Source organism: Alligator mississippiensis, chromosome 1, assembly GCF_030867095.1.
Source record: "Alligator mississippiensis isolate rAllMis1 chromosome 1, rAllMis1, whole genome shotgun sequence".
NCBI classification, from domain to species: Eukaryota; Metazoa; Chordata; order Crocodylia; family Alligatoridae; genus Alligator; species Alligator mississippiensis.
Genome location: NC_081824.1, coordinates 288,862,724 through 289,151,081, shown reverse-complemented (window position 1 = coordinate 289,151,081; position 288,358 = coordinate 288,862,724). Strand labels below are relative to the sequence as shown.

The window sequence follows — 288,358 nt, the reverse complement described above, 5'->3', positions numbered from 1 at the left end:
GCATCTGCCTGCTATAATATAGTCAATGCTAAATGGAGCAAAATGGAAGTACAGAAAAACTGAAGCATGTACTTAAATAGGCTGTGTTGACAAATTGCACAGGGATTTTTGGATTAAGAATCTGTTCTTAGTAGTTGTGTGACATTTTTCCATTTATGAGTGATATGTGGCTAATTTCCTATATGTTGCTCTGAATAAAGATCCAATCTAGTTTCAGTCTGACTGAACGTACTGCTATCAACTGAAAGATGTACACAGTGAAGCAGATGATGTTTTTAGCATCCCTCATGAGTCCAGCTGAGTAGGAACTTGTGTCTCTACAGGAGTGTAGGTGGTAGCCGTGTTGGTCTAAGGACATAGGCAGACAAGGTTTCTTGGGTGAATCTGATATCTCGTATTAGACCAAGCCAAATAGTTGGAAAATAATTATTAAGCAAGCTTTTGGGTTCAAAAACCCTTCGTCAGGCTAAGGAAGTTTCAGCAGTTGGTGTGTGCTCCTCCTGGATGGAATGAAAAGTAAAGAAGCCAGCAGCTGGGCTGGTATGCATACAAGACAAGTAGTCAGTGAAAATGTAGATTGAGGAGACTATAGACTTCAATGGTGAGGGTGTGTGAAGGTGTCAGCTAATAAATATTTACATATGCCTGGGCTATTAACTTTAAAAAAAAAATCACAACTCTTGTTCAACCAATTTGAAGGAGGCTATGATACAGAACACTCTTGGTTGGCTAGGAAGTAATGCTAGTTTTGAACATGGCTGACAAACTTCCTAACTTCAGGCTACAAGAAAACAAATTAAATGTAATCCCTATTGCTCTGATACAAGTATGTAGTGAAGGTGGCTATGATAATAATATCCATATATATGTAAGTCTTGGCAATATAACGCTTACAGAGTCACTGCTAAAAGGGTGGTAAGGCTTATTAGAGACAGACTGGGCATGTCTACATGTGGCATTAATGCACATGAATAAACTCTAGAGTTTATAGCTCCCAGGCTCAATGTACTGTGGTGGGGCTGGCTAGAGAATGAGGGTGCTTCAGTGCAGGGCTAGTTGGCAGGCAGGCCCCACACTGAACCACCCTCGTGACCCAGCCAGCTGAGGCAGCATCTACATATGCTCCGCTGTGTAGTTTTTTATTCTGCAGCAGGATAGTACTTGTATTTACAAATACTATCCTGCTGTGGAGTACATTAGTTTACTCTGGCCTAATAGGGGTGCATGTGTATACAGGCAACATTTACTGCACAGCTAATTAGTCAACCGTAAATGTCTTGTGTAGATGTGCCCACTGAGACTGTTTAGAACACGCCATGAAAATGAAATGAAATAAATAATTAAGAAGACGTAAAAGAAAGAAAAATGGAAACCTTGCCCTATATGTATATAGGTACCCATAAAGCTCTGAAATGTGTCAATTTTTATTGCTCAGATGACAGCATTCTTCCATATAAGATTTATAAATACAGATGCAATCTTCATTTGTCAGTAATTCTGTAACTTGCCAAGTACATTGTTGGAAGAGGTCCAATACTGGACAATTCTCCAAGAGGAGGAAAAAAATATTTTACAGCAAACTTTTCCATCCTTTAGAAAATTGAATTAAGTTGATAAATTTATCAGACTTCAGTCTGAATCTCTTGGGTTTTCTCAGTGAGACTGATAAAGTCTAACTTTACTCCCTCTTTTTATTTAAACTTTTGTGGTAAGACTGATCTGCTTTCCATTGAAATATCTGGCTTTTGTCAGTTTGTCTCGCACTTAACACTACTTGACCACATAATTTTGGTATTTAATTAAATTTAAATACTAGGCAAGCTAATATTAATGCTGATGATTTAACCAAAAAGTTGAAATATCTTTCAAGTAACTAGTCAGAAATTTGCTTTCTATGCCCAAATACAACATTTTTTATTATAGATTTTATTTTCTTTAACTGGAAGTGAACCTTTCAAGAAAAAGAAGTCACTCAGCTTTAAGCACAGTGTATGGAAGGAAAATAGAAAAATTGAAATACTTCATTATTTTATACAAGAAACCACCACTGGTAGTAATTGTTTTTACCAGATCAACCCATGAAACCCATAGAATATTTCAAGAAGGTTGTAAATGTAGGCCTTAATTATAGTGTGGATGTTTATTTCTGCATCCCTCCCCCACCCTTTAAGAATGCACTATAATTGAGAGGGACCTATAGAATGAGTTATCTCCATGTCAGTGGGAAGCTGGGGCTGTGGGCAGGGGGGAGGGGAGGAAGTGTTTTTAATGCAACTTCAGAACAAAAACCACAACAGTAATAATAAGCAACTTCTGACTTGTGGAGACAGAGAGCAACCCTGTCTGAAGAAAGGATGAGTTACTATTTCCTGTGAACAACTGAAGGCCAGAAGTGTGCTGGATAAAGCCAGAATTTCTTTGCAACTCTTTCAGTTTTCAGTGAATGTAACCTTTTTATTAGAAATAAATAAATAAAAATGTCCTTAATTTGTCATAGAGTTGAGCATGCAACTAATCCTAATGATTAGGATAGAACTACTTGCATACATGAAGTTATGCCTTGGGAAAAGTATCTTACTGAAGTTACGTTTTATTCCTGCTACCATCAGGTTTTGACACTCAACTGCTGGGGAACTAGAACAGTTTAAAAAAATGTGTTGTTTTTTTTTCTTTTTCATTGATAATTCCCCCCTTTGCTCTTTTAACATCTTCTGTGGGTTGAGATAATTTACTTAAAGGTGGGGGAGGGGGGTTGCTTTTATACCATTTTTTATATACAACGTTTAAGAGACTGTTTTTGCTTTTCTAAAATGCATTTCCATTCAAGAAAGCTTTGGGTAGTCTGAGCTTTATAACTGTCCCCTTCTACTCCCCTGCAAATATGCCTGTTCTTAATGTGCCTGAAGATAATAAAAGGGGTGTGTGTGTGTGTGTGAAAAGCATTTTTATACAGCTACTCCACAATCTCAGTGAACTTCACAAATCATCTCAAAGAATTATCTCCACTTTACAGATGTGGAAACTGGAGCATCCCTGCAGGCAAGTAGCTGATAGGCCAAGATATATCCCCACCTCTCTTTCCTCCATCCAACAAGAATGTTTAAACTCAGCTCTCCTGAGTACTGGTTCAGTTTGCTATTGATAAAATTCTACCTGGCAAAAACCCATGATTACGTGGGAAGGAAGGGAGAAAGAAGGCCCTGCTATACTTAAGCCACCTCAGTAGCTGATTATTTATTGCATTTTCCCAGGAAGCTGGTTCCCTGGACAGCCAAAAGAGGAAGTTATGGGGCCAGGAGGGAGACAGTAAGTATGATGGTGTTTGCTATTCAGGAAGGGATGGAGGTCCTGGATTCTAGTTTGAATTCTTACTTTCAATGGGGCAGAAGTTTCTTCACTTCCTCTCCTGCTGTTTTCTCCATTTCATATTAAAATTAAAGTGCAGTGGTTCATCTTCAAAAAGATAGCTGGAGAGGCTACTGCCTAACCTGTCTTTGGAAGTAAAAGAGCCAAAAGTTGAGACCTTCTCTCAGTATGGAAAGCCTAGAAGCTGGGTACCACTTCCTCCACGAGTGCCCAAACCATTATGCTAAAACATGGCAGATTCAGCCTTCCCCCTCTTCATTTTGCTGGACCAAATTTTTAAGAATTAAATTCAAGCACGTGCATTAATTTTGTGCATGTTCAGTGGCTAGGTATAGATATTCCAGAAGTCTGAGGTGGAATCAATCTAAGTCGTATGGTTTCCTGTAAGTGGCATAGTTTAGATCAGCAGCAAGCAGAACACACATTCACCCTTGGGGAGGGGGGAAATCTTAGACCAGGTTCCACCATTTTTAAATTAGTCTGTGTATGCTGAATTTCTGTCTCATTACAGGTAAAAATGGGTTTTATGTGACAAATTTGGTTCTGTTACGGGTATAGACCAGTTTCTGATCACTTATAGCAGTGAAAACGTAATGTCTATACCTGGCCAGTGTCTGTGTAGATGCTTATATATGCACATTGCATGGGTAGTAGGATCACAAGCTGTGCATAACTGCCAAAAAATGCCACTTACACAGCTAGAAACCCCCCCCCTCAAAACAAAACAAAACAAAACAAAACATTTTGGTGCCTAGAATGGAACAGGTTTCTGTCCTTTCTATTTTACAAAGGATGACATTTTAACTCCATTGAAGGCAGTGCTAAAATTCTCATTTCAAGCTGGGCAGGATATCACCTAAAATGTTTATGGTAGTCATATTGCTGTACCAAAAAATATTTCTTTTACCTGAACAGTGCTTGTAGCAAAGAGTTAAGTGCAGTAACCCCTCAAAAGGTGCATTTAATTCAAAGCAACTTTAAATAAATTTACAATACAATTTTTGGAGCAGTCAATAAGTGGGGAACTTTTCTTCAGAAATAATAGTGTTAAGTTGGAAGCTGGTGGTAGTGATATTATTATCCTTTTTTATTCAAAGTGGACTATTTCATACTACTGAAGAAGTTGCTCTTAAAGGGCGAGAGTTGTCAATTTTGAAAATGTATTCACTTTATAGATTGATAACCTCATATTTTTGTCTATATAAGGATATGTGTATTCAGTATGGATATAACCAAATATGCGTGTTTAAACACAAGTATTAATATACATGTTCTGATTCTAAAATTCTAGTTAAATGATAGATAATGATTTTTATTTTTTTCCTTAGAGCCTTAAGTGGAAACTTCTTGTCCTGAAAGTGAATCCAATATGGTTCTGTGTTACAGCCAGGAAGACTGATTGGCATATAGTGCTAAAGCCAATAATCTGAATTTCTCTGACTGTGTTATGGCAACCATGAACTTTGACAATTACAGGAGACTTTTTTTCCAAGCAGTGGTAGAGAAAGGTCTACAAATGACAACAGAATAAAAGGAGAAGGAAAAATTGTACCATATGACTAAGAGGGAGACTCTCAGAATATTGAGTCTTTCCTAGCACTATAATTTCCTTAAGAAAAAAAAAAGGTCTGTTCCTTGTTCTAAATCAAGACCTAATATGTTTCCATAATGTTTTTATTATTCTGATAACAACAGCTTGACATTTTTGTGTTGGCTCAGTTAACTTTTTCCTACCTACTGCTTGCCAGGGTAGAGAAAGAAGAGAAGGGAGGGGGGGCTTGGTCTGCTTCATCTTTAGGTTTCAAACTCCTATTGGAAAATACTTTTTATATTATCATTAATTGGTGTAAACAGCTACAAAGGGTCATCTAATGCTGCTATTTTTATTCTCTAGAGAATCCAGTGATACACATCATAAGCCATTATTACAGTACCACTGTAATAGTAACTATTAATTATTTGCATTTCTTTAACAATTCCTCCTGGCCAAGATTTTTTTCTTAAATTAAAAAAGAATGATTTTGGAGTTTTCCAAAACTAACATCTTTTTTGGCATTTGGATGTCCAACTTGAGTTGCCTTCAGGGGACCTCATTTTCAGAGAGTCTTGTGCCTTCATCTAAAAATATGGCCCTATTCGAATTGAGCAGTCCATGGTAAAGGTATCTTGAATCATTAGTGTCTTCTGTAAATCGTTGTCTGTATCCTAAAGCATCCATAGAGAAAAACACAAAATGGATATCTATGCAGAAAAAACTCTAAAAAAACCCAAGCTATTTAAATGCAAAAAACAATAAATAGTCTGTACAGCCTTTGATGCAAGTAACTAGTTTCAGTCGGATGAACTACCTACCAGGACTCATTTCTTAAATGAGCATCCTGTTATTTGGTTGTATGGTTTGCAAAGAGGAAGCAATAAACAGAACAACTGTGCTGGGGTCTAGTGTGAAATGTGTGCTTCAGATAAATCAATGTAAGAGCCTGATATTTGGTTAAAAATCAACATTAATGCACTAACGTATTCGGTAGTCAAATAGGAAGCCATCAAAGATACCGGAATATAGCTACAGGCATTCATCAAGGCCTGTTCTAATTTAGATGGGTGAACTGCATTATATACAAGTTTAGGTAGTCCATCTAGGAGTTGCCAAGCTCTCAGTAGTGTCAAAAACAGGAATAATTACTGTAAGACTTGATCACACATTAGATGTATGAAAATTATTGGTGTATGTGGTAACTTCTAGGCAGTTTCTGGTTACTTTGTAAGTCCCATTTATTCAATTATAATTACATGATTATTTCTGAAGCTTAACCTAGGATGCATATCATTCATTGCTATTTTTTTACTGTACAGGTGACCCTCACCATTCACGGGGGATATGTTCTTAAGATCCCCACGAATGGTGAAATCCATGAATACGGCACTGCATTCATGAACGTCATGAATGCAGTGCCCCCGGTAGCTGGGAGGGGTGGGATACGGGTGGCTGGTGGTGGCAAGAGCACAGCGGCGGCAGTGGAAGCCCAGTGGTGGTGGTGGTGGGAGCCCAGCGGCTGCAAGCATGGAGCTCTTGTAAGTGTATTTAAGATGTGGTTTCAGCATTTGTGAATATTTGAAACCACGAATGCCGAACCTGAGAATAGCGAGGGTTTCCTGCGTTCCAAAATATGGGACAGGAAATTCTAAAATACTATGTAAGTTCATATAACAGCATAACTTCATGAACATAGTTCATCATACAAAGAGCTATCTAGCATGTATTTAATAGTAATTAAAATGTTGGCACAACAATTGACCTCTAAAAAGGATTGTTCCCACTCCCATGTCATAGCCAACTTTTCTGTTTCTTCATAGGACAGATATACTGCAGACTTTCCTAACATATTTGCTAATTGCCTGCCTTTACAGTGTTTAGGGTGAAACATCTCTAAAGTGAATTCAGGCTTTTAATAGTCAGCGCTGACATAGCTTCTAAAAATGACCTGTCCTTTGCAACTGCTGTGTGTTAACCAATGCATTTTTAGATTGCTCACTATGTTTATCTAAATGTTATGCACAACAAAGCATTGGAAAATGTTAACCTTTCACTTCTTTAGTTGGGAAAAAAAATGATTAGGCCTGAAAAAGGGCCTTCAACCCAAAGTGTTGAACTACTTAGGTTTAATTTAGGATCATGTGTCTGCTATATTCACATACTTCTCATCTTTCTTGAGATATAAGGACTGCATTGCATTACGTATTGGTTTTCATCTGTTTTAAACAGTTCTGCTTGGGTTCCTTCATATATTATGTCTGATCTTGGTTTATGGTCCACCCTTATTTATGTTGGGGAGCCGTTTTACTTTGTGAGATTTTAATCTGGGCCTGCATTCCTTAAAATTCTTACTCAGGAAAGCATTTGATTGCATTTGTTTCTGTTGATAGTAGGTTTGTATCAAGCCCAGTGAATGGACCAGAAAGACTTCCATAAGCTTTGGGCTGTGGAGCACCTCTTAGGCAGATCTGTTAAGGCCTGTTAATGCCAAACTAAATGTACTAAGCATAGTGATCACTGGGTTCAATAAATACAGGCATTTATGAATACCTGAAAGAAAGTTTTATATTTGGAACAATAATAAGTAAGTTTCTACAGGACTTTAGTCTGAGTGACTAACTAACCAACCTGACTCAAGGACTCTTCCCCCAATTCCCAACCCTTGTAGCTTTCTTGGGGAGAATCTTTAAATTACAACTTCAGTTATTACACTCACATGCTTTGGTGAATTAGGGATAGGTAACTACTTTGGTAATTATGACTTTGCTTCTTGAAGCAGGTTCCATTTTGTACAACTTTTATCTTATCTTTATTATTTTTTCCATGATGTAAAAAACAAACAAAAACAAACACAACCCTGTTATGTTAAAGAAGTTCCTTTTCTTCTAAGAGTGTACATGTTCCCTTTAATATAACAAATGAGTGACAACCCAGGCTGCTTTGGCTTGGAATTAAATAGAAAAGATCAAGTATTCTTTTTATATTGCTGTTGCTGCCTGATTCCTGCTGGTTTGTAAATAACACAAAACCAGTATTTGTCATTGTGTTTTGGTAGCTCTGCTGAAACCCAGAAGTGCAAAGGTGTATGAAAATGAAACAAAAACCGACATTGTCTTTCAAATGTCAGGACTCATTAGGACCAAGTCCATCATGAATTTTGGGACCAGTCCAGGATAGTTCTTATGTAATCCAAACCGGTTCATCAAATATCCTTGTAACAGCAACACCTCTTTTATTTAGTATTTTATGCCTCTAGTAAATCAGGATGATGCTATTTTACCCTACTGTTATATTGCTGATTTTAATATTTTTTTCTCAAAATAAGAATGGATAAGTTGTGAAGATCTTGCTTTCAGTTTTCTAAATATTAATCAGTTGAAAAAACAACAGAGAGTTCATTTGGTTCTAAACTTATTTCATTCAAAGCACCAGAGCAAAACCTGGGCAGTGAAGCTGGCATGACAGGTTGGGTTTTGTCCAGTCTCTATAACGTGGAAATAAATGTGGCTGTGAGGTTGAAAGCTCACGTTTGTGAGACTAGGACCAAGATCTTAGCTGACTAGGAAAGAACTCTGATGCTATTAATCATGAACATTTTGAGAAAGGAAACTTAAAAATCAGAATACAGCCCCTACGCTTTAATTTGCCCCACACACTGACGGAATGGGAAAGGACCATGTGCTAAAAAAATGAGTACATTTTTAAAAGCACATCCTTCTCCACCTCTGAGCACTAAGGAAGTGGCTGTCTACCTCTTTTAATAAAGGCTAATACACATGGGACACACATGGCAGCCTAGGAAAGGCAGGTTATTAGTGGCTTTAAAATGCATTTGTGCCATTGTACTTCTGGGCTGTTCAGTACAAGTATAATAACATAGGCAGCCCTAGGGGCTTAAGTGAAATCAAAATATACATATTTCTGAGTTACAGTGGTGTTCTGCATCATGATAGCTACCCGAGAACACCACTTACACCACCCTGTAGATGTTTATTTTCCTTTTTGTCTCCGCTTCCAAGACTGAGCCCAAAATTATGTTATTCTTCTGTCTCAAAACAAGGAAAAATGTGAAGTACTAACATTATCATATGATGCTAAAGTTATTTGTTTAAATTGGATAGAGAATGATTAGATCCTATAACAATATTCCTGAAACTATATTACACCTAATCTGGGTTTTCTATCATGAGTTTCCTGTAAATATATGCTGTACCTTTTAATACAGTCACTTTTATGCTGTTGAGGGATTAGAAGACAAACAGTATACAACATGGATTAAAGTAAGGCTGTCCAGCTTCTTGACAGCTGGGGGCTGGATTACATGAAACCAGTTTACTCAGGAGCCAGATGGCAAATAGCCATACAATATTGTATGAGGAGGTGCTTTAATAAAGTAATAATTTAATGAATTAATAATACTTTTTAGTTGAGCCTTTCCAAGGGCTTTGCAAGCATTACTGCCTTTGGGTGCCCTGTTGCTGATGGTGAACCTATGGTACAAATGGAAAAGGTTTCTCTGTGCTATAGATACAAGGGAGCAAGGAAGAATTATTTAAAATATAGCGGCCCCAGCATTGGCAGTTCTAGAATTTTGAAAAGGGAGTTGCAGATGGTGATGTGCATCATCACATATAAAAACAGCACATTTGTCTCCAGTTAAAGATAAACTAGAAGCTTTGCTAATAATCTAGGGGCCTAGGGTTGTATTGTTCAGTTTAAGATTGAAGCAAGAACAAATATAACTTAATTGGAAGGAGTTGAAAACAATCTACAGGGCTGTGAAACAGGAGCTTCATTACTAGGAGCAGCTAAGAGACAGTAGAATTACAGAACAAAGGCTTTGATTGGTGGAACATAAAGATCATTAAAAAGGAGAGGGTCATTAACGCATGTGGAATGAAGGGTTTAGAAGAGATAAAGTAGATTTATAATGAACCATGAAGTCAATTGACCTCCTCAGCATTGCCTGACTAGAATGCTGCTGCCACTGCCAGGCAGCAGGTTCTAAACTTTGGGTGGAACAGAAATGAAAATGTACCAGTGCACTCCCCCTCTCCCCCCACCCCTACCCGCTAGATCTGCCCCTGTGTCCTGAGGCACTGCAAATTTAGAAGGAAGGTAAGCATTTGGCTGTTAAAATCTTCCTTTCCCCAGCTCTATCCTGCTACACAGTCAGGTTGTCCTCAAGGTGCAACTATAATGGGAAGGGGAATTCCCACCCAGTCAGGGTTAGGTAATGTATATCCACCCCTTCAGAAGTGCAGCTAGTGGCCCCTCTCACTTGCCCCTCTCATTTTATCAGGAGTCATTACTTCAGAGTCATGGCAGCTAGGAGCTGGAACCAACTTCCAAGATAAGTGGTGTTCACTCATACACCGGGGGACTTCAAAAGGAGGCTAGATAATCACCTAGCCAGGGTTGTTTGACCCCAGCATACTTTCCTGCCCATGGCAGGGAGTTGGACTTGATGATCTGCTCAGGTTCCTTCTGACTCTACCAACTATGAAACTGTGCCTGAGGCTGTTACTGTGAACTGGTCTAAGGCCCCATTAAGCAAAGCTGTTTCCATTCTCTGTTCATGGGATGCTGTCTTCCTAGCTCCTGGCTATGGATCCTTTTCATTTTGCTGCTCTGGTTGTCATGAATCACCTATGGAAATCTAGGGAGACACTGTGGACCTCAGTCATAGACTAGATAAATTAGGCTGTGGCCTCCTAGTTGGACAGCTCTGGTTTAATTTGCAGTAGGGTAACCTCTTATTTTCTAGCTGTGAGAGTGGTTGGACAATGCAATAAAATATCTTGGGAAGATGTGAAATCTCTTTCACCGAAGTTTTTCAAGAAAAGGCATCTATCTAGGGTGGCTTGGGAATAATACATTGACTCTGTTCAAGGTGATAGAGGGTTGATCTCTTCCAATCCTATAATTCTATGGTTCCTAACTTGTTTAAACAATATTGTTACATGAAAGAAAGGCTTCCTATTTAAATAGATATGTAATTAACACACTAGTTATGAGCAGATCCTTGCATACTTGGCTCATTTTCTGTGTTTGCAAACAAACATCTTCATTTGGTGAAAACTTAGCACCAAACAACCAACCATTTCAGTCTCTTTCAGTGGTTCTTTATCATTTAGTTATTGTTAATGGAATATAGTTAAATGCTTTCTTAAATGCAACTGTTTTGCCTTCCCTTACTAGAAAAGCTTTATAACTTCAAATTCATCATTCTCTCCAGAAGCTAGGATACTTTTGCTGTATTATTTGGGGGTGTAATTTATACCTAACTCTGCTCATTTTGTAGTCTATGGGACTATATTCATGTGCTTTAAATTTAGGACTTGGCTTCACATGAAGTTATGCAGGAATAGTGATTCCCGAATAAATCCATGTGTAAACACCTTTAATCTTCAGTAGGAAAGTCCACACATGGAGTTATTTAGAATCAGATACTATTGACATAAGTAGGAAAGGCCAAATTAAGCACTTGTTTAAATACCTGCCTGAATCAAGGCTAATTGTTTACTAAGGGCCTGACCTAGAAGCTATTGAAGTCAATTTCAGTCATTCTGTTAACCTGAATGGGTTTTTGATTAGGCTCAAATAACCTTACTTCCTTTCTTTAAAACTAGTTGAGGCAAGCTACCTCATGTGTATGATCTGTTGTGAAACATATTTCAGTATTCTTAATGAAAAAGAAAACAAATATGAAAATCTGGAAAATTGTCTTAGGAAAGTTGAAACTCTTACATGGTCAAAGGCTTGAGCTTAAATAAAAATAAAATATACCAAATACTGTCAGACTGCAGATAATCACTAAGATTAAATAGCTTCCTTGATGTCATATAGTGGATGAGGACACAAATAACACTGGAACTGTTCCCAAATGTCACTGAGGAGTCGGTTCACAACCATTATGGGTCAGAAGTATTCACAAGTACAATGCTGTAGTATTTCAGGTAGAATACCTGACTCATAATAAACACGTTCAAAAGAGTACTTGATTTCCAGGTATACTTTTTGAACTGTTCTAGGCAGATTTAAATTGGTTTAACAGGATTGTATATCTGTTCACTTTAGGTTTAAACTGCATTTAAGCTAGACTAAGTAAGTGTTATGGGTGTCCAGACTCACTAGTGAATCAGTTTTTTGCAGCTGCGATTCAGGAGTCCTTGCTTTCCCTGTGCTTAATCCCCCATATTATACTGATTGAAAGTGTTGTTTGAATATTGTAAATTGTAGATGCTGGTGCTTTCTTCCTGTCCTTTTCTAGTGCTTGTGTTGCTAGTCACAGAAATGACTACGAATATCACAGAAAAGACTACATATGTGGCAGGGCTAGTTTAAGGGGTTTTCAGAGAAACATAGCCACATAAGAATGTTTCTAACTCTATAAAATCTTTTGCCTCTCTTCTAGTTCAGGCTCCGAACTAAAGACCCAGTGCTGTAGCCCCCCTTTTCCCCCTCCCCCATGCTTTTTTTGTGTGCTTTATCTTTGGTTAATCTATATGAAATCTCTAGATATTTGGTAACATTCTTAAACTGCAGTGGACAAAAAATGATATTTTTATATTTTGTAAAGAGAACCCCAAAGTTGACAAGAATGCAACATTTCTCATACTGAGCACTGCACCATTTTAGTGCAGTTATCTAAAATTATGTGTGTGTATACTTGACATTCTTCCTTTCCTCTCTGGGGATATGGTGAAAAACCTTTTCAAATGTGTTTAATAACAGTCAGGTAAATGATGAGTTCAGACCAAGTGACTTCTAAATATGAGTAAAACAGCACATTTCTCCACCCACTACTAAGCAGAAAGAGAGAAGTGATTATCCATATTATGCCACTAATACCTTACATAGGTCCCTCCACAGTTTCACCTGAGCCCTCTTAATGACTGGGTATAGAGTTTATAAAATGTTTCCTGTTCCAGAGAGCACACATATTTTATAAGAGTCATTAAAATATGACTTAAAGAATAAAAAGATGGACTATTCCCTTTAGGAGCTACAGTGCAAACTAACAACTTTTGGGAAGTGCAGACAGTCAAAAAGCCTGAGGCTGAATTGATTAAGTCTTTGCAGGTTAGTCTAAGCTGCAGATATTGAACTGATAAGCACATAAACACACATTCACTTTTGATTCAGAAAATGCAGCCACATGCCTGCAGTGGCTCAAGCCAGAAGCTGGAGGGGTGCTGGAGTGGAGGGGGTATAGCCAGGCTCCAGCCATACTCTGCCTGGGCAGGGTGAGGGGAGGCTAGTGGCACTGAATTCATAAAAGCTTGAACAAGAATAGTTCTTTGTATGAAAAACCATAAACTGAAGAACTATGAACACAGCATGGGTTATGTGTTTGCTTGCTTTTCCTGCTGCCCCTGAGGTCCCTAGGATTTGCAGTCCAGAATCTGAGCAGCAGGACTCTGCAGGGCTGCTTGTCACTTCCTTTTCCTGCTTCCAGATGCCTCTGGGATTTGTAGTTCACAGTTGCAGCCAGCAATAAGTAAGCTGGCAGGGCAGCTCTGTACTCAGGAGAAGGTGAGTTTAGCCCTGCTCCCTGGCCCCACTCCCAACCAGGGTTTGCCTGGGGGGGGCAGTGAGCCAGCCCTCACTGCTCTGGCTAGGGTGAAGAAGGGTGGGGCCAGTCCTGCTCTCTGGAGCAGACAGCCCAGCCCAGCCCAGCCCAGGGCTGAAAAGCATGCTGGGATGCTGGGGGACTGTGATTTAATTTAAACCAGGAAGGGGTCTGAGACAGAAGTTTCATAAACCAGTTTGACCTAAATCAGTTGAGTCTGATACTACATTCAACCAACTTTATCTTAAACTAGTTTTAGCTATTTTGAAACTGGTTTATGTGCACTGAACATCTGTTCTGTTACAGGTTTAAGCCAGTTTCTGATCACTTAAAATGGTTTATGTGTAACTTCCGTCTGTAACCTTTCTGGCTCTGAACCAAAGGTCTTGACCCCACAGTGCCATACAGATGTGTTTTTGGTCTGAAGGAAACTCTATTGAATGCAAAGGAACCCTTACAGATCCAGGTCTGATACCAGGTTTATAGTAGAAAGATGCGAGGAGGAGAAGCTTTATCTTAATATCTAGATATTTCATTTTAAAAGGCCCTGGATTGTTTATATGAAACTCTTAAACTGCACATACTTAAGAGCTGGCAGAAAAATAAAGTAGCAAAAACATCTATAGAACTAAACATTACAAAAATGCATTAAAATATTAATTTAGGATAAAGATTTTGAAGGTGGGGGCTTTGTTTCTACTTTAAGATGCAGTGAAAATGTGTTCAGGTTTTTTAAACTAGATACATTTTGGATAATAACCTCTATTTATTTATATGAAATTGATTTGGCTGCATTTTTGTGTAGGTTATACCAGTTGGGTTTTAGAATTTGTGTGTGTTGATAGAGGGGAGGGGATTGCTGGTCATGCTGAAAGATTCTAGTAACAGCTCTCACGAGGGTCTTTCCCTGTTTGGAGATGCAGAAGCTAGGGTATGTATTGCAGGTTGTTTGTGTAAGGGTAAGCCAAGCAGAAAGCCCTGGACATGTGCCCCTGAGAGAAAACTGTGGGGCAGCTTGTTGTAGAAGCCTGCTGGGAATTTCTGAGCAAGTAAACTGCTTCCACTCTGATCAGGGAAACAGAATTTTGCCTACTTTTTGTGTGAATAAACATGACTCCACCTAGAATGTATCTGACTCATCACTGACTTCCCACCTTAATAGAAACAACTGTGCAAGGTCTCTACCTGGGCCAATCTTTTGGGCTGAAGGGACCACTCTATTAACTATGGGCAAAATTGTTGCTCTTGGTTGTAGAATATCAAAGGTGTAAACGGAGTTGCTATTTCTCTGTATCATGAGATGGGGTGACTAGTAGCTTCTACATAGCTACAGTCCCTGTGCACCATGCTGGAACAGGAATACAGTCCTTCCCCCTTCTTCCCCCTCTTTCTCCTTCCTTTCTGTTTCCCTGCAGGTGAGCCCAGCTTCAGCTTTGAAACGTTTCACAACTTTTGAAATGTTTCGACTGCCCTTGTTTTGTTTCGAGGCAGTTTTGAAGTCCTTCATTTAGTTTCAATTTTGCTGTTTCAGGCTCAAAACAAGTTGAATCAGCGTTGAAACAAAACAGCCAGTGAAATTTTGCACAGCCCTAATTTATATCACATCTATGCCACATCTCATTGCTCATAGACTTCCATTTGGAGTCAGCATCTAATATTAGGATTCTCTTTCACATTAACTGGTTACATTCTAAATTCAACATAATCAAGATCTCCATAACTTATCTTTCACATGCTGATGATTTGTGTTGTGTTTGATCACTCTGTTGAAGAGCTCTGGGTCACCTTGGGCACATATGCACATGACAGAGCTCTGCTCCAATGTGTGCTAATTAGCACACATCAGAGCATACTCAGTTAATCAAGTCTGCTGCAAATCTGCGGGAACATGCTAATTAGCATTCTCCAGAAGCCTCTGACTCACATGTATTGAGCATCTCCACATTTCAAAATGGCGGCAGGGACACTTTAACTAAAGCTCATCCAATGAGCTTTAGTTAAAGCATCCCTGCCACCACTGTGAAGTGCAGGACCCTGAATACACACGATGCTGAGTGTGCTTTAATTAGAGTGGGTCTCAGAGCCATTCTAAAGTGCTCCCCCTCCCCAGAGCACATATATAGACAGCCCTTTGCTTCTCTGAAGCATATGAAATGTTTTGACTCACTGTTAACTTCATGAAAACCAAGATACTTTACCAACCCACCCCAAACCAACAGCATCATAGCCATGTTTATATGGCACCAGCTCCTTTGATCATAGGGATGCCTGACAACTGGCTGCCAAAACAGGTTCTATACTCCCAACTCACCAATGGTTACCATTCTAGAGGTGGGCAAAAGAAGGGATTCAAAGACCTCAGTGGTCAATCTGAAGAAATAGCAGTATTAACATCAATACTTGGTAGAATCAAGCACTGATAGTCCCCAGCGATGCTGTGGTTTGAGCAAAACCACTTCACTAAAAAGGCAGATGATGGAGACAAAGAGAGCTGTGATCGGATACCACCAGCATCTACTCCTTCCTCCTGGAACTACTTGCCACATCTATAGTTGAATGTGTGGATCTCAGATAGGCCTACTCAGTTTTCTGTGGATTTACCAGTGACTTCTCTATTTACTGGAAGACTGTTGTCCTTGTATTGGGACTGCTGATAACATCAGGTTAAAGCCACAGCTATAGAAAGTTATGGTCTTGTTGAGAGAGAGAAAAAATCTGCAAAGCAGTCCTACTTGCTCTCACTGGGGTCCACCAGCATATCCTGAACATCCCATGATGTATAAGAGTGTCAGCTGCCTACAGCTAGGTGGGATCATCAACTAATACATTCTCTATACTATAAGAAAACTGTGATACAGCTTGAAAACTGAAGCATGAAGGTACTTGATTATCTTCCCTCTACATATTCCCTCTACACTGTCCACAAACTGTAGGACACAATAATTGATGTATTATTACCTTAGGGTTTACAAGTTCTTGACACTGAAAACAGTCCCAGTTTGTTCTTTTAAGAGAGTTTTGAAAGTTTCCAGAAGTTTTATGTCCAGACCTAGTGAGTGTCCTATCCTGTATTTAAGTCATCTGGAGTAGCAGAAGAGGAGTAGGGCTGTAACAGTCTTCCCAGAAATATTCGGTCCAGGCAACAAGTCCCTCATAAGTAGATGCTCCTCTTAGTTATGCTTTCTAGTTTTAGTTGCAGTTTTGCAGTAAGCAATGTTAAACACCCCTCTAATACATTGGACGTTGGAAAAGCAGGTAACAGCCAGGATCTTTGATCACACTAACTTTCTTTGGACAAAGACATGAAAGCAACACTTGCTGGCGTAGTTCTATCTTGTGCTTTAAACTTCTTTCTTTGAATGAGGGAATACATCAGTTAATATATCACATTAGGAGTAGATTAGGAGGCCTGGATTCCTTTCCATATCATCTTAATGTTTTCTCTTTATAGCTTTCCAAACAATACTCTTCCAAAACCTTTTTTAAGAAGAAATTTCCGTTCTTTTTCCTGAGAATTACTAGGAATGATTCTGTAGCTCAGAAGATGTTTCAAACACTAGCTCTCTTGTTGCAGAACTTGGCGATACAGCAGGCTGTTTTTTTTCTTGGCTCATTTAAAAGTTTACAGGCTGGCATTCCTCATTAGGGGCAACAATGCTTACAAAATTTAGACGCAGCTTCACAGTTCCACAAATAAACCTGATGGTCCCTCAAGAACAGGGTACTGGATGGAACGTTTGTCTGTCTTTATAATCATCTCTATATACAGTTTGCAGTATTGCTGGCTAACTGTGTATGGGGGCAGGGGGAGTGAATGAATTCACTACTAGGTAGAGCCTACTGTTAACTAAGGCAATCTTTAAAACATTTTCCTTTCCTAGACTGCAGTCTTTGAGGTCAAAAGGTCAAAGAGTTTCAGCAATGAACTCTGATACAAAGGCTTCCTGCTAGTACAGAGGAACTCCTCCTCCCTCCCCCTTTTTCCCAACTATTCTTTCATCATTGTACTAGCAGACCTAAGTAGTTTGCTTTGACCTTTAATGAAGTTTTGCGGGAGGGACAAATGCCAGAGCTTCTGGCCTGTTGTTCATAACTGCAGCTTTATCTCATCTTGTGGCTCAGAATACTGCTCAGCCTTCGTCAGAGGATCAGGGCTGGAGGCCCCTCTGGGGCATACTATCTCTGGATTAGTAAAAGGATGAAAAAGGAAAAAAAAAGTTTATCTTAATGGTGGGCTATTCTTCAGTTTCACGGTTACCAGCGTTATCTGCCTGTGTTGGGAAAACATTTCCTGTGTATTTCATTAAAATAAACCTTTTTTTTGACAGACATGGAAAAGAGAGAGCATTAGAACAGACTGGTATGGAGTGCAGTATACAATATTACCTTTCTTGCTCTTCTGTACGCCCTCGGTACCCAGGAATCAAAGTATAAACGAAAGTAAATAAACAAAAGGAACTAATCTGAGCCAAGTGCTGAGTTTTGTAGGCTGCTTTTCCTGAGATTAGAAAGGGATAGATTAAAGCAACTGCTTGGAAGTGATAGAAAGTTCTTGTTTGTTCATTTTGTGTGACAACGGTACAACCAGTGCAACAGCAACAGTAACTGCTCATATTGGACCAAAAGAATCAGATGATCCAAATATAAATTGTGAGCCCAAGCCAGTGGGGAACAAGTATGTTCAATACTCAGTGACTGCAGTAGGAGTGAAAAACTCTGCACACCTTGCAAGATGTGGTCAATGCTTTGAAATTTCAGGTCCTGTCTTGACTGAGCATTATAGTACCTATGAATGTAAATTGTTCCCAGTATAGCATAGTCTTGTTAATATGCATTAATTATGTCCTTAGTGTTGCCTATTAGCAATGGAACACCCACACATAGAGTAGTGCTTAACTCTTTACCCAGGTTTGCTGAAATAATTGGTATACATAGTCATGGAGTAAAGTTTTATTTACGTTAAAGAAATGGTGGGAGAATTTTTTTTGCCATCCCATTTGCTCACTATTTATAACTTGCCTTAACTTTCTTTTGCAGCTACATCTGGACTCAACATTGTTATTCGTGGGTGACTTTCTTTGTGTATTCTTTACCGTGATATTAATTCCCTCATGGAAGGCTGTTCTTTTAAATACAGAATTTAGCATCAGCTATAACTATTCTTACTTTTCTCTCTTCCATTAATTGTTCAACTTCCCAAGTTGAATGGAAGGTTCTTGTTGCTATAACATTGCAGCAAGGTTGGCAGCATGCAACAACAGACAATCTATTCCTGTTTTATGCATCTTCCATGTCTATCTTTGGTCACTGTCCTACTATGTATTCCTTTAATAAATACATATCTATATATTGCTTATATTAACGTATGCATGACACTGACATGACCAATTATTATTATTAACCAACATTCAACATTCTGCTGAACTTGAAAAAATATAACCTGGAATTTTTATAAAGCAATTGGGGCACTTAATGAGCACGTTCTGTAGTGCACATTTAATAAGTTGTGCATTTAATGACCAAGCTATAAATTATGACCACTTTATTCTCTTCCACTAAATGATTTGAATTTATTAGGAGATATCTAGCACAGTTATCCATTACAGATAACATAGGCCTTTGGGCCAATACAAATCCTAAATTATCGGTGTTTACCAATTTTTAGTTGCCCAATTTTAATAACTCAAGGGCATAATTTTTTTAGTATATTGTACACTTTGCAGCACTTCGTATATTCACTGGACAGCTCCAGTTGGCATCAATTGCAAGAGCTCCGGCCTTCTGAAAAGCAGAATGAAAATATGAGAACAATTAATAACTGGTCACTGATGGACAGTGTGGTTTAAATGTCTTGTGCAATATTACATTGGGACTCTGTGACAGAAATAGGAATGGGAATCACACTCTTCATGGTACTATTCCACTGGTTTACCCACAAGTCTGTCATTCTTGTCTCTACAATCTGTCTAAGCAACTGAAAACAAGTTCTTAAAATATAAAATGCTAAGTGGTAGCGATGGGGGGAAACGAGTTGCTGCACTTATTTTATGAAAAAAGACAGGTACAGTATATGGTACATATCAGAATTATTCAGAAAATAAAGGGGATACCGAGCTCTTGGATCTCTCTTTGGACAGCTTTATAAACTTCCGGTGAAACTCTGGCACTACCAAAGTCAATGACTATGGTGACCATATGTCCCATTTTAGATGTGATAGTTCTGGATTTCAGAAGCTGGTCCTGGCCTGCTGTTGAGAATTATAATGAGTATCCCAGAAATGCAGGAGCACAGGGAGCAGTCTGGCTGGGAGTCAGAGCAGCACAGAGTGACTTGCAGGAGGGCAGGCAGGCACCAGCACCCCCTCCAAGTTGTGAGAACCGGTGCAGGGGGAAGAGGGAAGAGGAGAGGGGAGCTGTGTCCTAGATTTCCTGCTGATGTCCCAGATTTCTGGTATTTCCATATAATCAGCCTATCAATGGCACCATTTCAATTGGCTTCAGTGAAGTCAGGTTTCTACTTCCTGCCCAGTTTATGTTAAGGGGTTTTCTGAAAATATTAACTACTTGCTATTTGATTTAGGTGTTTAATCCCAATTCATTTAAAAGGATTTGGGCCTATGACTTAGTGTGGTATAAAAGGAAGTGCAGCTTGGATAGAATATGCTTGAGCTGCTCTGCAGTATTTGTGTGAATGCTGTTACCTCATAGTAAAGGGAAGCCAAACTGTACCGTAGCATTCAGCGAAAGATGGGTGCTCAGGTTACTTCCTTCTTGGACAGGGTAAGCACATGTACACATGCAGTCATCTAATACATGGTAATTTGTTCATATGTCTTTATCTGGAAGTACCTAATAAATCTCTGCCTCTGCCTCCTCGCTGCTGACTTGAAATAACAATTATAAGTCCAGTTTAAAGTTACTTAACCAGTCTAATGCTCTTGAGGAAAGGGAACGTATCTCTGCAATGTCGCTGCCAAATTTGTATGGAGGGCAGAGTGTTGTAATGTGGTCCATAGTTTGATCACAATTGCCATAGTCACATATTGCAGAACTCCTAATACAGCATTTGTGCATCAAGTGACTGCAGTGGCTACCCAATTTAGACCCTTCCATGTTTTTTTCCAGAAGGTCAAAACCAGGAAGCTTTATTGTTATGTTGGAAATTAGATATTTATTCTCAGTTGTGGTTTCATCCCATGCTTTCCTCCAACCTGCTGCATTGTCATGTCCTACAAGGGTTTATACACATGTATACAAAGGTTTCTGGGAGACCAAGTGGTGAGCTGGGAGGTTCTTTAAATCTGTATGGATGGGGAGGTCTGGGTTGTCATTCACCTCTCGGTATGTAGCTTCATTGTAACAAATATCTGGAGGAGCAATATTGGCCAGCACTAGTAACCATTGAATTGGTGTAGATTTTGGGGTTTTGGTGATAGTATTCATTGCAGAATTTAACTGGACATCCATGCATTTGGTCTGAGTGCTAGCAGCCCAGACGGGTGTACAGTACTTGGCCGTTGAGAAGACCAGTGCCATAGCAGAGGTGCGGAATATTCCCATGGTGGCACCCCAGCTCATTCCAGCGAGTTTTTTCACTATGTTCACCCAACTCTTAATATTTGCAGCTATTTTTTTAAGATGATTGTGAAAGGTTAAGGTTGCAGTGGAGCGTCACACATAGGTAGGATGGAGTTGGATCATTTAATTTTTTTCCACAAAAAGTTATGTTGAGATGAACATGTGCTTTGTGGTTGTTGAAGTAAAATGCTGAGGTGATGGACTGAGTTGGATTTAGTTGCAGCCTCCATTTGTGAAAATATTTTGCCATTATTGACAGGTCTAACATCAGTGCATCTTCAATCTCTTTGAAGGTCCTTGCCTGGGTGGTTAGTGCCAGGTGATCGGCATGAAGAGAGGTGAGGCCAGAACACTTCCTTCCGGGAAGCTGTTATTTAGAGTCCTTGATCTGCTCACTGTGTCTCAGAGGTAGACACTCATCTGTTGGTTGCCCAGAAATGTCCACAAAAGGCAGAGCAGTCCAGTGCATGGGAGAGGGAGGGACAGTTTTAGTAACAGACCATGCTTCCAAACGGTATCATATGCTGTGGAAAGGTCAGTGAATGCACTGCTGGTTTTAAGGTTGCGCTGGAAGCCAGCTTCAATGTTTATAGTGAGGGCAAGCACTTGGTCACAGCAGCTTCAGTGTGGCATAAAACTGTCTTGTTCTTGGGGGATGGATGCCTTGGCAATCAGGCTAATCCTTTGGAGAATGAGTTGCTCCAGTAGTTTGTAAATTGTACAAAGCAATTACATTGGCCTGTAGCTCCTGGGATCGCTGGTTGGCTTCCCCATGTTAGCAGAGCAATAATCATTGCTGCATGCCAGATTTGAGGGATTTGGCTGCTCTCCATCACATTTGAATATAGGCACATATAGGGGTGGACAAAGACAGCCTGCTTATGGCCCACCCTGCTATGTGAAAATCCAAAACAGGAAAATCCACAACTAACATCATCACAACAGTGACTGAATGCCCAGCAGCTTCCCAGTCAATGGAACAACAACCATAGTACAGAAACGGATGCATTTTAAATATACCGGCTTGAGCCACTAGGCTTTGGAGGACTATGGATTTTTGACTCATGGTAATAACCTCTGCATCCAGTGGCAAGTTTTTGGCAGAATTAGAACTTCATGTATTACTCATATTTAAAGAAAACTGAATTAGGCCCAGGCATCTAAAACTAAACAAATTTGCTACCAGTTGCAATGGCAGTCCTCCTAACTACATTAACTTCCATGAGCTTATTACCTTAAGTGGTGACTACAATTTGTGGTCAATATTGCATGGTTGAGGTGTACCTAAGGGAATACTGGTCATATAATATAAACAACTCTCCCTCTATAGATGCTATTCAGGCTGAATAAGTTGGAAGAGCTTTTGGGCACAAAGTGAGGGAAGCTTGCTCCTGTGACCTTATTCTTTTTTCCCCATTACATTTAATGGGAGTATTTATATATATATATAAGTAAGCTTATAGAGTTAGGCCAAAATTAATTATACTTTTTATTTTCCTAAATATTTATCAGATTTTAAACTTTTTACAAACAATTCTTGAAACAAATTTCTTATAAAATTTCTCTTGAAGGAAACCAGAAAATCTTATATTGTCTTTCATCACTAAGTATGCTGGTGAAGTACAAAGAACTTTTTACCTTGTGGTGTTAATACAAAGAACTCTGCCTCAGAGGAACCTGATAGTAGACCATAAAAAACTAAATATATTTATACATTCCTTAAGAACTTTGGAAAAAATCCCACAGCAAGAAAAGACCAAGGGAAGGAAGGCATAAACAGGAAAAATATAATGGTGAATTGTAAAAAAAAATATAATGGTGAATTGTACTAATTTCCTCCCCCCCACCCCGAACAACACCTTGCTGGAGAAGACCCTGACTGGCCACCATCGATAGACTCACAGCCTGGATAGGTAGCTATCTCCCGCATCTTCCCTCCAAGCAAGGGACATGAGCTCTGTTTCTATACCCCTTGATTTCAATCTCTCTGCTAAGCCGTTTCTCCCCTGCTACAATTGTGTGCGTGCATGAGTGTAAGTGTGTGTGCAGGAACCAATAATTTGTAATCTGAATATTGTTACCTCTTTTCTGTCTAATAAAACTGTTATTTGAAACCCCAATTTGGGTTTTGTCTTACTGTGGTCCTGGCCCTTCTCCAATCTCTGCTCCCCACCACTCTGATCTTTGTCCTATCTCTCTCTCTCTCTCTCTCTCTCTCTGACCTCTGTTCCAGCTTTCTCTCTGTCTCTTCTGCCTCCAACACCCCTGTTTCTCTGCTGCCTCCAACACCGCCATTTCTCTGCCACCTCTGACACCATCCCAGTCTCTCTGTCTCAACCCCCAGCTCTTCTTTGCCATCTCAGCCCCTGGCCTCTCCTCTGCCTCGGCCCCTGGCTTCCCTCCCCTCCCAGCTCTTCACCCTGCTCCTGGCTCTGCTCCCAGTTCCACTGCCCACTCTGCTCCTGGAAGCTCTCTGTCTCTCCTAGTCACCAAGCACCCCAAGAACCCCCAAATAACTCCAAGCACCAACACACAGCTGCCCAAGTGTGTGTTTGTGTATTGATATGTGTGCGGACCAATAATTTTCATATGAATATTTTATGTTTATATAATTTTGTGTCATGCCCTTCTGCCTAGCAGTGCAATATTAAGATCCTGAGTGGTGATCTGGCTCATGTCAAGTCAACACTAGTATAAAACCCTGGAAGTCTATTGACTTTAAAGAATTAACACCAGTTGTTGCTAACTGAGCATCCAGCACCTTGTCATTATATAAAATTCAGTAATAAAATAGGAAGGAATTTGTCTTAGTTGTATTCTCTAGACCATTGATTCTCAACCAGGGTGTAACAGCACCCTGGAGTGCCTTTAGATTAGGGATGGGCAATTATTTCAGCTGGAGAGCTGCTTAATGAGTTTTGGTGAGCTCTTGAGGGTCACATGATTAGCCCACCCCTTGATCCCCTAGTCAACATATTGGGACTGGAAGTTCTGCCCCTTAACCCCTGATTTTTGCCACTGGAAGTCCCTCCCTTTCCCTCCCCCCAGAAATACTTCCTTTTTTTAAGGGTGAGATGCCATCTTAGAACCAACCTCCCCTCCAAATCAAACACTAGAAGTCAAACACCTACTAAAATATATTTTAATTTTATTACAAAAAATTGTCATGATTTGTGTTTGTGTACTGTATATAGAAGGGATTGCATAATAACTACAAAAAAATCTTACTTTTTTTCTATTGTGATTGGGGGTTGTATGGTGGGATGTGGGGGGTGTGTGTGTGTATGGTGGGCCATGGGGGGTGTGGGGGGTGTGGGGTTTGTGAGGTGCTGTGGCTGTGTGATGGGGCATAGGGTATGTTGGGGTTTGTGTATATGTGGGTGGGGTTGTGAAGGCAGGGTGTGGGTGTGTAAGATTTGTGGGGTGTGAGGGAGGGTAGGGGTGTTGGAACCCCCCCCACACACACACACTCCTCCACATGGTGCGCAACACTGCAACACCCACTGCTGGCAGCAGGTGGTGGGGCTCAGGAAACTTTGTACCTGGCGTAGGCACTGGCGTCTGGTGGGGTGTGGCTCTGGCCAGTGCTGCCTGTGGGGGTCGAAAAGCTGCAGCCAGCCCCTGCACTCACGCTGGATAAAGTCCTGCTCTGGACTCTGCAGGGGGCAGGGCTCCCTCCACTCACAGCAGAGTCCATGGACCTGCACACCAGGGGGCAGGAAAAGCATCTGGTTCCAGCACGGGAGCTGCAGGTTCATGGCCTCCATGATAGAGGCAGCAGCAGGAACCAGCTGGGAACAGTGAGGGCTAGGCTGGTTCCTGCTGCATTCTGCAGTCCTGGCATTGCAGTCGGCCGGACACTTCCCAGCAGCGTGTAGTTCCCGGCTGAAATGCTGGAATGCAGAATCCAGAATGCTCCTGCTGGCACCTTGTCATCTTTGACAGGCAGCCAGGGACAGATAAATATTAATTTTCTAAATTTTTTAGGGGCTCTGTGGGCCAGATAGAATGGCCTGGTGGGCTGGATCTGGCCTGTGGGCCATGTTTTGCCTGTCCCTGCTTTAGACCTTTTCAAGGGTGCTGCCAGCTGTAAAGTTACCGGTTGGAAACAGTCTGACCTGGTGTAGTCTTTCTGAGTTCTTTGCAACAGAAGGATCACTCTGTTATTTTTCTGTAGTCAAAAAACTGAGTGAAAACTAAAAGTTGAAGTGTTCTGAGGGGTTCCCTGATTCTAACAAGAGGTGCCTAGTGCCTAAAAATGTTGGGAACCCCTGTTCTAGGCCACTGATAGCACCACTAAAAACTGAAGTGCTGCTTTGCAGTGTTAATTCCTTGCTGCATTCTGAGGACATGAATACAGCTTCACAGAATGAATAGCATTTCTGTCTGGGAGCTCATTTTCAGCAGAACCAACTGCTCCCTCTTGCTGAGGAAACTCCTTCCTGAGTTTCAATGCAGATTCAGACCATTGGGAAGCACCATGGACATGATTTTTGTGGCCTGGCAGATCCAGGAAAAATGCCAAGAACAACACCAGGGAACTGTATGTGGTCTTTATTGATTTGACCAAAACCTTTGACTCTGTTAACCGTGAAGCAATATGGAAAATCTTATCGAAGTCTGGTTTCCCAGGGAAATTTATCACCATCTGAAGGCTCCTTCATGACCAGATAACTGCCTCCATCCTATGCAGTGGCTTTGCTACAGAGCCCTGTGCCATTCAAATTGCCGTCAAGCATGGTTGCATGATTGCATCAAAGTGGTTTTCTGTGGTCATCAAGATGCTCATCTGTGACTGTCTGCCACATGGCATTGGCATTCATTACAGGATGGATGGGAGTCAAACTCTCCCATCTCCATGCCAAAACCAAAGTTACTTCAGCTTTGATTGCAGAACTTCAGCAAGCTGATGATTGGGCTGTCATTACACATACTGAGGAGGATTTACAAACAGTTCCTAACTTCTTCTTTCAAGCATACCAGTGCCTGGGACTGTCCCTTAACTTTGGAAAAAGAAAGGTGCTTCACCAACCTGGTCTGGGCCAATCAACTCCCCTGGCAAAGCTCCTCATTGATGGATAAGAGTTGGAGAATGTTGAATTTATTGCATATCTCATCAGCCACCTCTCAAGTAAGGAGGAGGAGATCCAGTATAGGATCCAGTGTGCCAGCTCTGCCTTCAGAAGACTGAATCATTGTGTGTTCAACAATTACTACATTGGGACTCAAGATAAGCTCCTGCTATACAAGGCTGTGGCAATCCCAACTCTTCTTTATGGCTATGAAAGTTAGGTGAGCTACAGGAATCACTGAAAAGCCTGGAACACCATCATCAGTGCTACCTCCAGAAGATTCTTGGCATAAAGTGAGAGGATTGTCATACAAATGCCAGTGTCTTCACCAACACAAACACCACCAATATGGAAACGTTTATTATTCAACATCAGTTGTGGTGGACAAGGCATTGTGTGCCCATGTCTGATGTATGTAAACCAAAACAACTGCTATATTCCCAACTCAGTCCAGGACAAAGGACACGCAAGGGCCAGAGGAAGTACTTCAAGGACACCCTCAAGGTGAACATTAAGTGTAGCATTGACATCACAAATTGGGAAAAACTAGCTTGGGATGGGGCTACGTGGCAATGCCTTCTGAGAGAAGGCACATCTTTGAAGAAAACTGTTTCACCATGGAGGCAGAAAAATGACAGAAATGGAAGGAAAGAAAGCAAGACTGAGGATCCATGGTCTGATCCTGCCTTTAACCACCACCTGTGACATTTGCCAGAGAGTTGCAGCTCTAAGATCGGTCTTCTTAGCCATCAACGGACCCATTTGCAATCCTTTACGTGGCCTGTGGGAGTGATCTTCCTTGACAGGGACGGATTGCCGCTTGCAAATTTCTTCTATAAGCAATAGTGTTAGGTGCAGAATTTAATATTATTTTAATGCATGTATTTTTCTGGAGCTGAAGCTGGCTTTTCTCAGGGGGTGGACAGTGGCTTACTATACATGGCAAAGGTAATGGTTAAAGTTAAAGTTTATAGTTCTACAGGCACTTTTATGCAAGTGACATTAAATATTGGTAGGATAGGGCTCCAAATAATGATACAAACCATACTAAGAACTACATCAGCAGAGTATGATAAATAATAGTAACAGAAGAGAGAATCTGTATACCCTCTTTTAATTGCTGACACTTATTTGAGGATCATGAACTAAATAAACAACTTGCTGTGTGACATCTCCCAGACTAATGCTGGTAATAGAAAGGTGGTAGTAGGGGAGTTCAGAAGCTTATAGTTGCTGGATTCTGTCTATATTTTTTTTTCTCTCTTACATTCACTGACAGGGGAGGCAGAGTCACTGGTCTTTTCTGATAACGATATTTGTCATGTTTAAATTAATATTATCTTTGTATCTTAGGGCAAGTGCTTGCTTATATATCCAAGCCAAATATATCTTCAGACAGCATCCAATCTGAATAGCCTCTGATGCTAATCATCAAGGGGATGATCTGGGTTTGCTTTCTCTCAGCACTTCAGTTGTCACAAGCGATTCCTGTTTCGCAAACAAAAGCCTTCAGATGTTGAGCTATCAGTTTGTTGATTAGGTTATTTAACCCTCCTCAGTTCGCCTATCTCTTACAGTTGGCAAATATGTAGGCAGTGAAAAAACTACTTCCCCCAATAATTATTTGGCTATTACCTAACCATCTTGCAGAAGAATATATTTGCTGATCAACTCTAATTTTAATTGATTTTTTTTCCTCGATTGATTCCCCTGAGGTTCAGTGGTAGAATCCTTGTCTGCCGCAGAGGAGACCTGGGTTTGGTTCCCAGTTGCTTATACAACTACAGCCATGGAGGCACTAAACATCTGGATGCAGTCTGGCCTTTGGATTCTGTCTCAATGGCCTAAAGGGGGGATGGAAGGTCTGGACAGCCTCCACTCCTCCATACTCCTGCCTAGGCATATGTGTCGGAGGTCTGAGTGACCTCTCGTGCATACACCATGATCTGGAAGGATTGACGGTTGCCAAACCATGCGCTTTCTCTTAATAAAGCTGGAAGAGAGCTTTTTAATTATTAAACATATCACAGAATTTTAAAAAATGCATTAGTTTCTTATTCTTAATTTTGTGAAAATAATAACGATGATAATAATAATACATCTTAGTATTCACCTGAAGTGACAAAATCTGATCTTAAATTTGTTCCAAGCATGTTACTCTATGAGGTAAATAGGGGATGGAGGGGGGAGAAGCTCTTGTGCATATCTACTTTCCTGATGGAGGGGGGAAATGAACAACAAAATAGCATCTTAAGCAAAATGCACTATTTATACAGCTATGATAAACCAGGTAGCAAGAACTTATTTACGTTCTAATGCCTATTATTTCACACAATATTTTTCTTTTTCACTACTGGTCAGATAAAGCAAATCAACATATAGTCCTGTCGTGTAATGTAACACTAAACATTCTCAGAGCCAGATGCTTAGCAGTTGTAAATGGGCATAGTTCTCTTGATTATACAAATTTACAACAGCCAAAGTTCTGGCAGTATTTTTCCAAGCATGTCAGTTCAATGCTTTAGTTGCACCATATTCATGAGAAATCACTTTGTACCTTAACTAGGAAGGAACATTCTTCCTGATGTGTGAAAGTAAATAGTATGTATTGTTTTTTTTATACAATCTAGATCCATGAACAGGTTACTACAAATCATTGCAAATAGTTACTTCATGTTTGCTTTCCATGTGAAAAAAGGCGTCTAAGTTGCAAAAAGTTATGATGTGGGCGAGAACATACTGTATGTCGACCATGATTAATGATGGTTTATTTGGGCAATCAGTATTATAAATAATAGCAGCATAACTTTAAGAGCCAAAACAATGTTCTATATTTAGAAGCACATCGGAGCATGCAAGCTATCAGTATTAAAACTACTATAGATGTTGTTTTGCTATAGCTATCATAATAGCCTAGCTCTTGTCGTTCTATAACAAAATTATGCTAGCAGTTTGGGTTCATGAGATACTTTGAGAGAGAATAACAGCTAGCTCCTAATTCTCCTGATTGCTTATTTTGTTGCCAATTAATTATTAGCACTGATAAATAAACATCAGAAGGAATCAAATCATCTTGTTGGTTCCTCAAAATTTAATAAAATTTCAATTGGCTATTGAAAGTTCTTTTACTGTACAGTCATACTGAGAAGTATTCTTTACTTTTTGATCTTTCAGATTGCTGGTCCAAGCAAAATAGATGGAGTTATATTTTAAGGTAAAATTTTTAATTTTTTTTTATTTTTAGAAAAAATGATCTGCTGTAAATTACAATAGAAGGTATCTGAACAAAAATGCCAGTGATCAGCTAGTTGAAGCAAAGTGGATCTTATGGTGTCTTGTTTCCTGTCTATGAATAAGGGTGCTAGCATTGTCAAATAGTAACCCTGTAGTCTGTCCCGTCTTTCAAAGATGTGATTCTTGGATAATCAACCATGTCATTCTCTCTTTACCCCTCTCCCCTCCCTTTTTTTGTGATCTATTTTTACATGTTATAATGAGGCATAGCTTAAGACCTTCTCCTTTCAACGGGCACTGTGCAAGGGAACCCCTATTAACTCTACTATTTTCTGTATTAGGACATGTTTGCATATACTTGCATGCTGTTACCTGGCAACCTCACTTAGCATCTGATTAAATAAGCTGCTGTTTACGAAAGCTTATGCATCTCTGAATTAGTCAGGGCCTTATCACCTGGGACACTTAGCATGTGTTTTATTTAGCATTACCAGAAGTTAGGGCCTTGTTACATGTAGCACTTTGAGCTGCTCAAATGTTGATCACTGTTAGTGCTAGCTTGAATTTGGAGCAATCACATCTTAAGGCTAAAAACCTCTTCTGACTCCTCTGACTCCCCCATGCAGACAGCTCTGACATGCCACCAGAGGGCTAGTGAGCAGGGACCTGACTAGGAGCTATGGCTGAGTTGCCACGATAGGGCAGGTGAGCCAGGACAGGCTTCTATCCCTGCTTCTGGTGAGGGTGTGAGAGATCTGTCTGGGGAGGGAACAGGAACATGAAGCTAGGAGGCACAGAGTTAATGTGATGGGGGTGGGTAATGAAATGGAAGGTGGAAAGGAAATGGTGTAGGAGATGGGTGATGAAATGAAGGAAGTCAGCCACTGGGGCATAAAATAAAAAGAAGTTTAAAAAATAATTTAAAAAGAAATACAGAGGAAGTAAATTAAAGAAGGTCTTATGTTTTAATAAATTAGGATTTGGGATGTGGAGCCTCCTGATCATGCTTCTCAGGGTAGCTGGGAGGTGGGAGTGGCAAGGGCAAGTGCTTTTGGAGAAGCTACTGCCCCTGCCCTAGGAAGGGAGTCTCAGCTCACCTGATCCAGCCTCCTACCTTGGTTCTACCCCCCACTCCTCTCCTCTAAACCCCACTCCTGGACCCATCTATTCCTGGAGGCCTAGCTAGGTGGCATGTGCTCAGTAGGATGTTTTCAGGGGGTTGCATCACAAGGGAGACAGACAGGGAGGGGGAGTTGGCTTGGTGTAAGAAATGCCCCTTGGCAAGTAGAGTTCAGGGAGTGGAAAGTTTTTTCCAGACAGAACAGGAGGGGAGGGAAGGGGACACTGCATCCTAGGGTGCTGGAGGACTGCAACTTGGGCTGCTCATATGCAGGCAGTAGCCACACATTAATGGAACACAAGCTGGGTGACACAGATCAGAGAAACCTGCCCTGGAGTGGCATAACTTTAAGCCGCCTAAAGTGTTCTTAAAACTATTTTCAGTTAGTAACGTGTGGACAATCCAGGGGCTAAGAGCTCCAGGAGCTACCTAAAACTAGTGTGTAACAAGGCCCTTGGAATGTGTCCTGAGCAGTCACACAGTGATAGTTACTGCAAACTCTCAAGCTGGGTCTCTGCTGTTGGCAACAGGCAGAGGGAGGTAGAGGGGGTCCTATACACTTGCAGGGAGCCTGCTCCAATGCATTGGAAATCCAGTGCATCAGAGCAGACTTGATTAATTGAGTCTGCTGGTGTGTGGAAATGTTTGATGGCCTTCAGTTCAAAGCTCCCTGCTGCCATTTTTCAGTGTGGGAATGCTGATACATGTGATGCTTGGGCACTTTAAATTAGCATGGCTTGCTAATTAAAGTGCCCCCCTCCACACCTTCCAAACTATGTATAAAAATGCCCAGGAAGCTCAGCCTGGGAGAGGCTGCTGCCCCTGCTGCTGGATCCTGCTAGTGCCTTGGGATTAGAGCTGATTGAGACTCCAGTATCAGTCCCAGCCCTGGGACTGCAGTCAGCTGATTTTTAGTCTTGGCCCCTGGACCACACCAAAGGCAGTTTGAGGACCTTGTTATATATTAATTTTAGGCAGCTAACGTAGCTCTTAACCCCTGGATTGTCCAAATGCTAAGACATATTAACTAGTTTTAAGGACCCTTTAGCTCTCCTAAAGTTATGCTCCAGGTTTATCTTTGATCAGTGTTACCCAGCTCATGTTCTACAAATGTCTGGCCACTCCCTAGAGTTAAGACACCCAAGCTTCAGTCTTCCAGGATTTCAGGATGAAGTGTCCAATCTATCCACCCTCCTTCTCTGTGTGGACAACTTTCCACCCCCTGAACTCTACTGCCTAGGGGTTGGTACTGGCATCAAGCCAACTCCCCCTTCCAATTTCAATTGGTGTGTGTGTGTGTGTGTGTGTGTGTGTGTGTGTGTGTGTGTGTGTTCTGTAACATGTTTAATCCAGAATCTATAAAATGAGGGCTTTAGAGGCTTCGTATCACAGGCTTTACTATTTTCTGCTTAAGTCCTGGTATGCATAATGAAATCAGTGGGAATACAGAACACCCAGCAGTCCCTTGTAAGATCAGCCCTTTTCTATGTTAATTTTTCTGTCAATCCAAGTGCTGCCTTCTCTGTGCTAATCATTGCATTCCAACACCTTTCTGTTTAACCTTGCATTCCTGTCTGATAATTAAAGTTGCCTACAGTATCCTTTAAAATAACAGTTTGGCACTCTAAGCTGTAAAGAGATCACCCCTACTTACCAGAAAGAAAGCTCTTGTGGAACATTGTTCCTTGCCAAGACAGGAAATGCTATAAAGTGGCCACTCACATAGGTTGTTATGGCTTTCCCGTCATCTAGAATAAATCGGTAATGTGATCCGTGTATATGGGAACTGGTGGGAACCAAAGCTCTACCTCAGGCTTTAGTCAGTTTCCAATGTTAATGGGATATAAACTAATTTAGTTTATGCATTTAATCTTAGTCTTTTTCCTTGTGCAAAAGGAACATTTCAAGACACATTTTATATTTAGACACGAGTTTCATGAATATGTATGAACTAGGTAGGAGATGGTATAAGGGAGAGGAAACCATGTTCATGTTTGATTTCATATTGCAAGATCAATAGAGACTAAAATGGACAGCTGTTTGAAATTTGTTGGGGAGGACAACTGAGTTCCTGAGGCCTCATCTACATGTTATACTTAAGATCAACCAGTTAATCATGCCTTATGTGGTCACCTGGCCATGTGTTCAATCAATTAATGGAATGATAAAAGGAGGGATAAGCTACAAAGTTATTCCACAAAATATGTAATAACTTTGTAGCTGCTCCCTATCCCACCATTAATGGAATGTGTGGCCAAGGGCCCCTATGGCTGGGAGCCCTGTAAGCTGATAGGAGCTCCCAGCTAATGCTGGCTCCCAGTCTCCATGTCTGGGAGCCCCATCAGCTGATAGGGCTCCTAGCTGCAGAGCTGTTTCATCTACTGCTGCGGCTGGAACACCACAGCTGATGCTCACTTTCAGCTATGTGGGTGCATGAAGCATGCTTGTGGCTAGGACATCACATCAGCTGTGGTCTCACTGCCACAGGGACCTTTGAGGCATGGTGTGCTTCTATGTCTGGGAGCTCCATCAGCTGAGGGGGCTGTCAGCCACAGGAGTTTGCTTCTTACAAATGCAGGGGGAGCTCCCCCTAAACTGGCAATGAGGTACGATGGGATCTAATGCACGATCCACACAGTCACACCTCCTGCCATGCATGTGTGACAGGCCAAGCCCTATAAAGAGAGACTGAGGGACCTGGATCTCTTCAGCCTCTGCAAGAGAAGGCTGAGAGGTGATCTTGTGGCCACCTACAGATTCATTAGGGGGGTGCAGCAAGGAACCAGAGATGCTCTGTTCACCAGGGCACCTCTTGGGGTAGCACAGAACAATGGTCACAGACTGATAGAGAGCAGATTTAGGCTAGATATCAGAAAAAAACTTCATGGTAGGGGTGGCCAAAACTTGGAATGGGCTTCCAAGGGAGGTGGTGCTGTCCCCTAGCTTGGGGGTCTTTAAGAGAAGGCTGGATAGGCATCTGGCTGGGGTCATCTGACCTTGGCACTCTTTCATGGCCAGGCAGGGGGTTGGACTCAATGATCTGTTGAGGTCCCTTCTGACCCTAGCTATGAGTCACAATTGCTTGGATCACACATTAAATCCCATCCTGCCTTTATCTGCATGTGTAGAGCAGGCCTACAGGACATATATCCAGCTCACAGACATTTTCAAAGTTGTTGCCACTAGCGGCCAATCTTGTTTTAGGCTAAATCGTGAGAAAGGTAAACAAAAAGGGATGTTAACCGGAACAGCTCTCTCCTTCTCTGAGGCATGGTGGTGGGGAAGTGATTCTGTTTCTATTTCCCTCCCCTTGCCCCTTCCCACCATCACTTTCAATGAATTAGCTTCAATTAATCTTCCCTTTTTGTGTTTGCTTTCCATAGTAGAACCTGGCTACTTAGAAGGATTGGGTTCCTTAATCATTTCAAAGATGAGAGTTTTCAAACCAATTAGGGTTGGACACAGCAATAGCAAACCACTATAGGAGACTGTTTGGGTATCTGTTTATTGTAGTTTTAAATTGTGGGTTGCTGCTTCTCCAAATAGCTGTACACGGTACCGAATCCAGGGCAGTGTGAAGGCATGTGTGACATTGACAGAGAACTCGCTGTGCATGCACCCAGCAGCCAAGACCAGAATTTCAGTGCTGAAGCAGCCATGGAAATCGGTGCAACTGTACTACTGAACCCCTCCTGGATTTGCCCCTGGCTGGTATAACCACTAATTTACTTCAGTGAAGAAGTGGAGAAGCTATGTTTTTTGAAGTATAAGCTACAGCAAACAGCTGAATAGCTCATCCTTCATTCCCAACTCTCTGTGAATTAAGTGGTTTATTATATGAATAATCTGGGTCATGCTACATTACTATTTGATTTACTGAATGTGTCCAACAGGTGAGGGGGACGTTCAGCCCTTTAGGTATATACAGTAATTTCCATGATGAGATTCTTGTGGTATTGAAGCCTATTGAAATCTTTCCTTTTAAGATAACCACCTTATGGTCAGGGGTGTAGATGCAGGAGCAACAAAGAGGCAATTGGTCTTAATGGCCTTTTGTTAAGAAATCATTATGAGCCCTCCCTGCGGTACAGCATACCTCAACAGGGGAACCTATGGCACCTCCAAGGTTTGCCCTAACCAAACAAAAATGTGTGTGGGTCTGGGTCTCTAAACAGGAAACAAACCACTCTTATGACCCAGTACGTCTTGTATTTTCACCTGCAGTTAGCCCTCCAAAAAAATGTATAAGGTATGGATGAGCTTGAAAAAAATAGGCATAGTTATTGCAAACTCCACTCCACTTCAGCAGAAATCAAGTGTTGTTTTGCTTTAGGTGTTCCAAAAATATACAAAACAATTCCTTTCCAAGGAGCTTACAATACAAGCATAAAATAAGCAGTCATTACAGGCACCCAGAAAAGGGGTGCAAGAGGGGTGAGTTGTCAAGTACAATAAGATGTGGTACAAATGTATTGATTACTCTATTTTCAACTATTCCAAGAGCATATAATCAATATGCATTAGTTGTACAAACATTGCTGAATACCCTAGCTCTTGTGAATTACATAGTAAAGCTTGAAAAAAAACACAGATTGCTCTTCCCAGGACATCTTACTAGGGTCTAGAGGCCCAGTAGCTTAATCTGAAAGTTTCTTATTCTGAAACGTTGATTTAACTAAAACATGAGGTACAGTAGTCTTGCAGTGGTCAGAAGTCAATAGGGATTATGCACAAAATCTAAAAGAATATACTATTTTGATTAAATTAAGGTACTGCTTCTATTAATATAAACGTTATATCAAGGAAATTCAATAATAAATTATCTTTTGGCTTAGAAAACTTTTAACCTTGGATTGGAGATAATAACAGGATACATAAGGGGAGTGATTAGTTCCAGCTTTTAGGTCTTTTCTTCATGGGGAACCAAGCATTGTTCTCCTTGGGAAGGAGTCTGACAGTCCTGTTTCTAGTTCAGTAAAGACCATCCAGACTGCTTTAAGTAAGTTCATTTAGTCAAAGAAAATACTAGCACACTTTTGTACAAAATGCAGGATTCCAGTATAGCTGCTTCCTTTCTCAACAAAACTATTATACTTTATGTTTTGTTCCTATCTGGCCTTTCTGGCTATTCTCAAGTTATATAAGCAGTCTGCTTCTACATTAATTTCACAAACAATTATTTGCTTTATGCATTATGGTTGCCTTGATTATACATATTTGTATAATTTTGTCAGTGTATTTATTACCATAATCTGTTCTTATCCAGAACAAAAAGTGAAAATAAATAGTTTCTAATGGTACTTATAGAAGGAAATAATCATTTTCTGGATAGCAAGACCTTTCAGTTTTCAGGTGCCCTGTCTGTGCTGAAGGTTTTGAAAGTTTTAAATTTATCTTTGAATCCATTTTGTATAAGGTCAGTAACAACTTGAACCTAAAAGGTAACTTCCAGTATGTACAAAGAAAGTGAAAACAATACCCATTTTAAGGAGTGTTATGTGAAATACAGCAACTTCGTAGGGCTTTGTGCATTTTTTCTCTTTCTTGGATTTGGTTCGTGCAGGTTTATTTACACTGAAACATTTCCCTAAACTCTAATGAAGAATTCCATATTTTTCTTCTGTGTTGGGGAAAAATCAAAAACTTCCCACACTTCACTGGCTTCATTCAAATGATAAGGTGGTCCAAATTCTCACCAAGCATGGTTCAGGGTTTCCTCAACAGGTTAATGAGTTTCTTGACAAACTTAGCTCAAATTTCAGTTTCAGTGTGAAACTGTATGTTGCTCCAAGTCAAAACCACAACATAATATAACTCTGTATAGTTATTTTCCCATAATCATCATCAGTTCACACCATGTTGCAGGGAACAAGAGGAAGCCTCAGGATGTGACCTATTGAGATGGAAACCTGAATTAGATAAAAATCAACAACTAGAAAAAACAAATACAGTCCTCCAAAAAAAAAAAAAAAAAGGCAATGAGCAGACTGCTTGTACATTTGTACCTACTTTTACTTGTATACTGTATTTTTAGTATTACTGATGATCTAGCCTTTAATAATTTTGGATAGGCTAACACTCTTCCTTGTGGTATTGCTATACTTTCCTTCCTAACCCTTATGAAATCAGGTAATCTTGGGAATTTTAAAATGAGATTACTTTGTGAATCTTCCAGAACAAACTTTTCATTGGGGATGTTCAGCCAGACTTCAAATAAAAGGAATCTCCATGTACAGGCATTTATACAACCTGGTCAAAACAGCGGAACAATTTGAGGATCATGCATTTCTTTTTAAGAAAAAAAAAAAAAAAAAAAAAAAGAGAGAAAATGGTGAATATATTAGCAGTTTAAGTGATAGTCCTGCCTATCACTTAAAATACTGTAATCCCATGTCGTGTGTGTGTGTGTGTGTGTGTGTGTGTGTGTGTGTGTGTGTGTGTGTGTAACTTTTTTATTCTAGTATACTATCACACACAGTTTTGAAACAGGTAAGCAGATTGCAGCACATTAAGCCACATTTGATCTGTGCGCCACAGAGTTGAAGGCAAGAAGGTTGTATGTGGATCAGTGAAATCCTTTTCTTATTTTAGAGAAACAAAACCCTTCAGGACATCAGCGTTTCATAAGACTGTAAAATGCCCTGAAGTGTTAATGATGTTTCCTTGTGAAACTCTTCTTAGGGGAAAAACAATTCTTTATTATGTATTCTTTGAAGGTATTTAAGGGCCTGGATACTTTTTTCCAGAGTCACTTGTGACTCATGCTTGATAAATTGACTATAGATTTGATAAATAAGGAAAAATTTTCAGTTTTGGAAATAAAACCATTGTTTGCTTAAGGCTGCCAAAAGGGAATGAAATACCGATAAGGCAAAAGGCAAAAAAGAAGAAGAAAAAAAAGGGCCTAAGCCGCAGATCTTAATAGAGACAGATGTCTTTACACCAGCTGAGGATGTAGCCCATAAAATTTGCCAGGCTTTACAGATTGATTCAATTCTTACTGTAGTCAATGAGAGTTTTCCAGTGACTTTACTAGGTGTTATGGTAGAGCTCAGGACTGCGCTTGTTATGCAGTCCAGAATTCCACAACATGAGAAAGATAGATCATTTTAAAGAAAAAAGCTTGCCGTGAAATGCATGAAGGGCAAAAGGAGTTTAAAGTATTCAGTTAGCAGTGGGCATACCAAAAGCACTCAGCAATACAACACAAGTTGGAAACATACCCAAATATTTCCTTATCCCACCACCCTTAGTTGTGCTGATAGTTGCATTGCACTGGGCTGTTTCACTGATGCAAGAACACCTGTGCCTCCCATTATCTCTAATGGGATTTATAAGTACTTAGCACTCTTCAGAGCTTGAACCCAGATACTCACACACACCTTATATACTGAACCTGCAGAATGTGCACAACTGGAAGGAAGATCCTTTTTTTTCTTAACTATTTTGATCCTTTTGGATTCTGATCAGGCAGGAAATACTTAAGCTACAGAGTTTCCCATTATAAATCAACACTGCTACTTCTCATTCCAGTCAGTGGGAGGAAGCTTGACAGCATGTGGAAATAAAAATGATACCATTAAAACTTATATATATAACTGAAAGTTGAGTGACAAGATATGTCTTACTAAGACTGAAGAAACTGGCCTTACTTTCAAACTTGGGGTAGACCTGCATTCTCATTTGTCACATAACAAAGCAATGTTTATACGAGAAATAATTTTTGGGCATGATTTCTGAGGAACTGAGTCTGTTGTTTGTGTAATATTTCTAGATAAATTGTACTTGGATACCACAAACTGAATAAAGATAGCATTGTGCTAGGTACTAGCTAGCTTGCATGCATGAGGATAAGGGTAAACAAAGCTCTTGGATCAGAGGTGATATCATTCATTAGACCAACTAAACAGTAGAAAAACATTTCTTTGCAAGCTTTTGGGTACATGCACCCTTCTTCAGGCTGAGGAGAATTCAAAGATTGTAAAAATTCTCTTAGGTAGAAAAGAAATTTAATTTTGCACAGGGGAGGTAGAGGATGGAAGTTCATAAATAAAATAGATAGTAAAACATACCACCTCTGACCCAAGAGCTTTGTTAATCTCTATTTCTTGGACCAACACAACTATAACATATCCCTGAGGATAAGGATGGCCTTTGTAGTCAAAACACTGTACTTGTCCAATTCCTGGATTTGCCCTGGAGTACCTGTTTGAGTTTGACCTTGGAAGTCTCTGAGCCTAGATTCTGAAAGGCAAATATCTGTCTAATGCAAGGGTTGGCAACCTACAGCCCAGTGGACAGATCCAGCCTGCATGAGAAGTGGGGGATGGCTGCATGTGGCAGCAGAGACATCTTCTCTGCCCTGCTCTGTGCACTCCTTTGCTGTGTGCTGTTGATCCCTCTCACAGTGCCCCAGCCCTCCTTGCTCTATGCCTTATGCCCCACTACTGCAGTTTCCACTTATCTTTACCAGCGATATAACAGGGCAGCTCTGCACCTGGAGGAGCCAAGTGACATGCAGGTCAGCACCAGCTCCCGCTATGCTGATTGCAGTGGTGGATTTTGCTGTGAGCACCTAAAGTCCTTTCAGTGTGCGCCTTGTTCTCAGTCTATCTTAATTTCTTATTATAAAACCCCATTTACCATTTCCCACTACTCCTCTGTCTGTCTTTTTATATTTTAAACTATTTGATACCTATGCAACTTCAAGAGCAAGGGAAGCCTGATTTCATTTGGAGGCTTCTGTGTGCATTATGGTATCACATAAATAGCCAAACCAGAGAAAGCATAGGAAAAGAAAAATATTAGTCTCACTTTGCAGGTAGGAACTGAGGCCTAGAAAGCAAACATCTTGCCCAAAGTGACACAGGAAGCATGTGGCACAGCTCCAGAATACAAACTAAATGTTGTGACCATAAGATTGCTCTTATTCTTAAGGAAGTGCAAGACAGAGGGATTTCTCTTCTTGTTTGCCTTTGAGAATTTGGCCTCAAGTCGGACAGGTACTTTGGCAAAATCCAGGAACTGAACAAGACCTCCTGAACAGAAAGTACAGTTCCTTCATACTATCTGAAGCACCATAATTCAATTATTTTGCCCTATTTTCCAATATAAATCAATATACACATAATACCTTGGCGATATTATAATGAGAAATACCTGTTTTCTATAAATAGTGGAATAAAAAATATCCAGTGACATGTTAATTGGTGTGGAGCCTTGTTATCAAAAAATAAAAGACTATCCTACACAGCAAATTTAGAGTACAATAAAACTTCATGCCAGATTTCTTCTTAGGAGCCATGGTTTCAATTTACTCTCATTTAAAAGTGAACTGCTCAGAAAGCCACAGCATTCCATCAACCTCCGTAATATGCCCATGGGGGTATTTGGCATGTTACCACTTTAAAACTCATTCTCAGCCCCCTAAAATTGCATCAGCTCCAGTTCCTTTATGAAACCTGAGCATACTCTGCCAGTGAATTCTGCTGGAGAGCTGAAAAGTCTTATGGGGTAGCACCAAGGGAGTCCGTCTTATCCGAGATCTACCTCAGCCTCTGTGAGCTCGTACAATTCTTTAGTTGCCTAAAGCATGACAAAAATGGACACTGGCAGGTGCAACTTGAGGAGCCCAGAAAAGGATTGGTTTCCAGGTAGCCATGCATCAGCCTATGGGACTTCTGTACTTCCATTACATGCACAGGTACCAGCCCTGGGTGCTACTACAGAAGCGGTGAAAAAAGAGAAGAAGTTACATTGTCACCACAAGAGTGGTGACAATGAAGTCACTAACACCGCTCCAGTGCATAGTTGTTGCCCAGGATGCTCATATGCCCTTTTATCCCTCTGCATACCACTTGATCAGACTGCTAGACACATTTAGCCTGCACATTAGGAAACTTTTCCTTTGTGTACTGGGCTGAAGTTTAGGGCAGTTTTCGCTATTAAAGGTCTTTCTAGGCAATGGGATGCAATGGCCTCCCAATAGTAAAAAATGGGTATAATTTTAGTAAAAGCTAGATTAATTTTTACTAGATTTTTGTATTAGTATAATTTACCATATCTGTACATTATTGCATGTAATATATCAAACAATGATGTGTTAAGCCAGTGGTGCCCAACATTTCAATCCCAAGGGCTGGATGAGTGTCTTAAGGTCAATCCACTGGCTGGATCCCATGCAGGGTTGGCATGTGGGTTTGGTCCGTGGCTGCAGTTTTACATGCCAGTCTGATCCCATGCACCAGATACCTCCATGTACCAGCTTGACCCTGTGCACTGGGGCAGGGCCACATTATGAAGCTCCCAGAGCTCCCCAGGGATCTGGAAGTTGGACAGCAGGGGAGCAGCTGCCATGCTTTCAAATTTCTGCATCTATCAGGTTCCCTGTGATGACACAGCTCCATAGACTGGATTTGGCCCAGAAGCCAGAAGTTGACTATCATGACCCAAAGGTCTGATTTTTTTTGTGTGCGCTTCAGCACTAAGAATTATCCCCGTGGGTTTACCGCTTCATTGCACGGAGGAGTTCTGCTGCGCAGAGAACCCGCGTGCAGGGGAGTGTTCCCGCCACTTTGCAGCAATCTTTGCAGGGTGCATTTCCTTTGCAACACAGAAATGCACGGTGCAAAGGTTTCCCGTTCGTTGTATGCAAATGTGTGCACCGCAATTGGCTAGTTCTAAATTATTCACACGAGGCGACTAGCGATTGGCCTGCTGGCCGTATAAGAGGCTTGAGCAGTTTCCGCCCAAGCTGAAGAGGACTCCGAATCCATCTCGTGGGGACTCTGGGTGTGTGTGGCAGGGTAATAGAAACCCTGTGTGTCGCTCAGAGGAGTTTGGTGGCCTGATACACCGCCCACCTCTTCCTGTCTTCGAACAGAGCCTACTATAAGACGTAACGACGAGTTTTATGCGCGCTTGTCCTGGACATCCGGAGTTTGTCTGCGTGGAGCCTAGCAACCTCCACGTGATTGTTCGTGTTCTGTTTGCGTGGAGCCTTGCAACCTCCACGTGTGTTCGTGTTTTCTGTTGTAACCGCAACTCAAGCAAGTTCTCAGCCTACACCACGACCATCTCGGTGTAAGTAAAATAATCTTAAAATCAACCATTACGTGTCTGTGCCTAATTCTAGCTCGGTGACCTCCCTCTCCTACCCGGCCTGCCCGGGCTGCTGGCCACAGCCCGCGTGCAGAGCGACGAAAGCGACCTGGGGTCAGACCCGGTGCGCACATTGACCACCACTGTCTTAGGCAACCAAGAAAATTGGGAACTATTCTGTAGAGGAGGGTGAACTATGTATGAGATAATTTGTAGAACACATTTAGCCTGCTTTGTTTTACACACATTCAGAAGGGGATTTGTGACCAAACTCTTTAAATTCGGATGTGTAAAATTAGCCATTCAAACTGATACTGATATCTTCAATTCTGCAGATACTTCTGCACATACTTAACACTTCACACTGTAGTTCTGCTTAATTTAAAGCACATGTGCTTAGATTTTGCTGGTTTGGGACAAAATTACTTAAGCAGGAGATCTTTAAGAAATCTTGTAATTTTGAGCACCCCTGCTTAGAGTATATTCCTTTGTTCTAATGCCAGTGGTGCCTCAGATAGTGAGTCAAATCCCCCTATTTGGTTTTAAAACACTAGAATCTTTGTTGACTTGACACCTGTACAAGATGTACAGAAAATTCTGTACATTCTAAGACATTTTCAATGCAGCAAATCTATAGGTACCATTGGATAAGACAAAGTTTATAAAATCCCTTACTAAGAAATGACTATAATTTACAAAATCATCAGTATTTTGAATGTTACAAAGTTACAAAGTTACAAAGGAGGGAACTTTGTAACTTACTGTCTACAAGTTCTGATGGATTCTGGTGGATTCAAGGGCTATTTAACTGAACTGGTATTTTTAGGGAGAATGAAGGGGATGTTCAATGATCTGATGGTAATGACTTTTGTAATTTCAGGAAGATCCTGTTGGATTCTTTTACAGATCCAACCCCTGGGTTTCTGGACCAGCCCCATGTGTTGGCCTTGGACCCAGAAGCTGCAGGAGGCACCCTGGACTAACCTTTGTGCTGCCTGAAGTGCTGGGCTTAGCTCACAAGCCACAGGCAGTGTACATCACATGGTGCCCCTGAGTGCCATATGCATAGCAAGTCCTAGGGCTGGCACATACTTCACATGGCATGCGGGCTGGACCAGGTGTTGTGGACACTGCACAGAGGGTTGGTTCCTGTCCAGCCTGCAGACCAGCTAAGTGACCCTCATCGCGATTTCCACTTGTGCTTAGCTATAAATCATTTTGCCTGCAGTTGATTGCAAAATGATCATTGTTTTGAAGCTCACAGTGGTAACAACTTATGCCATGAAGTCACCATACTTATTATTGTAGCTGAAAAAATTCAACAGAAAAAACCTTAAGGAAATGTTAAAACACTGATTTAGCTGAGCTTCTAATATAAAAGTGTTAGTGTGCTCTGAATCTAATTAGCCTTTTTGGGTTATTAATTGAATGTTATAGTTCTAGGAGTAAATCTGTCCCTCATATATAGTACTTCACTTCTTTTTTGGCAGTCCCCCAAAATAAAATAATAGGAAAAATCTCTTGTGAAGCAATTTTTCCCTCAGTTCCCATTGGGCTAGCACACACTTTAAATTGCACATTATAAAGAAATGCTGGTTTGTTTTTATATGCTTCACCCTATTAACTTTTTCCCTGGATACATTCTTAGGTTAGAAAGATGCATGCTGTGCTCCAAAGAGAACCTAGTTATGCATGTTTGAGAGAGAAAAAATCTATAGTCTTCTGCTTATTTGTAATTTATCACAGACCTTGGACAGAATCATCAGTGACTTAAAAATGTATGTTTTCAAAAGAAACCCCCTACCTAAATGGAAGCTCATGATGATATTGATACTTCTCTTCTCCAGTATAATACAGTTGAATTAAATAGTAAATTAAATGTAAATTAAGCTGTATGGACTAGAAGCTCCACTAACCTAACTGGCATCTAGGCTGGTTACAAGAGGCCTAATACATTCACAATAAAAGTTAATCAAGTCATATTGCATACCAATATTTTTAAATGTACTTGTGCAATTCATCTTTGGGAACAATAACTATAAAAAAGTATTTAATTTATAATTTATTTTCTATGAGGAATTTACAAGATTCGCTTGCATTCTTGCATTTGTTCCACTATTCATCTCTGAAATAATTAATACCACTGATCAGGATAATAAGAAATAAAAGTGTTTCCCTTGTCTCAGTGACTAAGTACAGATGTTCAGAGGGGTTAGGGGGAGGTTAGATTGCATTAAAAATGACCACCTGATTTAAATTATTGCACCCAAGTGTGGACCTTACACTAAGACCTGGTCTCTGTGACCAAAAATTAATCTAAAACCATAACAGTACAGAAGTTCCATGCACACAGACTAGTCTAAAAATAGCAGAACCTGGTCTAATATAGACCTGGATCAATATACATTAAAAGTTCATTGATCTAGGTTACACTACTGAATAGAATTTCAGTACAGTTACCTGCGCAGCCACTCAGCCCTAGCCCTGGGACTACATTTTTCCTCCCCCCGCCCACACCCCGCAGGGCACTGGGCTATTTTTAGACCCCAAGCTTCTTGCATTACCCTCCATTGACCAGCCAGCACACTCCACCCCCCAAATCTCCAACCCCACAAGCCTGTCTGGGTACTGGTTTTATCAGCATTCACCATTGCCAGGAGCCAAGGAAGTAAGTTCTGGTGGTGGGAGAGATAGGAGGGTAGGTTTGCTGGGGGTGTTGGAGGGACGGGGATACAAATAGCCCTTGGTTCTCCCAAGGTCCCATGTGGACCCCAGTGAACCCTCCTGATCCTACCAAACCCTCTCAGACCCCAGCAATGCCCCCACCATGGACCCCGCCTGTCCACCTGATTCTCTCTGATCCCTCCCACAGATCCCACCTGCTCCTGATCCCTCCCATGGAACCCAGCTGCCCTCCAATCTCCCCATGGATACTGCCTACCCCTTGATCCCCCTAATCCCTCCCATAGGTGATGCCTGCCCACCCAATTCCCCAAGTATCTCCCATGAATACTGCCCATTCCCCCCATCCCTTCAATCCTGCATGTGGATCCCACCTGCCCTCCCATCCCACCAATTCCCCCACAGGCACTGCCTGACTCCCCACCCTCTGATCTCTGCCATAGATGGCATTTGTTCCCCCAATCCCTTCGCAGACCCCTGTTTGACCCCCCCCATCCTCCCCAACTCTTCTGCTAACCTGCCCCATCCCAATTTACCTTTGATCAGGTGGCCATTTTAATATGATTTAGCCTCTCCCTAGTTCCCCTGAATGTCTTGACTTAGCCAGTATGTATTTTAGAAAGTATAAAAGGGAAAGAAAGCAGCCTACTTTATCTAGAAAATCCTTTCAAAGAAAGAGATTGTTTCCTATTCAGTGCAGGTTGCCTCAGATGTTGAAACAAGTGCATTTTATATTTTTTTACATAATCCAAACGTCTTCCTGCCAGTAGTGTGTAGAACTTAATCTCCTATTTTGTTTGTTTAAAAAACCAAACAAACCAACAGCCAGTATTGTAAGTAGTTTAGAGTCTATAGCTTTGGTTCTCTTGTGAAATTATTCTTTCGTTAGTTTCAGTAAGGTATCAATACTGATTTGGGGCCAGAGATTTGAGAAAATTTTTCTGCATATCCTAAACAGGAGGGGTAAAATATTTATTTTCAGATTCAATAAAGCAATATTAAAAAAATCCAAAAACAAACCCCAAACAATGCAGGTGTACTTTCTTTGTGCCTTTGTGGAGACCAATATCTGAAAATCAGCACTGCATTTTTCACCTCCTCCTAAGTTTTCACTTTGTTCTTAACAGCTGCTTTTCACTGGATAAGCTCTCTGTGTTGGATATCTTTTTAACTGATTCAAGGCCACTTTCCAAAATGTCCATTTTTTTTCCCGCTTGCCTGCCTTGTCTATTTAGATAGAAAGCAAGGTAAAGGTGCACTTTATAGACTAACTGAATCAGAGATAGAATCAGAAAATTAGGATTGGAAGGGACCTCAGGACGTCATCTAGTTTTACCTTCTGCTCAAAGTAAAACCATCCCCAGCTAGATCATCCCAGCCAAGGCTTTGTCTACCTGGGTCTTAAAAACTGCCAAGGATGGAGATTCCACAACCTCTATGGGTAACCTATTCCAGTGCTTTACTGCTCTCCTTGTGAGAGTTTTTCCTGATATCTAACCTAAACTTCCCGTGCTGCAACTTGAGACCATTGCTCCTTCTGTCAGTTGCCACCATTAAGAACAGTCTAGCTCTATCCTCGTTGGAACCACTGTTTATGGAATTGAAGGCTGCTATTAAATCCCTGCCTTAGTTTTCTCTTCTCCAGACTAAATAATCCCAGTTCCTTCAGCCTCTCCTCAGAAGTCATGTGCCCCAGCCCCCTATTTTTGTTGTCCTCCACTGGACTCTTCAATTTTCCACGTCCTTTTTGTAGTAGGGGCTCAAAAATGGATACGATACTCCACATGTGGCTTCACCAGTGCCAAACAGAAGAGAATAACTGCTTTCCTTAGTGTGCTGGCAATAGTCCTACTAATGCAGCCCATTTTGCTGTTAGCCTTCTTGGCAACAAAGGCACACTGTTGGCTCATATTCTGTAACCTCCAGGTCCTTTTCAGCAGAGCTGCTGCTTAGCTAGTCAGTCCCCAGCCTGTACCAGTGCATGGGTTTGTTTTGTCCTAAGTGCAGGACTTGGCACTTGACCTTATGATATTTATTTTGGTCCAGTCCTCCAATTTGTCTAGATTCTCTGAATCCTAACTCTAACCTCCAACATATCTACTACTACCCCCAGCTTGGTGTCATCTACAAACTTACTCAAGGTGCACTCCATCCCATTTTCCAGATCATTGATGAAGATATTGAACAAAACCAGCCTCAGGACCAATGCCTGGGGCACTCCACATGATATTGGCTACCAACTAAGACATTGAGCCATTGATTACTACCCTTTGAGTCTACCAATTCAGCCAGTTATCTTTCCATCTTACAATCCATTAATCCAACCCATACTTCCTTAGCTTGCTTGCACAAATGTTGTGGGAGAACATATCAAAAGCCTTGCTGAAGTCAAGGTATATCATGTCCACTCCTCTCCCTGCATCCCCAAAGCCAGTCATCTCATCATAGAAGGCAATTGGGTTGGTCAGGCATGACTTTCCCTTGGTGAATCCAAGAATAATCATCCTTTATCTAGCAAATAATTATGCAGCTTTGCATGTGTCTACGACTATATTGCCGTAGTGTGCTGTACAACAATGTAGTGTGTTTCTACGTCACTGTAGGGTGATGTATGTGTAGATGCACCCTTTATAGATTAGAACCTTAAGAAGCAAGTCTTTGGATCTACTGGTTGGTTTGGGTGTTTTCTTGCCATGGATAAATCCATTTTAAGTTGAATATCTGCATTGGACTCTCCTGTCTATTATCATACAAGATTTTAACAAGAAAAATATTTCTATCCCATTTTTATTGTACCTGGTTTAAAAAAAAAGATGGGAACATTTTAAATAAGCCTATGAAAAATATATATGTTTAATTCCTCTTTCCCCTCTCTCCTCATGAATCAGCTCTGATTTCTGTACAAGGAGCATATCTACATGGGATACTGACTACACAGTAGCTAAAAAATACAGCACAGTAGTGCATCACAGCACAGACAGTGCTAATATGCTACTGTGCAGTATTATTAAGCTACTGCATAGTAGTGGCACCCAGAAGATTTTTGCTGGCACTAATGCACAGTAACTCCAGTTACTGCACAGTTATTTAGTACTTGCAAATATAAGTACCGAATAAATGCACAATAATGACTGCACAGTAGTGTCTTGTGTAGCCATGCCCAACAAGTGCCATGTTAGACCAAAGCAATGGTCCATCTATCTCTGACAGTGACTAGCAGTAAATGCTTTAGAGGGAAAGTACACCAATGGAACATGTCTCAAGTCAGTGGTTCTCAACCTTTTTAGACTTGCAACACTCCTCATCAGATTCACGGCACCCCTCCATAACTTTTGTGAATTGACTAACACCGAAACTACTTTATTATAGTGCTTACCTCCTTGTAGAGGGGCCAGGCAGTGGGGGTGGAGGCACAGCCAGGTACCCTTATCTGTTTATCTCCTCGCACTTCTTGGGGTACCTTTCAAAAGATCTTGCAGCACCCCAGGATGTTCCAGCACCCTGTTAAGAATCACTGTCTCAAGTGATCCATCCCTGTCATACCCACCGTGGCATCTGTCATCACTGCTTTAAAAATAGCCTTGATTTTCTGTTTAATAGCTCTAACATATCTGTTCTTGTCACAGCGGGGTCCTATAGGAGGGCCATGATCTCCTTAAGGCCCTCTCTCCATGCCAATTTGGCCCAAGGGCACCCTCGATTCTCGCCCGCCACGTCTTTGCTGTTTAGTATATGTTGGGAGGCTGCCTTACGACTCCCTGGGCACGGATAGCTGGGACCTGTGTCCCCGTGTGTTCCTGGACCCCCTGGGGGTCTCCCGGTATGATAGGTGCTCCCCAGGCACCCTAGCCTTATGGGCTACGCGTGGCTCCTACCACCCCTAATACCATGCCCCAAGCCTCGTTGATGTACTAGATGTTGGTCTGTCAACACACCCGCTTCCCCGGGCTCCCTCCAATATACCGCCCCTCACTGGGACTCTCGTCGAGCCCCCACTGGGCCTTCTCTAAAATAACCCAGCCCGCTACGGGACTTCCTAGCAAGTCTCCGGTCCTTTAGGCCCACTGCACTGCTACCCTTTTTGGTACGGGCACACTGTGCTGCTATCCCCTTTTCTGGGGACCACCGCAGCACCGCCCTTCTCTTGGGGCGCTGTACTGCTAACCCTTTCTGTCTGGGTCCACCGCAGCACCCTGCCCCTGTCCTGGGTTTTTTGTAGTGCTAGCCTGTTACCGGGCTCGCTACTCCTGTCCTGGGCTTCTCAATCTGGCCCCCCTTGGGCCTCTCACATATTGCCCCCTTTGGGCACCTCAAGCGTGGCCATCTTGGGCCTCACAATGGTCCCCCTTCTCTGGGACCTTCTGGGCCCCACTGGGCTCCTTAATAATACTGCCCCCTGTTTGGGGCTCTCTATGCCTAGCCTGGGCTTCCTAATAAAATTGCCCCTCTCTTGGGACTTGCAGTGCCCACACTGGGCTCTTTAAATGCCCCCCTTTGGACTGGGGTCTACACACCCCGCAAGTTGTGCCCTTACTGGCATCAGGGTCCTCATGCTCCATGAGCCCCCCCTACAAGTACTGCACCCTCACTGGCGCTAGGGCCCCCACACCACTGTGGGTCCCTTTGAGGATAATGCGCCCCTTTGGCACTAGGGCTCCCACACCTCTGGGGTCCCTATGAGGCCTCCTCCAACCCCTTATAGCCTCACCCAAACCACCGGTGTAATATCACAACGCAAACGCAAAACACAAGCCTCTAGGCTATAACATAACTATAAACCACCTGGCTATAACTTAGCATCATGGCTCAAGCCTCCAGAGCTATCATGAGCTATACTTGCAATCAGGCTTCTACCCATAACTCAACTGAGGGCACTCCTGCCTCTCCAGCTGCTGGCCAGGAACTGCCAGCCTGGCCTTGACTCTTGGCTTTATAGGAGCCAGGCCCTGCCCCCTACAGGCAGCTGACTCTGATTAGCAACCCACAGCTGTGCTCATTGTCTCTGCTGAGGCTTTTCCCCAGCAGTTCCCCCCTCTCTAGGAGCAGGGCGACGAGGTGTGCCGCGACAGTTCTCAATTAATTTGTCAAATTCCTTATTGAACCCAATTATAGTCCACAACATCCTGTGGCAATGAGTTCCATAATTTAGTGAGGCACTACATAAAAAAAAAATCCTTTTTGTTTATTATAAAACCTCCTGATAATTTCAGTAGGTGCCCCACAACTTCTAATATTGTGGGAGTTTCATAAAAAACACTTCCTGTTCACTTTACCCAGACCTTGCAAGCATTTTTAGATCTCTAGACATATCTCTTTGCCTTTCTGTCAGATTACATGGTTTTGATACAAAACCTGTATTAGACTATGATTCTGCGAGATAAATACTGAGTTTTACATACCTTTGCTATTTATATTGCATAGCAAGATGGGTTTCAATAATTCTGGGTGGGGGTGGAGGGGGTTGATAACAATCTTCAAATAGTTGAAATCTCATTAGAGAAAAAATGGAGATGGGCTTTTCTTTGTGGCCTAGGGGACAAGACTAGAAGCAATGGCCTCAAGCCGCAGCAGAGGAAATTTAGGTTGGGGATTAAAAAGGAACTTTCTGACTCTGAAGGTGGTCAAGCAGGCTATCTAGAGCAGTTCTAGACTCTTCATCCCTGGACATTTTCAAGAACAGTTTGGACAGACACTTGATTAGGCTAGTTTAGCCAGAGATGATCCCGCTTTGACCAGGCGGTGGGACCAATTGTCCTTGTAAGGCCCCTTCCAGCCCTGCTTACCTATGATCCTATGAATCATTGGAAATGCCATTTCATAATCTAATGAAAAAGTGATGGCTTTGTGTTGATGACTGCTATGCATTTCAAAGAGTTGAGACAGAAAAAATAATTTTACATATTCTGTTCTTCTGAAGAACTGAAATAGTGCAATATTCCATTGGGAGACTAGCCATTGATCATTTCTTGAATCTACAGTATGTGGCAGAGGTTGTATAACTAAAAGAACTCAGTCATTACATCATTTTACCATGACTCCTTGCCAAGTCTAAGGGGATGCAGCTGGAAAAAAATAAGCTACCTTGGCTCTTTCTTTTCATGTACAATTTGCATATCATAAATTAACAAAGGGAGGGAGGGAAGGAAGGAGAAAGGAACAACAAAGGGAATAATAAGGATTTTGTTTTCAGGCCAGGTCAACACTTGCAATAGGCAGTGGTTGATGAGTGAATTGCTTGTAGTGTCTTACTTACCAGCACTGACTGGTTTTCATCATGATGATAAAGGAAAAATCTCACAGAATAAGCATTGATCTCATCTCCTTGTTATAACTTGACAGCATTTCAACTGCTTTCATTCCAGGAGAATACAAGTGAAAAATTAACTTTCTTGAGGAAATGGCAGCCCTTCTTCAGTGAATGCATTATTTTGGTAATACACAGTGTACAAAGCCAGAGATAGCGCATGGAGACATTTTGTACTCAAGTTAGTAGGAAACCTGAACCTGTGAAGAAAAAAAAATGTTTATCATAAACACATAGAATCTGCTTAATTATATTTATTTTGGCTTACACACTGTCACACATGTTCATTATTACAGAAGGAAAACACTGTAAATTTAGTAGATGGTTTAAGTGGGAGAAAGAAATCAGAGTAAAAACTATAAGCATATTTGTATGTGACTGACTGTGGGTTCCAAAATGTGTGTTAGCAACCTGCTGGGATCTGGTTTCCTCTTAGGATCACATTGACGTAAATCCACTTAACCCTAATAGGAGCTATTGAGATTATCGAATGATTTGGCTTATAGGCAAGTGAAAAGGGGTACCTCTAGGTGGAAAACTTTCAAAGGATGTTTTCAGGTTTGAAGGAGATAAGATGTTTTGTGAGTTTTTTATCACTTTCTCATGCCAGGATACCTTAGATGTAGCCACAGGAATTTGGCCCTTGCAGTTTCAGTCATTGTATTCACATGGGAATTGTAGCTGACCTTGTCAACTCTGACAGCAATGTCTTAGATAGTACAGAAAGCCTTTCAATAAATCTCCACAGGTTTGAAGAGCTCTATTAATAGATCCATGGTATCTAGCAGAACACTAGTTCTGGAGGTGTGAGGTTTTTAATTATATTAAGCCTTTTCTTGCATCTGTTAGTATTGTACTATGAAGCCAAGGGTTCTGCAAGATAACAGGGACATAATCCCTGCTGTTTCAGTGACACTCAGCTTCACTTATGCTTCAGTCAGTTTCTCCATTCAATCTTTTGTATTTTATCATCACACGTTTTCTATAACTTTCAAGCAGTTTTACAAGACTTGGGATTAGTTACAAACTAATTATGTCATTTCAGAATCCTGTGCTTTGGTAATGTGTACATACGTTTAGATTTCATCTACATAAATGAATAAGTTTATGTGTATGTAGGTATTCAGGTTGTAGCCATATTGGTCTAGAGGAAAAAGGCAATCAAGACTTGTAGTAGAGATCATATCTTTTATTAGACCAACAAGATTTTTGCAAAACAATTAATGAATTTTTTTTGCAAAAATCTTGTTGGTCTAATAAAAGATATCTCTACTACGAGTCCTGATTGCCTTTATGTGTATGTGTAGTTTAGTTATGACCTGCTTAGAATAATTCAAATATTTGGGTAATAGTTCAATAATATCTGGGCTTGATCCCAGCTGAAGGTGATGGGTTTCTACTCATTGTTTCCACTTGTAGCATGACCTTGAGCCTCCTATTCCCTGGGGACCAAGAGCTATTTGGAGGTGAAGGCAGCCAGAATATAGTGCTGACCACATCACCTTCCTTCTTGTGCCAAGGTAAGAAACAGTGGACCCTTGTGTCCAATGCCCCAGTGGGTCTCAATAGCCTGTAAATGGGAGATCTTGACCTTTTCTGATACCACTGGCTGTCCTAAAGGATTCTGTGGAGGAGGAGGATTAGAAGAGCAAAGGTATGATGACAGTTCCTTTAAAATTCAGTGTGGTGTGCATAAGGTGGTATTCTTAAAAACTGAATACAAGCCAGAGCCAGGTAGTGTCTCTATGATGCATTCATTAATTCAGAAGCTCAGAAATGCATATAGCTTGACTCCAGTAATGTAAATTCAGATTCAGGTGTTTAGAAGGTGTACAAATACAAATACATGTATCAGATAAAATAGGAGAGACTGATAGTATAATGCAGGACTATCCACCTTCTAAGGGCCTGGGGGGCCACACACCTTGGGGCTACCCCAGTTGAGCCATAGGTCACTGGGCCATGAAGACATCACCTCCCCACCTCTTGTGATCCCCACTCGACTGCATCAGGTGCCTACACAGGCACCTGCATTGCTGCACCATGGAATCACACAAATGTATTCTCCCCTACCCTGGTGGAGTGTCTACAGGCCATTCCCCACCCACCCTGCTGCATGGGGTGTCTCCACAATATTGCACCAGGCAGATGTGATTGTGGGCCTGTTCATTCCATGTACAGTATCTTACTCACCCCCAGCTCCCCATACCACACTGCTCTGCCCACTATGGCAGAGGCAGGAAGTGGCAGCTGCATGAAGGAGGTGGAGCACAGTGACTCCAGCTGTTGTTGCAGCTGGGATAAGGGGCAGAGGGGCAGCGGCCAGGCTGCAGTCAAGGGGTGGCAGTTTATCTCCTCAATTGGACAGCACTGGTATAATGAGAAGCATCTGGTGCCAGTCAAAGGCTCATCTACTTCATCTCACTTTACTAAAACATAACTAGATCACTGGGAGGAAGAGGAAACACTTCAGATATGAAATGGAACATGAAGGCGAACAGTTTTTGTTCTTGATGTTTTTATAAAAGATGAAGAATGCCCAAACATAAAATGCAAAAAAGGCAAAGACAATATGAAGACTCAGTTGTGTGAGTGGGCAGGTGGATGTGCATACATATTGGAATAATATAATTATTCAAATTTCATATTTACATTTAGTATATTAGTAGAAGGGTTTTCCTTAAACCCTTCCTTCATTTTTTTTTTAAAGAAGGGAAGGAGTGTAAAAATGAAGAGCCAGTGTCAAATTGGGGGTTGTACAAATGGGACCAGAGATGATGTAAAACAGATAATAAAGGAAAATATTTACAGGAAGGTGAGAAGTGAAGTGGAAAGGCTAGGTGGGATTAAGATTAGAGGCATCAGGCCAAAGTGTGAACACATAGCAGTGGAAAGAGGAGATGAATGGAACAGGACGGTGGATCTGAAAGGACTTCTGCTCCTTAAGAGAAAAACATAGAGAAACAGATCATAAAATCAAAACTGTGTAGGAAAATGCTATTTAAACATGCTGACATAGTTTTTTTTTTCACAACCAAACCCCCATACCACAGCTATATATTTGCATTTGTAGAGAGATCAGGCTTCATTCATTTTATCTGCCCTTTTATACACAGATATTAAACTACCCTTTCACAATGCAACCAGCTCCTAGTTCTTGGGGAAATGAAAAATTGTTACCAGTCACAGAAGGGAAAACATGAGTTGAAACTGCTTTATTTTATCATTGTACAGTACTTGTGGTAATAGTAATGTAGGTGTTGATGTAGTAGTGTGCATTGTTAGGCTGTTTAAAGGTAGTTCTGTGTCCTTTTCACCGTGATCTTGAGAACAATGCTGACAAGCACAAGCTCCTGATCCATATCTGAAAATAAGGTGGTGAACCTGCATTGTTGGCATTCTTGCTCCCAGTCTTGAGCTTGAGTGTGCTGGAGAACAACTATGGCAGGCACCCCCATAATGGATTGACCATGTAATGTGGTGAATTAATGTATGAGGACAAGGAGGTGATACACAGACATGCTCCTTAATGGCTTCCTCAAGAGCCCCTGGATAGCTGCTGATATAACTTTTGTTTTCTTGATTTGTCAATTTTATGTCAGATAAACTTATGTATGTGGCAACAATAACTTCTTCACAAAGTAGGTTGGGTGCATGTGCATGTGCATTCATGTGTGCATAAATAGTAATAGTTATTTACTCTCTGTGAGTCAGGAAAAGTAGATGGGGAGATGTAAAGATGCCATTTCCTGTACAGTTTCTGGAAAATGTGAGAAAATTGTTTTTCTTTTCATTTTATGAACAAGGGAGAGAAGCAGGTGGATTACATTTAAGACACTAAATCAAAACAAGTGTGCCAACAGGTGGTAGACTTTTGAAAGATCTTCATAAAATAGTCAGGGCTGGAAGAGGAACAAAAGTTTCACTGCCCTTTTAAAAATAGTTTATTCTGTATTACACTTCCCTAAAATAAATGGAGGAGAGCCCAAAACAAATTCTGAAATAAATTAAAAACTGAAGCTTTAAATGTAAAATATCTCTGATATATATTACTCAGGAAGACAATCAGTTAATAGCCTATTGTAGGCCCTACAAGTTTTATTGCTAGGATTATAAAAGACGGATTTGTTTACAATTTCTTATATCATTTATGATGAAAACAAAGAAATTGACCATTACAGTATCATCTGACTAATCAATTATAATAAGGTGTTCAGTAATACCAGATGCCTTCATACCTCAGGAGCATTCATGGTCTTATGCTTTTAACTAGGGCTGTGGGAAGCTTCAGGTGTTGATTTGATTCGGAGGAGATTTGGCCTGATTCAGTGGCCAAAACTCCAAATCCAAATTGAATCAGGGGACCAATTAAAAGGTCTGAATTGATTTGTAGCTCTCTGAATCAATCTGGAAAAAAATCAGAGAGCTTTGGCAATTTGTGCAGTCCCCATTGGGGACTGCACAATTGTTCCAGTAGGGAGCTGGACCCGGACTTCATGCTGGTAAGTAGGGAGCAGGGGAGCTGAAGGAGGGAGGGGACCATGGGGGGACCCCTGCCAGGCCCTATCTCCTGCCTGCTCCCTCAGGTCCCTCCAAGCTCCCCTGCTCCCTACTTACCAACATTGAGTCTGGGTCCTCCAAACTCCCCCAGCCCCTGCCCACTGTCCCAGCCCACTGCACAGCTGCCCCACCTGGCCCAGCTCGTAGTTGTTTAAATAAAAGCCCCGACTCACCAGATGCTGCTGGGTAGGGGTGTGATCCCTGCTGCCCCCCACTGCCCCATGCTGCATGGGGGGCTCTGCCACAATCCCCCTGACCCCTGCCTGCTCTCCCAGCTTCCCCCATGGCTGCCCCACCTGGCCCAGCTTCTGGGCCTTAAAAAAAAACAAATCCAAAAAACCCCTGGCCTCACCAGCTGCTGCAGTGGCCTTGGGGCTTCTGGGGGCTCATGGCAGAGCCCTCTATGCAATGTGGGGCAGTGGGGGGCAGCGGGGATCGCCTCCCGCTAGGCAGGAGCTGCTGAGTGCAGGGTTTGTTTTTTTTTAAAGGGCCTGGATTTGGGGTGGGCAGGACAGTCATGGGGGTCTGGGAGAATGGGCAGGGGTCAAGGGGCTCATGGCAGAACCCCCCACACAGTGTGGGGCAGCAGGGATAGCTCCCTAACTGGCAGGAGCTGGTGAGTTTGGGTTTTTTTTTTTCCAAACAGCCAGGAGCTGGGGCAGGCAGGGCTGGGAGAGTGGGTGGGGGATGGAGCCTGTGTGATTTGGAGATTTGGGTGTATTCGTGGAGTGCTTTATTTTCCTCAACTCTCTATCTTTTCAAAACTCCTATTTTATTAGGTTTTGGCTGAAAATTTACCAGCATTGAGCAACTGAAAACTTTGGGGTTTTGGATTTTTTTGTGTCATTTTGTTGTGTCATTTTAGATCCAGTTTTTTATTTCACCAGTGGCAAAAAATTCTAATGACATTTTAGGGATGGGTAAAATAGAGCATATAGTGGTAAATTTTCATCAGCGTGGCTGAGGAACCTAACTTGCATGTGTTCTGTTGAAAATGTTACCCAGTGATGAAATGTTATTTGGGGAGAGAAGGATCATTGGGAACTAGGGGACAACCAGATTGTATGACCTTGGGCAAGTTGTGGACTTTAAGCAACAAAAACAATATGGTATTTACCTAATAAGCAGCTCATATCCATAGTTGAGACTAAGGGCATATCCCCACATGCAGGGGTGTGTGGTTGTCATGGCAAAAATTTGTGCTGCTGCCCCGTGCCAACATGGGGTTGGTGTGGGTCAATTTGTCCAGGGTGTGGTAGGGGAGGCTAGCAGCCTTACCTGGGGTCCTGGGGGCCTTCTGGCCCAGAAGCAGTGGAGATCTGGCCACTTGGAGCCTGGCCAGAAGCCAGAGTGTGGTTCTGGCTGGCCAAGCTCCGGTTTCTGGCAGCACATGCTGCTGCCACTTGTGCCGCACCTTTTTTCAGCAGCATTATTTTTTTGGCCCCAGAATCTCCTGGAGCCAAAAAAACCCAAGTGCGTTGCAAATCAGCAGTGTGGCAAACACTTGCACATGTGCCATGTGTGGTTTGTTGCCCCTCAAACTGCTTTGGCCTAGGCTAACGTCCATTTGAAGCAGTAGGAAGATTTAGTATTTGGAGGAAGTAGAGGCATTGCAAGATTTTATAAACAACAAAACTAGCCACCAGTTGAGCAAGCAGCTGAGTCCATTCAGTCCCCTTAATTCTAGTTGCCATGAGGAATAGAATTTATACTAAACAGAAAATTCTTTAAAGAAGCCAATGCCCTATGTCTATTGTACATCTTCCCTTCTCCTTCCCTCTCTGTGGGAAATTGAGTTGCAATGTATCCAGTTGTATCAAGTCTTTTTGAAAGCTGTCCTCCAAGCTGGATTCTTTTTTTGAAAAGTGAAGGATGGCCGGTTGCATTGGGTATCTAATGCAAATTGAATTTGTGGCTTGTGGACAATAATTAATTCAATACAATGTTGCCATTCATCCTGAGGGGGAAGAGAATATAAATTCCTGAGAACTCTCCATTCCCTGGTTGTGTCCATACCTCTGTACAATGTGTCAAATAATTATTTGATTATCTTGCTTTGGAATGTAGCTGTTTTGAAAACAATTTACAACAGTAATCCATATTATATAAAGAAGAAAACATACACACTATTGCTTTACTTTCCATCTCACTATAGAGAAATCTAGTTTTTTTTACCAATGGTGTTTTTCCATATAAACAGCCATATGAAACAACTGTGTACTGCCACATAATGCCTTTTTGTCTGGCCTGTTGGTCCAGAGTGTTGCACATGATGAAAACTGAGGCCGAATCAGAATATGTTAACAGTGTCTTTAGTGTTTAAATACCTTAGATGAAATATCTCATTTTTATGGAAATAATCAGTGGTTATAATCTATTTATTCCTTGTCAGCAAAAAATCAGGTAAACTAAACCATATGCAAAATAAGATGATGTCATACACTCAGTTTCTAGAGCATAACATTAGTTAAATATGTTAGGGATTGTAACTTTGTGAAACAATTTCCTTTTGTGTTTTGCAGTTTCTCACATTAACATACAATGTTTTTCTGTTGCAGTAGTGAACATTAACTCTTCAACAGTCTTCCTGTGGAGATTTGGAGTACTGCAGGTATACATTGGAATGTTGGCTTTTGGTATTCATTACTGAAAAGAAATGTGACTGCTTAATGAAGCATAAAGCATAGTTTAGAATTCAAGTGATTGGTACAAATAGTAGTTAATATGTTACTGTATAATATGCTTATTCTAGTCAGACTTGTTTAGTTTCTTTAGCTGTTACATAGTTCTGAGAAATTTCATAAGCTAACAGTGCTTATCTAAAGTCACGACAGTTGTCATTCTCTATTATTCAAGTCTTACTTTTGTGTTCATAATTTACATCTCTTTAACATTCTTATGTATTTAGGTGTCTATATAATATGGTCCATATATTTTCTTTATATGTACATAGTTGGTTATGTGTGTATGGGAAAATCAGGATACTATAGGGCCATTTAATGGAATACAGGAAATGTCCTTCTGTTATGATAGTTTGTTGCTTCTACAGTACCAATGTTAGATCCAAACACTGCAAATACATACACAGACTTAAGTCTTCACAGAACCAGGGCATTATATCAGCACTTATTCTTTCTAGAGACAGATTCCTCTGTTTTGTTTGCCAAAAAGGATGTGAGTTGAGAGTTGATGAACATTTGCGTACAATCACCTCTCCAAAAAATGATTATATCCTTGTTAAGAAAAAGATATTAAGGGGTTTGCTTTATTTTGTTTTGTTTTAATGCCATGAATGTGGAAGTGGTGAACGAATTGACAGAATTGAGAGGAAAGAGTATATAAGAAGATAAGAGTTGAGAAGACTATAGGAAAAAAGGAATTGTGGTATTGGTACATTTTACTTTAGTATCCTTTCCTGTCTTCAATAGTGATCAGCACCAGCTGCTTCAGAGGAAAATGTAAGAATTATTTTGGTAGATAACCATGGAATAATCTGTCCACAAATAACATTTCCTCCTACCCCTGACCAGTTACAACGTGGCTTATGCTTTCAAGTATGATACTTTATATCATGGCTCCTGAGATATTTAAAAAAACACTGTTATAAAATTAGATATGTTTCATATCCACATAAATGTCATGTGTCACATACTTTTTTAGTCTATTGAACTCTTGAGCTAAGTACAGACAGTTAAAAAGTCTGAGGCTGAACCAATTCAGTCTTCACAGGTTAGTCTAAACTGTGTAGATTGAACCTATAAGCAAGTGAACAGACATTCACTTTTGATTCCAGAAACGCGGCCACATGCCTGCAGTGGCCCAGGGCAGAAGCTGGGGGCCGCTAGAGCATGCCTCTCTGGTCTGCTGGAGCAGACAGCTTGGGTCAAAGATAAACTGCCCACCCTGTGGGGGGGGGGGGGGGGCTTGTGGGTCAGGTGCAAAACCTAAATTAATTAAGTCTGATACTACATCCATCCAAGTTTATCTTAAACCAGTTTTGGCCATTTGGAAAGCAGTTTATGTGCTCTGGACTTCTGTTGTGTTAAAGATTTGAACCAGTTTCCGACCATTTATATCAGTTTATATGTAATTTCTGTCCCTAGCATTGGCATCTATTATATCTGGTGGCAGTGAGTTCCAAGGGCTAATAATCCATTGTACGATGTACATTTTAGGGTCTGCCACTTCTTAATGTCTTTTGAATGCTTTTTTTTTTTGGTTATTTTATTCTATAGTGAATTCAGACAAAAAAGTTATTGTACGAGCAAGGAGACAATAATACTGTAGAACAGAACTATAGCATTTGAAAAGAGGAATGTACATTGAGAAATACAGAGTCTCTCTCTATTTTTTTTCTTTTGATTTTTTTGTGGGGGGAGGGGTGGTCATTGACTAGGACATATTGTACCTGATATATACAAGATTAAAAGTCAAACAGTTTGCTTCGTGTATTTTAGAAACAAAACTAGGAAACTATGTCAGTCCAATAAAATGATTAATGCTGCACTTCATCTCTCATTAATATTTTCTGTTTTAAAGTGTTTATGTTTGTATATCTATAACTCTACCCATCACTGTATAGATGAGCAGTGAATACTACAATAACATTGTGGAGCCTGTGTCTATCACCGCCTGGACTATTGGGTGTTGCCCTTCCCCTCAACTCGCCTGCAACAACTTGGATGTAATCAATTACCTTTAGAGGGGTCTACAGTGGAGATCTTTATCCTGGGTGGGGCCTCCCGATAGACGGTGTTACTCATGGTTGAGTGACGCGGTGGTCCACGGGGCTCCGCCTCCCCTACACCCCGTCCACACGCCAACCGCTGGGTGATGCGTTCCAGATGTTTCCAGGCCCTGTATGACGGCCTCAGACCGGATCCCCGGTTCCCAGTCGTTCTCCCTCCTGCTGGGAGTAATTCCTCCTTCCTCCCTTCTTACAGAAAATACTCCTCCAAATCAGGAGTAGCTGGTGGGTGCTCCCCCTGATTCCAGCTTCCTCCTGGAGCCTCCGCTGTCTCCCCTCTCCTACTGGCAGTGGAGCGCTCCCCTGCCTCCTGAGCGTCAGCCGCTTCAGGATACTGAGAGAGTGCCTCGGCTTGCACTCTCTGACCGCCTTTCACTCTGCTGTTCACGATAGGTGTACAGCTCTTAGATAAGCAGCCTGCTTGAGACCCGCAGGCTGGGTCCTCTCCGCTCTGTGCGAGAGCCCGCAGCACAGGCTGCCCGCCCGTACTCTCTCTCCCTGGCTCTCCCTGTCTCCCTGTCCTGCCGGCGTTTTTAAACCTCCCCACCGCGGCCGCTACGGCCGCCGGGATTGGCTCAGCTGTTCACCGCGCCAGGAACAGCTGTTGCCAGAACCGGCGTAATGGCGGTTTGCGCGGCTGCGGCCGCGGATGCGACTCCTCTTCCCGCTGTTCTTCAGCCGGTACGTATGCCCCTCTGGGGGCTTGCTCTCGGGGTCTGGGGTCTGTGGGTCCTCCCTTCTCTCCCTCACTAGCCTGTGGGGGCACTTCGCCGCCACAAACATGCTGTATATTATCCAGAGAGTCCTTAACATAAAGCAGACCATGTAATGACAATTTAAAATTATTTCTTGTGGGTGTTATATAGCAGTCCAATATCTTACGGTACTGGGAATTTTGATTTATAGAGACTACAGGACTGATCCTTTAAAGGGATACATTTTGGCTGCAAAACCTCACACCATGTAAGACTCTATGCCTATTCAAGTGGTTTACAGAAGCTTGACAGACTTGGCCCCAGATTGGGAGCCAAATCTTCCATTATACTGAAATTCAGTATTGGTAACAATTTTATCAGTAAATGAAAAACAGGAACTATTGAAAACAACATTGCATAGTAGCTGAGATCAAGGCTCTGTTGTGGTTGGCATTGAAATATAATACAATAACAGTTATGCAGTTAATTTTGATGTAGCTAAAAGAGAGAGAATTTGAGCATGTGTGCAACGTATAATGAATTATTATAATTTGCTGTACCCTCTGTCTTAAGACATCAAAACAAAAGGATGGACAAGTGTAACCTGAAAAGCACTAGCTTTTTTTATGCCTTTCTTGGAAACAAATCTGCAATTGAATATTTCTGGGTAACGTAGCTGTAAGACGGGGAAGTCTGATTGCTTTCAATTTTCACCTTTTTCAAGTTCTGACTATTTTTGGCTGTAGCAGGGACTGTACAATGAATGACAGCTCTGTTTCTATAGTTCTTGTAGTAACCAGATATTGAAAGTTCATTAAAATCTTTTCATATCTTAGCAGCTCCACAGACATCCAATATTCAAGTGAGATTTTGCTACTTGGGTCTGGATAATAGTTTCCCTGCTGTTTTTTGTTTTGTCTTCTCTGTTATTGTCGTTTCTCAGTATATTTCCATCAGCCAGATTCTATGTGAATGTTCTTCAGTTAGAATGGCCTGAGTCAGAATTGACAGGATAAGCTTTGAAGAAGTTGTATAACTCACATGCTATTATATGTTCCTTTTCTTGCTCACCTTGGCTCAAATGTTGAGAACTTGCCTGCCAGTATTTTTTTTTCTTTTTTGCTATCATTATGTCGACGTCCTGCTCTGGAACTGTTTTGTGTTTGGATGAACTGTCAGAACCTGGGCAGCAGGGATAACTGGAGATGGGCCAAGCATATTTCCCAGTTAGTGTGAAAGGCTTGAATATCTAAACCTGTGTTTGTAAATCCCATTCCCACAGAATCAGTGTGTTGGCTCTAAACCCCAAAAGCTCCTCTTCCTCTTTTTCCAGGAGGCATGCAAACAGCTGAGTTCATATGATCACAATATCTTGCTTGTGCTGGGGTACAGTATGACCTATTGCTGTAAAACTTAAAGGTGGTAGAAGATAAATGTTTAAAATGGTTGAGCATTTTTTAGCTGACTACACTCAAGCTCATAACTGTTTCTTAAGCATTTTTAATGCACAGCTGCAACTGTAGGGAGTGTGCTAAAGACTCCAAACAGTAGATACTGAAAGATTTTGTAATGTTGTCATTATCTTAGGAAATCACATAGACATTAATTGTAACATGCTCCATTCTGGCATTGTGTTCAGAAAAGCACTAGGGACAATGCTTCCTGTACTCTTCCTTTTAGAAAACCTCAGTGAAGGACCAAGGTTCTTCTGGTGAACTGTAGTATCAATTCCATTAAAGAAGAGCATAGCGGTGTTATGGTTTTATTTTTATCAACTCTACCGCTTTAAGTAGATGATTTTGAATAAGGGTTTACTATGTGATCAAGGTAAAGTAAATGGAAACAGGGAGACAGTAGTTTGTTCCATTGAACAGAACCCAGTTCTTTCAAAGCAGTTGGTTATCCATCAACTCAGGAATGCAAAAAACACTCATAGGTGTAATAGTTTCTCCAGTCTTGTTCCCCACCTAGAAAACTGCTTTCCATGCTGTTGCTGTTCCTCTCATTTCTTCCACGCAATATCTTTCTCATTAAAGGAGAACATTTCCTCTTGCCAGCCCCACTGTTCTGATTGCTGAAGTAAATGTCCAAGCAGATGTAGTATAAGTGGCCACACAATCCTAGGGCTGGCTACACAATCCTAGGGCCAACCAAGAAGCAAAAAGATTAAAAGGCAAGACTTTATCAGAACAAACAACTTGAAATATGTTAAAAACAATTGTGAAAGGCTGTTAAAGTACCAGTATGTAACCTAATTCACATTGAAATAATACAGCTGCTAGAATGTTATAGAATTTTACGTATATTTTCCAAAGGTCATACAGAAAAGAATATTCATTCCATAGCCCGCTGAGAAAACTTTGCCTTGCCGAGGTCTCTGTTTCAGTTCTTATGACTGTAGTGACAAATTATGTATTTGAGAGGAAAAGATGCTGAATCCCCTCCAATATGTTTTAATTAACTTATTTGGATTTCTAGCAATTTTTAATGTAATTTACTTTGGGCTTCAAATAATAAGCTACCTAAATCTGTGAGGCAGGCACTCCTAATTCTGCTTCAGAGAAGCACTGAAGTATGGGCCAGGTCTTTTTTTTGGAATAGAGGAGATTTCAACATGTAAGCATCTACATAGGTACTTTGCTGAAAAAGAGTGGGCTTTTGCACCTATTTTAAGTATATGTTTATGGTCTTTAAGAAATCAGTGTCCATTTAGGATTTGGAGAGTGTGAATATATGAGATACTATCAAGGTATATACTGATTTTACACAGGTACTGAAAGGGGAAGGGATAAGGTCCTTGCAACAGCCAATAGCTTGTCCTGGGGAATGGCTGCATGTTGAAAGGAAGGCAGCTGGCAGGGCTGGAACTAGTGAGCAACCCCTGTGTCCAGACCAGGAAATAGGCTAGAGGGACATTCTAGTCCTGGCTGGAGAGAAGGCGGGACTTCCAGGAGGACCATGGCAGTACCCAGAAGGAATAAGGTGAGCCTTAGTGGGCACACAGTATGACCTAGTTGGCTTAATGGAAACATGGTGGGATTCTACTCATAACTGGATGGTAGGCATTGAGGGGTACAGGTTGTATAGGTAAGACAGAGTGGAGAAAAAAGGCGGGGGTGTAGCTCTTTATGTTAGGGAGCAGTACACATCTTCCATCATCAAGGCGGGGGTAGAGGAGGGGAATACTGAGGCATTGTGGGTCAGGATCCAGGGTGGGCCGGGGGAAAAGGACTTGGTAGTGGGGGTCTACTACAGATCTCCCCATCAGGATAATGACCTAGACGAGGTATTCTCCAGGCAGCTCTCAGAGGCCATTCAGGTAAGGGAGGCAGCAGTCATGGGGGATCTAAATTACCTGGACATCTGCTGGGAGGAGCAGACGGCCCAAACAAAGCACTCATGTAGGTTCTTATACTGCGTGCAGGACTTCCACCTAACCCAGGTGGTGTCTAGTCCCACCAGGGGTAACGCCTTGCTAGACCTGGTCTTAGCAACAGGGGATGACCTTGTGGGGAACCTGCAAGTACACAGTAACCTGGGAGATAGTGACCATCACTTGGTATTGTTCACTATCCAGTGAAGGGTGGGAAAAATATCCAGTAAGGCCAAAGTGTTAGACTTCAAATGGGCCAACTTTAGTAAGACTTAGAAGACTAGTTAGTGAGGTGGTGGAACTCAAGAGAACTGAGCAAATGGGGGTCCAGGAGGGTTGGAGGTTTCTCAAGGGAGGGATCCTTGGGACACAAAAGGAGTCTATCCCCTTATGTAGCAAAGGGGATAACGGGATAAAAAAGCCCTCTTGGCTGAACAGGGAACTCCAGAAAAGACTGGGGGCAAAGAAAGAGATTTACAGGCAGTGGAAGCAGGGGGCAGCCACCAAGGAGGAATACACCTCCCTAGCGCGCTATTGTAGGGAATCAGTTAGGCAGGCCAAGGCACGGCTGGAGCTTAGGCTGGCTACAATAATTAAGGACAATAAAAAGTCCTTCTACAGATACATAGCGAGCAAAAGGAAGGCACAAAGTAACATAGGGCCCCTGCAGGACCAATCAGGACAGTTGGTGGTTGATGCAAGGAAACAGGCAGAGCTCTTCAATGAGTTCTTTGCTTTAATATTCCTAAGTACTGACCAAGACACTTCCCCCACCTTGAACATAGACATATGTCCAAAAGGCACCAGACCACCAAAGGTTAGTGCTGACTTAAGTTAAGAAGCAGGTGGAGGGGTTGGATGGGTACAAGTCATCCAGCCTGGATGACCTCAATCAATGGGTGCTGAAGGAATTGGCCAGTGTCATAGGTGAGCCACTGGCACGGCTGTTTGAGCACTTATTGTGCTCCAGTCAGGTCCCTGAGGACTGGAAAAGGGCCAACGTGGTGCCCAGTTTTAAGAAGGGGAGAAGGGATGAGCCAGGTAAGTTTAGGCCAGTCAGTTTTACCTCTATCCTTGGGAAAATACTGGAAAAAATCATCATGAGCACATTTTTGAAAGCCCAGCAAGGGAAATGATGCTGAAAGGAAACCAGCATGGGTTCATCACAGGTAGATCCTGCCTGACAAGCCTTATAGTCTTTTATGACCAGGTCATACACTGCCTTGACACAGAAGCTAAGGCTGATTTCATCTACCTGGACTTTAAGAAGGCCTTTGACACAGTTTCATATCCTATTCTCATAGGGAAGCTAGCAGGCTGTGGGGTGGATGCTTACACAGTCAGGTGGGTGGCCAACTGGTTTAGGGACCGCACCCAGAGAATGGTGGTGGATGGGTCATTCTTTGCTTGGAAGAAGGTGGTCAGTGGGGTCCTGCAGGGCTTGGTCCTTGGACCGGTGTTATTTAATATCTTCATGAGTGATTTGGACAAGGGTGTGGAGATCTCCCTCTCCAAGTTCATAGATGACACTAAGTTATGGGGCAAAGTTAACACACTGGAGGGCAGGGAGCAGATACAGGTTGATCTGGACAGCTTGGATCAATGGGCAGAATGAAATAGGATAATATTCAACAAAGATAAATGCAAGGCACTCCACCTAGGGAGGAGGAATCCCCAGCACACCTCTAGGATGGGGGGCGACCTCGTCAGCAGCTCAGAAGCTGAGAGGAATCTTGGAGTCATAGTTGACTCCAAGATGAACATGAGCCGGCAGTGTAACGAGGTCATCAACAAGGTCAATTGCACCTTGTTGTACGTTAGCAGATGCATGACCAACAGATCAAGAGAGGTGATCCTCCCCCTCTGTGCGGCACTGGTCAGGCTGCAGTTGGAGTACTGTTTCCAGTTTTGAGCATTACACTTCACGAGGGACACTGAGAACCTGGAGAGAGTTCAGAGGAGGGCCACTCACATGATTAGTGGCCTCCAAGAAATTCCCTACAAGGGGAGGTTGAGGGATCTGGATCTCTTCAGTCTTCACAAGAGATGTCTGAGGGGAGAACTTGTAGCCGCGTATAAGTTTATCAAGGGAGGACAACAGGGAATTGGAGATGCACTATTTACCAGAGCACTCCTAGGAGTGACTAGGAATAAATGGGTGCAAACTAGTGGAGAGTAGATTCAGGTTAGACATTAGGAAGAAATTGTTCACAGTAAGGGTGGCCAGAACCTGGAATGGGCTGTCAAGAGAGTTGGTGCTATCAGCTAACTTGGAGGTCTTCAAGAGGAGGCTTGATAGTCACCTGGCTGGGGTCATCTGACCTCAGTCCTCTTTCCTACCAGGGGCAGGGGGTCAGACATGATGATCCTTTGTGGTCCCTTCTGAGTCTACAGTCTATGAATCTATGAAAGGGCAGAGGGTCATTTTTCTTTTTCCTTTATCCCTACCACAGGACCAATGGGTGCGATGAGTTCAGTTTATTTATTGTGTTGTTGTAGGTACCAAGAGAAGAGGTCTTTTAGTTTGGAGCAGTTGGTGGCATTTCTGTTTTAGTTTATAGCAGAGGGCTGAAGCAGCTGTTAGGGGAGACGAAGGCCACATTACAGGCAACTTAAAGTGCCCTGCGAGATTAGACCCTTTGTATCAAGAGAGCCGCACACACAGAATTTAATTTAACCCGTTCAAGCCTGGAGGACCAGGAGGGGCCCAGAGCCCCGACAGTGGGCCTTAATCCCCAGACATACCACTGCTGCTAAAGACCTAAGGCTGGAATGAATGGGCCTAGGGCTGAAGGTAGCAGCTAGATCAAGTAGGCCCAGACCAAGAGGTTTGTGGTCTAGGTGAGTATAAAAAGATGGAGCCAAGTAAACCAAAGGAAATTCCACTCTAAGGCTTAGGATGCCCTCTGCATAATCAGTTGTTTCATCAAAGTGTGGCAAGAAAGACACAGGGTGGTAATTTGGAAGACCTAGAGTGGAGGCTGGCTAGCCAGATGCTGGGTACTACCCAGGAGGGCAGGTCCCGCCACAAAGTCTAACCCAACCATACAGTTGGTCCAATAAAAGTATCGCCCAGAAATATTCTTGCACCTCTGCCTTTTCAATGCTTCTTGCTTGCAAGTCATAGCTACTGTAATGTAAATGTGCTGTTCTAGTTCATTACACATGAAAAGTATGATCTTTTTCTTCTTTGTCTCTCTTTGTGTATAGCTAATTTTTTATTTCCCCCACCTGTGCGTTTTGAGAATAAAAATCCCTGCAGCTGGAACTTGTAATTTTGGCCATGTTCTTTGTCCAGCAAAGACTACGGGAACACAGAGTTCAAGTGAATACATACTGTTTTATTAAACTACTGGCAACTTTACATGAACAGATTTTTACAAATGACAAATTGTGCTTGTCAGCATAACAAACTGTGTGTGTCTCATAATGTACCGTACTTCTAAAATAGATAAAGATTCATAGATTCATAGATGTTAGGGTCGGAAGGGACCTCAATAGATCATCAAGTCCGACCCCCTGCATAAGCAGGAAAGAGTGCTGGGTCTAAATGACCCCAGCTAGATACTCGTCTAACCTCCTCTTGAAGACCCCCAGGGTAGGGGAGAGCACCACCTCCCTTGGGAGCCCGTTCCACACCTTGGCCACTCGAACTGTGAAGAAGTTCTTCCTAATGTCCAGTCTAAATCTGCTCTCTGCTAGCTTGTGGCCATTGTTTCTTGTAACCCCCTGGGGGCGCCTTGGTGAATAAATCCTCACCAATTCCCTTCTGTGCCCCCGTGATGAACTTATAGGCAGCCACAAGGTCGCCTCTCAACCTTCTCTTGCGGAGGCTGAAAAGGTCCAGTTTCTCTAGTCTCTCCTCGTAGGGCTTGGTCTGCAGGCCCTTGACCATACGAGTTGCCCTTCGCTGTACCCTCTCCAGGTTATCCGCATCCTTCTTGAAGTGTGGCGCCCAGAATTGCACGCAGTACTCCAACTGCGGTCTGACCAACGCCCTATAGAGGGGAAGTATCACCTCCCTGGACCTATTTGTCATGCATCTGCTGATGCACGATAAAGTGCCATTGGCTTTTCTGATGGCTTCGTCACACTGCCGGCTCATGTTCAACTTGGAGTCCACTAGGACTCCAAGATCCCTTTCCACCTCCGTGCCACCCAGCAGGTCATTCCCTAGGCTGTAGGTGTGCTGGACATTTTTCCTCCCTAGGTGCAGCACTTTGCATTTCTCCTTGTTGAACTGCATCCTGTTGTTTTCTGCCCACTTGTCCAGCCTATCCAGGTCTGCCTGCAGCTGTTCCCTGCCCTCCGGTGTGTCCACTTCTCCCCATAGCTTTGTGTCATCTGCAAACTTGGACAGAGTACATTTCACTCCCACGTCCAAGTCGCTGATGAAGACATTAAAGAGTATCGGTCCAAGGACCGAACCCTGCGGGACCCCACTGCCCACACCCTTCCAGGTCGAGACCGACCCATCTACCACGACTCTTTGGGTGCGACCCTCTAGCCAATTCGCCACCCACCGGACTGTGCAGTCATCCACATCACAGCCTCTTAATTTGTTCACCAGTATGGGGTGGGATACCGTATCGAAGGCCTTCCTGAAGTCCAGGTATACGACATCCACCCCTCCTCCTGTGTCCAGGCGTTTCGTAACCTGGTCATAGAAAGAGACTAGGTTGGTCAGGCACGATCTGCCCGCCACAAACCCATGCTGGTTTCCCCTCAGCATAATTTGTCCTGCTGGGCTCTCACAAATGTGAGCCTTGATAATTTTTTCAAATACTTTACCAAGGATGGAGGTGAGACTGACCGGCCTATAGTTGCCCGGGTCCTCCTTTCTCCCCTTTTTGAAAATGGGGACCACGTTAGCCCTTTTCCAGTCCTCCGGGACTTGGCCTGTGCGCCACGAGCATTCGAATATTCCCGCCAGTGGCTCTGCAATGACGTCGGCCAGTGCCTTCAGCACCCTCGGATGGAGCCCATCCGGGCCTGCCGACTTAAAGGCATCCAGTTCTTCCAAGTGACTCTGCACCACCTCAGGATCTACGCATGGAAGTCTGGCGCCTTGCTGCTGCCTCTCTACAACCCCAGTGAGAGACTTGTCGTGCCCCTCGCTTAGGAACACTGAGGCAAAGAACTCGTTGAGGAGTTCAGCCTTGTCCCCTCTATCTGTCACCAATTGCTTCTGCCCATTTAGCAGGGGTCCTATTCCTCCCTGGGCCTTCCTTTTACTCCCTATGTATCTAAAAAACAATTTCTTGTTGTCCTTTACTTGGGTTGCCATCCTCAGCTCCATGGTAGCTTTGGCCCGCCTAACTGCCTCCCTACAAGCGCGAGCAGAGGAGGTATATTCATCTTTAGTGATCTCACCCTGTTTCCACTTTTTATGTGCTCCCCTTTTGGCCCTTAGGCTGCCCTGGATTTCTCTGAGTTGTATCTGTGTATGTATATACATAGTATGTGACAGTGTAGTGTGTGCATGTCTGTGCACACACACATACATAGAACTACAGTGTAGCTAATAGGTTTCTTTTACCTTAAAAAACAAATTTGTGTTAAACATTAAACTGTGCATATTATAATGAACCACTGTGCAGAGCCAGAACCACCAATCTGTTACTAGACTTGTCCGTCCATCAGTGCTTGCACGGGGGGTGGCCCATACATGCTTAGAATGCCTCTGTGATGCCAGCCTTCACTGCTAGTGTCATCCTGATGCAAGTGTCATGATGTACACATGTCAGCATGCAGTTTTATTAACACTTGAACCTCGGTGCTTTTATTAATAATGTCCTTCCCAAATTGTTAAATTGTTTTACAGCAGAAAGCAATCTTGTTTGTTTATTCCTGCTTCATGATAACTATGAGCAGCAGGCTATCTGACTCTGAATTCTGGAACTATTGTTATGTTTATCTTTAAAGTACCAAAAGGGTAGTACTCCAATATGCTGTATAAAGAGAAGAAGTAATAAAACAGACGGCTTTAAGAATAAGCCATCTGTTGTGAACAAGTCTGCTGAATACACTGCAGACTTACATTCTTCTTAAGGATCCTTCATTTATTTACAGCTTAAGATAGACACTGATGTCTGTCTTTCCTTTAAGCTGTATGAGTAAATTTAAAAGGACATTCTCAAGTACTAAGAATAGTTCTTTATGTTAAACTTATCTTTCAGTTCTGTTTTTAAACTTTGCTTTGTTCTATAGCTCTTAGATGTTTTAAAATAGCTTTGCTTTTCCCTGTTATTTTTGTAAACCAGAGTTTTACTCTTGTTTTTGGTAGTTTATATGCAGTGAAGTTGATGCAGCGCAAGTTTAGGAATAGAATTTATGAATGAAAAGATGTTAACTGTCTGTAGAAGCAGAGTAAATATTTTATCAACTAGCAGATCCTGCTCAGAGTTTTTTCTGTTATTTCACAGCAACAAGGGAGAGGGTTAAAACATTTTCAGATTAGAAACAGGATTCTCATGAGATTATGAAAATAAATATCACCAAGAATCTCAAATTTCTCCAGCTTTTAAATATTATGATCTGATTATGTTTTGTAATGCTCAATAGCAAATTTTATACTTAAACACTGTATTTCTTTTCACATAATCTCCCATCACATAGTCTACTAGTCTTATGTTTTATGATGATAGAAGCATGCACGGGAGTAGAAAATTCTTTCTGGCATCTAACATAAGTAGGAGGAGAAAAATATGTATAAAAATAGCTCTAGAAAGAAAAGAGGCCAGAAGAAATAGTTTGAATGGTAATGCAGAAGAAAAATAAAATAATCTCCCTGTGCATGTTCATTGTGAATGATAGGCCTAGAATATTCATGACTAGTTATTTAAAATGCTGTAATAATGGAGACAGAGTTTTTGGTTGTAGCTGTGTTGGTCTAAGGGTATAGGCAGACAAGGTTCTTTAGGTAAATCTGATATCTTTTATTAGATGAACTGAGTAGTTGGAAAAAAGTTCTTTGCAAGCTTTTGGGTACAAATACCCTTCTTCAGTCATAGGGAGTTTCTGCTATTCTGAGATCTCCAAGGAATGCAAGAAGCTAAGAGTGTGACAGGAGGTCAGTGAGAATGTAAATAGGTGGGAAAAAAGGAAAACAGTAGGTACAGAAGGGAGGGGAGCAGAAGAACGAAGGGAAAATAATGCCAAAGATAAGAGATCTCAGAACAGCAGAGACTCTCTATGCCTGAAGAAGGTTGTTTGTGCTTGAAAGCTTGCAAAGAACTTTTTTTCCATTGGTAATAAGAGAGATGTATGTGAAATATATAAAAAAAACCTTAGACAAAAGAAAATTAGAGTGAAGGGTTAAATGTTGCTAAACTATGAAGAACAATATCACTGTCTTGAGTATTAATTTTGACAAATCAAACAAGAAAGTAGCCTGATGAACAGTTTATGCACAATTCCAGGTGTTGATCTACAAGGGTAAAAAGCATAGAGACAAAAGATGATAGTTTAATCTTGGAGAACTGTCAAGTGAAAGTCTATGATGAGAAAATAAATGTACATTAATTTGTTTTTTGCAGGCTATAGCAGCAGGCTGAAGTAAAAACCAAATTCATTGTTCATTTTAATCATTGGAACAACCTTAAATCATTTTCCGTTCCTTTTATTTATTTTTACTAACTTAAAAATGATTGATTCCAGTTATTTGCTGTTCTGTATTTAATAATGAAAAATGTCCAGTGTTTATTGCCACTGGATATGTACCAATCAGAGTAATTAGCTTTGTAATTTTAATATTTATGTAATGGCAAATTTTCTGGGTCAGTTTTAGTGAATAACTTTTATTGCACTGGTCCACTCCACCAGTTCAAACATCTGTTTATTACTAGTATGTTTCAGTGGAAAGAAACGATCATTCCAGTTTTAACAAGAGGAGGAACTAGTTTTCATCAGGTAAAAACTGGGGGCTTGATTGATGGCAATTCACAATTCTGAATTTTTTATTGAAAATGAGCATGTATCACACCCTAATAAAGATTATTCTTTATGCATATTAGTGGGCAATGTATTTGAGGTATAGTAACATATGCTATAGAGCAGTGGTCACCAACAGCTCGATTGCAATTGACCAGTGGATCCCAGAGTGTCTTCAAGTTGATCCTGGGCTGTGGGAACTGAACACGCACGTCCATGTGCACATGGCCACCTGCGCCCCCAGGCAACTGGGTCAGTCGGTGGGGGAGGGAAGGAGTGGGGGTTAGGGGAATGTGCAGCAGGGCTCAGGGCACAAAGCCCAGCCCACAGCTGCAGCTGCTTCCGCTGTGTACAGATTGGGGGGGGCACACGCACTCCCCAAACATGGGGCAGTGCCAGCGGCTGCAGGTAGAGAGTGGGGGCAAGCCCTGCACAGCTGGGTGGGATGGGACAGGGAATGGAGCTGTGAGTGGCTTGTCCGGGAGGTGTGGGGAGGGGGTGGCACACAGCCCAGGAGGACAGGGGGTCCTGGAGGAAGAGGCCCCCAGATCTGCACACAGCCCAGGAGGAAGCGGCCCCCGGATCTGCACGTGGGGTGGGCCAGGGCAGCACCAGGCTCTTCCCAGCCAGGCTGTGCTTAGGCCAGGCAGCTGCAGCAGTGGTGCTGAGAGCGGGGCTGGGGGGGCTGTAGCCCTCCAACCCTCACTCCCAGTGCCACCACTGAGCACAGCGTGGGCCAGGTCCATTGGGAACAGCCCAGCACAGCCTTCCACTGCCCCCAAAGACATGGGGGCTGGGGTTAGTGGGTGCGGGGGAGGGCAGGTTGCAGCTATGGGCTGGAAGGCTGTGCCGGGCTGTTCCCACTGGGCCTGGCCTGCGCTGAACTCAGCATGGGTGGTGGTGGCACTGAGAGCAGGGACACCCCCACCCTCTCCCTTGGCCCTGCTCCCAGCACCACCACCACAGCTGCCCAGTCTAAGTGCAGCCCAGCCAGGAAGAGCCCAATGCTGCCTTGGCCCCAGCCCACCCCATCCTACATGCAGATCCCTACAGGGCTGTATGCCCCCTCCTCCTCATGCCCCCCAGATGAGCCGCTTGCAACTCTGTCCCCCTCCCTGCCCTGGCTGTGCAGGGCTTACCCCTCCCTCACTGCCATGGGGGTGGGCAATTGAGGCCCCAGCAGTGAGGGAGGCTAAGGTTTTCCCTGCCCCCTGCTATGGCCCCTTCCTCTCTCCCCTCCCCTCCCCGCAGACTTACCTGCTGCGGGGAGCGGGGAGGTAGATCTTTGGCTCCTCTTAAATTCCAAAAGTGATCTCCAACCTAAAAAGGTTGCAGACCACTGCTATAGAGAAAACTTACATGTGCTCATGCAAGGAATAGGGTGGTTTATCACCCAATGGAATATTTTACAAGTACTACATTTTATTAATTTTCATATAAATCTTTTTCTAACAGGTGGCCAGGAAAGAAATTTAGGTCTTATTCAGATATTTGGTTTTTCTTGGGATATTTGATGCTCTCTCAGGAGAAACCACAAGTGTACAGATACCCAGGTTTTTTCTTCCAAAGTAAAAATGTCCACTTCAGGAGAAAAATAACCTGTGTAACAACCAGGGTTAAACCACTCCCAGGAGAGTTTTTCTTGGGAGAGTCAATATCTGTACATGCTGTGGCTTCCCTCAGAAGAGAACATAGTCCTCCAGGATTTCCTCCTCCCCACCACCAACTCCCATCTTGGGGAGACAGTGTGTCACTTACTGGAATCTGCTCCTCCAGCAGGGAGCAGAACACCTCCTCCCCTTTACAATTCCCACATTGTGCTACAGGGAAATGCAGGCTGACCGGGGTAGTCTGAGTCGAACAATCAGGGCTGCCCTCTGCACCATCCATCTCCAGGCAGAGTAAGTGAGTATGCAGAGCATATTGACATGCTCTGGAGCCCCCTGGCTGCACATTGTCAGCACTGCAAGCTCTCTACTCTTCAGTGACTCAGCATTCTAATATCTGTACATGCAACTCGGGGTAAGTTTCTGTACCAGGAGAACAAACCAGAGAGAATTCTCCCAGATAATTTGAATTTGTGAACAATCTTAGAAGATCTGAATCCATTCATTTTTTTTTATTTGGTTGGAACGATGGAAATCAAATGCAAAACCAAACTTTAAAGTGACATTCATGTCTGTTAATGGAGGACAAGCAGGCCAAGAAAAATCAGAAGGTGTGTTGAGATATGTAGCACTTGTTGGACACTACAATTACAGAAATAATAAACAACAATTCCTATACTCCTATGTGTCTATTTACATATATAACTTGAGATAGCAGAAAATATCCAGCATGAGTAAAGGCAGTAAAGAAGAGATGCAAGAAGGTCTTATGGATGGGATTAAAAACTTTATTTAGTCCTTACTCTGTCAGAGACTTTCTGCATGACTATGAGTAAATTGCTTAAGGGTTTTACTTTTCCATTAATAAAATATAGATGATAACTACTTGTTTCTACCTTTTTAAAGGCTATATTGTAAATTCCTTGGTTCAGGGACTGTCTCCATGTCTGATCCTCACTTTTCATAATGAGGCCTCTAGGCTGGAATACAAATAGTAAAATATTGTTGTTATAGGAAATTTTGTTTGAATATAGCTTTTGTGTGGTTGATTTCTCAAGCAAAGTATCGCATTACTGATGCACTGTGCTGTCCCTTTTTTGTATTTAAGCACGAGTTTGTGTCTGCATTATGTACAAGTTTTATTGTTGTGACATAACATTTAGATGTTGTAAGTGAAAAATCAGTTTTCACTCTTGTAAATACTGCTATCCTTGTATCTAACTCTTTTAACTGTCTGCCAAAATGGTACTTACTTGTTGTTTTTCAGAGGGTACTGGTGGCATAGCAGTAGATACGTAGATGAATTTGATAGCTAAATGTGAGCTTAACCTGACATTGAATTCAAAACAGTGAAGACACATCCTGTCCTTGAAAGTCTTGATTTTGTTGCTTTCTGTTATTTCTAACTTTACTGAACTTTCTCTTAACAATCAGGTTGTGGTAGTTTTAGACCTTGGACACACATTCATTTGTAGCACAACAAAGTGCCTTGGCAGCTCAATTACAGAATTGCCACCACCCCCTCTAATCAACTCTTCACCAGCTACCAGTCACTACAAATAATTTCCTCTTTGAAACAGGGCCTTTTTTTGTTGAATATGCCATCTTTGTAGCACTAAAATAAACCTGAACACATGCACCTTCACATTTTGAAGCTCTGTAAGATCATAGGTAGTTCTATAAAAGTAACCTATGTCCAGGCCTTAGGGTATGTCCATGCTGTAATAGAACAGCACCCTGATGGTACTTAAGAGTGACTTGTAGTTCTTGGCTTGCCCCTTACTATCCACATCTCTGACCTGCCAAAGTGGCTGCAGTCCTGGGGGGGAGCGGTGGGCTTTGCTGGGTGTGTTGGGATAGGTGTGCTGCCTCCCCCCGATCCCTTTCATACCAGCTGCAGAGGATCGGCCAAAGACCCACTGATTTGGACTCTGACCTCCCTGGGCAGCTGGCCTGAGACATACCACTGGAACTACAGACTTTTCCTGGGACCCTGGATTTCTTGCCCCGAGTCAACAATTGTTAAACTTAAACTGACAATAAAGGGTTAATGGAAAAGATTACACTTACCTGTGCTCATGTTTCCAGTTTCCATCATCTGCTGTCTGTGTGGTGGGTCTAGTGTGCCCCCAGCAGCCCAGGTCTGGATGTGGGCTGACTGCACGGTTCCTGCAAGTTGAGGGGAAGCCTCCCTGGCTGCTCCTTACTGGTCAGTCTTGAACAGCCTCTCCAAGGTTCTCTGATCTTCCTGTGCCTGCAGGGGTGGGCTCTTCCACCCTGGATAGACAGCCAAGCCCCCAGTTGCCCACAGCTGGGCGCCTTGCCCCAACTGGGGTTGTCTGCTGCAGGTGTGCCAGCTGTGTGGGTTGCCAACTGATCCATGTGGCCACAGAGCAGCTGCAACTGTTTTGGGAAGGGTGGGGAGGGAAGCTGTTCCAGGCCAGAGGCAGCTCGGGCATGCTTCTCCCTGAAGTGATGGGGTCTTGCCCCATTACTCACCTTTCCTCCCTAGTTACTGGCTCGTGTGTCTGTGAGGCTGGTGGATATTCTTCTTTGCCAGGCCCCATTATATCTCATGCTATAGCCCACTCCTAAGATGTCTATAATGCCATGAAGCATATTGCAAGATGTATCCCATAGCCCTTTGTTCCATAGGAATGGTAACCAACTAGGATTCACCATCAGCCAACATATCCATACAGCAGCTATACTGAAAGATGTGGGAGTTTTCAGGAGTTAATGAGCAATGCGGGTTGTACATCAAAGTATTTTTCAATTTTCTCAACAAACCCTGCAAATGAGCATGGAAATGGAAATATACATCACAGGTTCTGAATTGCTGAACTCACCCTGTCTTACTGATAAGCAATTCTGGATTAGGATAGGTAACAGAGTGGTAGGATCACATTGTTTTACAGATATGGAATGAACATCAGTGGATACAGAGCTTTGGCATGAAAAAACATACCTTACCATATCTCTGTGAGGAGGTTGCCTGTCCTACAGGGGTAAAGCAGGGTGCTAAAAATGCCCCTATTGATATAGAAGTAGCTAAACACCATGCTGTTGAAACTCATAACTCTCAGTTGTGATTGATCTGGGGCCTGTCAGCTGATGGAAACTTGCAGTGGTTTACTGGACCATGATTTTCCATCAGAAACTGGTACCAGAGTGTGCTGGAAATAATAGGTGGCTTTCAGAGACGGACAGTGCTTAAAGATCCAATCTGGTGTGGCTATTGATGCCAAACATGTCAGTAGTATGTTTTCCCAGAGGAACCCAGGAGTAGGATAACTGCAGGAGGTAGTAACTCGGTTGTGCTGTGGGTCATGGTAAACCACAGGAGAGTTTTATCACCACAAATGTTGGTGGCATTAGAAGGGTGCATGATGACATACTTTGAAGAAGATCTGGCAGTTCTTTCCTCAAGCAATTTGGGAAAATTTTCCTACTCAAGCATAAAGTTATCCACAGTATTTGGCTGCTTACTTATATGATAGGAGACACAGCATATCCTTTCCTTTCATGGCTCATGAAGCCATACTCTGAACACATGATGCTTCACAGATCATTCAGTTCCAGTATCAACAGATGGAGAATGGTAGTGGAGTGCACTTCTGGGAGGGTAAGTGGGAGATGGCACTGCTCCCCATATCAGTTGTTCAGAATAACTTTTGTGTATAATTTTTCATTTCCTGAGCAGCACAAAATGAGTATTTTCACATGAATATGCCCCACTACCTGCTACACAGTCTCATGGTGAACAGTGCCAGCCTGAGCTGTGGGGAGTCCAGGGAAATCAGGGACATAATCTGTGTTTACATTGCTTCTGCTTAAATGCCTACCATTGCATAACTAATGTTTTGGGACTAGTGGTTGCCTTACTAAACATTCTGTGTATGGTGTTCTAGTTTGTACCAGAAACAGACCTATCTACTTGTTTTCATTGTTTCCAGGTGTTTCTGGAGGGATTGGGTGACTCCTACCCTTCCTATGCAACTTTGACTTGTTTTTTTGGGCACTGATTGGATTATAAGAGACTAATGGCTGGGACCTAGGTCTGTTGACCCTGATTAGGGTTTGGTCTTCGGACCGGTGTTATTTATTGCTTCATCAGCAATTTGGATTAGGGTGTGGAGATCACTATATCCAAATTCACAGACGACACCAAGTTATGGGGTAAAGTTAACACACTGGAGGGCAGGGAGCAGATACAGGCTGATCTGGACAGGTTGAGTCAATGGGCAGAATGAAACAGGATGCAATTCAACAAAGACAAATGCAAGGTACTGCACCTAGGAAGGAGGAATCCCAAGCACACCTATAGGTTGGGGGATGACCTCCTCAGCAGCTCAGTGACTGAGAGGGAGTCATAGTTGACTCCAAGATGAACATGAGCCAGTAGTGTAATGAAGCCATCAACAAAGCCAATTGCACCTTATCAAGCATTAGCAGATGCATGACCAACAGATCGAGGGAGGTGATGCTCCCCCTCCATGTGGCACTGGTCAGGCCACAGTTGGAGTACTGTGTCCAGTTCTGGGCGCCACACTTCAAGTGGGATGCGGAGAATATGAAGAGGGTCCAGAGGAGGGCCACTCATGTGATTAGTGGCCTCCGTGCAAAACCCTGTGAGGGGAGGTTGAGAGATCTGGATCTCTTCAGCCTTCACAAGAGACATCTGAGTGGAGACCTTGCAAGCAGCCTATAAGTTTATCAAGGGAGGACAACAGAAAGTTGGAGATGCACTGTTTACTAGAGCACCCCTAGGAGTAACTAGAAATAATGGGTACAAACTACTGGAGAGTAGATGCAGGTTAGACATTAGGAAAAAATTGTTCACAGTAAAGGTGGCCAGAACCTGGAATGGGCTGCCAAAAGAGGTGGTATTATCACCTAACTTGGAGGTCTTCAAGAGGAGGCTTGATAGTCACCTGGCTGGGGTCACTTCCTGACAGTGACTGAGAAAAAAAATGAGAAAACAGAAAAGTACCTCAAGTCTTACAGAATGAAATGCCAGAAGTCCTACCAAAGCTTCTTGCTTTTAAACTTACTTCAATTCATGGTGTAAAGAACAAACCAATACTAATAAGTTATAATTAATTATAATTAAGTGAAGGCAAGGTTCACTAAAATGTGGTAACTGTATGTATTCAAGGATATATACACCCTTTGGTGGCCAGAGGCAGACCAGAACTGGGCAGACCAATGCATAGGCACTAAACCCCACACAAGGGTATACATTTATACAGGTACTTGTTTGGTTGATTTCCACTTAGTTGGCCACCTTGCTCCAAGGAGCAAGATTCAAGAAGGATTAGCACAAATATCTTGTAAGGTCCCCAACCCTACACCTTCTCTTGAGAAGCTAGAAGGCATGACCATAGAGTGGATTGGAAAAGACATATCCCTTGCTCTCCAGCTATGCTGTGCTTTGCTGGGCAGCCCAAATGAGACAAGAAGGTGAGAGAAAGATGGGGTGGCAGCAGGGAGAGGAGAGGGTAGATACTACTATTTCTAAGGCTGCCCACTAGCAGTAACCCTGCCCAGTCCCTTAACTTTTATTAACGGCCCTATGCTTCCAGTTCTGATTTTGCGGCGAGGCTAAATTTTTTATGTGGTTCCAGTGCATTCTGATATTCTTTGTTCCACCCTGTAAATACTTAATTTATTACTTGCAATCTGCAAGTAGTTTTCTTTTTCCTTTGGAGCATTGCATATAATCTAGTACCACCACTTCAGTTTAGAAACTTTCTGATATTGTTTTCAACCCATAAATGGACAATATATTTCCCTCATGTCAACATGGTGCATAATTTAATGTTTTATATTGTTTAGAGTCTCATTTTACTATGGCAACTTGCACTTGGGTGCAAGAGATATAGTCCCTTCTTTTTCTGTATTCAGATTTTGGACTTCAACCTTTCACAAGTACATGCTTAGTCTGCTCAAATCATTGCATCCCCACTTTCTGCTTTGAAAACATTAACAGTTGAATAAAGCGTGCATCTCAGAGCTACTGTCTCACTGTGCCCCCTGCTTTGCCCATCTGAAATTGAGGGAGTTGTGGCCTACAAGGACAAAGGGAGAAATCAGCATTTAAGGCAATAGTTGAGATTCCAGGTTTATCCATACATACCCAAGGGAACTGGATGTCAAAGGGGAAGTTGGCCCAGGGAGACATTTATAAATAAATATTACCCATCCTGATCCCTAAGTAGGTGATAAAAGACCTGGTGGTGCCAGAGCCAGGTCTAGCTCATCATCCTGATGGGGAGGTCTGTAGTAGACCCCCACTACCAAGTCCTTTTCCCCTGGACGCCCCTGTGTCCTGACCCATAATACCTCAGTATTCCCTTCCTCTACCCCCGCCATGATGCTTGTAGATGTGCACTGCTCCCTAACATAGAGAGCTACACCCCCGCCTTTTTCCCCCACTCTGTCTCAGCTATACAACTTGTACCCCTCAATGACTACCGTCCAGTCATGAGTAGAATCCCACCATGTTTCTGTTAAGCCAACCAGTTCATACTGGGTGCTAGCAAGTAAGAGTGTGAGCTTATTCTCTATAGTCCTGGCATTTGTGTAAAGACATATTAGCCCCCTGGTGGGTGCTCTTGGTGCCCTTTTACCTTGATGTCTAGTGTATTCCTTAATTCCTACCTGGAATGGTCTGGTGCCTTGTTTGTGGCTCACCAACCCTGGGTTCTCCTTGAGTAATAATATTCTACAGCTATGAAGTATTGTTATATCTAACAATGTCACTGCTCAATATGCAATTTATAACTGTAATTTAAAAACTATAATTTACCTACATACAGTGTCTGAGAAAATAAGTTTGTAAGAACTTGGATGGATGAAGAAGGACACTTCTTGTAACCACATTACAATGTATGTTGTTTCCAATTTAATTGTTATTTTGACAAATTAATTTGTCGAGGCTAATTTTATTTAAAATTCAATCCTTTCAAACTACACAGAAACATTGTGCCATAATTTATTTCAGCACCATAGTCTATGTATTATCTAAACAAAAATCAAAGTTGTTTATGATATTTCAGGTAGTAATATTCAATATAGATCCTGTATTCATATTAATATATGTGTTTGATTTCCTGTGCATAGTGTACATGAACTACATGAAAATTCTGCATTCTACAAAAAGAATTAAGTACTGCATTTGTTTAAGAACTGGATTTGTGCTCAGGTATTTTTGTTTTAATTTAAATTAAAAGGGTAGCACATTCTTTCCCCCAAGGATCTTCCAGGATCTAACAGAAGCAGTACAAATTGTTTACAGAAAACTACTAAGTTACAAAGGATGAAGGCCTCCATTGAAGTCAACGGTCATTTTGCCATAGACTTCCTGAGTGTCAGGTTGTATTTAAGGATTATTTAACAAACATCAGTTTGCCAGTTTAGTGGACCCTATCCTTCTACTCTCTACTTAGAATCTTCACAATTTGAATTTAGCATGACTCATTTCATTGGATTTCTCTGATCCAAAGCCATCTATTCAGACATAATGCATCTTACAATTTTAAGAGCATTATTGCTACCAAATGTTCTCAGGCAACCCCACTGGATCAAATATACAGTTTTTGACTTGCTCTTCTGGGCTAGAGACAGACATTCAAAAAATCTGAGCCTGAATTGATTCAATCTTTCCAGGTTAGTGTAACTTGGCTAGGCTGAACTGGTTTGTAACTGCACAGACATCTCAGACATGCAGGCACATGCCAGCAGTGGCTCAAGCTAGAAGCTGGGGGGCACTAAAGCAGCCCTCCCATCCCTTTTACAGCACTGAGCTTGGGGGGGGGAGGGCATGGTGAAACCCCATCAGGACACTCTAATTAGCCCAGCAGGGAATTGATAGCACTATTTATCACTCCCCTAACTCAGTGTTTATCATCCCATTAAGAAAACAACAGAAGGACATTGCCAGCTATCTGTTAATTCTGCCTGTTGATTCTACTGATTGATTCAGCAAGGACCATAGAGCCAGCATGTGGTCTGCTAACTAATACACAGACATCTCCTCAGCAAGGCAGAGGGTAGGGGGCAATTCCAGCTTAGCAGGGAGTGGTGAGGGGGAGGGAGGGAGCAGCTCACAGTTTGTGCTCCAGCTAGGGAGCAGAGGAGAGGGGCCAGCCCTGCTGTGGAGCAGAGGGCCTTGACCAGCCCAGAGAGCATGCCAGGATGCTGGGGGTATCTGGTTTATCTTAAACCAGCAAGGGGTCTGGGACAGACATTGCATAAACTGGTTTGACCCAAATCAGTTGTCTGATACTACATTCAATTAGGTTTATCTTAAACCAGCTTCAGCCATTTTCAAATTGGTTTATTTGCACAGAACATCTGTTCTATTATAGGTTCAAACCAGTTTCTGATTACCCAAGCCAGTTTATGTGCAATGTCTGCTCCTAGCCCTGAAGTACAGAAAGCTTTTTAGCTAGGAGACGTTCCTGGATGCTTTTGGTGAGCCATGTGGGCTTTTGTGCCCTCTTGCCCGCTTTGATCCGTGTTGGGATTACCTCCCTTTGGGCTTGGAGGATTGTCTCCATAAGGAACGATCACTCTTCTTGGATACCCGACTCCCCTCCCCGCCGGGACCTTAGTGTCTTCCCAACTATTCTCCTTACCTCATTGAAATCTGCCCTTCTCAAGTCCAGGGCTTCTGCCTTGCTGCAGGCCTTTGCTGGATGGTGAATTCCAGCAGGTGATGATTGCTGTCGCCCAGGTGGTTGAGCACCCATAGACCCTCATCAGGTCATTGCCTGGGCCAGGACCAGATCCAACAAGGCGTCTCCCCTGGTGGGGCTGCGCACCTCCTGGTTTAGATGCAGGTCCTGTATCTTGGCTAGGAACCTATGTGAGCAGTTAGACCTGGCTGACTGCTCTTCCCAGCAGATGTCTGGAAAGTTTAGGTCAGCCATGAGGACCACATCCTTTGACCTAACCGCCTCCGTGAGCTGACTTAAGAATTCCTGGTCTAGCTCTTCCCCTTGGTTGGGTGCTCTGTAGTAGATCCCCACTGTTAAGTCCCTTTCCCCTCAACCTCCTTGTATTCTAACCCAGAGCACTTCATTGTGCCCTTCCTCTGACCCAGTGCTACTCGTTGAGGATGTGTATTTCTCCTTGGTGTAGAGTGCCACACCCCCACCTTTCCTCCCTGTCCTATCCCTTCTGTAGAGCCTATAGCCCTTGATAGTCAACGCCCAGTTGTACTTTGGGTCCCACCACGTTTCAGTGAGCCCCACTATGTCTGGGTTGGTGTAGCTAGTAGGAGGGTAAGTTCCTTCTGCTTGTTCCCCATACTATGAGCATTAGTGTAGAGGCATTAGAAGCTTCCTGAAGATGCATGCACTGCCCCACTAATCTCCTAATCTTATTTTGACTCAAAAAGCCTTCCCAAGGAAATTGTCATAGAAATGACTTTTTTTCCTATTGAAAGGTGGCTAATTACAAATATTTCAGCCAGCTCTCCTGCTTTTGCACAACAAAATGCTTATGGTACTTTTCAGGTTTGTCCTTCTCATGTTTTAAATATGTTACATTCTTTTGATTCTATGTGGGCGCATCTACACAAGATGCTACTACACAGTAGTAATGAGCTACTGTGCAGTTGCTCATTGCTACTGCACAGTAGCATTGAAAAAAAAACCATGAGGGGATGGTACTGCTTAGTAACACTGGTTACTGTTCAGTCATTTGGTATTTATGTAAGTACTAAATGATTGTGCAGTAACAACTGCACTGTCTGCTGCTTATGTAGATGAAGCCTGTCAGTCATTAAAAAAAAATCCCAATGAAATGCAGCAACTTAATACAAGTCTATAATATAGATCTGTATAAAGTGTCGTAAGTCATGCAATTGATGGTTGACAGTATTACTAGTGTAGTGCGTGTGTGTGCGTGTGCGTGCGTGTGTGTGTGTGTGTGTATTTACACAGTACCAAAAGAGTTTGGTTCTAAACAGACAAATACAAGTGTCTAACCCAGAGAATTAAAACAGTCCAAATTTTTGAGAAAAAGAATCCTGAATTTAATTTCCTCAATCCATATCTAGGTCACTTACTATGTGGTCTAATGTATATTTTAGAGAAACTTTAGGTCTGCATCTTATGGCTGAGTCTTTAAGTGTAGCTTATGCCTAGGAAGAGATTTCTAACCAAGGATAATTTTCCAAATTGGTAAATATATAGATCCAGATTTTCTCTATTTTAGCTATCTTATGTAAACTTTTTTGCTTTTTTTCTTTACATATGCCTTCCAGAAAAGAGTTTCCAATAAACTATAAGAAATTTGACCAGAATTTAGTTGAAACAAATACTAAGTATAATATAGCTATCAGAAACCATGCACTCGGGTGTTGTTGAATTCATACTAAAGCAAAAACAAAACATATGTAGTTATAAATTATGTGTGCATGATGTTTCAAATCCCTTATGCCAGTTTACCACAACTTGCAAATTCTAATTGGTAAGTTTATGGGCTGAAGAACTAATTCATTTAAGAGCTGATGTACTGATAAGCAAAGTTAACATAAAGTGAGAAACAAATGTAAAAACAGCACGGATCTTTACATAACTGGTGGAGAGCAAGCTTGTTTATATTTCTTGTTACTTCACTCCAGCATGTCCTGACATGCTAGCCTTTTAAAAGAAAAAAGTTGCCAATACAGCTATAAAACTTTAACTGCATCATTATCCCAGGAACAATAAGTTGTCCATTATGTCAGCCAATGAAAGCCAAAGACATACCATGAAACACAATTTCAGTCTCAGAAGTACATAATTGGTAAAAGCTAAAAACTGAAAAGCAAATCAAACCATTGTCTTTTAAAATATTTCTCCCTTGCAAAGGGTTTAGGAATGGGAAGCCTGGCACCAGATTCTCTAAATCAAATAAGCATAGTATAAAGCATGTCAGCTCTGTTTGTAAAGCAGTAATAGGTAATGACTAAAACATACTGGATGTATATGAAAAATACAACCAAATTCTGCCCTCAAGAACCACATGTGTATTTGAGAACAGAATTTGGCCCTTATAAGGTTATGTAATGCTGTTTTTGAGTTCATTTTGGTCTTTGACAGCCACAAACTTATATACATGCCCTCAGACAGCAGTGAATTCTGCTACTCTGTTCTGGAAGCTACAAGTGGAGCCACTCTGTATTGTTATTAGTGGGAAGGCAAGATTGGTTGTAGATCTGTAGACTGAACAAGGACACTAAGATACTACTGGCCTATTCAGGAACTTGAATATGCATGTGTTTTGTATACTGCATGCTGGGTCATAACATGAGAAGAATTCATATTTCTAAAACTAAACTGACTCTTGATTAAGAGAACTCTTTGTAGTTATGTTGCAGCTATAGCAGTGTTCAAGCCATATGTGAAACCTCCTTCCAAATAGCATTCAGAACACTACAGCATTTGTGCACTCCTGCCTGTGTCATCTTTAGGTTTTACCTGATTAAAATGTATCATCTGGTTGTTGCTTTAATACTTTAGACTGACACTGAACAATGTTGATGAGATCTTGAAATCATTTATTATTTTATGTGATTTCCCTGTTATCACTAAAATACCAGTAGTTCTCTTATGTGATAAGCATGAATTGTAACCCTTAAGCCATAGCGAGCTTCTTGTTTCTCACCATTTTATAAGCCTTGGAGCCTCAATCTGAAATTTAATTGCCCCACCACTCCAGAGGAAGGAAAAATCTTCTCTAATTTAGTGTGCTGTTTTAGAATCAGAATTCTGTTGTTAAATTTGCTGCCTTGGCTGGCATAGTTTCATAGTTGGTAGGGTCGGAAGGGACCTGAGCAGATCATCTAGTCCGACCCCTTGCCATGGGCAGGAAAGACTGCTGGGGTCAAACGACCCAAGCTAGGTGATTATCTAGCCACCTTTTGAAGATCCCCCAGGGTAGGAGCAAGCACCACTTTCCTTGGAAGTTGGTTCCAGATCCTGCCTGCCCTGACAGTGAAGTAGTGCCTCCTGATATCTAACCTGAATCTACTGTCAGTCAACTTATGGCTGTTATTCCTTGTTACTCCCGGTAGTGCTCAGGGGAACAGGGACTCTCCCATTGCCTGCTGGTCCACCTTGGCCAGTTTATAGACAGCCACCAGATCCCCTCTCAGCCTTCTCTTGTGAAGGCTGAACAGGTTCAGGTCCCGTAGCCTCTCCTCGTAGGGCCTGCCCTGCTGCTTCCTGACCATGTGAGTGGTCCTCCTCTGGATCCTCTTGATGCTGCCCACATCCCTCCTGAAGTGCAGCGGCTAGAACTGGGTGCAGTACTCCAACTGCAGCCTGACCAGTGTCGCATAGAGGGGGAGGATCACCTCCTCGGACCTGCTCGAGATGCATCTGTGGGTGCATGACAAGGTGTGGTTAGCTTTCCTGACCGCATCCTCACATTGGCAGCCTATGTTCATCTTGGAATCAATAGTGACTCCAAGATCCTTTTCTGCCTTTGTGCTGATGAAAAGGGAGTTCCCCAGCCTGTAGGTATGCTGCTGGTTCTTCCTCCCCAGGTGCAGCACCTTGCACTTGTCAGTATTCAAGCCCATCCTGTTCTCATCCACCCACCCCAGTAACCTGTCCAGATCTAGTTGCAGCCCGCCCCTCTCTTCTAGTGTGTCCACTTCTCCCCACATCTTACTGTCATCCGTGAATTTGAACAAGGTGCTTTTCACCCCCTCGTCCAAGTCGCTGATGAAGATGTTGAACAGTGCGGGCCCAAGGACCGAGCCCTGGGGGACCCCACTGCCCACATCCCTCCAGGTTGAAAAAGACCCGTCCACCAGCACTCTTTGGGTATGGCCCTCCAGCCAATTTGCAACCCATCTGACTGTGCATGTTTCTGAGAGAATTTGTTATTAACAAAGTATGCCTTTCCAATTTGCCAACAGGGCTGATGAAATTATCCCTTTCATTCTTGGTGGGATTATTATATTCAGTACTCCAGTTTCCCTATGTAAATTGTGGGGTAATTATTTTGGCAATTTGGGGGGAATTATGGGGCAATTATTGTGGCTGGAGGGCTGCTTAATGAGTTTTGGTGAGCTGTTGAGGGCTGCATGGGTAACCCAGCCCCTTGACAGTTGCTCTACCCCGAGTTGCCGTATTAGGACTGGAAATCCCACCCCCTAAACCCTGACCTTTGCCACCAGAAGACCCTCCCCTTGCCCTCCCCCTCTTCTGTCCCCCATATACTCCTTTTGGAAGGAGGGGTTGCCATCTTAGAACCAGAAAAAACCGAATCACACACTAAAAGTCAAAACTGACTATAACATAGTTTAATTTTATTAGAAAAGAATATTTGTCATGATTTGTGTTTGTGTAGTGTATATAGAAGTGAGTGCATAATAATTAAAAAAGAAAGTCTTATGCTTGTATGTATGGTATGTGTGTGGTGTATATGGTTTGTGTGTAGGGGATGTGTATGGTGTGTATGTGGGGTGTGTGTGTATGGTGTATGAAGGTGTGGGTATGTGTATGGTGTGGTATGTGCGTGTGTATGGTGGGAGGTGTGGGGGGCATAGGGTATATTGGGGTATCAATACATGTCAGTGGGGGTTGTGGGGGCAGGGCATGGTTGTGAGGGAGGGTGGGGGGGTGTCAGCCCCCCCACACACTCCTCCACATGGTGCAGCCCCTGCTGCTGGCAGCAGCATCAGGTGGGGGAGGGGAAGGTGTTCCTACCCAGCAGGGTGCGGCTCTGGCCAGCATTGCACATGGGGGCTCCACACCACATGTGCCTGCAGCTCCCGCACTTGCACTGGGAAAGCCCTGCGCTGGACTCTGCAGGGAAGCAAGGAGCAGGGCTCCCTCCACTCCTGGCAGAGTCTGTGGACCTGTGCAGCAGAGGGTGGGGAAGGCAGCTGGGTCTAGCGCAGGGCTTCCCCTGATGCAAGTGTGGGAGCTACAGGTGCAGAGCATGGAGCAAGGTTTCCAGGCAGGCTGCACTCCTCACCCCTGTGTGCAATGCTGGTTGGAGCTACACCACACCTGGCACCAACTCCTGAACCTGACGTGAGCACCCTGAGCCCCCTGCCTGCTGCTGCTGCTGCCGGCAGCAGGGACTATGCATCCTGGGAGGAGTGTATGAGGGATCCCCACACTCCCCACCTTCCTTCACACCCATACCCTGCCCAGCCTGCCCCCCCCCAGGTGTGGGCTCTGCACTGCTCTCTGCATTTCCACCCCTCTGAAGCTGCAGCTCCACCACCCATGCCCAAGCCCCAGCCCCAGCCCCTGCCCCCGCCCCCACCCCTACCCCCACCCTTGCCACTTCCCTACCTGCTGCCTAGAGTGAACTGAAAGCTGGGGAAGCCAAGCAGGTTCCCATGGAGGTGGATGCAGCAGGGGCAGCAGCAGCCCCACCCGGAAGCTGTTGCTGGCTGGGCAGGGCCCTTCCACCCACAAGGGTGGGAACAAAGCACAGTAGGGCATGTTGGGTGGGTGTACACATGGGTGCCTCACTCCCACCCTCGTGGGTGGAAGGGATGGGCAGGGTGAAATTTATTGTGGGGCACCATGGGCTGGATCAAAGTGCCTGGTGGGCCAGATCCAGCTTGTGGGCTGTTTTTTGCCTGCCCCTGCCCTACATATACTAGTGATTGTGTTTTGGCAAATTACAGGAATGCATATTACAATTATTGTGCATGTTTTATTCCCCTGGTCAAGAGTTTGATCTTATGCTGACTCTATATTTGCTCTATAAGTCTGCAAAAAACTGCTTATTTTCTGAATGGTCAGCTACTTTCCTTTCAATTCCAGCCTGATTTTTCAAACCATTTCCATGGTGTATGAACTTGTGGACTACTGGAACTTTGGTTCTGTCAGTAATTATAGAGGGGGTACTGTAGCTTCAAACTGACAACATGTGAAGGTTCTATAGTAGGCCACCATGGCACAGTCATCAGCAACAATTCCTGAATAATCTTGTTGGAAACTAACTCTACAGATTTCAATTTGGAGAGGTCTTATCTTGGAGGAATTAAGCAACCCTGTTACAGTATGAAAGTGAATCCCAATGCCTCTCATAGACTAGGGACAGAAATTACACATAAACCAATATAAGTGGTCAGAAACTGGTTCAAATCTGTAATACAACAGAAGCTCAGTCCATATAAACTGCTTTCAAAATGGCCTAAATTGATTTAAGATAAACCTGTATGGATGTAGGTCAGACTTAGCTGATTTAGGTTAAATCAGTTTATTGAACTTTGGTCATAGATCCCTTCCAGATTCAAGTTAACTGAGAGTCCCCCAGCATCCCAGTATGCTTTGCATCTCCTCTGCAAACCCGCCCTCTCGGGATGGGTGGTCTGGCTAGACTTGGCCCAAGCTGTCTGCTCCAGGTGAGCAGAGAAGTGTGCTCTTGTACTCCTCAGCTTCTGGCCTGGGCCAGTGCAGGCATGTGGCTGCATTTCTGGAATTAAAAGTAAACAGTTCAATCTATGCCAGTGGTTGTCAACCAGGAGTGTGTGTACCCCTAGGGGTACTTAAAAAGATCATAGTAGGTACATAGAATGAATAAGAAAACATTACTAAAGGTGCACTGATATATCAGTCCCATATTGGATTGGCAGTGATATAAGGAAAAGTGACAGTATCGGCAATCAACTTTTTTGGTTGATGTGGCTGATAATGTGGCTGATAAATTTCCTGTGCTCAGCCACAGCACAGCACACAGGCAGCCAGAAGTGCAGCCTGCCAATGTGGGGAGCAACTGGGTCCGGCTGGTAATTCTGTTGTGAGGCAAGGGAGATGGGGGAGGGGGAAGATCAAGGCCCCAGCAGTGAGGAAGGGAGTGGGGCTGGGGAAGGGGCAAGGGCAGGAGCATGTTCTGCACAGCTGGTGTGGGGTAGGGTGTGGGACAGAGCCATGGCTCATCCAGGGGGTGGGAAAGGGTGGCTCCCACCATTCCATGCACCCTGGGAGGGCATGGGGGGCATGTGACCCCAGATCTGTGTATGTAGTGAAGGCAGGCTGCCTCTGTGGGCTGTGGCCGGGGGGGCACCAGGCTCTTCCCAGTGGTGGGGCTGGGCTGGGTTGTGCCCTGGGTGGGCTGTGGCAATGCTGGGAGGGGGGAGGTTGATGGGGGCTATGGCAAACTTTGGGGTGGCTGCAACCCTCCCTATAGCTCCCCACCCAGTGCTGCTGCCGCCTGCCCTGAGTGCAGCCCGGCCCAGGCCCCCTGCTGGGAGGAGCCTGGCACTGCCCCAGCCCCAGCCCACAGTGGCAGCCCACTCTCACTGTGCATAGATCTGTGGGCACATGTCCCTAGTGCCCTCCTGGGGTGTGCATAGCAGCAGGAGCTGCCCCTCTCTCTGTACCCTCTGGACGAGGCACTTGTGGCTCCATCCCACACTCTGCCCTGGTTGTGCAGCACTTGTCCCTGTCTCTGCCCCAGGCCGAGTCTTAGCTCCAGCCCTATTCCCTCCTTCACCGCGGGGGCCTTGATATGTCCCTCCACACCCCATTCCTCACAGCAGCCCAAAATGTTGTGGCATAACTATGATATATATATTTAATGCATATATTGACAATGCATTTAGTGTTAATTAGTGTAGCATACCTTATATTACCTAATTGGTAACATTAAAACAAGAACAAAATATAAAGGGATACATGAGCTGCAACTTTGTGACAGAAGGGGTACGCTTGTTAAAAAATGTTGAAAACCCCAGATCTGTGCATCTCAGACTAACCTGGGAAGATTGAATTGATTCAATCTTGGGCTTTCTGATTGTCTGTACTTAGGCCTAAGGTCTCAAGTTGCCTTCTTACTCATCACTGCATAGAACAGCATGAACAGGGTCAGCTTTTAGATACATCCTTCACATAGATATGTAGTTGGACAGGACACTGCCAATCTCTCCTCTGCCACACATACCATTGTGGAGGTGTCTCAAGATTAGCAGAAACTTTCTTTGACAGGCACATCTTTTGATAAGGCTCCAAAGTCCAGATCAGCTCACTGCATCAAATGTTTTCAGACAACACAATAACTCTGTTATTACATCATATAATGCACAACGATTATCATTTAAAAGATAATTTGACTCGGACACTCAGAGAACATCTCAATATTACCTGAAAGCTGCAAAGCATAGCTCCATAATTTTTATTCTGTAGTGAAAGACATTATCAGGACTGAGTTGTGTATTTAAATTGAACTCCAAATATAACACACATTTGGCAAGGGTTGAATTGGGATCCATCCTAAATTTGATACTAATATCGGTGTTTGTTTGTTTTGAATGCAAACCAATTCTACATATATGTCAAAGAATAGCAAAAGTAGTGTTCTTGCAGTTTGTTTGGAGGGTGAGGCCCTTACAAGGTTGAAAGAATAGCCAAAGTAATTTAAGTTTCTGCCTTGCTAAATTCAAGGTGGAGCATTGCTTGCTGAAACCTGCAGTCTTTCTGGGTTGGATGCAGCCCTCAGGCTCTTGGCAAGTTGCCAGTGAGTCCCTTATATGGGCAAGATTTTGTTGCTGGTGGTGCATAGCTGTGAAGCTGGGAAAGGGTTGGATGTTTGTATATCTGACGAGTATAAGTTCATCAGACTGGGAGGCCCCAAAATTGTTAATTTTAGCAAACCACAGTACCAAATATTTTGGGTTTTTTTACAGACCCAAAGCAGGGTTTTATTTATTGGTTAATTTTTATGGCCTTAGATAGGTACACCTTTTAACTTGTTATTTTGACTTACCAGGTATTTTCCTGCTCATCCTGATGAAGGAAAAAACGGGGGTTTGGGGGGAGTGATGAAAGTTTTCCTGTTCATGCCTGGCCTATATATTTACTGAATGTTTCATTTCTGCTATATGAAAATTATTGTTTTTAAGCTTTTAATTTCCTTAAGTTTGGGGGAGGGGGAAAGAAACGCAAATCTGCTAAACAGGCAATAAATGGTTGACAGCCACACACTACAATGAAATGAAATGTAATGGATGAATGAATTAATTAAATGAACTGAAACCAGCACTTGTGATTGAATAATGCATTTGTGCAAAACTCTGTAATGAAATTCTTTTTTTTTAACATTGCTGTATTCCAGCTGAAATGAGCATAAACTCTTCAGCAATCACCTTTACTAACCAATACTTCGCTGTTGCTGCTGAACCATAATTTCATGCAACAATGCATTGGCAAATGCTGACCTGTTAGAAGTGATTTATTGCTATAGTTTCACTGTACAGAGAACTTTAACTAGTTTGGCAACTTAAAAAAAATCCCTTAGAAACTCTCAAGTTGATTTTAAACATGAAAATTGAGGTATCATGGTTATAACCAATGTATTGCATTTTATAATACAGTACATAGCTAGTCCTGATTCCTAGGCTATAACTGAACTGGGATATAGAAGTTTTTCATGACCATCCATTTTTCTTCCAGATGTCCTTATGTTTTGAAGGATCTCAAATTGGCAGTGTAGGCTACCTTCATAGTGAATAATTTTAGAATGTAGCTGGTAAAATGTAGAGAGGTTACCTGGGTTATCACATGTCAGGCAGGTTATAATGTGCCATAAATCCAATGCATATATTTAGTCCATGATTTTTTGTACTCAGTAGATTTATGAAGTGAAGTTCATAGGTTCCCCTGAGCCCAGCACTTGACTGGCTAGTCACACATACTGTAGATATTTTACAGTAGAGTCATAGCTGCAACTGCTAATTGGAAATTCAGTGTTCGAAAGTAGCAGGGGGCTACTGTTTTGGCAGGTGTGCCACAAATTAGCCCTGCACCATCCTTGTATGATACTCTAATCTCCTTCTTCTGCCTGATCTCCTGCTCTTCCTTCTGATTCTTGCTCTGCGCCCCCTGCCTCATGTCCTACTCTACTTACTGTCCTATCTGCTGCTGTATTGCTTGTCTCCTCTCTGATGTGGCATGTGCATGCACAGATGCTGCCCATGCCACTTATAGCATTCTTAACATGGTTTGGCCATCCCTTTTCTAGTTCATGAAACTTGGAATGTGTTTTGATTAAATGCCTATGGAAGTCACTAGGAAGCTTTCCACTTGAATTCTGTGGGTTTGGATCCAGCACTATCAGTCGAAAGTGATAAATTCTAATTTCATTTTCCTGCCAACAGAGAAGCAACATTTAAATAAGCAGCCTGAGCAATAAGATTAATTGTATTTCAAAATGCCTTCAATACAAGTAGTTGGGGATTTGGTAAATTAGTATTTTAGTCTATTCCTTTCATCTTATAAATGTTCCCATAGCTGTTTTCAGATCTGGGAGCATTCCAAATGTCTTTGTCTCAATTGAGGTTATCTTGTAAATATAAGAAAGAAATAGAGAAGACAGACATTTATATATATTGATCTTCTTCCAATATTTGGGACTAAGTTTACAGGTAAAAGTGGGGAACACAGGGATGGTAGGACTGAGCTGCAATACATTTCTGGAAATGTTTTGAATATATTTCAGTCATTTTTTCCAATGACAGCAATATATTGATTGATTAATTAGGTTGCTTTTAGTTCAAATATCTTTTAAAAACTGGTAATTTAGTTAAATGAATGTAATTGAAGTGCCATTGTGAAATGGGCACTTCCTAAATTCCATGCCTTTATTGGAGGAAGGAAAAAAGTTTCCTCCCTTTATGTAGGAATATTGGAATGTGGCTTCTCTGAGCATTAAATGACAGCATTTTTTCTATACAACAATTATAAGTGAGTAAAGACAACTGCTTTTAATGCAAATTTTAAAATTCTAAGCTATTACTTACTGCTTCATATAAAATAGCTATTGTATAAATCAGGGGTTGTCAGCTGGGGGGGGGCACATGCCCCCAGGGGGTACTTGAGAGAGCCCTAGGGGGTACACGTGGGTGGGCAAGAATGGATCGCCACCACCCACCGTCATGTGCCTCCAGGAGCAGGACCAGGACCAGGGTGGGGTGAGGGCAGCGGCACTCCTATGTGGGCTGTGCAGGTGTTGCCTGGCCAGCCGGATGTGGTGGGGAGGGGAAGCTCACATGCAGTGACAGCCACATGTGAGCCACCTGTGCTGCTGCTCTGCAGCTGGCCAGGCACCACCTGTCCCCACCTCCCACCACTCCACATCCAGCTGCGCACCACCCACCCCACCCACACTCTGCATCCAGCCACTGGGGGTACACTTACTAAAAAAGGTTGAAAACCCTGGTATAAGTAATTAAAATTGATTAAGTTATTATCTAGATGTGATAAACACATTGATTGACTGACTGATTTTATAAAGCAAACCATCCAATATACTGGAAAGTAGAGTCAGTTTGGCTGTTGAAACATATTGCTTGTTTTTTTTGGGGAGGGGGCTGTTAATTTGTTTTTGTTTTTTAAAATAAGTAGATTCCAATCCAAAACAGAAACTATTTTTGTAAGAGAGATCTTTTTCAAAGAAAAATGTCAAACAAAAACCCAACAGTTTTTCATAGGAGAAGATGCAAAGGAGATTAGAAAGACTTCTGATATACAAAGAGAAAATAATTAGCTGAGTTGAATCTTGACTGCATTTATGATATTGATTTGAAGTATGCTTTGGTTTTGTCAAATTTAAAATCCTCATTATGAAAATGCATGTGTTTGAATTTTAGCAGTGCTTACATAAAGCTAGGTATTTCACAGTGTTATTGTATAGTAGATGCATATTCTTAGGTTTACTATATTCAGGTATTTTACTCATCCTTTTGTTCTACCTTGTCAAATTCACAAAGCAGTGAAAGTGGATTCAATGCTGTAATGTTTCTTCTGTTGCCTGCCTCTTAGGCTAAGTACAGACAGTCAAAAAGCTCAAGGCTGAATTGATTCAGTCTTTGCAGGTTAGCTTAAAATACAGAGATTAAGCTGAGAAACAACTGGACAGTCATTCACTTTTGATTCAGGAAATACAGCCACATGCCTGCAGTGGCTGAGGCCAGAAGCCAGAGGGCTCCTAGAGCACAGATCTCTGGCATATAGCCAGCATGGGCTGTATGTTCGTTTCCTTTTACTGCTACCTCTGAGGCCTCTGGGATTTGCAATCTATCATCACAGAATCAGGACTCTGTAGGGTTGCTCATCACTTCTGCTTCCTGCTTCCAGGTGCCTCTGGGATTTTTAGTCCACAGTTGCAGCCAGCAGTAAGTTTTTAGCAGGGCAGCTCTGTACTTGGGGGAAGGGAAATTTAATCCCCCTCCCTGGCCCCAAGCCTCAGCTGGGGTTTGCTTGGCAGGGGAAAGGCAGTCCCTGCCTTCTTCCCCTCTCCCCCACCTCCTACCCTGCTGTGCTGGAGCAGACAGCGCAGCCCAGCCCAGGGCTGGAAAGCATGCTGGGATGCTGGGGGACTGTGATTTAACTTGAACTAGGAAGGGGTGTGGAGCACTGGCAATTTGTGGAGCAAGCTCAGCTCATCTCTTGTGTAATATTTTAGACCACTTATTTACAACAAATTGAATAGGATATTTTACAAGTAATCACAATTTTTCAGAATTTTCCATATCTTTATTGAAATCATGCATATTATTTTCTGTTACCTTTTTAGCTGACTTGAAGCACTTCAGCCACTCATCAAGCCTCAAACTGTTTTGTCTCATGTTGTTCTTTGTATGACAAATATGCTTACTGGCCATCAATAGAATCATCCATTCCTGCTTTCTAGTATTCTTTCCTCTTGCTTCCAAGGAGTATTGTCACTTAGTGCCAACTTAGCATAAGTAAAAGCATGTTGGGAATTTGGTTTACAGTTTAGCTTAGGCACACAGATATGAACACAGAAAAGGAGTTAGTAGTGCTAGTCTGAAGTCAGCCAGAAGGCAGGTAGAGGTACACCTTACAAAATAACTGAATCCAGGATGCATATGTTTTTGTGAGCCACAGCTCACTTCATGATATGCTATGAACACATTAAAGTCATTATTATTTGATGCATATTACTGATTAGAACAAAGCTGATAAGCACAATATGTTGGATCAATTCTTTGAATATAAGACTATATATGAAGAAAAATAATCATACAAGAATCCTACATAAATAAAATATGTCATGTAGATTCAGGGTATGAATTAGATGATTATATCTGAAGTTATTATCTGAAATCACTTCTTTACCTTGGGGAATTAAAGAGACAAAAGCTTGTGAAAAGTTAAATTATTCTTTTCAGCTAGTTTTAGACCTTCCTTGTATATTATGCAGGGGAAGAACTAGTTTCACCTTGAGTTCATGCAGTTGACTTAGAGGTTAAAAAACAGAGCAGGATTTGCCCGTGAATGATTTCTATGACTTCAGCCTACGTATGAGTAGATCTGGGGCAGGGGTGAGGGGATGCAGTGGTAAAGTCACACCCCACTTTTGATACAAGCCGCACCCAAAGTTTAAAACTTGGTGCCTGACAGTGGCAACAGCACTTCTATTCAGGTAGCAGTATGGGAGTCAATCAATGTAATAGCTCATTGCAATCTACCTGATTCCTTCTAAATGCTTCATTGCACAGGTATTAACAACCCTCTCTCCTTTTTAGTAGCTTTCGTGTTTGTTATGCAATTCTATTATCTGTTAACTGCTTCTGGTAATGTAGGTCCTGTTTCACAGTCCTGCAGATTGTTTTTAACTCTTTCTAAACACATTAACTCAAATGTGGAAGTATTAACTCAGGTGAGTAGTAATAACTACTCAGGTGTAGTAATAACTTTTAGTGAAGTATTGGATGCACTGTCAAGATGCTCAAGAAGGCTAGATTTTGTTTTATGAATCTGAAAAAAGATACACAATTAATTCTAATGACTATAGAACTAATGAAACATCTCTTGATATTTTTGGTCTAATTGGTTGTGAATTTGTTATGATATATAATATAGCAAATGTATCCAAAAATTATCCCACCCTTATTTTGACATTCAACCCTATTTTTCTATTATTCTGAATGAATGCATAAGTCAATAAAGTTATTTTTTTTTGCTTTGTTCTTAAACTGAATAATATAGCTCTGGGCCACTAGCAGATCAATAAATCTTTTAATTTCTTTTAACTGGAGAAAAATACGTGTTGTGCTGTATGTGATGGTACATCATATCATCTACACCCCATTTTCAAAATCCATGATTCTACAGCATTTTAAGTTACCACTTAGAGCTGGGCAATGCCTCTTATGATGGTATATCTTAAGTATGACAAATTGCAAGCTGGAGATTGAAGTTGTGGTGGGACAGTAGGGAGTGCTACTATGCTGAGCTACTCAAAACCACTCTTCAGAAGTCTCCGCTGGGGCACCTATATCCATCCATCCTCCTTCCTGAAGATGTCCCAGAAGCCTGGGGCAATGCTGTCACCAGCCAGGCACTGGTCTCTATTAGGGCTCTGTGCAGCCTGGGATACACTGCTTTGGGGGTGCTTTGCCCCCTGGAAGTTTTTCTAGCTGCTCCTTATAGTCTGAAGCCTCCCAAGATACTTTCAGGTAGGGCTGAATTAACTAATAAAGAGCTGAGGGCTGCTAGGAACAAAACACATTTCTGACCCCTCTCCCCTCAGGCATTCACAGCTAGGTGTGCTGAGTCAGATAGCTTTGTATTGATCAGAGAGAGATAGAATGGGGAAGGGGTAGAACGGAAGAAGATTAAGAGAAAACCAAAGCACCTTGAGCAATACAGAATAAATTAAGCCTTTCATCAATTTTGGGTTTGGGGATCCTTTTTAACATGCATCTAAAATCACTTAATCTGGATATACTGGCTAAGTTTCCAAGTCTACTTTGCCCCTCCATGAACTTCCCACTAGTTGCCTGTGAATTCAGGACAAAAGAAGAGCGAGCTCTCCCCTCCCTTAGGAATTTGTTTCAGCCCAGTCACCTAGGTGACCAGGTGACTGAAACCAGGCTGTGTGAAAAAACAGAGGGGGCTGGGTTGTCTCAAAACAGAGGTGAGGCAGACCGAGGAGGATTTCTTCACAGAAGTTTCACATATAATGTAGTTAAATGGAATTAATGACCTACAAAAAAAAGCCATTTGAACTTTGAAGATGTCTTAGGCTCTCATATGTAAAAAAAAAAAAAAAATCTAACTGAGCCATAAACTTTGGCAAGACAATTAAAATAGGCAACTATAGATATTCACTAGATTTTTAACTTTGCCTTTATAGTCTTTGCCCTGCGATAACTCCAAAATATTACATGTAGCAGTATAGCAGAGCTATCAGTCCTTATCTATCTCTTCTTTTCTCTGAGGCTATTGTTTTCCTTATAACAAAAACAGTGTTTGTACAAAGTACTTGCTGAGGGTGAGGGGATAGAAACTGGTGTGTAATAGGATACATTTTGCTCCTTACATCATAAGAAAGTGGCCGCTTGTATACATGATGGGGGTTTAGTGAAACAGTGGGTTTTTAATTGCAATGATTAAAAACCCAACTTTTCAATTTAGGGGCTTCCATCACCATTATGGTGAGGGGCCTGATCCTTTTTTTTTTTTTCGTGGAGCCTGTCTGCATTTCCCAAGGCTGGGTGAGGAGCTGTTGGCTGGCTAAGTGGCCCCTGAGCTGCAGGGGCCCGTCTCTGTTGTGGTGGCACCTCCAAAGCCTCCTGGGAAGGCTGCTAATGGGTGGGTGCTGCCTGGGGGGCACTGCCACTGTGGAGAGAAGGTCTGGGCCCCTCTGCAGCTCAGGGCCTGCTGGCAGTTTGCCCCCCAACTATAGGAGAGGCAGGGAAGCTCCATGGAAAAAAAAAAGTATCAGGCTCCATGCTGCTTTCCCCTCCCCCTCGAGGGCCTAGTGGTCCCCCTAGTGGTTTCCCCTAGTGGTTTCCCCTCCATGGCAGCGGTGCCCCCTGGGGCTGCCCGGGCAAAGTGCTAGCTGTGCAGGTACTGCACCAGCTCACAGGCAATGCCAGTCAGATCTAACTCTACCCTGAGCCCTCATGCTGTATGCCTGCTGGGTGCTGTTCCTGACACGGGCTTGGGAAAAAGTTGGATCTGGCAGGAGCTGCCTGTAAGCTGGGGCAGCACCTACACAGTTAGTATCCCACCCAGGCAGCCCTGGGGGCGGGGTGCTGCTGTGGTGAAGGGAAGGACCTAGGCCCCCATGCAGCTTAGGGGCTGCATGGTCTGGCAGGAGCTCACATAGGCAAGCTCAGCTGAGGGGAGAAAAAAAAAGCGGCAAGGGGCCTGATCCTTCCTCCCCACCCCAAGAGCCTGCCTGACTCTCCCGTAGCCAGGGGGTGACCTGCTGGTGGGTCCTGAGCTGCAGATGTCCCTGGGCCTTCTTTCCACAGCAGTGGTGCCCCCCGAGGGCCACCCAAGTGAGCGGCTAGCAGGTGGATGCTACTCCAGCTCACAGGCAGCACCCAGCTTGATCCAACTGTTTCCTGACCCTGATCTGGGATAGCACCCACCCACTAGCAGCCCACCCAGGTGGCCCTAGCGGGTGCTGCTGTTGCAGAAGGAAGGACTGGGCAGGGGCCACTTGGCCCACCAGCAGCTTGACCCCTGACTGAAGGAGACATGGGCAAGCTCTGCGGGAAAAAAGAAAAGGTTGGGCCCCTCACTGCTTCTACCATCAGCCTGCTTCTCCCATGGTGGGGGTGGACGGGTGAGCTCTCAAAGGCTGCAATGTTATCAATAGCTACATTGCAAACTAAACTACATATGGATGTGGTTTTGTTTACAATGTAGCAAACTCATTTAAATTGTTAAAAGAACCCCACATGTGTACAGCATGACACAATTAAATTGCTTAAACAGCCAATTTTTGTCATGAGTACAAGCGCCCACTCAGTCCATCTAGTCAAGTATCCTGTCTCTGACTGGCCAATACCAAATGCTTAAACCAAAAAATGTACAACGAATCAGAATTATAGTGGATAATATTGAAATAAGCTACCATTAAGGAATTTTCTTCCTTACATTGTTAGGTAGTGAGTGGGTTTGTCCTGAGATCTAGATCATACTCTTAAATTGTACTTTGAGAAATTAGTACATGTCAGCCTGACAAATAATAGATACTATAGGAGGCAAGTTTTAGACCCAGAAGACAAAGCAGACATGAACATTTATAAACCCCAAAGGTGAATGGATACCTGTGAAGATGAATTGCCAAAATAGTCTGTACTAAATATCTGTTTTGTATTATGGGTTTTTAAAAAACATTGTACCTTATTTAGTTAATTGCAAAATGAAATTTTTTTTTCCCCCATCAGAGAAACAAAACCTTGTGTAACAGGGAGCTAGTGGTTCTGTTACAGAGCAAGCCAGAAAGCTAAGGACACAGAGACTGGCACCGGGGCAGCCTGAGAAATTTGTTAATTGCTAATTAAGGACTCACAGATTGGTGGTACAGCTGACTGGGAACTTGTTAATTGTTAATTAAGGACTTTGTATAAAAGAACCAGGTTTGAATTAAGAACTCCGTCAGAAGAGGAACCGGAGTGGTGGCTAAGAGAAAGCCGGAGTGACGGTGCAGTTTCCTGCATGGAGGTGCAGGCACAAGAGAGGGGTAGTTGCCCTCAAGGACGGCAGACGGTGGTGCCCTTGGAACGTTGTGAGTGAAGCCAGTCTGGCTATCTTAAGAAAGGGACACAATGTTAATTAGAGACTTTGAATGAGTGATACGGAGACTGGATGTATCTGCAACTCCCTGAGTAACTGTATCTTACTTAAGAATTCTGCTCACCCCAGACAGGGGTAAGTGATGAGTGGATTAAAAGCCACAGTACACAGCATTGGCACTTCAAGCAACCAGTTATTTGCGATGGAGGGTGTTAAGAGCTGTGGGTTGCGCATCCTAGATGTAAGGAAGTGTGGCCAAGTGGAATATGTGCATTACACCAGTGGGAGCCTAAACCCGCCTCAGCTGCAGGAGATAACAGCAGTGCGGGGAGCAGCAATTTGGGGCATTAATTAAAACCGGAAGCTTCCCACCTGTGAGTGTTTTTGTTTTGTTTTGTTTTTTTTACTTCCATCAAGTTGTGGCAGGAGAGAATGAGCACAGGAACAGGAAACAGGGCTGAAATGTGTTTCTTTGATTGATCTAGGAACTCCCGCTCACACTTTGTTTTAGAATTGCGTATCAAGTGAAAATGCAGTCAAGAGAGGTAGCAGGAATCCACTCAACAAGGCACACGGCAGCACAGCATGTGGTGGCAAGAGGTTAAATGACAGAGGGTCAGGTGGGGGAAGTAAGTGGTGGGGGGACCAAGGGAAGGGTCCAGATGGGGTGTTGTCTTAAATTTGAAGCTGTCTTGGATTCAGATAAATGAGGTATTCACTTATTTTTCTGCATACAAAAAGTCCTCTCTGTGTTTCTCCTCGAGGTAGGAGAGACATTATGAATGATAATACTTACAGGGGAAGAAGACAAGATTTCTATTCAGTGGTGACTTCTGTGGTTTCAAAATATATTTTCATTGCAAAAAAGAGAATTATGTCAAAATATCCATTTCAGATTTAAAACGCTGACTATTTGGGGTAGGCTTCTCTCTCTTGGGATCAGGAGTAAGCAACCTAGACCTCAAACCTTCCTATGCTACTCTTTTCTAAAATCTGTACTCCTTAAAAAGCTTTCAGCTATGAGGTATCAAATTTAGGGGGAAAGCAAAACAAAATAAAATGTCCCATGTAGCCAAAATGTTTTGTCCAGGTCTAATATTTGCTTGCTTTCCTTTGCAAAGACACATTGAGATCTAAGAATAAAAAGTATTACATAGTTCCTCTGTATGTTGTACCTTTTCCCCAAAACAATTCATAATTGGATAGAACTGCCAGAACTTGGCATAAAGCAATAAACTGAAATCAAAACTGTCATCTTCAAAAGGGGAAGAAGAGGAAATATGATTTAATAAAGAAAAGAGAGCTGTCAAAAGTGAGGAAAATAGCACTAAATTAAACATTCCCATGCCAAAAGGGGAATAAAAGCCATTGTATCATGGAGTTGTATATGGAAGAATATAAGAGTATTGTGTGGATGTGCAGGGAGAAAATCAGGAAGGCCAAGGCACAATTGGAGATGCAACTGGCAAGGGACATAAAAGGCAATAAAAAGGGATTCTACAAGTATGTCAAAAGTAAGACAAAGGCCAAAGAAAACATTGATCCTTTATGGAATGCAGAAGTCAACCTAGTTTTGGATAATGAAGATAAGGCTATTTAATGCCTTTTTAACTTTAGTCTTCACAGATGGGGTCAGCTACCAGATGATGAGCACAGTTGGCGGCAAAGATAGGGAAGAAGTCAAAAAGCCTCAAGTAGTGGAAGAACAGGCTAGGGATTACTTGGAGAAACTAGAAGCTTTCAAGTCAGCAGGGCCAAATAGGATGCAGCATAGGATATTGCAAGAATTAGCTGAGGTAATTTTGGAGCCATCAGTTATCCTCTTAGAGAATTTGTGGGAGTCACGTGAGGTCCTGGAGGATTAGAAAATGAGAGAGATATATTTATATGTTTAAAAAAGGAAAGAAGGAGGATCTGGGAAATTACAGACCTGTCAGCCCCATCTCGTTACCTGGAAAGATTATGAAGCAGGTCCTTAAGGAATCCATTGTGAAGAACCTCAAGGAGAACAAGTCAAACCTGATTTCCTTTTATAAGGAAGGTTCCTTTTATAAGTTGGCAGGCTCTGTGGATGGGGGCGAGAGCAGTGGATGTGATACACCTTGAATGCAGGTAGGCTTTTGACGTTCTTGTTAACAAGCTAAGGGAATACAGACCAGATGAAAATACTGTAAAATAGATAAGTAATTGGTTGGTTCATTTTTCTGAATGAGTAGTCATCAATGAATCAATGTCTAGTTGGGAGGAGGTATCAAGTGGGATTCCTCAGGGGTCTGCCCTAGGTTTTGTATTGTTTAATATTTTCATTAATAATTCAGATATATTGATTAAGTGTGTGTACAGCACATTTGTGAAAGACACCATGTTGGGTGGAATTTCCAAAACACTCTGGAGAGCAGGGCTATGATACATAATGGCATGGATAAACTGGAGAAATAGTCTAAAGCCAGTGAAATTCAACAAGGACAAGTGCTAAGCCCTACACTTGGGACAGAATAATTGCTTGCACAAATACAGATTGGGGAATAATTGACTAGGCTGTAGGAGTGAATGTAGTCCACTCCATATTAGATCCACTCCTACAGAGAAGAACCTCAGGGTTACAGTAAATAACAAGCTAAATATGAGCCAACAGTTGCTCTTGTGGCAAAAAGAGCTAACGGCATCCTTTGTTATGTTAACAAAAGCATCATTTGCAAATCAAGGGAAATGATTCTTCTGTTCTATTCAGCACTGCTGAGGCCTTGCTTGGAGTACTTTGTTCAGTTTTGGGCCCCATACTTCAAGAGGGATGGGGACAGATTGGGAAGAGTGACAAACTGATTAGAGGCCTGGCAAGCAAGACTTAAAGGAAAGGCAAAAGAACTAGAGTTATTAATGTGGAGAAGAGCAGGCTAAGGAAGGATTTGATAACAGTTTTCAATACATGATGAACAATTTTTGAGAGGCTGGAGATAAAGTATTCTCTGTGGCTGTAGGGTACAGGTGTAGGAGCAGTTGCCTCGAGCTGAAACTGAGGACATGTATGTTGGAGATCAGAAGGACCTCTGACTATACACATGGTCAAACATAGGAACAGGTTCCCTAGACAAGTTGTGGACTCTTCATCCCTGGAAATTTTTGAAGAGCAGGTTAAATGGACACTGGGTTGAGGTGATTCTGCTTTGGACAGGGACTGAACCATATGACCTCATTAGGACTTCTAGACTTACTTTCCTATGATCCTGTGATGCCCATTCCTCAGCTAATGCCCATTCCTCAGCACTAATCCTTCTTTTCCCTTTGAAGGAGTTAAATGCTACCTCTGTGCATAGCCAGGGATTGCATTTAAGTGTTTTGTTGCTGAGATTTCCTAATAAAAAAGGAGCAAGCCCTCTTTGTTTAGCCTAATCTGCTAAATATGTGATTGCATCTTGTCTGGACATATACTAGCTACTCAGTGAGCTCAGGTACTGGTAATGACTTTAGCCATCGAGTATTTATCAGATAGGCTTTTCAGTCTGTGCTGACACCTGTTCTACTATAGCTATGCTGCTTTTAGCAGCAATAGCAGTAGTAGCATGCACCCTAGCTAATTTAAAGCTAGCTCAGATAAGTACATCAGATCTCTGAACTGCAGTGTAGAGAGATGCTTTAAGTGGTGCTGTATTGAATGGCAGAGGAATAATTTGGAGATAGGAGGCTGTCCAGGTGATCCATATTCCATGTGATTCTCTCTGTTAACCCCCCACTGTGATTCTCTCTGCCAAAGCAAAATAGTGCATGGGTCTCTTGAGAACTCAAAGTACCCCACTGCAGCACAGATTTGTGGTGCTGGTCTCTGTAATGGGGAACAGGGATCTTCTTGCTATAGATTGTCTACAGTTAAGTATCAGAAAGAGCTTCCTGTGAGTTAATGATGGGTAAGCAAAAATATGGTCTTAGATGGTACGTGCATAAGACTGTGTGGCAGTGCATGACTACCAGGAGAGGGATAGGTAGCTCCACTTCAGTATATTTTGAAGATCTTCAAATAGGTATGTTTTGAGTGTGCTGAGACATTGCTCAAAGAGTGCAAAGTTAAGTTTGCAAGGGCATGTGCCTTAGGTCTTCATTTCTTGGTTTGCACAATTTTGAGCTTTGCTACATTCTGTGTTCTGGAAGGGTGTGAGATACCTCCCCAGCAACTATACCTCTGCATTAAGAAAGTTTGTTTTTTTTGTTATTTTTTAAAAACTAAACTTGTAGGACTGAACATTAATGCCATAGTAGTTACTACATAGGTTTGCTGAGACTCTGCTGTATCTACATAAGACAAAAGGCGTGTACATTTACCAGATGTGGGAAGCTGTTGCATATATATACCAAGCTGTAAATTAAATCAGGTTTCATGCCCCTAGAACACTATCTCACATGCTTGAATTCGCCACCCTGTTTAACTTGCCTCCTCCTGGCTACGCTTTCTCCCCTTCATCCCCACCAGTTTAACATTTTCTGGAATTTTCACTGTAAGTTGCATGGAACAATTCTTGGCTCTACCTGTTAGGTAACTTTATTTGATTTAGTGTAACCATTTTCCTAATGGGAGATGTAGAATCTCTCTCAATGATTGTTACATCATAACTCCTGGTTGAGCTAACGGATGTTTTTTGAAAAAAATATTAGAAATGCCAAAGTTCTCATTTCTGTAAATCTATGTCTCAGCAGCCCTAGTTTATGCTGCAGTCTCGGCATAAGGAAGTTGTTGGGCTGAAGCCTACTCAGAGGCCTTTGTAGGGATGTGGTTCAACCCCCTACATCTTGCTGGCTGATGTCAATGTTACGAACTTTTGTGTTTAGTGATTCAGTACTGGTCCCATGCTGAGCTGGCTTCAGGGCAGACTTGTTTTATTTTTCTGATTTGGCACCTTGAGCATACAGCCTTCTGAGGGCACTGGCTGAATTCCTCAGTGCTGGACAATATTCAGTACTCAGGTCTCCCTGAGTTCTTTGTTTCCAACATCTGTCTCTTGCTGGCTAGTGTCAAGCAACAGACCATTGTGAGGATTTTTGGCTCAGCACCTCTAGCTGTCTGGGATGGTGGCCAGGCTTGACCTTTGTGAGGTCTTTAATTCTGCAACTCTAGCTTCCTGGATTGATAACAAGACGTGAGTCTTTGTGATGTTGAGTGATCAGCATTTTTAGTTAGCTGGGTTTGTCATGGTGTAGATCTATGTAGTCCAGGTACACCCAAGGGTGTTCCCCATCTTCCATTGGATGGGATAGGTGGACAGGCAATAGTGCTGTGAGAGGGAGGCTGTCACTTGGGTTCAGATCCCTCTATCCTCTATAGAGCCAGGCCAGGCAAACTTTACTTAACTATGTACAATTTATTGATTCAGAATGTAAATATAGAAATACACCTGACTTATGAGAATGTCTATCCTTTGTAAATAATTCAAAAAACAATACTCCAGAATAACTGATGATCTGGGAACTGACCCTCTACTGTGGTGTCACACCCAGCACCAACACTTGACAGGGGAACCCTATAAGCAACAAGCAAGACGAGTCCCCTAGTCACCCCAGGCACAGAGGAGTGATGGATCCTGAAATCGATAAGTACAGGTAAGTCAACACACCAGGTGAATAACCAGGAACCCAACAGGACAATAAACAGAATATGGCAGTGGAAGATTAAGTTCACATACAGGATAAGTAGCAACTGAACAAGAATATATATAAATTATGGTAAGACATAACAATACAAAATTCGGTTAGAAATGGTATACAAAGCAACCTCCAAAATATTAGGCACACATCCACCCTATTCTGGAAACATAGATACAGTGGAAGTTAGGGTCCCCTTCCCCAGAGATCACGGGTGCTAGTAAAACTCTTGACAGCAACAGTAGAGCCCCAGTGCCCTCCCTCCTGGGCCAGTGCTGGGACAAGAGCCTTTACTCACTGGCTCCCCAGTGATGTTCCCTTCACCAGAAATTGCCTCCACTGTGGGAGCCACTTTCCCCAGCAACTCACGTTCACCTCTCCAGGGCAGGTGGGGCTTGTCCTTGTAGTGATAAGGATTAGACTTTGGAGACAGCCCCTTAAAAGGGAATGTCTTATCATGTAAGGAATTTGAACATGATCCCTAAGGGAGTAAGGCAAAATCAAGATGGAGGCAGCCACATGGTCTGCGTGGGAGAAACCCCATGCTGTACTATCATTAAAGGTCTGTTCTCTTCCTCATTCCTAGTTGTCATTATTCACTGAAGGACCTAAATCCCCTGGTCATTGGCTCTGCCATGGCCTCCCTCCAGTGGCACCTCCAGCTCCTTTCATGGCCTAGTGCCCCTGCCCGGGCACCCAAGCCGAGTCATGCTGCCTTGTGTTGGGCACTGAGGCCTCTTTCTGCTGGACTGGGCCATGCTTCTGGCTCTTTCTGCATGGCTTTGTGCCCGGGGCTTTCCTGCCAGCCCCATGCTCCGCTCTGAGTACAAAGTGGGGAGGAGGGCTCTTTTAGCTCTGATGAGCCACGATACTAGCTTTGGCTACCCGACCTCATGCTGGGATCACAAACCCCCTAAGCAGTTCCCAGGGCCGAGGCTCTGTGCACTGGGTTGTGCTCTGCAAGGTGGCCTGCGCGGTCTCGAGCTGCTCCTAAAACCAGGACTCCGTGCTCCACGTTGTGCATCGCAAGGTGGCCCGAACAGTCTTGAACCGCTCCCAGGGCTGAGGCTCCATGCACTGGGTCATGCATTGCTGGAGCTTCCTGCTGCTTCCTCCCTGAGCAGCGTCTTCAAGGGTTTTTCTGGGCAATCGCCCACTGGGCAGCTCTACCCAGATCTTCTGGGCCCTGCTGTTTTTGAATCCCTTGACACGTCTGCTATGCGTGCCAAGCACGCTGTTCTTTTATTCTCTCTGGAGGCTCCGCCCGAAAGTCTGCCAGACCTGCAAGGTGCAGTTCTCAATCAGGTCCAGGGCTCTTCACCCCCCAACTCTGGGCATGGGAAGGGCAGCCTCTTTTCCATCACCTATTTGTCCATCTGATTACCATGGGCAGGGCCCACCTGGATAACTAGTAGCCACTTTTTACAGGGGGTAATGGACAAATGGAACAGCTAAATTTTTGGGACAACTAATGAAAAGAACAGGATAGGAGTCCTTGTATGGGTCAAAGGGTCAAAACATGAAAATAAGTATGCCTGAGGGGGACACCAAGCACAGTCTTGGTCCCACTGGTCCTCAAAGGCATCCAAGCAGCTGGTGGACACTGCCTGCTGGTACTTTGCCCAGAAATATGCACAGATAGGTGAGAGGGAAGTGGCCCTGCAGTCTCTGGGCATCTTCCTGGCCAGAACCTCCTTCCTGGTCAAGCGCCATCCCATCACTTCCTGACTGGTGGGAAGGTCCCACCAATGGCTCAAAGCCCTTTTGAGCCAGCAAGCCAGACTGCTACCAGCATTCCTGCCACACCTATATGAAGTCACTAGCACAGCAATGCTAACTTGAAGGTCTCCCTGAGCTTATGCTGCTTTTTCAAGCAGGTTTAGCTGGTTAGGATGGTGCCAACACACTTTGACAAGTTTAATGGCTTGGCACCCATAACTTGCTGCACTACTGGGAAAGCACAAATTTCTGTTATATTACAGATTTAGCAGAACATCAGTATGAAAACAAATACTTTTGAAGTGTTGTTAAAAGAAATTTCATTCAGAAGCACCACTTTTACCCTCTAACCAGTGTATTATCATGATAATTTAGGCAAAAATTCTACCACAGAGGGTTTGACTGATAATTTCTGCCCTTATTTCATACAGTAATGTGCATGTGCAGATAATACACAAGCTGTATGTACTGTTATGTAATTTAAATTGTATATTATGTAATAACATAAGCTGTCTGAATTTAGACCTATTAGGGGAGTGAGTATGGATGGGAGGGGAAGAATGTTTTCCTTTTTTTTTAATGGAAATAGTGAATGAAGGCTGGCAAGTAAAGCTGGGTTGGGGAGAAGGGGATACTGCAGGTCAGACATGGGGGAGCAGCAAGGGGTGGATTGCTTTTGAATGTGGGAATATTGGAGAGAAGGGTTTTTTTGTTATACTTATGATTTTAACTTTTTATTCTGTTTTTCAAAGTTATAGTATCTTTTACTGTAAATTGCCTTGAATCTTTCATGGGAAGGGTGGCACTGTATCTAATAAGCAAATACATATACTTCATATGTCTACTTATGTGGGCATCTTACTCCTGCAGCTGGGTTATACATTCCTTGCTACATGAATCCAAAAAACCTCTTTGGTACTGAATTGAGGATGAAAAGATTAATTAGATTGCTTTCTTGAGAAAAATTTAGAAGTGTAACTAGTAAAGGTAGAGATAAAACTGAATGGGATTTTTCAATGCCCTTCTCATTGCCACTATCATATCTTAATCACCAACTTTTGGTTTCTGATATAAACAGATTTTATTTATTTATTTATTTTAGAAAGAGGTAGGTTTAAATGCTGTTCTTCTGGAAAATTTCATAGTTATAATCAAAGAGCAGCTATTCCAGAGGAAATTATGAACAGGCACTCTAATGATTTCAGTGTAAAATGATAAGCTCCACAAAACGTTACAGACTAAAGAGACCCTTTTTTGGCCGTTAAGGAAAAATATAATCTAGAAGTTATGGTGAAAATAATGACTTTTTAATACATGATGTCCGTGTAGAAATTCTGAAAATGTCACTATCAGCCACGACTCTTTCCTGAAAGAAAAGAAGGGAAAAGATGTGAAGCATTTCTTTTGTATATTTGTTGGAACATGCATTGTACTTATCTTGTGGTTACAGCTTTCCCAAAGTTAAAAAGTTTAACAAGCATAAGGCTAGTAGTCAAAAATGATTTATTGTAGTATGAACACTGTCTGAAGTGTTCGTGGCATCTCAAGGGTAAGCCCAAACTAGTTGCTTAGTAAGATATGGCCTTAAACAAAAATTCATTAGCAATATTTATGACTTAATTTTAAATGGAGCTGATTCTAAGGGGAGATTTCACTACACGCAACTTCTTTTGTTGTTTGCAGTAAATCTTTCGTGCATGTGAAGACTATTAGAATAATTTGATACCTCTGTTTTTCCAAGTAGGGATCTTCTAAATTATAGTACCAATATTCTACTTAAAAAAATAAGTAAAATATAAATGCTACAGCTTTTTCTGTAACATAGGCTGCATTCTATTTAAAGTAACATGGGTATTTAGTCCTGTGTACTCCCGCAGTTGAGTTAAAAACAACTCAATTTAATGTCATGTAATTTAATATTTGTTAGAAATGTGCCAGTTCCTTTGCATGACATAGGCCTCTATATATATTGCCAGTTAATATTGAATATTCCATTACTTTTCCTGTTACCTAGAATCTTTTTTTTTTTTTTTTTTTTTTTTTTTTCTCTAGTACAATGCAGAAATTTGAAAGTGTATATGTAAACTTTATAATCAACATATTTTATTTTTCTTAAAGTGAATTCCATGCTTCAAGTTTTCAGGAGAGAAGTTCTTTAAACTTTTTAGATGGCAAAGATAAATCAGTATGAAAATTATTCTATGGTACTGAAAATAGTAAAACTCTCATCAAAACTCAAAATGTCCGTTTGCAATGTTTGCAGTATAAAAATGGCTAATGGGAGGTGTGCATATACACTGCCTCTGAAAATTAAGCATCTGACTTTTTTTTTTTTTTTTTTTTTTTGGATGAGCATTGTGTCCTTTACTTTGTCCTGTGCCCATCTGTGAGAGGCTATCATGAATTGTTTGCTCTTGGTAACTTGTATTCTTCTCAAGAAGCTTTGAAAAACTTATGCTATTTTTCAATAAGTTGTGTGTGTGTTTTTGTTTTTTTTTTTGTTTTGTTTTTTTTTTTTTTTTTTAACTCAACACTCCTTTGCCCATTGCACAACTGCTTTGGATGGTGTACTCTTGGAAACATACTCATTTCAAGAAGCTCTGGAGAAAGTAGGGTTATACAATCAAGATATTCTGTTGATAAATTAGTATAACTTTAGTCCAGAACAACTGATTAAATATTCCTAGGCAATCTTTTCACAGGCATCTTGTGGTTTGTTAGTGGGCCCAATCAAGACTATTTTTCAGCAGAAATTTGGGTTTTCAGTGACCCTGCCCCCAAGCTCCCAAGAAGCAACCCCCTCTAAAATAAAAACAACCAAATACTTTTTATGAAAAGTATCTTCTTTCTGCATTAAATTATAGTTTTAAATGAACAGCTATTAGCTGCCTAATGGAAGTTGTAGGTCTATTGCCTCACTTCTATTCTGTGGTTTAGGGTCCTCCATGATGTTTCACTTTACCTTTTCAAGAGTGACAATGTGGCACTGAATATGTAGTCCAAACAGAGGAAGTAGGGCTAAGAGACAATACGATGGCATCTCTAAACAGAAATGTTTTATTTTCACCTGAAATTTCTCACTGTTTGCATTTCCATTTGATATTTTCTGAAACCTAAGGAAGGTTGCCCAATTTGTCTGTTCATCACTTTTTAATGTTTAACTTAAAAATACCAGTACTGTCAGGTCTGTTTTGCTGTAGCTTTCACTGATATTCTTCTGAGTTCCAACATCTTAAATGAATTTTCATGCAGACATATTCCTTGAATCTTTGAAAATGGCTGTTTTCTGTGACTGTTACTTTAAACATTCTTATTAAGGAAGCCCAAAAGCTGAATTTAAACAGAATAGAAATTTCATCCTCTGACTCAACTTTCACTTTGATTCTTGGGTGTATGGAGGTAGTTCAGTATGTTTGTCTGCAGTCAGCATCAGCTGATTGTGAGCAAGGGAACAGGGGTATCCTTAGGTCTCCATCCAGGCTGGGGCTGTCCCCCTTCTTCTACTCATGTGTGGCATGCCCTGATTGTCAGCATGGACATGCTACACTTTCAATTTAAGGTGCCATACAAACCCATCACAAAGATATTCTACATTATATGCAGAACATCTTTGTGGTTCATTTGCCAATTTATTGCACCATACATGTGGTATGGCACATGGTTGGCTGAACATGTGGCACATTGCCATTTATGGCATGATTAACACAATCATGGTATAAATGTAACATCTGCCATGCATCTTTGAGCCTAACTGTTTCAAAGAGGCATAAGGTTTTATAAGTAACAGAGGCTGATGAAGTAGGCTATTATCTATGAAAGCTTACATCTTTCTGAAGACTGAAGTCTTCTGCCTGACTTTGATACTTGTGATTTCATCTTCCAGTTCTTTGACCTTAGAAAAGACTGAAGTCTCTACAAGCAAGAAAGAAGCAAGAAAAACATCATTTTAAACAGCAAGACAGGGTATTACTAGATTATAAAGTATATGGAGGGATTTTTTTTTTATTTGTTTGGTTTGGGTTTTTTGAGGGGTGGGGTTACCATCAGGGAAAAATGTCTTGGCCTGGCTTATCCCTGGAAAAAATTATGAGCAAAAAACTGTAGTTTGCTGGATGTTTGGGAGGTTTATTTTTGGCAATCCTTTTGAGGTAAACCTTCTACAAGCAGCATTCAAGATGTTCTATAGTGAGTAAATTAGTAGCCCTTCAGCTGTGCTTTGTCAGGATTATCATACTCTAAGCATTTCTAGAGTGGTCCCAGGGCCCAGATTGCTGCCCCATGTTTTAGACCCAGATTGCTGCCATCGTAGTGCCACTGAAGTGCTAATTGTTACAAAAGCTGTTTTCATTTTCTTAGCAATCCCTTTATAGTCTGGGATTCTGATGCAGTCAGCAGGGATTCATTTTGGGGAAATGGGATGAGAAATGGCAAGCTTCCTCTTTCAGGTTTATTTTTGCTAGAGAGAGAATTCTAGGCTGAATGACAATTCCAGGATTGTATTCAGTTCCTTGTTTATATAGATGAAAAAAAAAATCCTAACCCCCTCCAGACCTGTGAATGGCTGTTCAGAAGTCTTCTACTACTATTATTTTGTAAGGGCCAAATGCCAACTAGGAATATGCTGTGTGGTTAGAGGAATGTCTGAAGGAATGAATACTCCAGGGATAATGAAGCAATAGCAGAAATGCAACATGATTGCTTTTGCCTTATGACCAGATCATGGCAATGACTGATCTGCTGGTAGCCAGCCATCAGTACATGGGAGGGGATTTAGGATTTGTCATTTATAGTATTCACAAATGCATTAATTGGGTGAGGGTTCCCTCATACACTACAGGGTTATGTACTTGGTTATGAACTTCAGTGGTACAGTGGCTCAACTGTGGATGGCTATGAAGGGAGACTTGTAAGTTTACTTCCAGCACTACTGGTCATCAGTGGCTAAATGGAATTGGATCAGGCCCTTAGCAAGCTTTTGAAGATGAGATTTGTCTTTCATTATATGTGCATGGTATTCATGACAAATGTGATAGAATAGTTATCTATGAGTGTCCCTGCAGCTATGTAACAAACCTGTTGCAACTTTAACCCTGTTTCATTCTGAATCAAATTTACAACAATTTAGCTCGTTTGCATCATGGCAGGAGTATGCAGATGTTCTAGGATAACAGCTGATGCCCATTCCTCAACACTAATCCTTCCTTTCCTTTTGAAGGAGTTATATGCTACCTCAGAGTACTTGTACACATGATGGTGTCACACTGTACACATGACTAAAATTTCCCTTTGTGTGGCTTAATGAAATCAAATATCACACGTAAATGAGTTTTGGGGGTTTAAAATGGTTTTGCATCGCTCCAAAATAAACTACATTCCAATGTAAAAAGGTTTGCAATGTTGCAACTTGGAACATTGTCCCTATTAGTTAGCTCATGCCCTGGTCATGGGAGAGGCAGGCAGGGTCCACAGAAAATAAGGATTGGGCCCCTCAACAATTTTGCCTTCAGCAGGCTCCTGCAGCCAGCAGAATGCCAGGGGCCACCCAGGAATGGGCTGTCTTGCTCCTGGGGCAGTGTAGAGAGGCAGCAGGAGGATGGCTAGGTGTGCTGGCAGCCAGAGAAGGTGGTGGGGATGATGTACGGAATGCTGGAAGCCCAGGCAAGAAAAGGGAAGCTAGCGGCCCACCTGAGTAGCCCTGTACTCCATGCACCATCCCTGCTACCTTCTCTGGCTGCCAACACACCCAGCTACCCTCCTGCTGCCTCCCTGCACTGTTCCAAGGGCAAGCCTGCCAATTTCATAGGAGCCTGTTGAAGGCAGAAGTTGTGAGGGGCCTGATCCTTTTATTTTGTGGAGCCTTCCCATCTCTCCCACAGCTGGGGGGTGATCTGACAGATTAATGGTACAGATTAATGTCTCCCTAGCCACAGGAAAGGCAGGAAAGCTCTACTGGAAAAAAAAAAAAAATCAGAACCCTCACTGCTTCTGCTTCCCCTCACCAATTTTGCTTTTATCAGGCACCTGCAGCCACCAGGACAATAACACATATACAGTAATGGAAAAATAAGCCCCAGCATTTCAATGAAAAACTCACTGTTTCTATTTAGGGGGCATAGAATGCAACTCTAAGAACTAAAACTGCATCACGTATACAAGCACCATCAGTGCATAACCAGGGGTTGCATTTAAGTGTTTTGTTACTGAGATTTTATTATCAAAAAGGAGTAAAAATCCTTTATAGAACATAAACAGGCTGGCAGAAATTGTCCTACAAGAACAGTGTGCAGCAAGCATATATTTGTTCAGAAATGCAGTTGATTGGAGTGTGACAGTTTGGTGTTCCACTGTGAGTCATTGTATTGTATGTGTTCAGCATTGCTGTTTTATTGGAGATAGAAACAACGATACTAACTACAGTGTGGGATCTTGGGAAGGCCCAGGGCACTGATAAACATGCAGGCCCCCACTAACTCATGGCACTTTATATGAAGTAGCATGAGTTAGAGCACCCCCCTCCTCCTGCCACCCAACCCAACAAACATTTGTCTGTTGGGTCGGGGGAAGGGTGGGGGAGAGAGGAGAGTTTGAGCCTGACTGCAGGAGCCCAAGAAACCTTCCTGTGGCCAAAGAGCCACCTCTCTCCCTCAATTTTCCCAATTTTCCCTCCCCCCCCCCCCCCCCCCCCACAGCTCCAGGGCTATCTGCAGAAAGGGAAGGTGGAAGAGGGAGGAGGAGCAAGCTTCCAGCTGAGGTTTGCATGGCCTGACCTAGAGGAGGGGGCTGGGAGGCTGCAATCCCCCCACCCCATTCTGGTCAGTCCAGGCAAACCACAGCTGGCAACTTGCTCTTACTCTCACTTCTTGCCTGCAGACAGCCGCAATAGCATCACAAATAATTCTAGGGAACACAAGTTCCTTAAGTGTTATAAAGTGGAGCTCCTTCATTTGATGAGGGTTAATTTGTCACACATTTAGCCACTTTAGAATCACTTTGCAGCCATGCATGTATGTCACAGCACAGCAGTAGAGTGCTTTCAGGGGGCCAATCGTGACAAATGACAAGATCCCACAGTATAGTTAGTATCATTCATTCTATCTCCAATAAAACATCAATGCTGAACCCATACAATACGGTGTTTTCTCAGGCCTGGTTGCTGTGATGTAGATGGAACTTGCCTTTCAAGAATCAACTGAAACCAGTTTCAGCTTCTGTGGCCAGAAAAGTATTTCTGTTTCTAAAGGAGTTTGATTTCACACAGCCTGTTTTGTATCTGTGCCAGAAGACATCATAAGTGTTCTTTTAGGATGACCTATTTTAACCCCAGGAAAAAAATTTAAGGGCCTAAGTAACCTACTGCCTCTTTTCTGGCTGACAATTTGAAACAGCTCAGTCAGGTAAAGGTGATTATAAATATTTCTCCTTTCCCTTCCCCAAATCAAATATTGGGCTAAAAGGTGTGCATGTATGGTCTGGGATTTTCATACAAAATAAAGAAAGACTCAGCTTATTGTCAAACAAACAGCAATGGTCCTGTGATTCATTACTTGTTTTGGAACCTTGAGGAAAGGAAACAATTGTACAAGGGGAGCAAAGTATAAACTTCTACTTTGGCTCAGCCTGACACAATTTATATACTACATTGCAGTCACACAATGTACTATTTGACTTGTTTTTGCATCCCACCAATTCTTCTGTAATTAATGATGGCCATAATCAAACTCAGCCATGGCCAGGGTTTCAAGTTATTCCTTTTATTTGGATTTTTTTTTTTTGTCAATTTCCCATTGTGGGCACTAGATATTCTGGTATCAAATTTATTAGTTTATTGATACTTTTCAAATATCACTTGCAGATGTACTTTGTCTTTTTCAATTAAAAAAAAATCTTCAAATTCAGGTCTTGGTTAAAACCACCATTTGTTAGTTGTTGTGAGATCTCATGCTAGCACAATTTCATATTCTGCTTCATGGATATGTTTTGCAGTGTGATTGGAGTTTATTAGTTATCTGGTAGTTTATTAGTCCTATTAGTTACCTGGTGGTTGTCTAACTGGTAGTCCACAAGTATTTAAGGGGCCCTCAGGCTCCTGGCTTGGGCACTGCTCAGAAGTCCCCAGGCTCCTTCTCCTTCTTCCAGCTTCTGTTGTCTCTGGGGCTGGGTTAGTTATCATAGCCTGTGGGGCTGAGAGATCCCATGGCTAAAGGACTCAGGGGATCTAGGGTACCAGAGTTTTGTTGCTGGAGGGACATGCAGTCCTGGGGGCATCAGGCCCACAAGTGTGTTTGAGACACCTGTGGTCCCTGTCAGTTCAGATGTTGGACAGCTTTGAGCCACACTAAAGGTGGATCATGCTGGCTGAGGTAAATTTGGAACTGCTTCATAGCTGCAGTTAAAATGGCTACCTTGGCGATCTGGTGATTGTGGTGAATGAAAAAGCTGACCTTTTTTAATGAATTCTTTGCCTCCATATTCCTGAACAGGGACCTGGACATCTCACCCACTAGAATTGTGGAAGGACCGAGGGAAGGTACCACCATGCCTAGGGTCAGGGACGACCTAGTTAGGGAACTTTTGGAGGCGCTGGATGTGTTTAAATCAGTAGGTCGAGATGCTCTTCACCCAATGGTGCTGAGGGAATTGGCAGGGGTCGTAGTGGGGCACATGGCATGGCTCTATGAGCGCTCGTGGAGCACTGGCCAGGTACCAGAGGATTGGAAAAGGGTCAATGTGGTCCCCCATTTGCAAGAAAGGAGGACCCTGCAATTATAGGCCAGTCATTCTTACCTCAGTCCTGGAGAAGACCTTTGAGAATTTTTCAAGGAGCACATCTACAAGGGGCCAGCAGGGGTTGTAATGCTCAGGGGCTACCAACATGGGTTCATTGAGGGCAGGTCCTGCCTGACTAACCTAACTTCTTTTTATGATCAGGTCACAAAGTCCCTGGATGTGGATGCCATCTTCCTGGACATTAAGAAGGCCTTTTACATGGTTTCCCACCACATTCTTAAAAACAACTAGGTGACAGCAGCATTGATGTCTACACAGTCAGATGGGTGACAAATTGGCTAGATGGTCGTACCCAGAGAGTGGTTGTAGACAGGTCATTTTCAATCTGGAGCAATGTGGGCAGTGGAGTTCCCCAGAGCTTGGTCCTGGGGTCTGTACTGGTCAACATCTTTACCAGCAATCTGGTTGTGGGTATGAAATGCACGCTGTCCAAGTTTGCTGACAACACCAAGTTGTGGGGCAAGGTGGGCATGCTGGAGGGGAGGGACAGAATCCAGCTAGATCTATACAAATGACAGAGGTGGGTGGATGAGAATAGGATGGAATTCAATGCAGACAGTGCAAGGTACTGCATCTAGGGACAAGGAACCAGCAACTCTCCTATAGGCTGGGAAACACCCTTCTTGTCAACATGGTGGCAGAAAGGGATCTTGGAGTCGTTGTTGACTCCAGGATGAATATGAGCTGCCAATGCATGGAAGAGGTCAGTAAGGCTAGCTGCACCTTGTCTACATCTACATATGCATCACAGGCAGATCCAGGGAGTTGATCCTTCCGCTGTATGCAGCGTTGGTCAGGCTGCAGTTGGAGTACTGCATCCAGTTCTGGGTGCCACACTTCAAGAAGAATGTGGCTAGCATTGAGAGGGTCCAGAGGAGAGCCACTCACATGGTCAAGGGGCAGCAGGAAAGGCCCTATGAAGAGAGGCTAAAGGGCCTGAACCTATTCAGTCTCCACAAGAGAAGGCTGAGAGGGGATCTGGTGGCCATTTATAAACTTACCATGGGGGACCAGTGGGAATTGGAGGAGGAGGCTCTGTTTCTCTGGGTACCACCCAGGGTTACTAAGAATAATGGCCACAAATTGTTAGAGAGAAGATTCAGGCTGGACATCAGGGGACATTACTTTACAGTTAGGACTGCCAGGCTCTGCAATGGGCTCCCAAGTGAGGTGGTACACTTTCCTACCTTGGGGGTCTTCAAGAGGAGGCTGGACAGATATTGGCCTGGGGTGATATGACCCCAGCACCCATTCCAGGGTGGGGAGTCAGACCAGATGATCTGTTTAGGTACCTTCTGACCCTAAGCATTATGATACTGTAACTATGTCCACCATTACAAAAGATGCACTTTCTTTGACATCTTGGGTGTCAGCAATAAAAGCTGGGTTCTCTATACCTAGGGTTCTTCTTGAAAAACAATTACGGGCTTGAGCCCCTACTCAGCATTCTGGGAAAAATATGTCCATCTATTCTGACTGTCTGTAGCAGGCAAACTCTACCACTCCTCTGATTCTATCCCCTCCAAGGCATACTGATTCAACTTATATGTGCAGGACACAGAAATCATTACTGGGAAACAGGGATAGAATCTGAGAAATGTGCTATTACTATAACATTCAAATGCAGATCAAAGCAAAATCTACTATATACTATTCATTTCTCTTCTTGTTATTGTCCAAGAATTAGGCATGAGCTCTCCAGCCATGTTACCTAGAATTATAGAGAAGTAGGGCTGGAAGGGAACTCCAGAGGTTATCTAGTCCAATGCCCAATCCAAACCATACAACCATAATTTAAACTCTACTACCCTCAACCTGACACAACACAAACCTAACACCCTAACCTGCCACAGGTAAGGCAGGGGAACCATAGCAGCCAATGTCCTGCTTCTTTAAAACGTTGTTAATATACACTCAAGAGGTCCCCAGTAGGCAGCTATGCCCTTCACTACAGAGGATGGCAAAACACCCCACAGTCCATACCAATCTAAACACTGGGTACAATTCCTTCCTGACATCATGTATGATGATCAGTCTGATCCTGAGCAGAGGGCAAAACTCTCTAGACAGGAACCTCTAGCTTTACTCCTTGCAGGAGAATCGGCACACCCCAGTTGAAGTCTTTAGTCCTAGTTATAGCCAACACCCAATGCCTCTGGAAAGGCTTAAAAACACCCTGACATGTATATCAGAAATGGGGGGGATTGGGGGCAGGAACTACCAGCAAAGCCCAGGAGCATGGGAAATACCCATGGTAGAAAATAAGGATCGCTACACCTAGATCACCCTGACCAGTGGATATCCAACTGTTTCTTGAAACCCTCCTGTTATGATGGAGAGTCCACAGCCTCCTGGGCAGCCTATTCAATAGCCTTAAATAGAACTCATGGAATATTCTCAGCATATCTGGCTCAGCTTTGTGATTAAGCTTAGTTTAAATGCTTGGGAAAGAGAGGTGTCTTTGCATTGCAAGTTTCTCAGCACAGAGATAATAACAACATTTAAGACACCAATTGAATCCTTACTACAATTTCTTGCTATAGAAAGAGAGCCCTTTCCCCACCATCGTTTAGATTAGTTCAAATTTCACCTCTACCAAAATCTGAATCTGGAGCAGCTTGGATGATTTCCATACGTTACTGATATAATTGTGGGTATGTAACATGCAAATGTAACTCTTGATAGCCATTCTTTTCCCGTGCTACTAACAGAGGAATAGAGTTATTTGGACTCAGAAATGTCTGACTATGAGTTTACAAATAGAAGGAGCTGTGGGCCAAGGATTTATGCATTAGATCAAACATGCAGCTTGGTATGGGCCTGATTCTGACCAGGCCGGAGCAGTTCAGGGACCCAGAGCCCAATCCCACAATGCAGTGCCCCATGCCTCTTCTGACCATCTGGTGTTAGTTCCCAGGGCCTTGCACTGCCTCCACCTGGCCCCTGCATGCCAGGATTGGGCCCCAGGAACCTGTGTTGTCCCCACTGGTCAGGGTGATCTAGGTGTAGCGATCCTTATTTTCTACCATGGGTACTGGGGATCTGTTTCGCCAAACGCTCTGTGGAAAGGGTGGGGGGTAGGACTTTTGAAACAGGGATTGTAACAGGATGTAATTGAAACGTCGACTTTTAAAATCAAATATGAGTTGTAATATTTAGGATCCTAAATTGGCAGATGGTTGAAAATGAAATTCTGCTTTTCATCTCCTGTGGAGACAGTTTTATTAATCGTCTTTGGCCTGTGGGATCCCAAGAACAAATTACAGTGCCCAGATGAGATGATAAAGCTAGTCCAAAAACCTTTGCCAATTTGGCAAGATTCAGAGTAAAAACTATCAGTTATAAAGAAAGGGAGAAGGCAGGATGAACCAGACCCTTTAGATTTTGAGTTATAGTGTTCTGGCCAGTCCCAGCAGCTGTGCCGTCACATGGCACTCTTGACTGTTAGAGAAATTGCCCTCTTTCTTGTGTGAAGGGTTGGGAGAGTAAAGAGAGAATTTTGCCATCTTTCTTTCCTAGCAGCATGCAAAACCAGAAAAGGATCTGTCCTTATAAGATCTGTCCTTTATATATGATATATAACCATGAGCTATCATGGCAGTTATTCTACAGACCTGTGAAGGGTAAAATATGTTTGTATTTATAGATTGGTAATGTAAGTCTTTAGAAAACAACTTGTCCTTGGTTGTAAAATTTAACTGGTAACTACATAAGTTAAACACAGAAAATCAGGGAAAACTATGTCCATAATTCACCATGGAATGGCAGTGACCTATTTGGCAAAATACCATAGAGAATGACTGTAAATATCCTAGTAGTGAAATAGAAATGTTCCCAAACAGTATTCACAGGGAAACACTTGTTTTCTGTATATTGCTTTGGTAATTTTTCACCAAAAAATCAGTGTGATTATAAAGGAATACACACGTATTCTCATGAATGGTGCTATTAACAGTAAAATAGTCAACTAAGGAACACTGATACCACATATAATAACTATTTGGCACATATAATTTATTGCAGTTATGTAACTTTCTAAAACAAAGATAAGGAGTTATCCTTGTTGGGAAATTACCACTCTTACTCTTTCTCTCTGCACTATAATGAGGTAAATAATTGAGGCTACTGCCTCTTTCTGTTGTGCACTTTTTTTTTTGGTCCAGTGTAACAGCTAATTCAATTAAATTATGTTGCATCCATGTAATTGAGAATAGATTTGAACCTACGGGTTAGAAGACAATGTTCAAAGACAAGGAACATTATTTTAATGTTAACTTACATATCACAATATAATGAGGGCATTGGCTGTGTACAGACAGGTGGGATATCTTGCATTCAGAAAACAAAAGTAAAACCATGGGTCTACAAGTAAGTGGTACTTGGCATGGAGGAACTAATTGCTGGGGCACAAACCTGTATAGGGGGGGCCCCCTTCAGATAGTAAAACAGTGTCTCACAAGGATGGATCTAGAGCAGGTGTGATAGCATGGTTGTCTTCATCTCCTTTTCTATGACAGTTCAGTCGTTCTGATTCTCCATAGTCCTGAACACCTGGGTGCCCTGTGGAGTATGGACCATGCTGTGCTAGCAGTAGCTGCGGCCTTTTTTTAAATTCTCAGTTAGGTAAGAATGACCTCCCCAACACTTAGAACCCCCTCTATTCTCCTCCATGCTCAGCATCACATCCCCTCCCTTTTCATGCTTTCCCTCAGTCTCTCTACTTACACCTCTGGGTCCTGGAACAGAAGAACCACATGCTGCTGCTATCCCTGGCTGACATGACTGTTGTGGACCTGTCTGTTCCAGCCAGGTTGCCCTAAAATTTCATACATATGAACAACAAATATAATATCAAATGCAGAGAGGAAAAAAATTGGTATCAACATATCCTGATTCTTTGTTTATCCTATTCTTTGGAAATAAATACAATTACTTTTTTTTTTTTTATTCTTAACTTTCCTCTGCCTTCTAGTTTTTAGCTCGCTGTCAGAATGGAAACTATAACTTTTATAGCTTAATATGTGTGTGTGTGTAGGAAATTTCTAACCCTGCTTGACAGCTTTCTCTGGAAGGTCATTAGACTTTGATCTATAATAGTTTCTTGTTGTCGCTATAGGATGCATAATTTTGTTTTTAGCACTTACAATAACTTTTATTTCTCTCTCAAGTTCAGTACAGATTATGGTTTACTTTGCTAAGCCATCTCCAGCTGATTTCAGTGTGACTTTGGGACACCAATACAGACGTCGTATTAACAGTGAATGCAGCTCTGTAGTTTAAAGAAGCTTGAGGTGAAATCCAAATACTTTTTCTATTCAAATGTTTTACTACATTTAGTGCTATTAAGGTGATCATTTTCCCATCATACCGCAAGAGATCTGGCTAACACTTGTCTTGCGTTTGTTCTCTTACCCTCTCGTCTAGGGAAAAAGTGAGGAAAATGGTTTTGTTCTGTTTTGGGAGAGTGACTCTTTTATTTATACATGCATTTTAGAGGGAATATGTCTGGGTTTTGTTTAATATTTGTTATCCAAACATCATGGTCTGGCTTTCTCCTTCATAATGCTAAGTCAAGGCACAGTAGGGCCTAGTGTGTATGCCCCGAATGATAAGTATCCTGTGCTTTTCTTTTGAGCATCTCACATTTTTTAGATAGAACTTTTAGCATATTTTTCTAGTGCCACCGTCTCCAAAAAATAAAGCTTGAAATTAGGCGAATTAGAGCAAATGGAGTCAATGCATTTAGTAAGGAAATAATAGGCTTCATTCTGCATGATTCTTTTCATGCTAATGCCTTGATGTAGATGTGGACAAGTTGCAAATTGATACATCTCTTTCAGCTCAGTTCAGGTACCTTTTTAGTGCTTTCATGGGATGGAGTAATTTTCCCGTTGCATAATCTATGCTACCCTCTTTTTCTGGGGAGAATTGGAGTCTCCTGTAAACTGGACATAGGGTTAGGGAGGCCAACCAAATGTAATGGGAAAGTAAGACACCTTTTTGAGCCTTACAGAACCTTTATACTTTATGCTGTAGGATACAGACCAAAAAAACAATCTATCCCTAAAATATCTGTTATATAATAGTTATCTTATTGGCTCCTATATTGGTATTATTGGCAGAGAATCTGTGAGGAGCTTTCCCCAGCATAAATTTCTCCTAAAATTTTAGGTTCACTTCAGAAAGGTAATAAAAAATAATGCATTTGAAAATTAATCCATATTAATTCCTTCTTATTCTTCTGATTTAAAAAAAAAATAAAAATCTTTGAGCTCTTAAAAAAGAAGCTGTTTCTTGCTATGCATTTATTTTACTACCTCTTTCACCTGGCACCTTCTGGGGAGTACTGTAATCTGGTAATAATGTTCTGGCCTGTTCTTGTAAAATAGATGCTGTACTTAAAGGATTTTATTTCAGATTAGAGCCAACATTCATTAGGAATAATAAGAGATACAATTACTTTACTTCCCAAAACACTTACTTTATTCATAGAAGCATGGTAGCAATAAAATGAAGTAGAATTAACTTCCTATGTGGGCTTAATGAGTAAGCTTCATTTAACATTATAAAATCTGGCAGTGCTTCTGCCATAACAAGCTGCCTAAGGCTTTATAATTAATTTCTGCAATGAGGTATGAGCAGAGCTCAGCTCAATAAATTTTCCCTTTGTGCGCCTTTTTTCTACACCCTTCTATAAGCTGTACAAAAAAAATGGGGATTTTAGGAAAACTTTCGCAGAAATCAAACATGTTCATTTAAACTATCCCCCCAAAATGATAGGACCGAAGGCCAGAGAAAATGAAGACAGAAAAAAGTTAAAGCAGGATGAGAGGAGAAAATTGTGGAGAGATGCAGAAGATATAAGGAAAACTTTTTGTACTGTTATCTCTTTAGCACAAACAATTTCCTTGTTCCTTAAAGAAATAGGTCATCATAGTCTCTGAAAATTGAAGAATGGTTGTATGAAAGTGTTCCTTTCTTATAATGCATTTAGTAGTTTGCAGCAAAGCAGTATTGATGAAGGCAGCTCCACCTCGGCAAGTCTGTTTCTCTTCAGTGGATTTAATGCAGTTTCCTTTCTGGGATGCAAGTTCATATTCAGTAGGACAATGTGTAATTTCAAACCCATGTGCCTTTGGGTGCCTACATGTTGTCCTCAGCAGAGCTGCAGCTCATCTAGGACAGTTGACTTAATAGGTTTGTGATCCACCACGAGGACCCTGAACAATGACTTCACAAACAGTAACATTTACACACTATTTCTGGAGAACCTGAACTAGTTTAATATTAAGATCTTCTAAATATGAAAACAGTTTGAGGAACCTCAGACAGATCTTGTCAGGCATGTCTTTTCAGTATGGGATTCCCCAAGTGACCTCAAGGACCTGGCAGTGCAGTTTGAATTAACTTTTCATCTGCTTTGAAAATCTCAGCCTAACTGTATAATCTAAGCTCCCAGATAAACAGAGGCACTTCATTAAAGGGTTACAGCATAAAAGTATGTTTAAATACTAATAGGCATTTTATAATAGAAACAAAAAAAAGCCTCCCATAAACAAGCATTTTAGTTAGGCTAGTTTTTACAAATCCTGTCCCTTCAAGAAATTTTGGTGTTGTTCTTTTGGACTTTTTTAAAATACCAAAACAGGTACTGCTTTTCTGTGTATACTATCCAAAGTTTGGCTACATAAAATACTGTGGCTTTAACATTTATCCTTAAAATCCTTGTTTATTTCTACAATTTTCTTCTTTCACTTCCAGTTATTTTACAGAAATCATGTGAGGAAAAAGAAGTGAAGTGGTCTAGCTCCTTCAAATTCTACATTTTTTTTTTTTTTTTTTTTTTTTTTTTTCTTTCAGCTCCCAACAAAGACCCTAAGGCCATTCTGACCTTTGACAAAGTAATTCACATTGCACATTGCTGCCTCTTCTCACATAGGCTAAGAAATTTTTGTATAAGGTACGTCAGCAATTAAATTCTAAGGTATCAGCAACTAAGAGCACCTACACACGTGCCTGACACCTGCTCCAGTGTGTTCTAATTAGAATGCACCAGAGCAGACTCAATTAATCGAGTCTTCTCAATCAAGCAGATTATTTTGATTAATTGATTCTTTTGGAGCATTCTAATTAGAACCCTCCAGCAGCCTCAGTGTCATGTGTACTCAGTGTCCCCACATTTCAAAATGGCAGTGAGGGGACTTTAACTAAAACTCATTGAACGAGCTTTAGTTAAAGTACCTCCACTGCCATTTTGAAGTGCAGGACCCCAAGTACATGAGATGCTGCAGGTGCTCAAATTAGAACAGCTCCCAAGAGCCCCTCTAATTAAAACCCCCCACCCAGGAGCACGTGTAAAGATGTCCTAGGTTACTACAAAGAGGATCAAAGCTTTTGTTTCCTTGTCTTATGGGAAACAAATGATCATATTTATGATATGTGTATGATACGAGCAGTTTAAATTTTGGTGATATAACTGCACTCCCATAATTCTGTGTATGGCTACACTTTCACCCAACTCTGAATAAATCACAGACAGCTATAAGGTTTATGGATCAAAGCCCATGAACAGTATCCATAGAGTCTTGATAATGTTAGAACAGGTAGTTTCCAGATTATTTTGCATATTGCATGAGCACATTGTTTAGTTTAGTTGTCTTAGCAAATCTTGGAATAATGGTGCTAATATAAACTCAGTCTTCTGAATGTTCTGGAAAAAAATGGAATGCATGTAACCTTATCTCATGCTCATTAACATAGTGAACTCTTTCACCCTGGGGCAGAGGTGGAGGTGAGGGGGTATGATGCTGACTAGTGGAGAGGGGAAGTTGGCGGAAGGAGAAGAGGGGACTCAAGTTAGTTGATGGAGAAGTGTCTTATGTGCCCAGCTCTTTTCACTCCAGCAGCAGCTGCTACTGTGTAACAAAGTTTAGTTACTTTGCATATTTGTTGTTCCTGAATACCATTCAAGCATACCTTAGTTTACTTGCTTAAGGCATGCACAGCATGGTTGGATGGTTCTAGAAGGCCAGACCTTTCCAACTTTTGCTCCAATTATCAAAATTGAGCATGCGCAATATATTTGGGATTTTGGAGGAAAAGAGTAGAATGATTGATGTGTGGATATTAGCTGCATGCCTGAGGTGATTCAGAGTATGATTGGATGAAGAGTGAGAAATGTATCAACAGGTTGATTAACAACACAGATTGGACACTGGTTGGTTGATAAAGAGGGGGTGACTGGACTATATAAAGGCTGTTGACCAGAGCCCTAGAGTGCGAGTCTGTTGGTGTTTGGTCGGAACTTGTGTGTGGGTTTTGGGTTTGAGAGTCATGAGTTTTGTGGAGAGTCATCATTGCGTGAGATTGTTTGGAAGAAAGTGGGTGTGAGTGAGAATTATCGCCTGGAAATAAGGCAGCACAATACTGCCTGGCAATAGAAAGCAGCCTTTGTCTCTGAAGGATTACTGCTGTGATCTCACATCTTTGTCTATTATTGTTATTGTATTATCTTCTTTGTCTTATTTCTCCCCTGTTGTTATTTCCCTTTTGTTTAATAATAACCCATTTGTTTATAACTTTCGGTGTCAATCAATTTATTTAACTAACAAACCAAGCCAGGCCTCTAGCCTGCTCTGGAAAGCCCAGAGCAAGTCAGGTTGGACCAACAGTATGCAAAAGATACATTCCATTCAGCCACTCCTTTGCAGGAGAAGTTGTGCTGCTTATTATGGGCCTCATTCTATTTATAAAATTAATCCATTGACATGCCCTTCTCCAGTCAACAACTGCTACAAAAGCATACATTGGGCTGCTACCACTGGAGGACAGGAAGCAGCACAGATCCCTGGGGACTACTTCTGGTGCTTCGTTTGCTCCAATCCTTCCTGCAAAGTCAGGGCTGTGCCTCCTGTGGCAAATTCTAGCTCTTACAGCTAGCCCTACCATGGTAAAGATTTCTGTGGGAAGAGACCATACTGGCACCCTCTCCACTGCTTGCCCACCTTTAGTTATGCTATTTCTTGCACTTGGATGTATTGGCCTGATGCTTTTGACCATTCAGTATAGGGTTTTGACCCTGCAGCTTAGATAGACATTTCCAGTAGAAAATGTTAATGTCCAGGCAGTGTGTCTAAGTTATGCCAGCCTGTTACCCTGGAGAATATTGTCACTTGCCACTAATTTGTTTATATTGCTCTGTTTAATTTATAGTTTGGTGTTGAAGATAAGATCTTCAGTCACAAACATTTCAGACTAAGAGCTCACTCTCTAGTTAGTATGTATCTCAAAGAAAATTACCCAAGCATAGCAAATGTCATGCGTGAGGATCTGAAAGTTCATAGGGAACAGATGCCATTTGCAACTAAGAAGTATGCAGGCAATTTCTGTTTCAAATTATTAAGGCACAGGCCTGCAAAGAGAAACCCAAAGAGTACAACAATGTTTTTCATATTGATCCAAATTAATATGAAAAAAATATGTAAACAGTGCTAGGGAGGATTAACAATTAGTTATTAGTTCTGAAATAATATAGTCTAGAAGCTCCAACTGAAATTAGAGCTACATTGTGCTAGGCATTGTAAGAGATGTCCCTATCAAGAAGGGATTGCAATTTTAGAGACTGAAGGTAAAATGAGCAGGGTCATTGGAGAGTATATACCCAGGAACAGGGCAAGGTATTATGATTAGGGCCCTACTGCAATTTTCATGGAAACCATGATTTTGGACTGGGACAGCGTGAGTTCAAGGCCATTACCCGGCTTTGGGCTTGCGACCTCCTGGCTGTGGGGCCGGTGGCTGGGCCTGTAGGCCAGGATTTAGATTGGAGCAGAAATGAGGGCCACGAGCCTCAAGATAAGGGAGAAAAGGCTAGTACCTCAGGGTCAAACCTTGTTTGGTGGGTTTAGACAGGGAGGACTAGCTAGAGAAAGACAGGGGTCAAGGTCCGTGGAGGCGGAAGACCCAACACACAATACAATGGGCAGTCTCCCCCTTACTAGAACATCAGTATAATAGTTTCCATCAAGACATGGCAGGTGAGTAGAGAGCAGGACACAAGAACCTTAAAGGGGACTTCAAGACTGCCTCATGTAAGGCGCGGATAACAGGGAAGATGGCGCTGGGGAGGGTGACCTGTTATAGGGTCTAAATGCGATTCTATTCTAGTCTGTTCAAGTCTCTGAAAATCCATGAATGCATCTACTTTTGTAATATATCATCATCTTACTCTGAAGACTGAGTCTCAAAAAATAAAAGTCCAGCAAGGAGGAAGAAGACAAAAGCACCTTTTGTATATTAACCGTTTTTCAGGGATGCAGATTTGATGGAATAGGGTTGAATTTAGGCATCTAAGTCCACTCATATGTGCCTAATAGTTGGAACAGAATCTGGCCCAAGTATGCCCCCCTTGAAGTCAGCAGAATTACACATGAAAATAAGTGTTCACGAGTGAGAATAAGGGTGGCATATAATGACCATAAATAGACACACTTTTTTTTTTGTTGTTTTTGTTTTTGTTTTTTTTTTAACCAATGACAATCTGAGTTTTCTAAGATCTTGTTTTTTAACAGTTGAGCTATGAAGTTGTTATAAAATGAAAACAGGCACAGCAGCACTCTCAGAACAGATATCGAGGCTGGAATCCTGGCCCTATTGGAATTAATGGGAGTCTTGCCACTTCACCGGTGTCAGGATATCACTTCAGTGGCTGAAGTATAACCTAGGAAACATAAAAGGAATGAAGCAGAGTAATATTTTCAGCCAGATATGTTATTTAGGGAGGAAAATACTTAACTAAGATTTATTTCTGATTCATCTATCCAGCAATCTATATAGTAGACCCATTCATCATATGAACCTGGGATTATTCAATTTTCATTTACTCTCTGCCATTCACCTTTAGCATTTTTATTTAAAAGAAAGCCTATGATCTTAATTAATTTTGAAAAGTAAACATATGCAATGATCATACATCCATTCCTATCAAGATCAAACAGGGTGCCCATCTCATATATTTACAGGTCACAACCATTTGAGTTTAGTTAAATTCACCAGGAAGCTAATTTCTATATCAAAATTATAATTTTATGGTGTATTTTCTACATTTGGCCTGAACAATATATTTTCTTTTAAAATATATTATTCATCATTTTATAGTTTATACTGGGGGTCTAATTCATCTTGTGTTCCAGGCTAGGTCCAGATTGTAGGGTTCCTCATGGGGCAGATACAGGTTGGGGCATGAAGAAACTTGGGCAGCAGCAGTAACTCTGACTCTGGCCCAGATCATTTGACAGTGGAGGGCAACAGCTCTGCCTATGACCTGCAGCATACGGCAGTAGTGATGACAGCTCTAGCTCTGACCCAGAATATCCAGTGGTGGCAATATTTCCAACTCCTACTAGAGGCATATGACAACAGCTCTAGTCCCTGCTGTATGCCCCAAGCTGGAGCTGTTAGTCTGTGTGCCCAATGCTACAGTGGCACCGTTAGCTCCAGGGCCAGCAGCCAAAGGGCTGGGCCTGCAGCAATGCAGACAGGTGAAGTGGCTGGAAGGCAACTAGGGTTGTTTCAGCTCTTGCTTGTCCTCCTGCTGCTGATTGCCATGTCTGTCAAAGTCTGAGGCAGGCCTCTCTTCCCAGCCATGCTGGTAGTCCAGAAAGTCAAAGGGTGTGTTCACACACACAGGTATGTGTGGTTGTAGCAGCTCAAATAGGAGTGGCACAAATTTGTTCAGGGATTTTTGTCTCGGCATATATGCCTGGACATGCACTTTGGTGTGGGGCAAGTTGTGCCACTTGGGGCAAAATGACCCTGCCCAGCTTCTCCTGGACATCAGCCAGGGGGAGCTAGAGCCTGGAGTCATCACCTGTGCTGACCTCTGAAGTATAAAAAACTGCCCTGTGTTGGCCCCAGCAGTATAAAAAGCTGCCTTGGCAAGCAGCTCATGGCCATTTGCTCTCAGGAGCTTCTGAAGTCCATGCCTGTTTCTGAGCAGAGCACCAGTGGGTGCCATCCACTGGCTCCTTGGATGTCTTTGAGGACTGGTGGGTGTGGCCTGAGAGGCTCTGCTTTGTGTCTTCCTCAGGCACACTTATTTTCATGTTTTGACCCTTTGACCCACATGACACTCTTATCCTGGTTTTTTATTATTTGTCCCAAGAATTTAGTTGTACTACTCGCTCATTAGCTCCACACAGGGTTACTAGCCAGATGGGCCTTAGGGCCCCCAGTATAAGTGTTACAAATAGACAGGCGCTTCTGGGGTCGTTCTCATGTTTTGACCCTTTGACCCTCATGTCACTCCTGTCCTGTTTTTTGCTTTTGTTGTCCCAAGAATTCTGTTGTAGCTTTCATGCATTGGCCCCACACAGTAGGGGCTGTTAGTTAGCTGGGTGGGCCTTAGGTCCCATGGTACTTGAAGGATACAAAGAGAGAGGAGCTTCTGGGGCCCAGCCAATTTGTATCTGGAGACACTAGCCCCTTCTTCCAGCTGGACTGCTGAAGCAGTCCTAACTGAGAGTTCCCTGTACCCTCTACCCACTGCAGCAGTCTGGCAGTGGGGGCTGCTGTCTGGCTATGACCTGTTTCTACCTGTGACAGCATGTGGCCCCAAGGCTGCGTGCCTGCCAGACCCAGACAGGGACCACATGGCCACAGCAGAAGAGTCTGCACCACTGAGCCAGCTGCCAGTGGACTGTGGCTGCACAATTGGCTTCTGTGCAGCACTGCTGCCATGTATGACCCCAGTCTGCCATCTGGACAGCTATTGCATGGAAGATGTTATCAGCATGGTGTCCTGCTTTGAACTGTCAAAGCATGTCTGCCTGTCCAAAGGGGTGCACTAGCTGGGTGAGCCAGGCCAGGTCACACCAGTCCTGTTCTCCATGAGGTGATGCATAGCTCTAGCGCTGTGCCTACAATGGGCCATGGCACACAGCCATCTGACCCTCATGGAAAACAAGCCTAGATGGCCCAATGTGACCCGACAGCCCACACGGCTAGCGCGTACCTTTGGTCAGGAGCCATGAGTGCCAGAGCTGCACATTCTGGTCCTGTCCAAAGGTGCACTAGAGGGTTGAGCTGGGTCTGACCAGGTGCATTCTCCCCACACAGACCATGGGTCCATTGGTGCTGCAAGGGGGGCAGGGGCAGGTGCATGGTGCCCCCTCCATAAACCGGACATCCCATCTACACCCTCTGCCACTCCCCACACTGCTCCCACCACTCCCCACACACCCACCCAAACACCCCACACCTACAACCTTCCCCCCCCCTCCCCCCCCCAGAAACCACACAGCCCCCTCAGCCCAGTCCCTGCTTACCTGGGACAGTGCCATGGACTGGGTCCTACCTCTGCCTTGCCCACTTCTGTTTGTCTTGCACACAAAGGATGTATGCTGGGGCAACAGTAGCTCCATAGAGACACTATGGTCTCCAGAGCATCTCTGGAGGACCTGCTGCTGGTTTGCCTCATGGCATGGTCCTGGACCATGTCCTGCCCTGCTTTTTTCTGCAGGCTATTTTTTTGATACCTGGATTTCCAGGTATCAAATTTAGAGTCAGTGTTGCAAATATGAAGTGCAGAGAACATTTTTTTTGTTCCTAGCTTGCCTCTTGCAGCATCTCAAACTGCTTTGAGATGCTGCAAACGGCATGTGCAGTCTTGTTTGAATGCACCCAAAGAGACTAATTATTCAACCTGAATTGTTAGACAAAAGTAAAAAAGCTTGAGGCTGAATTAATTCACTCTTTGCAGTTTAGCCTAAGCTGCAAAGATTGAACCAACAAGCAAATGAACAGATACTCACTTTTGATTCAGGAAATGCAGCCACATGCCTGCTGTGGCTCAAGCTAGAAGCCAGAAAGCACTAGAGCATGGCTCTCCAGTATGTAGCAAGCATAGGCAGTGTTTTTGCTTCCTCTGCCTGCTACCCCCAAGGTCTCTGGGATTTGCAGTCCAAAAATCACAGTAGCAGCACTGTGCAGGGTTGCTCATCACTTCCTCTTCCTGCTTCCAGATGCTTCTGGGATTTGTAGTCCACAGTCACAGCCAGCACTAACTAAGCAGGCCAAGGCAGCTCTGTATTCACGGGAAGGGAAGTTTAACCCCCCTCCCAGACCCCAGCAGGGTGTTGCCTGGAAGGGAGGGGGTAGAGGTGGGGAGCAGCCACTGAGGCCAGTGAGTCAGTTGTCATTGCTCCAGCTAGGGAGTAGAGGGTCAGGGCCAGGCCTGCTTTCTGGAGCAGACAGCACAGCTCAGTCCAGGGCTGTAAAGCATGCTGGGGGACTCTAATTTTATTTGAACCAGGAAGGGGTCTGAGACAGAAGTTCCAGAAACTAGTTTGACCTAAATCAATGAAGTCTGATACTACATTCAACCAGGTTTATCTTAAACCATTTTCAGCCATTTTGAAACTGGTTTATGTGCACTGAGCTTCTGTTCTGTTATAGGTTTCAACCAGTTTCTGATCACTTAAATGGGTTTATGTGTAACTTGTGTCCCTAGGCATAAGCGTCATAAGGAAAGGCTAATGCATCTATCTGCATGATATCTCTCTCTTCTTATAGAGGTAGCATGCGCTCTCTCTCTGGACCAGCCACACCTTTTCTATTTCCCCTTGAGCTTTCTTTCTGTGCATTCATACTTATTATCTCTTCCACTAGGTTAGTCAGCAGCTGCTCAAACATTTCTCCAGATCATGTTGGCAGTACTTCAGCTGCTACCTATATGCGAGCCAGTCTGCTAATTGCTACTGGTCCTTGTATATGCCCACTTCTGATTTTCTCTGCTTTAATACCTATCATGGTTTCCCTTCAAGCTTTCTCTAATTTCAAGTGGTATGTGATGGAACCCTATAAGTTTCCCACTGTATTCTATACTGCAAGTCATCTTTGGTTCCATCTTCTATTTTTGCCTTTTACCTGTTGATCTTTTTCTCCATTTCTTAATGTTTTGTCCTCTGAGCAAACAAATGAAGATGAATAAAATGGAAACCTAGAAATCAGCCAACCTAGAAATAAGATGGTGGAAAACTGATTAGGATTTTAATGTCAGAGAAATCTGCTAAATAAGATAACCCTCTGACACAAGTAAGTTTTTAATTTCAGTTATCAAATTATGTATTTTAACTGCTGTAAACTGAATTACAGTTTAAAATTGTGTTCAATTCCCAGAGGGAATTACTGTGATTTAGGAAAGGGACTGAAAACCCTCTCACAGTAAAAGTTATCTTGATATGTTGGCTTAACCCAGTCTCCATAAGGCACATCAGGGATACAGCTTTCAAAATGCAAATATTCAGTGCCCTGACCTACAACGTTTTTACATGGCTCTAGTTTCGGAATCTTTTTAAAACCAAAGTGAAAACTAGCAGAATATTACCATAATGAAGTTTGCAAATGATGTTCATTGTGGTCCCAAAGATTAACCTTTGCTTTTTTGTGATCAAATGCCTTTTGGAAATTAATATTAATTACTGCTGGCCTATAAAATAGGCTTAGGGTTTATTTTTAATCTTTTGAAAATGGACCTGAAATAACAGCTTATCATATACACCTTTTTCCTGTGTATGAAGTAATTTCATTTTCAAAAGCCAGGATAGACTTTAATAAGCAATAAATGCCTGTTCCTAGTAATAAATTGCATATGCTCTTTTACAAACATACTCTGTGTGGAAGGAGGTTTTTTTCCTTTCCTTTGATACCACTGTTATAATGTCTGGTAGAAAAATTAAGTTAGTAGAAATTTCTTCAGCAATATCTAAGAACCTTTTTGTCCTTCAAATCATAAGTTTACAGATCCCAAAATATCATTATTTTTACAGTTTTTCTAAGTCCTACACAAAATGTAAGTATCTCCTTCAATACATTTTTGAGGTTCTACACTCTTAAATTATGGTGCATTCCATTCCTGATTCTGCAAAGCACATTAAAATTAATAAATTACATTATATAGTCTGCCTTTCTATAGACATGCATAAGAGAAAGATAACAGATGCACAGGTTTTTTGATGCAGAAGGTACGAGAGGGTAATACCTTAAGGACTAACTGATTCAAAGAGGCATGGGGTTTCATAGGTAACAGCTTAATTTTGTCAAATGCTATTAATGCCATTCATTCAGATACTCTAAGACTCTGTCTAGTCTTAGACTTCAGACTAACATGGCTAACCACCTATTTACAGATTTTGTAAGTGTTCTAAAACCAATCCTGCTTTCCCTTAGCTAGGACAAAATATGCGAAACTAGATAAAATAATAAAACACCTGTAATGATATCCATACTTTCATTTCCTCACAACTTCAGTTTTCTATGGGCAACAGAGTCCAGAATCCTTCTTTCCTTTCTATATATGGATTCTTCAGAGAATCACTTTCTGTCCCTGCTTCTGAGAGAGTTTCCAGCTGCTGTTTTATCCAGTGGTTTGAGAGACGCTCTTTCTTTTGTAACTAAGGACTTTGTTACTTGTCGCTCTTTGACCTGCTCAGATGTTGATTGGTGTTAGGGCTAGTTCAAGTTTGAAGCAGTCACACCTTAAGGCTAAAATCCTTCTCTGGCTGTCCCCCATCTGCACAGCTGTGACTTGTCACTAGAGGCTGGGAAATCGGGGGCCTGACTAAGAGCTACAGTTGTGAATTGCCACTACAGGGCTGGTGAGCCAGGTCAGGCTTCTGTCTCTGCTGTAGGTGAGGGTGTAAGAGAGAGGTTGCAGGAGCAGGAACATGAAGCTGGGAGGCAGAGTTAATGGGCTATAGGTGGGTAATGAAATGGGAGGTGGAAAGGAAATGGGGGTGGTGAAATGAAGGAAGCCAGCCACTGAAGGATAAAATAAAAATAAGTTAAAAAAGAAAGAATTAAAAAAGAAATAAAGAGAAATTAAATTCAGAAAGGTCTCAAGTTTTAATAAAATGGGATTTGGGATTGGAGTATAGGGTAGGGGGAGGTGCTAGTTATGCTTCCCAGGGTGGCTGGGAGGTGGAAGCAGTGAGGGAAGGTGCTTTTGTGGGAGCTACTGCCCTTCCCCTGGGAAGGAAGCCTAGCCCATGGGGACCCAGTCCAGCCCCCTATCTTGTTCCCCTCTCCCTAGATCCCACTCTTGGACCTGCCCATATCCTGTAATGTGGCTAGCTGGCATGTGCTCTGTAGGCTGTTGGTATGGCGTTATACCTTGGGGCCGGGGTGGGAATACGTCCTTCTGTACTGTCTGGTAAGTATTAAACAGTGCTGTGGTACATTGGCAATGTATGGTAAGTATTAGACAGGCAAAATATCTCCATAACTAAGGCAAGAAAGAATAATTTTCATAGAAGTGAAGGCATTATTCTAATAATATTGGAAGTTATGTGTACTTTTCCACTTAATTATGCACTGCTTTCTCTCATAGGACCAAAAGGCAACAGTCAAAAACTTCACAAGTGAACTTAACAACCCTAATGGGTAGAAAGTTTTATTTGTAAGAAAAATATTGCACCAATAAAAGTTAATCCCTTCTCCTTCCCTTTTGCTCATTAGATGGACTGTGGGTAAGCTTCTCTTGTTTTGATTAAATGAACAAGTTGCTCCACTGTTCCATTAGATCCTGCAAATGTTGACCCAGAACATTAAATAGGGACCATTGTCTTCCTGTTGTACATAGCCATCTTCCATTAAGATTAGGAGCTGTAGACTATCTTCATTGCTCTTTACTCTTGCAAAACTCCCACTGCCCTCATTATGAGAGTTTTGTAGACAGGCTAAAAGGAAGCATGGCCTTTGCCACGTACAGAAGTAAACATACATGAGAGTTAAATATACAGGGCTTAATGCAGATATGCCAAGGTTCTGACCCTGTCCCTTGTTCAATACAGATGGACTGCAGCACACATAAATTCCATTATAAAATCCTAGTTTTATTTGCTTGAAAGATAAAATGATAAAGCCAGGGGCCCTTCTTGGCTGGAGTTCTGGGAAAGAGTATGCTTAAGCTACTAGTGAATCTCAGCTCTGGTCCTTGGAGGCCTCTAGTAACTCTTGGGAAATTGGATCTTGTTAATATTGATCCTGTGCTCAGAATATTTCTTAAAGTGGCCAAGGAAGAAGGCTGTGTTGCAGCCTATTCAGGCCAATGGAAATTTAAGAACATGTGGGACTAAGTGTGTTAAGACCCAGATACAAGAGCCTGGTGACTGGGAGGGATATTTCTCAGGACTGGGGTCATACGCATTCACAAACTTAAAAACAATGAAGACCCAACATGCCTCATGTTAGGTTAAATATGTTCAGGTGCATGCTGAGTTGCTGACCTGTGGGCATATTTTTTCACCCTTTCTTTGACAGATTCCATAAATCCATGTGTATGTGGTATGTGTATATGTATATGTGCATGGGTGGGGGGCAGGGGGCAGGCTGGCTGTGAGGCTCACCAGCAGCCTGGATTGTTAGTTTGAGCCCGAAGGGCTCAGGTTCCCATTGCTGGAGGCAGTTTCCCTTCTCCACCAATCATGGAATGACAGGAAGAAGGCCACCCTGCCCTGACCCAGGGGTGGGGTGAGAAAGAGGACTTGAAAGGGCACTAACCCCTCGAGCTCCCTGATTGGTCCATTTTCAATCTGGTGGCAGAGCTCCTAAAAGGAATAAAAAGCTAGCATGCCCAGCACATGGGGGCTTTGATGACAGATGATGAAGAAGGGCTGTGAAGAGCTGGTTGAGCTGACCAGTGGGGCAGAGCAGTTTCCCCACAAGTGCCCTGAAGATGCTGTGGCCAAATGGGGAGTGGAAAGCAGCTGCATCCCCTGCCCTGCCATGGAGGGAGCTGCAGTGACAGTGCACAGGCTGGTGCACGGAGGGTCCAGGAGCAGACAGCACCTCAGCAGCTGTGTACAGCAGCATGGGTGTTAAACCCTGCACAAGGCAGGAACAAGTCTGGCTGAAGTCATTGGCCAGACCTGGCCGAGGCTGGCCGAAGTCATTGCAGAACCCCTGGCAAAACTCTTCCACAACTTGTGGCACTCTGGAGAAGTCCCTGAGGGCTGGAAGAGGGCCAGTATTGTGCTCATCCACAAGAAGGGCAGGAGGGAGGACTCGGGTAACTATAGGCCAATCAGCCTAACTTTCATCCTAGGGAAAATGCTAGAAAAGTTCATCAAGGAGTCTATCTGTGATAAGCTTGCAGAAAGTAAGATACTTAATGACTGTAGCAGGGCACTAAGGTGCTTGCTGCTTTGAGAGCAGAGATAGGAAACCAGGTGCAGGTTGCCAGGACAACTGGCTAATGAGGCAAGTGGCCACACCTGCACCTGGCCTGCTGACCAGAAGGGGCAGGGCCTGGCTCTGATATAAATCCCAGGCCTCCAGCCTGGTGGTGGTTTGCTGCCAGCAGCCAAGGGGGAAGGAGCTCTCCCAGAGCAAGCAGAGGAGAGAGGCCAGACTGCAGGTATAGCCAGAGATTGGGGAAGGATGGAGCAACCCTGGTGTGGTGGGAATAATGTTATAGCCAGATGGCTAGGATTTATGTTATAGCCCAGGAGCTTGTTTTGTTTGCTGTTTTACCAGTGGTTTGGGTGAGGCTATAAGGGGACAGAAGAGGCCTCATAGGGGACTCATGGTAGCGTGGGGACCCCAGCCCCAGAGGAGGGGGACAGTGATTGAGACGCCCCAGAGGAGGGGGACAGTGATTGAGACGCCCCAGAGGAGGGGGCAACACTTGAAGTGAGAGAGAGATGGCAATGCTTGGGAGGCCCCAGAGATGGGGCAGTGATTGAAAAGACCCAGAGAGGGGGCAGCATTGGGGGTCTGCTGACCCCGAGCACCAGAGAGGGCGTAGCATTGGTAGTGTGCTGACCCTGAACACCAGAAAGAGTGCAGCATTGGGAGTGTGCCAACCCCAAGTGCCCAGTGAGGTGCAGAGCGAGACAAGGCTGTAGAGAGCTCAAGCACCCAGTGAGGCGTAGTGCAAGACAAGGCTGTAGAAAGCCCGAGTGTCTAGTGAGGCGCAGAGAGAGACAAGGCTGTAGAGAGCCCGAGCGCCCAGTGAGGCGCAGAGAGAGACAAGGCTGTGGAAAGCCCAGGCGCCAGTGAGACGTGGAGCGAGACGAGGTTGTGGAAAGCCCAGGCGCCAGTGAGGCATGGAGCGACACAAGGCTGTGGAAGGCCCAGGCACCAGTGAGGCTCAGAGCGAGACAGGGCTGTGGAGACCCTGAGTATCAGTGAGACATCGGGTGAGATTAGACAATGTCCATTACATCAGCAAGGCTTGGGGCATGGTAAAGGGGTGGTTGGAGCCATGCATAGCCCATAAGGCTAGGGAACCCTGGAACTCCCATTATAGAATGGGGCCAGAGTACAGCAGGAAGACATGTCCAAGAGGACAAAAAGGCAGCCTCCCTATTATCTATTGACCATCAAATATGGCGGGCGAGGATTGAGGGTGCTTTTCAGACTAACTGGGCACAGTAAGGGGGCGTTAGGGGAGATCACGGCTACCCCTAGGATGCCACCCCATTGCAATGACAACCAGTATGGCTTTGTTGCAGGCAGGTCTTGCCTTAAACTCATCTCTTTCTATGACCAGGTAACTCACCACCTGGACATGAGAAAGCTGGTTGACATTGTATACTTTGACTTCCAAAAGGCCTTTGATCTTGTATCCCATCATGCCCTTGTGAGAAAATTAGAGGATTGTGGGCTTAACTCCAAGACAGTCAGGTAGATGAGAAACTGGCTGCAGGATAGAACCCAGAGAGTCATAGTGAATCGATTTTTGTCATCCTGGTGAGAAGTGGGCAGCAGTGTTCCACAGGCATCGGTGCTTGGTCCAGTACTTTTCAAAATCTTTATTAATGATGTGGATGTGGGAGTGAAGAGCTCACTGGCCAAGTTCATGGATGACACCAAGTTATGGGGAAGCGTGGCCATACTTGAAGATAGGTGACAGTTACAGGCAGACATAGATAGGCTAACAAGTTGGGCAGATTGAACCTGATGACGTTCAACGTCGAGAAACATAGTGCTCCACTTCAGGATGAACAGCCCCCTACACGCCTACAGGCTTGGCAGCACCAAGCTGACTAGCACCATATAACAGGGTCCCTGACTGGAGCCCTGTTACTTGAGGAAATTCCCGCAGCTGACAGTAATAATGCCTAGGGTGGGGAGATTTGCCATGTCCGCATTGAGCCACTGGGGCTTGGCTTCTGGGGATATAAGAAGGATGAAGCCCTGGGAAAGATGCGTTCAGGCACCAACAAATTGAAGAGGGGGTTGCTTGAGATCCCAGTGGGAAGGGACCTTGGCAGAGAGATCTGAGGCCCAGAGTGACGCTGAGATGGAGGGTCCACAAGGACAACAGGTTGGCAATACCGTCAATTACTTACAGAGGAACTCCGGCCACCTCGGTGAGTTTGGGGAAAAGCCGAGGCTCCATGCGGTGATGAGGTGAGGAGTCTCTGATTAGAGAAGGAGCCTCAGGGTGAGATTCAGGAGAAGTGTCCACGACCCCAAAGCATGGGGGGGAAACTGTTCCTGGGCTTGCGGTGCCAGCTCTGATGGTGAGGAAACTCCCAGAGCCGCACGGGTACAAGCTGCAGGGAGAGACTGTGGCATACCATTAATGAAGCAATTAGCAGCAATAGACTGAGACAGGTGTGGGAATCGCTTAGCCACTTAGAAACTTAGGAGTGACTAAGTCAACACTGTAAATCACTATAACAAACTGAGGGGGATTAACTGAGGTTGCTCCCCATATAGGTAGCCAGCACGGAATAAGAGACGCCATGTTCATGGGCTGCTAATGAAGTAATTAGCACCACAGGACACTGGATGGCACTTACCTTAAGGATTTCAAAGCCAGAGATCCACTCCTGAGCCCAAGGGTGATCCAGGGGGGACCACTTGGATGGGCTGCCGCCTACAATCCAGGTCTCTGTAAAAGAAAGGAAGAATAAAAGCACCCTAAATCATGTGATAGGTCAAGCATTGTCATTCTGCGGGTACTGATTGATGTGTTATCTCTTTCCTCCTGTTTTGTTAACAAGATCAAAGTCGTGGCAGATGAGAACCAGGGGAACGGACAGTACCCCATGGACACGATAACATACCACAAATGAAATGGACCTGGGGTAATAATAGAGCACATTATGAATATGAGCTGGCAGTGCGATGCTGGTAATCAGTAGGGCAAATAATACTCTGGCATGCATCAATCCATGGATCTCCAGCAAAACCAGAGGTGATTTTTCTGCTCTACTTGGCACTGGTGAGGCTGTGGCTGGAGTACTGCGTCCAGTTCTGGGCACCACACTTTAGCAAGGACGTGGACAAGCTTGAGAGAGTCCAAAGAAGAGGCACCCATATGATCAGAGTCTTAAAAGGCAAGCCATATGAGGAAAGGCTGAGGGGGACTCTTCAGCCTGAGGAAAAGAAGGCTGAAATGGGACCTAGTAGCAGCTTACTGCTACACTAAGGGAGTACATCAAGGGTTAAGTGAACAGCTGTTCACCAGGGCACCTGAGGTGAAAAACTGGGAGTAATGGCCATAAACTCCTTGAAGATCAATTCAGGCTCAACATTGTGAAAAACTTCTTCACAGTCAGGGTGTCCAGAGTGTGGAACAAACTTCCTCCAGAGGTGGTGCAATCACCTACCTTGGAAATCTTTAAGAGGAGACTAGACATTCACCTTGCTGGGGTCACCTGACCCCCAGTTACCTTTCCTGCTTGGTGCAGGGACTGGACCTGATGATCTTCTGAGGTCCCTTCCAGTCCTATAGGATGACAGGGTTTCCTGCTGGGTTGTCATTTCTTCATTGGGCACAGCTGTGGTGCCATTGTTGTATTCTGTTCTTTTCTTTCTCTATGCTATTGGGATCCTTGTTGTAAACCCTGTGCCTTAATATATTTAGGAGAATAAGCTGCCCTGTATTGGTATTTATTATATAGAGTAGTTTATGCAAATATGTTGTGTTTAATATAACCCCTTCTGTGAATATGTAATTATTGACTCATTACTGCCAGATACATTGTATTTGGTCTGTCATCTAACCCCTGCTTTATCCTTGAATGCCCCCTCCCCCTCAGGCCTGGGGGGCACTGAACGAGGGGCAGGGCCCATAGTCTAGCCCAGGGTTCACGGTTAATTAGCATGTGTATGGGTAAATTCATAACTGTAAACATGAGTGTGTGTATTCTAATATAATAAAAGGCTTCATCTGCCTGTTTGTAAGTCTGTCCATAACGCTTCTAGCCAACTGCACATACACTGCTGAGAGTGTGGGCAGTGATTGACTGCAAGGTCTGGGCTGTGCAAGTTCAAGTTTGCACCGCTGCTGGGGAAGTTTGGTGGAGGGAAACATGCCTGAGCAGCGGGGGCCCAAAGCAGTGGTGGGGAGTGGGGGGGGAGTGGGGCCAGACTGAAATGGCAGTGGGGAGAGCAGGGTCAGACATGAAGTGGTGAGGGGGGGAGCAGGCTGGACCCAGCATGGCAGGTGGGGAGCAGGGTTCTACCCAAGGTGGTGGGAGGAGTAGGGGGGAGTGGTGTCAGACCTGAAGTGGTGGGGGGGAAGTAGGGGGGAACAGGGTTGGACCCAAAGTGGCAGGGAGGAGTGGGGGGTTAGGGGAAGAGTGGGGTCAGAACTGAAATGGCAGAAGGGGAGGGGGGGAGCAGGGTGGGACCTGATGCAACGGCAGGGTGGGGCTGGAGCAGGGCCAGATGAGGAGGGGCAGGGTGGTTGGGGGGAGTGGGGTTGGACCTGAAGTGGCGGGGGGGGGTGTGTGTGGGGGGGGGGGGAGCAGGGTCACACCTGAAGTGGTGGAGCGAGGGCTGGGGGGGAGTGGGGTTGGACCTGAAGCAGGGGGGAAGGGATGGGGTAGATTCATAGATGCTAGGGTCGCAAGGGACCTCAATAGATCATCGAGTCCGACCCCCTGCATAAGCAGGAAAGAGTGCTGGGTCTAGATGACCCAGTACTCTTAGGGGTAAGCAGGGTTGGATCTGAAGTGGCAGGGGAAAAGGGGTAAGCAGGGTTGGACTTAATGTAGCGGGGTGGGGGGTGAGTGGAGCAGGGTGAGACCTGAAACGGGAGGGGTGGGGGTGGAGTAGGGACGGATGAGAAGTGTCAGTGTAGAAAGGGGGGCGTGGGGCTGGATTCAGGTCTTTGTCCCTCCCGCCTCGCCCCTTTCATTCTTGACAGACAATTTGTGTGTGTGTGTATTAGGGCTGTGCAAAATTTCACCAGATATTTCATTTTAATGCTGTTTTGAGTTTGAAACAGTAAAATCTAAATGAAACAATGGGGCTTCAAAACAGCCTCAAAACAAAATGAGGGCAGTCAAAATGCTTTGAAAGTTTCAAAGCTGAAGCTGTGCTTGTCTGCAGGGAAACAGAAAGTAAGGAGGGAAGGGGAAGAGGGAGGAAAGATTTGCTCTGATATTGACTGTGACTGTTTGGCTGCCTGAGATGCTGCTGATACTACTGTGCTACTTGCTAAGTTATTACTTGTTGCTATTTAAAGTGGTGGACCAAGCTGAGGCTGTAGGGGAGGAGGAGGCCTCATTGGGGCATACTACCGAGTCATGTAGAGGCTTCAGCACCAGCGAGGGTGCGCCTTAACACACACGCGCGCGCACACACGGGGAGACACTGACACCTCCTGAGGTGCAAGCAGTGGCAGGAGCCACCTCTCCCCAGCATGAACCATGGCTCTGTCCCCCCCCCCCCCCCCCCCCCCCGCTTGGGCAGTGCCCGCCCTTGCTCCTGTCTCCTCCCTCACCACGGGGCATTGAGCTCCCCCCCCCCCCCCCCCCCCCCCTCTTTCCTCCCCTTCCACCACACTGGACTTACCAGCTGGAGGCACCTGTGTCGGAAATTGGATCAGTATCGGCTGATATGCCTCCTTAGATTTAGGCTATCAGTATTGGCCCCCAAAATCTCTATTGCTGTGCCCCTAGTATATATTTAAATGGAGTAAATTTAAACTGAAGCCAAGAATCAACCAACATATTTCTGTTAGGGAAAATGTTGTTTTGTTGCATTTGTATTGCCTGGGTAGCGCACTCAATCTGAGTTCTTTCCATTTGCAAATAGAGGAAAACAAGTCCACTTCCTTTGTTTGTTTGTTTTTTCTTATTTTTCTTAAAAATAGGTAATTGGCTAAACAAAACTTTGTTGTGGTTCTAGCCTTGATTTGTATCAAGCAACGTTAATAATTCCCATGCTGTGAAGTTATCTTAAAGTACTATCACTGTTAAAGCACTGTCCTTCTTTATTTCAAGTGTTTCAGGCCATTTTGGTATTCTTTGGTTTCCCCGTAGAATACATAAAAACCATACCCTCATCCCTACCAAATATGTATATGAGTGTTGTCAACTCTGCATATCCATAGCCTGAGAACAAGTACTTCTCTGCACATTTTAAAGGGCACATCTTGTCCTCAAACTCTTTGTACTGGTGCTTTTCAGATATAAGCCTGCCAAATTAATTTGGCTTCAGCTTAGTTTTCTCCTGCATGTTTTCAGACAAAGAAATAGGTTCAGTGAGCAAGGGGAGTATAAGTTTCAGTTTGATGTTAGCTCTGACACTGTCATATTAAAATGTGAAGGCATGAGGCACCTCAAGATTTTGTTATTTTAATTAAATTAACTTTGAGCAGGGTGGGGTGGGAGGTGGGGTCTACTACTTTTTGGTGGGGCAAGACTTGCTGGAAGATTATATTTAGTTACAAATCAGCATGGAAAATTATGAAACGTGTTCAGATTTCTCTTTCTTTTACCTTGCATTGCATTGATATATTGTAATTGTATTATCTTTATTCCACTGTTAAACTGGAGCAGTTGCCCTTTTATACCTTTTGTCTGCTTTATCACAAGGTTAGGGATCCATATATTAGAAAAGACTATTGCTGCTAAACCTACTATGGAATCTACCACTTTCTGAACAGTTATATCCTGTATTTAAACTCATTAAGAATAAATTGCATTTCTCCTGTTTGGGTTGTGAAAAATGCTTCTAAAACTCCAGTGGAAACTGATGCAGTCCTGTTTACTTGAGTCTTCAGACAGCCTGAACATTTCAAAATGTGCAGCTGCCAAGAAATCAAAAAAAATCAGGACCAATGTGTTATGGAGTACAGGGATCTTGTAAAAACCTGTTCCCTGTCTACTAAATGATGTCCTAGACAATTACCTCACTAGCACTTTGTGCAACTTTAAATGCTGTTTAGCAGATTTCTTGGAATGATCTGCTTTTTTTTTTTTTTTTTTTTTTGATTTTGAGTACTTTTCACTTATTTAAATGTGTTTTATCAGTTGTTCCTTGTTCTGGAAGTGCCTAACATTGGTAGTATCTTTTGCACTGAAACCAAACTGAAAGACCTGTGTTGACTTCTGGGCTCATTCCTTTTTATATGTAATGTTATTATTTCTAAACAGTTTAATTTCCCAAGTTTCCTAGAAGCTTAATAGTAACTGTTAAGATTTCCCCTCTTCTGCTATGTTTTCAGAATGAGTTTAGTGCAGCATCCCATCTGTTACTGCATTATGTCAGTCTTTTACTGTACCTCTTTCCATATAAATATATAGGGAGAAATAGTTTGGGCTTGATTCTGATGCATCTTTAGTGTTTCCCCTTTATCCTTTGAGGGCCAGGTTTTTTCCCCACTTGTTGGCATGTTCCCTCTGCCCCTTTTCAATATTAAAATAAAAAGAAAGGAGAAAGAGAAAGTAAAACAGGAAAAGAATTACCTGCCATTTCATTTCATTTCTTCTGTCCATTACGCACTGAAGTCTTTTGTTTAGACTCATGGCCCTCTAACACATTTCTTGTCATTTCTGTGGTCATATATTGTAATCTTATCGTTCTCCTTTTCCCCCTCATTAATTAAACTAATTAGTTGATTTTTTTTTTTTTGTACTTCTTCATTTGTACCTGTTGTTGCATACTTCACGTGACTGGCAGTCTCTCATTCTAATCTAATTATCCTACTGTACCCATGATTATATTATCACTCTCTAATTTGGATACATCTTTGTATGTCAGTTAGCTGCAGTGATGTCAGAAGCATTGGCCAAAGTTAGTTATCAAAGAAGCTTTTATTTCCACCCATAATTTTTAAACCAAGTGCTTCAATTTTTAAATACAAGGCAAAATCCAGCCTTTTCTCTAAAGCAATTAAAGGTGATAGCAATTTATAGAAATATGACCTGTTTTTAAATCAACTACCACTTACCTGGGCCAAATTCTGTAGCTTTGTTCAGTAGTGCCTTGTATCATGGGTTGTCTAATGAACTTAAATGAGATAAAGGTAGAATTAAAGGAGTATTTAGTATAAAAAGGATATATTTGTAGTCGGTTTACCCCCCGCGCTAACGTTGTATGGCGAATTGGCACCAAAGCTGTCAGTCTGCTGATTGTCTTGAATTTTATTTGGTCTTGCCATGATGATGAATAGTTATTTTCATCCTCATCACAGACAGGCCATAACCTGCACATAATCCCTCCAATTAACTTCTGCCTCCTTGTTTTTTATAGACTTGTTTAGAAACCACTAGCCTTAAATGTGTGTTCCCACAGCTATTGTGTCAAAGAACTGTTTTTCTGTGCCATGAAAAATATCCAGATGCTCTTCACCACTGAGCAGAACATAAATACAGCTATATCCATTGTGTGTGTGTGTGTGTGTGTGTGTGTGTGTGTGTGTGTCTGACAGCAAGAGAGAAACAGTTCTCTTGCCAAAAACGGATTTGTTCTCTCAATCCATTTGAACGTACTGCATAGTGGGCCTTCTATCACCTGTTCTGGTGGGACCTACTTTTGGTATCTAATCTCTCTCTACTCCACATCTTTTGTCTTTCACTATCTGTCATGTTTTTCACTTTTGCTTTCTCCTAATTTGGTAATTAGCAATTGACTGGAAAAATGTAAATGGAATAATCTAAATGTACATGGTAGTAATAGAATTGTTGCATTTTTGGTTGCCTCTCTCCCTCCCTTTTTTTTTTTTTTTGACTCTTGCAAAATGTAGAAAATAAAATCAGTAGGTTTATTTCCTTTAAAAAAAAAAATAAAATCATCCATTGGGTGAATTTCTCATTTGCATAAATTGGAATAACTCCCACTAGAGGTCTGAACTGTTGTTTGGCCAGATCCAGATTGCTTTCCTCATATATGCATAGTTGAATATAAACTTTCAGTAAATTCATATTTTTAGATTTGTGGTGGGAGAAAAATCCTGGCTGATCCAATGAGGCCCTGTTCTTTGACTTTGAACAACCCCATTTTGTATAGCTTGCTGAGTCAGCAGGAAGCCATTTTGACCATGCAGGTTTAACACACTGATTTTAAATATGTCAATAATCATAATTCTGTATAATAATTTTAAGGATATTGTACAGTCTTCCAAAAGTAATCATAAAATAATAAAATATTGAACAGCCCCTGATTGTAACTGTCAGGTTTTCCTACATTCTTGCACACCCTTTTTTCACATTCTTTTGACAGATTATGTTTGGCTTCATTTTATCTATGTGACAAACTGCATTTAAGTTCTCTGTTGCTTTGTGTAAGTATGGCAATGTTTAGAAATGTGATACAATTCAAAGTCTGGAAGTATAGTAATCTAATATTTATGGGGCCATAAATTTAAAAGGACTTAGACCTTTGTAACATATATGCTTAATTTTGATTTCCTTCTTTCCTTCTTACTTACCTTTACCCTACTTTCTGCCCCCCCCCCCCCAATATTTGTAAGTGTGATGCTTTATCTTTTGCATATTCCTTCTTGGACCGCCAGCAATTGCACTTAGACTCTAGGAAAATATTGATAGATCAAGCTGTAGATTATAGTAAGAGGAGAATTTTTTTTAGAAAACAGAATAAAATCTTCCTCCTAAAAAATGAAACAAAACCTTGTGTATCTGGGTTACCCTTAAGGGAAATTGGGTATGCACTTGCCCTTGCTATAGCTATGGCAACATGAGAGTTAATAAATAAATATAACTTTTTTTTTTTCTTGCAATCACTAAGTACATTTATTTTTCATTAAGATTGTGCCAGTACTCATTGTGCCTGCCAATGACTCTCAATCTCTGGAAAAATATCTGCTGTAGGCCAACTTCACCTCACAAAACTTTAACAAGAATTTTCAGAACTTGGCCACTTTGAAGTCTGTCAAGTGCTCAGTTGAACAGGCAAGACAGTACCACAAATTTGAATATTTTCAAGAACAGATTTATAAATTGTGAATGCTACAGAAAATTGTTCTTTGGAGGTCAGTGGTTCCATTAAAATAACAAATTTAAGAGATAATTGAAATGAAATATGTTTTAGACTGATGAATTAGGAATAAGAAACAGGTATTGAGAGTCCAGTGCTACTCAGTAGGAAAATAGTTTTTGGACTAGAAGCATTAGAGTCCTACTCCATGTGACCCCATACCACTAAGTTCAGTGATAATTTTGGGTGTCCAGGAAGTATGAAATGAGGCCCAACATTTATTTCAAGATAATCTTCCTAATTCTTGAATTAAGCAATCAGAAAAAGCCACTATGGAACCAAATAGTGCTTATCACTGCATTTCAGCTTACAGTCACTGCATGGTTAGTTTTTGAAAACAATAGATTTTGAACCTGCAGTCTTTATTTGGTGAACAGTTATAGGACTTAATCCAAACTCCATTGGAATCAACAGGAAGACCCCAGTAGGAATGGGAGCATCTAGCCCAATGTTTATTCAACTATAACTCACAGGACCAATGTTTTCTCTCATCACTCCATAAAAAAAACAAAAAAAAAACCCCACTAATTATGTGCAGCTTTCTGCAAGGAAAATATTTTTTTAAAAGCTATTAGAGTAGTTTTAAAGACTTAATATTAATCCTCTCCCTCACAATTCTTGTGTCTGAATTACTTTAGGCTTACATTTTACTGATCAGTTCAAATGTCTCTTTAATTTGACTTTAATGGATAATTGTTTAGAGCAAGTGGCCCATAAGCTGTAAGCTATCTTGCTCATGGGCTTTCTTTTATTTCTCACACATCAGTATTACCAGAAATATAATATTCTAGTTTGGGTAGAAGTGATGAGGGGAGCAATTCGTTTGTGCATTTTTCCAAAGCCTGATGTTTTATTGGTCTGAAATAATCATCTTCCATCTCAGCTACATCCTGTTCTTATCACACAGATATTTTCTCTTAGATGTGATCTTATCTCAGTTTTGATACTTTGAATAACAACCAGGTTGAAGTACTTGTATGCTTCTGCTATTGAATTATTTCTGCCATTTCCCATGGCTGCCACAAAATAGCTTGTTAAAATCTTCAGCTTGCAGATGGAACATATGAAAGGATTGATATATACTGATTCTAGGCAGAGCTGACTGTGAAGCCTATAGTTAAGGTACCCTAATGCTTTCCATTATAAGCAGAAATGGTTAAGGCATAACAGTTTCCTTTTGCAGCAACTTTTGATCTTTCAAATTAGTCTGGTTGCCTTGCTCGGGAATGAATACAAATGTTTAAAACATTTACAAAACACAAAATTATGTCAACGGTTCCTTTTTAGATCAATATTTCTGGATTGGTCACGGCACTAGTTTAGGGTATAGAAAACCTAAGTTTAAGCATGTGCTGTGTTCGATTCAGAGCAGGGTTTTGACCTTCAGATAACCCTGAATCAGGTAGAGTAAGATCTTGAACCTTATGCAACCACATCGCAGGTTACTTAGATACCATCTAGTGCGCGCGCTCTCTTTCTCTCTTTCTCTCTTTCTCTCTTTCTCTCTTTCTCTCTTTCTCTCTTTCTCTCTCAAAACTTTCCCAACAAAATCTTTGCTGAAACAGACACATCTCTGCAAAATATTTTGGCCTTGATGAAGCAGTGTATTTTGATGAAATTTCATTTAGTCAAAAATGTTCCAACCAACTCTAATAATAAGTTTCTCTTGTAAGTTGGTTACAGCTTTGCCAAACTTTAAACATTTGGGTTGACATTTCCCATGACTGTTCTCAGCCTCAGACTAAATGTTATGTAAAGTTTCATCAGAATGGCTTAACCATATCTGAAGATGGAGTTTGGGAAAGAGATTTCTTTTTTTTTGAACAGTGTTAACACTAATTTGAAGAGCTTATCCATTTGAAAATTGGTCACCATGAAGTCCTAGGTTCAGGGAATTGCCTTTTACTATTCCTCTAATAATTCAGAGAAGATAGCTGAGGTTTTATAAGCCTGTGAAGATTGCTGTTTACCCATATTCAATAGAACTTCTTAGGGTTTTGCTGACAAAATCTCTGGACATTCCAGCTTCGTAGATCATTCACTAGCTTCATAGACGGGGACCTTCCCAAACTGCAATTGTGCAAATTTCACAGAAATCATAAAATTGGGCAATCTCCATAAAATCCATGGGGGAAAAAAGAAAACTTACTAAAACTAAACTGCTGGCTTCCCAGTGGGAGTCAACAGTCCTCTCAGCTATGCAGGCTGGCACAAAAAGGCAAGTGAGAAGGCAAGATGGCTGCCCCCCCCCCCCCCCCCCCGGTCCCTTGCCACTGATTGGCTGAAAGGGCTGCCTGTCCTGCAGCATTGCCTTCTCCATTGCTGATGGGTAGAGGTTGCATGATGGACAGTCATTGGTGAGGGATGGAGCCAGCCTTCTCCATCAATCACATTTATATGTGCTTCTTCTTGGGAGCATTCCGGGACAGGGATGCAGCTGTGAGGTGCTGGCTACAGGCAGCCTGATCCTCGTCCTCTTCCTAGGCTGCGACAGGCCAAGCTCCTGGTAGCACCTGCAGTCCTGGTTCCAGACCCAGCTCCTCCACCCTCCTGCAGGCAAACTGCAGACCAACCTACAGTGCCTGGGCTCAGGGACAGGAATACATAGGACTCCTGGACAACTGGGATGAAGAGCTGCCTGTGCCTCCATCCTCCGTGCAGGTTGTCTCTCCAGGAAGAGCCCCTCCCTGCACTATTGTTCTGCCCCGAGCATGCCCCTGTTGTGTGTTTCATGGGCATTTTATGAGGATCTGTTTGTGCAGACTGAGGGGTTGCCATGGTGTCCCAGGAGCACCTGCATACCTGGTATGGGACCCTGAGCTTCGATGATGCAGAATACAAGCCCAGGCTGCCCCACAACCTCCACCAGTGCCTGTAAGGCTGCCTATGGCTTTGCTGCCTGTCCCTGCCCGTTACAGCCAACAAGTACATCATTGCTGGCATTGAGACATTCCTCAGCATGTGAGGCCTGTGCCCAACTGGCTGTGGGGGTACAGGCTGCTCAATAAAGTTTTAAACGATTTCCCACCTCCCTGTGCGCTGTGGGGGGTAACCCAGGGGCCAGGGGAGTGCATGTAGGGAATGGGGAGCAGGGCCAGTGAGGAGAGGGACCTCCTCCCAACACAGGGCTTACCACATGGCTGGGGCTGGCATGGCTCATGACTCCACTAGATCATGTCTGGCAATGAAGGCATGTAGCTCCAGGTGGTGTCCTCAGAGGGTGGGGCACAATGCATGGGTACCTGGCTGGAGGCTGTGCTCCCAGAGAGGAGCTGGTGCTGTTGGTGTCTGGTGGTGGCATAGCCAGCCATGCCTCATGGCTGGGGCTGGTGCTGTGGAGATGTCACAGAAGATGCTGGCCTGGGCTCTCAGAGCTGCTGGTGGAGGCTGTGGCCAGGGAGCTCAGTTGGATGGGCTGCTGGCACCCTGAGGGGCCCTCACCTGGTGATGCATCATCAAAGGTGGCAGGCTGGGGCAGGGGGCCCAGGCCCCTATGCTGCTGTACAAGGCATGGCTGTGGCCTGAGTCCTAGGGTGCAAGGATGTCCATCTGTTGCTGCATAAAGGGCATGGAGTTGTGGGCACTCCCCAACTGAAGATTGTGGTTGGTGATCATACCCCACCATGCGTGCAAGATCTTAACCTTTATGTGGCTTTGGCATGCTAGCCAGTTGTGCCCATGCTCCTGCATCCAACCTGACAGCCCCTCATAGATGTAGACATTGGAGTGCCTGCTCCACTTGAATTGGTGCTGCACCTCTGCTTTGCCCCACAATCCCATGAAGTCAGTAGTCTCCATGGACCAGTTTGGGCCCCGGCTGGCAGGCACAGACATGGGCAACAAGGCCATTGGGGCTCTCATGCTGGCCCTCCAGACCTCTCTGCAGCTGTCCCTGTGCTGCTGGGCCTAGACAGCTGCCTACAGCACCTGCCTTAGGGGTACAGCATGGGACTGATGGCCACATGGTGATTCAATGCCCCACAGCACCTGCAGGCTCTGGGCAGGCCACTGGGGGTGGGCTGCAAGCAGCTGGAGCTGGCTTCAGGAGCCAGAAGCTGCCTGAAGTTGGGCCTGGGTGCTGGTAGGTGTGACAGGAGCCTGTAGCATATTGCAGCACCCTGTAAGCCTGGATGGTGTGGGCCTGGCTGGCATGTGGCACTTTGGTACCAGGTAGGGGCACTGGGGTACAGGCAGGCTGGAGCAGCTGGCCTGTGGCCTGCCCAGAGGGACACAGGCACCTGAGGTGGCCTCAGGCTCTCTGCATGTGTGACCCAGGGCTCAAAATGCCTGCAGGCTTTTATGGCCCAGTGCCTGGGGCTGCCATAGAGGCAGCCCAGCCCTGGGGCAGGAGAGGCTCCCTGCCCGGATCCCTGGGGCTAACCTCAGGCTGACCCCATAGGGGTCACACACAAGTGTAGAAGTGCATGGTTACTGCACAGTAAACTATGCTGCTTCAGAGTTAAGCATCTCATTTAGATGTGCCCACTATCTACTGCACAGTTAATTTGCTACCTGTATTTACAGGTAGTAGCTAACTGTGCCGTAGACTACTGTGCAGTAAATATGCAAACATGTAGACAGACGATGATACTATACTACACAGTAGATTAGTCTACTGTTGAGTAACTGCCTCATGTAGACACACCGAGTATAATTTTAATTAATATGAGTTTATGTCTGATACTGGCTTTAAGCTGTGAGAGTGTAGGCTTACCAGGAGAAACTACCTTCTGACCTTTCCCATTCCCCACTGCAGCACTAAAGTTGGTTCCAGGTAGAATCTAATAAATAATGTGAGTGATTAAAACGATTACATTAGTCACCTATGATTATACTGTTGTTGCCAATCATGAGATTATACTATGTACTGAATATTTCAATAGAACAGATTGGTCTCTAGTTTGAATGTTCACCTCTTCTGAAATATTTATAGACAATATTTAATCAGGAAGTGTCTGATATTTAAGATTTTTCCCTACTTAAAAAAATCCTGTACACGGAATAGTCTGCACTATTTCCTTTCTACACAAAATTATTTCTGCTCATAAATAAAGCATCTGGCAACTTACATTAAGAACAATACGTAACTAAGAAGCAACTTTTGAAGTGAAGTGTGTAATGTATTAAAAGCAGGCAAGATGTTGCCCAGGTTATCCTTGGGCACTGATTTACAAGTGTAAAAGCTAATCTATTAGTGTAGTAAGTTATGTCTGAGTGAGCCATCCTCTCAACTATTTAATGAAAGTTTCACCTGTAGCTCCAAAGGTTTACAAATGAGTCTCTAGTTCATCATTTCCCAGAACCACATGCAAATCCTCCTGAGGTAATGGCTCATAAAATGCTTTACATCCATATGAGTAATAAATTATTTTTAATTGCCATGCCTACTTGTTTCAGTCTTACAAAACAACTTTGCCACACCTTGTACAAGGGTGGCCTAGAACAGGAATTGCCATGCAGTTGTATAAAGAGAAAAATAAAATATGGCATCCTGCTGCTTTAAAGAGCGCATCTGCACATACAGAGTTGCCCTACTCTAGTCAGTACTTACAGTCAGACTGAAGGTGTTCCCAAGACTGGCTTTCAAAAAGAGGCAACAGCTAGAGAAAGAGTTGCCTGCTTCAGCTGGGCAAGTTGAAGTGAAAAAGGTCCATGAATAAGGTCTATAGCTGTATCAAACTGTTTTGGGGGTACATGTCTATGTGACATCAACTTAACATCACTGCTAAAATATTATCAACATACCTTCAGTCTAGTGCACAGTATGCACTGAAAGGCACATTAGTTAAACAAAACTCTTGTGAACTATTTGAACATAGACAACTGGTAGGGGGTGCATGTGCCCCCCCAACAGGGCCGGTGCCCCCTCGATGGCTGACACTGATGTTGTCATCAGGGCTGGTGTCCCCTGACAGGGCCACTGCCATCAGTGGCCTCTGTGGGTGCTCTGCCAGATTCAGGAGGCACCAGTCACCCATGTGTTTGAATACTAATTGCATTATCAAGCACAATTCTTTTCTAAACCAAACAAAATCATCATTGCAAGCCTCCTTAAAATGTATCCATAATAAGCCTCAATAATAACTTTTCACTGCTTTATGATTATTTTTCAGTATTTTCAGGAGGAATAAAGATGAACACTTTCAGCTTCATTTCCTTGCCTTTTAAATAGTTTTCATTAAAAATATATTTGGTTTTCTTGTATTTGTTAAGTCAGGAAAATCTTACTAGTTTTCCTCCACTCTAGATACCAGATAAACCTAAACAATAAAATAAATATTAATACAATTTTAATAAAATAAAATGTTACATATAATGTTCGTAACATTTATTTAACATACAATATATTCAGGTGGCGTATTTTAGTATTCTTCATTAAAATTAGGGTCAGTGTTGCTACACTGATTCATGCTAGCTGAACATCTGGTTATCAATGAATTTTGTAAACTTTATATGGTTCCTAGTTAAATATAGTATCACAGTATCAAAGTGCTTAGGGTTGGAAGGGACTTAAACAGATCATTAGGTCTGACCCCCTGCCCCAGGCAGGAATGGGTGCCAGGGTCATATCAGCCCAGCCAAATATCTGTCCAGACTCCTCTTGAAGACCCCCAAGGTAGGAGAGAGTACCACCTAACTTGGAAGCCCATTGCAGAGCCTGGCAGCCCTAACTGTAAAGTAATGTCTCCTGATTTCCAGCCTGAACCTTCTCTCTAACAATTTGTGGCTGTTATTCCTTGTACCCCCAGGTTCCACAGGGGAACAGGGCCTCCCCCACTCCTCACTGCTGAGTTTGTAAACAGCCACCAGATCCCCTCTCAGCCTTCTCTTGAGGAGACTGAATAGGTTAAGGCCCTTTAGCCTCTCTTCATAGGGCCTGCTCCGCTCTCCCTTGACCATGCGAGTCTCCTCTGGACCATCTCAATGCTAGCCACATCCCTTTTGAAGTGCAGCACCCAGAACTGGATGCAGTACTCCAACTGCAGCCTGACCAATGCTGTATAGAGGAGAAGGATCACCTCCCTGGACCTGCTTGTGATGCATCTGTAGATGCACGACAAGGTGCAGTTAGCCTTACTGACTGCTTCCTCGCATTGGTGGCTCATGTTCATCTTGGAGTCAACAATGACTCCAAGATCCCTTTCTGCCACCATGTTGACAAGAAGGGTGTTCCCCAGCCTGTAGGTGTGTTTCTGGTTCCTTGTCCCTAGATGCAGTACCTTGCACTTGTCTGCATTGAATTCCATCCTATTCTCATCCTCCCACCTCTGTAATTTCTCTAGATCCAGCTGGATTCTGTTCCTCCCCTCCAGCATGCCCACCTCACTGCACAACTTGGTGTCATCAGTGAATTTGGACAGCGTGCATTTCACACCCACATCCAGATTGCTGATAAAGATGGTGAACACTAGAGGCCCCAGGCCGAGTCCTGGGGGACTCCACCACCCACATCTCTCCAGGTCGAAAATAACCCATCCTCCACCACTCTCTGGGTGTGACCATCTAGCCAATTTGTTACTCATCTGACTGGGTAGGCATCAATGCCACAGTCACCAAGTTTTTTTAAGAGAATGTAGTGGGAAACCGTGTCCGTGTCAAAGGCCTTCTTAAAGTCCAGGAAGATGACATCCACCCTGACACCCTCATCCAGGGACTTTGTGACCTGATCTTAAAAAAAAACCAGGTTAGTCAGGCAGGACCTGCCCTCAGTGAACCCATGTTGGTTGCCCCTGAGCATTACCTCCCCTGCTAGGCCCTTGCAAATGTGCTCCTTGATAATTTTCTCAAAGGTCTTCTCAAGGACCGAGGTAAGACTGCCTGGCCTATAATTGCCGGGGTTCTCCTTTTTCCCCTTCTTGTAAATGGGGACCACATTTGCCTTTTTCCAATCTTCTGGTACCTGGCCAGTGCCCCACAAGCATTCATAGAGCCATGCCATGTGCCTTGCTATGACCCCTGCCAATTCTCTCAGCACCCTTGGGTGAAGAGCATCTCAACCTACTGATCTAAACACGTCCAGCCTCTCCACCAGTTCCCTAACTAGGTCATCCCTGACCCTAGGCATAGTGGTACCTCCCCTCATTCCTTTTGCAGTTCTAGTGGGGGAGATGTCCTGGTCCCTGTTCAAGAATATGGAGGCAAAGAATTCATTAAAGAGATCATCATTTTTGTTTGCCGCAATGACCAGATTGCCAAGCCTATCCTGTAGGGGCCCCACATTACCCGGTGCCGTCTTCTTACTTCCTATGTATTTGAAAAAGGACTTTTTATTATCCTTAATTCTGGTTGCTAGCCCTAGCTCCATCTCTGCCCTGGCCTTCCTAACAGCCTCCCTGCAGTCCCAAGCAATGGAGGTGTAATCCTCCTCGGTGATAGCTCCTTGCTTCCACTATTTATACACCTCCTTTTTTGCCATCAGGCATCCCTGGATGCCTTTGCTGACCCATGGAGGCTTCTTAGCACTCCTTCCCCACTTGGAGCACATTGGGACTGACTCTCTTTGAACTCAGAGGATCGTCTCCTTAAGGAACTGTGCGGGCTGGGAGCGATCCGGGCCCTTTTGTGCATGTGGGCCATGGCCAGCAGCCCGGGCACGCGGGGTCAGAGAGGACCGGGGGCGAGCTAGAATCAGTCACGGACATGTAGTGGTTGATTTAAAGATTGTTTACTTACACCAAAGGTGGTCGTGGTGTAGGCTGGACAGTTTCCAGGCACAGCTCCGCTTAAATCCTCGTTAGAGGACTACGACAAGTTTGTTCTTTCCCACGGAGTTGTTGAAGCTCCGTGGGTTCGGTTGTTTCTCATGCAGGAAGGGATACATCTAGGAATCTATCGGCGACGGGGAGAGGCCAGAGGCTGTTCAGGCCTCTGTTGCCTTTTAAGAAATGCGTTGGGTCCGTGAGGATCCGCAGCGCTTAGAGATCTTCACACAGCGTGAAGTCTCCTCCTCCTGGTGTTCGTGGAGTCCTCCAACTTGGGCGGAAACCACACAAGCCTCTTATACGGCTAGCAAGCCAATCGCTAGCCGCCACGTGTGCATATTTTAGAACTAGCCAATAATGTGGCTGGAATTTTCATACAAATGGTGGGAACTCTTTGCAACGAGCATTTCTTAGATGCAAAAAGAAATGCACCATGCAAAGAAAGCTACAAATTGGCGGGAAATTCTCCGTTGCACCGGGGTTCTCTTCTGCAGCAGAAAACTCCACCGTGGAAAGAAGCTGCAATTTAGCGGGAAAATAATTTAGCAGTGCCGAAGCGCACACAAACAAAAAATCACAACTTTGGGTTGTGACATCCCCCCTTGCTGAAGGCATAGCTAAATTATGCTATACACTTATCATTCTAGTGATCTAGAGCTTTGTCGTAAGTCATCAAACGAACAGATAAGCAAACAAACAAATAAACAAACATAAAATTCGCTGTTCTGGGATTGAGTTACATAATAATCAAGAAACAATAATCAACACAAACACATAATCTGATTCATAACAAAACTGCACGATCAGAGCTTCAGTGGGCGTCATGGCGAAGTCGTACGTCAGGCCCTCACTTCTTTCAGTGATGTCATCCCTCTTAGGGCTCCTCTTCGCCACGCACTCTGAGTCTTGGATCTGTAAACAAAAACTCTCAAAAAAGATAGGTTAACACATCTTCAACAGATTTACAAAATTTTCATGGCGTATATTCTCAATTGGATGAAATCGTTGAGGATCCATCATCTGGCTCCTCTAAATAACGGAAACCTAACTCATAGGCCAATTGCCATCGACCTGCGTCCCCTAAAATCCGAAGCTGCCGCTTGTTGAGTCCAGAATGCTGTAGGAGAAATCCAAACATGTATCACTCCTCTAGGGTTCTCAGTGGCAGTGGTGGAAGATCGGATTCACGACGTCTGGTGCCTTGAAGTCCGGTCGGGTGTTGACAGTCTCGATCAAGAGATAATCTTGGCTCCATCAGGATACACAGTCGTGACAACTGACGAAGAAGATTGCTTACAGGTTGGTTCACCATTGGGCTGAGCAGAATTCGGAGGACAACGATTTTTTTTGCCCATAAATCTCGAGGCAACTGTCTAGGCTATGAACGGTTACTGGAACAGTTCCAGGATCTCGTAGATGACGGTGAGGCCATGGTCTTATTCGCTGGAGTGATGTCAGTCCCAGCGCACATGCTCTGGGGTTCCAGGCACAGTACGAGACTCCGATAATTGCTAACATGAGATGCTCTGCGCCAGTATATTCTGGTCGTCCTTCATGCCATACGTGGACTTTTTGACTAATCAGTCCTGCAACAAGCGCTGGCAGTGGAATAGGCCAGTGAACGTTAACCGTTATCATGTTGATGTCAGTGACATGTCCTCTACTCCACGAAGCTTGTCTAACTAGGAAGCTTGCTTCTTCCTGGTTCAGCAGGTCGGATCCAAGTTCCATGACCAAACGTCCTAACCATACAGCTAGAGTCTCTTCAGGCTGGAGTCTTGATGCTCTACACAAATCCTGCAACTCAGATCTGGTGCGAGCATAGTAGGCAGTAGCAATTCGATTAGTCGTTGTTGTAGGGAAAGCTGCTCTTTCAGGAGTTGATGTTGTTATAGGCTGAACTGCTGCAGCGGGAGTCACTGCTGCTGTTGCTGCTTCAGGCAGGAGGGGTGGATTCATTCCTCCGCTTGACTCTCTCCTTCGTCGGCAGGAAGGCATGGTTGGTAGGGGCGTCGCTGCATCACTAGGCGGGGTTGCCGGAGACGACGCTGCGTCGATGGGTGGAGTCGCTGACCGAACTCTCGTGGGTTCCTCCGAAGCTCCACCCTTCTTTTCTGGTTCTTCCACACGGTCTCCCTCTTGCTCGGCACCATCTTGGGCTGGCGTTTCAGGCTCCTTTCTCTCAGCCGCTTCTTTGACTGCTTGAATAGCCATCTGCAGCTGGGTTTTTAAACTTAAATTCTTGTGCATTAAATTAGTAATTGTACGAAAAGTTGCACTTAACTCTCCCCCCTTGTCGTACCGCGGGGCCACCCTCTCATCTGCGGCGCATTCCTCCGTCTCCAGATCTTCGCGGAGCTTGGATGGAAGCTCGTGACCCCTTAATCTAGCCGCCATGAGGGGAGGGAACTGGCCGATTGGCACCGGTTCTTCACTCTCCCGAGCATATCATAGGCATCAGTCACACTCCCGGGTGAAGGTCGGGTTCGCTTCGCCCGCCAGGTTAACTTTGGCGAGGGACACAGTATCGAGGGGCCTGAACGGGACCCGCTCATCTCTCATTATACACCCAAACGCCGTGGGGAGCAAATACACTTCCCTCTCTCTCGGGGCTCCGTCTTCGGAGACTCCCTCTTCTCCCTTCAGCGACAGGTGTCCGCTGACAAATCTCTTACCCGTTCTGCCCCCCTGGTGGTAAGCGATATGCGCTTCCAGTTCTTCAAAGCTTTTCACTTGGCGTTGGTTATTGCGCCAAGGGCAGTTCTTAACCAATTCTAGCTCTAACGTCTTCTCCTGATCCCATCCTCGTCACCATGTGTGGGCTGGGAGTGATCCGGGCCCTTTTGTGCATGCGGGCCATGGCCAGCAGCCCAGGCACGCGGGGTCGGAGAAGACCGGGGGCGAGCTAGAATCAGTCACGGACACGTAGTGGTTGATTTAAAGATTGTTTACTTACACCAAAGGTGGTCGTGGTGTAGGCTGGACAGTTTCCAGGCACAGCTCCGCTTAAATCCTCGTTAGAGGACTACGACAAGTTTGTTCTTTCCCACAGAGTTGTTGAAGCTCCGTGGGTTCGGTTGTTTCTCATGCAGGAAGGGATACATCTAGGAATCTATCGGTGACGGGGAGAGGCCAGAGGCTGTTCAGGCCTCTGTTGCCTTTTAAGAAATGCGTTGGGTCCGTGAGGATCCGCAGCGCTTAGAGATCTTCACACAGCGTGAAGTCTCCTCCTCCTGGTGTTCGTGGAGTCCTCCAACTTGGGCGGAAACCACACAAGCCTCTTATACGGCTAGCAAGCCAATCGCTAGCTGCCACGTGTGCATATTTTAGAACTAGCCAATAATGTGGCTGGAATTTTCATACAAATGGTGGGAACTCTTTGCACCGAGCATTTCTTAGATGCAAAAAGAAATGCACCATGCAAAGAAAGCTACAAATTGGTGGGAAATTCTCCGTTGCACCGGGGTTCTCTTCTGCAGCAGAAAACTCCACCGTGGAAAGAAGCTGCAATTTAGCGGGAAAATAATTTAGCAGTGCCGAAGCACACACAAACAAAAAATCACAACTTTGGGTTGTGATAGGAACAACCACCCATCTCATTGAAGCTCTGAGACCCCAATGCCTCTCCTACTAACTTTCTTAGCTTACAGAAGTCAACCCTTCTGAACTCGAGGACCTCTGCCTTGCTGCTTGTTTTCACTGCCCTGTGCTAGATAGTAAATTCCACCAGGTGATGATCACTGTCACCCAGGTGGTTGAGTACCCACAGACCCCTCACCAGGTCATTGCCTGTGGCAAGGACCAAGTCCAGCAGGGCATTTTCCCTGGTGGGACTATGCACCTCCTGGGTTAGGTGGAGGTCCTGTATCCTGGCTAGGAACCTACATGAGCAGTCGGACTTGGCTGACTGCTCCTCCCAGCAGATGTCTGGGTAGTTTTGGTTCATATAAATGTGAAGAGTTATGTGATCCTAATACAACAACAGTAACACTAGTTTATCACTATTATTAATGAAATGACATTACAACTCCCATGGGAGAATCTATTACTATATAGCAAGATGAAGTTTGATGTTAATTTGCTTGAAATTAAATATGTGGGTCAGTTCAATGAGTCAAAATGAAAAGTTTTACTATTTGTGAATATAATTTTGTTTGGAATTTTTTGTATCATGAAGAATTTGGATGTTTCAAGGTTATGCTGTGTTTAATTCCGAATGTTCGAATTTCAGTGGAAATGAAAGTTCAAATTTTATTACTTTATGACTGAAATCATATGAAATGTTTGTGATGTATTATTTTATAATTGTTTTATGTATCACATGTAGAACTGCAAGAGAAGCATGTGTATGTGGTGCCTTATTCTATCACATTAGGTGTCTACCAGAGCGGAGACATAATTTTACAAAACGTGATCAGATAAGTGGTTTCTTAAATCAGTGCCAATATCACTAAGCTGGAAAGCAATGAATTCAATAAAGGATATGTATTTAATTTATAGATTCACAAATTACATTGACTTTATTAAGTAAAATCATTATAGAATAAATCAATGAGAATAAATGGGAGATGGCTCTATTTCTTACCTTTATATAACAAAACTTTAGACAATATAAGTTAGCTCTTTGACTTGACATTACAATATGATGTTTAGAAAAATGAATCTAACAGCTGTAGAACTAGCACTGCATAGTTTGGTAGGACACAGAGTAGTAAAAGGATATGCTTCATTTTAAACTACTGAGTGTCTCTGGAGACAACTCAAGGTGTGGAATGTTTTACCCATTCACCCCATTTAAATTTTGCTTTGTTTTTCAGGTTATCGTGTATTTCTCATGCATGCATCACCTTATTTCATGCCATCAAGTTAATTGATAGTATGGTCCTTTCCCCTGCTTCTAATTCCTTTACTTTTTTAACCCATGGCTGTCTCTGTATTTCACTTCCTTTTACTGAGATTAACAATTGAAAGGTCTCTTCTTATCCATAATCTTTAAACATTGTCCTCTGCTTTTACTCTGACTCCTCCTTGGACTTTCAGGACTTGTACATATTTGCACAGACACCATCTCCCTATCATTTGTCATTTAAATAGATTTTTGGTTTTCTCCTTGGTTTGTTCTTTCCCATATGTTCATTCACCCCAGGTGATATTTCATAGTTTCAGTAGGTATTATACTACCAGCTCTCAGGTATAACTCTTCACACCAGAACACATTCACTCTGGTTGACTCTCCTGTGGTTTCCCTGATAGACCAGGGATCTAAAAAAAAACAACGTTTAAAAAAGCAGATCAGGGAGGAAACCAGAGGCTGCGTTCTCTAGGGAGATGCTCTGGCTGCCAGAGCATCTCCATGGTTGGCCCCTTGCCCTGGTGCTGAAGCACCAGGAGTCCAAAGCTGGTGAGTAAGGGGGCTGCTCCATGCTCCTCCCATGCCACTGGCCTCCCTAGCAGGAATTCTGGTGCTCTCTATTGGAAAACTGAAAAATCCCTGATAAAAAAAATACCAAAGTCACTCTGTAAAATACCCCAATGGTTTGGTTTGTTTTTTTTAAAGTGAGCATGCTGGGGTGGGAGGGCAGAGGTTGGGGCCTCAGGGGACTGGGGGATGGGTCTGGGCAGGCCAGGGGTCAGAGGGGCTTGGGGGGTAGCTGTAGGATGGGGCTGGGCACCACGGTAAAAGCGGGGGATGGGGCAGGCACCACAGGAATCAGGGGCCTCAGGGGGGTAGGCGGCGGGTGGGGCCATGCACTGCAGGGGTCAGGGGGTCTAGGAGGAGCTGGAGCCGGGCACCACCAGGATCAGGGCCTTGGGGGGGACAGGCCGGGGGTGAGGCAGGGCAGGGCAGGGATTGGGGGACTGGGGGAGTGGGCAGGGCTGGTGGGGTCCCTCCCCACTGCTCCAGCCCCATTGGAGCAGTCCACGGCTGTAGGGGCAGCAAACTAAAACACCTCAAGGGAATTTGCTCCATGCCCCTCCCATGGTTGAGAGACTGCAGCTGCTACAATCCCCCAGATGCAGGGTGCCCCATGTACCCCAGGACTGGGAGATAGAGTCTCTTAGCTATGGGAGCAAAGTCCTAGCAGCCATGGGGTGCTCCTGAGACCCATTGTCCACATCTGCTGGGACCCAGCATATACAGCTGCTGGGCACTGCCAGGGCTGAGTCCCCTCAGTTGCAGGACTGCCAGGCCTGGCTGTGCATGGTGCATTCCTTCCTCTGGAAGCCCAGTCAGCTGATAGAGCTCCCAGTTGCAGGGGCAGACCCCACTATACATGCAAATTAAGGCTGGATAGCAACCAACTGTAAAGTTAATACACATTTTCAAATTCTAACTTGAAAGCTAGATGGAGCATTTATGGCATGATAGTTACTTTGTATGTGTAGCTGGTCTCAGTTCATTGTGCAGTTAACCAGTTAACTTTGTAGTAATACCAGTAATCTGTAGATGGGTCCTAAGAAACCAGGGACTTAACCCAGTGGTTTTCTGGCTCCTTACAATTTACCTTCTTCCTTTGCTAGCTTATCTGTGTTCCACAGGTGATACGGGCTCTCCACCCTATTGAATAATCTTGTTGTTTTGCATAATTATTTCAAGTATTTCAGCTGTTATTTCCAAGATCTGTAACTACTTCTTTTGACTTGCTTTTGCTCCACAGGCTTACAGCCTACTTTTCTTCTTACATGACAACTTTCATTTACTTAACAGGGTTAAACAAAAGTAATTGTTCAACCTGGTATTTAGCATAGGCTGTGTGTAGATGAAATGAGAGGGGTGTGTGCATGACACTTTCAAGTGGTCTAAATGCTTTTGCACCGCTTTAATGGTGTCAGTGTTTGCATGCGTCAGTGATGTATTGCGCATTAATTCCAGCTGTTGTAGGAAATTCAGCAGCATAATGCGCCTTAAATGACTTGGAGTGCAGCAAACTGAAATTCCCTTGAGGAGTTTTAGTTTGCTGCCCCTACAGCCGTGGAGCTCCGTGCAGCTCCACGGCTCTGCAGGAAGCCCTGTAGGTAGCCTGACAGCAGCCCAAGAAAGCAGGTCTGCCCAAGAAAAGTGGAGAGCCTGACCTTTCCCCACCCCCTGCCTCCCCCCGAGCCTGCCTGCCTGCCTGAGCTACACGGGGCCCTGGTGTTTCCCTCCATGGCTACGGTGCCCTGCAGGACCGCCCAAACTGGGTGCCTGTGGGCAGGTACCACCTGTAGGGGGGCTGCAGCTGCCACAGAGGAAAGCACCAGCTCCCCCCCACCCCTGCAGCCCAGGGACTGCTCCACCTACCAGCAACCTATCCTCCCCTCCCTGCCAGAGAGGCAGGTAAGCCAGAACTTCACAAGAAGATCCATGCTCAGAGGCCCAACTCTGCTTTCCCCCTTAGGAAATCAGAGAGCCATCATTTGCAAATTATAGATTTGAAATGTCATTTTTGGTATCTGTAGTTTAGTTCAGCTGGACAGACCTATAGCATCATTAATTTTTAACTTTAGGAAATAAAGTAGATTCCCAGTCCACAAAAAGACCATTAGTCTTTCTGATCTCAGCAAAGACATGTGGCCCAGGCAATCTGTTCTTGGCATTCAGTAAAGTTATGAAGTTTTATTCCCAGACATGTCTTTTCAAGGTATTGTGAAGGTTTTCTTGAGAACATAGACTGTGAGGTCAGAGATAGAGTAACTAGCTTGCAAAATATGTACTCCTATTGGTAATAAGGTGCTTCTGTCCTTTGTCCTTTTTCAATGACAGTTATTTTGAGCCATAACGGTACTTTAGTTTCACCCACATAATTTCTGTGTGAACTTTAGTATATTGGACAAAATATATCACATTTTGCAATAGGCATGAGTAGGACCCATAAATTCTCTTGGTTTTGTTATGGGGTATCTTGACTAGTGGTGGTAGAGGAGTAGTGGCAGGTTTTATATTTTTCACTTAGTCTTGTTCTTTTGGTGTTTGCTGGCCTGGAGAGTTTCCTTCTGAGGATGTTTGGAGAAGTTGGAGGGGGGAGGGGCTGTCTAAAAGCTGCAGGGAGAGTTCCTTAAGGTGTGATCCTCTTCAAGTATGGGTTTTAAATATGAACTTTTCCTTCTCATATCTTTCTGGCTGAAAAATAATGTTTATCTCTTTAAACCTCACCGGGTGTATTGTGTGTCTTATTGTGTGATCTTTTTATAGTTCTTGCTATATCTAATGTAGAGTCTCATCCAAAGTCCACTGGGAAACAGGGAATCCTGGAGAAATGTGGAGGCAAGATTTCATAGACAAAAATGTTACTTTGATCTCAGTTAGACTATTTTTAAAAAATGATGCAAAATTCTGTCTGTTATAGGAATGGTGATATCTGCCTTCTCTGTGTTTAGGCTGCATTTTTGCAAAATAGTCTGGCAGTCTTTTTGTGAGCTTACTAAAAAACCAAGCTGTCTGATTACTTATCTAAACCCTAAAGGGTATGTCATGTCTTCAGACTTGTGTTCAATGCTTATCAGATATGAAACTGCCAAATTCATTTTGTCTTCAAAGAATTCTGCAATGTTATGTTTACAGACAAACAAGTCGGGTCAGTATGCCAGGTGTTTGAGTTCCTTTTTCATATGAGCCTTGATCAGTAGAAAATGGAACATTTCATTAAGAAGTGAGGGTGCAGGCACATCATTGGCTTAAAATCTCAGTTAAATTAATTTTCTGAGCAAGGATCTGAGTCTCCTCTCCTCCAGCTCTACACCTCCAGCAAAACAACATTAGGCAATATGGAAACAAATGTTAGGAGATATATATATAAATTCAGTTTTCACCAATTCATCTTTTACTGAACATAAGAACTTAAGAATTGCCATTTACTGGGTCAGACCATAGGTCCATCTTGCCCAGCCTTCTGTGGCACACAGGGCATGTCTGTATAAGACATTTACTGTGGAACTGCCTAATAAGCTCAACAGAAAACATCTCCGTGTCTACACATGAGCCTCTATAAGGGTGCACAAAATGAATAAACTCTGGAGCAGGCTAAATACAAATACTAGCCTGCTCCAGAGTTTTTTCATGTGCAGCAGGGAACGTGTGGATGCTGCCCAGCTGGCTGGAGCACAAGGGTGCTTAAAGGGCTGCATGCTGGCTGGTTCTGAGCTGAAGCACCCTTGTGCCCCAGCCAGCCCCTTTGCAACACATTGAGCCTGCTCCTGCCAGCCAGGGCAGCTCTGACTGGGATCAATGTGCTGCATATGAATACACGACAGAAATATAGTCTAGAGTATATTAGTTTGGAGTTTATTTGTGCACATTAATTGCATGTGTAGAGATGCCCACAGTGGCAGAGAGTGAATGGGGTATGACCAATTTTTTTCTCCACTGTTCCTCTCTTACTTGCAGTCCCCCAGCATTTAAGGTCTAGGAAATTATTAGGGCTGCGCGAAATTTCTCCAGCTGTTTTGTTTTGACGCTGTTTCAACTCATTTTGAGCTCCAAACAGGGAAATCAAAATGAAATGAAATGAAGGGCTTCAAAATAGCTTTGAAAGGAAATGAGAGCAGTCAAAACATTTCAAAATATTTTGAGTTTTGAAGCTGAAGCTGGGCTTGCCTGCAGGAAACAGAAAGTAAGGAGAGGGAGGGAGAAGAGGCAGGGAAGGACTGCTCTGATATTGACTGTGTAGCTGGCCAATGACTGTGATCCTTCCCTGAGGTCTCTTCCAATCCCAGTGCTCTGGGGAGGGATGGAAAAAACAGCATAAAAAGCAGCATTGTTTGAACTGAGCTGCATTCTGCCTTGGGGTCAGTTACTGAGCTGTCCTCCATCAACTCAGCAGCATCATACAACAAAGGCTACCATTCATTTCCTAGCCTAGCAAGTGGGATTCAACAATACCTTTTGCTTTCTATACCCTTTTATCTTATTATTATATTCATTGATTCCTTTCAATTTATTCCTCCCACAAAATCCACTTTTTGTTTAGTCTATTTTGAGTCTTTTCTAACCTGTGCCTTCTATTACAGTGTACATTCCATTCACTATGCAAGGAAGCACAGCATAATTATACTGCATATTATAATATAGAATTTATATATGAAAACACATATATACATTTATATATTTTATTTTATTTATTACATAAATATATACATACAAACATATACACGTTACATAAATACACATACAGTTATCTTAATATCTATATATATTACACAAATCAGATAGAGATAACATTACAGAGGAAGAAGGGACAGATTTTCCAGCATACCAAGGCAAAGACAAGACACTATGAAACACACCATGAAGTGTGCTGGAAAGGCAGCTGTCAAGCCTTCAGGGACGGCCAGAGGAGGGGGTAGAGGGAGGGCTGTAAGTCCCCCCCACAGACTGAGATGCAGTCTCTTAGCTACAACATGCAGGCATGAGGCTTCCACTAGTACAGGCAACAAGGAGAGGGGAGCAGTGCCAGTGCTACTGCTTGTGCCTGAGTCTGCATCCCCTCCAAGAGCACCAGCCATAATGCCCCCCCACCCCACTACTACCATGACAACAAGCAGCAGCACCAGCATGACAGTCTCCTCCACACCCATTTCACTTCCCATGCTGAGCCTTCCAGTGCCAGAGGAAGAACTGGATCTGGATCTGCATCTGGAACTGGAACTGGATCTGAGTGCCCTAGCACTTCATCAACCTCCTAGGTAATAGGTACAGAAACTCATGGACTCAATATACACAGTGGAATTCTGACACTGCAACCTGCCAGATATCTGACTCCCCAGGTACCTCTCCACTTTTACCTGCACTACTACATCCTCCTCCCCGCCCCCCTCCCCCCCCGCCAGCCTGTCTCTCACCCCCTGATGCCTTCATTTCCATTTTCACTGACTGGCTTTCTTGCCTACATTGCATGCCAGCCTGTGGCTACTTTACTAGTCCTTCTGTCTAGGAATAGCACACACACACCAACTGCAGGTGCTTCCTCAGCCTGATGAAAGTTTTTCCACCTGAAATCTTGCTAAGATATATTGCTCTAACTATTCAGTTGGTCTAATAAAAGATACCAGATTAGATTGATCCAAAGAACCTTGTCTGCCAGTACCATGTCCTTAGACCAGCACCTCTAGCACCTGTCCCCAGTCAGTTGACTGGAAGGACATAGGGCCCTGGGCACATTTAAGCCCCAGGACTGGGCCTGGCAGGGAGAGTTGGACTCATCTGAGGGGGCTCCCAGCCATGTGCTCCCACCCATTCTTTTTGCCAGTGCAGGGGGAACTTGGGATTGGGCTCCCCCTGCACCAGAAATAAGGCACAATGGGATCTATTTTGCAATCCCACAGTCACGTCTCTTGCTATGCATGAGTGGCATGGCAGGAGGCGTGATTGTGTAGACCATGCATTTGATCCCATAGTGCCTTTACCTTCATGTGTGGAGGGGCCCCTTTGGCACCTATACATATACCTGCTACCTGCTCCGATGCATGCTAATTAGCATGTGTTGGAGCAGACTCAACTAATTCTTTTGAAGCATGAAATCCTGAATACATGAGACACTGTGGGTGTTTTAATTAGAGTAGCTCTGGTAGCATGTATAAAGATGCCCCTAGTTCTTGTATTGTGTGATAGAGTAAATCATAAATCTCTATTTACTTTCTTTTCAACATTTAGTATTTTGTAAACCCTTATCATGTCCATCATCAAGTGTCTCTTTTCTAAACTGAATAGGCCTAGCCTCTTTAGTCTTGTCTCACATGGAAGCCCCTCCATACCACTAATCATCCTTGTTGCCCTTCTCTAGGCTTTCTCTAGTTCTTCTACCCTCTTTGACATGAGGGGCCCAGAATTGGGTGCAGACAGAAGTGCAGCTCCCCACTGCAACTCAGTACACTTAGCAGGAAGTGTTCTGAGTTGCAACGATTACTTCAACTAAACAGAAGTTCACTGTTGGTTCCCAGGGGGAGGAAAATCTAGCTGCTGGCTGCAAGCCTGCAGCCAGTTTTCTCTAGCAATAGCCCCTCCTCTCTCCTTGCCTGTCCCTGTCTTCAGAATGAGAGGGGGAAAGGGAGATGAGGGAACTCATTGTAGGGGTTCCCCAGCCAGCCCAGGATGGTGGGGTGGGTGAATTGGAGCCCCCCCCCACCTTTGGGGAGGAGTCTCCAATACACCTGCCTCATCCTCCAGTGGGAGCTGAACAAAATGCAGACCAAACTCCCTTCGTTCCTTCCCCCCTCTCCCATTCTGAAAATGTTCAGAAGCTGGCAGGCAGGCAGACACAAGTTATAGAAAACACTTTGGTTTGAAATGTCTCCATCTGAACCCACATACAATGAGGGTTTAGATTTTCACCTTTCCGGCCATTTTTTAAGCAGTTTGCAGCCATGTACTTGTGTTGGTCATGGCTGCAGACTGCTTTTTATGGTCAGATCGGGTGAAAATTGTCATTTCAGTCTACATCTAGTATTCTAGGTGTAGGCACAACATGGATATTTAAAGTTGCACAGTTAAATTTTCTGTTCTACTTACAATTCCCTTCTTAATTATCCCTACCATTTTGTTTGCCTTTTTCATTGCTGCTAAGCACTGACCTGATAAATTTAGCAAACTGTCCATAATGACTCCCTGATCTCTTTGCTGTGTGGTAACAGCTAATATAGAACCCATCATAATTTAGGTATAATTTGGGTTATTTTACTGACCCCCACTCCTATCCAAGAAAAAAGATATAGTTGAGATTTCCTGAGTTCAACATTCATTTAATTCAGTAAAAGTATCTGATACATTTTAAATTCATTTAGGTCCAAATTCATAAGCTGTTTTCTCTGTAAATACCATAAATTGTGTATGCTGAACAGTGATAGAGTTAAATTAATTGTCTTATAAGGGTCACTTAGATTAGAAGGTATTATTTATTTCAGGTAATGGGCCAGATTCATCTAAATGCTCACAAAGAGTACATTATTGTATTACTGATATTTCTTATAGTTACTATGTTATATGGAAATTACAGCTTTTCCCTTTAAGTAGGTAGAATTAGTAAATATGATATGATATCTGTTAAAGATAACCAACATAAGTTTATTAGTTTATTTCAAAGTTAGGTCTTAGGTTTTGGAAACAGGAGCCAGTACGTCTCAGATATACAAGTACTACATTGCCCTTGGATCCTGCTGGGTACATTCACTCATACCGTGAGAATCTCTCTTAAAGATTTTTAGTTTTTAGAATTCTCCTGAAAAACTGTGTCCTGTACATTGCATTTCAACCAGTGTCATAACTGGCCAGTACTGCACTGTGGGTTGCAGTGCCACATGGTGCAGGAGCACCAGCCTGAGGTTCACTGCTTGGGAGTGAATATCACTTCCCTTTTTTTCCCATCTAGACGTGTTTTGAACACCCATTTAAACGCCAATTTTCAGTGGTAAAAAAGGAGGTGAAACCACTACCAACAGAACAGTGAATCACTGGCCATTGCTCCTACACCATGCACCTCCAGAGCTGCTCTGCCTCTCTACCCTTGGAGTCAGAGATTCTGCAGGGAAGCTACAGAGTGCAAGAGAGAGGGTGGGATTAGTAGGATGAAGAGACACCCCATTCATGCACTGCTCACCCATCCATGGTTACACATTGATTTCCATTTCAAATGGGAAACTTAATTTCCATAACTGCCAAGAGGCATTTCAGGTGGCATTCAACCCTAAATCGCTCATTCAAGGTGCCATCTAAGTAAAGCATTTGAAACACAAGTTTAACTTTATGTGTGTGCTAAGACATTTGCTGAATCAAGGCCTAAGTGTCTATTATTTTTTCTTTTTCTTCTGTTAAGCAGAAAGCAAATTCTTTTCCTTTTTTTTCTTTTTTTCTTGGGAAATGAGGGGAAGTGGTCTCTTTTATTCTGGTACAAAGTGAGAGACACATTTTTGTCATATTTACCTTCTTTGAAAATGGCTTGCCAATGAATAGAAGGATAAATAGCTGTTTGAAAACCATGGCACCCTGCTTCATATTCACTGGCTTATAGATTTGGGACAAGCAGTCCTCCTTCTACCTTGCAGAGTGCCACCTCAATGGCCCAGTGTGATACAAACTGGTCCACATTTTTTGCAAGGTAAAATGTCCAAACTCAAAGGATATACATGCCTAGATCAAGGACTGGAAGAGTTACAGGGCATAGTCAGAGCTGGCCCCTGTGAGCCAGCTTCTGTTGCTCTTCAGGTTCATTGGTTTTGCCTGGCCCAGCAGGCAATTTTTGCTCCCCTCAGCTGCTTGCTATGGGATAGAGAAAATGTACACAGTCTCAAAGAAATCCAAGTTTAGCATGCCAAAGAGGGTGCTGAGGACAGTAAAGAACAATCACAGGTAGGGTCAATGAAGGGAAGAGAAAAAGAGAGAGAGAGAGAGAGAGAGAGAAATGCATTATATTTTTTGATGGAGGAGAAAAAAGACAAGAACTGTATTCCTATTTGGAAACTTATGCCACCTGAGGATCTACCCTAAAGTTTATTTAAAAAAAAATAGATTAAATTACAAACCAGAGGAGAGAGGGTGGGGAAAATGTTAATTGAAAATTTGGGGAAATTTTCCTTAACCATTTACAAGGCTTATTTATTTATTTTTATTTCAGAAAGGGTGAGGTGTGATGGGTCATAAAAAGAAATGAAACTCTTTAAAAGGGAATTTTTATGTAACTGTATTTGGCTGGCGTTTTTATTAGAACTTTGTTTGTATAATATTAAGTAACCCAATCTCGAGTGCTTACATTGCATTCCAGTCTTAATAGCTTAAGAAAACAGTATCTTTTGTTATTAGGATTTAATCTACACATCCTGTTTATACTTCCTTTTGGAAAAATCTCATCCAGTTGGCCAATGTTAGTTTTTGTAATCCTGTTTTATTTTATGAGACTTATTCAAGTGAAGCACCAATTTGCCTCAACAGGTATAGTATAAAAATAGTTTCATTCATTACAGGAATCCTTCTTCATGTGTGACAGAAAGGTTTCTCTACTTGAAGTAAATCAATGTGTCCACACTTTAACTGTTCATTTATTTAGCATGAGGTAATTTCCATTGAGTGCTTTTCTTTCAAAAGAATTTTCAAACTGATCTAACTTATCAGCAGATCTAAAACACTTGTCACTATAATATTTGGGACTAAGGGGAACTTACACACATACAGAGAGGCTTGTCTCATGCGCTATAAATCCAGTGCATTGGAGCACGCTCGATTAATTGAGCTTTCGTTCAAAGCGCCCTGCCACCATTTTTTCAGCATGGGGATGCTGATACATGTGATGCTGAGGTGCTTTTAATTAGCATGGCTTGCTAATTAAAGCACCACCACCAACCTCCAGGAGCATGTCTATAAATGCTCAAGATGTAAAATATTACAAACATTAGGATTGATAAATGTTACATTCAAGGCAAGGCAATGAAAATTTAAGGATTCTTGTGCAACCTTAATTGTATTCCCTTGTGCACTTATATTACAGAACTTCTTTAATTCTAGTCACATCCTACCGTTTCTGCAACTCTTACTGGCAGCTGGTGTAAGGATTGCCTTGCAATGCATTTCTTCAAGTACTCCTGGCATATTCAGCCTGCGTCTATCATGTGGAAGCAGGATGCTCTAGAGTTTAGACTACGTCTGTATTACTGTAGATCCAAACCATGCACTCCTCCTAGTAGGGGAGCTATGACTTGATCCTCATTGTATGAAATTAATTATTGTTCTTTTGAGATCTTTGTAATAGCAAGACACTTGAGAGTTCATTTCAGAATAGATTTCACAAAGAATCCAGTTACAGTAATTTCAAAATTTACTGTGTGAGTAATCTCACTGAATCATTAGTAGTAAGGATGGCAACATGGCCCCCAAATTTTTGGTTCAAATTCTGATGCTTTGCTCACGCTGACTTACTGAATGATTATTGTTGTCAGTTAGAAGTAGGCCAGGTGACATGTCAAAAATTGCTATCTGTTTATGCCTCTCATTCTGCATTGTACTTAAGGGACTCCCATAATGCACTGTATGATCTCATCCATAGAGGAAAAGGAGGACATGAGACACCTGAACTCCAGTTCTAATAGGGCAGAGGCCTAACTAGCAATTTCAGTGCCCTGGACAGACATGCTGTTGAGTACTGGAGATCAGAGATGCAGAATGTCATAGGATGCTGCTGGCACCCCCTCTAAATTGGTGGCCAGAGCTAGTACCTCTTTGCCCAGCCCTAGTTATGCTACTGGCAGGAAGCACTGTATCAGCTCACGCAAAAATACTTTATTGTTGAATGGATCGGTGGGGGGAACAATTTTCCTTTTTTCAGTTGAAATGTTTTAGCACTTTCTATTTTCAATTTTCAAATATATATTTAGATTATCCTGGTCCAGGATTAAACAAATGCCTAAATATTGGAATTTCCTGAGGAACGATAATTCTGATTTTTAACCAACTATCCTAGGAATCTAATTTTAATTTGAATTATGAAATGTGCATTGCCTTCATTTACATTTCCCTGTGTTTCTGGATTTGACTCTGCAATTTTTTATACATGCAAATTTTTTGGTTTAGTTTTTGATAACCATTTTATTTCTGAGTGAATAGTAAATTACAGATGTTAGCATAATCACAAGTCCCTTTAAAAACAATTCTGAGAACAGCAGCATCATTTTTAGAAATAGAAACAACTGGAAATGAAAGTGGCTAGATTTTGTGGATCAGGTCTTAAGTTAGTGTAAAACAGCATGATTTCATTGAAATTACTATTCTATTTTTATTTCCTCTAACTAAAGATCTGGCCTGGTCCTTGTCCTTTGACATTTTCTTTTTCATATACCATCATCCATTTTGTGATATGTTTCTTAGAAAAAAATTAATATTTTAAATCCTATGAATCTAGAGCTCTCTCTATACTGAACACTGCAAGGAAAAATGTATTCCCTCTGAGTGATTCATAGAGTCTGAGTTGGACCTTTGCACAGGGTTGAATTTTCCCTTTAAGAGTCTTAAAATATTTAAAAATAAGTAGGCACAAATATATAAAAGTAACATTTTTTCTGGCTGGTAATATTACTGGGTTAGTTCTGGTTTGCAGTTGGTAGGGCAATAATGATATTAACTGAAATCCTGAGCAACTACTCAGACCATTGCACTCAGCTGAGCCATCTTGTCATGTACTTCTTTGACCCCTGCTATTATCTTACAGAGCGACATCGTACTGTCACCACAAGTTATCATGTAATAGCAGTCATTGCTTCCAGCGTATCTAACATGTAGTTACCACATACTTAACAAAAAAGAGCATACGGTATTTTGTGGTAACCCAATAAGTGAATTGCAGAATGAGTCTGTATGAACAGCCAGTGGAACTAAGGCAAGAATGTCTGGTTTGGTAAGAAGGCCCAAGCTGACAAGAGTAAAAAATTACTCCGTAAGTTTTATTTTCCTCTTCTGCAATTTAAAATTATCTTATTAAATTTAAAGAATAACAACTGAAAAATATCTAGATAGGTCTGTCATTCCCCCCGATCCTCCATAATGCTCTTTGAATGTATTGTACAGTACATGCTGATGTTCCTCTGGTCCTCAGGGAATGTTACATTTATGCTGGTAACACTTTTGAAAACAAAAATGAGAGTCGTTCATTGAGAGTTAAACTGTGACATTGCTGACATCCCTTTGTTAAGCTCCAGCCTGAAGCAACTTAATTCAATTGAGTAATAATTTGCTTGTCCCTAAAAAGTATATAAAATATAGTCTGTTAAATCATAAATAAGAACAATGTTCTAGGACATTAGTTTTTTCCTTTATATTATAACACAAAAGCATAACATGCTGCAATATGTAGAAGTTTAAATATACAGTTTCTTCTAAAGATTTTTTTATTGGGCCAAATTCTGTGCATAGTAGTGACTGCCAGGGCATCTAGTCAAGTTAACTAGGGTATGGATATCATTAGAGAAAGACCTCAACTTATTATCCCTGTACTTTCCAGCCCTGATGATGAAACTGACTGCATTCACTTTGACACCTTCAGCCTCATGAAAACCTGATGATTACAGTGATGTCTGCCAGTATAAGGTCTATTACAAACCCTGAATTACAGGTTCCATTTACTCAGCTCCTCTCAATGTTTGACCTTTCTGTTAACATTACTTTTCTTTATTTTGCTGTTTTCCTCTACCTCTCATATAAACTCCATTTTCCCTGCAGATTTCCTTCTGTTGCACCCAGTTGTGGTCTAGGAAGTAATGTGTGACTATTGGGCCATTCCCTTAAAGTAAAATGATAGCTTTAGTTATTAAACTCAAATGCTTGGCCTGATTTTAGAGAAGTTGGTCATAAGAGTCTATGAGATCCCATTTTATTTTGGTTACACAGCCCTGTTTCTAAGAGGCAGGGCTTTCCATCATTTTCCATTTAAAAGAATCTGGTTTGGGCAATATTACCAACTTGAGCAACCCACTGCCAAAGTCTTCATGTGACAGTCTTGTAGCTGCCTTTAAGAAGCTTGACAGTCAAGTCTTTCTTTTGGATATTCAAATACCCCAATAGTAAGTAGGGCTTGCTTTGTTTTACTAATGTAGCAGGAAAATTGTTAAATGTGAACTCCCAGCACATATTATGTCTCAAAGGTTAGGGACAGACATTACACATAAACCGGCTTAAGTGATCAGAAACTGGTTTTAACCTGTAGCAGAACAGACGTTCAGTGCACATAAACTAGTTTGAAAATGGCTGAAACTGGTTTGAGATAAACTTGGTTAAATGTAGTATCAGACTTAACTAATTTGGGTTAAACCAGTTTATACAATGTCTGTCCCAGATTGCTCCTGGTTTAACTTAAACCAGAGTCCCCCAGCAGCCCAGATGCTTTGCAGGGGCTGTCCGCTGGAGCAGAGCATGGCTGGCCCACCCCTCTCCTTCCTAGCCCAAACACTATCACCCCTCCAGCTGGCTGAGGGACTGCAGTGACTGCTAGGCTTCCCTCTGCTCCATCCGCCCCTCCCTATTAGCTACTGAAGCAGGGTTCTCCGCTCCCATTCCTCTCCCACAGCAGGGACCCCAGTGCAGCATCTGGCCATACCCCCCACCCCATGATAGCTAATGCTGAGAGGTGTCTGTGTGGGTCTCCAATTTCACTGGAACAAAGGGCAGACAGCTAGTGGCTTGCAAATGCACTCTGTAGATAAGAAGAGCTTGAAACTAATGAGAGAGATGTTTTATTTTGTAGGGCTTCATGGGTCAATAAACTTTGTTCTGACAAGCAACCTGTTGACTGCTGGCTGCAATCTGTCAGTCTTCAAGAGGGGACAGAGAAAGGTGTTAGAAATGATCTGGTTTGCAGACAGTCTGAAGAAGCAGGGAGACAGAGATTGAAAAGTTCAATATCAACAGATGCAGGGTCTGGCAACACTCCCACCCCTTGAACAGCTAGTGGCAAAAAACCTGGGATGGTACAGGCAGGGTGGAAGGTTTACACCCCTCCCTAGTCAGAGTGTCTTGCTGGCGGCTGGCCACCCCCCCCCCCACTCAGCTCAGCATTGTGGAAGGGAAGGGGGCTGATATAGCACCCTCCAGCTTCCATCCTGAGCCGCTGCAGGCATGTGTCTACATTTCTGGAATGAAACAGGAATGTCTATCCACCTCTAAATCAGTCCAAAATGCTTTCTGAGGGTTCTTATATGTTCTTGTGGTAATGCCCATTGGCTTCTGTCTTCTTAAAGGCTGTAATGCATTTCAGGTTACCTCAATCTAAAGTACCTAGGAAACTGGATCTTTATGCTGTGCTCTTCCAAAGAGCATGTAGTATTTATCTCTTGGAATACTAACACTTTTATGCATCAAGCAGTCATAACTATAGTGGGGCCAATGTGGATTTTAACTGGATTACACTGGGGTGGGGGGGACACAACAGAAATAGCTAAGAAAAGGTATGTGTCTAGTTTTATTAATTTGTATTTTATGCAATGTAAACTGAGATCCAGGGATATTAAGCAATTCCCCAATATTACATGTGAAAACAGCAAAGTTGTGTATAGAACTGCTGTACTCTATTACCTATAGCTCTTTAAAACTCATAAACATTTTTCAAAACTTAAAACTGGCTATGACATTTAATAAAATATTGTCATCAGCTTTCAGACAGCTGGGAAAATGTTAGGTTTTTGGTAAGTATTGAGTATCAGTAGTAATCCAGTAAATCTGGTAGTTTCAAAAAGGGTTATCAAAGCTTTCCCCCCTCCGCCCCAGCAATACTCATTTCTCAGTGGCTACCTTGTGAACAGAATTTGGATAACTGGGGACAGAGTACTATGGGAAACGGAACCAATCAAATCAGAAGAATTTGGGAAACTTAATCAACCTGATGATTCTTATCTGCTTATCCCGTTTTACTTTATGTATCCAAATAACATTTAAATATTGTTATCTGAATGACAACACAACACCAAGTGACATTTTTGTCATGTTTGCACAGTTTGCGATTCTATTCCATCTGCAGTGTAGAAGTGCAAGCTATTGAACCATTCTCCTGGGGCTGTGCTCTGGCTGGGTAGCTACATGGCACTCAGGTGAACATGTATCCTCTGAAATTAGAGCTAGGCAAAGACTTATGACTAGTGAGTGTTATATTCCAGAGGAGGAGGAGATTGAGGACATTTTTATATATTAGCTGAGTAGTGCTTAGGGCAGTCTTTCAGGAAATGGGAGACCCAGACCCTAGGCCCCGTCACCCAGAGGGGGTTTCCAACTATACCTGCTCCCAAGCACCAAGCCACAGGGTAGGTTAGTTTCTTCCCCATCCTGCTTGAAGGCCTTGTGGACAGCCAAGAAAAGGAGACATGCAGGGCTGGGAGTAAGCTACAGTGGCTGAGCTTCAAGAGCAGGATTTGAGAGATTCGATTCCACCTATTAGGCTAATAAATGGACTTTCCGCTTAAATGCAATTCTATACAAAGGCTTTTACAACCCCTTTAAAAACTGTTACTACAGAAAGTATACGGGGCTTTCTCCTCCTCGCTGTTTTTTGTGACTTTATCTTAGGATATGAAAACAGTATGTTACAAGACGATGCAATATGGATTTTTAGGGATCTGAACAGGGTAAAAGAGAATTGTGCCTGCAAAGAGGTCTGTGCTCAAAGAATATTCTGGAAAATAGGTGATTACTTGCATATTGGTATGTTATATTGGTATGCTGTTTGGCATACTTTATTAAAGTTTCATTTAACTCAAACACTATACTAACAGGCTAACACGACAGTTGTTTCCCTTTGGGAATTTTCTGCTGCAATAATTTTCCAATTAAGTCTCTTTTTTCCAAAATCAAGATTTTTCCCCAGGAGGAAATTTCAGTTTTTCTTTAGTAAAATTGAAAGTGTAGTTCTTGGCTGACTGTGTTCAAAGCTATTGTGATTTTTGCTCTTTTTTTCCCCTGAAGATAGGAACATTTCAGGTCAAGAGGCAGCTGGGAGGACAAAAATATTCCCTTCAGTTTTCCCCAAATGGAATTATTTTTGGAAATCTTTCCCAACAGATGCTTTGCATGCTTGATCTTTCTACCAATCTGGTTTTTCCCCCCCCCCCCAAAATGCACTTTTTAATGGGAAGGAGCTTTGATTTTTCTGGCCAGCCGTAACTGCTAATGCTACAAGAAAATTTCACTCAACAACAAATAGAGCCATTTAGATGCTTGCAGTATTGGGGTGGAACAAATCTGCCTTCATGTTACCATGTGCTTAAAACTCCTCTGAGCTATTCATTCTTCATTTTCCACTGACTTATATGATTACTGGGGGGTGGCGATACGTAAGTGAAAGTAATTTCTTGTTAAATGAACAAATTCAGTTGTGACTTAGCATTATTTTGTTATTTTTGTTTTTGTTTCCCCTCTACTTTTTTCATGCATTTCTTCCTCCATTTTCAATAAGAAAAAACAAACCAAACTGGGAGGACCTTGAAACTATTTGTTGAATTTTATCCCATTCATTTCTGTTCTATCTCCTTCCATTCTTTTCTTCAGTTTTCCTCCTATGTCATTGGGGTCGAATGGGAAAAAGGGAGAACATTGAATTGGTTGGGCTTTTTTATGTCTTGTCCATTTTATTTGAATGTAAATGAAACCTTTCTGCTTCAAACTTCCAGGAATTTTTTTTACACAATAAATCACTTATGAAATATGGGACCATTTCTAATGACAAAACTTTCCTCTGAATTTTTGTACAGTTCAAAGTGTGATATTTTTTCATCACAAACACTTTTTACCAGCTCTAGTCAGGGTGCTTGTATGTCTTAGAAAGAGGCACAGCATTTTAGGAGATGTAACGTTTAAAGTATGGAACTGCCGTGGTGTTTTGTTTCTCTTTACTGCCATTATTCCAGGACACAAAAAAACCACTGTGGTATTGGTTGTCATAAGTTTGATCCCAGGATTCACAAGAGCCCAGGAACTTATGGGGCAGTCTGAAACCATAGATTAAAATTGCCTCTTTGTATTTATTTAGCACTAGTTTCTAGCTATAGGGCATTAGCTGAAAAGCAAACTGGAGATAATTTTTCATTTGGCCTTACCTTGGCTGACGTCATGCACCTTGTGGGTTCTGAATGAAACTTTATTTTCAACACTTATCAGTGTTATTTCCTAATGCTTATATCTTTGACAGTGGAACATGGACTGACATCTGTAAGGAATTTAACAGGCTCCATGTTTCTAAACATGGATATAAATTTATTAGAAACAGTTTTTCCCTTGGTGGTTTTGTGAGTGAAGAAGGTGTTGGGGGAGGATGGGAAGGAGAAGGGCGGAAGTATATTGGGTATTCAATAGTTTTAAGTTCTGCTCTTTTATATATCCTTTTACTGGGTGGGCAAAATCTGGTTGAGTTGTCACTGTTGCTTGGATACATGTGTGTATATATATATATGTATCCAAGTATATGTCTTCCTGGAAAAAGACATATACTTTGGCTTAATCATTTCTCATCATTGAGAAATTTTCCAAATTTCCAAGAGAATCAGTAAGTTCAGTTTCATTTATGCAGAATGGTCATTGCAAGCTAGCTAGTATTTTCTAAAGCTGCTTGATTCCTGTAACTGAATGCACAGCATAATTTAGAATTGATGGATATGTTTCAGTTGGTATTTGAATAGCAACTCTTACTAGTTTCCAACTTTATTACACTGTAGAATTCAGCAATGTTCATGCTCAATGCTGGCATAGTATAAGTTGGCATAGTACACATCTTTAATTCAACAATAAGCTGTACATATATTGGTGACCGCCTATTCTACCTCTAAGGCACCTAAGTATGATCCTGTTCCACACTGCTTCAGTCCCTGCCTGAAAAAACATTAATCCATCTATTTTTGTAGAGTACCATCATCTTAGTTCCAAGACTCAGTAAAAAAACCCCAAGCAAACAACCCCACACAAAACCTCCCAAAACCTGTGAAAAAGAGAAGAATGCCCTCCAACTCTTGTCCAAATGGTTTTTCAAGGATCACACTTAGGTACTTAACTCCATTTAGACACTTAAGAGATAGAATAGGATTTGATTCCTGAAGTAGTAAAACTAATAAAGCTGGGGAAATTAAAGAGAAATTATAAACTCAATATCTAAACTATATGTATGAATAAATCATATCCTTGCCCCCTGGAAAAAAAAGTTATTGTAACTAGAGTATTAGCAATAGCTTTGGGTCATTTGGCCTAGACATCTACATTCTGAACACCTGCATTTAGTCACTTGTGACTTTCAAAAATGTTAAAACTATTTGACTGATATTTTACAAGGCTAGGTTAGGCCCCTGAAAGGGATTTTAATTTCCCTAAACCTTAAAAAAAACCAAAACAAAACAGAGGCCAACTGAAGTTGAAAGCACCTAATGATATTTCCAATTAATTGTATACTTAAATGAGGACAAACCAGGTGAACGTAAGGTTCTACACAGAGTCACGATTGGTTAGAATTATGCCCCAGGCAGTCCCTCTCCCTTGGGAGGCAGGTGGAGGCTACTGGGAAGAAACATATCACCTTAATTTTTTGCCTCTGACACACATGTTGAGGAGCTAAAGAATCATCGGTTTTGGTGGAGAAAAAATGAGATAACCTATCTCCTCAGCAGCAGAAACCACATATCCCAGAATGCTCTTAATTCACTCACTTACATGTGCTCCTGTGCCCTTACCACTGCTCCGCTGTTGGAGCTGGAGCCAGGAGGTGCAGGAGAAAGTGGAGTAGTGGATAGGAAAGTGAAGCACCCCTCTTCCAGTCTGGCACCATCCTCCCCTTAGCCAGTGCCCCAACTGGCCACCCATCCATACTTTACTGGTGCTACACCTAGGAAATGGGTAGGTCCCAGGGTGGGGTTTACTAGTGCTCTTGCACCCAATTTTGATTCCTGGTACACCAAAGTTTAAAACCAACTGCCTGAAAGTGGCAGCAGTATGTCTAGTCAGGCAATGCTGAGGGAGTCTTCATGCCTCATTGTAATCTACCTCATTTCTTCTAAATTCTTAATTCCACAGGTGTTAATGACCCTCTCTTTTTTAATTGTCTTTGATGTTCCATCAGTCAAGCTACACTTTGTCTGTTAGCTGCTCCTAGTAATGAAGCTGCTACTATGCAGCCCTGCCAATTTATGTTTAACTCATTCCAATGAAGTTATATTTGTTTTTGCTTCAATCTTAAACTGAATAATGCAGCTCTAGGTACTAGGTACTCTAGGTAACTAGCATGTTAGTAAAGCTTCTAGTTTATTCTTAACTGGAGAAAACAATGTGCTGTTTTATATGTGATGATGCACCTCACCATCCTAATCCCCCTTTTTAAAATTCTAGCTCTGCCTCTGGTAGAAAAAATAGCCAAATGCACAAATAGAATATCGGAGATAATCAGCTGGGAAGCAGTATTGCTGAGAAGTAGGTGAGTTTTTTTTGGTATATCACAGACTCATCATGGGCATGTCCAGACATGCAGGTATATGTGCTTGCAGAAGCTCAAATAGAAGCGGTGCAAATTTGAGCTGGGGCTTTTTGCCTCAGTGCATGTGCCCAGACATGCACTTTAGTGTGGGGCAAATTGTACCACTTGGGGCAAAATAACCCTGCCTGGCTCCTCCAGATCTGCAGCCACAGGGAGCTAGAGCCCACGGCCAGCACCTGTGCTGCCCCAGCAGTATCAAAAGCTGCCCTGCTCTGGCCCCATCAGTACAAAAAACTTTCCTGGAGAACAGCTCATGGCTACTTGCCTTCAGGAGCTTCTGGGGGAGGAGCCTCTGGGAGGCAGTTGGCCATGCCCCTTCCTGTCCCAGGCTGCTGCTGCTGCTGTTGCAGTCTCCCCAAGGGGAGTCCTCTGCTTCACACTGCTAACCCTCCTTGGGGAGGGGCCCACTGCACCTGAGCACCATACCCCAGCTTCTGCACCCCTGTTCTTTATTGTCTTCCCTGCCCTCATGTGAAACAATAGCAAGGCAGGAACCTTCTGGGTGGATCCTAGCCAAGCCCTCAAAGGAATGCACATCCCTGCTGCCTCCACTCCAGAGGCAGACTCCAGAGTCCTCTGGGGGTGGAGAAGCCTGCAACCTCTGCTGCAGGAGCAGGTGGGATTCTGGTAGGGAGCCAACAGGGCCAGGGTGTCTTCTCTGGCCAGGCCCCCTGCCGGAGGGGTTCCCAAGCCCCCTCTCCTGTCATAAGTAACCAGGGGCAAGGGCAGTGGGAAGGGGTCCTCTTTAGCATCCTCTATAGCTGGGGGTGGGAAGGACAAGGGCCCTGCCTCCAAGTCTAGACCACCAGTGCCTGAGGGGACCAGTTGCACTACACCAGCCAGTACACCCACTCAGCCTGTCCCTAGCCCTAGCCCCAGCCCCACCAACATGGCACACCTGGGGAGGGGACTGCAGCTATGCACAGGCAGCTGTGGGGAGACCCAAAGCCTGGGGGTCTCCCCACTGGCCCTTCCAGCTCAGGCAGGGGGGCTTCCTTTTTGGCACTGACCCACAAGCATGGGTTGAAGTGCCAACTGCTCAAGTGGGAGAACCTGCACTTTGAGACCTGGGTGCAGGCCCTGGCTCAGGTAGTGGGGGCCCCCAAGATCATGGTGGCTTCCTTGCTTTCATGGCAAGGGGGTCTTTTTCCTTGCCTTGGAGGCCACTGCACAAAAAGCGGTGGAAAGTGGGCTCGTGGTGGAGGGCGAGTACACCCCCCTCAAGCCCCTAGAAGAGCTGGGGACAAGAGTAATCCTCAATTCTATCCCTCCCTCTCTATATCCCCAATTGGGCCCTGGTCCCCCAGTTCCAAACCCTGGGGAGAATTACCTCCCTGATGGTGGCCTTCTCACTGGGGTGCTGAGACCCTGGCCTTTGCCACATGTGCTCTTTCCATTGCCAGGTCATGATCCAGCTGGCGGTGGAAGCATGGCTGAAGGCTGACAGGTGCCTGGTAATTCCTTATCAGGGGGTCCTGGTGCGGATTTTCTATACACTGGGGGACCTGTAGTGCTTCCGGTGCCATGCCCCAGGGCACTTGTGTCATGAGTGCATCTGTGGGTCTCACTGGAAAGAGGGGTGCCTCTACCACCGGTGCCCAACTCCCCTCAGGACTCCCTGGCTCCCTAGCCACAACTACGAGCCCACCTGTGAGCTCAAGCGACCCCCATCACCCAACCAAGTTTAGCAGAGTCCCAGGGACAGCACCAGCAACCAGGGGGAGAGAGGGAGCAGAGCCCCCCTTCCCCTATTCATATACCCATTGTGGATGCCCCACCCCTACAACCCCACCTTCTTTTGCTGGAGCCTGTCCACCTGAGGACCACCCCATGGCTGAATGGGTACAGGTCTCCTCCAGGTGTAAAGGCAAGAGGAAGGCCCGGGCACATCTGGAGCCCTCTGATGTGGAGGACTCCTCTCCCCCTCCCAAGACCACCACATGGGGGAAAGGAACAGCCCAGCCTCCAGGGGCCTCCCCAGCTGTGCCTGACACCACACCCTCAGGAAAGATCAAATGGGTGATCCCCATGGAGGAGGTTTCGGGGCTGCTGGACAGTCCCAGACAGGAGCCCATGGAGGAAGTCCTTCATTCTGCAGACCAAGGCCTACTTCCTGAAACCACAGGTGCTGAGGCCTACCCAAAGGAGGGCCTGGTGACAGAGCCTCCTCCCTCTGATCTGGGGGATATAGAGGCCCTGGGGCTCATCCTGGTGAGACCTGAGGGAGGAGGTCCCCTTTCCTAGGACCCTGAGGCAGATGCTGGAGCCACCCTGGTACCTGATGGGTCTCTTCCCTCCCCCACCCAGGAAAATCTCACCTCCAGCCTATCCCATAGTCCTGCACCAGAGTGGGTTGCGGTGGGGTCCCCTAATCAACAAGCCGATCTCATCGTGGACCCTGCACAGACCCGCCCTCCAGGGCTCTAGCTCTACCCCACCATGTTGTGAAGGAGCTCCACCCCCATCCTTACCCCCATCCCTGTCCCAGGGGGCTGCAGAGCTCTTCCAATCCCAACCAGAGTCCAGGGTCTTAGCAAACTGGGGGGGTTCAGATGGTGCCTAAGGAGCCCTCTGAGCCCCAGGACCAGGAGGAGGATGCCTGAGAACCATCAGGCTCCATAAAGCCTGCAGACCTCTCAGTCCCAGTGGTCCCCAGGGATGAGCTACTTACATTTCTTGACCATGATTACAACTGCCCATCTGCCAACAAGGTACAGCTGGCCTTGGACCGCAGTGGCGAGGATGCTGCAGGAAGGGTCTCCGGAGATGCCGGGTGTTCTCCTTCCTTCAGGAAGGATGGTACCCCATGGTATTCTTTCAGGAGACCCTGACGACTCCAGCCAATGAGCCTAGTTGGAAGCTGGAGTGGGGAGGCAGGGTCTTTTTTAGTCATCTCTCAGCCACCTCTTGTGGGGTGGCCACCCTGTTCTCCCCAGGCCTGCAATCGGAGTTTCTCCAAGATGTTGTGGTGGTGCTGGGCCACCTGCTGCACCCTGTGTCCAGGTGCAGGGACTGGTCGCCCTTGCGAGGGACCTGGAGTTGGCAGATTTTTTCTGCCAGTTGGCCACATGCATTGGAACCCTCAACCCTCGCGAGTGCCTGGTCCTTGGCGGGGACTTTAACATCACACTAGATGCATAAGACCGGTCAGGCAAGGAGTGGAACCAGGCCATTGTGAGCCCTCCCTGGTGGACATTTGGCGTGCCTGTCATCCTACTGACCCCTCCCCACTACGCCTTTACCTATGTGAGGGTGGGGGAGAAGCAGGCATGCCACTCCTGGTTAGACCGGGTTTATATCTCTTTGCCTGGGCCCACTCCTCTGGCAACCCCTTTCAGCGATCACCACCCTGTCTGGGCCCAGGCCATGCTGGGGCCTGGGTACCTGGGGTTGACCTACTGGCATTTCAGTGCCAGCCTGCTGGAGGATGTGGGCTTCAGGGAGGCCTTCTGGGAGTTCTGGCTGGCCTGGCAGGAGCAACAGGCAGCTTTCCCCTTGTCTCGGAGATGGTGGGATGTGGGAATGGTGGGATGTGGCTACAACCAGGGTCACACCTGGCAGAAGGAGGTGGTCCGGGAGCAGCTCAAGAAGGAAGTGCTAGAGCTGGAGAGGTGCCTGGTCACTGACCCAACCAACCCATCCCTCTGTGGAGAGTGTCGGGAGAGGTGGGAAGAACTTCATGCTCTGGACGACCACTGCGCCCTCGGTGCATTTGTCTGCTTGCGTGTCCAGGTCCTTTGGGAGATGGACCACGGCTTTTGCTTCTTCTATTCACTGGAGAGGAGGCGAGGGGCCAAGAAATATATCACCTGCCTTCTGGCAGGTGACAGCACCCCCTCATGGATCCAGGTGAGATGCAGCGGTGCGTGCAAGTCTTCTATGAAGAGCTCTTCTCCCTGGATCCAACTGACAGTGAAGCCTATCAGACCCTGTGGGAGGGACTCCTGCAGGTCATCGTGGGTAACTGGGACTGGCTGGAAGTCCCTCTCACTCTGGCTGCATTTTTGGCCACCCTCTGCCTGATGCCTGGTAACAAGGTGCTGGGCATCAATAGGCTGACCTCAGAGTTCTACTGGGCTTTCTGGGACATCCTCAGTCTGGACCTTGCCATGGTCTGGGCTGAATCCAAGGGAAGTGAGGAACTCCCTCTGATGTGCTGGAGGCATGTGCTGACCCTCCTGCCAAAGACGGGGTATCCCTGGGACCTAAGGAATTGGCATCCCGTGTTCCTCCTCTGCATGGATTACAAGGTGGCAATGAAGGCCATTTTGCTGTGCCTGCAGTCCATGCTGACAGATGTGATCCATCCTGACCAGATGTACATGGTGCCTGGATATTTCATCTTCAACAACCTGTACCTGGTTTGGGACCTCCTGGAGGTAGCGTGCTGGGAGGGCCTGTTTTTTGCCCTCCTATCCCTGGACTAAGAGAAGGCATTTGACAGAGTGGATCACAGGTACCTCACAGGGATGCTGTGGGCCTTTGGACTTTGTGTGGGCTCTCCAGGTGCTGTACTCCTCTGCAGAGTGTTTAGTCAAGCTCAGCTGGACTCTGATGGAGCCCATCCCATTCAGGAGAGGAGTGCGTCAAGGCTGCCCACTGTTAGGCCAGCTGTAATCCTTGGCCCTGGAGCCCTTCCTCATTCCCCTGCAGAAGTGGGTGGCGGGGTTGATGCTCCAGGAGCTGGTGGTGCAGCTGCTCCTGTCAGTGTATGCTGATGATGTACTCCTCATGCTCCAGGACTCAGGCAACCTGGCTCAGGTTGAAGCTTTCCCGGCATTGTACTCAGTGGCCTCCTCTGCCCAGGTCAACTAGGTCAAGAGCTTTGGCTTGGCGGTGGGTGACGGGTGGAAGGTGGGTTCACTCCCACCCACTTGCCATGGGATCCACTGGAGTGTGGGCTTACTGCTCTACTTGGGGGTCTACCTGTCCCCCACAGACCTCTCCCCACCGGAGAAATGGCACCAGGTGGAGGCAAGGGTGGTGGAGCTGGGTATGGCCAGGGCTCCTCAGATCTCTGTCCCTGCATGAGAGTGTGCTGGTGCTGAACCAACTCATCCTGTCCATGCTCTGGCACCACTTACACATCCTGCCTGTGCCCCCTGAGGTCCTGGCAGGACTCCAGAGATGGGCGCTGGAGTTTTTCTGGCCGGGACGGCACTGGGTCACTGCAGAGGTCCTGAGCCTCCCCTTGCAGTTTGCCTGAGCAGCCAGGTCTTGGCATTCCATCTTCAGGCCCTGCAGTGACTACAATATGGAGTCAGCAGCCACGTGGCATGGGGCCACCTGGGGCGTGCTTTCCTCTGCCACTTCTGGGGGCTCCAATATGACTGGCAGCTCCTCAGCCTGTGGGACTTTTCCTTGCAGGACCTGCAAGGGCTTCCAGATTTCTACCAGGACCTCCTCTGGGCCTGGAGGCTGGTCTCCACCTCCAGATCTTCTGCAACAGTCACCCAGGGTGCCAACCTGCTCGTCAAACCCCTCCTCTGGAACACCCAACTGGAGGTGCCAATGGCAGAGTGCCCCGGTTGCAACAGAGGTTGATTCTGGCTGGTGTCACCCATATTGGAGACCTCCTGGGCTACAATAGGCAGGAGTGGGTGGACCTTGCTGCGCTGGCCCAGTGCATGGGTCTACCCATGACACATGCAACCTGCCATCTGATTCAGGAGGTGAAAAATGCCCTACCTCCCAATGCCCTTGCCTTTGTTGACTAGGTCCTGTGTGATGGCAGTTCCTGCCCCCTGCATATCCTCCAGCCCACTGGAATTTGTTGTGGGGCCGGCGCCTTGCCCGGCTTCATGGCACTCCCCACTGCACCACCTGAGATAGCTGGAGGACATCAAACTGATCCGCTTTTCCACCGTCCATCACCGCCACCCTTACATGCTTGTGTGCCATGCTTTCCATTGTGCCGCCCTTGTGTCCTGGCCAGACACCAAGTGGCGGGACCTGCTCAGCGAGGGCGTGGGTGGGGCACCCCAGTGGCTGAGTCTGTACTCTACCCTCATCCCACAAGCCACTGGGGACCTCAGCTGGTGTCTCCTTCATAGAACTGTCGCCACAGGTATGTATGTAGCAAGCTTCATGGACATCCCGGTCTCCTGCCCCTTCTGTGGGCAGAAGGAGACCCTGGCGCACATGAACCTCAAGTGCGCCAGGCTGCAGCCCCTCCACCTCCACCTCCAGAGCCTCCTTTTGAGGTTCTGGCTGAATTTCACCCTCCACCTTTTTGTTTTTGGTCACCCCATCTGTGGCCCACCACGTCCTGGGGCCTCTTGGTCAACCTCCTTTTAGCCTGGCCAAGTGAACCCTGTACTTGACCAGGAAGGAGGCTCTGGCTAGGAAAGTGCCTAGAGACCGCAGGTCCACTTTCCTCTCCCTTGTCCGTGCATGTTTCTGGTCAGAGCACCAGTAGGTGGCATCCACTGGCTCCTTGGATGCCTTTGAGGACTGGTGGGTGTGGCCCAGAGGGCTCTACTCAGTGTCCCCCTCAGGCACACTTATTTTCATATTTTGACCCACACAACAATCCTATCCTGTTTTTTTCATTAGTGGTCCCAAGTATTTTCTTGTAATGTTCACCCACTGGCTCCCATACAATAAGGGCTACTCATTAGCCAGGTTGGCCTTAGGGCCCATGCTATTTTGAATGTTACAAATAGGAGTTTTGGGGCCCAGCCAGTTGGTACCTGGGGACACTACCTCTTGTGCCAGCTGGACTGCTGAAGCAGCCCTGAGAGTTCCCTGCACCCTTTACCCACTGCAGCAGTCTGGCAGTGGGGCCTGCTGACATCTGCCCCTCTGGGCCAGTAGGCTTTGGCTGAAGGGTTGGTCTTTGTGTGGCACTGCTGCTGTGTGTGCCCCTGCCTGGCCATTTGGGCAGCTATCACCTGGAAGACTTTCCCAGTGTGGTGACCTTCTCTGAATTGTCAAAGCATGTCCTCTTGGCACCAAGTGGCCAGGAGGTCAGCCACCTCCATCTGGGTGCAAGGGGCCAGTTCTGAGCAGGCAGGGTCCTGTCACTGGCCTCCCTCCCTGATAAAATTATCCCAAAATCACTAAATCACTATGTAAAATACCCTGAAATCCATGTTCCTCCACAATTAAAACAAAAGACCACTATATCTGTGTGTGTATGTATGTATGTATGTATATATATAGAGAGAGAGAGAGAGAGAGCAATGTTTTATTGATATATCTACAGTGATAAAGCAATTTGGAAGCCTACCAGTGTCTCTATCATCATAATAAAATGAATATATGTTTCAGCCCCGCCTTATAACAAGGGCCACAGCCCCCCACAACAGTGACCAAATGGCCCCTGCAGGGGCTACTACACCCACCCCCTGCAGGGCCCACGTGCCCCACCCCCACTTTTGCTCCCCCAGCGCCCTGGATTGCTGCCCCATCTGGCCCCATCCCCTGCCAGCTCCTGCAGCCCCCCTGATGGCTGCCCCACCCAGCCCCACCCTGCCTCCATTCCCCCAGCCCCCCACAATGGCTGCCCCCCCATCCCAGCCTCTGGCACTTAAAAAAAAAAAAAATGAAGGAAAAAAAGCCTCTAGACAACGTAGGAGCAGGTGCAGTGGGGCCTTGGCAGATTCCCCCCCATATAGCACAGGGCAACAGGGCCTGGGCTAGGACCACTGGGGCTGTTACCTGGCCCCACACTTTGCAGGGGGGTCCCAGTGACCCAAACAGGCAGCTGATAGTGCCAGTGAATGCTGGGGGGGTATTTTTTTTTTTAATTGTGCGGATGCTTGGGTAAGGGGAACAGTGATCAGGGGGCTCAGGGAGTTGGGGTGATGGGGCTGGGCAGGGCAGTGATGGGGGGGCTCAGGGGGCAGGCAGGGGTGGGTCCAGGCATGGCAGGGATCGGGGGAGCTCAGGGGGGTGGGGTGGGGTGATCGGGCTAGGCAGGGCAGGGATCAGGGGGCTGGAGGAGTGGGCAGAGCTGGCAGGTGTCCCACCTATGGTCCCCTCCCCCCTCCCCCAGCCCTCCTTCCCCCCTACTTACCAGCACTGGAGCCCAGGTCGAGCTCCCTGCAGCTGGCATGCTGCCTGCCTTGCACGGGCAGGCAGCATGCTTCAGCACCAGGGTGAGGGCCAGCCATAGAGATGCTTTGGCTGCTATCAGAGCATCTCTGTGGAGGACGCAGCCTCCATTTGCCTCAGGACATGGTCCAGGACCATACCTTGCACCACTTTCTTTCACTCCAGTTTGTTTTGACCCCTGGAACATTTTCCCATTCCTGCATGTGCCTCTTGTAGAGTCTCAAAGGGGTCTGAGATACTGCAAGAGGCATGTGTAGGCTCATCTGGATGTACCCCATGAGTCAGGATTGTGACACATTCCCCCTAGAAATGTAATTCTGGGCTGCATCAAGTGACATATTAGGTGTAAACACAGGAGTATTTACATATTTATTTTGCATGACAGTAGTTAGGCCTCATCAGGACTACTGAGTGCAGTTCTGGGCTCAACATTTTAAGAAGGATGTGGAGAAGGTGGAGAGGGTCCTGAGTTGATAAAGAGGTTAGAAGGAAAACCATATAAGGAGAGGTTGAAGGAGCTATGTTTAATTTGGAGAATAGGAGATGAAGAGGGGACATGATAGCAGTTTTTAAATATTTGAAAGGCTGCCACAAAGAAGAAGGGGAACAACTTGTTCTTCCTTGCTACAGAGGGCAGGACATGAACTAATTATTTTAAACTGCAACAAAGTAGATTGAGATTAGATCTCAGGAAAAACGTTTTTACTCAGTGTACTAAGGCAGGCAAATCGACTCCACATGGAAGTTCCTTCACTGGAAGTTTTTAAGAGGAGCTTGGATAATCATTTGGCAGATTTAGGAGCAGCTTTTCAGCTTTTGTACTGGAGGGTCCACCAGATGACCCTTGTGATCTCTTCCAGTTCCTATGCTTCTAAATGCTTTTAGGTAGAATGCTCTAAAACCTACAAGAGGAAACCCTTGATTAGAGCTAGGCAGTCTGGGTGTAGTTCCTGGCTCTCCCATATATTTTCTATATGACAGTTGGCCAAGTCACTCTCTCTCTGCCTCATTTTCCCAGCTGTGAAATAGGGATGGTACCATAATATTTCCCTTTTTTGTTCTTTGGCTTGCCTATTTAAACTAGAACTTCTTGGAGTCTATGACTGCCTTGCAATGTTTAGGTATAGGATGGAATGGGGCTTCTTTGTGACCCAACTGAGGTGCAGTCCCTTCTTCTGTCTTAAGTAGGAAGGTTTAGTTCCTCTTCCCTGTCACTGCCTCCTGGTGTTTTCCTTTGAAAACTCAGAGCATCACTTCCCTGAGGCCAGTATTTTAACAAAAAGTTCCCTCAAGTTAGCTGTCAAATCCATATTTAGGCATCTAACTACAGTTTCTTACTTTTAAAAGAGCTAGGTGGCTGGTAGACCTTAATGGGGGTTGAAATCTTTGAAACATTTCCCATTGTACTTGGGTATCTAAATTAGGAATGAGATGTCTAAGGTACTTTCTTTTCTTTTACATTGTGGCCTGAATCTTCTGTGTAGGCAACATATGTTCTAAAAATTATCTTTCCTAATGTCACTCGTATATTAGAATGGTTTACTCACAGGCTGTAAAGGAGCCTGCAAAACAAGTTTATTATGTGAGCTGTATGTAAACTTGGCTAGTTATGAATTCTTCACACTTGTAGAGTACAGTATGTGTTGTTAAAATATCTCTATGAAAATCTTCAGTTTATTAAATTGACAAATGGTAGGAAACATTCATACCTCAGAAGCCATGATATCATTTAATTTTACAATAACTGCCAGTGTCTCACATTTCTTAATGGTAAGGTAACTAAAGCTGTACATGTGTCATTGCAGGCAATGTATCAAACTTGGTCATCATTTATTATTTGCTTCTCAGTTTAAAGTAGAGACCTCAGCTACATTTAGGTGTAAAACAGAAAGCTTAATGTGTTTATTTCTACTTATAAAAAACCCCAAACTATTAGTTATAAACTGTGCCCCATTGGCTATACAAACTAGTGGACCACAAGTGGGCTGTTACACTAGGGAGTTTGATTTTATTTGACTTGACCTAAGTTTGGGATGCTGTTTCCTCCTATTATTTTTGACATCTGCTGAAGAGGTAATTTACTTTCAAATATTAAATATATCAATATGATTCATAATAGTATTAATATATACTATAAATATAGTATGTTAATTATGAACCCCACCCACATGCATTACTTATTTAATGAATTCATATTGCTGTAATCTGAGGTCTTACTTTTCATATTGTGAATTTGAATAAATTGATCTCAGTTTGTGCATACAAACAAATAAATGATGCAATAAGGTTGAGGTATAGTGATAAATGTTAGGTACAGTGAAAAGTGATAAACATAAATTGTTGAAATGTCTTCCACAGTTCTTTTATAAAGAATATATGCAAAGGATGGAGAAGTATCCCTGTATGAGCGTGAAATGTCCTCTTTATCTAATCTCTTGAAGCATAAATGACATAGAAAAATATTTGGATTATTTCAGATCAAAGACAAGTCAAGGAAAAAATAACATCCCAGAGGACTCAGGGTGTAACCTAGTGAATCCAACAGCAACACGAGCATATGTGAAAAGCAGAGCTAATATCAAAGCTAACAAGTTGGCAGATGGACTTGCCAAGGAGCTAGATGGTGCCACTTGGAAAATATCTTCCACTGCTTAGCTCTATTTTAGTGTGCAAAAAAAGAAGAGAAGGTGCAGTAAGTAATGTACATTGCAAGTTTGTTTTTTTTCTAAAAGCAGAAATAATATAAAGAAAGTAATCATACAAGTTTTGGCTGAAAGTATGCATTCAAACTCACCCTGTGAATAAATATTTTCTTTAACTTTTTTATTTTCACTGATATACCTATATAAAATGAGTAAAAAGTAAAGACAATTTTTCATTACTTTATGATTATGCCACTTTGCACTTGTTGGTTTAAAAAATCCAGAATCTTACAACCTAATTTTATTCACATATCATTTGTGATCTGGGTGTTTTCTCATGGCACTACCTGGTAGGTACTCAAAGACAGAAGAGGGAAAATTAAAATAGTTGTGTGCTGTCATTTCAGTTGTTGAAAATATCTTGTTTCTTGTAAATATTCGATCCTGTAATTTGTTTATAAAAACTTGGATCATATGTGGATGCTGGGAATGTTTTATTGCCCACCAAGGAGCACTTGTGGCTATGTTTTGGTAGCCAGGTTTGCGGTTCTGGAAACATACAGGGACTTTGGGATGCCATTTAATGCAATAATATTATTGTATCATATTAGAAAAGAAATACAATAGGCTGCAAATGTGAAACAAATTAAACCCCATAAAAATTAGGTGATAATTATTAGTGGTAAAATGGCAACTTTGGGATTTATAATGTAAACAATTGGCAAGCTCCTCAACTGGTTAAATTCATTAACGTACAGCAACTAAGAATGTGTGTGACATACATATGGTGCAATATAACAATTAATGACTTTGGATGCAACACGAATTCTGGAATCCCTCTTTGATTAGCCTATTAGTTTCCTAGCTTTCAGTTATTTGGGAATGCTGTATGCAGACCACCTATTCCAGATCAAACATACAATGTGCACACACACATACTCATATACTCTGCAATGGGAAAAAGACAGACATCTGGTCTTTTGCCACTCTAGTTTTCAAATTGGATTTTCAACTCTGCACATCTGGTAAAAAAAGAGCCATATTTTCATTGGATTTGACAATCATGGAACGAGTTTAAAAAAAAATCTGGCTTTCAACTCAAAAAATTGTGTGTGACCAATTATACTGTTAATAAAGTATGTCTTGCTCATCAAAACTCTAATCCAGCAAATTTCTAAACACAAGAATACTGAAGCTCATTTAGGATCATTGTGTGTGTGTCCTAGCAGTATATAAGTGTGTGTGTCCTAACAGTGTGTGTGTGTGTGTACACACACACACACACACACACACACACAACTAATAGTATACACACACACACACACACACACAGAATTACTCATGGACATAAACATTTTCAAGATCGTGGCATTAGTAGTTAATGTAGCATAATTGTGGAAGAAGATCGTACTTTTTATGAATAAGGGAGGCAGATTTTGATGGCTTCATTTATTTTTTTTGGCTCATCGTATTTGTAGCTATTTTCTAAGTGTGGCCATGACCAACTTTAGTCACATGGGGTGCCTCTACATGAACAGCGAGGCTGCTCCAATGCGCTGTAATTACAGTGCAATGGATCAGGCTCAATTAATCGAGTTTGCTAGAGTGTGGTAATTACTGTGCTCCAGCAGACTCCAGCGTCTTGTGTATCAGCATCTCTGCGCTTAAAAATAGTGGCAGGGACACTCTAACTAAAGCTCTTTCATTTTTAAGAGTGGGGACATTGATACATGAGACTCTGTGGGTGCTTTAATTAGAGCAGCTCTCAGAGCTGCTCTAATTAAAGCGCCCTCCTCCCCCCACTCCCAGAGCAGGTGTATAAATGCCCATGTTGTCTAATTTCATACTCTACACAAAGAAGTTGTTAGTATGTTCCCCAAGTGTCTTTCAATACTTTTTTGGAAAAAAGTGCTCATAACATTTTTGAGAAATTATACATCCTTAGTAATAGTTCCATACTTAAGAACCCCAATTTTGCAACCATTCATGAATATTTTGATCTGGTCTCTTCTCTTCTACTCTGTTCTTGTACTGCTTTCTTTACAATAGTATGTGAGCACTTTTTCAGTAACACAGAAGGCTGACCTCTATCATGAGTGGTTCATTCTTCCCCCATCCTGTCACAAGGGGGATAATCGTTCAATGGATTTTACTTTGCATGTAAAGTGTCCCTGACCTTGTAGCTGTTCACCTTATTGTAGGAATGGATGCAAATAAAGAATTAACGGCTACGTCTACACTTCATTCCTGGCACTCAAGATGAGGACTGTTCTTTAGAATACCCTCCTGCTTGTATATTCCCAATAAAAAATACATCTGTGAAGTTGTTCTAGTGTTGTCTCATGACACAGTGTAGATATGCTCTTAGATGTCATAGTGGTGGATCTAAACACTACAGCACTATAAACTTATATTGCTGTTATTATTTTTTTTGGATTAATTATATGCATGCTATGCTATAGGCTTATATTGGCACCAAAAAGTCATGTATAGAACTCTTGTGGTCCTTTATCCTTGTGGGAGTTTACTTCACAGCCTTGGAGACAACTCTGTCTCTTGGACAAAGTAGCATAACTTGCGGGGAGGCACCCCTCATAGTTGGCGGGTGCACCAGATTCATGGGCCCTGGGGAGCCTGTGCCACAGGGGTTGCTGAAACCACTGTACAGGGATTTTGCACAGCAAACCCTGAGGCCTTGCTTGGTCAGCTGCTACAGACATGGTACAGTGGCCCTGTGCCTAGGAGCAGTAGCTGAGATCTCCAGGTGAGGTTAGACTTGGTCCAAACTCTTATGCACATAGGCATAAAGTTGCTCATATACATTTAGGAGTTTGCAGATATAAATTGAATTCTAGTCATAATCTGTTTCAAATTCTCAAAAATTAGAGAACTGAAAAATAAAAACAATTGATCAGCTTCAATTTTTTCTCTCTCGTATTATTATTTTCAAAACAAACAGGACATTTGAGAGCAACACAGTTTTGAAAACTGGGATTTTTTCATTTTTAGAAAAAAAACCTCTCCAAACATATTTCAGAACAGCATCTTGGAAAAAAAATGAGAAGTCCTTTTTCTCATTGTCCAACAGGAAGTACTAAAGCACAATGCCATAGCAATGTCACTGTATGGCAATGTGTAGATACATCCAAGGAACATCATATTTTTTCACAATTTTGGCTGATAGCTTTTAGAGTTCACAGAGACTTGTCTTCAGAAACCCTATGCTTACTATATAGATGAATGTCTCCATTAAAATCGTGGATATAAGTAGAGAGTGCGGACAGAAGTGCAGCTCCCCTCTGTAGCTAAGAATGCTTTTCAGGAAGCGTTTTGAATTGCAAAAATCCCCTGGAACAAACAGAAGTTCACTGTTGGTTTCAGGAGGGAGAGGAATCTAGCTGCTGGCGGCCAGCCTGCAGCTGGTTTCCCCTAGCAATGGCCCATCTTTCCTGCAAGGCGGCAACATTTTTAGAATGGGAGGGGGAAAGGGAGCAGAGGGAGCTCTTTTAGGGGTTCCCTTCCTGGCCCTGGAGGGTGGGGTGGGTGAATTGTAGCCCCCCCACCTCAGGGGTGGGGCTCTAATAATCTCACCCTACCCTCCAGTGGAGGCTGAAAAAACTGCAGATGGATCTCTCTCTACTTCCTTTCCTCCCTCTCATTCTGCAAATAACTTGAGGCTGGCAGGCAGGCAGGCAGGCAGGCAGAAGTTACAGAAAAGGCTGTTTTGAAACATCTTCATCTGACCCCTTATGCAATGAAGGCTCAGATTTTCACTAAACCAGCTGTTTTTAAAGTTGTCTGTAGCCACGCACTTGTGTTTGGACACAGCTATAAACTATGTTCTGTTGCCAGACTGGGTAAAAATTGTCACTTCTGTCTGCGCCTTTAGGTACTTGCTTAAATACCTGTCTAAATTACATCAAAGAGTCTGGCACAACTAATATTTAAATTATGGGGAATCTTAATATTAAAATAATCAGAACTGAGTTGTGTCATCATCACTTAGCGTGATCATAATATATCACACAATATATAACAGATATTTAAACAATAACTTGTACTTGGTTCTGCTTGTGCTCTGAATATTTTCCTGTGTTTAATACGTAATAATTCCATTTCTCTTTGGAATTGCAGGGTGTATTTTACAATATTGCATTTGAATATTCAGTGGCACCCTGGGAGGTTACTAAGTGCCAGAGAACTTACACAGAGGATGCTAAGAACTGGAGAATCTTACCTTCCTCTACACAGGCTACTGCAGTTGCTGCCATGATACAGGCCCCTCAGGGGCCACCATTCTGGTACCCCCTCTAAATTGGTGCCCAGATTTGTTCACCTACGGTAAGTACAAGCATTTGGGTATGTTGAGGGGGGTTAGATTGGGTTCAAAATGGCCACCTAATCTAAGGTAAGTCAGGATAGGGGTGGGGGTTAGCAGCCTGGGAGGGCATTGGTGGTCCATCAAGGGATGGGGAGTGGGCAGGCATGACCTACAGGATTGACTGTGGGGACAGGTGGGATCTACAGGACATTTCTGAAATCTGAGAGGGTTTGGCAGGATAAGGGTCTCACAGGGTCTTCTGGGGGAGGGAAGTCTTATGGGAGGAACCAGAGGCTATTTCTGGCCCACTGACCCCCCTCATAAACCAAGACCCTGGGACTCCCACCCCTTCTCCCACCAGGACTTACCTGCTCGGCTTCAGCAATTGCAAATGCCACTCCATCTTCACCCAGCACAGCATGCAAGATGAAGGTTGGGGGGGTAGAGGGGGGCTGGCTGGTCTGAGTGGTGGGGAAAGAGGCTGTAGGCTAAAAATAGCTTGGTGTAATGTAGGAGGGTGTGAAAAGCACAGCCTTGGGGCTGGGGTGAGTGGCTGGGCCTCCTCAGGCCCTGAGCTGCACAGGCAATTGTATCAAAGTTCCATGCATAGGTCTAACCTAGATTGATTAAGTTTGAGTGTACATCAACCCAGGTCCACATTAGACTGGATTCTGTCATTTTTAGACTGGTTTGCCTTCATGGAATGTCTGTACAGTTATGGTTTTAGATTAGGGATGTGAATATTGTTTAAAAATATTCATTTAACTTCCTCTAATTTTATTGGTTAAACAATTAACTGATAACACAGAAGCTCAGACACAGCTGCTGCTGGGTTCTGCTCCCAGCTCCCTGGGCCCTCTGACTGGGGAGGTAGTAGAGAGCCCAGGCAAACAACACAGCCCATGTGGAGCCCTGTGCTGTGAGGAAGGAAGCACCTGTGAATGAGCAGCTATGTCTTAAATTGATGAGTCATTAGGCTATGGGTACTATTTCTCCTTGTCCCTTCCCACCTCATCCCCTCCCTCCTGCTTCTGATTCCTGCTGGGGCACTGAGTGCTTCCTTTCCCATCTTCCATGCCAGACTGTGCCTGTCCCAAGCTAAATGATTATTGGTAAGCTAACTAGTTATCACTGCACTTATTGGTTTAACGATTAATCATTTAACCTTTAACATCCCTAGTTTGGATTGATTTCCAATCACTGAGACTGGATATGAGCATAAGGCCCACATTCAGGGTGAAGTAAGTTACATTGGGTGGCCATTTTGAACCTGATCTAACCTCCTCCTAGTCCCCCTGAATGTCTGTACTTAGGTACGCTACTGTAAACATTCATCATTGCATTTTTCTTTTGATGAGAAAATGATTTGAAAGTGAAAAAATTAAAAGATACTTTATAGGTTGGCATTATAGGGGCACCTGGGACTCCCCTTGCATGTGAGTTTGGCAGCTGCTGGGCTGAAAAGTTATATTTCTGTGTTCTTTCTCTGGCCTCATGATTTTGAATTTTTTCTGCAAAGGGGCACAGTTTCAAAAGGAGTAAGAGACAGTTCCCCCTCCTTTGAATAGCCTGATGACTGGGTCTGTCTCCTGGTAGATGGATGATATGGAGATGAACCCCCTTACACTGAGGAGGAAAGCCAAGCCTTACATTTCCTAGGGTAGTGCTCTAATCACTAGGTTATTGTATAAAAGCCCATCACCACTGTCTTACGAGGAAGTGGCCACTGATACTTTTGTGAGGGGGACCAAATCTGTCAGCTTGTGCTAGGCATACAGAAGAATGTCTTCTAGTTTCTTAAATAATTTAGGGAAAGGCATACAAGCATCCTAAATGATTTTACAATGTGGACAGAGGTGCTGTGCTCTTCAGATTGGGACAGCTCTGGGCAAGTACAGAAACAGAATCACAGATGTACGGCAAAATGTCAAGTTAACTGAGGAGGTGTCTACTGATTTCAGATGCATCCAGAATTAGGCAGTAGCTGAGCCACATGGTTTTGGACTGCAATTCTGGGCTTAGGTACGTAAATCCTTTACTGGATTTAGCTTTTAGTTAAGAAAAAATATTTTGTGACAAAGCAAAATTTGCATGAGAAGACAGATTTACTGTATGAAGTTAAGATTAACCAGTGTATGGGCATATTAGAAATATTACATAAATATTATACTCATTTATCTTACTGTGCTAAGGCAAAGCAGTTACATGCTTTTAAAAAGACATTTGGGGTAGAAGTCTTGTGCTATGGCAAGTTGTGTATACCCTGAATGAAAATATGGAACTGTGTATTTCCTCAGGTAGGATATAATCCTGCACTGACTAAAGTCAACAGAAGTGTTTCATTCAGTGGTAGTGAAGCTGATTTTCTATAGCAGATAGACAGGTCATGATTATAAAGGGAATTCATTTTTCAGACTGTAGTCTAAGCACAAAGTAGGTGAATATAGAAGAAAGATAAAGTGATGGAGGAAAATGTACTTGGAAATGTACAAGGAGGAAGACCAAAAAGAGCTATTATAGGTGTATGTGCTGGTCCAGGCACAAATATTGGGATGACTTGGGCAACTGTAAGCATAGAATTTAAGGCTGAATTCAAGCAGTGTATGCTGTTCCAGGTGGCTGCTTTCAATGGCAGTGGGAATAAACCTCGGTCATATAATGTAATTACTATGAGATCTCTTACCGTTGAATGCACTATATATGTTTAGATCCTGTGTCATGTTAAACAAGATGTGATTTTTGTGTATGTCATATTGCCAGTGTAAATGGGAAAGGAAAGATAAATTGTATTATATGTTTGTCTCACCCTGATGTATGTGTCTACCCAGTTTCAATTTGAGTCCTGCTTCCTACTCTTGTAGGAGAGGTCTGTTTCTTTTTTCTGTTGCTTATTCCCTGCTATTCCATTAGTGGCATCTACTAATCTGTTCATGGCAAAATACTATTAATCTGTATTGTCTGTAGTTGGCCAAAATGACAAAAATTGTCCACTTTTATATAGAATCCATTTTTGCAATTTCGTCAATATGCTATGTATCGTTTACTGCAAATGGGATCAAGAGAGATTTTAAAGATGGTTGATATCAGCTTCCACCAAAAGCCAAGCTGATCTTTAACAATTGTTTCTGTAAGGTTTGATTATCCACTGTCTTGAGTCGTGTTATAGTAGGGTTGGAATACTGTTGTTGCCAGGATGGTCCAAGAAATGTCCTTGAGGCCAGGGTTTTTTGTGATATCTTTTATTGGGCTAACTGTAGTTGAGAGAACTGTTGGAAAAGCTTTTGTGAATCAAGTACCCAGAATGTGTCCTGTTATTTACTTGAAGTCAATTGGAGTTTTTACATTGACTTTAATAAGGCCAGTATGTCATTCTGATGTTCTAATTTTTTACTCACTTTGTGTTACTTGGCCTGTTTTCCTGTCACTCAGACTAGCGTAAATCACTATGTTGAATCCAACATATTTTATATTGACATAAAACCAAATTGGGAGAATCAAGTACATTACAAACTGTACAAAGTAAGGGGGGATAGGCTATTGTTGATGTTTTCTTTTGCACAGCTTCTCTCTCATTTCTTATCTGTACCCTCAGGCACAGGCATAGTCTTTCTGTAGTATAACACGACCCCATTATGGAATGGTTCCATAATCAAGATATGAGACGAAATGCTGTATTAAAAGACTGAGGTGCCTTTTTAAATACTAGGGGTAAGTTGCATGAGCAAAACTATTATTATAAAATGGTATTCTAAAAAAATATAAATGTTCTTTCCTTTTATCCTATTTATCTTCATTACTGACAAGCACTGTAATTTTTTTTTTGTGGAATATGTAGTCAGTTTAATATAGTACCCAATAAAATCTTACATCCATATGTTACTTTATAACATATGAGATCTATAAAATACTTCCTTTATAATTTTCTTTTCAAAATAGATGTCATTTTATCTGTCTTCCTAAACACATACTTCTCTTCAAGTGTCTCTCTGCTGATATAATGGCTTCTACTTCTTACATTAAGCATGATCTTGCCATGGGACCTAGACAGAAAGCCACGGACTGACTATTTTGCAAACCTTTTTGGGAAACAAAAGCAGACTGTGTATTTTCTGAGATAACACTAATGCAGACAGAAGAAAATATGGATTCTTACACTACACCAGTAAGACCCTTCTTTCCTGCTTTACCACCAAGGATTGCCAGATGTCTGCTGATGAAATGGTACCATAGTGACAGTTCCTGGTGGGGTGGGGGGGGGGGGGGAGGAAGGGAGGAGATTATTAAGGAGAGTAACCCCTTAGGCCAATGGTTGTCTTAGATGCCTGAACCTGTGTAAGAGATCTGCCCAAGCATGCAGCAGGCTGGTGAGCCTGATGCCCAGAATCTCACAACAGACATGGAGGATTAGAGACAAGAGGGGTGCCACATTCTGGACCCTGAGTGGAGAGATGTCTACAAGGGAGTGGAGACACTGGTGAGAGGATTGAACCATGGATATGGGACTCTTACAGGGGTTGGTGAGCAGTGGTGGGGGTAGGAAATAACAATGAGGTAATAAGCTAACAACTTGCCCCCATAGCTGTAGCCAATCAGAATGGATTTCAGGGGTGTTGGACCTCTCTACAAGCAGTGCTGAACCAACTGAAGCAAGTATAGGGATGGGACCTAGACTGATAGTCTCAGTCACATTGGTGGGGTCTCAGAAATGTCATGAATGAGATTCAGGTTGATTGAGACAAATTCCTGGGTTCTGAAAACAGGCCCTGTGACCATAAGAAAACCCCATCAACCTGTGTCAGAGCTGTCAGCGGTGAGCATGGAAGTGCTGGACAATCCTGGCCTAAGGTAACTAATATAGATTATTTGGGGGAGGGAGGAGAGGAGGGAGGCATGGATTTCTATTGTAACTGCAGGGGAGTGTACTAATTACAGTCTCTTTGCAGGTAGGTGATACCTTTATAAAGAGCTTTCAAAAACTGCACATCAGTAGACCTGTGAGAACTAAGGTCTTTTGACTGAACTGGTTTTGTTCATATCTGAAAAAGAGGAGTTCAAGACAAGGCTGAAGATTACACTTCCTTGCTTCCATGGATTGCTGTCTTCATAATTTCCAGACTGCTGTAAATATTGTATTTCACTACCTGATTACTAAAACTTGTTTTACCATGTTTTAAATTTGTTGTCAAGAATTTGAATCTCCTATACATATGTTAGTCAGTGGATGGGGGCATTTCAATTAGCAGCCATGTCTACACATGTCATTATACTCCTGCGGAAGAAGGGAGTTTTGGAGGGGTGGACTAACTTTCTGAAGCAGCCAAAAGGCAGAATAAAAATCTGAACATTACCAGGTGACCCCTTGCCTTTCAGATGAGGACATTTGCACCCTGCACAAGCCAGCGAGAAGATGTTTTAAAAGGAGCAAGGCTGTTATTTCAGATGTGGATGCACAATTGCAGTTAGTTTTGGTGGATATGTAACAGTTCTCCAAAAACAACAGTGGATTTAAGTACATCTTAACAGTGATAGACATAGTATCAAAGCATGCCTAGGCCATGGGCCTAAAAGACAGGTCAGCAGGTGAAATATGCCAGGTCTTTAAAACCACTTTAATGGAGGGCCATGTACCTCAAGAATTACAGACTAATCAGGGAAAATAATTTTAAAATAAACCTTAATTCAAACTGTAAAAGCAGTATAATATCCACCATTTTGTTATGAATGATGAAGTTGTGGTGGTAGAGCACTTTAACAGAACATTAAAATCAAAGATGTGGAGGTATTTTACAGCCTGCAACACCTTTTGCCATATTGATGCACTTCCAGAGTTTATAAAGAGCTATAGCTAGAGCTTTCACAGAACTAAGTGCCAGACCTGTTGACTAGCACTCCATAAGCTCTCCACAGGTGTGGAAAAGAGTATGTAGCAAAACCCCCAGTTTTTCTTCTTTTTTTTTCTTTTAAAATGAATTCCCTCCCCTTCCCCAACCATTTCTGACTTTTTCTCTCCCTCTCTATTCCCTATAGATAAGTATAAGTGAGCTAAGACAGGATAAGCTTCAGCATTTTATTTTGGTAGCAAGCTGTATTTGTTTTGTTTTTTCTCCTTCTTTACATTGTATAATTATTATGTTTTATATTGATTTTTACTGTTCTATATTACTATTTTACTGCTACTATATGATTTAGGCCTACATATGTCAGTTAGCATAAGTCATGTCAAGTTTCCATTTTGTTTGTCAAGTCTCCATCTTTTCCCCATGCCTTGTTGTGTAACCCATGGCTCATACCTACCCCTCCTATGTAACTTGGTTCCTGAATGAATGGGGATGAATCAAGTTGCTTGAGAGACAATGGCAGTAGGTCTAAAAATAGCTCCCTCTGAATGACCGAACCATCAAAACCAATACCAGGACCAACGACCCAGCCCTTGGAACCTCCCTCAGCATTCAAGAAACTAAAGATGAGGCAACCCACCATTGTGCCAGGCTGCACATGATCAGTAAGAACACTTGGAGCCCTCTGGGACAGGACTGACCTTCCCTGGACAGGCACTCCCCATATGAGATCTGAGGTAGTTTGCCCCATAAAAGGGGTAGTGAAGACTGACTCCTTGGGATGCCCTCCCCATCTGGACCAGCACCACGCCACACCACCTATCCACCCAGAGGCCCTGCCAGCGACCCCGCTCTGGGCAACACCTACTGGACAAGGACCCCTTTCAAGCCTGGATAGGTAGCTATCACCCCCACCCCCTCTTCAACCAAGGACTTGGACTCTGTTTCTCTTCCCTACCTGGACTCCAACCCTTCCACTGAGTCTCTTTTTCCTGCCGCCATTGTGAGTGCTTGTGTGTGTGTGAACCAATAACTTCATGGGGCTGTGTAGTGTGTTGTCTGTTCAATAAAACTGTTATTTGGACCCCTGAGTTGGGTTTTGCTATGGTTTGGCCCTGCTCCAATCTCTGCTTCTCACCCCTCTAACTTCTGTATCACTTCTCCCTCTCCTGCTTCTGGCTCACTGCCACCTCCAACACCTGTCCTGAGCTCCTCTTTGCCTGCAAACCCCCTGTTTCTTTGCCACTGTCTTATCTCCACTGCCTTTTCCCCTGAGCTCCCAGATTTCTGCCTCAGTTTCCAGCCCCAATCTCTCACTTGTCTGCCTCAGTTTTCAGCCCCAAGCTTCCAGGTTTCTGCCTCTCTGTCTCTTCTGGCTGTCTCTTCCTTGCCACCGGGCTTTTCCCCCTTGCACCAGTGATCTGTGTATGTGTACTGAGTGTGCAGGTATGGACAACTGATTTTTGTCTAACTTTTGGAGTGTATAGTGTATGTGCTTGAATTGGTGATAGGTATGCATGTGCCTAGGCTGGTTTGGATGTGTATGTGCCTGAGTTGGTAGTGTGTGTGTGTATGCACCTAATTGATTTGTGTGTTTGTATATGTGTAATTGTCACACCCTCCTGTCTAACAGCACAATATTGAGATCCTGAGAGTTGGCCTGACCCCTCAGGGCAACAAGTATTTAGGGACTATTTTAAAGTAAAAGAAACAGCTCCCCTTATTAGAAAAGGAGACCATGTGAGGGTGTCTAGAGCAAAATGGAATTTGAAAAAGGTTATGAACAAACATTCACTGATTACATTTGCATAGTGGATAAAGTTGTCAGATGGGTACAGACCTCCATATACTATTTACAAGATTATGAAGATGAACCTATTGTGAGTTATTTTTACCCTGAAGAATTACAGATCGTGAATCCCAAACAGGATAGAATATACAGGATTGAAAAAGTTCTAGCTACAAAAGAAAAGTGGAGAAAGAAGCAGTTACTGGTGAAATGGTTGGAGTGGCCAGCCAGGTACATTTAACAGTTGGATAGGAGCTTCCCAAGTCTAACATTTAGGTGTAAAAGAAAATTATTACCTCTGCTGGAATGACAAGATGAATGATGGTGGCTTTTACATCACTTTGCCCAGAAATGCCTGCACTGAGATTTTCCTGCAGAAAAGCAGCTCAAACTTCACAATTCATCTGGTTAAACTTCAGGATCTCCTGGGGAGCTGGAAGGTAGGATTAGCAGAAATACAATACCCACACAGCTGAAACAGCAACAACGAAGTTGCCCCTTTCAAAATCATTTTTGGGGTTGCATCTTGCATTTGTAGGTATTATTTATCCACCACAAAGTTGCTCAATCATATAAATAATATTATTAGTAGTTACCCTACCCTGCCTGAATTAGTTGTGATCTATGATCACTTGAGTAGAAAAGTGAGACTCTAAGCCCATGATAGCTTTTCTGCTTTTTCTACCAATGTTGAGCTAGCCAATATTTTGGGGTTGCTGCCAGGGTCCACCGTTAAAAAAAATCCTCTTTACTGCCAACTTTACCAGAGATTTCAGTTCATTATATCACTACATGGACATTGTAGAACACCAGCCTGTAAGGGACTTTTCAGTGCCCTTATTATGCTGTGTTCCTATCCATGGAAGAAATGATGAATTAGTTACCATCATATATGAGAAGCCAGCATCACATTGACACAATAAGCGTTGAAATAAAGATGGACCAGAACAGATGCATCTCATTTTGCTTTGGCAAAGTGCTCATTAAATTTCACCTGCACTTAACATTAAGTTTCACCTGGGGTTTTAAAGTTAAGTAAAAGCACAACGGTGACCATAAAAAATTATGGGGACTCTACCTCATACAGAAATGATTACAAAGTCTAAGCAGGGCATGCTCTCCCTAGGTATCAGGGGGTGCTCATGATGTACAGAGCTGACATATTCTGCAGCCTCTTTAGAAAAGCCATCCAATTTTTGAAAAGGGGACAGGAGATTATTTAATCCCATGTGGAAAACGTGGCTCAAAACATAGCCAAAGACGTGGCTGGCTACATCTCCCAAGCTGTTCTGGATAAGGTAAGAAGTTAGTGAAGTAGGTTGAGTCCTGCCTCAAGTATATTGAAAGAAGGAGCCTTAAAAGAAAGAAAGAGATGCCCACAACATACAGGACCATTCTAGTCCCATAACGGAAGAAGGTAAAATGATGAGTCAGCCATACACAAAAGGCTGAGATGCAGCAGCCTGGGAGAAAGATAGGGCACTGTCCTGGAGGAAAAAGAAATATATTTTAACTGCCACGGCTTTTGTTTACTAGAGGTCTGAAGATGACCAAATGCAAACTGGATTTGTTTCAAATAGTCCTTACACAGATCAGCAACAAGAAAAGTCTGCATGTTGAGATCCACCCACAACCAGCCATTACAGAGTCTGCTCCTGTTTTTATCTCTGGGAATGGCGTAGACTGCATGGATTTGAACAACTCACTGCTGTACCTTTGTCACAAGATTGTAAAAGGTGACAGAACTGATCTTGATGCTGGGACTAGTGTGGGTCTGGTGAATTACCCCTTGTCCTCTATTTGCAGCCAGCTGGATGTCACTCTAGGAGAAGTCCCTCCCACTAACCCCTGACCTTTGCCACCAGAAGTCCCTCACCTTGCCCCTGGAAGTACTCCTTTCAGCAAATACTCCTTTCAGGGGTTTTGCCATTGGAACCAGAAAAATACCAAATTATATTCTAAAAAGTGAACATCTAAAACATTTATTAATTTGATTTAAAAAAATATTTTTGCCCTGGTTTACATCTGTTTGTGTAGCGTACTTAGAGGTGATTGCACAATAGCATAAAATAAAGTCTTACACTTGTATATTGTGGTGGGTTGGGTATAAGTTTGTGGGGGTGTGTGGGTATGTCGGATGAGGGTGCATATGGGTGTATGTTGATATGTAGGGTGTGGGAGGGTATGGGGTTTGTGGGGGTCTGTGTGTGGCAGGGAGGGTGGCTGGGTTGTGGGGGTCTGCATGTATGGCAGTGCAAGAGGGAGTATGGGTGCATGTGTATGGTGGGGGGGGTGTAGGACTCACCCTAAAAACACACACACGGACTCTGCCCCTGCCTGAGCATGTGCACACCCTCCATACCGACAGAGCCCTACGCTCCCCAGTCTGGCCATGCAGCCAGGAGCCATGTGGTACTGGAGCAAGGTGTGGGCAGGAAGCAGGGAAATGGGTTAGGGTGGGCAGGGCTGGGCTGGGCTCCTGTCTCCTGCTGCAGGCTCCCTCTAGGTCCTACTGCCCCTGGCTCCTGTCATCTTTGACAGGCAGCCAGGAGCAGATAAATATTTTTCTAAATTTTTTAGGAGTCCTGAGGGCCAGATAGAATGGCCTAGTGGTCCAGATTTGACCCATGGGCCATATTTTGCCTGCCCTTGGTTTAGAAGATGGTCCAATATTATGGTCCAGACCAGAAAGTTACTAGGCCATTTGCACAGGGTTTTGTTTTTTCAAGCAGAAAATTTGTTGAAGAGAATGGACATGAACATTAAATTGACTCTCAGTAAAGATACCTTCTGTTTGATGAGTGCCCAGGCAGCTAGACAATGTAAACTACAAATCACATCTGCCAAGAAAGTGAGGGTAGCCCAGGGTGTCCAGTTGGGCCGTGCAGAGGCCTCGCTTACGACCAATACTAAATACGCTATAGACTGCACAGGCATGAAATTGTTTAGCATCCCTGAAGGCATACATGTCAGTAATTAGAAACATTTATTTTTTGGGACAGCTGCCCAAACTCATCAACATTGGGTTTGTGGATAATGATGTCTTCAGTGGAAACTATACTAGAAACCCCTTCAACTTTAAATATTATGTTATTAATTTTGTTTTCCTGTATGTTGGTGGATTACAAATCCCAGCAAAACCACTACAATCAAATTCTGAGACTGGTAGCTATGTGAGGGAATACAGGCACCTGGTACAGATGGCTGGTAAACATGTGAAAGACTGTGAGCTGTCAATCAACTGTGAGGAGTTTGCTTGCAGTATACCGTGTTTGCCTTTGACCTGTCTCCTGACGAGGAATGTGCTGATCATTATTCACTGATTAAAACCAGGAACCTGAGAGGAGAAATACACTTTGCTATGGCTTTACCCAGCACCGTCAACTTGATCATGTATGGGGTCTTTGACAACATCATAGAGATAAACCAGAGGAGAAATGTCCTGTTTGACTATATGAAAAGATGGACACTGAACAGCTCTCCTGCATTTTTTCCATAGATCCTCACACAAGAGAGACTTTCTCAGATGTGTTACCTAGTGGCTGACTCCTTAAGGATAGGGTGTGTCCAATTCCCTGAACGTAGTGGTTAACATGCACCCACACAATCAGTCTGGTGAACACTGGCTGGCAGTTTACTGATGGATTAGGAGCATGAGGAGTTTTTTGACTTGTGTAGCCACCCTTCCCCACAACAGCACTCTCTTTCCTCAAAGTATTATGTTATTTTAAAACAAGAACACCACCAGTACTGCTTTTCAGATGGAACAGTTACAAGACCCCCACTCTTTTGCCTGCAGATACCACTGTGCATTTTTCTTGAACCACCATAACAAGAAGCTATCATTTGAACAGATTTTAAAATGGTATTTGGTGATTTAGTACAAAATGATTGGATGGTCGTACAGTTTGTAAAAAACAAATATAAAATTTTCCATATGGCTGGACCTATTCAAAACATGGTTCAATATACCTAGACATCTCTCTTGCAGTGACTTCTATGATTGGGTTGTCTAAATATATCATCTTGCTGTTGTTGTTGTTTTTTTAAATCTGTGTGTGTGTGTCTGTGTGTGTTCTTTTTACCTTGTACCATTAAAAATAAAAACACCTTTTACACAAAATTTTGAGCGGTGTAAAATGGTTTATATCAAGTGGAAAACTCTACAGGGTGAGCCGGTTGCTTTTAGACAATTTTTGTTTCTTAGGCAGTGAGGTTGGTGTTTCTTAGTCCAGTTATTTTCAGGTATTCCAGAAGATCCCAATTTATGGCATTGCCCAACATTCAGGTTCAACATTTAGGTGCACCCGTACTAGAAGTGGGATGAGTTTCATGGACTCCCTGGACTAAATTAAGCATGTTAGAACCCTTAATGACCATTTCTTTGGAAACAAAGTTCCCATGATCATCCCAAGGAAAAATATGTTTGTGCTGGCTCTGCTTGCTGAGCAACACTTCAGCATTTTTCCTAAATCAATTATCCACTTTATCCAACACTTCTTGAATGACAAGGTCAGAATTCATTGGGTTTGCTATGGGTTTTTCCAGTTTTAGGGGGTTCTGTTCTGGCATAAACAGGCTTAATTTCCTTCTGTCCAGGTCACCCTGTTTCACATATGTCAGGTATTTTTGAAGTGCTGCAGCATAGAGCTTACCTTTATCATATTTTGGTGAAACTCTGGCTTTGGAGAATGTCCCTCATTTCAGCATCCAATACGCAGGTCACCTCAGTTCTGATATTTTCTTCAGGCAGCAAGTCACACAGCACTGACTTCACTGGAATTGTACCAATGTACACAATCTGATGACCTGATGTTTTATATTTTAAAATCAATAAAAATGTGTTTTTTCTTGTAGACCACGTTCCTTATAAAATGTATGTTAAAATCACCAAAGCTTTTCTTGATCATATGATTTGATATTTTATTACAAAAGCAGGCAAAGTAGTTTCCCCGGTGAATGTGATTAATGAATAAATTATTCATAGGAAAAACATGTTAAGAGGGTTTTTTTTTCCATATGTTGCTTATGTTTTCAGTTTAGAGATCTTTTATTCTCTCCTAATACAATCACTTTGAACTACTTTAAACCTGACTTTGGTCTTTTCCAAGTTGTTAGTGACCAGTTATTCTCTACTTCTAATCATCCCTCTTATTTTATCTTATTGAGGTATTTTGGTACCATCTATCATTGCTGTGCATAGAGATTAAAATATTTTTTGTCAGTAACACTCTTGAAGTTTCACTGCTTACTTTTCCACTGCTCTGGTTTTATTGACTGTGGTTATTTTACATATTATCTTTCTTGCTATGCACCTCTATTATGTAGTTCCAGACTGTCCAGATGTATACAGCAGGAAGTTCAATTTTGGGATCAGGGATTAGTTCCCAATTGTGCCCTTTCTGCTTGCCAGTAGAGGGGGCTTCCAGGCTCCCCCTGCAGTAGCAAGTAGAAAGCCAGGTGCCTGCAGCCCCCACTCCTCACCCTCCCCAGGGGCCTAGAATCAGCTGATTGTCACCCTGGCCCTGGTTTAAACCTCATTCCCAGCAGCTCCAGTGGGAATGATTCCTGGTGGGGTGAGCCAAAGGGATTTTTCCTACTTGGAACTTTAAACTGCTACCAGGAATGCCCAGTACAGGGAAATTTGGGATGTGAGGGTATTCAACTCCTCAGTAAAGGAGCCCCTCAACTCCCTTTGCCAGGAGTCCCCAGGAAAGCCCTGGGTCCAGTTGCCCAGAGCTTATTCCAACAATCAGCTGATGGTTGGGTATCTGCCCTAGGCAGCCCTGGGGTGTGGACATACTGCATGTTAAATTTAAGGTGCAATGCAAACCAACCATAAAGATGTTTTACCTTATATAGGGAACATTTTACGTCTGGTTTGCTATTTTCTGGCATATTAAATTGGGTGAGTGCATAGAATCTTTGCCATTTCTGGCATGATTAACACATTATTAATAGCATAAATGTAATATGCTCCCTCCTCCCTAATTAAACTTCAGAGTACTTAAAAACGTTCCTTGCCCTATAGAGTTTGTTGCCTGGGAACCTCACACAGTCAGTGGGTATAGTTTGGAACATTCAAAGAGCAATCTAAAGCCTAGATGCTAAATGGATTAGTAGGTGCCTAAAACTAGCCAATCAGAAATGCTAGGCACAAAGATCTTTCAGAACTTTCTCTCTTCTTCAGGCCTTAGGTGCTAAATATTAGGTGCTTTTGTAAACCCAGAAGCCAAAGTGGCCAGAGGGAAGGTATTTAACTAACCAGGATACCTTGTTCATACAGATAGTATTAATTTCAGCACAACGTGTAACATGCAGACTAATTCTTACTTGGGAATGCTGGTGGTGATATGCTGCTCCTGCCCACCCTCCTTTTGCCCACCCTCTATTCTGAAGGTTAGAGCATTTCCCCAGGTGGTGGGAGATCTGGGTTCTAGGCCCTCTATAGCCTCAGGGGATTCAAGACCATACCTCCAACCTCACAGGTGATCGCTTAACCACCAGAGTAATGACCAGATGTGCAGCTTAGGACAGTTTCCCTACAAATTTGACTCTTTGGTTGGCTTTTAGAGGACTAATCTTTTTATTTTGTGTCCTGCAGAATCAGGGATCAAGGGTGACTGGTGCCTCCTGATTCGGCGGGGAGGAGGGCAAAAGCCCCATATCCACTCCTATACTTTTGTACCATGGCTTAGCTCCCCCCTACCTTCCAACACACCGCAGGCCCACACGGCAAAAAAACTGCCCCATCCTGAGTGGTGCCGAGTTTGGAGCCAATCCGAGCCAATGCCAAGTTTTCCCCCTACTAGTCACCTGTGCACAGAGTGGCCATTGTGGAATCAAGAAGAAACTGGGGTACTAACATGGAGGTTGGTGAGTCTAACTGCCCACCTATCTCACCTGCCATGCCTTTGATGATACTAATTGGAAGATGTTAACCAGGTGGGAGGCTGCCCATTTACTTGTCCTGATGCCAAGGGCCTATATACATGGCTCTGAATCTCCCCTTATACCATGTCCCATACCTTGCAGTTGGCATTCATGGCCTAACACCTGGCCCATGATCCCGTGTCCTCACACTGGGACTCACACACCAGTGCCTCACCACTGGGGCTTCAATCTCCCCCACCCCCCACCCCTGGAGCCTCACACAGTGTGCCTCAGGCCTTGCTATGGACCCGGGGTGTCTCTGGTCCCTCATGTGACCAGAGCCCCACCTTAGGCTCTACACAGTAACCTGGGCTCTTGCTTTGTCTTCAGGATGTGCTCCCCTAGGCTTTCCCTTCCATGGGGTAAGCCACAAGGCAGAGGGGCTGAGGCTTTCTGGTGCTCCATACTCACCCTTCACTGGGGAGACACAGGTGGGGCATTTCCTGAAGACTGCTCCACCACTGGTAGCCCCATCACACCATCCAGCCCCAGCAGGGTGTAGTTTTAGGTCATGCTGCAGGACCAGGAGCCTCCACCTTCCCCATAGCTCCTACCCTGTAGCTTCAAGATGTTATGAGCAGCAACTCTAGCTGAGTGATGGTCTCCCCAGCTGCTTGCAGCAAACTGCTGGCTCCACTGCTCAGAGCCCTGTGCTTATAATAAACAGCTGTTTTTTAGCTGATTGTGAGTAAAGCCACCTGCAAGCTGCTCTGTTACTTGCCCATGCCCTTTTGAGTAACAGAGCACAACTTGTGCTCTGTTACAGCTGGGGGATGGGCGATTGGTCACTATTGTATGGAAACATTTGAGGCAGTGTCCTATACTTAAGAATGTTTCTCAGGGTGGGAATGGGGATATTCTTTAATGATTCTAGATCAAATGTAGTCAGTTTACAAGTAAAAGAATGGCAGCAGGTAGGGCAGGGATGGCACCTTAGGAACTCAGTAGTTTAGAGAGACCTGAGCTCTTAGAGGTACCTGCTTCATCAGATGCAATGAATGGTTTGGCAGTAGAAATATATAGAATTTTTCTATATGAATTTCTATAGATTAAATTCATCCTTCACTGCACTGATGTAAGCCTGTGGGTGTTGTTAGAATGGCCAAATTTGTCACTGGATTGTAGAAGTGGAAAATCACATGTACTATGTTCTGTGGAATCTTTACTGATGATGCTGTGTAAAAAGTCAAGAATCTGGGTAGACATCCAGATCCTACTTTGAACCAGTAGGCCTGGCAATAGAATAAGGCAACTTTTTTCTTTACTTGCATACTGAGCATACAGTTATGAAGTCATGGAAAGATGATAAATGTGAAGCATTTGTATTTTAATATTAGAGATATTTCATGCTTTTAATGTTTTTTTAATTTTGGGGAAAAAAAAACCTTAACAATTTAAGACTTTATTTTCTGAAATGAACAACACAATTCTTCCACCTGGGGTTCCATGTTAAGTTGTATTCCTGTGATATGGAATAGGATGAATTTTCACTTTCAATCTGGCACACATGAATATGCACATTAAAAAAAATGCTTTACCAGGAGAAGCAGCACATTAGTTCAACCCAGTTCTGCAGCATCTATATAGATCGAGAACTTCAGTGAGGCTTTTCAGCCAAATCAGCTATTAGATAAAAGCACCAAAAAAGCCCCACAGAAGTGCCTGATCTATACAGGCATTAGGTGAGCTGGGTCCAAGTAACCCAATGCCTCTTTTGGCCATGCGCTGGGTTTGGTGTGGGAGTGCATGAAGCTTAAAGTAAAGCACCACTTTTGGTTTGTTTTTTAAATGTCTATAAGCAGTCATTGTGACTTTCCTTCATCCTCAAAATGTTACCAATCGCCAAATAAAGTCTACCATAACCATAGTGAAGTGTATGGTTGTAGTTCTCATTCTTATTACAGGCAAGAAGTAAAAAAAAAAATCATTTAAAAAATATTATTTAAATGTTTGTCTTTAAAACAAGAGATTCAGCAGTACTTTTCTTCTGCAGAGGTAAAGAAAAAAAATCCTAGCAAAGTAAGATTAGAGACTATAATTACTATAGGCATACTTGGCACTGTTATCTAATATCTGACTTCAATGAAATGAATTGTTTCCAAAATTAAATGTCATGCATTTATTTCACTATTCTTTTTTCTTATTTAAATTGTATGGTTATTTTCAGAACTTTTAATAGTGAAAGTTAGCAGTTCAAAATTTGAATGCTGAAAAAATTTCTGTTGGTTCATAGGATCAAGAATAGTCTTGTTTGCAGAATATTACATATATGACCCAAATTCAGTGGTCTGCTTCAAGTCCTTAAAGAAGTTTCATTTGCGAAGTGAATGCTCAGGGGGCATGTCTACATGTGTAATTAATGCAAGTCAATAAACTCTGGAGTTTATTGTTTTGGAGTTTATTGCTCCTAGGCACACTGTTTGAATGTGTGCCTGGGAACAATAAACTCTGGAGTTTATTGTCATTGTAACGTGTGCCCAGGACCAGGATGGCTTATGGCAGCATAATCATTTTGTACATATTCCTAACCTCAATCATTTGAGCAGCCTGAAGGTAACTATTTGTACATAAGTTCCTTGTTGCTCAAGGGCTTTCCTGGTGTTACTTTTTGGCTTTCAAGATATATCATCCATGATCTTTTTCTCTAAAAGCTGAATTTTATTTACCCTTGTTTAGGGAGAAAAATGTCTTTCCCTTGCCTAAAATAGGAATTCCAATTTTTATGCCCATCAGCTCTTTAAGACATTTACAAATTTTCTTTAGAATTCCCCACTGTAGAATGCTCAGGATGTCAGCAACAGGGTCCAGGTTCAGCTTTATGGGTTTTACACAACTTTTCTAGCTTGGCTTGAGTCCCTACCCAGAAACCTGGGAAAATAAAAGTTACTGGGTGTTCCAACATAAACAAACTTCCCCACTCTCAAGCAATATTATACTATAATCATTATTATTAATAATTATGTAAAGGGAAGGTAAATGGTACAGCCAGACAATCTTTGGAAACCCAGAATTATCATTAGCCTACCTCAACCAACTATTAATAGTTGATCACAGTCAATGAATTCAGAGTTTTGTCTCAGCATACAAGAAGACATTACATTTAGATGAACTTTACTAGGGTTAGGGTAAAGCTAAATGCCCGTCTGTACAGACATTTTGAGCATTTAAATTGGGCCAAAAATGGCAGGCCTGATTTAAGTTAGTTCACCTGAGTAAGTGAACTTAGACTGAGAACAGGTTAACCCAATCCAGCAAATGTCTGCTGCAAATGTTTCGAGTGCAGCTTCAGGTCTGGGAAAACTCAGCCACTTGCCCCAGCCGCAGGGCTGTTGTGCTCTTCCTATGCCCCTGACCCTGACTGGGCTATTTTTAGCCTCACAGTTCCTCCCCCAGATGGACAAATGCCCCCACACAACCCACCAGCCCCACCTCCCAGCTCTGCCTTTTCCTCCCCACCCCAAAGTTTACACTGTGTTCTCCGCGTGGCTCACAGCACTGGCAAGCATCGGTATATGCTGCTTCCGACTTATGATCACATCACTTAAATTAAAGTGTATTATCATAGACTGGGTACGACAAATGTTTATACACATCCTTAGTCCTATATGGGGTTAACTTGGTAGCCACTGTAGCTTCTAGCCTAAGCTTTTCCCTTGCTTCACTGCCACCTGAGAGGGAAGAGGGGAAGGGATGCTTCTCTGCTACTTGCTGCTGTTATTGCCCCTCACTGCTGCTCGGGGGTGCTGCTCTGCACTGCTGTCAAGGGAGTGCTGATCAACTCCCTTTCTTTTTTATACTTTGATCAAGCTCAGGGATTTTGAATCTTTTCAAATCTAACAGATACAGGTTTCAACCTGACCCACTATCTATACTCTAGATACTTAAGCTCTTACAGAAACAATTGGGTAACAAGCCTCAGCTTGAACCCATTGCAAGGATTTGTATATCACAAGTATTCTTCCCTGTGAGGCTCAGCAGTGTCATCCCAGGAGGCAGCTCTTTGCGAGAACTTCCTTAAGCCTCGTATGTGACTCTGGAGTTGAGGGTCCTTCCACATTAGAGTTCCACACTATTCACAGTGAGCTCTGACCCCTCAGCAAACCTTTATCTAGTTTTCTTTTACGTTATCAATACCTTTATCAACTTTACAATTTTAGAAGGGAGAGAGAGGGCACAAAAACTGGCTCACCTGACCTCTTATATTCAAACTGTTAAAAAGCAGCTAAGATATGTTAGCACAGTCAAAACAAGCACAAAGCATTTTCCACTCCGTTGAGCATACATACCAAGAGGGGTATGCAGATAACCATAATGGAGAGGTTGTCTCACAGAACATAGATACATTAAAAGGGTTACAGTTGTACAACTTCAGTATGATACCAATATTCAGAGAACATAATTGTATAGCTTTTGTGAGGGGAACTAGATTGAGAAAAGAATGGAAATCTGCTTTTTTTTTCTCAATATAAAGAAGTAATGATTTTAATTCTTTCTTTTTTGTGTTTTAATGTAATAAGCAAGACCACAAGCTGATTTTCCATATTGTTCACAGACCAGCCATCATATGGTAATAGTGTTAAGTTACTGGGCCACCACTGAATTAGTGATCTAGAAGTAAACGGCTCCATATCCTATTACCAGTTCCCCGAGCCAGCTAGTCCTACCAAGTTAGAGCACTGTAGATGTTTTCCTAGTCAGTTACTCAAAATATTAGTTTTGGAGTCAGGCTTTTGATAAGAATTTAGTGGTATAATTTTATTAAACAATTATGGGTGATGTCACCTCCGTTCACCATGGTGCACACAAGAATTAGTAGGTTTTCAGCATTTTTAGTATCACTATAGAGAAGAGGGATTTCACAATAGCAATGCAAAAGGCAAGAACATACACTACATGATATCAGGTGTTCCTTGTTGGATCTCTATAAGATTACCTTAATTCGGTCACACTTTCTTTTGAATAGGGGACAGGGGAAGGAAAGGTATGAACTTAATAGTATTTACATCTGAACACTAAGCAATTTCTGAAGAGTGTGGTAGGAAGTTATTGCAAGAACTATTATTTAGCTTAATTGATCCCAGCTGGGCTTGGAAGATATTCTGGCCCAAAGCATGTAAGCGCTTGCCAACAGCCTGTCATATTTGATAGCTCACACTGCTATGAACTTGGCTAAGAGAGGTCAGTCACATAGCAAAAACTAAGCTCCCCTCTGTATCCAGGCAAGCTTAAAAATGCAGATATATTGCCAGCTGACTAGCAAGGCACTCTCTTTTCAACTTTGTTTTAAGAGGCCCCTGGTTTCTTGGAACTGGGGGAGGGATGTGCTGCTAAGCAATGAGAAGATGTTCCACATGCGGAGCTGCAGGAAGACGTAGCTGTTCTAAGAACTTTTAGGCATCTGTTTTTATTAAAACTTCACTTGTGCATTCGACCTATCAGTTAGATTCAGCATGTGTCTATGGTAAAGGTACACACAGGGAAAGTATGTAACATCCCTGCTTAATAAACCTTTACTTTAGATAAATCTGCAATTCACTAGAAATACCATTAGTCCTTTATTTTTTTTAATTAGGGCACTCCCTCTGAGGTTTTCATTAAGTCTGCTAAAAATTACAAAAGTTCATGTAACACAAGTTAGACCAAATCCTAGTAATAAATACTGCTCTTTAAACTTGACAGACTTTACATAGCTTTACTCCTAAAATGACTACGTGGAAACAGTTGCTTCCTAATTTAAGGAGAGATTGACAATTTTTAAATGAATTGGGAAATATCTAATTAAAGAAAACTATTTCTAATTTCCTCTACCTTTCCTCTCCAATCCCTTTTGTTTTTATGTTTGCTGAATTGTATTGTTTAAATTTATCTTAACAAATTTAGGCGAATAAAAGAATATACTTTGATTTCAAGTAGTTTTAGCTTCTGGAAGAAACAATAATTATAAATGTTAAAATATGTGCAATATTTTGGATCCCAATCAAATAATAGTAAAAGTAAGCAGCAAAGAAGATTTTGATTGGAAGGTGATATCAAAAGGAAGTATAAAGTATCTCTATAGTTAACTGTGGGAATCAAAAGAGAAGTCTCACCCTCAAACTAAGAAAGGGTGATGGTACAGAGAAAGGCTAAATAAAACCCCGTGTTTTGTTTGCATGAGTTTCATAGATTCATAGATGTTAGGGTTGGAAGGGACCTCAATAGATCATCGAGTCCGACCCCCTGCATAAGCAGGAAAGAGTGCTGGGTCTAGATGACCCCAGCTAGATACTCATCTAACCTCCTCTTGAAGACCCCCAGGGTAGGGGAGAGCACCACCTCCCTTGGGAGCCCGTTCCAGACCTTGGCCACTCGAACTGTGAAGAAGTTCTTCCTAATGTCCAATCTAAATCTGCTCTCTGCTAGCTTGTGGCCATTGTTTCTTGTAACCCCCGGGGGCGCCTTGGTGAATAAATACTCACCAATTCCCTTCTGTGCCCCCGTGATGAACTTAAAGGCAGCCACAAGGTCGCCTCTCAACCTTCTCTTGCGGAGGCTGAAAAGGTCCAGTTTCTTTGGTCTCTCCTCGTAGGGCTTGGTCTGCAGGCCCTTGACCATACGAGTTGCCCTTCTCTGGACCCTCTCCAGGTTATCCGCATCCTTCTTGAAGTGTGGCGCCCAGAATTGCATGCAGTACTCCAACTGCGGTCTGACCAGCGCCCTATAGAGGGGAAGTATCACCTCCTTGGACCTATTCGTCATGCATCTGCTGATGCACGATAAAGTGCCATTGCCTTTTCTGATGGCTTCGTCACACTGCCGGCTCATGTTCAACTTGGAGTCCACTAGGACTCCAAGATCCCTTTCCACCTCTGTGCCACCCAGCAGGTCATTCCCTAGGCTGTAGGTTTGCTAGACATTTTTCCTCCCTAGGTGCAGCACTTTGCATTTCTCCTTGTTGAACTGCATCCTGTTGTTTTCTGCCCACTTGTCCAACCTATCCAGGTCTGCTTGCAGCTGTTCCCTGCCCTCTGGCGTGTCCACTTCTCCCCATAGCTTTGTGTCATCTGCAAACTTGGACAGAGTACATTTGACTCCCTCGTCCAAGTCACTGATGAAGACATTAAAGAGTATCGGTCCAAGGACCAAGCCCTGCGGGACCCCACTGCCCACACCCTTCCAGGTCGAGACCGACCCATCCACCACGACTCTTTGGGTGTGGCCCTCTAGCCAATTCGCCACCCACCGGACTGTGTAGTCATCCACATCACAGCCTCTTAACTTGTTCACCAGTATGGGGTGGGATACCGTATCGAAGGCCTTCCTGAAGTCTAAGTATACAACATCCACCCCTCCTCCTGTGTCCAGGCGTTTCGTAACCTGGTCATAGAAAGAGACGAGATCGGTCAGGCACGATCTGCCCACCACAAACCCGTGCTGGTTTCCCCTCAGCATAATTTGCCCTGCCAGGCTCTCACAAATGTGAGCCTTGATAATTTTTTCAAAGACTTTACCAAGGATGGAGGTGAGACTGACTGGCCTATAGTTGCCTGGGTCCTCCTTCCTCCCCTTTTTGAAAATGGGGACCACGTTAGCCCTTTTCCAGTCCTCCGGGACTTGCCCGTGCGCCACAAGCGTTTGAATATTCCCGCCAGTGGCTCTGCAATGATGTCGGCCAGTGCCTTCAGCACCCTTGGATGGAGCTCATCCGGGCCTGCCCACTTAAAGGCATACAGTTCTTCCAAGTGACTCTGCACCACCTCAGGATCTACACATGGAAGTCTGGCGCCTTGCTGCTGCCTCTCTACAACCCCAGTGAGAGACTTGTTGTGCCCCTCACTTAGGAACACTGAGGCAAAGAACTCGTTGAGGAGTTCAGCCTTGTTGCCCCTGTCTGTCACCAATTGTTTCTGCCCATTTAGCAGGGGTCCTATTCCTCCCTGGGCCTTCCTTTTACTCCCAATATATCTAAAAAACAATTTCTTGTTGTCTTTTACTTGGGTTGCCATCCTCAGCTCCATGGTAGCTTTGGCCCGCCTAACTGCCTCCCTACAAGCACGAGCAGAGGCGGTATATTCATCTTTAGTGATCTCACCCTGTTTCCAGTTTTTATGTGCTTCCCTTTTGGCCCTTAGGCTGCCCTGGATTTCTCTGGTCAGCCATGGAAGCCTCCTGGCCCCTTTCCCTCTTTTGCCTCGCTCGGGGATTGTCTTGCTTTGTGCCCGAAGGATCATTTCCTTAAGGCACAGCCACCCTTCTTGGGCTCCCATCCCTTCAAAACTCCTACTCTGCAGTGCATCCTTGACTAATTGCCTGAGTGCATTGAGATCAGCTTTCCGAAAGTCTAGCACTGTCACCTTACTAGTTGCCTTACCCACTCTCCGTCTTATGTTGAATTCTATTATTAGGTGATCACTGTCTCCCAAATGGCTACTGATCTGGAGGTCCCCTATCATGTCATCCCCTGTTGCCAATACCAGATCCAGTATGGCATTTCCCCCTAGTGGGACCATGCACCTCCTGTGTCAGGTGGAGGTCCTGTACACAGGTTAGAAACCTGCATGAGCGATGGAACCTTGCTGTCTGCGTCTCCCAGCAGATGTCCGGGTAGTTTAGGTCCCCCATGACTACCGCCTCTTTAGTTTTTATGGTCTCCGAGAGTTGCCTCAGGAGCCCCGCATCTATTTCTTCCCCTTGGTGTGGGGGTCTGTAGCAGACCCCTACCACCAAATCCCTTTCTCCTTGCCCCCCATGTAGCCTAACCCACAATCCTTCTACTTCCTCAACCTTGGATTCTGTCATGATGAGGGCTGATGTATATTGCTCACTGACATACAGTGCAACCCCCCCCTTTCTTCCCCGACCTGTCCTTTCTGTACAATCTATAGCCCTCAATATGTTCTGCCCAGTCGTGGGATGAATCCCACCAGGTTTCTGTTAGCCCCACTAAGTCATAGGTGTTTAGTGCAAGCGGGAGCGCTAGTTCATCCTGCTTGTTCCCCATGCTCCTAGCATTAGTATATAGGCACTTGAGCCCTGCGACTGGTGCCTTTGCTGCCCCCCAGCTCCGAGTCCCAAGGGGCCCATTGTTTCTTACCTTCTTGTTTCTTACCTGTTCTGTAGTGCTGGTCTCCCCATGGCTTTCAGGTTCCCAATGCTCTCTTTCTTCAGGCTGGTCTGTCCTTGTGGGTGCCACATGGTTTGGTGGTCCACAGCTTCCCCTGCCCTCGTACTCCCCTCCCCCCGACGAGCTTAGTTTAAAGCCCACCAGAGGAGATCCGCCAACCTAGTAGAAAACACACGCTTACCTTTGGGGGACAGGTGAAGCCCATCCCAGCTGAGCATGTCCCTCGTCGTGATGTGCGGGTCATTGTCCAGGAAGCCGAAGCCTGCCTCGAGACACCACTGCCGAAGCCGCCAGTTGGTTTCTCGAATGCAGTTCTCCTGCTGTCTTCCTCGTCCGGTCACTGGTAGGATGGAAGAGAAAACCACCTGTGCACCGAACTCCTTCAGCACGCCACCCAGAGCACTGTAGTCCGCCATCAGGTGATCGGGGGTTCTCCTGGACGCATCATTAGTACCCACATGGACTAGGACCATGGGGTAGTAATCAGTGGGCTTGATCCTGGCCTGGATTACCTCCATCACATCCCAAATCTTTGAGTTCTGGTTGACCTATCACCCCAGTTTAGCCAGATGCCTTGGTGGCTCCTTAGTTTACCTTGAATTTCCAGTTCTATTGAACTCTGAATGAAAACTTTTATGAAAGTAAAGAAAACAGAGAGATAGAAAAATGGATGAGAAAGTTTCCTTCATTTTCTCCATTTCAAAAAGCATATTGGAGGAAAGAATAAGGATTGGTATTAAAAGTCAACTTTTAAGAAAGTTATGAGAACCTAAGAACAAGGGCTTATAATGGAAAGAATTGTTCAGTAACTCTCCCTTTTAAAGGGAACTTATGTTAGAAAGACCCATGGTAGATATAGCTTTTTGGGGAGATTAGGGGGAGGTTAGATCAAGTTAAAAATGGAAACCCAATCTAAGGTAAAATGAGATGGGGGTTAGTCAGGAGGGGATTGGAGGGCCTGGGGGGGCAAGCAGGCTCTGGTGGGTGATCAGGGGGCAGGTGGGGGTGCATGGGGGGATGGTGGGGTTAGCAGGGTTCATGGGGAATTAACTGGGTCCAGGAGGGTTTGGTGGGATTATGGGGTCTGTGGGGGTGGCTGTGGAGGGATGGGGGGACTCTCTCATTCATCCCCTGGGAACAGGAGCTATTTTTAGCCCCCCAAACCTCTACCCAAAATGAACACTCCCACCATCATGCCTGCGCCTCCCTCACACCAACTTACTTAGATTAGCTCCCAGTAAAACCAGCACCAGCAGTGGCTTGCAGAATGGGGGTCTGGCAGGCTCAGGGGTGGGGCTGGCAGTTCCATGGGGGTGGAGAGAAAGTTTTCCATTTGGGGGTGGGGTGAGGGGACAAGGAAGCCAAAAATAGCTTGGTGTTGTCAGGGGCAGGGAAAGCACAGTCCCAGGGCTGATTTTTCCTAGCCACAAGACTGTGCTGGGAAATGTACAGATGCTCAGTTAGATCGGTTTCAATGGACCTAATCTAACTTGGAGGTACACCTAACTTAGATCAGGCTGGCCATTTTAGACTGATCTAACTGTGCTGAACTTTTGTACAGTTTGCACTTAGATTCACCTAACTAGGGATCTAAGTGTAAGGTCCACACCTGGGCAAACTAACATCATTACAGAAAAGTGTATTAGTGTAAGGCAAAATTTTGCTATGTTATACTAGTATAAAATTAGAGTGTGTATAGGGAGCTGTACTGAATTTACAGCAGATTAAGGGATAGTAGAATTTGGCCTTGTGGGCTAGCCCTGTGAAGTGGCTTACATGCCTAACTGAACATACGTTAAAATATTAGACACCCAAACCCCACGTTCTGTGTACCACTCCCTACTCTCAACCCCAAAAGGATCTAAATTCTATTAAAAAAAATTGCTCAGTGCCTACATTTCTGTCAGGCTGTGGCTTTAAACCAGGGCCCTGAGTCTTCCTGACATACCTGCTCACACTGGTCTGCCACCTCCTCAGCAGAGAATAAGGGCAAACGCATGTGTCCAGAACCCTCCAGCTGGGCATAGACACATGCCCACTCCCTGCCACCAGAGTGGCCACCTAGGGTCAGCCAATGCCTCACTCCTTCCAGTATAGACCCATAAGAGGAAGTGTCTGGGCAGCAAGGTTCAACCTTGTACCCAGGCTGCTGCACCAAGTTTGTGTTGCTACTGGCTTTCTGACAGATTGTCCAGATACCTGACCTAGCTTGCTCTGGACCCTGAGTTTGGCCTGACCCTTTAGATACCTGACCCAATTCTCATTTGATTTCCTGGGTACCTGACCTGGCTAGCCTTATGACCTCATGCTCTGCCTGACCCTCTGGATCTCTGACTTTGTTCCCTGGATAAATCTTCTAGCTCCTGGTGGCTTCTCTTGACCCTGATATAACCCATAGACTTGGCCGCCTGTTATCTGGCACAACAATTTCTGTTGCCAGCTCTGCTTTGATGACAGAGCTGCTCTGGTATCTATGCTCCATCAAGAGTCAGAAACTAGGCATTCCTCCTCTTGCTTGTGTGACTCCAGCTGTTAGTGGGTCTGCTTCATCCTCTCTGGTAGAAGCCTTTTCATTTTGTGGCCTAATTAGCAGGCTACAATCACCTACTTTTTTCCCCCTTCCATTCTGGTCCAATGCATATTTTGGAGAACCCTAAAGGACCGATCAAGGTGCTGAAGACAAAGAAATCATCCTTGAGAACCTGGCCTATGACAGTTAAGTATTATAATTTTCTCAGAATCAATGAGAACTCTTCTAAGGAAAATGAAATAGTTGCTGTGAACTTGAATATGTTCAAATGCCTCATGTAAAGCCAAGTTGTACAAATTATTTCTTATTAAGTTGGACAAATAACTTCCAAAGACTAAGCATAGCTTAAAAATAAATGTTCAAGGTACTGTCTAGATCAGGGAACAGGTAATAGGATATAGAAGTGCATATAACTGGCAATGGGTTTCTAGGTCACAACTGGTAGCCACAAAAAGTTGTTACTGTCCAGTTGCTGGTTGTCACCCACAAAATCAGCATTGGGCCTATATTCAGTTTCTAGTTGTCCAGTGCCCACAGGGCAAAAAGTGCTATTATAACTATTTCCAGGGAGGACATTCTTAATAGAGAGGCCAAAGATTTCATAGTCCTAAAGAATGATTTGTCACCTTAGGCCGTGTGTAGATGAAATGAGGGGCATGTGTGCACGACACTTTAAAGCGGGCTAAATGCTTTTGCGCCACTTTAATGGTGTTGGCGTTTACATGCCTCAGCAGTGTATTGCACATTAATTCCAGCCATTGTAGAAAATTCTGCAGCCTAATGTGCCTTAAAATACAGCTGTGGAGCAAAGCACTGGGCTCTGTTCAGCTCTACAGCTCTGCAGGAAGCCCTGCAGGCAGCCTGGCAGCAGCCTGGGAAAGCAGGCTCTGCCCAAGATAAGTGGTGAGCCTGATCTTTCCCCCCACCCCCCTGGAGCCTGCCTGAGCTGGGCCCAGTGCTTCCCTCCATGGCTGTGGTGCCCCCTGGGACTGCTCAGGCCAGGTGCCTGTGGGCAGGAGCTGCCTTCCCACCCTCACAGCCCAGGGACCGCTCTACCCATTGGCAGCTTGCCCTCCCCTCTCCTCCTCCAAAGAGGAAGGTAAGCAGTGGGGAGTGTGCATGACACAGGGGTTTAATCAGACCTAAATTGAAGTGGTCTTTTAAAAAACCCACTGCTTCAATTTAGGGCCCCCATTTCGTCTATACACACCTTAAGTCTGTTCTCTCCAGAACAGGACTGAGGGAGATTGGCAGGCCATGTGAGACTGCTCCCTCTTTTTTTTTACTAGCATGGCCACCTCTTGCTTAGAGAAGGTAAAAGTTTTAAAGGAGTAGGGTGGGTGGACAGCAAGCTCTAAGTTGAGATGGGAGAGCTGACTAAGAAGGAAGACTGGCTGAGACAGATGGGGGCAGAAAGCAGGCCAGAAGCAGGGCACCTGACACTAACACCATGACAATTAGATTTTCAAGTGAGAAGGGACATTACTTTTATTAAATGCATGAACATTTGGCTTAGTCTAGCTCAGATTTTTGGAAATATCCACTTCATGCTGGGCATGCCCAGAGACTGAAAATTGGCTTTAGTATTGGAATGTGTATCTTAACTTTACATTATCTAGTCTGCATTGTCGTACTTTTGTAGCAACATGATATATGTAATATTGCAAACATAGAAACTTTTCAACCCAGGAATTTACTTTATAAGGAGAGGAAAGAAAATATACATGGTTATCTGAATGGACAGTATTTTTATCCCCAAAGAAGGGATTTCCTTTTGTAGAAAGGAAGCTATTATCCTTCTAAAGGCAAAGGACAGTAATGTTTTTAGAAAATTCCTAAACTGTATAACCAGACTAGGAGAAAATATGTGAGGATGTCAGTTTCCCTGCTTAAATAATTTAACTAGAGCAAATTTGACATTTGGATTCTGGAAATAGAGACTTTCGGAGTTTATCTCTGGATTTGAGTATATATAGGTGTACAGCTTAGTACCCCATTGAAGGTGGGCAAGTGTTTAAAAACAAAAAAAAAAAAAAAAAGAAAAAGAAAAAGAAAGAGAAGCAAAGTATTGCATGAAAAAGACCAGCTGATGTTGAGTAGGGAAAACATAGGGGGGAAAAGACGATTCATATGGCTAGTCAAGAGCTTGATGTCATGCATGTGTTTTTGCATGTTGCTACTTCTAGGAGCTGCATGTATTAGCATTGTGATTAAGTTTAGAGAACCTTCATGGCCACTGGTTTACACCAGCCACTTATCAATTTTACTCAGGTACCCTGAAAAATAATAAGTTTCTTGTAGATTTTGTCCACATCCTGTTTATCGACTCTTTTTTGGCACTTACATCTTGTATGAAGGAAAAGTTCCTTTAGGTACATATACAGAGTTCATCATTAGCAATATTTAATGATAATTCTGGTTGGCATTTTTCATTATAATGCTTTTATGTAAAAACATGGCTTCAAATGCAACTGGAAAATTAAAAATATATATATTTATAGTCATCTGATGCAAATCCAGAAACTAAAAAGCATTTAATTTTTTGTTTCTTTTCAGCGAAAAATTCAGTTTTCCTTCCAGAAAACCCTTTGCTTTTGAAAATAGAAGTTTTTTTTCTGGCAGGTTTTTTTTTCAAAGCCTATTATTTAGTTTAGGTTTTCCTCAAAGCATTGTAAATTTTTCTTCAAAAATAACTTTTCTCCCAATATTTCCCACAAAAGATAATTGACATTTTGACCACACTATTTCATCTTCACAAAGGTACATAAATATACCTTTGAAAAATGAAAGGTATGTATTATGGTTTTGGCAAGTCAAGTGGCTGTCACTGGAAACGAAGTCAAGTTTTCATTGAACGTTATTGGGAAAGGAGACTTCATGTATCTACACAAGCCTCGTGAACAACATGTCTGATATGATGGCCATCTTGTTAGCAATGGTGGTCCATGTAAAAGAGCAGATACCACAGAAAGTAAATGTACCTTAAATGGGAAGACATTTCTCTTAGAGCTTGGAAGTAAGCAACAGACATTGAAGAAGATCCATTCAGATAACTTCAGTGTCTTAAGAAAGAAGCTCACCCAATTCCTTTAGATCAGTGAGGAAATGGGCACATCACCATTACTCATTTTACTTTAAAATATCAATATGCCTTTACCCTAGCCTCTGTATATAAAACACTGAAATGGTTTGTTTACCCTTTAAAACCTAAGGTGAGATTATGGTAACTAATGGAAAAGGAATGTTATATTTTCCTCAAGTACACTATAAATACCACATAATGGGAATTTTTATATGTACCTCAGTGGTCCAGAAAGATTGTATACAAAAGAAAACATTTGTTCCTCAGAGGGTTTACGTATTAAAAGAATGGACATTTTTATATGACCTGCCTGTAATGGTTATTAGCTGCCATCAGGTGTAGATCGGACAGAATGCTGATGGAGGAAAAGTTGTCTGAGGAGCAAGTTAGGGGCAAGGGGGAAAGGGAAAGCCTGGTGCAGGGCTAATGCAAGAGTATTTTATCATAGTTAATTCAGTTCCAGGTAAACTTTCAGATGCAGCTGTTCTATTTGTGAGCAGACACTCAGGGATAAAGGTAGCATTTTTATGCATGGCCACAGCAGTGGTTGGTTTCTGGTGATTCAGTAGTGTTTCAGTGAAAATTAGGGGATTTTTAGTTACTGTGGACTGCTCTTTTGAACAGTGCTTTCAGTCAAGCTTGTTTCTTTCTAACAATCACTTATCTAACTCATGCTGAACTGTATATTCTAGGACTAAATATTTAAGGAGTATCATACTGTTCATTTTGAATAAGGGTGGCAAAATTGGCTCCAATTAATTTGTTGGAGAACCATGCTGTAATTTTATTCCTTACTGTGGAATCATTTCAGTCATCCATAAAGGAATTTCTCCTTTGTGCTTCTATGTACAGAAACAAGAAAACTTAATAATGCTAAACACTGAAATTAATCCTTTTCTATTAAACTAGTAGGTAAAGAAGGGTGTCTCCTTAGAGACCAACTTATTCAGAATTACATACCTTTTCACAGGTGACAGCCTACTTCTATCAGGTATTATGAATGGACTTGCAGAGATCAGGGATACTAAATAGAAGGAATAAAGTAATTTAGGTTCAGTCATCCACCCTGGCGATCTTCCTGTCTTGACACCCATCTTGCTGGGGTCATCTGATCCTAGCAGTCTTTCCTGCCCAAGTGCAGGAGGGCTGGACCCGATGATCTGTAAGGTCCTTTCCAGCCCCTAACAACTATGAAACTATGAAATGCAAAGAATGGAGGGAAGGGGCAATGCTGAGAGAGGTGAAGGTGGGTTAAAGAGATCAAAGAGGATAAGCAAAACAGTTAACACGTTGTGGGAGATAAGGGTTATAAAAGCTAGTGCAGGTAATGGATAAGAATCTAGGGTGCTTGTACACAAGCCCAGAGGCTGTTCTGATGCACTGTAATTACAGCATGTTGGAATAGACTTGATTAATTGAGTCTGTTGGACAGTGGTAATTACCATACCTCCATGTCTCTCATATCAGGTCCCCACACTTCAAAATGGCAGCGGGGTGCTTTATCTAAAGCTTATCAAATGAGTTTTAGATAAAGCTGCCCTGCCACCATTTTGAAGCACAGGGACACTGATACACATGACACTCTGGGCGCCTTAGTTAGAGAGGCTTTCAGAGCCTCTCAGATCCTCTGTAATTAAAGTGTCACCCCACCACTCCCAGATCATGTATAAAAATGCCCTCAGAGTCTCTGTTGAGACCATACTTAACAAAGTCTAGTCTGTGGATGATTTCTTGTTCTTCATGAAATGATAGTTTTGACTGTTTTGATAACAAGGCAAAAATAGTGCCAGGGTTCAAAGGACATAGATCAACCTACTTAAAATTTAAGAGCCTTCGGCTTCTAGAATAAAATGTTTGATATGAATTAAAAAAGAAAATACCTAAAGTGCTTATGAAAACTAGATTCTTAAGTACTTCCAGATACTTAAAGGGACCAAATTCTGAAAATCCATAGTTTACTGGTTCTGAAGTTCACAAATGAGGAGACCTCTAGGACTGTGGAGGAAGGGCTACCAGAGGCAGTGCTAGAGAAAGAAGAGAATATAGACTCCCAAGAAGGTAGAAGCTGGAAGCTTGTGACTTCTGACAGCAAGCAGAAATCTTCACCTGCAGCAGTTTGTTTGGACAGAAGATATGGAGCAATAGCAACACAGGAGGAGGAGCATGTTTCATTGGTGGAAGAGGCCAGGTCAGGCATCCTCAAGCTTGGGAGGATCAAGACCACTGTCACCAAGAGGAAGTAATGTATGATAGTGGTTGAAGACTCCCTTCTGCTGGGGACAGAAGAATTCATCTGCTGGCCTGAACTGCTATCTCAGGAGGTATGCTGTTTGCCTGGACCCTGGATCTGAGATGTCATGGAGGGATTACCGTAAATCATCCCACCCTCTGACTACTACATTATGCTGCTCATTTATATGAACACCAATGGTACTGCCAGGGGACACCCTGAGCGGATCAAAAGTGACTACAGGACTCTGGATTCAAGGGTGAAGGGCACAGGAGCTCAGATGATGTTCTTTTCAATCCTTCTGGTCAAGGGGAATGGCCTGGGCAGAGGTGGATGCATCCTGCAGATTATGCCTGGCTGTGCAGAATTTGTCACCAGCAGCGCTTTGGCTTCTTAGAGCATGGGATGTTTTTCCAAGAAGAAGGATTGTTAGGAAGAGACAGGATCCACTTGATGAAGACAGAGTAGAGCATCTTTGCAGACAGGCTCACTTACCTAGTGAGGAGGGCTTTAAAGTAGGTTTGCTAGGGGATGGAGACCAAAGTCCTCAGGTTACTGGGGAAGTGGGTAACCTGGAGGAAGCACAAGCAGGAGGGGGAACAGGGGAGGCCTTCTTATTCTTCCTGAGAAAGTAGGGTAATCAGTTACCTTAGATGTCTGTGTATGAATGCACAGAGCCGGGGAAACAAGGAGGAAGAATTAGAAGCCCTTACACAGTCACAGAACTATGACATGATTGGAATAACAAAGACTTGGTGGGATAGTTTGCATGACTGGAGCACTGTCATTGATGGGTATAAACGTTCAGGAAGGACAGGCAGGGGAGAAGAGGAGGAGGAGTTGCACTTTATGTAAAAGAGCCATATGATTGCTCAGAGCTTCAGTATGAAACTAGAGATAGGCCTGTTGAAAGCCTCTGGGTTAGGGTCAGAGGTGAGAGCAACAAGGGTGATGTCATGATGGGTGTATGCTATAGACCACCAAACCGAGAGCATAAGGTGGATGAGGCTTTCTTCAAACAACTAGCGGAAGTTTCCGGATCACAGGCCCTGGTTCACATGGGAGACATCAATCACCTTGATATCTACTAGGAAGGCAATACAGCAGTGGACAGGAAATCCAGGAAGTTTTTGAAGAATGTTGGGGACAACTTCCTGGTGCAGGTGTTGGAGAGGCCAACCTATAGGCTGTGCTTTTCCTGGCCTGCTGTTCACAGACAGGGAGAAATTGATGGGGAATATAGAAATGGATGGCAACTTGGACAGCAGTGACCATGAGATGATTGAGTTCAAGATCCTGAGGAATGGAAGGAAGAAGAACATCAGAGTAAGGACCCTGGACGTTAGAAAAACAGACTTTGACTTGCTTAGGCAACTCATGGACAGGATCCCCTGGGAAGACAGTCTTAGGGAGTCAACTGACCAGGAGGGGGCTTTAGCTGGATAAACCCAGGGCCTGAGCTGGTCAGGCAGTCTATCTCTGACTGCCACTGGGAGAGGAGCTCCTGGCAGCAGGACTCCTGAGATCTTCTCTGAGGTGGGGTACATAACACTAAGCCCCAGAGCTGGTCAGGCCTGGGAACAGGAGCTGGGTGCCCAGTACCTGAAGGGGGTGAGGCAGGCCTTGGAAGGATAAGCCTGAGGCCCAGAGAGAGAGAGAGAGAAAGTTGAGCCCAGGAAGGACTAGGTACTTGGGGAGAATGTCTGGTGTCCATGGGGGACTAGGGGTCATTGAGAGAAGTTCCTAGTGCCTGGTGTGCCCAGAGCGCAAAGAGGGGAAGGGGGATGGCAAAAGGCCTGAGCACATAAAAAGGGCAATGTGTCAGCAGGGCTAGAGAGTCCAGAGGTCTGGAACTGGGAGTCTATAGCCAACAAAGGATATATGTTAGCAGATCCAAAAAGAAGTACTAAACAATTGATGTGGTAACAACATCACTATAGGGCAATGTGTAGATGTGCCCAAATTGCGTTAAACTACTGTCTGGAACTAATAGATGACCAACTCTCTGGAGGTAGCCATAGCTGCCAGTGGAGGGGGCTACTGAATCTTGTAATAGCCTTTGCAATAAGCAAAGGCCTCCTCTAGGATGAAATTGAAAAGACATGTAACTTGCACTAGTGAAGGGCTGCACATGTGTCTGCTTCACATATACCAGTAAAGTCTGATTATGACTGTATAAGTGCAGTGTATCTGTACTCTAAAGTATTTGCAAAAGAACAGATAACAATAAAAACTGCCCTGGCCCAGATTCCCTGTGAGATATGTTCGCCCCTTTTCTGGATGGTTCCCCCAACTTTTTCTGAGCTCATAACCAGAAAACGGGGTGATCCTTCCAGCTGGCAAAATCCTTTCTGCTAAGGGCTTGCAGCGCCTGAGTGAAGTGAGATAAGTAGGGCTGAGGCACCACAGGTCAAGAAGTTGGCCTGTGGTGCAACTCAGCTGGTTCTTAGTAGTCAAACAACAGCAGAGAAAGGTTTTGGACACCCCAGAGATGTGGGTGCATCCTGGGATTGTGTCATAAAGGCATATGCAGGCTGCAGCAGGGGCTAGGGCATACTATACCTGGGTTTTTCCCTTTTATGGGCCATTGAATGTCACAACCACCATTTTTTCTCTGTAAGTTGATGGGAAAGAAAGTTCTTACTTTTTTCTTCTTCTGGAACATGAAGTAAGAGCATAAAATAAGTTAAAAATCACTATTTAGCTTACTGTTCTTTTTTCTTTTTGTCTCTTCCCCCCCCCCCAACCTTTTTAGGTTCATGCCAAACAACTGATTTTTGTTACTAGTGATGTTGTGAGCTGCTTTATCTTCACAGATTTTCAATAACTGGTGGTGTTCCTGAGCACTTTATGGCCTTGACTGTGGTGGTGGCTGCCATATATTCAGTGTTTACTCATCTGCTACACATACCTTTCCAACACAAATCAGCTCTCTAGAATTGGAGTACATATTTTAAGCTGATTTTCCTAATTGGAGTAGAAGCATAAAGATGCTATGTCCTACCACTCTCAGCAAGGCAGCAGGAGAAACAGAATCCAGCGTTAACCCTTTCACACTTTTCTGTGTACTTTTGTACATGCACATTCTTTCCCCGCCACTTTTCAGCAGAGATACAGTATTTGTGCTGCCCAATTATAATATATTGTGGTACAAGGCAAATCTAGGAATATACACAGGAATGAGTTTTTCTACTTTCAGAGCAATAAAAGTCAGCTCCACAGTCTAACTCATGTACCAGACTAAAATCCAGTAGTGTGGGGTACACACATTTACAATACTGTAGAGTTAAAGGGACACATCATTACACAAGTCAAACAAGAGTCAACTAAAATGCATGCAGTACAAAGTTTAGGAAGCTTAACTCCCAGAAATCATTGCTTTTATGCTAACAAAGAGGCAGAGGCTGCCTATTTTATTTTTAAGTGCAAACCAAATATTCAGTCAGAACAGTGAGTGTTTCTTTATTAGAACTGAGCTGTTTGCAATTATAAGAAAGTAAATACTCATTTTTAAAAATATACATTGTTATTTCCCACCTGACTCTAATTTAGATTCATGCCAAATACCTGGGTTTCAGCACTTGTATGTTTTCAGAATGTTATTCAAAAAGGAAGTGAAAATTAAATTTAAATATATTATTAATGGAATATAAAAGAAGTAAAAGTTTGTTTTAAATTAAGTTCATGCTATTGCTGCAGGATAAATGTAATGAAATGTGTGAAAAAATATCGTGGAGAGTAATCAAGAAACTGATTTCCATTAATTTTATCAACACATCAGCCTTATATTTGTTTCTGTTATTTTAGATTAGTTCAATATTGTACTTAATGAGATATTAGTCATGTCTATAAATATTTAATAATACAATAAAGTTTTCATAATAGATTTTACAGTTGTTCCTTGGACTAGGAATCTAGTGCAGAAGACATGTCGTCTATTTACTTAAGATCAGATTCTTCTGGTACAATTAGATTTTCTTCTGCTACTGCTTATGTCTTTTGTACTTACTACCATAAATTATCTATTTCACTTTTAGGAAGACTAAATAGCCATAGCATACTAAACTATTATTTGACAGCTAGCTTTGTCTAATTTTATCACACAACTGAGGAGATGCAAGTGAATTTAGAGGCTTTTTTGAGGGAGTACTGGATTCTCCTGGCTGAAAACGTGTAGTTTTAATTCAAGTTCATCAACATTGGATTTGGATGGGAAGGGTTGGGGAGGTACTCAAGAAAAGGAGGAGGATGATGAAGGTGTCAGTGGCTAAGGAAGAAATAGATAGAAGGGTGTCGCAGGGCACCTTAGTGCCTGCTCCTAGAGAGGAGAAACTGCCAGGGAGAGAGCCCTGGCAGAGCTAATTGAGCACAGCTGTGGGTTGCCGGAGCAACTAAGGGGAGCCAGCTGGCCAGAAGGGGGAAGGGCCTGGCCCTTATAAAGCCCAAGGCCGAAGCTAGGCTGGTAGTTCTCTGCCAGCAGCCGGAGAGGCAGGAGCTCCCTCAGCCGAGATATGGGGAGAAGCCCAGCTTGCAAGTACAGCTCATGATAGCCCTGAGAGGATGGGGCAGTATGGTTTAGCCAGGGGACTTTATGTTTGCGGTACAGCCAGGAGGCTTGTGTTTGTTTGGCTTTGATATTACACCCGGAGGCTTGGGTGAGGCTGTAGGGGTTGGAGGAGGCCTCAATTATAGGGACCCCAGAGAGTGTGGGGTGCCCTAGCGCCAAGAAGGCGCATTATTTGCATAGCTCCAGGGAAGGCGCAGCTCGCATGCCAGGGCGTGAGCAACTGGCGGCGAGGAGCGCGGCCAGTGGGTCGCGGGCGCAGACGGGGGACCGAGACCCCGGATTGCGTGCGGGGTACATAGACCCCAGCCCCAGGGAGAGGGGTGATATTATTGAGAAGCCCCGTGGGGGTACGGCGAGCCCCAAAGAGGGGGAGCGCCATTGTATATGAGTGAGAGGCCCCGTGGGGGCACAGCGAGCCCCAAACAGGGGGAGCGCCATTGTATATGATTGAGAAGCCCCGTGGGGGCGCGGCGAGCCCCAAAGAGGGGGAGCGCCATACTGAGGAGCCCTAGAGAGAGGGACAATTACTGAGGAGCCCAAGACGGGCATAGCAAGCCCAGCCGCAGGCTAGTGCGGTAACACCCCTCAGACCGAGGCAGGGCGCTGCGGTTGCCCCGAGAAGACAGGGAGTAGTAGTGCGGTGAGCCGGGGTCAGAGAGGGTATCTGTGCGTTTGGCCAGGGAAGAGCCGGGGCCCGCTAGGGAGTCCCTGAGCGAGACCGCACCATCAGGAGAGTCCCAGTGAGAGGCTGGGTGCGAGAGAGAGAGCCCAGCATGGGCTACACTTTACAGGAGGCCCAGGAAGCGGGCGTACAGACCCAACAACATCTATTACATCTGCGAGGCTTGGGGCATGGTATTAGGAGCTGGTAGGAACCACACATAGCCCATAAGGCTGGGGTGCTTGGGTAGTGCCCATCGCACGGGGAGACCCACAAGGGGCCCAGGAGCTTATGTGCCCGAGGAAACACAAGGCAGCCTCCCTATTACATATTCCATCAAGACGTGGCGGGTGAGAATGGAGGGTGCCCTCGGGCCGAAGTAGCGCGGTGAGAGGGCCTCAAGGAGATCACGGCCCTCCGCGAGGACCCCGCCGTGACAAAGGGGAAAAGAAAATAACCCCAAATGAGTGGAGAAAACAGGTGCCTACCAAAGGAGAGAAGGAATGCAGGCTGTAATAGGTGGAAGATGAAAAGATGCAGGTAGTTAATATCAAGGGGGTGGGTGTGGTGACTGCAAATGATTCTAAGGTTGGCTGCTGAAGGAACCCTGAGACTGGTTCAGAGTGAGAGTTGGCATAGTGATATTCACTTTTCAGCTACTGATTGACATCACTTCCTCATTCACACTCCTTGGATAATTTTAGTTTTGTAGTATAGCATCATATTCTTTGTCTCTGCAGCACACGTTTCAGCCTCAGTGTTGTGGTTCTTGCTTCCCCACTCCCCAATTATAGAATAAAACGGGCCAAAAAGAAATAACAAATTTTCATTTAGAACTGTGTAGAAGCAGTTCTACAAACTTTGTGGGTTTTTGGTCAAATTTTGAAAATATAAATATTCACCTCCTCTAAAGGCAAATGACTTCCTACATGTGTGCAGGACTGGAGATAGAGTCTCAGAGGAAATGTGTGATTTACATACAATAACATGCTGAGCAGGTGTCATGATATTTTAAACACGTACATCTCTTAAATTCTTCACTGCATGAATTTTGATATATTTATATTTCCAAATTACTTTATATTCTCCATGGATTCTTTTAAGTGGTCTCTACTAGTACTCAGTACTAGTACTGTACTAGTACTCAGTACTAGTACCTGACTTAGTTTTATTCTGCTGCCTGTAAGTTGATACTGGAGTTTTGAGTTTTGTGCAAACCCCCCTCTACTCCCCAAACAAACAAACAACAAAAGAAACACATTTTAATTTTGACTATAATCTAGCTCTTTACTTTGCTTGAAAAAAAAAGAAGAATTGATGCAAGAATTTAACATAAATCATAGGAAGGAATCCTATCATTCTGCTTTCTCTTTTAACCCCTTTGGAGCTCAGAGCCATCGTGTAGGACAACAGCTGTCCAGTCAAAAAGTTTTAGTTCATTGTAACCCAGCAAACGGCTTCATGTTGCCAACAGCGGGTGCATCTACATGTGTAATTAGGGCAACACAATCTACACACGCAGTTAGGACAATGCAAACTCTAGTGCTGTTTGAGCCAGAGTAAACTGGTCCCAGTCACAACATCTACACATGAGCCCAGGACAGCCTCAATATGCATTGGGATGTAGGAGCCCCAGGCTGGCTGGGGTATGAGAGTCAGGCAGGAGTCAGGACCCTAGCTGACTGGACTGACTGGGTGCAATTTGCAGCCACAGTCACTATCGATACATGCATTTGATTGCATGTAATTACTCCACCATAAGATAGTATGTTGGGGACAGAGCAGCAACCGTCTTCTGGCCCTAAGCATGTTGGGAGGGGTCCTGATGTTCATGAGTCCGGGAGATAGCTGCCACTGCAGCTGGTAGAGCTCTCTTGGCCCTGTGCACATTGAAACATATAGCTGCCAGGGAGCCCTGTGCCTAGCAGGGCTTCCCCCTCATCCAAGGGCTCACTGACAGCTGCCCCACAAGCAGAACACCTGCTGGCACCTGCTGGCTGAGTGGGGAAGCAGAGAGTTTCCCAGTCCATGCACTGCTCAGCTTCCAGCTCCTGAATGGGAACTCCCCCATCCCCTGTGGCCCCTGGCTGGTGTGGCTGACTGGGAGCAAATTTGCTCCTTGGTCAGTGTATACGTGAGTGCTACTGTGCAGTTAATCTAGTACCTGCATTTACAGGTACTAGCTAACTGCATAGTAGACTAATTTACTTTGTTGTAAAGACCATGCACGTGTAGATGGTGATGTTTTACTGTGCAGTAGATTATTTTACTGTGCAAAGTATCTCATGTAGATACGCCTAGGCAGAATAAAATTCCCTACCATTTTGTGCTTCCACACTTATCCAAATCTGTGCTGTGCCAAAATTGGAAAGGTTTTTCTTCATCTTGAGAGGATTAAAAATGTGTGTGTGGGCTGACACAGCCAGCTTTAGACTTTGTAATGTACATCTGGAATGTTTTCCTGACTTTATATATGTATTACTATTGTCATCTTTAGGTTGAAATAGCAAGCACTCAAAAACATGAAAATAACATTCTTCTAGTAGTCATAATACAGTAGTTTGCCACAGTTAAAAACCTTTATTATACCAAAAATAGTATAATTTACTCTGTTACTGGGTAGTACCAATATGTTTCAGAAAAAGAAAGGCATTAAAAAAAATCCAAAAGCACTCATTCTGCTCTCAGTTGTACCAGTCATAACACTTGGAAAAAAATGTCTCCCTGAGAAACATTACTTAGAAGAATCTTGCCATTAGCTTGGCAAGTTCTTGATTAAGACTACAGGATATTGTGAATGCAGAAAGGTTTTTTTTGTTTTTAGTACAAGATAGGTACAGCTTATACTCTCCATGTAACTTATTCGACTGCTTGAAATGAGAAAAATAAACACTGTTCAACTGTATAAGCTGCAGTTGAAACAAGAGAAGAAGTCACACAACTCTACGTATGTATGGTAATACATGTGCAGACAGACATTTGGGTTCACTTAAGGGTATTTAAGCCTATTATACCTTAAATAGTTGTTTCAAATTTCACACTCTTCTTACAAATCACTCTGAATTCAGCCCATCAAAAATATGTGTTTATAATAATGTCTCCCTCTTAGAGATTAGCTCTGGCTACAGCCACTAGCAAACATTTTTTTTTTTTAAACTGAGTAAAAAAAAAAAGACCCAATTTAAAACCCCATGAGCAGGAAATGGTGTGCAGTTTTTTAAAGACATCATTTGGTAGCAATTTAGAGCTATAAACCTAAGTGGAAATGATACAATTAGCTCAAGAGAGTGATTTTGTACCACATGTAGCTCTCAAAAGAACTGGGGAGTTATCTTAGTAATTGTGTATGCATTCGCTTATTCTGAGCTTGTTTTCATGGATATACGGTAGAGCTGAATTTTATTTAAGGTAAATAAGGGCTGTATAAATGGTGAGCAATTGCTATTCTACCATCTCAAATGCTCCTTGAACATCTTAATTGCATTAAAGCTATGTGGGAAGTGTAAATAAAAGGCATAGTAATGAAAGCTGTTAACATTAAAGAAAGAAAAAACATTTTTTGGAAGGGTTGATTAAGAAAGGGAATGAAGCAGGGATCCTGTAACAGCCAGCATTCTCAACTAAAATGATAGCATGGATGCCAAGAATCTACGTAAGGTAGCAACCTCTTTGGGCAGTGAAGGAGACACCTTGACTTTTAGGAAACTTGAAGGCCAGGGTTCATGATAGTATCTGCTATTATGCTTATCTCACAAAATGATATTTTTCCAGAATGGTTTGCCCTGTCTTAATTATTGTGACTAAAACACTTGGTTTATTATGGTACAGTAAGTTGCTCTTCTTGACAAATCTTTTAGTCAAGACGTGTGTCTTACAAAAATGATGAAAGTATAATCACAAGAACTGCCTGTTCTGATAGAAGTAGAGGGTTATCTCTGTAAGAGTAGTTGCTTTTTGAAGATAATGCAGTAAAGGAATACAGAATGAGTCATTATTTATTATTTTAAGTATTATTCAGGGTGTAATTTTCATTTGCTATTTTAACCAGTTTGCCTCAGGATTTTTTTAAAATAATAATTAAAAAAGCCTCTCTCTGGTGTTCAGGAAAACTATTAATGTAATCCTTTAAATGCATCTCCACATTATTTGTATTTTATATATACCTATTAATGAGCTAAGTCTAGTATCTCAGATTTACTCAGATCTAAGGATCTTTTATCTTTTTCCTTCACTGATACAGAGAATATAGTAGAAGATGTGGGAAGATAAAAGAGAAATAGATGAGAATATTTGAAAATTTAAGATACAGCCTGCTCAATTTCTGTTCCAGAGCAAGTTGTCTATATTTTGTAACTTTCATTTTATACTGATGAATGAGTGACTGATAAAGTCAGTGTGAGCCACAAAAAGTAATCTTTGTAAAAGTACACATCCTCTCTGTTAGATAAAGCGGTGTCCGGGACAAAACAAAATGATTTTGACTACACTATAAAATGATCTGGCTCTTTTCAGCATTATCAGATGGGTATCGAAAGGCAGTGCTTTCCTCATTGTTCATCCCCATGCTCCTTTTCTCCATAGAAAAGAATACATGTGTTTGATAAAGATATGGCTAGCACATAAATCTTTATACCCTTCTATGGACTTCAACATTATTTCAGAGATACATCCTGATCTAACGCACATTAAAGTACATGAGCATACATATATTGACTGTAGTGACCTTTAGATATGTCTCAAAACAAGAAGAGAATATAAATGAACATTTTGAAAATATCAATATCCTAATTAGCTGCAAGTAGATAAAAATGGTGAGTTTCAATGGTGTCCAAAAATAAGAATAAAATTTAAAGCTAGAAAGCTCATGCTCCAAGTGGATGACAATAGGGCAGGAAATGATTTTTGTCCTACAAGTTTTCAAGAATTCTTGATCTTTCCCCGATTGGAAACAAGTTGAAAAATTAAAATTTCAAATATATGAAAACTGATAATTAAATAAAATGTATTGGAATATTGTATTTAAATGTGCTGATCGAAATGTTGTGTTTAAATCATTGTCACCTCTTTTATTTTGACCTTTTCAACTTGTTTCTGGTATAAATTAATATTTTGAAATAAAAAGCTATTCTGAATCTGAACATTTTAATTTTAAAATACAGAAACTAGATGTCCAGGAATCTAGGACTGAGTCAGCAAATCCAGTTTCCTGTGTGTGCTGCCTGCCACTAACCCAAAGGTTATTCAAAATCACTATTTCAAATATTTGAAGACAACTATAAGTATACGAAACCATAAACATCAAGAATCTGCCACAGATGAAAGAATGGGAGATGAGAGCCCTGTCAATGACCTGTCACTGAATTGGGACGGAAGTAGTTTGTTAATTTATGTTCAAGGGATCTAGAAATAAAATCAAGCTTTGCACTACAGAGGAAGGCAACACCCCACCCCAAGTTCTTACCAATCTGGCCTCTGGGAAAAATTCCTCCCTGACCCCACATTTGATAATCAGCTAGTCTTTAAGTGAAACAGTAAGTCCTTCTCTCCACGGACTACTGAGTTTTTAAGGGTGAAATTACATGTTGGACTTGGAACATGCTAAAGTTATGGAATGTTAAGCAGTATTAAAGTTAGAATGTACTGTGAACAGTTGCATGTTAAGGGTTAATACCATTTGTTTCCTATACAACTCTGACATGCCACTCAAGTTGTGGCTGGAGAGTACGGGCATGACTAAGACCCCAGGCATCTGTGCTAATCTCTTCTTGGGGAGTGGGGACAAGTGTTATTCCATTTTCTGTTTATTTCCATGTCTTTGATTATTTTTTCTGGCTAAGACTTCTTGAAATATGGAAGTTAGAGTAACAGACTTGTAATTGCCTGGGTCAGTCTTTCTCCCATTTCTTAATACAGGTAGTATATTTGTTATGCTTTTGCCACAGGGTATCATCTCCAAATTGACAGATTAATTTGAAGATTTCTGCCTTTTATATACCAATTCTTTCAATATTCTGTGATGGAGATTATCCACACTTCCCAATATTGTAAATTTTACATGCTTATTGAAGGCTGTTACCAAGTATTTTTCAGCTCTTGGGTCATACCTAGGTTGTTTTGATCTATGTCTTTTCTTCAGCACATAGCAGCCCTGTTTCTTCCCTCCTGATTCTCTTTGTATTTATATAACCAAAAAAGGTCTTGCTATTTTTTCAAATACTATTCCCAAGGGCTAACTCAGTTATACCTTTGGCAAATCTTCATGCTATTCCTGCATTCTTCATGCATAGGAATATATCCCTCGTTTTTAATCATTCCCTTTTCACATTCCTTATACATACTCTGCTTATCCTTAATAGATGTGAATGCTTATTTTTCAGGTCTATCAAACTACCAATTGGGACTACCTCTTGCTTGGGATGCAAGCTTCTGAAAGTATTTGCACTTTGACTTAAATAATTCCATTTTGCTTTTATCCAGGTGACCTCTGTAAGGCACAGACAGAAGTAATATTTTTCATGCAATCTAGGCCTTGAAAACACTTTACAGGCAAGCTACAGAGCACTTTAAAGGGGCCCTATCCTGCAAAAATCTGAACCCTCATTGCAAGAGGATTCAGATGAAAACACTCCAAAATGGAGCAGCTTCAATATTTTCTGTTTGCACTGCCTGTCATCCCTGGCACTGTTTTCAGAATAGGAAGGGGGACAGGGAGCAGAGGGAGTTTGGTCTGGGATTTTTTCAGCTGGCACGGGGGGGGAGGGGCTGTCACTAGCCACACCCCTCCCTGAGGTAGGGGGCTCCAATCTACCCACACCACCCTCCAGTGCTGGCTGGGGAACCCCTAGAACAAGATCCCTTCCCTCCCTTTCCCCCCTCCCATTTTGAAAATAGCACTGGAGCTGGGAAGGATGAGGGACAATGCTACGGTAATCTGGCTATACGCTTGCAGCCAGAAGCTGAATTCCCCAACCCACGGGACCTAACAGCAAACTTCTGCTGGGTCTGGGGGGATCATTGTAACTCATGGCGCTTCCTGTGACATGCCATGATTTATAATGGGGAGCTGCAGTTCTGTCTGTGCCTTTAATAAATTGCTTTATTTTCTCAGAGTTAGCCCTTCTAAAATCTAAGATTATTTTAAGAGATCTATTTTGCTTGTACATCCTGAAGTTTTAAATTAAATTCAATCAACTCATGATTATTTAGTTTATTTTTCAGAATCAGTTCTTGTATATGAGCCTAACTTGTACCAAACCTAAATATACGATAGCTGTACCTGTTGTTGATATAGGAATTTTTAATGGAGAAATCTATCAGCTGACATCCTAAAACATCTGTGGCCTGCCATTATTAGTAAGATTTGTATTTCGGTCTATATCAGAGAAACTGAGGGCTCTCATAATTATATAATTTCTGCTAAGATTGTATTCTAAACCTGGAGGCCTAAAACAAATGCCAACACAATCTCTTAAATTTATTTTTTTAATTATTATTATTCCTTCATAATGTGATTTTAACCTAAACATACTGTTGCATCTATGCCATCATATTTTATGTCATTTCTGTCTACCCCTTCATTAATATACAGATGTACTTTTACTTTTTTTCTGTCTGTCTTGAACAGTCTGTACCCTTCAAACTCTGTACTCCTGACAGACATTTTTTGAATTGTGATATCCAACATAATAAACCTTCCATTATGATGAATTTTGAGTTCAATGAGTTGACATTTTCTGATAAAATAAAACAAAACCAAAAGGCTTTTGTTGGAAAATGCTCTACCTCCTGTAATCTGACATCCTGCTTGGCAGAGGTCAAAAGTTGGGCCAATTTAACTCTGGAATTCAAACAGCTGCAGAACAAAAGAGAGCAGAGGTGGGAAAAGTAGTTTTTCCTAAAACTGAAAGAATGCAATTAATTTTTTTTTTACATTTCTGAAATTTTAATCAGTTTAACTAAACTAGTTTGAGCTTACCTTTCATTTTTTTCCAAAGTTTTGCACTCACTGTGGAAGCCAAAAATAATGTTCACCCTGGACAAATTACAGAACATTCCAAATACGTAGAAAGAGAGCAGACCTCCTGTACTTGTAAACATACTGGGTGCAGTTTATGGTTACACTGTTACTAATGATCTATTAATGGCCAGAGGGAGACCAGCAGTTCAAGTGAGGGAGTGATAGGGGCTCCCTTTTAGAATGGGATTTCTGCTAGTTCTGCCAGAGTCCATCTTTATTAACTTATAAAGCACCCTTCAAAGCCCACTATTTTCCTCAAGCCTGGGTCTTTCCCCTCTTGTGCTTCACATTTTTTCACTTTATGAAGTGGATGGTGATACCAACTTCCTTTGTGTAGTGCTTTGAGATCTGCTGACAAAAATGCTATACATAAGAACTACATGCTCTTATAGAGCTTAAAACACAGGCGCTTAATTAAAACCAGGAGTAGATTCAGGCTTTTACAAATGGGGGTATAGGAGCAGAGACTAGCTCTGCAGGGGTGGCTGCATTGCCTATTCCTACCCTTCTTCCCTCTATCCCTTTCAAGGCAGGGAGACTGTACCATGGGAGCTGCAGTCAGGGACTTTTTAAAAACCTCAAAGAAACAAAGACCTCCCAAGGTGCTTCAGCTTAACTATACAGGAGGTGGGCATGTCATGAGACAGTGGCAGCAGGCAGGCAGCGCTCCTATTTCCATTTCTGCTCCCACTGTGCCTCTAGATCCACTGCTGATTAAAACTAAAACTATTTTATGACTGTTTAAAAATAGTCCTCCCTAAAAAAGTTTAAATTCTCATTAAATGAAAAGGTATATCATCTGCATAAAAAAGGATATTTCTGGTTTGATCAAGGCCTTCAAGTGTAATATACTATCATAGAACAAAAACTCTTTGGGGATAGTACTTTTCATATCTGCAAAGCATCTCAAAATACTGGCTGGTATAATACTGAAAGTGACATAAAAATAATCATTTTGGCCATTTCCAATTAGGACTAAGACAAGTTGCCTTGCTTTGACTTGGACATAGGCAAGACAACATTTTTGCACTTATGCTTCTCATTTCTGAGCTTAATTGGCACTTCATGAGTTAATCTGATCTGTTTATTTATATGTATTGATAAAGAGGAGGCCTCCTTTTTCAGTCTTGCTTCTAAATATCTTTGAGACTGCTTGTGCCTTCTGAAATTGCTCATCCTTTAATTAGCTCTGGATTCAAATAATAGTATTTTTTTGCTCCTTCACCTAGAATAAAAAAAAAGGAAAGCCAGTGGAAATGCTTATCCATCTACTTTGTATTACCACAATATCTCCTACTTGTAGGGACAGGGTAGGATCTTCAAAGTTTTTTTTTAACTTCACAGGTGTTTCAGAGAAGGCTGCTGCTGAAATCATACATATAAGAACAGCTACAGAGAAGTGAGCACATCCAGTGGGTACTTATGACTCTTACTCCTATTAACAGTAGCAATAAGGATGACTTTCAGGGGTTCCTGGAAGAAAAATATAACAAAAATCAACAAAGCATACCTTCATGAATCAGCAAAATCACTGTGGATTTTACAAAATTGCTATTAAAAGCTAACTTTTAGTTTTATATTGCTACAAAATGTGCACAATTATAGTCAAAATTAGGAGTTTCTTACACCTGTGGGACCTAATAAGATGAGGTGATGGATGTAATGCCCATTTTAAATGCCTTCAGGAAGGGGTACTTTACAACACAAAGTGGGGGGGAGGTCTTGTCCTTGGGTGGCTAGCCCTTCAAGGGGGTTTTGCTGAGAGCCACTTGTTACTAATCAGCTGTCTTCTAATTGATGCTCTGAGGCCAAGGATGAAGAGACAGCCAGAACATCACCTGGTTCTTATAAGCTCACAAGGATCTCAGTTGTTAGTGAAAACTGGAGGTGAAGGCCTCTGTGTCAATAGGAAGAACTCAATTTATATCTGATTTTTGGAGAGGGAGCATAAGTAATCTAGCACTTTAGGGAGTTAACTAGAGAGAAAGTAGAAAAGAAGCTTTTCTCCTTTTCCAGGTAGATGGTTTAAGAGTACAATCATGGAGTGATTAAATAAACCCTGGGTCTGAAGAAAAGATACCGTTGATAGCCAAAAGGAATAAAACCAGCTCCTTGAAGAAAAGGAACTGGAAACCTGTGGTGGGAGAATGTTCTTTGATGCACAGATTGGTGAGTTAAACTTCATGGCTTCTGCTCATCTAGGAACTAGGTGATGTGTGTGGAATCTGGTGGATTCAACTCCCTGAGTCCTGCTATTTAATCTTGAGAACGGCAAACCAGCAGCTGTGAGTTTGTCAAACATATCTTAATAGTCTTTTTTTTCAGAAGAATTGTTTCCATCTGCAAATGAAAAGAACAGACTTTGTTTTACCTTCCCTGGGGCCTTGTTACACATTAATTTTAGGTGACTCCTGGAGCTCTTAACCCCTAGATTATCCAGACATAAACCCCTGAAACTAGTTTTAAGCACTCTTTAGGTAACTTAACGTTTTGTCACTCCAGCCTAGGGTCATTTCTGACCCATGTTACCCAGCTTGTGGTACACTAATGTATAGCCAATGTTGCCCCACCCCCAACTTGTGACTGCCTGCATTGTCTGTCATGAGGGCAGAGGTAGGGAAGGGTTAACCTGCATGCCTAGCTGCTGCTTCAACTGCTCTCTGGGCTGGGTTCAGCCCGGAGAAGAGCAGCAACCTGTCTGCTACACTGCTACAGAGGTGGTGGTGGTTGGACAGGCAGGTTAACATTTCCCTGCCTGTTGCCCTGGGACAGACAGGGCAGGAAACTACAAGTAAGTGGGAGGAAGCTTCTGGGGTGGGGGGAACCCTGAGAGGCAGGCAGGGAAGCCGCAGGGGTGGGGATGGGGAAACAGGTGTGCCCTGGGAGAGAGGGGAAAACCTAGAATAGGAGAGGGGGATTCTCACCTTCAGACCCTGCTGGCCTGAGCATGTAACTGCTTCAAACCCAAGGTTAGCACTACCACCTGTGAACATTTGAGCAGCTGACAGTATAACATGAAGAAGGCCTTTAGACTGTTGAACATAACTTGACTGATTCAAGTAACTTGGTGGGATCCTATGGAAATTCAATGTACTTGTTATGATATAATATTAAACATAAGGGCACTATATATCTCTATTATTTTAGAGAAGACTGGAGGGGCGAGGGAAATAAGGCATGCATTCTTTTCCTAGCACAAGTAAATACAGATTAGGATACTTGAGTAACCCTGTGTTTGTTGTTCCTCATTTTTGCACGCAAAAGAAACATACCTCTTCTCATTCCTTTGTCTCTAAAATAAGATCTGATCCATTACCCACTGAAGTTGATGGAAAAATCTGGCCCGTACCTGTTCTAGCTCTCCCCCTTCCCCTGGAAATGTACATGTTCTCTTCTTCAGTGTACACTGTATCTCTTTATATATTTCCTAGGTAAAGCAGTTTAGTGTTTGCTGATATTATCTCTGTTAGTATCTGCAAATCTTTGAGTAGCTAATAATTATTTTTTAACACTTAAATCACAATATATCAACTTGTCAAAACTAAAAGTTTTAGGGAAATGAATAACATTTGATTAAATGTGTCACACATTGAGGCTGGATAGCTTTTGTTGTCAAAATGGAAGATTCATCAGAGCCTTAAATAGCTGATTAGTGACTCGGAGAACATGGGAAACCCAAATTCAAATCTCTGGTCTGAATCTCTAAGTTGGGCCCCAAATACAAAGAAGGTGCCCTAACTACCAGTCTACTACCTATTCTGGAGTGGGTCTCTCTTGAAATCTTCTGCTGAAGCTGTCCCATTTTGTATAAATAATTATGTGAAGGAAAGAAATTCTGAAACCCAGTGATTAGGGTACTTACCCTAGTTACTCGGGTACTAACCTGAGTACAGGTCCATGCTCTAATAAATAATTAGGTAGGAAACCTGTTGTAGACTCGCACAACTTTAAAATTCCATATAAGTTTTACAAGTTCTCCTAGGTGTAAATTCTCCTAGAGTAATGCAAATTGTAATAGAAGGGATTACACAAAGCTAAGGCAAATAGGTATTTATATTTTATTTATTTTTAGAAAAAAAATAATGGTCCAGCCACAAGACTGCTTTGGTCTTCTAAGGAGCATTTCTGGAAAGAAATTTTAAAGGTGAGTCACCTTTCATTTTATCCTTGGTACCATGAAATAACTAGGAAAAAAGAAATTGGGAATTTTATGAAGAGATAATTAAAGAAAGATGCATGACAAAATAAGTGAAGATGTGGTATGGAGGGCCTTGTGCATGATTTTGGTAGTCGGCAAATTGAAACCTCTAGGGTAATGTTATTTCTACATTCAAAGGTGCTATATAATTAAGAAGGTATTCTCTCACAAATGTATTGGTATATGTTTGGCTATGTAGGGATGAATCCTAAAACTAAAACACTGAGCTGATTTGGTGGTGGCAAAACTTTTTCATAATGAACAGAATCAAATGATGCATTGCTAGAGTCAGACTATAGCTAGAGTAAGAAAGGTCAGATTTTTAGCTAAAAATGTAAGAGGTAATAACATAGAAATTTATTAAAAGATGCTTTCCAAATACACTAGCATGTTAAGAGCCAACAAAGATGTGTTCTCCTGACACCTTGTTAAACAGCTGTGAGACATTTGGAAATGTAATGAATGTATTGTATGTAACTTATTGATGATGACGTGTTGTGGGTCACTTTTTGAAAAGACTGTTCTCCTGTGTGGTATGCAATTTCAATTCCTCGAAAAAGTTAAAAATATACATTTATATTATAAAATACACTTCAATAAATAAAGTGTATTCAAAGCATTATCAGAATAAGAAAATGCTCTAGTGGGCCTGCTTGAGTAATCAATGGTGGCTTATTTCCAGCCTCATTATTATGATCTGAAAGCCAAAATGTAAAGCTAGAGAGGGAGCAGGGATTTCAGTCGCACGTCAACATCTTGCTTACTATGTTGCTGGAAATTAACATGTAAGTGGAACACTGGGATAGAAATGTAGCTGCTCCACTTATTTATTTATTTTTTTTAAGAAGAAAAAAAGAAAATTATTTTCTGGGTTTCTGCCTCCCTTTTTGCCAAACCTCACTTTCCAAAACAAGAATCCTTACCACAGCTTGCATAAACTTTATTTGCTACATAATGACAGATCTCCATGGATCGATATCACTTCTAAACCCGTTGAAAAAGGAAGGCTTTATTTTTTATTTATAACCTTACCACTTCCCCACTTTCTGGCAATATAAGGAAGCTTGAGTATGTGTAAATATAATCTATTTCTATGTTAGTCTCCTATTGGAGTGGAATGTGTGAGAATTAAGCCTTGGATTTTTACAAAATATTAAAATGAAAGGAACACCTATATTCATACAATATGGTATTACTGGTCTAGTGTTCACACTTCCCCACAGCTTGCTTTTGAAGGTTTGAATTTCAACTTTGAAATATTTTAGAGAGAGAATTTTACAGTTCCTTACATGGCACTGTTTCTGTTTCCAAAGGTGATAAAGTGATGTACCTAAAAGAGCTGCACATATATTATGCCTGAGTATCTTATTTTATTCACTTATACTTAGTGTTATTTGAACCCTTAAGATAATCTTAAAACTACTACTGGTGAATGAGAACACAATGATGGAGAGAGAAAAGGTATTTTAAAAAATACCTGCAAGGAGAAACAAAGGTATGAGCATTTGCTTTGAATCTTGGAGTCTTGCACACCAGACTGCCAGTCTATCACAGATGCACAACACATGGATATCGGGGAAAAATGTGATTATGAGGAGTGTGATGACAGTTCCGAGTCTGAAATGCATTCATCCCATGATGCGCTTGTGCATCTGTTACATATTTACAATATGCCTGGGATTTATTTTTAAGATCTTGCACCATGAAAGAATGGGAAAGAACCTAGTGGCAAGGGGAAATGGAGATAACAGTCTGAATAACCACATCCTTGGCCCTGTTAGTCATTCAGTACTATTGAAATGGTGCTAACCTTGAAAGCTACCTAGTGGGGTAGCTGAGGAGTTCTCTGACCTCCCTGCATGTATTTCATAGTGCAGAGGGCATTGTCTTCACCCTCAACTTCAGTGTCATTTTCAGCTATTGTGATAAGTTACTGGAGAGCACATTTAAGTATGTTTGGAGTAAGTACACTTATTGAAAACAGCTATTTGGAAAGCCCTGTAAATGTGCATTTTCAGATTCAGTATATCAGAAAGGTGAAAGAGCTTCCACTCTTGAAATAAATTATCACTGGAGTTTGCCTGATAATGGTGGTGGGGGAAGGATACTTTTGGGAAAAGCACTTTATATTTCCCATGAAAAGTTTTGCCTTGGTAGAAATATTTTTAGCAGCTCCATCCATACAGTTGCCTGATGTGGTGCATAAACTGATTTTGGCAATGCCCATGACATGGTAGACACTATAGTAACCATGAAGCAGGCTCCGTTTCTGGTAATATATCTGTATAACAGTTCTAGTTATTGAGGCTGAGTTCTAAGACTTAGAGGCCTAAGACATCCTTTTGCATGAAGGCAACTGGCTCTCTTTTTATGATGTGCAGTGTAGGGCATTGTCACCTGCAATTTATATAAAAGTGTTTAGAGCACTAGGAATGTAATATTTCTGGAAGGCCAGAGGGAAAAAAACTAAATGGAGCAAAACTGTAGTCCAGTTTAGAAAGCAGTCCTTTGGGGGAGGAAGGGTGGTGCTAGTGGGGCGGTCCTAGGTTCTGCTTCCTGAACCTCAGGTCATTTATCCATTTTATTCAGTGATGTATCCTGTCCAGAGGGTAGCTGTTTATAACCATTCTCCAAGAGAATGTTATCAAATGACTGTTTAATATAGCAAACAGTTCTCGGAGCTGGGACTGAAACCCAGGACTCTCCCTTCCCAAGAGCATGCTCTAACCACCAGGCCACAGTGACATAGCTTCTCTTGGGTTTTCCTTAGTTTCATGAATCTTCAGTTGTTTTTTGCACAATGGCCCAGCTTCAACAGACAGTGAAGTGCTTCCACCATGGAATTAGCTGTGGCCCAGTTGTAAGAGCATTCTTTTGGCAGGTAAGGAGGTGGATTTGAAACCCTTCAGGCTGAGGAAGGTAGCATAGAAAAGACTGACACCACCATGGCCATGTTCTTAGAAGTAAGGGGTAGTGAACGCTGATCTCAGTGATGTCAATCAGTGTTAGGAGCGCTCAAGCCATGTCTGGTGGATTGAGAGCCTCACAAGACCTGAGTGCAGGAAAACCTATTTTGAGGATCTCTAGACATGCTTGGGAGTTGAACCTTGGGTACATCAGTATGTCTCTTTCTGACAAAAATGTAGGTACTTAAGGAATGCAGATGCCTAAGATGGTACATATTTTAGATGCTCATGTTTCTTCATGAATCTCCCTGTAAGTGCCTTACCTTCTGTGTGTGTGCACAGCATTATAGGTGGATGCTGAACTACAGAAGAAAAAGGAGGATGAGGGTACAAATGGAAAAAAAGTTGCTGTAAAGAAAGACCCATGTGTTTTAAACAGAATAATTCTTGGACCCAATTCATTGTTCATATGTGAACATCCAGACTTTTCAAATAGTCATTTCATTCAAAGTACCAATGGAGTACAAACCAACTAATGGAGCAAGTTAAAAAAATACAGGAAACTTTTTTTTTTTCCTACTGGGGTTTAATCAGATGGGATGGCTCCTTTCATTCCACGTGCTTTAGATCAAATTTTCAGTTGCCTGACAAGGCTGAGCCCTCTGATGCCTGTCATCTTTGACAACGTTGGCCAAGTTCTATCCCGAGTTCTATGCAAAGGCAGCTTAAGAGAGTTGTTGCCACATACACTGGAACAGAGCTTAAACCATCTGTTTCTCAGATGCTTTATTTTTTTCCTTTTGTGCTACAAAATGTGAACTTCATCTGTTTTAATAAAACTTTGTTTTATTAAGTTCTAAAATTTTTGGATGACTTTTAGATGGTGTTGGTTTAATGAATAATTGTTGGTTTCCAGACTTAGCAGCTCATCTTCCATCCATGTGCATCCCTTATTGAAATAAAAGATTGTTTATTTAGGATTCTACCAAATAAATGTATGTATTGAATGAAAATAGGTATGTTGTATGATAAGGCTTATTTAGGGTATTATCCTCTTAAGCTTTTGGGAAGGAGTCCAGAAGATGGTGATATCTTTTCTTCTCTCTCTCTATCTATTGCCCTAGTTCGATAGCTTGGGGTAGAAAAAGTGTTACCACTGGCAAGTACCTTCCTCACATGCAGATTAGTAAAGAGTAACATGTCTTTCTGTTCTGTCAGATTTCAGGCAGAGTAGAAAAAGAAGTCTAGCCATCAAGGGCATTTACAGCTGGAGTTGATGATCTGAACTCTGGGAGAAAATACTTTTCCTGAGATAATTTTCATAAAAAATGCCTGAGCTGCTTCAGAGTTGGGACCAAACAAATTGTTCCCTGGACTTTTACTGTTTAAAATAAAAATTGGGGCACTTCTGTTTTGGGATCTCTTTTTTTCTTCCTTTCCTTTTTCAGCAACCCATTATTGTTCAAAGTCTATGCTCTCTCGTGCACTAATTTTTCCCCTATCATATGAAATCTTTAAACAGAGGGTTTTACTCAAGGAAGAGAGACAGAAAATAATTATAGATTTTTTCTTTCACAAAATATCCATCTCCCTCATTAGGGTGATTAAAATCATTTTAATGTACTGCCAACTGGAGGATCGTTGATTTTCCTCAAAGAACTATTATAAATGCTTAATGTCCTTTGTTTATATTATTCCCACTGTATAAGGCCTCACTTACAAGAGCTCTGCTTCTGGGCCTGTATTGTTATGCTCTAAACCTTTAGAGAGATATCAGGTCTTTCATCTTTTTCTAGTGTTTGTTCTAGAAAGGGCTTAGAAATGATCGAGTAGGGTAACACTCATTGCTAAAGTGACAAGGATATCAGAACCCAAGCCCCTCTCCACACCCTCACATCTTTTGCCTTTTTAATTACAGGGGGGGAAGGGCAGAAGGAAAACTTAACAGCAACCTGAGTTTATCGGGGGGGGGGGGGGGGGGGGCGGTGTTAATCTTCTGAAATGATTTTTTTTTTTTTTTGCCTTCTGTCAACAACCAGCATTTATCAAACGAAATTACAGTTTACTTCAGTAACGTTCTTGTTAAGATTTCTTCTCTTCTTTATTTGCTAACCTCTGTCTTATGCAGTTATGTTTCAGACATGACTTGTTTCACAAATAGAATGGTAAAACAAATATAGAAAAAAAATATATATATATATTTTTATGGGACATTTGCTTATCCGATCTAGTCTTTATCATCCCTAGCCTCTGGTAGTCCAGAAGAAAGCATACAGTTCCCAAACCTGCCATGAATGCCATCAACCATTCCCTTAAGTGACATCTGGCCATTTACTCACTGGCTACGGTTAAACTAAAATTCTAATATTGTATTAAAAATATAAATACTACTTATTAAGTATTGCTCTATATTTCCATAAATAGCTTGATATGAATTGCCCTCTTACCTGCCATGACACATTTTATTTATGTTATATTTTTAATATTTGGCTATTTCTTTATTCCATTTAAAATGTTGGGCTCCTGTCCCATCATCAAATAGTTACATTACATATTTCTTATGTTTGCTTTCTACAGAAAATTGTATCATCTCAAGAGCAACAGAGTAGAAAATAGCTTTTGTGCAGCTAAGCCTGGGTTGAGAGTGTGTGTGGGAGGCAGGGAGCAGCAATGGGATGTGACATGCTTCTGCAGAAATGGGGAGGGAAAACAGAGCCAGCATGACAAATTTACCCTGTCCTTCACCAAAGGCAGGGGAAGGGGAACAGAGCCAGCATGACACATTCATCCTGTCTTTTACCAAAGGTATGAGTGACTTCATGCCAGCACAGTTGGTAAAATTAGCCAGAGCCAAAACCCAATTCTCTTCTGGTATGCTTTGATAAACCCACCTGCCTAAATATACACCACACCAGAATTCAAATCTGTTAATACATTCTCAGTATATATTCATTATTTCCTCACTCACTTTAAATATGCCATTGATTTATTCAACAGCAAACAGCTTTTCTAAGCATTTAAAAAAAGCAGTAGGATCCTACTGTGACACACTCTGATATAGATTGCAGGCTGCACACTTGAAGCATGCTACAGGGTGCTCTCACACCTTCAGGAGTTTCAATCCCAAATGCCTCTCTGCTGCTTGACTCCTGAGAACAGATTTAGGTGCACCAGCAGACTAACTTCTTAGCCCAGGGTGTCTCAGTTTTACTTGTCACCCAGGTCTTGCTAGCTCATAGCAGAAGAGATTTTGTCAGTTTAAGAATAATATAATTTACCTGGCATGTGCTCAGAAATTACAGATCCCCCTCCTTTGGCCAGCTGACAAAAGGATATATTATAAAACAAGAGAAAATATAAGAATCAGTAACTGTACATTGCATAGAGACAGAGATATAAGAATAAAACAGACTATATTATCTATGACTTATTCTTACCCCTGTATCTTAGCTCTAAGAATGCTTCTTCCCCCTCTGATCTAGCCAGAGTCTTTGTTAGACTGTCAGTTGTATTGTCCAGGTAAGCCACTAGAGGACTAAAGTACCCAAATGCTCAGGAAACTATAGTCAAAAGCCTACTGCCATAACCACTCTTAACCACTCATCCTTATCTAGTCATCTGCTTACTTCTGTTAAATGCTTGAGAAGCATATACTGTGCACATTACTTCTAGCCTCTGGTGGGCATGTGATCCAATTATAACTAGGAAATATTAGTCCTAAAATTTACCAATCCAATACCCTAGAGATATAGCCTCTCATTTCTAATCAAATACTATTTGGACAGAAGACTGTTTCCCCTTGCCACCTCTTTGCTTTGAAATGCAAGTTAATAGTGGTATGGGCCAGGCTTCTGCCCATGTGCCTGGCCTCATGTTGGCACTCAGTGGGTACATCTACATGTGCAATTAAATCAAGTGATACTCTGGCACAGTTTGCACTGAAGTTAACGGCTCCTGGGCACAGCGTCTTCATGTGCACCTGGGACCACAGCAGTTTACACAGGGCCAGAGCAGCTCCTGGCTGGCAGCAGGCTCAGGGGTCAGATCCGGGCTCCGGGTCATGGTGTAGGGTGATTGAGGGGCTGTCTGGGGCATGAGAGTTCCCAAAGAATGGAGCTGTGTGGCTAAATGGCAGGCAGGGGTCTGGACCCTGCTGCTTGAGCAGACTAGGCACAGTTTATATTCAGGTCAGCATTTACACGTGAGTTTAGGCACAGTTATTTTCACCGCTGTAAGATGGTACTGTCCCCAACAGTACTATCTTACTACAGCAAAAATGATTTTGCTGTGGTCTAATAGCATTGCACATGTAGACTGACACTTTAAACAACAGCTAATTAAGCTACTGTGCAGTTAAGTGCATGCATAGGCAACACATAGAAGAGCACTGGTGTATCCCTTGACAGCGAGCTCTCTGGCTGGTAGAGGGGCACGGAGAACGCTAGTGCCCCCCCTAAAATTAGTTCCATCAGCGGAATTTCTGCCACCGCCATACCACTGGTGCTCTTGGTGACTGGCCGCTGGGGGACCCCCCCCCCCCCCCACAGTCGCTGGCTGGCTGGGGGACCCCCCCCCAGTTGTGCCCTGCTGGTGCCCCCCAAGACTCAGGAGGCACCTGTTGCCCATGAATGCATGTGTAGATGTACCCAATATATATAGAGTCATTCAAATGCAAAACTTCTGTGATTACTTCTCTTGGCTATCTAAGCTTTGATTCCTTGTAGCAAATACTATAACTCATAGAAGACTACAAATGATAACAATAGGCATATCTTATCCTTCATTACAAATAGGTACCAAATGCTGCGCAGTGAATCTAAACACATCTTAACATTCATTATAAATGGAGATCATGCTTGTATCAGCAGGCCTAATTCATAAAGCCATGATATGCATGATATTCCACAAACCTCCAAAATATTGTGTGTTTTTGCAATCTACATCTTTCTGTCAAATTCTGCATTATGGATTATCAAGTGCCAATAATTTAATCAAACTGCCACAATCTATTTGGTTTTGAGATATTTAACATAATGACTTTATGGCCCATGGAATCTGCTTTCTGGAATATGAATTAACTAAACCAGTAAAATTAAGATTCCTCATTAATGCCAGTTAAAATCGATTTTGGTTTTAGTTGTGAAAGGCAGACATAAAGCTAGGTGAAGTGGAATCTCTCTTTATTTTGAGGGAAATCCTCCAGTGGCATAGAGATGACATCTCTGCTGAAATACTACTACAGAGCTCAAGTTTTAATTTGTATTGATGCAGGATATCATCTACTGGTGTGTTGATTTATGAACTAAACATTATTTCGGAAACCCTTGTAGCCAAGTATAGTGATGGCACAATTAAGTAGAGGGACATTAAAAAAAAATATAACTACAACCAAGCATTACATTGCAAAGGCTTTTGAAAACTACTTCCCGTTTGCTTCAATCCATATTTATAAATATATCTTTCTTACTAATCCATACATATACAACTAGTTAACTTACAAAATTTAAGACTTGCTTGAAGAGCTTCCTTTTTCAGCCAAATTTCAGAGATGACAAACAAGAATTGATTTTTGTTTGCTTGATACTTGGAGAAGCTGGCTTCTGGACTGACTTGTTGTTCTGTTTGATTGTGAAATTGCACTGCCAAAGGAAAAAATCTGATGTGAATCCCTTTAAGACCCTTACTGTTTGCTTTGGCATTTCTTTTCCCATGTCTGTTTTGTGGGCCTTTATCCATGTGATGGCTTTGCTTTGTTTTTTCTAATTACTAACAGCTGAGAGAGACTTAGTCCAGGAGAAAAGTCTGCTTAAAGTCCTAACAGGTGTTCCAAGGCCGAAGCTCTTACATAGTCACATGCATAAGATGAAGTGTATCCTCTGTGCCTGACCTCTTGCTGGTTGTGTACAAAATAATACATACCAGATAATGAAACTGGCGAATATTTTAGGTGATTTTTTTTTATACTTTCTATTAGTTTTGCTATATGCTGAGACAGGCATATTGATAATATTTCTTTGTGTTTTTTTTTTTTTTTTTCAGATATGTTTAATCTAAAGACTCTTTAATCTAATGAATAATCCATATCTGTCATAAGAAATGTCATTGCATTATGAACAATTTATTTTCTGGAGTGCCTACTTTAATTGGCTCTTTGTACAGAGCTGAACTCGTGCAAATGGACAGGAGTTCTCTTGCATTCATGAGAACAGTAACATCTGTTTACATGAACATTTTATGAGGAAATATCTATGGGAATGTGTTATTTTTCTACATTTGTCATAAACATCATTGAGCCTGCAGTTACACGCAGACTTTAACATGAACTGTTACATACTCCAATGGGTCTCCTCACGGTTTCTGAAATTAAACATTTGTGATTTTTTTATTATTGAAGCCTTTGCTAATACTGGCATAATAAGTAAGGTGGGCACAAATCTACAATGATTTAGGCATAAATGTGGTTGGTAGGCATCTATTATTAAACAATCACATTCATCCCTATTAGTTTTCCATGTTTTTTCATTATTAGATGAAACTCAATCTAGATAATGTCAAATTCCTGAGGTGCTGCTCTGTATTGTATCTAGCAGGTGTAGTGCATGAAATTTGGAGCCCACATAAAAAGGCATTTATACCAGCCTTAACGAATTTATGGTCCTCAGGCCCTGGGTGCTCCCAAGTCTAAAGAGACTCCAGGTGTAGTGTGATGGGCATTGCCAAACTGCGGCTGCAAGCAATAAGTCTGCTGACAAAATGTGGCTGTTGTCGTCCAGGTGGTGGTTAGGGATGCTCTCATTTTACCCAGTGACACTCATATTCTGGATATAGGAGACTCACATTTTATTTCATCCTCTAGAAAAGAGAAAAAGACTAGGACATATGTAGGTGGCAGGGAGGAATGTGGGAAAGGCCCTAGAGAAGTGAACATGTAAGAAGAACACAATAAGGGGAGTCTAGATTGTCAACTTTGGTTTTCTTATGATGGTTACTATTTAACTCTTGCAATTGATTTCAGTAAGAAAAAAATAGGTCAAGTGTGGGACAGGTTCATTGAATTATTAGAGACCAAAGATGTCAAAGTGGCCAAAATTTCATATTTTGCAACACAGACAGATAAACTTTAAGAATTAATTGGAGCTCTGCTAGAGTTTTATGCCACATCTGTGCCATTACAAGCTTTTGCAAAGACAGTCAGAGGCGCTCAGTTCTGTCTCTAGCCCAAATTCTAAGACCTCTTGAAGAAATGTAAGCCCCATGGGCTAGATGTGAATTGTAGTTGTTCAGTATTTGATGCTGTATATAAGTTTAATGGTTTAAAGTGTATTCTGATGCTTCTCATTGAAAGCTCTATAGGTCATGGATCCTCTACTCTGCTATTTTTAAGGTGCACAGGTCAATGAGCTTCCATTCTTCATTGGATTTTAAGCAACGCCAAAATAAACCTGGTTAATAACAGTGATTTCATCTATAAGTAAATTACTTTCAATTTTCTTCCATCAGAGAACAGTGGGCGTGTCTACACGTGTGGCCCACTGTGCAGTTGGTACTGCATAGTAATTACTTCTTGCTTTAGCAAGTACTAAATGACTGTGCAGTACCCACCAGTACTGCGTAGTCCCAGTGCTGCACAGGTTGTTTCTGACTGTACTGCATAGTAGCTTTATAGCTACTGCACAGTACTGGTAGCATCATGGCTACTGCTGCTGATGCTACATCACTCTAGCGATACCTATATTACCATAGCTTGTTGCTATGACAATGGCATCTCATGCAGATGTGCCCAGTGAGGAGAGTTTGGGTCATTACTCTGCCCTTGCCAGCAGCGTAAACTGGAGGCAGAGAGTGAGAGAGAACCAACATCTTTATCAGACCTTCTGATAAGGACAGGATTCCATGTAGGGTTAGCCTTCACTTCAGGGTTAACTCAGATGATTAGCATGTGGGCTAGCTTACCCCAGTTGTGAAACGCCACAGAGAGAAGCTACTTGAGCTACTGTGATGTTCCTGAGTGCTACCATAGGATGCGTTCTTGTGTCATCTTGTTGGTCAGCCAGAACACGCTGACCTGAACCTAAATCTAGATCTAATGTCCTAAGACTGGTTGGTCTCTTTCCAGAAGTTCCTCTGGCCTGTGGCTCAGTTCCTTTTACACTACTTTCCTCAGTCTAGTTGATGTTGATATAACTTAACTTAAAGTTAAAGCAGCTAAAACAAATGGACCTTAAATGCTGGAGGCTGCAAATGAGAGAGGAAAAGCGGAGAAAAACCATGGTCAGACTCAGTTCACTATCCCTTTCAGTATCCACTCTCTGCCATGATGTGACACAGGCTTATTTGTTGCTTAAGGAACTGTAGGCCAATGCCCAGTAAGGCCAATGCCCAGTAAGAATGCTATAAGCTTCCTTCAGAAGGGAGGCCACTGGATAAGCAACAACTAATTCCTTGGGATAAATCAAAATATAAAAGGGACAGGAGTGAGGTTATAGGTTTAAAATGAGTGCATCGAGGGCATACACTGAGCAGAGCACACTGGACAGTGCCCACTGGTCCTTAAATGAGTCCAGGGAGCCAATAGACACTGCCCAGTGAAACTCTGCCCAGGGACAGGAAAGCAGCTTCACAGTCCCCAGGGGTCCTCCTGGCCAGAGCCTCCTTCCTGGCCCTCATCAAGTTAGCCATCTATCTCACCAGGAAGAGGTTGACTAGGAGGTCCTGGGACTTGGTGGGGCATGGATGTGGTGTCCATATATAAATAGGTGAAGGGAATTAGTGCAGGAAAAGGCAGTGAAGGGGCTGCAGCCTGGTGGACTCTAGGTAAGTGTCTGCCAGGGTCTCCCTCTGATCACAAAAGGGATGGGTGTTGGGGGCATCTGCGAAGCAATCCAGCAGGTACATGCTTGTGGTAATGACTCCATGGAGGAGCTCCTAGTTGAAGTCACCAGTGACTCTAGGCATCAAAGCAGAATACAGACTTGTCTTCCCATGATCTCTCCAGACCTGGAAACGTGGCAGTGAGGTTACTCTGGGAATATTCTTCGAAGTGCCAGACACAGAGCTCTGGGAAATGGCCAAGGGAGGATAGGCCTAGAGTGTCTCACTGCTGGATTTCTCAGTTTGGAGTATATGTTATGGGAATGCATCCCCAGAGCTTATTGTTCAGTAGTAGCTGGTGGAGTGGCACAATGTCAGTGCAGATGTAGCCTATCAGTATTCTGAGGAGGCTGGATGTGATTCCCCACCTGGCAGACTCTGTCCCTTTGGGGACAGAGTATATAGACAGGTATAGTAATTAAATTCTGTCAATTCACTCTCTTCTCAGCCTTGTAAGGTAAAGGGCAGGAACTATTAATTCATGTTCACTTATTTAATGCATTTCTGTATCTATACCAACTAGGTCTGGGTTTTGTTATTGTTTTGTTTGTTTGCTTTTAAAAAAATAAAAACTATCAAAGCCCCCACAACATGTTTTGTTACATAAAATGATTGCTGATGCTACCAGAAATATGTTGATACCTAAACAGAGAAAAGAGTAAAAAAAAACAAAAAACAAAAAAACAACCCCGAAATGCAAAAGAAACTAAGGACCAAATTCTGATTGACAAAAATCTAAACTGAATAAATATCAAGTCTTCTATCAAGCAAGCCGTGAAGGCTGCTATAGTCAGACTATGGAAGGCAACGAAGCAGAGCAGATTCCCAAGGTGGGGGCTTTCTAGCAAGAGAGTCCACTTTAGTATTCACTGAACAGTATCATACAAACATATGTGGATTCTCCACAACAAACACGTAGTTGCTTGCTCCTACTTGCTCCTGTCAGTGCTGAGAGAAACAGGAACAGATGCAAGACTGAAACTTCGGCATGTTACAACGTTAAGTGTTTAACACAGAACAGGATTATAAGGTGAGAGGATCCAAAAATGAGCAGTCAGCAGTAAAAGAAGCACAAAGTTTCAGAGACAATGAGAGCCCTGAAAACAGCAGCCTAAAGTCCAACATAGGAGAGACCAATGGAAAAAGGAAAATGTTGGCTCATGAGTAGGGATTGCCCAAGACATTTGGCAAAGATGAGGAAAAAAATGACAGTAGTTCAGGGGAAGAAAAATAAATAGATTTGGAAGGAAAAGACAGACAAGACACACAATCAATACAAAATTAGGAAGCACACATTGAAATTAACAGGAGACAGGTTTAAAACTAACAATAGAAAGTGCTTTTTTTATACAGTGAATACTTAACTTGTGAAAATCATTACCATAGAGAAGTGGAGAGGCAGGTAGCATAACCAGGTTCAAATGGGGACTAGACAAATTCCTAGATGACAGATCTATTAATGGCTTTTAAATAGGAAATTCAGGGATGGTATCCTCTGGTATCTCTAAACCAATGATGGTGGATACTAGAGAGGGTATGACGGGACAGATCCCACGAGACTTATCCTGTTCATATGCTTTCCTACTAAAGTATCCATTACTGCTACTTTCAGAGAGAGAGAATGCTGGGCTAGATGGACCATTGGTCTGCCAATACTTATATTCTTATGACAGATGATTTAAAAAAACATGGCAGTACTGCATACAGTAAGCATTTATTAGCAGGCATCCTAGTTTTCCATGATTTAAAACCCCAAATTCTCCAATAAATAAACGTAAAAACATCTGTTTTTCTGTCATGAGCACTCCGCCCCCCCCCCGGCTAAGGGGCTCTAGTGGCAGCCCCACCCCTTGCTGCTGATTGGCTGAGGGGGGTGCCATTCATGCAGTACCACCCTTCACTGCTGATTGGCCACACAATGGGCAACCTTCTTGGCCAATTATGGCAGAGGGAGGAGGAAATGGCTGCTATCTTGGATGCTTCCCTGTGTGCTGGCAGTTTCTCCCTGCCACAGCAGCCATGAGAACTGCTGGCTCCCAGCATTTTATTTTCGGGAAGTTATCTTTTTCCCCCAGTGATTCTAAAGATTCTCTGTAAAAATGCAAATTCTACATTTTTTTTTCCCACTCTTCCCCCCCCCCCCCTGTTGGGGGGTGTGGGGTGCACAAATGTTGGCCAAGGTGTTATGTGCTTTCCTTCCTCCTCTGCCATTTCTCGGATTCCTGAGGAAGACAGTTCTCTTCAAAGTGGGCTGTAGCTTGATGTATGGTACAGTGCCATTGAGACGTGTTACCAACCAGCATTTCCCAGTTTGTAGGCAACACTGGTGGAACCATTCCAGGTGTGTAATATGGTTTTGATATATCGCCTACATCGCATACCCATAGAAGAGTGTGGGAATAACCACTGCATTGTAGACTAGGATCTTGGTCTCTGTCTGCAAATCTCAGTCAGCAAAGAAATGGCAAAGCAGTTTTCCAAAAGATACACTGGCACAGCAAATTCAATTTCTACATCAAGACTCACTGACTGGGAGAGGTGACTTGCCAAGGTATGGAAAATGCTCAGTGTTTTCCAGGGGTTCTACACCAATGGTAATTTGCTGGGGAGGGGAGCAACTTGTGCTAGGGCAGGCTGATAGAGCACCTCGGTCTTCCCAATGTTAAGGGAGAGTCCTAGGCTGTGACAGGCACCTGAGAAAAGGCCAAGGGGTGGACTACAGATCAGTCTCAGAGTGTGTGTGTGTGTGTGTGTGTGTGTGTGTGTGTGTGTGTGTGTGAGGATAACATATTGAGGGCTATAGATTGTACAGAAAGGACAGGTCGGGGAAGAAAGGGGGGGGTTGCACTTTATGTCAGTGAGCAATATACATCAACCGTCATCAAGACAGAATCCGAGGTTGAGGAAGTAGAAGGATTGTGGGTTAGGCTACATGGGGGGCAAGGAGAAAGGGATTTGGTGGTAGGGGTCTGCTACAGACCCCCACACCAAGGGGAAGAAATAGATGCGGGGCTCCTGAGGCAACTCTCGGAGACCATAAAAGCTAAAGAGGTGGTAGTCATGGGGGACCTAAACTACCCGGACATCTGCTGGGAGACGCAGACAGCAAGGTCCCATCGCTCACGCAGGTTTCTAACCTGTGTACAGGACCTCCACCTGACACAGGAGGTACACGGTCCCACTAGGGGGAATGCCATACTGGATCTGGTATTGGCAACAGGGGATGACATGATAGGGGACCTCCAGATCGGTAGCCATTTGGGAGACAGTGATCACCTAATAATAGAATTCAACATAAGACGTTGAGTGGGTAAGGTAACTAGTAGGGTGACAGTGCTAGACTTTCGGAAAGCTGATCTCAATGCACTCAGGTGATTAGTCAAGGATGCACTGCAGAGTAGGTGTTTTGAAGGGATGGGAGCCCAAGAAGGGTGGCTGTGCCTTAAGGAAACAATCCTTCGGGCACAAAGCAAGACGATCCCCGAGCGAGGCAAAAGAGGGAAAGGGGCCAGGAGGCTTCCATGGCTGACCAGAGAAATCCAGGGCAGCCTAAGGGCCAAAAGGGGAGCACATAAAATGTGGAAACAAGGTGAGATCACAAAAGATGAATATACCTCCTCTGCTCGTGCTTGTAGGGAGGCAGTTAGGGGGGCCAAAGCTACCATGGAGCTGAGGATGGCAACCCAAGTAAAAGACAACAAGAAATTGTTTTTTAGATATATAGGGAGTAAAAGGAAGTCCCAGGGAGGAATAGGACCCCTGCTAAATGGGCAGAAACAATTGGTGACAGACAGGGGGTACAAGGCTGAAGTCCTCAACGAGTTCTTTGCCTCAGTGTTCCTAAACGAGGGGCACGACGAGTCTCTCACTGGGGTTGTAGAGAGGCAGCAGCAAGGCGCCAGACTTCCATACGTAGATCCTGAGGTGGTGCAGAGTCACTTGGAAGAACTGAATGCCTTTAAGTCGGCAGGCCCGGATGAGCTCCATCCAAGGGTGCTGAAAGCACTGGCCGACATCATTGCAGAGCCACTGGCGGGAATATTCGAACGCTCGTGGCGCACGGGCCAAGTCCCGGAGGACTGGAAAAGGGCTAACGTGGTCCCCGTTTTCAAAAAGGGGAGGAAGGAGGACCCGGGCAACTATAGGCCAGTCAGTCTCAACTCCATCCTTGGTAAAGTCTTTGAAAAAATTATCAGGGCTCACATTTGTGAGAGCCTGGCAGGGCAAATTATGCTGAGGGGAAACCAGCACGGGTTTGTGGCGGGCAGATCGTGCCTGACCAATCTAGTCTCTTTCTATGACCAGGTTATGAAACGCCTGGACACAGGAGGAGGGGTGGATGTCGTATACTTAGACTTCAGGAAGGCCTTCGATACGGTATCCCACCCCATACTGGTGAACAAGTTAAGAGGCTGTGATGTGGATGACTACACAGTCCGGTGGGTGGCGAATTGGCTAGAGGGTCGCACCCAAAGAGTCGTGGTGGATGGGTCGGTCTCGACCTGGAAGGGTGTGGGCAGTGGGGTCCCGCAAGGCTCGGTCCTTGGACCGATACTCTTTAATGTCTTCATCAGTGACTTGGACGAGGGAGTCAAATGTACTCTGTCCAAGTTTGCAGATGACACAAAGCTATGGGGAGAAGTGGACACGCCAGAGGGCAGGGAACAGCTGCAAGCAGACCTGGATAGGTTGGACAAGTGGGCAGAAAACAACAGAATGCAGTTCAACAAGGAGAAATGCAAAGTGCTGCACCTAGGGAGGAAAAATATCCAGCAAACCTACAGCCTAGGGAATGACCTGCTGGGTGGCACAGAGGTGGAAAGGGATCTTGGAGTCCTAGTGGACTCCAAGATGAACATGAGCCGGCAGTGTGATGAAGCCATCAGAAAAGCCAATGGCACTTTATCGTGCATCAGCAGATGCATGACGAATAGGTCCAGGGAGGTGATACTTCCCCTCTATAGGGCGCTGGTCAGACCGCAGTTGGAGTACTGCGTGCAATTCTGGGCACCACACTTCAAGAAGGATGCGGATAACCTGGAGAGGGTCCAGAGAAGGGCAACTCATATGGTCAAGGGCCTGCAGACCAAGCCCTATGAGGAGAGACTAGAGAAACTGGACCTTTTCAGCCTCCGCAAGAGAAGGTTGAGAGGCGACCTTGTGGCTGCCTATAAGTTCATCACGGGGGCACAGAAGGGAATTGGTGAGTATTTATTCACCAAGGTGCCCCCGGGGTTACAAGAAATAATGGCCACAAGCTAGCAGAGAGCAGATTCAGATTGGACATTAGGAAGAACTTCTTCACAGTTCGAGTGGCCAAGGTCTGGAACGGGCTCCCAAGGGAGGTGGTGCTCTCCCCTACCCTGGGGGTCTTCAAGAGGAGGTTAGACGAGTATCTAGCTGGGATCATCTAGACCCAGCACTCTTTCCTGCTTATACAGCGGGTCGGACTCGATGATCTATTGAGGTCCCTTCCAACCCTAACATCTATGAATCTATGAACAGGGTCATCAGCATACTGAAGGTTGGTGATGTCAGTCTTAATAACTGTTGGTTTGCTGTGAAGGTCCTGCTGGTTGAAAAAGTGACTGTCCATCTGATACACAGCCCCAGTTCTGGAAGGAAGGTGGTCATGGATGAGAATCAAAATCACAGCAATATGGATGGGAAAAAAGGGGTAGGGCAATGATGCAGCCCTGCTTGACACCACTATGGGTAGTAAATGGGTCTGTCTCTGATCCATTTGAAAGGACAGTGGCGGTCTTCCTGTCGTGGAGTAGCCTGAGGACACTGAACTTCAGTGGACAACCAAACCTAGCTAAGACTTTCCGTAAGGCTTCATGATTGATGAAGTCAAAGGCCTTGACTTCTCCAGGATTAGTTGTGCAACAAAAATCATGTTGGTGGTACTCTGAGATAGTCTAAAGCCACACTGGGATTTTGGAAGGACATCTTAGGCAAGGGGGAGGAGGCCATTCAGAAGGATGCAAATAAAAATCTTCACAGCAATGAAGAGGAGGGCAATTCTTCAGTAGCTCATACACGCTGACTTGTCCCCTTTCTTGAAGATGATCATAATGTTGACATTCTTTAAGTCAAGTTGAGGTTCTTTATTAAGCCATATTTTAATGAAAAGTTGTGAAATTTTTGCACTAGTGCTGTTCTGTCAGCTTTGAAGAACTCTGTGGAGATACCATCTGGGCCTGGTCCCTTATTGTTCTTAGTCTGAGTGATGGCACACGAGACTTCCTTGAAGGATGGGGGATCAGCAATAGGTTCTATTACTGCATGTTGAGGGATTGACTCAGTGGTGGCAGCTGAAACCTCAGATTCATTGTTGAGAAGAGTCTTGAAGTGCTACTTCCAATGTTGCTTGATGGATACATTATCCATGAGATGGATGGAGTCATCCTGGTATTGTAAAGGGGTTAGGCCTTTGGAATGTGGCCCATGATGGCTTTTATTGCTTGAAAGAAGCTTCTCATGTCATGTTGGTCAGCAAAACTCTTGGATCTCCATGGCCTTTGCTTGCCACCACTGGTTCTTGGTGTCCTGTAATCTCCTCTGAACTACAGCTTTGAGCCAGTGGTAAGCCTCTTATTTTTTGCTGGTTGGAGGGTTCATTTTGCCAACTGAAGGGCATGTTTGTCTTCTAATGGATAAGTGCTAGGATTTTCTCATTGTTCGTGTCAAACCAGTCTTGGTGACGGTAAGTGGAGTATCCATTTGATTCTATGCATGCCTTGTGAACAACATTCTTAAGTTCCTCCCAATGTGCTTGGATGTCCTTGATGTCATCAGGTAGGTCAGAGAGCCCCTTATTAAGGCATTGTTGAAGAGCCTTGGTCTTGGAGTGCCTCGGTGTTAAATCTCTTCCATATTCCTTTTGGCTGTTTACAGTGTTGTGGTGCAAGTTGCATGTCCATGATTGATCTGACTAAATGGTGATCCATCCAGCAGTCATCTACACCTCCTTAGGACTTAGGTGATACTAACTAACATCAATATGATCATGGGCCCTGGCAATAATATAGACAAGGAAGTGCCAGTGATTGGGGTGTGGAAGTTTCCAAGTGATCTTATATTTGTCACTCTGTCTGAAAACGTTATTTGTGATGAGCAAGTCATGCTCTGTACATTTGCTGAAGAGGAGGATGTGGCAGAATGCCATCTCTGTCTCTCCCCAAACTCTGCTATCAGGCTGATGACCAATCTGACAATTTGGTTACCATGGTCACCGCAGAGTGAAGACACCCCTGACCCCATTAGTTTCAGGTAACCATGAGTTGTAACCTGAGCTGGATGCATTCCTGAGGGAGGGGGAAACCTGCTCCCTTTGCATACATGACTGGCCTCACATACCTGGAGGGCAGGGGGCTTAAATTCCCTGTTGTCCTAAGCAATGTCATCATGACTGGAAGGGGGCTGGAGACCCTGCCAGTCTACCCGGTAACCAGTGATACATTTCAAATTGGTTGGCTCACAGCCAACAACTGCTGGCCTTCATTGGATCAGGTAAATGAGGTTATAACATCTATAATAAGCTAAGACTGCCCAGGAGGAGGGGGCAGCATCCGTGATGAGAACTCTCGAAGATGCTGGGCCATCTAAAACGCTCTCTGTCTTGAAAATCGTGTTCTATGAACTGCTTGCCTCCAGGAGGAATCTCCACCTGCCTCTGGATGATACCTGTGAGTAAGCTACTTGAGATCTAACTAGATATATAGCTTACAGTAACTTGGATGCATGATCAAAGGCTACCGTGCCACTGTTTGCTCTAAGGGATTTCTCTGATATTGCTCTACCCTGTACCCTATTCCAAACCTACTCCTTGTAACCAATAACGTTCTCCTCTGTACCTAGCATGGGAGACTTATTGGGAGAGGGTCTAGATTATGCCTTGGGGTTCCCTTAGTTTGGCTGACTAAGGGAGAATACTATTTGTGCTTCAGACTGAGGGAAGCACCCCAAGTTCTTGCAGTGAGTCAAGTACCCTTTAGGACTACTAGGACTGTGTTTCTGAGGGGTCACAGGGCCAAGATCAATACAGATCATGGGTGGTGGTGGTGTTACCCCCAGGCTGGTGGGTGTGCTCCAGGAAGGAGTTGGCCAGATGTGAGGCGCCCCCAGGGAGGCACTCTGAGCCTGGAATGTGGTTGGGTGCAGTGAGGTGGATGGCTCGATGCAGGAGCACCCTCTATTGGCCCACCACAGAGGATACCATTGGAGTTGACTTTCCCCACCCCCTCTTTCTTAATGGTGCTACTCCAGAGTTCAAAGTGTCTCTCAACTCTTCCATTGGAGTCACCCATGAGGATGAGCTTGTTTTCTTGGCAGTGGCAGTCAGCACAGCAGAACTGTTTCTTGTTGACTTCTTCATTGTCAAGTGTGGGGGTGTACACACTGACCGTAGCATACTGGTTGTTACTGAGTTTGAGGTGGAGATTTATTAATGCCCACAGGGAGTTTTGAAAGCTGAGTAACAATCTTGTTCTTAATGGCAAAGCCAACCCTGTGAATGCCTCTTCAGATTACTTTTTTCCTTTCCTAAAAAAGGTCTAGCCAATTTCTTCTTTCAGCTGGCCTTCATCAACCCTCTCCCTCTCCCTGGGAGCACTAAACCCAGTGACAAGGATGTCCAAGACAACCAGAGACCTCCATCCCTCTTCAGTCCTCATCCACCTTCAAAGCTACAGAGAACCAGCAGATCCTCAAGTAAGCCTGTTCTGTCATTGGGGTGTTCAGGAGTCTGGACCATGCTTAGTCTGGGACCTCACCTCAGATCTGTTCACCAGGGGAGACCCTACCAGGAGTACAAGACTCCAGATAACATAGCTCTGAGGTTCATTGGAACACACAAGCCTCTCCACTACTACAAGAGGATTTCTTTCAATATGAAGCACTTGAAAGACAATGTGTGCTTTAATTACCCCATCTCTTATCTATTTTTTGGGGTCATTATTTTTGTACTGCAAAAGAGAGCCTGATTTTTATTAGTAAAATAATAGCACAAAAATAGTATTAATACATGCTCAAAAAATGAAGTAACAAGAAATAAAAGCTATCCATTTATATAGTGAACCAAATGCTCTTACGAGTAACATTGGTTTAAATTGGAGTGACTGGAAGTAAGAACAGAATGCATACCTTGTTCCTTGCTGGAGAAGGTTCCCCCCCCTCCCCCCCCCCCCCCAATTTCCCATGTATAGAGTCTAATTACTGGGTAGGTCATCTTAAATTTGTCTCCACCACCACTGCAATGGGAAAAGCAGAGATATTAGAGGATCAGGCAGTGGAGGAAGCATGGGGGAGCATACAGTATGGTAGGCAGTGGGGGAGAATAGTATGGGAGAGGCAGTGTGGAGGTGGTAGGGGGCTGGTGGTGGGGAAGGCAGGGGGGCAAACAGGGAAGGGGTGGTGGTTGGGGGTCAGGCAGCTTGCTCCCTGCCACCTGACCTCCTCCCCCTCCACAGCCTCAGTCCCCACTCTCCCTTTACACCATCTCTGGTATAGATACATCTTGACCCACTCTGAAGGCCTTGATCAGGCAATGCAAATGGACAATGAGCCAGTGGAAGGATGGTCATAGAGGGAGACAAAGGTTTCAGAAGGGGATGATGGGAAAACAAAATGTGAGCCCTTATACTTAGTAGCTTTCCGTGCCCCCACATGCACACATTTGTTTTTGTTGTGTATTTTTAATAGTTTTAATCATAAAAATACTTTTGCTTTTAGATCAGATGCTTAATTCCTTTCCATCATTGCAGTAATCAAGTTGATATTAAATCAAGCTTGTGACTAAACTACATTGTGTAACTGATACTTAAGAAAATGATACCTATTTCTGGTAAAAATAACATTTTAACCACTAATAATGGTTTATCCTATCTAATGAGATGGTCCTTCTAAAAACAAAGTGCCAATGTATTAGAACAAATTGTTTTTTCACATGGTCTAAATACGTTTTAAAAAACCCATAGTCTACTCTTAATACAGACCTGTCTGCTTTTGCTTTTGAAAACCAAGCTGATTCATTTATACCAAACTTGAATTCAAAATCAGTAATTATTAATTGGGAACACAGTGAAGTGTTAAGTCTACCCTTTGTTGTTGAGATGGGTTATTAAAATTCTATGCCCTATTTAAGCCCAACCTATTTGTTGTCTTCTGAATTTCATCTGCTGTAGGAAGTTACAGATACCAGCTGTGCAGGAGACAGAGTACAAGTAAAATAAAACAAAAAGCTCCTGCATGCCCTACATTGGGGAAATGCTTAAAGAAGGGAATGCTTATGCATATCTCCAACTTGCTAATAAGAAATGGATCTTCTAAACTTGAACAGAAAATTACAGAACAAGAAATCATCCATAGACTGGTTTGTGTTAAGAATTGTTTAAAGCCAAAACTAGATTCATATCCCATTACTTGGATTAGTTTGTATATCCCTATACCCCTCAATGGATTAACTGCTTTTTTTCTCTCTCCTATCCACTTGCCTCTGTCAGCAGTGTACCCTCCTTTTTCCTTTCCCTATCCTTTTTCTAATCATTGCTTTCTATTTAGACTACAGGGAAGCAGGGTTTCCTTCACAATACGATGAAGTAAGCTTTCTGCTTACGAAAGCTTATGCTTCATGTCAGATTTAGTTAAATTCATGTAACCCTGGCACATGGCGCTACCCGTGGGCTACATTTGAGTGTTGGAATCCTGGGGTGCCCAGTAGCGTAAGCCACACTTGGCTCTTCTAGGAGCTGAAATGGGGCTTTCTGGCAGGAAGGGCCCCTTTATATTCACAAACCCTTTGCAACCCCCAATTGTAATTATATACAGAACAAGATATAACTAAAGTGGATACAAATTGCTACCAAAATAACTCTATATCCAGCATACAAAAGGAGCAGTGGTGGTAAGGAGATAGTCACTTGGGTGCCTATGGAGTTCACAAACTGATAACCTCTCAGATGTAATATAGGTTAAAAGAGAAGCCTAAACAGTAATTAGAGGTTGAAGCACTCACATAAATTGCTTAATACTGACAGCATGAGCTATTGGATACTTATTTACAAGCCATACTAATGACCTTTATGCACACTGAATTTATATGCAGTTTTCAACTCCTCCCACCCCAACATAGTGCGTACCTTATGGCTGGGGTCCTCCCATGTCGACGTAGGCATCACCCCACTGCTGGTAGTTACTCCCATGTTGTCTGGGTCCCTGCAATACAGTGTTTGCTGCCCCTGTACAGTGGGCCATGCAGCTTGGGCTGCAGGCTAAAGCAGATGCACTTCTCCCATGTGTGAACACACAGCCCATGCCATCCCTTTAGGCCAAATACACAATGATGAACTGGGGCAATTCTGGCAAGTCTTGCCTTTCCTTATCTGAGCACTGGGATTTGCTGGGTTGGGCTTCTGCAGCTGTGCACCCCTCCCTTAAATTACACACACACCCTAACCAGAGCTTGCTTCCCTACAAGCAAACTCAGGTGCTCCTCCGGCAGCTGCTTAGGGGAATCAGCCGCTATCTTCAAAGCCCCAGCTCAAGTCCTGGGGCTGAGTGCACCTCTGACCCATTGGCAACTTACTACAGCTCTGGCGGGCGATTCACTGCAGCCTGGCCTGCACAACCCTCTCCCTCTCCCTGGGCACAGAAAAATGCCTCACTTTTAAAGGAACCCTCTCAGCCAATCCTGGGGCTGGGATATTTGCGGGCTCTCTCTAACTCTTTCTTTGATTTTTAAACCCCAGCCAGGGTTTTTCCACTCTTTACCTCTCTCTCAAGATGTCCCTGATGGAAACAGATTCATTTTTCCCAAGTACAGGGTCACCACTGGAACAAGTTTCCTTTGCCCTAGTACAGTGTCTCCGAAGAGAGGCCTTGTCATGAGACACCCTCTGGTCATGTAAGCAACCCTTCAATGTCTGTTACACTAATTTCACTCTGCTTTCTTCCTTCCAACTGTTGCCTTTCCTGTGTGTGATGGGGTAACATAGAGGAGATCTATTGTTTCAACCTCTTGTGATCTCAGGCAAAGTTCCTGAATGGAGAGATTAGCATGGACAAAGAGGACATCCACCTACAGAATCATACATGTCACTTCCTGTGGTACTCTGTCTCCCATTTCTGTATTAGCCAGGTTCAAACTAGAAATATTCTTCTAGTTTCTTTTGCACCCTTTTTAAATGTGAGGTGACAGTATTTCTGGTGAGTATTATTTTGGATAGAATTTTAATGAAAGGATGAAGAAGTGAAAGAGAGAATGGGGATTGCAGGGGATTGGTGCCTTTTTTCCCTAATCATTGTGTTGTTTCGGTGAGAGGCTTGTTTCTCCCAAAAGGGCCTCTATCTGTTCTTAGCAGAAAGTCCTGAAATGAAAAGTGTTGTTTTGGACCATATTGGGTGCATCTATGCGTGTGCTTTACTGTGGTGCTAACTAATTAGCTCAGTAGTAAAATGTCACCATCTACCCCTGCACTTCTATTAGGGCACGCTAAATTCTTTATCTGTGCGGGAGGATAGTACTGTCTGAAATTAGTATTATCTTATAGTAGTTACTTGTGTGGAAATGCACATATAGACGATAACCGGGGCTGGCTGAGGCATGAGAGTGCCACAGTGTGGGGGCTGCCTGCCATTTAGCCCCTGCAGCACCCTTGTGCCCCAGCCAACTTCTTCACAGCATGTTAAGTCAGGGTAGAGCAGCCCTGGGCTGGTAGGGTGCAGTAGAGTGTATTGCTGGGTGCTAATTGCATGTGTAGTTCTATGCGTATTGACACATGTAGTCTCTCTTTGTTGTCAATTATTTATAGATTCAGATAAGCACTGAGTATGCTTTTTCTTTCCCCTTGATGATGCCATCTTCCATTTCCTTGCAGTGGTCTCATATGGATCCCTAATTTGACCATAACTGGTCTTTTCTGCTTCTGATTTCTACCTAAATGCTCACTCTGAAGAAGTTATTGAGATAAAGTGATTCCTCTGTTGTTCTGATAATTTAGGCTATGATTTTACTGTAAAATATATATATTCAGGATTTCACGGTGAAATTTGAATCCTCACAGAGCCTGAGACAGAACAAATATATTCCAAGGTTCAGATCCTCAGCTGTTATAAACTGGTGGACCTCAATTGACTTTTCGGGGTCATGGTGCCTCAGCATTCATAGAGTACTAGAGGTCACAGAGCAGAGAGAGCATCATGACATTTGGGGCATTGGTCCAGATTCATGTGGCCTATATTTGCCTTCTGTAATACTGAATCTTTTAAACTATCCTACTGAGATAGGAACCCAGAACATTTGGGCTGCCAAAATGTGTCATCACTTTGGCTTTATAATGCAGAAGGCTTTGTCCAGTGTCTGTTTCTTTCTCAGGAGTTTTTCCTTTCTTGCTTTTATAATATTACTTCAGTATAATTGATGCAAAACTGTGCCAGCTGAATGACATTTTAATGATTTTTTCTTGCTGATTTTTCACAATGTTCAGTGTCTATGAGATGATTAGGCAAGATAACTCAGATAAATTTAAATCAAGGTACAAATAATAATATCAAATATCACTTAACAAATCATATTGGGGAATGGCCTTACAATTCTCAAATTCTTGAGTACAGCTTTGTCACTATAATGCAGGGGTGGGCAATTATTTTGGTTGGAGGGCCACTTAAGGAGTTTTAGTGTGCTGTTGAGGGCTTCAAGGGCATCCCTTGTCATGTGCCTCACCCCCTGGTTGCCATCTTGGGATTGGAATACCCTTTCCTAACCCTTGACCTTTGCCACAAAAAAAGTCCCACCCCTTGACCCCAGAAGTACTCATTTTGGAAGGAGGGCTTGCCATCTTGGAACTGAGAGAACCCCAAATGAATCGTATACTAAGAATAAAACATCTATTATAATGTATTTTAATTTTATTTCCAAAAATATTTTGTCCTGATTTTGTGTGTTTGCATCATGTATATAAAGGTAATTGCATACTAGCTCAAACTAAAGTCTTACTTCTGTATATTGTGTGTGGGTGGATGTGGGGTTTGTGGTGGGGGTGGGTGGTGTATGTATGTGTGGAGTTTGTGGGGGGTGCGTAGGGGGTGTGAGTAGGGTGTGGATGTGGACATGGGGGGGTATGGGTGTGTCTGTGGGTATGGTTGGGTGTGCATGTTGGGGTCCCTTCCCCACACATAGTCTCCCAATGGCACATAGACCCCACTGCTATTGGCAGTGGTAACAGTAGCAGGTGGTTGGCTTTTGGCACTCTCATCCAAAGCAGGCATAGCCCCACAGCAGTGCATGGCTCTGGCCGAGTCCCATGAGCTGCTTGTGGTGCAGGAAGTGGGGTTAGCCCAGCTGGTTCCATTGTGCAGGGCTCCCCATGGCTAATGTGCAGTTCCCAAGACTTGGGTGAAGCTGTTCACTGCCATCGGGAGCCTTGTGCAATGGAGCTAGTGGCCTGGCCCCACTCCCTGTCACTGTGTGCAGCTTCCAGGACTCAGCTGAGGGAGCAGGGCCAAGTCAGCCCAGCACAGGGCTCCTGCCACTCCTGGCTGAGTCCCAGGAGATGCATGTGGCCACAGAGAGTGGGGTCAGGCCACTGGCTGCCTTGCAGAGGGCTTCCCGCAGTGGCATGTGGCTGCAGCATAGTTCTAGCACCTACATATGAGCCACAGGGAGCCCTATGCTCTTGCCAGCCCAGGGCCCACACTCCCACTGTCCTGGGCTCCACATTTCCCACAGGCCTTGTGCCTCCCACCCAGCTGCAGCTTCCCCACTGCTGCTTCCCTACCTGCTTCCTGGAGCACTGAACTGGGGGCAAGAGAAGCACCTCTGGAGGATGGGTCAACTAAGCTGTTCCCCAGGTAGCTGCAGCAGCAGCCCTGCCACTAACCGGTTCCTTCCCACAGGCAAGGGTGGGGACACACTGCATTGCCCCAGTGGGAAAGGGTGGGGCTTGGCCCCATGTGGAGTGCAGCAGGGGCAGCTGTGGGCTGGGCCAGATGTAATTAATTAGTGGGCTCCTGCCCAGGGGCCAAATTAAATCACCTGTCAGGCCAGATTTGGCCTGTGGTCATATTATGCCTGCCACTAATATAATGAAACCTTTTTCCAGTTTCATTTGAATTCCAGACTGGTCGCAGGTATAGTAAGACTTACCCTACAATTGTCAATCAGCAACCATTTTTTTTTTTTTTTTTTATTGCTTCATTTCTTTACAGATGGTGATTGTCATACACATGACTCTTTGTATTATCTTTCAATTGCTCGGAAAAGGTGTCGGAAGTCGGCTAACTCCTTCACAAATTCAAATGCTTTCTGGATCAAACTTGAGAGAGGGAGTGTCACATGGCACAGTTGTGCTAACATTCAGGGAAAGATTGAAAATAAAATAAACGTTATTATTATTCATGTTATCAAAGAGCTTTTTCTCTCTCTGTCAGGAACACTTCTCTCCCTCCCCCTCTTTGCGCTCTCTCTCTCTCTCTCAGTTCAGCTGATCTGCAGCCAAACTATATCACTCAGTTATCTCATGAGCCTTTTTTAAAAGGCAAGACAAGTGAAAAACTCTGAAATAAGACAAATAGGTTTTTTGTGTTCTGAAAAATGTCTGGATAAACAAGTTTTACTTGATTTAGAGAACAAAAAGCATAGTTAAGTATACTTTGTGTACAAATACCAAAGAGGGTTTCAAGAGCAGAACAATTAATTGACTGCCTCCCTTGGGTTTCATTGGGAGGTAAAATAGAGTAATAACTTACTAAGGAGCACAAATCATATGGAAAAGAAGCTTTTCAATGGGATTTCATAGATTTACAGTTTTGGGGGTCACAAGATCATCTAGGGATGTCAAAGACATGGCTCATGGCAGATATGGGCCAGAGAGCCCTATCATCTGGCCTACAATACAGCCAGTAGGTAGTAGATGGGTGCATAGCATATAGCATGCCCTGGCTCTGACTCCACACGCTGCATTTGGTGTGTGAAGCCCATCTGGTGTGGGCCGTACGCAGGGCCAGATTATGACATGCTGGGTCCCCTAAACTAGGGGTTCCCAACGTTTCCATGCTGTGGCCTGGCAAACTGCAGACTGGAAGTGGCTGTGTCCCGGCAAACTGTGGACCACCATGCGGAGCCCCATGGATGGAATTTTTGGCTGCAACACAAGTAAAGAGACTATCACTTCAGGCAGTGGGGGTTGGGCCCAAACCTCAACTGCAGCTGCCATGGACCTGGAGTCATGGCGTCTCCACCCAGCTCTGCGGGGCTGTGGTTTGCTGGTCTGTGGTCACTTCTGGTCCAGCCAACCCTTCACAGTACGGGGGTTGGTTTAGGGGCCCCTCATAATGTGGGGCCCTAAACTGAAGCTTACTTAGCTTATGCCTAAATCCAGCACTGGCTGTACATAGCATGGGGGCTTGAGCCAGTGCACAAAGCACACCGGGCCAGTCTGGGATGTACACTCCATGCAGGACCTGGCCCAGTCTGGATTAGGCCCACAAACTGACTGTGCATGCTAGATTCAAGATGCAGGGCTGGTCTGGTGCAAGCATCATATACTGTATGTACTCCAGATCAGCTCCATCTACTGCGTGATGTGCGGGACTGGGTCTGGTGTGTGCTGCACACAGTGCACAGGGCTAGTCTGGGCCTGTGTAGTGCTGATGTTAGATTGGTCTTGCTTACTGGTTTGGGGCTGGTCTGGATTGGGCCCATAGACTGGCCCTGCATGTCAGATTCAGCTTGCAGGACCTGTTTGACATCAACTCCACATGCAGCACAGATGCTGGACTAGGCCCATGCACCACATGTAACATGTGGGGCTGTAGCCAGTGTACATACTACAAGCAGCATGTGGGCTTGTCCAGTGTGCATGCTGCATGTGGCATCCCCACCAGACTGGCTCCAGCATGTAGGGCCCATCTGTGGTCCCAAGATGTCCCACAGACTGGCTCTGGCCCATGGGCTGAATGAGTCTTACACCCCAGATCTACTCTGTCTACCATAATGCAGGCCTTAGAACATTACCCAGTAAGTCCTGCCTGTATTAAGCCCTTGACTCCCAAATATGTGCTTCTAAAGGTAGGGCCACATAGTAAGGTAAGCTAGATTGTGAATTTGCTGCATTTCGGCTCCTCCATGGTAATTGCCTATGTACATGCTCCTGTGGCACAGTAATACAAGGCAGCTGAGCCCTCAGTAAAAGTTCTGCTTTGCAATTACTATGGCGTAAGTACATGCACATAGGCAGCAACCATGGAGTAGATGACATTCTGTAAATTCACACCCCAACACACTTGTTTGTGCGACTGGCCCTAAGGCACTTAGGCTAGGTACAGACATTGAAAAACTCTGAGGCAAAGTCGATCTAAGTTGCATAGTTTTCAGTAAGTGGCGTAGCTTACATAGGTAGGGACTGGAACACACATTTACCCTTTGGGAGGGAGGGGCAAATTTTAGACCAGGTTCTGCAATTTTTAAACCAGATGCACCAAACTTCTGTTTTCTTACAGGCATAGACTGGTTTTGGGTGCCAAATTTCTGTTCTGTTATAGGTATAAGACAATCGTGGAAGATGATCACCCCTGACTGAGGGATTGCCAAAGAACAGACCGGTTTCCGATCGCTTATACCAGTAAAAGTGGTAATGTCTGTACCTGGCCTAAGAGTCACACACATAAATATGCTACCTGGCCTCTAATGGGATTTTGAAAAGCATTGTGGTAACTTTCTTCAGGGAGGTGAGATGACCTTCCCTTTAAAGCTCTAAGCTATATAGAACTCAAGCGAAATAAAAACCAAACTATTATTATTATTTTTTTTTTTAAAGAGAAATAAACCAGTGTCTCAGAATGGTCTCCCTCATTTGTCAACTCCCCTTTGTTTCTTTTCATGTAGCATTAGCTGTGGCAGTGATATATTTTAATAATCTAGCTGGTAGTCTTATTAGCAGGCTAATGATTAACATTCTGCATTTTCCCTTACTGCTAGTCTCTTTAGGCATGAAGGAGGTTGGATAGGATGAGTGGAGGTTCTCCTGCTGTTTCTCTTGCTGTCTTCCCTTATTTTATTTTTGTCTGTCACTTGGACATATTTTGAGCACAAATTCACCAAACATTTTTGGAAGAATGAACATTGTGTAAGAGTAAAAGAAGAAACAAAGGTGGCGGTTTGAAAGGATGCTTTGACTGGAAGACGGGGTTGGCAATACAAAAATAAACTCAATCTCCTGAAAACTGAGCTTCATGTTTTGTTTTGTTTTTTTTTTTTTTGATCCAGTCATTAATGAAAAGCAGGCTTTTATGATGCATGCAATCATTATATAAGACTATAAGATGAGTCACAAATCTTAAAATACTGCAAATTGTTAAATAAAAGAATAATTGTAAAATTAGATTAGATTTAGCTTTCCTAAATTGTCTGCAGTATTTCTGGAATTACTTGGCCAGCTTTTTCTACACAGGAGCATTCTTGACAAGTTATAGATATTGAAAGATCGGATGATAGCTACCATGTGACTAGGTTTTGCATCACCACAAAGCCATTTTAATTTCTGATACATCATCATGCTTTTTGAAATGCATGGATTTCAAGCCAAGGATGGCTTATGTGAGCTTTATTATAGATGTATACTGAAGAGATGGTTTGGATTATATAACACTTCAGTGATAGTTCAAAATGGTTTTGATTACATTATTATTTTCTCTTTCCCTTTAACCAAAATGCCATCAGTAAGCATATGAATTAGACTGAAAAGGACAGTCTAGATGCACAGTAATGAAGATATGAAGTGTTTTTGCTTGTATAGAAACTCAAGTCAAGGGCAGCTATTTACTCTGTCAGTCCTTTTAACTTTTGCTTTAATTATGTGCCATTTCTTAACAGCTCACCAGAAGCCTCAGAATGATTTTGGAAGCAACTGTTGAAGAGAGTAGTTTACTGAGAGAGTTGGTTTCTTAGGTAGCCCTCCAATGGGATGCAATAAGACTTACCAGTTCTTGTCCCCCTGCCATAATTTATCATGGTCCTGGGGCAGAATGCATTGGGTGCATCTACACATGTCATTAAAGCAATGTGATAAACTCCAGCACAGATTGTGCTGGAGAAAACTGCTCCTGTGCACAGCGTCTACACTTGTGCCTGGGACCACAGCAGTTTGAGCTGGGGAAGACCAGCCCTGGGATGGCAGAGGTGCAGGGGGTCAGCCCGAGGCTCCAGGTAGTAGTGTTGGGTGGGACAGGGGCTGTCTGGGGCACACAGGTGCTAAAGTACAGCGCTAGGCAGCTGACAGCCCCGCCCCCACACTTCAGCACCCTTGTGGCCCAGCCAGCCCCTGTCACTGTCTACAAGAGGATTTTGGTGGACTAAATTATTCTGCCATAGAATACTACTGTCCCTGACAGTACTATCCTATGGCAGAGTTAATTAATTTACTGTGCCCTACTATCAGTGTTGGTATAGATGCACCCATTATGATTAAGCCAGAGAAGTATATAGTTAAAATGAATACCACATAGTGGTGAGAATTGACACTAACAAGACTTCAAGTCAAAACTGGGTAAACAGCAAGACTAGCACCACAGAGGATGCATTAAGTTGTTAAATTACAGTTGCAGTTATCTCCCCATAAAAGTAAATGGGATGAGAAACTAATGTTTTTCTCTTTACAATAGGACTTCCCAGGTTTCTTTGGGGTAGCTCTGACTCTTTTGCATCAAAGATATGCATGAATAGGGTTTTGTGTCTATGCTCATCCTTAGCACTACCTTCCATATTGCCAAGAGGTTCGCTTAGTTACACTCTTGCCAAATTACCATGGTATGAACATCTCCCAAAGCTTGTGGTGCCAGTTATGACATGGTATCAGATGTTGCTGTGCTTACAAGAAGTGTGAATTAATTTGATGTTATGCTGCTGGTGTTAACACCATGTGGCTTATTTGATTTTAATGTGCTTCCTATAACAGTTTTCTTGCCTGATTATCTTGTCAATGGGGCAGTAGGTGTGCATGGCTGTTCCCTCTTTCTTTTCAAGTAGCTCACTAGCTTTTTCTTGCCTTATTTTGGGGGGTAATTGGTACCTATCAGCTCAGCTTATCATGAAGAAGAAGTGTACTGAATATTGAGAAGGAGGGCAGAGAGAGGAGGGGTTTTTTTCAGCAGATTGTTTACTGAAGGTTAAGAGATGACAGTGTTCAACATTACTCAGATGTGTGTGTGCTTCTTAATGTTCAGCTCTGTTAAATATCAAAGACAGCTGCAGTATTTTCACAGGGGAGAGCCTTAACTAGTCAGCTATCTTATTTTACCATGCAGCAAAGGGTCAGCAAGGGCTTTTTTAAATTGGAGCACGGTCTACAATATGTAAACAAGAGTTGGCCAAAAGCCCCAAACAATAATCGCACCATAAGTTGTTTCTTTGTTTGTTAATCTTTGATGTTGCTGGCCAAGAAACATAGCACTATCCTTAATAAAAAAACAAAAAACAAACCCAACAACCCCAGCCCCCCAAAAATCCTCCAAAAACCATCCTCTCCTAGGACCAAATTCTTTTCTAGGTTACATGTGGACTTTCATTGACTTCACTAGTGTTGTGCAAGGACAACAAAATTTGGCCTGCTGATGTTGCAAGCGAAAGCTGAGCATCATTTATGTTCTCATTCATTTAAATAAATGGTTTTTTGAACTAGAAGATACTGGTATCCACAAGAAAATCTTCAAGCCTGCACGATCATTTGTGGCCACAACTTTTATTTTTCTTAGATTTCCCACCAAATATCCTTATCTGACCACTAGGTGTCAATGAAAGACTGTGTAGTGTATTTCCATAAGAATTACATGCAGTTTTCTTTCCTGCTTTGTGGGTGTTCTTTAATTTAAGGTGGTTCAAAAGAGTTTGAAAAATGACTTATGCATGTAAGTTTTGTTTAATATTAATATATTAAAAAGAAGTCTGTCCCAACAATTTAGCTGTTTCCGTAGATGTTGCTCACAAATGTCCTTTCCTCTTGCATGAGCTACAAGTTATTCTTATGGCATTGGGTACTTGTATATAAAGTGTTTTATGGACAGTTGTTTTAAAATATGCAAGAAAAACGTATAATTTATTTTTTCTCATGCAGATGCAGAACACCCAAGTTCATACAAAGGTGTAATACTTTATTGTTCTGCATACAGACACTGGTACTCATGTACATATCTTTTTTATTTGCTGTCACAAAAGTCAAACCTGCAAGGTACAGAATGCACCCTCAGAAATCATCAACACTCTTAAGTGATTCACCTTCCTTTTACTGAGGTGAATTAGAGTTGAGGGTGTTCAGCATCTGGCAGCCAGCTGCATTTCAAGAGTGTGTAAACTTTGGCAAACTGGATTATATTCTGAGGCAGGTTCCCGCATTCTGTGACCTCCTGGTGTGACACAGGACAATATCTAAGAGAAAAAGACAAAATATAAACTGGGAAGTTGATGACAACTCTACTTGCATTAAAAAGGACAGGGCTTTAATTAAATGTACTATACTATATATGATATATATATATTATACTCACACATATACACAGAGGCTGCTGATTGGATTGTAATATATATAATCAATCCAATCAGCAGCTTATATGCATTATTGATATTGTATATTAATATACATATTACTTTTAGCTCATAGACTCCCTATTTCCAGTGTTCTGGGAAGACATCAGTATTGCAGAAGGTTTAGGAAAGAAGACTGGAAATTCTGGAAGCCTGAATAATGGGACTTTTCCCACTGGGTGGGTGGCAGTGGCAATTTAGAATTATATAATAAGTCACTTACTGAATATTTGCCTGATTAAAATAAACAGCAGCAAAATTCAGTGTAGTTTAGGTATCACAATTCTCAAGCCATTGGGTAATTGTTCAATGCTGTCTTCATGTTCAGGCGGGCAACGCTGCCTAAGTCTAATCTGAGTTTGTATTTTACAGTTTTGTTCACAAATGCTGTGTGTAGGAATAGACTACACACACACACGCACGCATGCATGTACATATTACAATAAAAGTTTAAGTTCAAATATGTACAAATGGAATTTCATTCAGTTTCATTTTGGGATATGTCCCGTCTTAAAATGGTTATACAAAGGCCGGTATATCATAATCTTGATTCTTTGTAAGGACCTAGGAATAGGAATTTCTGACTTCTGCATACTGTAATTTTAAAATTAATTTTCTGCATGTACTACATATACAAACTGCTTATATAAATTCACCATGCCAACTAGAAGTGCACGGTGATTTCTTTCTTTACTGATGATTTTCTCATATGGTCTGAAATGCAGTATATAATCACTTGCCTACCCTTATTGTTTTGCCACTAGAGGCCCTTCTGTTCTAACACAATATAATGGAATGATTTCATACTATCCTGTGCCTAGTAGAATACAATGGCAAACCTTCCATTGACCTCAATAGTGAAGGATTGGGTCCAAAGGCCAGAGTGGTAACGAACTTCTGAGGCCTCAATTCAAGAAAACATTTGAGCACGTGTCTAAATTGCATTGACTTTCAATAGTGTTAATCACAGGCTTAAGTGTCCTTTGTGATTCAGACCCCTACAGAATTGCAATGGATTTAGAAAAACTGTTTGCAGAAGTCTCTCTTTTCAGTTAATGACATAGTAATTATTAGGGGATGTACCTTTCTACTGTTCTTGGAAATAGGACTCAGAATGTTGCTCATGTGTAACTTGGTCTCAAATGTTTCAGAGCAAAGTATGTAAAATCTAATTTGAATAGCAAGGATTTCAGCAACATTGGAACCATAGCACATTTTTAAAAGGGGATTTTATTAGGGCTGAAGAAAACTCATTTCAAATTTAGATTTGTGTATACTAGCACTTTGCCAAGCATGTGTGTGTAAAGCTCACAGACTGGAAAAATATGTAAAATAAGGTTGCTCAAGAAATTAACAGCAATAATAATCTTGTTAAAAATTGCCTGTTATACCTGAGTGCAGTTTACCTCAGTACTTGAGAACCAGTGAAATCTTAGTTTACTGAAGAAAACAAGTGCTAGGCATGTCAATTTAATATTAATCAAGAAGTATGTAGAACCTTCACCTTCAGACCTTCATATGGATTTATTGCTCTGTCCTTTTCCTTGTATTCCCTTTTTACTAAAAACTTGGGTGAGGTGGAAATAATATTGGAGAAGTCAGTCAACACTAAAGAATATTGGTAGCTCTCATTTGAGAGAAAGGTTGTGAAGGTTTTGTTTAGGATAGAAGCTGGCTTTCACCTTGTGTTAATGAGACATCCAGTTTGAAGGACTGTTTGGCAATTTGTGTGCTGGGTGATGTTTAGCATCATGCTCCCTTCAGTTTCACAGTATGAGGGACTACAGAAGGGAAAGACAGCTCTACAGTATTTTTTCTTAACCATCTGCCTATAGTATTAACCTCTCTATATCCCAGTATGGACCCAGCAACATATGGTGATCTTAGATGACCAGTTCTTCTAGATGGTTGCCACCTTTAGAAAGATGGTATGGAGATAGGCACTGGATTTGGGAGACGAGATCTGGATTCCATTCCTAGCTCTGCTGCTTATGTGCTGCGTGACTTCGGGTGAAACATTTAGCTATACTACTTTCCATCTCGCTCTTTCACCCCTTGTATGTCTTGTGTATTTAGATCAGTGGCTCCCAACCTTTTTTTGCTGTGACCCTAAATCCAGGTTGTGACCCCCACCCTGCTGCCAACTCACTCATGCCCAGCGGCACCAGCAGAGGCCAGGCCAGGATTGCAGGGGGCAGCGGCAGTGAGAGCCGCGTGGACCATGTGTTGGGAGAGCCCCACAGGTGGGAGAGGAGGTGCAAGGGGCGGACCCCCCTGCAACCCTGATTTGGGTCGCACCCTGAAGTTGGGAGCCACTGAATTAGATGGTAAAGTTCTTGGGGTAGGAGCTGTTTCTCTCTCATTGTCTTTATAAAGTGTCTAGCATTTGTAGTCTTGACATTGCTGAGGCCTGTGGGTGTTATTGTCATACACATATAAATACAAAGCAAAAGTAAACGTGGCTCCACCTAGTCAGAGGGACATGGAGTAATTAATTCTGGAGCCAGAAAGCTCTGGTAAGTGTGCAAGCCCTATACCATTTTGAGGGAGGGAATTGCCTCTCTGTCTGTACATATGCTGGTGCCTGCAGTTCAGGAAGAAAATTAATTGTGATAACAAGTTCAAAACAAAAGTTAAGTTAAGAATACTTATGAAAAATGGTAACTTTTTGTAGGCTTCTTGCTTTGTTCCTCAGAATGTAATAGAAAATTGTAGCTGGAGAATCCTAGAAGGGGTTTTATAGGGTTTGAATCACCTCTACAGAACACTCTTAAGTTCCAGGTGATTTTTTTCCATAAATGCTATTTATGTAAATTCTTCAGAGAAGAGATGATTTATTCCAATTTTTCAGATATCTATAACTTAAGGTTGACAATATTTACATTTTGGATTTTTTAAATACTTCATAGACCAGGAAGAGTAAGTATTGTATTATTTAAATTTTAACACTGAAAATCAAGGTACCATAGTTACTCAGAATTCTGGCACAATTAGCTACAGAAGCCTACCAGCATGCTTTTTCTTGGCTTGTAACATCTGCTCCCTGACATGCTGGGGTAGAAAAACCAATTAATATCAATGAATAAAACAGTATAAGAATGCCACAATATTACCTGCAGACAACATGAACAGTATTTATTTTATAATCAATTTACTAGTTAAATTCCTGGTTTCCTCATTTACATTGAAGTCAGTGAGCATTGCAAAAATGTCTTCAAGGAGACATGACTTCAACTGGCAAAACTCCCTTCACCCAAGACTTGCAGTTACCTGGAAGTGTGTGGTGCTTTTCCATAATGTAGACAGAGGCTAAAATAAATCTGAAAGCCAAGTAATGCAGAATTAGTGATCAGTGAAGATAAATGTTCAAAAATTAGGGACAGAACTGAGTCAGGGTGGCAAACACAATCATACATGAATGAGAAGAACTATACAACAGGATTATACTGGAGCGGTAAGCACCTCTATGTCTGTCTTTGAATAATTGACTAACTAGCTAGGTACTTAACTGAGGGACCATTTCTGAATCACCAACTCTTCTAAATTTGAAAGTGTCTCTAAATTATAACTATCACTATATCTTCCCTCTTAATGCATTTCCAATGACTACAAAAAACAATTAATATCTACAGAAGAGATGTTACTAGTATATCACTCTGGAGTCCTTCTTTACCACTCATTTTCCAATTTCCCCCTTTTCTGCAGCTCTTTTAACAAGTCTTTTTGGGTGTTTATACATGTGGCCCAGGAGTGTGTGTGTGTGCGCGTGTGGGGCACTTAAATTAGATTGGCTCCAAGAGCCACTCTAATTAAAGTGCTGGGACCATCTTGTGTACCAGTGTTCCTGTGCTTCAAAATGGAGGCGGGTGTACTTGATCTAAAGCTCGTCAAACAAACTTTAGGTAAGGTGCCCCAACCATCATATTTAAGTGCAGGGACACTGATATACGAGATGTTGGATGCTGTGGTAATTACCACGCTCCAGCAGATTTGATTAATTGAGTGTGCTCCAACACACTGTGATTACAACGCATAAGAACAGCCTCACTGTTCATGTATAAGCACCCTTTGAGTCTTTCAGGAGGTTTACTTCTCAGACCAATGAAGTATCAGACCCAGTTTCTGATTGTTTTTGGTAGGAATCTTTTCCTCCAAATCTTGATAATTTTGATTCCTTATACTAGGTTATGGTGGACTTGTACTTTTGGCAGCTCTGTTTCTGCAAATAGCACAATGTTCTTTAGCTACAGATTGCTAAGGCTGATTTCCCCTTTTTTGAATAATAGCATCCACAGGCAGAACACTCTTCTCTTAAGGACATGCTTGCTTCTTGTGTTCTGGAATATTTAGTTTCTTCCTAAGAAAATGGTCTGGATTTGGGCCATGATAGCTAAAAGGATCATCAGGAAGGGTAAATGTTGTATACTACACATACATAACTGGATTCAGTTTCTCACAAGCTGCCAAACCCAAATTTGGTGTCACCTCCCAAGGTACCACAATGAATGGAAATTTGGATACTCTATTTTTATATTGAATGCTAGCAATGCGTCTTTTTTTTTTTTTTTCACTGGCATATTTGTTCCTGAAGATCCAGTAATTTTGTTTGTTGGACTCACTTTTGGTTTTAATTTCAATTTTCTATATTCATACTGTGGTACAATATTAACCTGAGCTCTAGTGTCTAATTCAAAAGAAAATATTGTTCCTTGCTCATTCAGTCCTTATTCTTCCTGATTATTCCAAATTAAATATATAAGAAATTCTTCTGATATGCTTTCAACTGCATGCCCTTGAGATTTTTGTATTTGGGATCTGTAGCTCCTGGAAAAATGCTTCCTCTTGTAACAGGTGAAATGGAGCTTTCCAAATGTAACACAACATGTCTGGAGCATTGTTGTCTTTCACACTTGGTCCGTTTTGGCCCTTTTTGCTTTCTTTCATTTTTGCATGGTTGTTGCCAGTAGAAAATTCCAGTCTGTGATGTGGCTTTTTCTGGCCATGTGGTTTCTGGCCTACTGCACAAACAACCTCTTTTGGTACATTCAGCTCTGCATCTTGGGCCTTCAAGGTTTCTGCTGCCCTACACATTTAACCAGTCTTTTCTAGGGCAGTTTAATCCATGACCAAACACAAGCATACAACTGCAGACTGATTTAAAAAATGGCTGATTGGGTGAAAATCAGAACCCTCAGTGCATGAGGGTACAGATGAAGACAATAGTGTCTTCTGTAACTTGTGTCTGTGCTGCCTTCCAGCCTCTCACTTTTTTTCAGAATGGGAGGGGGGAAAGGGACTAGAAGGAGTTTGGTTCAAAGTGTTCTGAGTTACAGTGGGGAGCTGCATTTCTGTCCGTACCCTTAGAGATGCCTTTGTCCTTACGCATGAAGGACTACAAAACAGGTTTTATTCAAGAGCAATAAGCAATCCCTGCAGATCCTATATTGTAGTTACTTACCTGAGGGTCATCTTCTAATCACCAACTCTTCTAAATTAGGAAGTGTCACCAAATTAAAACTATCGCTACATTCCGCTCCCTAGCACTGGTAAGAGGCATGAGGACCTAGTCATATTTAACCTATTACAAATCAAATTTGCCACTTGGAAGGGGGGGGGGGGAGTTTTGGCCTATTGACAGCTTATAACCACACCTTGAAATCAAGCTTTCTAACTCCTTTCTGGTGAGAGAGATTGGTTCAGTGGTATGCATATAGTCCAGGGCGGGCAAAATATGGCCCACAGGCCAGATCCAGCCTGTCAAGCCATTCTATCTGGCCTGTGGGGCCCCTTCAAAAATCAGTTATTAGTGGCCCATGGCTGCTCTTCTGCAAGCTTTTGGGAACCTGGCTTTTAGAGGTCATGTGCCATTGGGCCAGGGTCTGTGCCTCTACTTCTGTGGGGATCCCAGAACTCCAGCTAGGAGCCCCATGTGGAGCCAGCAAATGCAGTGGTGTGTGACTGCACAGCTGGTGAGTGGGGAGGGGAGCTTCTGCCAGCAGGGTGGGGGAAGAGTGTATGTGGGTGGATGTGGGGTATGTATAGGTGGGTGGGTATGACAGATGAAAAGTGTGCCTGTGTGGATAAAGGTGCTTGCTGAAGGCCCTATGAAGATTAGACCAAGTGTTTTTCTGTGTTTGTTTAGATATGAAGCTATATGTTGTTGCTAACAGCCTAATTCAAGTTTAAAATGTAATGAGGCCTTGTATAAAGTAAGGCCTAGTAAATTTAGCAAATCCTTGAAGTAGTAAGGCCCTGTGGCATAGTTAAAATTACCTTATCAAAAGAATGCAAGGCTTGTACTGCTAATTGGTCAGTGTAAGGACAGTTGAAGTAAAAGGAATCTGAGTGGTCATTCGTTATCAGTATCATTCAAAAGCTATAAATGAGCTGGAATATTTGGAAACCATTCAGAAGGAAGATACAGCTTTGTGAAAACGATTAGTTAGCTGTTGCCTGGATCAGTGGGCCCGTGGACCTCGAGGAGCCCAAGGACTGCATTCCAGGGTCCTTCCCGGTACCCCTTTTGGACAGTGTCGTTTGGGGACTCCTAACTTCGCTGAACTTTGTGGAAAGAGAAGCTTGCTGTGTATCGGGCATCAGAGGGGACTACTGATTAAGTTGCCAATGCGAATTGCGTTTGTCTGTCATTGTTTGTTTTGTTACTACACGTAGTTGTGTTTTTGTTAAGTCAATAAATTTTTCTTACATTTCTACCCCCAACCATACTCTCAATCCCGAACCCTCTGCAGGCAGCTGGGACAGGTGGGTAGGTGGGGACCAGCTCTGGCTGGGTTCCAGAAGCTACATGTAGCAACATGGGGCCAGCCCAACCCACTGGTACATGCCTTCGAATGGGACTAGGCTGGTTCCATGCCAGCATGTGGGGATCCTGGCACTGTAGGTGAAAGCTGTGTGATATAGGGATGAGACAGGCTGGGTCAGCTTTGTGCTTCCATGTGGGACTTCCAGCACTCCAGTGGGGAGCCCCATGTAGTGGCATGGAGCCCACCTGGCCCAATTGCATGGATCCACGGGGAGTTGCATGTCATCAGTGTGGGCTGAATCCATGCCTCCACATGTGGTTCCCTGCTGGAGTGCTAGAAGCCCCATGTGGCAGCATGGAGCTGGGCTGACCCAGTCTGGTAGTTCACAGCTCCTGTTGGCAGTGCCAGGAGCCCTTCATACTAGCACCAAGCCAGCCCAGTCCTTTCCAAAGGTAAGCATTAGCAGGCTGGGCCAGACCAGCTATGCCACCATGTGCAGATCCTGGGACTCAGCCAGAGCTGTGCACTGCTGTGAGGCTCTGCCTGCCATAGGCCATGAGTGCCCTGAGGGCCTGCTGCTGCCACCACCCAGTGGTGAAGGCTGTGCACCATGATGGGAAGCACATTGAGGGGGGGCCCACACTCATCTACAAACCCTACATCCCCTTACAACCCTCCCACATACAGCCCCACAAGCCCCTTGAACCACACCCTCTGAACACAATATACAAGAGTAAGAATTTATTTTCAGCTGTTATGAAATAACGTCTTTATACATCATCCAAGCAGATGCAAATCGGGACAAAAATATTTTAAAAATAAAATTAAAATGTTATAGTAGATATTTGATATTTAGTATGTTGTTTTTTTTTTTTCCCAGTTCCAAGATGGCAACCTGCCTCCCCCCACTCCCAAAAGGAGTACTTCTGGGGCAAGGGGGGGGGGACTTTCAGTGGCAAAGTTCAGGGGTTAGGGGTGGGGCTTATGGTCTCAAGGTGGGGATCAGCGGGCGGGGCATCTGTCAAGATGCAGGGATACCTTTACAGCCTTCAACAGCTCACCAAAAGTTATTAAGCGGCCCTCCAGCCAAAATAATTGCCCACCTCTGATGTAATCCTTGTAGTTCCAAAGGCATTTTCTGTGACCTGAGACAAGTCACTCAGGGTTTGTTTATGCTACAACACAGAAGAGATCACAGTGTTGCATAGGGGTACCTGAGCTAGTTTGAAACTAGTTGGAGTGCTGGTAGCAGTCCAGATTAAACAACACAGAGTTCAGCTAGGTCTAATTCACCAGTGTGCCAGGATTAATCCATGAGCCTTAATTGTTGTGCTGTTGACCATTCTGGGGTGGACAGAAAATTGCATGTGTGGTGGAAGAGGTCTAAAAACTGAAAAATCTTGAAGTTTCATAGGATGGAGAAAAATATTTTTCTTTCTGAGTTGTAGGAAATGTGCCTTTATAGTGAGACTCAGAGAGCTCAGTTAGCTTAACTAGAAGTAAATTAAGGGGTGACTTCATTGCAGGCTGCAAGTAACTATCTGGGGAGTAATGATTTAATAATTGAGGGGCCTTCTAATTTAGCACACAGAGATAACAAGATCAGGTGACTGGAAAGTGAAGGTAGACCTATTCAAACTGTAAATAAAGCTGATACTTTAAAAATCAAGTTATATCACCCTTGGAATAAATTAACAAACTGGGTTCTCCACTGCTAGAAATGCAATTAAGTGGGCTGTTTTACTAAACGACATGCTCTAATTCATATGAACTTCTTCAGGGAAGGCCTGTGGCCTGAGTTGCACAGGAAGTAGAACTGGATGATTACAGGAGTCTATTCTGTCCTTATAAACTATGACTCTGTTGATGTGTTTTACCTTGATGCTTATTTTTAACTTTGACATTTTCCAAGTTTTTCTTACTTGAGTTATTTAGTGGGTTTAAGTTCAACTCGGGAGCACAATCACTACAAGTGGTACAGGCATAATTATTGGCATTATGTGGCTATTTATGGATTGACAAAATAAATCTTTTAATTAAATTCAAAGGATTTTCTTGAATATAAATAGTAAAACTAGAACAAGCATATGAGTAATTAAAAAAAGATCAGGGAGATAGGATCAGCCAGCCTTACAGCACATTTTGAAGCAGGCCAAAAAAGCAGCTTAGGTTTTTAGGATCATAGGGAAGTGGGGCTGGATAGGACCTCATAATGTCATCAAGTCCAGCCGTCTGCTCAAGATATTGCGCATTAATACATAACCTCTTTTAATAATGCAAGCTAAAAAAATTGTCAGCAATTTCTAATATGAATGAATTAAAGATTTTAATTAGGTCATGAATCTTTAACAGGAAAGTTTGACTGGGTCTACTCTATTTCAAAGAAGACCCTATTGATTGATAGGAGGAGTAAGCAGTTATATGTAATCTGATTATTTTTTAATGATTTATTACTGAAAAAGATTCACCTTTAGAAACTAATCTACCTCCCAAGAAGTAATCTGATAACTTCTTGAATTAATACCCTCCCCCCCTGAAAAAAAACCCTTCTGGCAGACTTCTATTTCAGACAAGCAGTGAATATAGAATTATAACTCTGAAGTTAGTACTGTACCAGAGCAGCTGGTTGATCACCAGATCCAGATGCTGATGTGCTGCAGCTGTGAAGTTCTCAGTACCTCCCAGGGGTGTTCCACATACTACAGTTCCTGGAATAGCTATGAATAACTAATGCAAACTAGGAAATCTGGTAAATGAGAACTGATTTTGCTAATATTGACTTTATGCATAGAGGTAAACAGCAGGGGATATGGCGTTTTGTCCTAACTCCTGACCTCTAGACATAGATCCAGTTGTGACTTTTCAAGGATTTTTTTGCAGTGTTTTGGGGGAACCAAAAAGCAAAGGTGGCAGTCCCTTTTCCATACCTTGTCCCTGTCCTCTCTGATGCATTCCAGTTTCTTTTGGAAGGGTAAATATGCTTAGTTATTAAGGACATCTCCCTGATATAACTATTTTTATCAGAAACTTCTTTCAAAAATTTGAATAGATTGCTCCAGTGATGTCACTGAAGTTGGACTGATTATCACTACCTGAGCATCTGACTATGACTTTTCATAGGAATGTGAATGAGCACAGGATGGTTAACAAAACCTTTATAATTTAAGGCTAGGAACAGAAATTACACCAAAACCAAAACAAGTGATCAGAAACCAGTTTAAACCTGTAACATAACAGAAGTTCAGTGCATATAGATTGGTTTAAATGGCCAAACTTGATATAAGACAGACTTGGATGGATGTAGTATCAGCCTTAACTGATTTAGGTTAAACCCATCTATCAAACTTCTGTCCCAGGTCCCCTCACAACTCAAGTTACTTTACAGTCCCCCAGCATCTCAGAATTCTTTGTGCCTCCCCTGCCAACCCTCCATCACAGGGAGCTGTGTTGGAAATCTGCCACGCTTGGCTGCTCTGATGTGTCAGTGATAGGCGGGGAAGAGGGGATGAGAGGCAAAGGGAGCTCAAGGATTTGCAGTCGTTACCCAATGTCCCTAGGTGGGGTGGGGGAGGAGCTAAGAAGGAAGGATCAGACCCCTTGCAGCTCTGCGGAAGGTTAGCGCCTGGCAACAGGAGCCCAACATGATTCCTGCAATAAAGCCAGGCCAATAGCTGGAGCTCCAAGTGCTAGGAGATGGCAACTGCCAGATTTCCCAGCCTCAGGCATGAAGCCCAGGTGCAGCCCAGAGGCTGGGAGATAACAGAAGCTGCCACAGGCTTCTTGACTTTGCTCAGCAGCCCTGGGAGCCTATGGCCTGGCCAGTGCAGACGGTGTGCCTGCTCTCCCACACTGAAGGTGAATGTCTATTATGTTCAATCCCAGTTTAATTTCTGTTGCTTACAGAAACCTATGTATGTTTGAGTGATTTCGCCTTGCAGATTTTTGAATGTCTGTACTTGGCCTAAGTGAAGAAAGTTTTGGGCAGTAAGAAGTGAATCCACCTTTCAATTTACTCTGCAAAAGATTCACCAGTCTACTTTCAAACAACGACTTAGATTCAGTGTAATTAATATAAGCATGCTAGAAACGTGTAGATTGATTAGTATAGTACAAGCACATAAAGAAGCTATGGGTTTCAGTTGTTCTTGTTCATTTGACATCTCTCATTTACTTTTCATTAAAAGATTAGTAGGTAGCTTCATCGACTGGGTATGCCGTTCCAATGTAGCCTAAAAGTCTACTAAA

General features: G+C 43.0%; 3 long non-coding RNA genes across 5 annotated transcripts; 2 read left to right on the top strand and 1 right to left on the bottom strand.

Moving 5' to 3' along the window:
* The first annotated feature begins 57,646 nt into the window (after window positions 1-57,646).
* On the top strand, window positions 57,647-199,297 carry LOC109280289 (uncharacterized). 3 transcript variants are annotated; one of them, XR_002086550.2, is made up of 5 exons: window positions 57,647-57,736; window positions 190,566-190,780; window positions 194,865-195,071; window positions 197,013-197,073; window positions 198,644-199,297. It is a non-coding gene; the product is annotated as an uncharacterized LOC109280289 (long non-coding RNA). The 3 variants fall into 3 exon arrangements; XR_009459063.1 differs by lacking the exon at window positions 57,647-57,736 and adding an exon at window positions 179,884-179,970; XR_009459064.1 differs by lacking the exons at window positions 57,647-57,736; window positions 197,013-197,073 and adding an exon at window positions 179,884-179,970.
* LOC109280287 (uncharacterized) lies at window positions 122,651-133,566 on the bottom strand. Its single transcript, XR_002086548.2, has 3 exons — window positions 133,412-133,566; window positions 132,069-132,157; window positions 122,651-127,863 (listed from the first exon to the last, which is right to left on the bottom strand). It is a non-coding gene; the product is annotated as an uncharacterized LOC109280287 (long non-coding RNA).
* Window position 199,298: 1 nt separating the features above from the next.
* Window positions 199,299-202,002, top strand: LOC109280288 (uncharacterized). Its single transcript, XR_002086549.2, has 3 exons — window positions 199,299-199,896; window positions 199,995-200,171; window positions 200,422-202,002. It is a non-coding gene; the product is annotated as an uncharacterized LOC109280288 (long non-coding RNA).
* The last annotated feature ends 86,356 nt before the right edge of the window (window positions 202,003-288,358 follow it).